General features: G+C 42.2%; 3 protein-coding genes, 1 long non-coding RNA gene and 2 pseudogenes across 15 annotated transcripts; 2 read left to right on the forward strand and 4 right to left on the reverse strand.

The window, feature by feature from the left end:
• Positions 1 to 1,700: 1,700 nt before the first annotated feature.
• ABCC2 (ATP binding cassette subfamily C member 2) lies at positions 1,701 to 74,733 on the forward strand. 8 transcript variants are annotated; one of them, XM_045438540.1, is made up of 33 exons: positions 1,702 to 1,874; positions 4,487 to 4,660; positions 17,823 to 17,948; positions 20,149 to 20,283; positions 20,504 to 20,611; positions 21,082 to 21,137; positions 22,293 to 22,527; positions 24,641 to 24,801; positions 25,607 to 25,784; positions 29,458 to 29,712; positions 30,790 to 30,855; positions 33,406 to 33,543; positions 34,065 to 34,211; positions 35,864 to 35,948; positions 36,661 to 36,727; positions 38,779 to 38,905; positions 41,576 to 41,752; positions 43,151 to 43,318; positions 45,721 to 45,901; positions 51,186 to 51,306; positions 51,597 to 51,732; positions 52,448 to 52,667; positions 52,820 to 52,974; positions 56,250 to 56,405; positions 57,866 to 58,065; positions 59,932 to 60,058; positions 60,836 to 60,937; positions 61,353 to 61,496; positions 62,301 to 62,459; positions 63,403 to 63,569; positions 65,376 to 65,570; positions 66,221 to 66,352; positions 74,209 to 74,733. In XM_045438540.1, exons 1-32 carry the CDS (start codon positions 1,842 to 1,844, stop codon positions 66,348 to 66,350), a joined length of 4,629 nt encoding a protein of 1,542 aa, XP_045294496.1. In that variant the 5' UTR covers positions 1,702 to 1,841; the 3' UTR covers positions 66,351 to 66,352; positions 74,209 to 74,733. The 8 variants fall into 8 exon arrangements, with proteins under 8 accessions (XP_045294499.1, XP_045294498.1, XP_045294496.1 ...); XM_045438543.1 differs by lacking the exon at positions 74,209 to 74,733 and having other exon boundaries at positions 1,701 to 1,874; positions 65,376 to 65,576; positions 66,221 to 66,333; XM_045438542.1 differs by lacking the exons at positions 60,836 to 60,937; positions 74,209 to 74,733 and having other exon boundaries at positions 1,701 to 1,874; positions 66,221 to 66,637.
• On the forward strand, positions 17,976 to 19,006 carry LOC123576943 (annotated as a pseudogene).
• On the reverse strand, positions 62,274 to 63,395 carry LOC123576944. The gene is made up of 2 exons (XR_006701646.1): positions 63,160 to 63,395; positions 62,274 to 62,502 (listed from the first exon to the last, which is right to left on the reverse strand). It is a non-coding gene; the product is annotated as an uncharacterized LOC123576944 (long non-coding RNA).
• A 3,562-nt stretch (positions 74,734 to 78,295) lies between the features above and the next one.
• On the reverse strand, positions 78,296 to 193,020 carry LOC123576945 (dynamin binding protein). 3 transcript variants are annotated; one of them, XM_045438549.1, is made up of 18 exons: positions 192,891 to 193,020; positions 172,801 to 172,936; positions 155,124 to 155,278; positions 153,256 to 153,378; positions 139,386 to 141,362; positions 101,798 to 101,991; positions 100,853 to 100,952; positions 99,747 to 99,894; positions 98,909 to 98,926; positions 97,741 to 97,940; positions 95,557 to 95,687; positions 94,270 to 94,374; positions 89,989 to 90,117; positions 88,056 to 88,388; positions 87,482 to 87,661; positions 85,711 to 85,909; positions 81,790 to 82,331; positions 78,296 to 79,942 (listed from the first exon to the last, which is right to left on the reverse strand). In XM_045438549.1, exons 3-18 carry the CDS (start codon positions 155,266 to 155,268, stop codon positions 79,757 to 79,759), a joined length of 4,710 nt encoding a protein of 1,569 aa, XP_045294505.1. In that variant the 5' UTR covers positions 155,269 to 155,278; positions 172,801 to 172,936; positions 192,891 to 193,020; the 3' UTR covers positions 78,296 to 79,756. The 3 variants fall into 3 exon arrangements, with proteins under 3 accessions (XP_045294505.1, XP_045294506.1, XP_045294507.1); XM_045438550.1 differs by lacking the exons at positions 139,386 to 141,362; positions 153,256 to 153,378; positions 155,124 to 155,278; positions 172,801 to 172,936; positions 192,891 to 193,020 and adding an exon at positions 122,825 to 124,304; XM_045438551.1 differs by lacking the exons at positions 139,386 to 141,362; positions 153,256 to 153,378; positions 155,124 to 155,278; positions 172,801 to 172,936; positions 192,891 to 193,020 and adding an exon at positions 107,442 to 107,540.
• Positions 193,021 to 204,991: 11,971 nt separating this feature from the next.
• CPN1 (carboxypeptidase N subunit 1) lies at positions 204,992 to 228,285 on the reverse strand. Of its 3 annotated transcripts, none has more exons than XM_045438563.1 (9): positions 227,797 to 228,258; positions 224,805 to 225,001; positions 219,378 to 219,533; positions 216,021 to 216,203; positions 214,632 to 214,743; positions 211,912 to 212,051; positions 210,555 to 210,654; positions 208,151 to 208,269; positions 204,992 to 205,268 (listed from the first exon to the last, which is right to left on the reverse strand). In XM_045438563.1, exons 1-9 carry the CDS (start codon positions 228,017 to 228,019, stop codon positions 205,143 to 205,145), a joined length of 1,356 nt encoding a protein of 451 aa, XP_045294519.1. In that variant the 5' UTR covers positions 228,020 to 228,258; the 3' UTR covers positions 204,992 to 205,142. The 3 variants fall into 3 exon arrangements, with proteins under 3 accessions (XP_045294519.1, XP_045294521.1, XP_045294518.1); XM_045438565.1 differs by lacking the exon at positions 204,992 to 205,268 and adding an exon at positions 205,502 to 205,715 and having other exon boundaries at positions 227,797 to 228,263; XM_045438562.1 differs by lacking the exon at positions 204,992 to 205,268 and adding an exon at positions 206,125 to 206,424 and having other exon boundaries at positions 227,797 to 228,285.
• Positions 228,286 to 242,525: 14,240 nt separating this feature from the next.
• On the reverse strand, positions 242,526 to 244,867 carry LOC123576949 (annotated as a pseudogene).
• Positions 244,868 to 250,001: the final 5,134 nt, after the last annotated feature.

A 250,001-nucleotide genomic window follows, 5' to 3' on the forward strand; every position in this document is an offset into this window, starting at 1 on the left:
CCCCAAGGCCTAAGTCATTCACAGAACTGAATGACTGTCCTAATAAAAGTTACACATCTTTCAGATGCTAATAATTCACAACATACCCACTGGTACTAGTGGTAAGTGTTATTATCATTTGTGAGTTTAAGGTAACCAAATGGATAGTTAACCTTAGGCCAGGCATTAAAGTCTACCTTAAATATATAGGTATGGGAGCACCTGGATGGCTCAGTCAGTTAAGCATCCGACTTCGGCTCAGGTCATGGGTTCGAGTCTCTAGTCGGGCTCTGTGCTGACAGCTCAGCTTTGGATTCTGTATCTCCCTCTCTCTCTGCCCACACCCTCTCACACTCTGTCTCTCTCTCTCAAAGAATAAATAAATGTTAAAAAAAATTAATATATATATGTATGTATGTATGTATGTATACATTAAAGTATAAATACTCTTTTGTTAATTACTCTCTGTAGATGGTCTGTATATACTCACAGAACAAAGAAGTGTTTTTTTGTGCTAGTGACCAAAATGGTTTCACATATCCCCCAAATAATGGCATCTGTACTTTAATATGTTGGCAAGCATGTATGGCTGCTGTTAATTTCGGGTATCCTGATTTTACTGTATTATTATTCTTTTTTTTTTTTTTTCAATATATGAAATTTATTGTCAAATTGGTTTCCATCGGGTACCCTGATTTTAAAAGAGCATTTGCTTTTCTAGGGGAGGGGCTAATGGGGAGTTGTTGTCTACTGGGTATAGAGTTTCAGTTGGGCAAAATTTCCCAATTTCGGTTGGGAAAAGTTCTGGAGAGTGGTTGCACAACAATGTGAATATACTTGACACTCCTGAACTGTATACGCTTAGAAATGGTTGGATGGTAAAATTTCTGTCATGTTTTTTACCACAATACAAAAAGATTGCTTTAAAATATTATTGCATAATACCTGATAATTATGGGAAAAAAATCAGAAAATACAGACAAGCAAAAAGGAAAATCACCCACAACTCTAACAGCTAAGGTTAACATTTTGTTGCATAATGTATATTTACGTATAGGTTCACACTGGATATACTATTTTATAACCTGAGTTTTTCAAATAAAGTTTATACTATATTTAAACTTTTAATTTAAAATCCAGAAGAGTAGGACATTTCTCATTCCTATAAATTCTAAGGCCTTAAAACAGAAGTAAAACTTCATGTTTAAAGATAGTTGCCCCTCCATGGACACTTCTCTTTTTAGGTCATATGTCTTCAAGAGAAGGAAAGGCTCCTTCTCTCCTGGGTTGTCTGCCAGCTCTGCTGACATTTTTCTTGTTTTTCTTTTTTTTCAAAAATTTTTCATGTTTATTTTTTATTTATACTTGAGAGAGAGAGTGTGTGAGCAGGGGAGGGGCAGAGAGAGATGGAGACAGTATCTGCAGCAGGCTCCAGGCTCTGGGCTATCAGCACAGAGCCAGACACGGGCTCAAATTCACAAGCAGGGAGATTATGACCTGAGCCGAAGTTGGACACTCAACCAACTGAGCCACCCAGGCATGCCTCTGCTGACATTTTCCAGTGATTCCTTTTACACAAGACTATACCTACAGAGGCTTCTGGTTCTTCGGGGGATGGTGAGTCTACCTGCCCCTGGGACCCCTCAGTCACATGTCTAGCTACTGAGGTAATGCAAATAAACATCTGAGCAAGTTAATGAGTAAGCTGTTAGGATGAAAGGTCAGGAAACGATTTTATCTGGAATGTCGGAATAGGAGATAACATCCTGAACTGCAACTTGAGTCCACCTTCTCTGAGGAAGACTTAGTAAGAAACAACAGAGTCACAAAAGAGCCTTCATTCCAGAAGTGCTCCAGGAATCATGCTGGAGAAGTTCTGCAACTCTACATTTTGGGTGAGAAATACTACTTCTCTTCACTGTTGACTCTTCTCAGATTCAGAACAAATAGTAGATGAACCTCAAGTGGCTACCAATAAGAACCAGAAAAGTTAGATGTGCAGGTGGTCTAAACCTCAGGATTTGGTTTTGTTTCTTCTAGGGTTTGTTTGTTTGTTTGTTTGTTTGTTTAAGAGAAGATAAGTCATAATATCTCCAGAGGACATTCTATGTGGGAGAGGTAACATATTCTCTAACATATGTTTATTATATCCTAGATTCTTTTTTTTATTTTGAAAATTTTCTTAATCTTTATTTTATTTTTGGCAGAGAGAGAGAGAGACAGAACATGAGCAGGGGAGGGGCAAAGAGAGAGAGGGAAACACAGAATCTGAAGCAGCCTCCAGGCTCCAAGCTGTCAGCACAAAGCCTGATGTGGGGCTCGAACTCACAAACCATGAGATCATGGCCTCAGCCGAAGTCAGACACTTAACCGGCTGAGCTACCCAGGTGCCCCTCCTAGACTCTTTTCTCAAACTAGCTAGCTGCAAAATCATCTTCTCTAAAGAGAAATAGGGAAAAGACTTCCAATCTCAACAATATTAGGAGGGAAAGTTGTGGGGTTTGTGGGGTGAGAGGAAGAAGAGAAGACCCTGGTTGAGTTTTGTCGAGGCATGCTGAGGTTGAAGTGATAGCTATATGTTCTAGAGGACCTGGCAGTTAGGGGTGTGGAGTGGAAGTTGAGGCCAGGGATGCAGATTTGGGTGTCACGAGCACCAAGACCATTTTGGAACCATTAGAGCAGAGAATTTCAAGGCAGACAGGGTGAGCAACAGTTACTAAATGGCTTAGTGGAATAGAAAATGAGAAGGAACCTAGGATTTAATGATTCTGTGAAAGTGTGGTCTTCAAATGCCTAGCACAGCACCAGAATCACATGGAGGGCTTGTTAAAATAGTTTAAATATCTTAGGTTATTCTTCTGAATTCTAAAGTTAGAATCTCTTGGTGGAGAGATAAGAGTAAGAATGAGATAGCAAAGTTAGCATTCCCATCTTAGAAAGAACCTGGGCCGCAAGGGCCTCAGGCTAGGACCTCCATACCACAGGCAGGTGGGGCTCAATAGGCCCCAGGATCTCAGCAGGCCATCTTTTTTTTTTTTTTTTTTTTTTTTTTTTAATATTTATTTCTTTTTGAGAGACAGAGAGAGAGAGCGCGAGAGGGGGATGGGCAGAGAGAGAAGGAGACAGAGGATCCAAAGCAGGCTACACGCCGACAGTGGTGAGCCTGATGCCGGGTTTGAACTCATGAACTGTGAGATCATGACCTGAGCCCAAGTCGGGTACTCAACCGACTGAACCACCCAGGTGCCCTCAGCAGGGCATCTTTGGAGAATTCTGAGAATATCTGACAGAGCTCTTGGTCAGGGCACCTCAATGTTTTCTTTAAAGAGTTTGTGCAGGGGCGTCTGGGTGGCGCAGTCGGTTAAGCGTCCGACTTCAGCCAGGTCACGATCTCGCCGTCCGTGAGTTCGAGCCCCGCGTCGGGCTCTGGGCTGATGGCTCAGAGCCTGGAGCCTGTTTCCGATTCTGTGTCTCCCTCTCTCTCTGCCCCTCCCCCGTTCATGCTCTGTCTCTCTCTGTCTCAAAAATAAATAAACGTTAAAAAAAAAAAAATTAAAAAAAAAAAAAATAAAGAGTTTGTGCAAACAACTATACAAAAACAATTTGAAAATATTTATAAGGAGAGAAAAATTACCCCTTACAAGACTGAGAAGTAAGAACTGGTGTTCCCACCCCCACTTCCCAAGACACTTCTACCTATTACAGAAAGTAAAGACTACAGACCTGCTGGGAACGAGCCTCCCATCCGATAGTGCCTTTGCAGCTCCTGTGCCAACAATCCCCTCAGGTTCCAATCACTATAAGCCCCTCTGGCTCAAAGGAGGCTAAATGTCATAGTGTGACTAAAGCATCCTGCTGGCTGCATATTGGAACATCTGTCAGGGAGCTTAATCAGTGCTAAAAAGTAGAAGAAGAACAAGTTTCTATATCCCAGGGAACTGTTTGAATTGAGGAACTGTCCATTCCTCTTCTTCCCGCAACCTGGCAAATGCAGTAGTGAAGTTTCCTGAGAAGAGCTGGTGGAGAAATTCGCCTAGAGAGAAAGGCTTTTTAAGGTTGGGTTGGCCAGAAAAGTCACTGTCATTAAATGTTGAAGCTATATCAATGGAAATAAATAGGAAAATGCAGCTAGTTAAAGGGTCAGGCCAGGGGCGCCTGGGTGGCGCAGTCGGTTAAGCGTCCGACTTCAGCCAGATCACGATCTCGCGGTCCGTGAGTTCGAGCCCCGCGTCGGGCTCTGGGCTGATGGCTCAGAGCCTGGAGCCTGTTTCCGATTCTGTGTCTCCCTCTCTCTCTGCCCCTCCCCCGTTCATGCTCTGTCTCTCTCTGTCCCAAAAATAAATAAACGTTGAAAAAAAAATTTAAAAAAAAAGGGTCAGGCCAGATATGGATGTAGAACTGAGTTAAAATTGTTTAGAAACGGGTTGGAGGGGAGGGTGGTCTCGCACTGGTTTTCTGTCTTCAAAACATGAGTATATTCAACAATCCTTCCGTTTTTGGTCCCCAGAATTCTTCATTCCTGGATAGCCCAGAAGCAGACCTGCCACTTTGTTTTGAGCAAACTGTTCTGGTGTGGATTCCCTTGGGTTTCCTTTGGCTCCTGGCCCCTTGGCAGCTTCTTCATGTATACAGAACCAAGATCAACAGATCATCTATCACCAAACTCTATCTTGCTAAGCAGGTATGGGAACTCCACTATTTTCAAACTATTACTTGGTGCACAACAGAGACATTTTGTTGGTGGTTAAAGTGTCTTCTTCCCTATTTTTAGCCAGCTTTCTTGAGACAGGTGCTCACTGGTCCCTTGCCATATTTCTTAGTTAAGGTGACTTTAATTTTTACACAATGATAGTGACTCTTAAATCTTATTGATATCAGACTCTTTAAACACCAATGATGAGTAATCGATCAGTCTAATAGTTATTTTTAATATTTGAGAAACAAATACTGGATGACCTGTCTTGAAGCTGTTCTAATAAATCAGGAGACTACAATTCAGTTGGCACCTACAATGAGGTGGAAATAAAATGTGTCCTCTGCACGGTTCAGGCAATCCAACCGTCACTCATCTCCCATAACTTGGGTCTGAAATAAGGCTTCCATTTTCCCAAAGTCTTCCATGAGTCTGGACAGTCACTGACAGTAGAGTGAGGTAGGGTGAGTGCTCACAGGCATATACCCAAGTAGGGAAATATGGAAGGAACAGGAGCTGTGGGAGAGAATCCAGCAAGAACTAGGGGAGAAGCCCCTCAGCCAATGGCACTGATTAATGCAGAAAGGGTCTTGTGGGAACCGAGACATTCAACTGAGGTTGCAAAGTCAACTCACAGGGTATTATTATGCTAGGTGAAATTAGTCAGAGAAAGACAAAGATCCTATGACTTCACTCATATGTGGAATTTAAGATACAAAACAGATGAACATAGGAGAAGGAAAGCAAAAATAATACAAAAACAGGGAGGGGGACAAAACATAAGAGACTCTTAAATGCAGAGAACAAACTGAGGATTGCTGGAGGGGCTATGGGTAAGGGGATGGGCTAAATGGGCAAGAGGCATTAAGGAGGACACTTGCTGGGATGAGCACTGGGTGTTGTACATAGGTGATGAATCACTGGATTCTACTCCTGAAATCATTATTGCACTATATACTAACTAACTTGGATGTAAATTTTAAAAATTTTTAAACAATTTTAAAAAAAGAAGAAAAAAAGCCACCTCATAAAATCCACCATCTGCTTTTTTCACTAGTTTGTTATTGTTTGTTTGTTTGTTTGTTTGTTTGTTTTTCCCTACCTGTCCTGATCCTTAAACAAGGTTTTTAAAATGCCAATTAGATTTAATGTTCTATGAGCACACATACCAATGACATCAGATTACCTGGAATCTAAAAGGAAGAAAGAAACTTGGCCAACCGAAATGGGAGTTTTATTGACTCTCCAAGGCAGGGGCTGGTGGTGAGTTTTGTTGGACTCTGGATAGGAATGAACAGTCCCCAAGAGTGGGGGCAGGGTTGCTGTCCTCTTTGCTGACCCAAGTGCCAAGCACAGCTTAGCACTCAGTATGAATTTGTTGAATGTTATTAAATGCAGTCTAGAAGTAGGGATCAAATCAAGAATGTGTTAGATTCTGAACATTGAATAATACGCTTTAATAACCTTGAAAATAAGTTAGAGCTTTTTGTTAGAAAATCAGTCAAGGGGCGCCTGGGTGGCTCAGTCGGTTAAGTGGCCGACTTCGGCTCAGGTCACGATCTCACAGTCCATGAGTTCGAGCCCCGCATCGGGCTCTGTGCTGACCGCTCAGAGCCTGGAACCTGTTTCAGATTCTGTGTCTCCCTCTCTCTCTGACCCTCCCCCGTTCATGCTCTGTCTCTCTCTGTCTCAAAAATAAATAAACGTTAAAAAATTTTTTTAAAAAGAAAATCAGTCAACTGTCTTTTTTTTGGGCTTCCAAGATAAGGCTGGGTAATGAGTAAATCAGTACTCTATCCTAGTTATATTTGTTAATTAATGTTTAAAAACAGCTTTATTGAAATGTAATTCACAACCATACAATTTACCCACTTAAATGCTATTTTTTAAGCATATTTATATGTGTAACCATCACCACAATCAATTTTAGAACAGAAAGAAACCCCCATCTCCCCATCCTCCTTAGCCCAAGCAACCACTAACCATTTGCTGTCTCTATATTTTCCCTATTTTAGACATTTCATATAAATGGAATCTTAAAATAATATGTGGTCTTCTATGATGGCTTCTTTCAGTTAGCACAAGGTTTTCATGGTTCACCCATATTGTAGCATGTATGAGTGCATCATCCCTTTATATGACTGAATAATATTCCATTATACGGGTATACGGGTATACAGGTATATCACATTTTGCTAACTTTTATAAATAAAAATCCCTATAGAGGAAAAGAAAATCAATGTATTACCTTTTTTTTTTTTTTTTCTGTAGGTAATAATTCACTTACCCTTGCTCATAGTCTCAGGAGTTCCATTCACAATTTATACTTTCCTTTTTTGTCCTCTACCCTGAGAGTGACAAACACAAATTAGATTCCTCTTGAAAATTTCAAAATAACTGGTCTCTTCTCTGAACAGTCCGAAATATAATTCCTCACACAGCAAAACTTTACTTCTTCTATGAGAACCTTCTTCTTGGCTCATTCTTCAACTGGATTTTATTTCTCCATTTCCTCTTCCACCTGCTTTTGGGCTATTTCTCTCTGACTTTCCTGAACTGTCTGCACTTGTCTGAAATAAGTCAGATTGCTTGACCAGGGTGAGAGATTCTACACATTTATTTGTTTGCTTAAATGTGCATTCTTACTGAAAGGACCTGATGCACAGTAGGTAATTGAATGAACTGAATTACAAAATCAATGAGTGAATGAGCTCATATTCAGACCCAGGGAAACAAAAGAGGAATGTGGTTCTGGAGTTTGTGGAAATTCTGAGGTCAAAGCAAGATGTGCAGCAACAGCAAAAATAAACTTGGTGTTGACCCAGTGAAACATGGAAATCATCTTTAAGTGATTGCATAATATAGCATAGAAGATTCCCAGGCTTGTTCTGAAAAGTTTCAGAGAGCAGGATCAAGACTAAGTGGGTGAAGGTTATTCCAGGGAAGCCCACTTTGGCTAAATATATTAAAGGACTTTCTAATAATACTAACTTTCTGAAAATAGAATATACTGCTGGGAGTTATATTCCCTGAAAATACTGACACTGAAGCTAGACACTTATCTTCCAGGGAAGTGGTAGAAATAGACATGTATAATGAATAGAAGATTAAACCAGAGTGCTTGTCATTCGTAAAGCTCTGGGAAAAGGAGGACCTTGCAAAGATGGAGAGATATTAAATATGACCAGACTACTCTCCTTTTCTTTCCTTCTTTGTTTTTAATACTAGTGAGATTGTGTCTCTTTAAAGTTTAGTAAACTCCATGTGTGCTTGAAGCTCCTCCAATAAATCAGAGATCAGGGACAAAGACCACTTAAGGACATGGGAATCATTATAAACAACGATAATATTTCCCTGATCCTATTTAGTAGAAGTGTGCGTGTACTTCTGATTATAAAAACGATGCATGGTTATTGTAGAAGGTTTGAGAAATAGGAAGAAAATTAAATCTATTTATAATTGTTATCACTCCTATTAATTCCTATTATACTCCTATTAACATTTGGTATGTTTCCTGCCACTCTCTTAAAAAAAAAATGAAAAGCCGAAGTCTCTTTCTTACCCCTCTACCCTCCAGTATCATTCTCTAGAGGCCTTCATTTAAAATTATTTCGATGGTTATCTCCATATCACAAATTATGTGTTTATACCTGTATTTCTTGATTTATCACCTTCAAAAAAGATCCATTTCTGTCCTCTGTGAAAGACAAGGAATTTGGTTGACTGGCCCTACCTTCAGCTTCCTTTTTCTTCTTCTTCCCTTTCTCTCAGTCTTCTCATTTTGTATGACTGTTTTCAGTTTTTCTGTTGGTTACCTTCATTCCTAAAAATAATCTGCCATCAATTTTAGATTCTACATCTTGATGCCCCTTTTGTGTAAAATGAGAGAATTAGAAATTAGAAATTAGAAATTAGAAACTTCTTGGATATGGAGAACATCCTCAAATGAAATTTTCAGAGAGCAACTCTCCTTGCTTTCTGACATTGTTCTTCTGGAGATGGAATGCTAGCTTCAAAACAATTAAAAAAAAAAAAAAAAACAACTCTGAAGATGTTGCTATATTTTCCCCAACATCCTGTGCTACTGAGATAGAAGTCTTCTCATTTCTTGTTATCCTCTCTAGAAGCTTTTATCCTCTTTATTCTTTATGTCCTGAAATTTCACGAGAGTCTGTTTACATGGGTCTTTTTTCATTCAGTGGGTTCTACACTTTCAATCTAAAGACTCGTGTCTTTCTTGGAGAAATTTTCATACATTGCTTCTTTCATTTCCTTTCCTCCAATTTTGAAATTCCATCTTTTCAGAACTATTTTTAGGTGGATTTTGAACACTGCATTGATTTTCCTTCTCAACTTCTCTCTCTTTAAATTTCTTTTTCTTGCTTCACCTAAGTTCTAAGATATTCCCCAATTTTTTCTTCCAGTCATTGTAACGAGCCTTTATTTTCACAATCATAGGTTTGGTTTCTAAGAATTATTCTTAATTCCTGAATATACTTTTTTTTTAATGTTTATTTATTTTTGAGAGAGGGAGAGCAGGGGAGGGGCAGAGAGAGACAGAGACACAGAATCTGAAGTAGGCTCCAGGCTCTGAGCTATCAGCACAGAGCCCGACGTGGGGCTTGAACTCATGAGCTGTGAGCTCATGACCTGAGCCAAAGTCAGATGCCCAACCAACTGAGCCACCCAGGCATCCCTACCTTTTATTTTTTTTTTAAACATCAACCTATTAATGGATGCACTGTATTCTCAAATCTCTCTTAGTACATTAATTTCAAAATAATTTAAAATCATTTTCTCTTCACTTAATAATTTGTTTTATCCCAGAATCAGTTGTTCTGTTTAATTATCTTGGCTATCTTCTTTGCTAGTATTGGCTTTTCTCAACTTTCTTATGGTTATTAGCATTCTTTGTTGCAATTATAAGTGAGGGACTAAGTTAATAAATGTATGTGGCTGGAGTAGGTCCCTCTGCCGTTATGTAGGTCAGCTTCCCCAGCTGTCCCTTCTTGAGGGCAAGACTGCCTCTGAGTCTGAGTCAACTGGACAACTGTGTGGACCTACTGGCTTCTCCCAAGAGCAGTAGCCTGTGCTGTACCGAATGAAGACTGTTTTACTCTGGGGCACCAAGACACATACTATCTTGCTACCCCTCCTCAGGAAAAGCATTCCGTTTTTTTTGTTTTGTTTTTTAATGTTTATTCAGTTTGAGAGAGAGAGAGAGAGAGCATGTGCGCACCAGCACGCAAGTTGGGGAGAGGCAGAGAGAGAGGGCAACACAGAATCCAAAGAAGACTCCAGGCTCTGAGCTGTCGGCACAGAGCTGGACTTGGGATTCGAAGTCATGCACCGGAGATCATGCCCTGAGCCGAACGCCAATGCTTAACCAACTGAGCCACCCAGGCGCCGCCCCCCCACTTCTTTTTCATTTTTGTTTTTAAGCATTCCATTTCTTTGGACAGTACATCTGTTTTACCTTGCTTAGGAGTAGTGGTGGCATGTGGGGAAATAGGTTCTACTTATATAAATGGGTTAGAAAAAAAGCTTAGGACAGAAAGCTGCTACCACGTGGTAAAAGCACCCCAGGTTAGCTAGTGAGATGTTGTAATGGAAGCATGAGTAACTTGTTATAACACCTGCAGGAAGTTACTTTCCACTGAACACCAATATACTATTGTACTTTGATCACAAACCACTTGCCACCTGCCCCCTGACCCTTTGCTTCTTACACACACAAGTTAACGATTACTGTCTGATTGTTCTCTCCACTTTCACGTGTGTAAGATCTTGTTTTCTTCACGTTCACCATGTGGGCAATATCTTGTGAGCTCAATTAATACAGAGATGAAACCCCTGTTCGGGATTCTTGTCTCCTCCCCGCCCCCCCCCCCCCCCCCCCCCGCCGCCACTAACCCCTCTCGTATTCAGTTCTGTGTCTGCTCTCTCGCTGGACAAGAAAGAACTCCAGACTCAGCCTGCAACAGTGGCAAATACAGTTGTCAGTGGATTTGTGATGATTTGCAAGTGGGGGAAAGAAGGACATGCCTGGCGTAACTGTACCAGTTCTGTACACAGAACTTCAATTAGGACTGTCATTTCTGTCCTTTTTCCCAGTCTTACTCTAGGCAGAGGCTGACTATAGAGAATAGATTTCTATCAGTGGGAGACTCACCTGTGAGTTGCACCTATTAGCTTTAAAAATAAGGAATTTATTATCTTACAGAACAGGAAGACCAGAGGTAGTGCAGCTCCAGTATTTATTACTTTAGAGACTCAGCAACCTCAGCAGATGGCTGATTATTTTCATCTTTTTTCTGATTGCCTCAGCTTGTCGAACCAATTATCAAGCTAGCATGTGATTACAGGATGGCTGCAGCAGCTCCAGGTATCACACCCTCCAGTCAGTGTCCAGAGGCAGATAAAGAGATCAGATGCCCCTATGTGTCACTTAAAAAAATTAGCTTTATTAACATATAGTCTACATACCATAAAACACACCTGTTTAAAGTATACACTTCAGTGGTTTTTAGAAGACTCACAAAATTGTGTGCCCATCACTACTGTCTAGTTCCAGAATAGCTTCATCACTCCAAGAGATCCAGGACATATGAAGCAGTAACAATCCATTCCCTTCCCCTCCCTCCCCTCTCCCCTCTCCCCTGGCAACTACTAATCAACTTTCTATGAAGTTGCCTATTCAGAACATTTTATAGACATGGAATTATACAATATGTAGCCTTTAGCACCTGACCTATTTAACTTGCAAAATGTTTTCAAAATTTATACATGCTGTAGCGTGAGTCAGTAATTCACTCCTTTTTTATTGTTATTATTATAGGAAAATACATAGAATGTGAAGTTGACCATTTCAACCAATTTAAAGTGTAAGATACAGTAGCATTAAATACATTCACAATGTTGTGCAACTATCACCACTCTTCAGTTCCAGGACTTTCCATCACCCCAAGTGGAAACTTTGTACCATTAAACAGTCACCCCACTCTGTCCTACTCCCCTTATCCCCTGGAAACCACGAAGTTGCTTTCTGTCTCTATTTATGCCTAGTCTGGATATTTTCTATATAAATGCAGTCATACAATATATAGCATTTTGTGTCTGGCTTTTTTCATTTAGCATTATGTTTTCAAGGTTCATCCATGTTATACACCTATCAATACTTCATTCCTTTGTATGGCGAAATAATATACCATTGGATAGATTTCCTATATTGTGTTTATTTGGGGCAGACATAGGTCTTCAATTTTCTTAGGTATATACTTAAGAGTCGAACCGCTAACATATGGTAGCCCTATGTTTGATATTTTGAGGAAATGACAAACTGTCTTCCAAAGTGGCTGCATCCTTAAACATTCCTGCCAGCAATGTGCGAGGGTTCTAATACTCATCCTCACCAATAATTGTTACTGTTCATCTTTTCAGTTATAGATATCAGAGTAGGTGTGAAGTGGTATTTTACTGTGGTTTTGATTTGCATTTCCCTAATGATTAATAATGTTGAGCATCTTTTCATATGCTTTTTGGCCATTTGTATACCTTTTTAGGAAATAAAAAATTCTTTAAATCCTTTGCCTATTTTTTAATTGAGTTCTGTATGTTTTGTTGCTGTTGTTGTTGTTGAGTTGTAAAGAGTTCTTTATATATTCTGGATCTATGTATCACATTTATCACTGAGGGAAAAAAACTTCCCCAGAGCCCCCACAAACTAGTCCCCACAAGCTGTTCCCCAGTTCTCTTTGGCCAGAATTGTGTTGCAAGCCCATGGCCAAAGCAATTACAGGCCAGGAGAATGGGACCAACATGATAGGTTTTAACTCATCTCATAGGGTTGGAAATGGGTCCAGCTTCCAACAGAGCTTCCAATTGTTTGAGTAGGCAATTTACCAGTCAGGCCCAAATGGGAAACAGTTGGCTGAGGGAAAAAAGGATCACGTGAGAAGATTGTATCTAAAAGGGGACCTGGAGCTTAGTGGCCAACTGTTACCACTCTAGGCTTGTAGGGGCAAGAACAGAGGGTGAATCCCGGACAGACAGAAGGTACAAACACAGCGACCAGTAATGTCTGCATCAGGCTCCTCTTTCACTGCTCCCTTTTCTTACATGTTTTGGGCCATGGTTTTCTCTGCTCTTTTTCTTGTCACTATTGACATGTTTGCTTTTTGTCTTCTAGAACTTTTCTGGTCTACTGAGCTTACCCTTCTCCATTCATATTCTCAGTGCTGTTATGGATTTATTACATGGTAATAAAGCAGATCAATGGAATGGAGAAGGATGGGAGATAAATATACTAAATCTGGTATCTTGAACTGGAAATTCCTGTCGTGTGTGTGTGTATTATTTTTTTAAACAATACATATTTATTTTTTCACATTCTAGAAATCAAGGTGTTGATAATGTTGGTTCCTTCTGGAAGCTCTGAGGAAGAGTCTATCCCATGCCTCTCCCCTAACTTCTGGGGACTGCCAGAAATCCCTGGCATTCTTTGACTTATAGCTGCATGACTCCATTCTCTGCCTGTGTCTTCCATGCCTATGTGTCTTCTCCCATTCTCTTGTAAGACCAACATTTGTCATTGGACTTAAGGCCTACTCTAATTCAGGATGATCTCATCTCAAGATCCCAAACTTGATTACATATTATGCATATTTTTAAAACATAATTAAGCTCATTGCATATGCAATTTCATAATCTATGCTTTTTGCTTAAGATGATATAAAAAGAATTTCCCATTGTTATTAACGTTATTCTTAATTTTGGTGACTACTGTAGGAATGCTTACAACACTGACTCCATCTTTGGTCCTTCACCTTGGGCTCGTCTCTGGTGCACAGGTGGAACCACTTTAGATAACTACCCTGTGACCTCACCATCATGCTCCTCGCTCCATAAGAGCTGGGGATTAAGGTCCAGGTAGTTGCAGAGAACGGGGAGGGAGGTGGTAGAGAAGAGCTGCGTACGGCCCTAGGTCATCAGCTGGCATCCGCCCGCTAGTCCCTGTCTGTAAGTGATTACCCTGAACGAAATTCTGTGTGAATGGTATAGAGTGGCTTCCTTTGCTTTTCGGTATTAAAGTGACTTTTCAGGCTGAAGGATGCACTACTGACCCTCCTCCACCCGCTGACGATTGGTGTGGTTTGCAGGCTACCGGAAATGACCCCAGCGTGGGTAAAGGGGCTGTGCCAGGGGAAAGCCTGTCCTCAGGGGAACCCCAGGTTGGCCAGCTACCTCCATGTGAAGAGCCTTGGCCAGGTTTTTTGAGCATTTTGGATCAGCATGTGAGTATGGGGCTGTCCTGAAAACGCCCCAGGGATTGTCAGATATCCCGTTTGCAATGGTGGGGAAAGGAAACCGAGATAGCGAACGAGCTATTTTGGTGGTAGCTTGGCAGTTGTGCTTTGCGATAGGCCACAGACTGGGAATTAGGAATAAGGAAGAGAATTGGAACAGACCAGAGAAGCGTTGGCTTTGGAAAAGGATGAATGAGCCACGTTTTCCTCTAATGCAGACATTAGGTCTGCAAGATTTCAGGGTTAGGAGTAGGGGTTAGAAATAAGATGGCAAAGATGCATGGGCACAGACCACGGTGTACCCAAGTGAGAGCTACTGTGTCTCAAGAGACTTGTGCCCCCAAAGCATGGGATCCCTGGGGTGATGACTTCTCTGGCAAGGAAGATGTTATCATGGAGAAGGAAAAGGATTTACGGGCAAGCCCTCTGATTCAAACAAAGACCTAGGCCACTCTTGAGCCTGGGGATGATGGAGAAGGAATTCCTACTAGTCAGAGAGTGGCTATGAGGGCATATTCTGCAAATGAATTAGTGGAGCTAATGATCTGCTTTAAGCAAAAGTGGGCATGTTGCGACTGCGAGATATTGGGGGACAAGAGACTCCTGGGGGCATGGTACAGGACTTTAGTATCTGCCCCTATGATTAATCAACCCAGTGCTATAGTAGCTGCTATGGTGGCTGGCTTAAGTGAAGCTAGAAGAATCTGTCATAAGGGAAATCAGTTAGTTATTTGTAGAAGTTCAATAAGAATCTGTTTTCTGGGGCACCTGGGTGGCTCAGTCAGTTAAGCATCCGACTCTTGATTTTGGCTCATGTGGTGATCTCTTGGTTTGTGGTATTGAGCCCCAAGTGGGGCTCCATGCTGAGAGCACAGAACCTGCTTGGGATTCATTCATTCATTCATTCATTCATTCTCTCTCTCTCTCTCTTTCTCTCCCCTCCCCCCCCAAAAGAAAATATTTTTTCCTTGTAACATGGCACCATTGGAAACATTTAGTTGTATTATCAAGGCCTTGACTGGAATGTCCTATTTGAGAGAGACATGCGTAGACTCCAATATGACCAGACAGCTTTAAGGAACTAAGGTTGATTTTATGGAGCCAATGAATGCCTGTTGGGAAAAAATTGGCCTGGTACCTTGTTTACAGGGTTCCTGGGAGCCTTACCAGGTAAGGAGGAAAGGTCATTTCCTAGCAGGTTCATGATATTTTGGGGGCCTCAAGAAGAGGAAGTAACCCAAATCCATAGGTATTGCAGGGGAGTCTAATAGCAAGTATCTTGGCCTTGAAAGGCTGTTAACGGCTCAACCTGAAATTCCTTATGAAAAGTTCCAGCAAACCAGATTTAAAAGAACTTAAATGGCCAGCCACTGTTCTTGCTGCACTTATGTAAACAGGCCAAGTTTGTTAAAACTGGACTTGTTCTATAAACAAGTTAGTCTTAATTTGGCTACCTTTGACGGTGATTTCGGAAAGGAAAAAAATGTTTCAGTAACAAACCTTTATGGTTAGATTCCTTTATGGTATTACCTTTATGGTATTAGATTCTAGTTCTGATTAATCGTCCTTGAATATTTATTGTTTACCTATAAAACTAGCCTGGATCATGAATTCTTCTGGTTTTCTTGTATATCTGGTTAATTATCTACCTGGTTGTTTACACACTGTGGGCCTAACTTTGAAAGCCCACCTGCAGGACCACCTCCTGAAATAAGACCACTCACTGTTTAACTGAACTGACCTAATTGACCTTGTTATGAAATGTAGAATAAGATGCTAGGCACAGAGCCCAATGCGGGCTCAAACCCATGAACCCTGAGATCATGACCTGAGCCAAAATCAAGTTGGATGCTTAACCGGCTGAGCCACCCAGATACCCCAGAATCTGTTTGCTTTTCAGTGACTACTAACAATGCTGTTACTTGGGTGTCCCATAACTTATGTGCCCCATGTGATAGAAATCTAGGTGGTTTTTAACCTGCTGTCATAAGCAGTGCTGCAGTAAATAACTTTGTACCTATGAGTGTGTCTGTAGCATGAATTCCTAGAAGTGAAGTTACTGGATGAAGAGTATATGGGCTCAAAGTTTTTATATATGGTGAAAATTAACCTCCATAGAGGTTTTTCCTCAGTCTCACCAAATTTTTATCAAACTTTTTGATATTTGCTAATCAGTTACATGAAAAATTGCATATTGTTATCATTTGAAATTGCACTAATTATCAGTGAGGTTAAACATCTGTTCCTGTGCTTAAAAGCCATGTGTGGCTTTTTTTCTTCAAATTTTCCATTCTATGCCCGTTGCACTGGACTGTTTGTTTTTGTTTTAAATTGCTTTGTGGGAGTTCTCTATAATGTAAATTGTCCTTTTTGATGTGGATTGCTCAGTATATTTCTAATCAGTTTGCGAGCGTTTAATGTATGTGAGCCTGTGGCAGGGTCTGCTCTTTTTCCTTGGCCTGAGGAGCTGGTTAGTATTCCCTTCACCTGACCTAAAGTCATCCTTGACTGGGGGCTGTAGCTCCACCTTTTGCTCTATTTTACTCCCAGGTCACCTAAAGGTAAACATAAATGCTTCAAAAGCTGTTGTGTTTTTCCAGAAAAAAAACCCACAGCTTCAGGTGAGGAAAGCACAACATCATGTATTAATCTACTTGAGAAATACATTCTCTTTATCAACATGTCTTTGACTTTATGCCTTGCTAAATAACAACACTGGTCCTGCTACAGATGGATTCACCTCCCTCCTTGGTTGGTTTTCATTACAAGCAGCCCAATATCTCTGCCTGAACTATTCTGGATGAATGAGACATGGGAATGAGTAGGGATAGATGGATGGGAAGGGATGCGGGTAGAAGAGGATACTAAAGATCTTCATTCTGAGAATGAGAATTGCTACTTCCTCAGTGGAAGTAGTACTTTTTTCATTCTGATTGGTGGGGGTGATTCTTTAGAACAATACAATGTGTATGATGTCCTATGAACTCATAGGACAAATATTGATTGGCTTGGAGTCTTCGTAGGGTGGCATAGTCACACTCGTTTGCAATGTTAACTTCAAAGGTTATATGGGGAAGAGCTGGGGAATAATAAATAACCAAGGAAAGAGAATATGACCAAGGAAACTAGAAATCCCAGTTGGGGTAGGGGGATTCCCTTTTCAAATCTATTTTTATTACCTATTGTGTAACAAATTACTCCAAACTTAGCTATTAAAAACACATTTCTTCTCTCAGTTTTTCCGTGGGTCAGAAATTTGGGAGCAGCTTACCTGGGTTCTGCTTTAGGGTCTCTCATGAGGTTGCAGCTGACATGCTAGAAGAGACTAAGGTCATCTGAAGGTTTGAGTGGGGCTAAAGCATCTAATTCTAAGATGACTCATTCACATGGCTGTTGGCAAAAGGTCTCAGTTACTTACCAAATGGATCTCTCCATAGAGCTACTTGAATATCCTCATGATGATGTTGGTAGCTTTCCCTGAAGTAAGTGATCTGAGAAAGAGAATGAGGAAGCCATATTGTGTTTTATGACCTTCTAGCATATTCTACTCTTTAGAAATGAGTGACTAAGCTCACAGTCAACAAAAGGGGTAAGATATCAGATCTTTTGAAGGAATATATCAGAATTTATGAACAGAGTTTAAAATCACCATACTCAACATTCCTCAAAAACCTGTCCTAGCATACATTGATCTTTATTCCATTACTTGAACTACATGTATTCGTTGATGCCAGTATTACTTACATGTTCTCTGAATCACTGCATACTATCTTTATTATCTTTATCAGGAACCATTCTATTCTAAAGAATGATATCTTCTTAACAGTGGTCTTTTTCCTTCTCAGGTGCTTGTTGGGTTCCTTCTTATTCTAGCAGCCATAGAACTGGCCCTTGTACTCACAGAAGACTCTGGACAAGCCACGGTCCCTGCCATTAGATATACCAATCCAAGCCTTTACCTGGGCACATGGGTAAGGCATAGCCCCACTCCTGCCCTGTTTATCCTCTCCCTATTCATAGTCATCTGGTTGAAATGTACTCTTTTGGAATAAAACTAAGTCCAGTTTCCTCTACCTTTTTTGAGGGGCCTATGATGAGGCAAAACTTGTTGGTAATGGAGTTGTATCAAATTTTAGCTTTTCATATTCTTTTGAACACTAACTTCTAGATCCTTTTCCCTAGTGTAAATACTAGCTCTGATGACAAAGGTACGTATCTTATGCCCTCCTATCTTTCCATCTAATAATTATACATGAGCGAGTGTCAGTCTGGCCAAGGCAGAGACCCACACTCTGGTGGGTGCAGGAGGTCAGCACCATGACCCTGTTCTACTTCAGGAATGGCTTTGCCCTGGGCTACTTCCCTTACTTCATCACCTACAAGTGCAGTGGCCTTAGTACAATGCCTTCTGGAAATGTGTGCAGGCCAGGGTCACCCACCTCTTCGTGCAGCTGTGCAAGATGCTGTTTCTGGCCACTTTTTTTTCCTCACCTGGGAAGGCGGCATGTATGAGTTCACTGGGGAGTTCATGAAGGCCAGCGTGGATGTGGTAGACCTGATTAGGCCTACACCTTGTCATGTCCCAGAATGCAGGCAAGGGGGAGTACAGGTCATGGGTGCTGCCCGGGGCTGGGCCACCACATGCTCGTTATGTCCCACCACATCCCCCTCTGAGTGGGAGCCCAGGGCACTGAGTTTGACTGGAAGTACATCCAGAAGAGCATGGACTCCAACATTAGTCTGGTCCATTACATCGACGCATCCGCCCGGGTCTAGATGATTGCACGCTATGACCCGTACCACACTTTTCAGCCAGCAGTACTTCTACTGGTGTTCTTTAGTGCTACAAGACCTTTGTCATAGAGATCTTTGTCCACCTCTGTTCCCTGGACAGCTGGACAGCACTGCTGGCCCTCAGCACCCTGGCCCTGTATGTTCCTGTTGTCAACATGCACTCCTAGGCTTGGTGTCCCAGACATTCACATACCCATTCCCCTGCCTCCAGGTTTCAGTGAAATAAACAGTGTTTCAGAAGTTAAAAAAAAAAAAAAAAGTTATGTAAATGTTATTCTTAAATTGACCAATAGTCTTATCAATGGATCGTTGAGTCCAGGGTTATTTGTATAAACTTGATAACAGAAACCGCTATTTCTCCTACAGGCTGTTTTTTTGGGGAGGCCTGTGCAGTGTTTGAACAACAACTGAATTAGTTGCCACCACTTTTTAAAAGAGGAAGATGCCACAGAACTCTGTGGATTTCTAAACTTCCTTGGAAAATCAGCATGCCTGGCACTTATGGGCGTGTGTCCCCATAGGGCAATGGTCAGCTGGCACTGAGTGGCAGTCATCCCTGATAGATTACACATCTGCTCAGTGTAGTCTTCCACCTTTACTTCACTCGGGAATGAACATGGCCTGGCCCCTGCAGGCATTATTGTTTGCTACCATTGTTATAAAACAAGAAGGGTGTAGGCATGGTGTGCTGGAGCCCGCTCACAGGGCCGTGTGCATCTCTTCCCGACGCTGTTTAGTGACTGTATGTTGGGGCTTGACATCTACCGTGGTAGTAATCTCTACACCACAAAAATTAGCAAATGCTACTAATCGTGGCTTTGTTTTCAGAATGCTAGTTTACACGTTTGGCACAGAATCTAGGAAACAAACATTTAATTATATTTAAGTGAGCTGTTACAAGGCAAGTGGTTTTTATTATTATTATTATTATTACTTAGTTTGATATTATTAGAAAATCCTATAGACAGCTTGCACTCATCCAGCAGAATCTGCCTCCCCAGATGGACTACTGTAGTGCCTGACATTAACTTCCTTGGGTCTTGAAAAGACTTCTCTGGCTCCCAAAGTAACTCCATTAAGTGCAGTAGAGGACCCTCTGTATTCTTGGCTAACTCCCCACCCAAGTGTGGTGAACAGACATAGGGGTGGGGAAGGGGGTCCCAAGAAGAGCCCTGAGGCTGAGGCCCTGAAAGAGGAAGATGGGTGGTATCAGGGAGGAAGTCTACAATTTGGCAGTGTGTATTTTCTGCTTGGCCAGATTAGTTATAACAATCTCCTCCTTTGACCCACTGCTCCTTTGTTCTCTGGCCTCTTTCTTGCCTCTTGTCCTCAGTTAGTGACTGTATTTTTCAGAACTTGATGTGAACTTCTCTCTAGCTCCTGGTTTTGCTGTTCCAACATAGCAGACTATGGTGTGTGCAGAAGGACTCTTGGTTCCTGTCCCTATTCTGGATTCTCTCAGTACTCTGTGGCATCTTCCAGTTTCAGACTCTGATCCGGACACTCTTAAAGGTAAGGAGGAAAGAGGGTGACACGAGGAGGTAGAGGTGAGCACCTTCTAAGAGTAAATGGCATACAGTCAGTTGAACTCTGGGATAGAATAGGGGAATTTGATGATAGGTTTTAATCATGAACATTGACATATGGGACATTTAGACTTAATTTGGAAAAAGGCCCATTTATTTCTGGTTGGTTTGTTTGTGTTTGTTTGTTTGTTTGTTTTCCCCCATAGGGCAACAATTCTAATCTGGCTTATTCCTGCCTGTTCTTCATCTGCTATGCACTGAACGTCCTGATCCTGATACTTTCAGCATTTTCAGAAAAAGATGGCTCCTCAAATGTGAGACACTAAATATGCCTACCTCATGTAGTATTTAACTGGATGGTATCTTGACACCTATAACTTTGAGATGCCCAGGGCTCATGGAGGACACATGAGCCCACAATATAGCAGTGTGGACCATTTATGGCTTAAGGAAATAGGGTGACTAACATGTGGAAATACTCTTTTATGTGCGTGGAAATACTTTGACATTGACCTGCCAATCTTTAGCGTAGACAATTCATCATATATCTATGCCAGAAAATCTGATTTTTACTAATGACTTTAGGGTTTCCAGATAAATCTATGTTGTCCAGTCTACTTCAGTATTATATCTACTTTTTAGCATAACATTATATCTATAAAAATCAGTTTCTGATTATAGAGTCCCACAAAGTTCCTGTTTCAAATTGAATTACTTTTTTATTTTTTTTCTTTCTTTCTTTCTTTTTTTTTTTTTTTTTTTGTTGTGTGTGTGTGTCTTACAGAATCCATCATTCACGGCTTCATTTCTGAGTAGCATTACCTTTAGTTGGCATGACAGGTAGGAAATGCCCGGAGTATGGGCTGTCTGTATCCCTACCCCTTCATTCTTCTGAAAGTGATGGAAATCTTAATTTTAAAAATGCTTCCTGAGGCCTCCATTTCTCCTCTTAGAGTCCAAGAATGTTAATGTAATGGATCTATTTATTTCAGAGGATGTGGAGGAGAGGGTGGAGGGGGATTTTCTTTTGGTGGTCTGGGGGTTCCACAGGGAAAAACAAAGGACATTAGGAAAAAGAGGCAGAAGGGCGAGAAAAGGAGAATTTGGGTGCAGGCAGTGTGGCATGATTTGGAGGGTAAGGGGTGAAATGGCTGGGCTATCAAAAGATCTGGAGCCTTCTTGGCAGGCTCGTGAGGTCTATGAATCCTTTCTCAAATCATGTTTTAAATGTATAATGTAAAAGATATAGAGTTACAAAGGAAACCGAATATATTGAAATATAATCACTTAAATATTAAAAAACACAAATTTGTGATGTAGTAACCCAAGTGCTTCTTTAAGAATTCATTAAATAACAAGATCTAGTGATGGGGCTAATCACGATCACAACTTCAAAGTAATGATGATGTCATTTAGCCATGAAAACACTGTGATGTCCCTTGGTGTCCAAGGAACAGGCAGTCCTTTTTACAACTGTTTGGTAGCCTACGTTCATGTCCTAAGGAAAGGCTAAAATTCAGTTAGAAGCTGGTAAAGATAAAAATATAATTTATTTTGTATCCATGTCCTCAAATGCCAGGTTGATGGGCCCTGATCTAGGGAGACCGTATAGAGGAGGCCTGCAGGGCTGCTCAGTTCCTTAAGGGCAGCATGAAAGCCCCTCAAGGAGATTCCAGAGTGGCAGAGAGGCAGCCAGTGTTTGAGGAGGAAGGATAGGGAGGAAGTGATGCTCTTTTGGCTTTTAATTCAGTAGTGCCGCCCCTCTTTCCCTTTTCCTCATCTTCTTCCATGTTCCACCACCTCTCATATCTGTTTTCCGCACTCCCCACTCCTCTGCCAAGTTCAAAGGGCCAGAAGATGGGGCATTGGCCCTCTTCCCATCCTCTGCCCCTCCATCTCTGAACCAGGGAGCAGGTTTTGAAAGAAGCAGCAAGGGACCCCCCCCCCCCCAACTCCACATGTATGGTCTCAGCCTATGGGTCACTCTGGTTCCAGCATTGTTCTGAAAGGCTACAAGCAACCTCTGACACTCGAAGATGTCTGGGATCTTGATGAAAAGATTAAAACGAAGACACTGGTCAGCAAGTTTGAAAAATGTATGGCACGAGAGCTGCAGAAGGCCAGGAAGGCAGTCCAGAGACGACAGCAGGGGAGAGCACAGGGGAACTCCAGGGACAGGCTGCATGGCTTGAACAAGAATCAGAGTCAAAGCCAAGATATCCTTGTCCTGGTAACTTTCTCATGAGTGTCTGTGTGAGTGTGCTTTATGTCTTCAAGCAGAAGGACATCAGTGGCATAGTGATTCTGTCCTTACATTTTGATATCACTTTATACAGTGCATTTTATATTATCTGTAGTATTCATAATAATAATACCTTAGTGATGGAAACATTTGACTATAATGTGCTATTCTCTCTCCTTTTGGGTATGTTTGAAATTTTCTATTATGTGTCTTTAAAAATAAAAAAATAATATTTTAGCATTACTAGAATTTGCACCTTGGTGGGTTTTAGCATTAGGTAATTTATTCATTTATTTACTCAACAGTATTTATCATGTACCAAGTAATAGAGACTATTTTGGGCACTGGGCATAAGGAATGGCTTGAAAGAGTCCTCTTTAGAGAGCTGGAAAATAAATAATAAACCAATACATATTACTCCTTGAGAGTAATAAATGCTATTGAGAAAATACATCGGGGTGCCTGAGTGGCTCAGTCAGGGGAGCATCCGACTCTTGACTTTGGCTGAGGTCATGATCCCAGGGTTGTGGGATCAAGCCCCATGTTGGGCTTCATGCTGAGTGTGGAGCCTGCTTAAGATTCTCTCTCTCTTCCTCTGCCCTTCCCCTGCTTCCATGCTCGCTCTCTCTCTCTAAAAAAAAAAAAAAAAAAAAAAAAAAAAGAGAGAGAGAGAAAAGAAAAACAACATGTTAATGTATTTGGTGTGAAGTGACTTTAGGGTCCTAGGAGAGACTTCTCAGAGGAGCTGGCACTTGAGCAGAGACCTAAAGTCTGAGATGAATCCACCTGGGGGACCATCAGAAAGAAGTGTAATCCAGTCCAAAGGAACAGGAATGTGAGGCTGAGGGAAACACACTTTATTCAGAGAGCTTCAAGAAAGTTCTGGGGCATGGAGGGAGAGGCTGAACAGGTGGTGAGATGAGCTCAGGGAAGTAGACAGGGACTGAGCTGTGTAGACCTTTAGGGACCATGGTTAGGAATCTGGGTTTTATTTTACAAAGATGGACAGCTAGGGGAAGGCTTTGAGCAGAGGAGTAATGTGACCAGATTTATACTCTTAAAAGCCCATTTGGGCTGTTGCTGGGAGAATGGATGGTTGGGGGGCAAGGGTGGAAGCTGGGAGGCAGGTGGGGGCAAAAGAGACTGATCAGATGGGATCTCAGTGACAAAATTACAAGAGGATGTCACTGGTAGAAAAACCTGGAAACTGAGGCTGAGAAGCTGGAGTTTGGGGCCTGATGGGACCCTGGAGAATGTAATAAAGAGGTCAAATCATAGGAAAAGGAAGACACTGGCAAGTGAGTGGTAATGCCCCATGTATTAGATTCCTGGGGCTGCCCTAACAAAACACCACAAAATTAACACAATCTTTTTGTGTCACAGGTAGAAAGCTAGAAGTCTAAAATCAAAGTATCAGCAGGGCCATGTTTTTTCCAAAACCTGTAAGGGAGAAACCTTCCTTGCTTCTTTTACCTTCCGGTTTTGCTGTCCCTTGGCTTGTGGATGCATCACCCCGATTTCTGCCTCTGTCATCACATGACCATCTCCTCTCTATATCTGAGTCTCTTCTCTTATGAAGACACCAGTCATATTGAAGTAGGGCCCACCCCCTCTTGACTTCATCTTCACTTGATTACATCTCCAAAGGCCCTATTTCCAAATAAAGACACATTCTGAGGTACGGGGGATTAGGGTTTCAACGTATCTTTTGGGGGGACATAATTGAACCCACAACAACCATAAGTGATAAAAAACCAAAAAGACTTCTGAACATCAAAAAAATATACTGTCACCCTTCACTCTCAGGATTACCCTCCAGGCTGCCACTTGGAGTCTATTCTTTGTTTTTATGTGGTATTCTCACCAGTTTAGTTGCCTGGTTTTCTCACCCAAAATAGATTACAGGTATCAGTTAGGATGGGGAAAAGGGAACCAGTGATGGCGGCTGAAAGGGTGGATGGTAACCAGGCAGTGAGAAGACCAAAATCTGTACAAAGAAGGTGACAGGACTCAGAGGCTAAAAACTCTGGAGCTGTGCGGTGCAAGACAAAGTTTTACACTACATAGCCCTGTGGGCACTGTTGTTTGGTTTTATACCTAGGAAGATGTTAAAAAGAAAGAAAAGTCTGGCACTACAGAAAACTTTCCCAAGGCCTGGTTGGTCAAGACTCTCTTCAAAACTTTCTACGTCATATTCTTGAAGTCCTTCCTACTGAAGCTGATGCATGACCTCCTCATGTTTCTGAATCCTCAGCTGCTGAAGTGAGTCTTGGGCCTTCCTTATCCTTTCAGGACCTCCTCTGCCTTTTGCTTGTCCCTTGTATATGCACGCAGGGGCTTAATATTAAATTCCCATTTTTTTAAATGCTCATGATAGCCTTCCACCTTGCAGTGCTATGTTCATGAAAAACGCAAGGCCATTTTCAAGCTCTAAAATGCTATATCTTTTGGCCTTCCCCTTTTCTACATCTCTCTCCTCCTAGGAAGCCAGATACTAGTTAGGGGCTCTTGTAAACAGAACTGATATAGGAAGAGCCATGCCCAAGAGGTGGGCAGCAAATCGAACACAGCCTTGTACCTAGTGTCTGTAACTCCATCTCTCCAGCCACTGCCTTCAGTGGGAGGGTCAGGTTAATCATGACAAGACTTCACGGTCTGCCAGAATCTATGGGATGAGCTGCCCTCTGGGACAAGTTCTAACTCATGCTGGATACTTTTCGGGCTTGCATTGTCCAAGAACGAATCCATTTATCCCACACGACGTCTTTTACCAGGGGCTGGGGGAACAATGGGCCAAAGCATAGCAGTGGCAGCTGTAAGTAGAGTTTTTCTCATTAACCCTGTTCACAGCCATGGCTCATCAACTCTAAGCTGTCGTTGCTATTCCTCCAAGCAAAAGTGAGAACAGTGGCATAACTGTGGAGTTCAGGTCTTCCAAAGGCATTGGAAAATGCTGGTCACTTCTGTTAACTGCAGGGCAGGGGTAGGGTAGCTGGCTCTGGCTGAGCAATGTGAAGGGTCCTTGGAGACCTCATGAGCATCACTTACATGGTTTTTGTTTTGGCAGATTGATGATCTCCTTTGCAAATAACCGAGACGCGTATGTGTGGGTTGGATATCTCTATTCGGTCCTCTTCTTTGTTGTGGCCCTCATCCAGTCTCTCTGCCTTCAGAATTACTTTCACCTGTGCTTCATGCTGGGGACAAGTGTGAGGGCAACCATCATGGCTTCCGTATATAAGAAGGTAAGTGGATTGTGTCAGACCTCACCGCAGAAAATCCCCTTAGTAGGTGTGAGCACTTATCCCAAGATTAAAAAAAAATTTGATGGAAATGCTAGCTGACCCTTAACACTTGGTTCTGACTAACTAGATAGCTTCCTTTAATTGTTCCTTTGAAAACTGTGAAAAGCAGATTCACAGACAAAGGGTGTGTGTGTGTTTTGGGGACATAGGGAGATACTCTCCAGAGGAGAGCTGGTAAGCTGTCCCCTGCCCAGGATCTGCCTTTCACCCTTGAAGGCTTGCATGCCTGTCCCTCTCTTCCTGCCTCTCCTGACAAAGTGAGAACACCTTGGAAAAGAATGTAAGATCAGGGTACTTGTATATGCAGCACATATACTAAAATCAGAAAGAATGTAAGATCAGAAAAGAAGTTGGCCAAGGGCAAACTCTTAAAACCACCAACATTTAAACTGGGTATTACATGAAGCTGGGTTCACAAGACTTGGTGCATCCATCTCAGATTATAATGTTGCTATAGACTAGAATTCTCTATGGGCCAGGACTCTGTCTCCCTGACCCACTTTTGCCTAGAGACTGATTTTTCTAACCTTTAGCATCTGACCACCCCTTCTCTGCCCAACTCCTTCTCTCGTTTTATAAATACAGTCACTTTGGTTACTGAGTTCTGCAGACTTGAAATTTTCCATTTCCTTATGATGATTTTGCTAATCTTCTAACACGTTGCTTTTAACATTTTGCTTTCTCAGGGCAACTGTATTTTCCTTGTGTCCTAGATGCCAAGGTGAAATCTCATTTCATCCCTGAAAATAGAATCAATCATATCTCAATAAAAAAATAAAAAATAAATAAATAAAAAGGATTGAAAATAGAGTAGTTACAGTCAGTGACTACAAGCCTGAGGAGAAAATTCAGAAATAAGGAGATAGGACTTTTTATAGAACAGAACATTAAACATCAACTGCCTTTTCTTCCCCTCCTTCTTGTACCACTAGAGAGTTCCATCATAGTGATTTCTCTTTTATAGTTCTTGGTTTTCTCCTTTGCATTTGTCTCTTAAAACCCATGTGTCACTGTCTTCCCCAAGCAGATGTTGACTCACCAAGAGGCCCAGACAGGTGAGGTGCCTGGGTGGCTCAGTTGGTTAAACATCCAACTTCAGCTCAGGTCATGATCTCACAGTTCGTGAGTTTGAGCCCTGTGTTGGGCTCTGTGCTGACAGCTCAGAGCCTGGAGCCTGCTTTGGATTCTGTGTTTCCCTCTCTCTCTGCCCCTTCCCTGCTCATGCTCTGTCTCTGTCTCTCAAAACTAAATAAACGTTTTAAAAAAAAAAAAAAAAGGAGGGGCGCCTGGGTAGCTCAGTCTGTTGAGCATTCGACTTTGGCTTGGGTCATGATCTCGCAGCTTGCAAATTCGAGCCCCGCATTGAGTTCTGTGCTGACATCTTGGAGCCTGGAGCCTGCTTCAGATTCTGTGTCTCCCTCTCTCAATCTGCCCCACCCCCACTTGCACTCTGTCTCTTTCTCTCTCAAAAATAAATAAACATTAAAAAAATTTTTTAAGTAAAAAAAAAAAGAAAGGGGGGGGGGGAGAGAGAGAGAAACCCAGACAGGTAGTCCAAATGTCTTTAACCCACAAGTCTGGTCAAGTCTTTTGAATTCCTGAATACCCTCACACTGGGATTGGTCTTCCCCCAATTTTTTTTTTTTTATGTTTTTAATTCTTTTTTGAGAGAGAGAGAGAGAGAGAGAGAGAGAGAGAGAGAGAATGTGAGCAGGGGAGAGGCAAAGAGAGAGAGGGAGACACAGAATCTGAAGCAGGCTCTGGGCTCAGAGCTGTCAGCACAGAGCCCAATGTGGGGCTCGAACTCATGAGCTCTGTGATCATGACCTGAGCTGAAGTTGGATGCCTAACCAACTGAGCCACCCAGGCGCCCCATGTCTTGCCTCAATTTTTAATCCCCTTATTTCTTCTGGAGATACTGGATTTCTGTTTGCAGGATATGAGGTCAATAACCAAGCTGTCTCAGCCATTTTTATGAATGTACACTTACTTTTACAATTGTGTTGACTCATTCCCACTATTTTTGATTCTTAATATATTCCAAGTTTACAACTGTTACAATCCACAAAGAATTTTTAAAATGGTGATTTTAATAAGACTTTCATTCAAATTAATATTGCTACTAAAATAGAATTTAAAATTGACTTTATATGTTTAGGCAGTGCTTCATTTATGAAATGTTATAAAACATTTTTTTCATATCCATTATAAATCCATGGCCCTGTGAAGGAACAGCATCATTTACAGAGAAGTAAGGATTAGATCATTTCAGTGCCTATAATCACACAGCCAGGACTTGCCCTCAGATAAGGGCTGTTGGAACTAAGCCAATGTCTTTTCTACTGTATTGAGATTTATTGAAAATAGAAAAGTGATGACCTTGAAGGGCAATTTGTTTGGTTTTTTGGTTCGGTTTTTGTGTGTGTGTGTGGGGGGGGTTGGCATATTTTTGCTTTTCCATACTAGGGGAGGCATAGCAGTGAACTGATTTCTCTAGAACGTTGGTGGCCTAACGTTTGGGGGAACGTCCCTCATTTTACTGTATAAACAAGAATCGTGTTATGTTCCAAAGAAATATGTCTTGTGGATATGATGACAGTACAGCTTCTAGGAAGTGGCTGGAGGTGGATCCCTGGAACTAACCTTAGCCCATACTCTATCTTTGGGGGGCTTAGAAGGCTCTCCTTCCTCCAGGAAGATGTAGTGGTATGAAGAATGTTCAGGAGGTGGTTTGGTGGGCATGGTGTGAATTGGTTTCAGTGCCCCCACCCCAACCCCTTGGCAAGGTGCATCTGTGCAAGGCATTGGTATAAGTAACAGACCTGTGGACGGACAGTAGTCTTTTGGTCTCTCTAACATGAGAACGGGGGCCCATGCTGTATGAGTCAGCATCTAGATATTGCCTACAAATTCCTGACCATAAACAAATGGTTTTGCTTCAAATGTGTGAACCCTACAGCTTTCCTCTTCATTCTAAGATCTCTGTCCTTGGAAACGGTTGCAACTTCTTCATAAGAATATGACTTCCAATAAAACTGCCACGTCAGAAGTCTGCACGGCCAGAATCCACTCATGATTCTTGCCTTCCTTTTATCCTTCACTATCTGATTCCCTACTGTGTGCCATGTGATACAGGAGTGAAATGAACAGATGTAGCCATTGTCCTCCCGGGTTCGCATCTGGTGGAGAAATAGAAAAACAAAACAATTACAGTTTAGTGTCACTACCGTAATGACAGAGGTTAGTCCAGAGTGTTATGGGAGTACACAGGAGGGGTATCTACCCCAAACTCTGGAGTCCAGGGAAGTCTTCTCAGAATAAATTCCATCTAAACTGACACTAAAGAATAATTAGGAATTTTCTGAGCAAAGAAGTGTGTGTGTTGGGGTGGAAGTGGTAGGGGGTTCAGGGAGGTGGGAATAGCCTGAAAGGGTAGTCAAAAATGAGAGAACACTGTCTGTAAGATTTGGAGGCAAGAAGGCCTAGCCTCTTGGAAAAGTTGTGTCCATATGGAGCCCATCCTTCTAGTGTGTTCTTACTTCCTGGGTTTCCCTTTTACTCCCCATTGTTCTTGGACTTATCCATAGATCCCAATTCCAATCTTTATCTTTAGGCGCTGACCCTATCCAACCAGAGCAGAAAGCAGTACACCATTGGAGAAACTGTGAACCTGATGTCTGTGGATGCCCAGAAGCTCATGGATGTGACCGGCTTCATCCATTTGCTGTGGTCAAATATTCTACAGATTACTTTATCTATCTCCTTACTATGGGCAGAGCTGGGACCCTCAGTCTTAGCAGGTGTTGGGTTGATGGTACTTCTAATCCCAATTAATGGGATACTTGCCGCCAAGAGTAGAGCTGTTCAGGTAAAGAAACCAGTCACCCTGGGGAGATCTCTACACCCTCTTCAAAGTCTAAAGTCTTTTGCTTACTCGAACTCTTGGGCATTTGGGCAGGCAATGCTAATGGAAGACTTTCCACCATCCCAAATGACTGTGGCTTTCTCTGGATTCCCTTCTCATCTTTTGAGCACTGTTAAGGTTTATATACTCCATCTTCGTTCATGTTAGATGGCAGAGCCTGATTGGAGAGGGGAGAGCTTCCCAGGGACCCGGCACATAACTCTCCCACCCTGCTCTGCTGGACTATTCTTCAAGTAGTGATTATTGGCCCTGCTTCTCTGTCATAGCAATACAAACCAATCATGCAGAGCAGACACATGAGTGACCCAGACATTACGCCTAAATCCTGGCAGTCATCCCTGCTCCTACCAGGTGGTGGGGCTCCATGCCGATAGTCCTTTGCTCTGCCGGAAGTCATAGGTTGGGTGGGTGGACTCAATGGTGTACACGATCTATTCATGCATTCACTTTGCATTCCTTTAGTCCCAAATAATTACTTTTAAAAGATTTTCTGTACATACTATTCTGGGAATATGGCAGCAAATTAGACAAAGCTCTTGCTCTTATGGAGCTTACTTACATTCTATTTGCAGTAGAGAATCAGGCCATAAACAGAAGTGAAGAAGAAAACTATCAGGTCATGATAGTACTATGAAGAAAATTAAACAGGGTGAGATGAGAGCAAGTGAATGGGTGGTGGTTTTAGATTATGGGGTCAGGAAAAGCCTCTGTGAGGAGGGTACATGTGAACTGGGCTCTGAATAGCATGAGCCTGACTGTGCAGGAGGAAGCCTTGGGAAGAACAGCCTGGGAAGAGGCGCAGGCAGGCAAAGCCTGTGGGGGCAGAAGTGAACTGGGTGTAGTTAAGGATCAGAAAGCAGATGGGTGTGGCGGGAGCAGCCTGAGCAGAGCAGGCAGGGATGCATCCCATCACCAGGCACCCATGTGACAGCCACAAGTGCCATCACTAGGACCTAGCATCTGCAGCAACTCTGGACCCTCTTACGAGGAAGTGTGTTTTGTTTGACTTTTTCCTGGCAGGTAAAAAATATGAAGAATAAAGACAAACGTTTAAAGATCATGAATGAAATTCTCAGTGGGATCAAGGTGAGAAGCCGAGTACAGGTGGCCCGGGTGTAAAATGCCAGCAGCAGAGGGTTCTCGGCCTTCAAAAGGCCTGGCAGGGCTTGCGGGTCCCCCCCCCCCTCCTTCTGGGCCTGTGGTGTGTCCCAGGACTCCCAACCCCTGTTAGCAGGTCTCCTGCTTCTCCTCCCAGTGGTCTCAGGCCCTCCTTCAAAACTTCATTTCTCTTTATTTACCCTAAATGGTTGCTTTTCTTCTCATGTTTTACTGTCAAAATTGTCAAACGTGCACACAAGTAGAGTGAATGATGTGATGAACCCCCATGGACTTCTCACCTAGGTCTAGCAATTATCAGCATGATCTAGTTTCATCTATGTACCCACTTCATGCTCTGCTAGATTTTTTTTTAAGTTTATTTATTTATTTTGAGAGAGAGAGTGAGCATGAGAGAGCAGGGGAGGGGCAGAGAGTGAGAGAGAGAGAGAATCCCAAGCAGGCTCTGCATTGTCAGCAAGGAGCCTGATGTGGGGTTCCAACTCATGAACTACAAGATCATGACCTGAGCCGAAATCAAGAGTTGGATGCTTAGCCGACTGAGCCACCTAGGCACCCCTCTGCTAGATTATTTTTAAAGTAAATCCCAGATGTAGTATCTTGTATTTCACATAAATACTTTGTGTTTCTAAAAGACTTTATTTTTTTTTTAACATAACCACAATACTATTATCCCACCTTAAAAAAAAAATTAGTCATTTTTGGTACCATTAAATTTCCCCAGTTGCCTCAGATGTCATTTGTTTGCTGTTAATTAGTTGGAATAAGGATCGAAAAAATCCACACATGGCATTTAGTTGCTACTGCTTTTAATCTATAATTGACTCTTCCCCCTCCCCTTTTCTTTTTATCTTTGTCATGTTGGAGAAACTGCGTTGTCTTATTTCCTATATTTCTTATAAATTAGTAATCAGATCTAGAGGCTTGATTAGATAGGGGATATTTTTGTTTTGATTTTTGGTGGAGGTAGGGAGGACAGATACTTTCAGGCAGTACCATGTGCTTCCAAACACCAGCAATGGTGAGTGTTCGGGGGTCCAGGTGATTCACCCCTTATTAGGTTTCCTGCCACTCTTTCCCCTAGAGCAGTAATTTGTGCCTCTGGCAGCACATTTTGACCCCCAGGAAGTTTGACTCTCAGTGAGGCTTGGGCCCTAATTCAAACCATTTAAATTAGACTCTCTGGGGTTGAGGCCTAGGCATACATAAGTTTTAAAGTTCTTTTTTTTTTTTTTTTTTTGATGTTTATTTATTTTTGAGACAGAGAGAGAGCATGAACAGGGGAGGAGCAGAGAGAGGGAGATACAGAATCCGAAACAGGCTCCAGGCTCTGAGCTGTCAGCACAGAGCCCGACGCGGGGCTCGAACTCACGGACCGCAAGATCATGACCTGAGCCGAAGTCGGCCGCTTAACCGACCAAGCCACCCAGGTGCCCCCATAGGTTTTAAAATCTCCCCCAAGTGATTCTAATATGCAGCCAAGTTTGAAAACTGTCCTAGAAGTTCTTGCAGCTGCTGATCATTGCCTTGATCTATTATATCATTAGGAGTTGCAAAAGAGTGAAATTTGAATTCTATTATTCCTTCAGCATCAATTAGCTAGTTGGTTACACTAAAATAAAGTTTGTGCAGAACAGGCAGGAAAAATGCTGGTTTTTTTCCCCTCTTTTGGCCAGCTTTCAAAATAACGCATTTCTTCCTGCAAAGCTTACCAGCAAGTTAATTTTTAATATATGTGTTGTTTTGAATTCAAGGATTTAAACATTACCCTAAACTTTTTGAAAATGAAGCAGAGGCCTCTTTTAACTCTCTGATATTTCTCTATGCAGAATTCTGATATTCCTTTTTGCTAAATGTGGCAAAATGAAAAGGTAGCCCTGGCCCTGAGTCTCCTCTCTAATGCTGGCTAGCTTGGTAACTTTGGGCAAGCTACCTGGTATCTTCTGCCTCTTTCCTCTTCACTAAAACTGACACAATAATTCTGCAAAAGTAGGGGACTCTCCTTGGTTTTCCCAGAACTTTCTGGGCTTAGCATTGAAAGCCCCATGTCCTGGGCAACCTATTAGTTCCAGGCAAACTGGGACCATTGATCACACTAAGGTTGTTATAAGGATTAAGTAAGATCATGTGTTTAAAACGTTCTGTACAGGGATGCCTGGGTGGCTCAGTTGGTTGAGCATCCGACCTTGGCTCAGGTCATGACCTTGTGGTTGACAAAATCTCTGTGCTGACAGAGCCTGGAGCCTGCTTTGGATTCTGTGTCTCTCCTTTCTGCCCCTCCCCCACTCATGCTCTCTGTCTCAGAAATAAAGATTAAAAAAATTAAAACGTTCTGTACATAGTAGGTTTCTGACAAATGCAACCTACCTTTCTATAATCATACTTTATAATCTGGATTTCTACCCCTCCCCCCCCCACTCCCCTATTTTGGAGAACCTATCCTAAAACCTGGGTAGATGAGATCTGTCTGGTGTTCTTTGGGGGCAACAGTGTGAGCTGTGCTGTTTTCTACCCTATTAGATCCTGAAGTATTTTACCTGGGAAGCTTCATTCAAAAAGCAAGTCTGTGAACTTCGGAACAAAGAGCTCAAGAACCTGCTGACCTTGGGTCAGATTCAGACTATAATGCTATTTCTCTTACACTTAAGTCCAATCCTGGTGAGTGACAGGAGTCAATGGACTGGGTCAGCTTCCTGAAGAGGAAGGTCTGTTCTCAGCAGACTGCCCAGTGCCTCTAGGCCTAACCCCGAAATCCTGGAAAATCTATCCCCCTCCTCAACTTCCCAAAGTTGCTATTCCTACCTGGTGCCCCCAACTCTAATTTCACCCTTGTGTACAATTTGGTCATCCGGCAGCCCAGAGTAAGTTTCCAGGATAATCAGCATGAATGTGGTAATCAGGAATGGTTTGCATAGGAGAGCTTCTTGTCTTCTTAAGGAGGCTGTGTGGGTCTAGAGAGGGGAGGAACACCAATATAGGAGCCCGGAGACCCGAACTCTGGTCCCAGTAATACAATTAATTGACTGTGACCTCGGGCAAAATATTTCCTGTGTAACACAAGAAGGTTGAGATAATGATCCCTAAGGCTCCTTCAACTCTGATATACTGTGTTCCTGAAACTTAGCATAAGTGTTTGAACCCTTTTTAGAAATGAATTGCTCATGACCTTGCTTTTCCAGGTGTCTGTGATCACATTTTCAGTTTACATTCTGGTGAATAGCAATAATGTTTTGGATGCAGAAAAGGCCTTCACCTCCATCGCCCTCTTCAATATCCTGCGTTTCCCCCTGAGTATGTTTCCCATGGTAATCACCTCCATGTTACAGGTGGGTAGAAGCCCTCACTGCTAACTGATTATCTCTGGTTAAAAGGCTTACATCCCAAAATGACTGCCCTATCATATCTTACTTCTCGCTTCTGCTGGTGAACTTTCAATTAGATTTGTTTGGTCTCTGGAGACCAAGTTTGATCTTAATAAAATCACAAGCTCTCTGAGCCCTAGTTTATCTGACTCTAAAATGAGGATAATCATACCAATCTTCTCTACCTCACAGGGAGACAGTGCCTGTGAAAGCATTTAGTGAGATTATGATGATTAGCTGATACCTGGACCGTTTCTAAGCCCTTTTCCCAGCCCAATTTCCCCCACATTTTACCAAGGCTCTTGGGGTATTTATATAGCATTAGGGAAATGCAGCATACGTGGAAAGAGAAGACCCTCTCTGCATGAAGCCATGTGGTGGTGGAACTGAATACAGCTCTCAAGCTTCAAGCTGTCAGAAAGTGAGTTTGGAGTTCAAGAGGACTCGGATGGGCCAGAGGGAGTGTCTGGTTCCTGAAAAGTGAGCACAGTCACTGAGATGGACCAGGTACCAGACCTCAGGATATTCACAGGGCAGGTGGTAGGCTAGTGAGGTAATCAGAAAGATAGAGAATGGTGATGTGCACTTACACTAAGGGTGGCATGCTTTAGACCACTCAGGCCATAGGAAGGATGAGTTTCAGACCTCACTACCCTGGAGGGGGTTAAGAAAGACTGACAGATTTGGCTGATAAAGAAACAGTATGCTCTTTCTAGACTCCAATAGCTTAGTACATAAATTGCAAGAGCAAGATCAGCAAAGGTGTCTGCTCCCTGCCTTCCCTATCTTGCGGGGTGACTGTGAAACAAAAGGGGCCAGATGATAATGTAACACGGGCAGTGAGGCACTCTGTTTCTGAGGGGCGGATCCATGCAACAGCTGAGTGGTTTTGTAGCCTGCAACTGCACTCAAAGGAAAGGCAAGACAGAAAGTCCACTCTTTCATCAGAACCCAGGTGGTAATGAGAAACGATCTCTCGGACAAGCTCCCTGAAAACAGGCAAGTGAGAAAGGTCCTTGTAAAAGCTCCTAGGATCTGTCCCCAGTTCTCATGTTTCAGGAGACCACAGGGTGTTCTGCCAATGCTTAGGTCAGCTGCAGTTTAAACTTGGCCTGTGTGGAGTTTTCTAAGGTCACTGTGGTGCCATGGCCAATTCCTGTATAAAGGGTCCCAGTAGTGGCTCAGTTAGGACACTGGGCAGGACCAAGGCATAGACTCCATTAAAGAAGAGCACACCAGGGGCCCAGTTACCAAAAGCAGATAGAAATTAGGATTTTGTCTTAGAAGAAGGCAGAAGACAGTTTCTGGAACTGGGTCCAAAGATTGAAGAGATGGCAATAGAGTTGACCCCAGCACCACAAGTTTTCTAAGGGGCTGAAACAGCATCTTAATTTCCCTCTGTGCAGAGAGGGATGTCTTCCAGGGCTGAAATGTGGCTGAGTCTATGGGGGTGTCCAGAGGTTCCAGATGTAGCAAATGGTAAACCATCGGGAAGAGGCCTGGCAGGTTGACTCTCTGCTTCCACATCCAGGGCTGATGACAAAGTCAAAATCCTCTCCCTGCTCGTGCTTGTCGTTGGATTTTTTATTCTTGAGATCCTTTGTGTCCCCCTCTAGGCCAGCGTTTCCACAGAACGGCTAGAAAAATACTTGGGAGGGGATGACTTGGACACATCCGCCATTCGACATGAGTACAATTTTGGTAATGAATTCGGAAGTTGCTTCCCCAACTTATTCACAGTGCTGGCACCAGAACTTTGACATAGGAGGGCTTAGGGGCAGCAAACTGATTGAAAGGGAGAGCTAAGGGATTTACTTTGAACCTACATTTGCATAACAAGCTTACTATTTTTACTTAAGTGACATTTTCATTTAGACTAGGTTGCTTAGCCAGATGGCTAAACCATAGTCTGAGGATAAGCAGGGAATCCTGCAAAAGATCTAGAAAAGAGAAGTCAAGATGGAGCCAACCATGGGAACTTGGGGAAAGTAGGCTGGAGTGAAAGAACATTTGCAAGGTCTGAAGATCTAAGGATTGGGGGGCAGACACAGCCAGAGGGACCTGTGGACCTGGAATCCAGGGAGTGACCAGGTTTGTATATAGAGGTAGAATTTTTACCAGGACATGAGGCAACAGAGGGTGTGAGAATGTGCCCAGAGGCAGACATTGCAGAGGTGTCTGCAGGTCAGGAATCTGGCTAACAGGCTTGGGAATTCAACCAGAACCGCTTTTGTTTGCAGGCCACTTTTGGTCTCACCAGGGGAACTTTCCTCTGCCTCCTGTTAATGTAGGAGCCAGCACTGATAGGTGATCTTGGGATCTGCTGAAGGAGGGACGCAGGAGGGCTGAGAAGGGGCAGACAGACACATGAGGACCTACATCTGACTAAAAGAGAGGGCCTTTTTCTCAACAGACAAAGCTGTGCAGTTTTCAGAGGCCTCCTTTACCTGGGACCGGGATCTGGAAGCCACAATTCGAGAGTGAGTTGCCTCCTGTCCAGCCTGCTGTTCTTTAGGCTTCTCCTTGCCAGTCCTGTTACTGGAAAATTCCAACCACTAGGGCATGTGAAATATGGACAATGTGCACACATTTCCGTTAGATTTCAGTGCAGGCTGAAACCCTGGGGAGACCAGCGGACAGCAAAACTCCCAAGCCTCTTTCCCCAGAAGTGCACCTGCCACCAGGCTGTCTTACTGTGGGACTGTGGGCTCCAGCTAAGAACCCAGGAAGACCTTTGTTCACCAGATTGTGGATGGAGGTAGTGCAGCAAGTGGCCTAGGTCTCTGGGTATGATAAAGGATACACACCAAAGCCTGAAACCAATTGAAGTTCGTTTGTTCATTTAAGAACAGTAATCAAGAATATGGCTTCTTTCCCCAAAGTGGACAACGGGAGCTGCCTTTACAAAGATTAAACTTGAGATCTGGAGTTTTACATCTAACTAACGCATTCCCACCTCCCACCTCCTCTGCCCTAAGCCAACCCTTTCTTGCCACGCTGCTGCTTGTCTAGTAGTTCCTCTTCTGCAGTTTTGCTTTCCTTGGTTTCAGTTACCTGCAGTCAACCTCTGTGTGGAAGCAGATGATCCTTCTCCTGATGAATGGTCATGTCAATAGTAGCCTAATGTAGGTCACAGTGCTCCCATCATTCACCTCCCTTCATCTTTCCACGTAGGCATTGTATCATCTTGCATCATCAGAAGGGTGAGTGCAGGACAGTCAATGAGAGTTAAGACCCCATTCACATATCTTTCATTACAGTTTATTGTTATAATTGTTCTATTTTACTAGTTATTGTTGTTAACCTCTTACTGGGCCTAATTTATAAATTGAACTTTACCGTAGGTATGTCTGGATAGGAGAACACATGGTCTATACAGGGTCAGATAGACAGTATATACCCAACTCCACTGAACGTAGCACACATAATATACCAGGAAGCCTGAGCAGGCCACATCTTTGTTCCCAACCCAGCACACCTTATCTTCTCCCTGTTACACCTGGGTCTTTCCACACTTCTATTCCTACAGCCTTTCATATAGATTCTGGAGCTTGCCCTGGGATGCTATCAGGCCAGAAGCCCCTCCTCTGGACCTTCCCAACCTGAAAGCCTCCCTTTGCAGAGAAAAGGCTGGACACAGCTCCCATTTTGTACTGAACTTCTTTTAGACTTACACTAGCAAAGGGCAGTTTCAGAAAGACTGTGAACAAGTTCCTGATGTTCTTAATATACTAGGGACTCAAAAACAGGGTGGGCACAGAGTTTCGAGGAGCCCTTCCCAGTGTGTCTCCCTCCCTAGTTAGACACAGCCAAAGCTCCAGGAGAGGGGAAGGTGTTCTGTGCTTCCAGCAAGTGTTCCATTGAATGGCTGTTCTCATTAAATAGCCAAGTTTGGGAAACCCTGATCTATTCCAACCCTATTAGTTCATAAATGAGAGTCCAGAGGAAGTGACTTTCCAAGATCATATAGTTCAGCAGTGGCAAAGATGAGACTTGAACTCAGGTCTCTAAGCTCCCATTAAGTTCTTGTTCAATGGTACCATGTTGGTGCTAAGAGAATTTTTCCAGTTGAAACCTACATTTAGCACAAACAGTTTATAGACAGTTGGATAAGTTAGGGCTCATTCTCTAGCCCTTTTGAGCTTATAAAAAATGTATTAAAGAAGCACTTCAGAGTCTTCTATATCCAAGACAAATTTTCCAGTCTTGAGGCAAAATCTAATACGAGACTTCTTATGAATGGTCTGAGAAGTGGCCTGAACTACTCTTGAAAAACACCCCTCACCTCCTTTAAATACACTTCTCTTGAGGTGCCTGGGTGACTCAGTCAGTAAAGCGTCTGACTCTTGATTTCAGCTTAGGTCATGGTCACACAATTCATGGGACCAAGCCCTGCACCGGGCTTGGTCCTGACAGCGCAGAGCCTGCTTGGGATTCTCTCTTGCTCTCTTTCTGCCCCTTCCCCATGCTCGCTCACTCATTTTCTCTTGAAATAGACACTTGAAAACCAAATACACTTCTTTCTTTTCAGTGTGAACCTGGACATTATGCCAGGCCAATTGGTGGCTGTGGTGGGCACTGTGGGCTCTGGGAAGTCTTCCTTGATGTCAGCCATGCTGGGAGAAATGGAAAATGTCCACGGGCACATCACCATCAAGGTGAGAGGGGATGCTAAGGAAAAGAGTTCTGACCTTGAGATGTGGGCCACTAAGCACTGCTTTCTCGTTTTGGAGAATGCACTGAGGACTAGAATCTGATGACCACTGTTGTTGTTTTGCTGTAGATGCGGTCTTGGAGACGTTAGGTAAACTTGTAAAGTGTAGATTCTTTGCCCCACCCCACACATATAATCAGACTCTGGGGATAGATTCTAAAAATCTGCATGTTTAATGAGGTCCTATGCATACTAAAGTTTGAAAACTGTTTAACAGAGATCTCTTCCTTCAAAGTATAGGCAATTCTGCTACATCTAGGTTTCTAAAAGCATCATTAAAAACTTACATACCTGCGGCAACTGGGTGGCTCAGTTGGTTAAGTGTCCAATGCTTGATTTCAGCTCAGGTCATGATTTCAGTTTGTGGGCTCGAAGCCTGAGTTGGGTTCTCTGTGACAGTGTGGAGCCTGCTTAGGGTTCTCTCTCCCCCTCTCTCTGCCCCTTCCCATGTGTATGTACTTGTGTGCTTTCTCTCTCTCTCTCTCTCTCAAAAATAATAATTAAAAAAAACTGACATAACTTTGTAACTAGCGTACCAACAAAACCAATAACAATTAAAACAGCAGCACTGTAAAATCTCCACTGGCAGTTACACTGAGCATCACATGTAGCTTTAGACTCCCGATTTCCTCTTCCTCCTCTGAGAGTTTGGTCTTTGACTTCACTTGCTCAAAAATTTGATACAGGGTGTAGACATCATTGTCAATTATATATTTTTTAACCCAGAAGAAATCTTTTCATAGTATCTCCATGAGCACTCTCAGCTTCCCCAGAGAGTTCAATTTAGAGGAACTTATAAGTACTTGGAATCACTTAACCAGCCACTACTTACACCAAAAAAAAACCCACGTGTCTGTAGATTTTTTAGGTTTTTTCCTTAAGATCTTCATATATTGCTAACCATTTCTTTTTTTTTTTTTTTTTTCAACGTTTATTTATTTTTGGGACAGAGAGAGACAGAGCATGAACGGGGGAGGGGCAGAGAGAGAGGGAGACACAGAATCGGAAACAGGCTCCAGGCTCTGAGCCATCAGCCCCGAGCCTGATGCGGGGCTCGAACTCACGGACCGCGAGATCGTGACCTGGCTGAAGTCGGACGCTTAACCGACTGCGCCACCCAGGCGCCCCTAACCATTTCTTTTTAATTATGGGAAAGCTTGGCCCTGACTGCTTGACACTGAGATGCTCAGAAAATTAAAAACTGCTTCTTCCACATTATACTGACCTTATTCCCTGATTTACCAATCCCTCATGAGCCAATTTACATTAAATAATATGAGATATAACGGAGCAGATGCTACTGATTTAACTGTTTCCTAACTTCTTCTTCTTTTTGTTCACTTGGAACATTTATTTAGTCCTTTAGAAGTCAATTTTGAATTAAAAAAATTTTTTTTAAATGTTTATTTTTGAGAGAGAGAGAGAGAGAGAGAGAGAGAGAGAGAGAAACAGAGCACTAGTGGGGGAGGGGCAGAGAGAAAGGAAGACACAGAATCCAAAGCAGGCTCCAGGCTCTGAGCTGTCAGCACAGAGCCAACACAGGGCTCAAACTCACCAACTGCAAGATTGTGACCTGAGCCGAAGTTGGACACTTAACCAATTGAGCCACCCAGGTGCCCCTAGAAGTCAATTTTGAATTGGCGTGTCACTTTGCCCCCATAGATACCATGGAAACTGGGATACACAGGCTAAAAGAAGATTATTTTAAAATTACCTCTAAACATAATTCTCTTTTATAAAAGTGTGTGTGTGTGTGTGCGCGTACACACACACACACACACACACACACACACACATATATTTCTCCTTTAAACTGACACAAAACTGAGTGTCTTCTAAATTATTTTGTAAAAATGGCATTTTCGTTTCAAATGACTTTAACACTCAAAGAAGTTTACATTGGAAATTTGTGGTAATGATTTAACATTAATATTTAAATTGGTTCTAGCCTCAAATCAAGTTTTGACTTCTGTTTAACTTTTTAAATAATAAAAGCTTTAACTTATCATACTTCCTTTTTTGTTATCATAAATTACTATTTATTTTTTTAATATAATTTTTTCAAAAAAATTTTGAGTATAGTTGGCACACGATGTTATGTTAGTTTCAGGTGTATGAGAAAGCTTTTTCTTGCCAACTCATCACTGAGTTCATTCTCAAACACAGGCCTTTGTCACGCTTCCTCTCTGGACATGATCTGCTTCATGCATCAGCCTGGCACCCTCGTTCAAATCTCTTGGTTCTTCCTAAAATCTCTATACCATCACCCCTGTGTTAGCCCTCTGGTGGTCTTAGGGTTTGAGTCAATCCCAGTGAGTTTCCTGTTCTAGAAGCAGCATGTATTTCTTCCTCTAATTTTCAGGATCATGGCTAGAAAGCGATAGTGAAATAGAGAGTAGGGAGAAGTATTTAAGTGGTGAACAGGTTATTGAATGTTTCTCCCTGGCTGGTGCAATAAATACAAGCACATTTATACATATCAGATGCTCAGTCAGCCTGACATTCATTTTTTAAAATCTAAGTTCTGTTTTTCCTTCCCCATGCTGCCACTCCCTCCTTCAGCCCTGCATTTCTGGAGGTATAACTGTCCCGTGGTCTGGTCCTTCCCATCTAGGGCACTATAGCCTATGTCCCACAGCAATCCTGGATCCAGAATGGCACCTTAAAGGACAACATCCTTTTTGGATCCGAGTTGGATGAAAAGAAATACCAGCAGGTTCTGGAGGCCTGTGCCCTCCTCCCAGACTTGGAAGTGCTGCCCGGAGGAGACCTGGCCGAGATTGGAGAGAAGGTACTTGGGACACCAAGGGACCTTGAAGGGTGAAGAAATTGTAGTGGGGGGGGGGGGGGGGGCGGGGTGGCGGGGAGGAAGGACGGTGAAGAAGTACATGGGAGTAAAAGAGCTGACCAATTTTGGTAGTCAGCTTGGAACAAATACCAGAAAACACGAGGGACACCTGGCTGGCTCAGTTGTTTAAGCATCCAGCTTCAGCTCAGATCATGATCTCCTGGTTCATGAGATCAAGCCCTGCGTCAGGCTCTGTGCTGACAGCTCAGATCCTGACGCCTGTTTGGGATTCTGTGTCTCCTCTCTCTCTCTGCCCCTCCCCCACTCACGCTTTGTATCTCTCTCTCAAAAATAAATAAAAACATTAAAAAATTTATTTAATTTTATTTTTTTTTAAATTTTTTTAACGTTTATTCATTTTTTGAGAGAGAGAGAGACACAGCATGAGTGGAGAAGGGGCAGAGAGAGGGAGACACAGAATCTGAAGCAAGCACCAGGCTCTGAATTGACAGCGCAGAGCCCAATGCGGGGCTTGAACCCACAAACCGTGAGATCATGACCTGAGCCGAAATCGGACACTTAACTGACTGAGCCACCCAGGCGCCCCACCAAAAAAAAATTTTTTAAAGAAAGCTGATGAGGCTAGGACCAGAGAGGCTAACTAACCAGAGCCTGGCCCAAGGATGACCTCGCAGGTAGAGGAGCAGACGCAGGACCAGAGCTTAGGTGTCCTGACTCGACTTTTGGATGCTAGTGAGGCCTGGAGAAAGGTTCTACTACTCTGCTTCAAATACTTAGAAATTTAGTGTGACTTTCTCAGGTTATTAAATGCCTTTTTAAAAAATACATTGTTAACGACCGTATTGTATCCATTATATGGTTAGAGTGTAATTGATTTAGAAATTCCCCATGCCTACATATTTAGGATGTTTTCAACCTTCTTTCCTATTACTAACAATGAATAGAGCAGTCTTTGAGGGACAAGAATCTTCAGCTACTAGAAGATTAATGAAGATACAGCTCTAGAATGATTTTGTTCACTATTTCAAATACACTTATTGAGTAATTACTATGTACCACACAGCATTTTAAGCGCTGGAGTTACAACCATGAATAAAATAGGGAAAATCTGCCCTGGTGCAGCTCCACATTCCCATGGGGCAGGAAACAAAAATAATAAGTAAATCCTCTCATAGAAAATGGTAATTTTGGCATACGTTTCATCATTGGGCCTGAAGTAATTTATTTGAATCAAAGTTATTGATTTGTATAGAGGAACTTAGAAGGTTTTAAATCCCTTGATACCTTATTGAAGTAAATCTCTTCCTTTCCCCTCCATAATAGTCTCTTTGAAGGTGGGACTATGGAGTAGTGCTTAATAGAAATTATTTTCTTCTTCAGGGTATAAATCTCAGTGGGGGTCAGAAGCAGCGGATTAGCCTGGCCAGAGCTACCTATCAAAATTCAGACATCTATGTTCTGGATGACCCCCTGTCAGCCGTGGATGCTCATGTGGGAAAACATATTTTCAATAAGGTCTTGGGTCCCAATGGCCTATTGAAAGGCAAGGTGAGAAATTACTTAAAGCAATGAAGACATTGGGGTAGGGATTGGGGGACACATCTCCTAGGACTGCTGCTGTCCTGAAGCATGTATTTACCTCCCCTATCCCCCAACATACCACCAAGGCTGCTGAGGAGATACAGTGTCAGACTGGTCTTTTAGGAGATGACCCATGAAAACTCCCATCTTGAGGTCATAGCTTATGCTAGAACTGGCTAATTTGAACTTTATTCTGTGGCTCCGATGACATTGATCCTCCTAGGATGATTGGTTGTGATGGAAAGCACTCTGATATCTGTGGTATAACAAGATTATATTTGGTCTTTGCCCCCGTTCCTGACACAGAGCTCCGAACACTTGGAATTTCCTGAGTAATACTAGGAGTGTTTTTTGTTCATAAGCCTAGAGAGAGACTTAGGGTGCAGCCCCTAGATAGCCTCAGGACTGGGCTGTTCAAGAGAAAGCCCAAGTGGGGCACCTGGGTGGCTCAGTCAGTTAAGCTTCTGACTTTGGCTCAGGTTATGATCTCATAGCCCATGAGTTCGAGCCCTGCATCAGTCTTTCTGCTGTCAGTGCAGAGCCTACTTCAGATCCTCTGTGCTCCTCTCTCTTTCTGCTCCTCCCCACCATGCTCGCTGGTGAGTGCTCTCTCTCTCTCTCCCATAAACAAACAAACAAACAAACTTTAAAAAAGAGAGTGAGAAAGCCCAAGTGATGGGTGGGTTGGAACTTTCAGGCCTCTGGGGAGGGAAGCAAGGGCTGAAGATTGGATTATAAAAATTTGTGAGCAGTGGGATCCAGAGGGCTTCTGGGTTGGTGAACACATTAAGGTGCCGAGAGGGAGGCTGTGAGCATGGAAGCTCCACAGGTGAGTCCCACACCCCCACAGCCTGCCCTCTGCATTTCTTCTGTTGACTGTTCTTGAGTTGTATTCTTTATGATAAACCAACAAACAAGTAAAGTGTGTTCTGGAGATCGACAAGCCATTCTAATAAATTACTGATCATGAGAAAGGGGCTTTATGGCTAGTTGGTTGGAAGTAAGGGTGGCCCAAGTCATGCAAATTGCCTCTGAAGTCGGTCAGTCTCATAGGACCAAGGCCTTCAGCTGTGGGGTTTGTGCTAATTCTAGGTAGTCAGTGTCAGAATTGAATCGCTGAACACCTAGCTGGTGTCGGAGAATTGGTTGGAGTCAGAAAACATCCCAGAGGACCCAATAACTCACCTTGCTGGTGGGACATAGGTCATCCCACAGGTTTTAGAGCTCTGCTCTGAAAAGGCACTTTCCTGGAACCCTTGCAGGATGTGGGAATGTGGGGATAAAATAGAACTAACATTTTTTTGTGTATTCATGATGCCCCAGGCCTGTGCTAAGCACTTTGATTTTGATGCCTCATTCGACTTTCACAATGCCCCCATGAGAGAGTACAGATAAAGTGGCCAGAGCGAGTCACTAGAGCTAGTGGTAGGTGAAGGCTAGACTTTCCTTACCGTGGGCAAGTTAGCCCATTTGCCCTGACACAGTGGGCTGAATGGGGGAGGGGCTGGCAGAGCCCTTTGTGGGTTTGAATGTGTCCCTCACCAACAGCAAGTGTACCATGAGGGCTGACAGTAACATCTCCCTCAGTATTGGGCAGTTAAACTCCATCTGTGTGTGGTCTGTTCCCTTCAAGACTTCTTGATTGCTGCTAATCAGGGTAGGTGGGCTGCCATCCCACTGAGGCCCTTTGCTTCTCTTGGATCAGTAAGTCAACAGGAACTCACTCTCTCTTCTATTTCTGGTTCTGTCTCCTGTCCGAATGGCCTTTGGCTCCATTCATTCATGAACTATATACCACCCTATGCCTGGTTTGTTGCAAAGACTGGGCGTGCACAGATGAAAAGGTCTGTCCTTGCTCTCAAGTTCAGTTGGTTAGCTGGTTAGTGGAAGGGGAAATTAGCTAGTTATTTCCTTAGTTTAGGATGCATCTGTTATATTGATAGGCTTGGATCTCAAGTGACATTCCTAAGCTCTCAGGAAGCTGGAAGAATGTGTGTAGGGCAAACCTTGCTGTCACTACAGGCAAATAACACTATATCCACGAGGACCAGAGTCTCCCCTTACGCATAGGGTCTGGTGTTAGGATGAGGCGTGGGAAGGAAAGAAAAAAGTAAAAGAGGTCAAGTGTTCAGGGCTACGTTTTGAAACAGAGCCCTAAAATGAATTTAAATGACTGTTTTTTCCTTCCCTCCCACCCCCAGAGCAAGCCAAAGAAGGCAATAGACATTCTGGGTAGTTGGAAGTTAGCTACTCATAGTTGGCAGGAAGAAGTTACTTCCTTTCCTTTTTAAGAGCAAGCCAAGGATGGTGGTGGACAGAGGGGCTCACAGAAGGAAGGTGGTGGCACTACTTACTGTTGTTTTTTTCAGACTCGACTTTTGATTACACATAGCATTCACTTTCTTCCCCAAGTGGATGAGATTGTGGTTCTGGGGAATGGCACCATCCTGGAGAAGGGATCCTACAGCACTCTGCTGGCCAAGAAAGGATTGTTTGCTAAGATTCTGAAGACATCCACAAAACAGATGGGTCTTGAAGGAGAGGCCACAGGTATGTAAGGAGGACTGGAACAGGATAAAGCTTGGGTATGGGAAGGGTAGAAGTGATAAACTGATACTGACTGCCTGAACTATGCAGTATCCAGTGAGTTCAATTTGGAAGTGAATTATCCAGAGATCCAAAATCTATTCTTTCTGTATTTTATGTCTCTGTAAAGAAACACAGACACAGAAATTCTGTGCCTGAGCCAAATTAGGGGCTCATCCTGCTCAGCTCGTCTCCACCATGCAATCGAAGAACACTCTTTAGAAGGGTATGACTGAAGATTTGGGGTGATTAGTCCCTGTGGAAGAAAGACTAGTACCATCAGGCACCCCCTTTTAAGGATGCTGTACTTCTGTTGACTCAAATCACACATCCCACCCCACCTACCCTAAATCCGCTAAAACCACTTCCTGGACAGCTTCATAGACTGGTACTAATAGTGTACTGAAACATTCTTGATAAGGCCTAACAAAGGGCATCTTGACTAATATACCAAAAACCACTGGGTGTTTTGAACCAGGAAGAATCGTGGCAGTTGCATGGTCTCACAGTACACCACAGGAATAGCCCCTAATACCACCACCATTGGGGTCATCGATTAGCTCTAGTCAGCAATGGAGCCCTGATCCCTGGGGACCTTCCCAAGAATCTGCCAGTAGTAGTCCTGCACATAGTTCTGGATATCTGCTTTGGGTAGCAGTCACCAGCAGTAGGTCAAGCCTTAGAAAGCAAGATCTGAAGGGTGCATTCCACAAGTCAGTCAGAAAAGGAGGTAGTTACAGAGCCTGCAAGTGAGAACTCATTCAGGCCTTGAGGTCAGGACACATGATGGTTCAAACCCACCCCAGGGAGCATGAGAGATGGAAAGAAAAGACTGAACCATAAAGTCTGTAAGTATTAAGTCTTTAGACATGGTTTTCTTTTGTTCTTTGAACATATTTATAATAGTTGATTTAAAGTCTTTCTCTGGTAAACCCAATGCCTGTGCTTCCCTAGGTACAGTTTCTGTTGACTGCTTTTTTTCCTGTGTATGGTCCCATGCTTTCTTCCTTTGTGTGTCTCACAATTTTTTGTTGAAAACTGCTCAGGGCAGGACAGGGTAGGAGTGATAAACTGTCAAGTGTTGGAGGGATAGGACAGGAGCAAAGAACAGGATGATATGGGTGACAGGGTTGGGAGCTATCCCAGGAGACTGGGGCAGGGGCACTGGGAACCAGCAGAAAGGAAGAAGTCGGAACTTTTCATTAGCCTTTACGTGCTCCAGGCACTGGCCTGGAGAAAGCAAAAATCACCTGCCTGGGCAGTGAAGGCCCCAAGCCAAAGGGCAGTGTCAGATGCTTTTTTCCCTTAAGTTATTGCTCAACTACATCAACATGAGGTGCCTGGGTAGTTTTCTTATGCTAAGTCTAGACTTTTTTTTGCCGCGATCTGAGTTTCATGGATTCTGCCATGATCTGAGTTTCCAGATGGCCCCTTTGAAGAATCCTATCCTCTATGTAAAGGTCAGTTTGTAAAACAGCTCATCAAGCCTTTGTCAATCAAGGTAAACATTGAGTAATTATTTCTGAGCAATGCCTGGCATGCTGTTGTTGTTGGCAAGGGGTAGACCATGACATGGTAGAATGAAGGGAAAGGCAGGAGGGCAAGGGTGACCTGTGTCAATATTGGCTTGGTTTATCATTTTCTTTCTTTTTTAAAGTATTTTATTTATTTATTTTTTAAATTTTTTTTAATGTTTATTTATTTTTGAGACAGAGAGAGACAGAGCATGAATGCGGGAGGGGCAGAGAGAGAGGGAGACACAGAATCGGAAACAGGCTCCAGGCTCTGAGCCATCAGCCCAGAGCCCGACGCGGGGCTCGAACTCACGAACCGTGAGATCGTGACCTGAGCTGAAGTCGGACGCTCAACCGACTGAGCCACCCAGGTGCCCCTATTTATTTTTGAGAGAGACAGAGTGTGAGCAGGGGAGGGGCAGAGAGGGGGGAGACACAGAATCCAAAGCAGGCTCCAGGTTCTGAGCTGTCAGCACAGAGTCTGACATGGGGCTCAAATCCATGAACAGTGAGATCATGACCTGAGCCGGTCGGTCGCTTAACCAACTAAGCCACCCAGGTGCAACACCCCCCCCTTTTTAAAAATTGTATACTATTTTCTTAATTAGCTGCCATAACAAAACACTACAAACTGGCTCAAACAACAGACATTTATTGTCTCATGGTTCTGGACGCTAGAAGTCCAAAATCAATCCATAGGATTGGTTCCTTCCGAAGGCGACAGGGAAGAACATGTTCCAGGACTCTCTCCTAGCTTCTGGGGGTTTGTTGACAATCTTTGGCATTTTTGGTTTGAAGACGCATCACATCGATCTCTGCCTTCATCCTCACATGCTATTCTCCCTTGTGTGCATCAATTCCAAGCTTCCCCTTTTTATAAAAACATCAGACATAATGCATTAGGGGCTCATCCCACTCCAGTCTGACCTCATCTTAACTAATTACATCTACAATGATCCTATTTCCAAATAAAGTCACATTCTGAGGTAGTGGAGGTTAGGATTTCAACACATGGATTTGGTGGGGGACACAAGTCACTCTATCATGTCTATTCTCTGGCATCCCCAAATTCACATCTTTTTTGTGTCCAAAATACATTTACACCATCCCAGCATCCCCAATGTGTTAATCATTCCAGTATCTCCTCTAAGTCCAAAATCTCCTCCAAATGTCAATTTGAAGTCCCAAATTTATCCTCTCCTCACTCAAATCAGTTGTGGGTGAGACCCAGAGTCTTGGGGCAAAACTCCTCTCCATCTGACAAGCTATAAAACCAGACAGATTATCTGCTTCAATGGTAAGACCAGCATTAGGATAGACATTCCCATTCCAAAAAGGAAAGATGGTCATGAATCCCAAGCAAATCCCAAATCTAGCAGGGTCAATTCCACCAGATTTTAAGGTTTGATGATAGTCTTGTTTGGTCTGATGCTATCTGTTCTTTAGGCTCAACCTGGGCTGGTGGTTCCACCCTCTGGAACTGAGGGGTAGTCAACCCCAGGGTCATTTTTCCCTTTTCTTGAAGGATAACACATGTTCACGGCTGGATAGTTCTATTGGTACGTTTTCTGCCTGTAGAATCCTAGAAGTCTGACCATATTCCTTCATTTAGTCCTGCCTCTGTCCCCTACAGTCCAAGCTGGCAGCTTTTGTGCTAAGATGGTTGATTGGATTAAGTCACACACTTAATCTCTTTAGTAAATCTGTTGAGTCTTTCTAATGGATTTTTCATTTTAGTTACTGTACTTTTCTAGAATCTCTATTTTTTTCTTAATTTGATCTGTTTTGATGTTCTCTATTTGATAAGAACTCATTTTCATACTTTAGATCTTTAGACATGGTTTTCTTTTGTTCTTTGAACATATTTATAATAGTTGATTTAAAGTCTTTCTCTGATAAGCCCAATGCCTGTGCTTCCCTAGGTACAGTTTCTGTTGACTGCTTTTTTTTCCTGTGTATGGTCCCATGCTTTCTTCCTTTGCGTGTCTCACAATTTTTTGTTGAAAACTGGTCACTTTAAATAATACAACTCTGGAAATAAGATTTTTCCTCTGCCAGGATTTGTTGTTCCTCCTGTTTAATTTCCTTAACTAATTCTTACTAAATCTGCATTCTTTGTCGTGTGTGGCCAATGAAGTCTCTGCTTGGGTGGTCAGCTAATGATTAGAGATTTCTTTAAGGGCCTGGAACCAATAAGTCACTCAGGCTTTTCTGAGAGGCTTTGCGTGTGTGTGTGTGTGTGTGTGTGTGTGTGTGTGTGTGTGTGAGTGGTGGGCGGTGGGGGGGGGGGGGGGGGCGTGTCCTTAACACTCCAGTAGGCAATTTACAATTCTGCTTCACCTTTTGTTTCTTGCTTGCCCAGAATAGCCAGAGGTGAGAGTAGGGCCTTCTCCAGTCTCTCTGGAGCATGTGTGCAGCCCTGCCCATGTGTATGGCATTCTAGATTGCCAGGGGTATATTAAAGATATCAAAGCTCCCTAAGGATATCTTATTCCCCAGCATTTCTTTTAAGTTTTTGTTTAGCTACTTATTTGCCCCAACTGTTATCACCATCTCAGGCAGCTGTGATGTTACACAATTGTTGCCGATTGCTGACTCCAAGTCAGGTCCAACAAAGACAAGCCCTGTGCATGGGGTTTTCTAGGGAACTGCCAGACAGGTCAAATAATGATGGTTCTCTAGGGGTTGAAATCAGTAACCAAAGGGTTAGTGGGACTTAGTAAGCACAACTACAACTCTTTACCCCGGCCTTTTTCATTTGCCCTTAAATTTTCTTGACTCTACTTTGTGGAGGCAAATGTGAAGCTTGCCCTCCTGTCTTTTTGGCATCCTCTCAAACCCTTTCCTTACTTTATACTCAATGGCTCAGTGATTGTCTTTGCTGCATGTTGGGCAGACAGACTTGAGTTCAGTTACAGGATGAGGCTTTGGGAGAATTTTGAACACTTTCTGTTCCCTCCAGCAGCCAGGAGGCTGCTGCTATTTGTGGTTACCATGTTTGTGAGGCTCTTAGTATTCTAGGCTACAGCGGATCTGAGGAGAGAGGATTGGGGGTAAATTAAACTATCACAAAGCTTATTGTTCTTACTGGGATTTAGCCATTTTTCTTAAATAAATGTTCCTTGGATTGTTGCAAGCCTTTGGTTAATTCCAGAGTTAGGAAAAAAGTTTAACAATATTTTGCCAGTATTCTCACTGTTTTATGGAGTTATCAATTTCCAGAGGTCTTTACCATTGCCACTGATGTCCAGGCTGTTTTACATTTTACTTATTTTATTTTCAATTTTAAAAATGTATTCTTTATTTGCAGCATATGTTTTTAAAGTGTTTTAAATTCACAAAAGTTTGTAAAGTTATTTCAATTTCAAGAAGAGCATTTTTAATTTATACTCCCCTTTCTAGTAAATTCTGGGAATTAGGACTCTTCTGCTTATCTACTATAACCTTAAAAGTTCTTTCCTTGCTGCAAAAGAACTAAGAAGCTTCTGGGAATATTTTTCTCCTTTTTACCATTTTCTCTTCCACTAGAACATTAACTCATCTCTCCTTTATCCTTGTATTTCTCAGCTATTAGAGATACTAATAAGTAATATTTCTGAAGCAAAATATTCCAGCCTGTGTATACATTTGTGGTCTCTTGCTGAAGGGCCAGCTAGATCAGAAAGAACTCTTCCTGTTCATAGAATTCAGACAGCTCATGTCGCCACCTCCCTAACCTCTGATGTGTCTCCTAGTCAATGAGGACAGTGAAGAAGATGACTGTGGGCTGATGCCCAGTGTGGAGGAAATCCCTGAGGAGGTGGTCTCCTTGACCATGAGAAGAGAGAACAGCCTTCATCGAACACTTAGTCACAGGTTGGTCATCTATTCAGCTGGCAGCCCTCGTCATCACTTCCATATTTCCATCTGATCATTCTCTTTTTCTCTGTGGGCTTGTCCTGAGGGAGTGGACACCGGGGACACTCCCAGCTCTTCCTTTGTTTCTTTGTACGGAGAGCAGGGGCGGGGTGGGGTGTTTCTCTATGGCCATGTGTTCTGAAATGCACTTTGATGTTAGCAGAGCGACTGTGACATCTGCTTGCAACAAGACCCCCCGGATGCATCTGCGCGTCCTTAAGAACGCTTTCCTCCTCTCTCTTTCTCAGTTCTAGGTCCAGTAGCAGGCACCGGAAATCTCTAAAAAACTCTTTGAAAACTCGGAATGTGAATACCCTGAAGGAGGAGGAAGAACTAGTCAAAGGACAAAAACTAATTAAGAAGGAATTCATACAAACTGGAAAGGTGAAGGCCACAATAAAAAGTACAATTTGAGGTGATCTAAGGCTTGGGATCTGAACATTTTAAAGTTTGGTGACTTGAATACATATCTACAGGCGGGATATGTCTCATGTGCTTTGCAAATCTTCAGCTTCATCATTGAAATGTTAGTAGAGGCTTTGGGCTTTCTATCAAATCCTATTTCCAAGAATGACAGGTTTCCTGTGAACATCCTCATACCACATTGCATAAGTAATTCCATTCTGATATGTGGAGGGAACAACAAAACTGCTTTGAGATGCAATTCTTGGAGCCAGAAAACACTAATAAGTCAATCTGAGAGCACACAATTCAAATTAATAAAACTTAAAAACAAGGTCTTAAGTTTAAGGTCTTAATTTAAATCCAAATTACTAAAAACAAGCTCCAAGGTCTGCAGTATACCCTCCATCCCACTCTGTTGTGTCTGTGTTGTTGTTCTCCCACTCTATTTTGATATCTTTCTCTCTTAATTGTATCTAGAAGAGTATTAATAATGTGATATTATTTACCCTACATTGTATTTCAGCATCCATTAGTATCCTGGCCTAATGCAGAAATTGTGACCACAGATTACCAAATTTTGCTACCTGCTATCCACCTTTCCAGGGGACTCCACTCCCCCTTGTGATTGGTATTCTAGGTAACTACTCACCAAAAGCCGTTAGGATTTCTAAAACTGAGGGTGGGTGCTTTTCAGGTGAAGCTGTCCGTCTACCTGAAATACCTGCGAGCCATGGGATTGTGTTTGATATTCTTCATCATCCTTGCCTATGTGATCAATGCTGTGGCTTATATTGGATCCAACCTCTGGCTCAGCGCTTGGACCAATGACTCTAAAACCTATAATGGCACTAACTATCCAGCCTCACAGAGGGACCTGAGAGTTGGCGTCTATGGAGCTCTGGGATTGGTACAAGGTACGTCTGATGGCTATACCAGCCATCTCTTACAGAATCTGCCTGGTCTATGTACTTTGTCTAGACTCAGGGAAGAAATTGCCATCGTGTCCTTGGCACAGGTCTTTAGGGATCCCTGTGCATAGTACTGACTAAACTCGTTCCATTTTTAGGTGTGTTTGTGCTCCTAGGAAATCTTTGCAGTGCCCATGCTTCCACTCATGCGTCAAACATCCTTCACAAGCAACTGCTAACCAATATCCTTCGAGCACCCATGAGTTTTTTTGACACAACACCCACAGGCCGGATTGTGAACAGGTTTGCTGGTGTAAGTATCTAAAGGGCTGTACGATGTTGTGTTTTAGGATCTTTCCACTGTGAACAGGGAAAGAATTCTCCTATCCCCCTAGGCAACAGTATACAGTTATAGTTCTTTTGTCCACTTAGCATGCAAATGTTTATTGAGCACCTTGTGTGAGGTCCCAAGGATCCTGGGGATATAGAGATGAAAAGCTCTGGCCCTTTAAGAGCTCACCATCTAGTGAGGGAGACAGTCAAGGAAATAAAGGAGTATGACAGGACACAATAAAACCAATAACAACGTGTATATAGTGCTGTTCTGGGAGTACAAAACAGTGACAGAGCAAAGAGGTACTAGCTCATCCTAGTGACAAAGCGGGAAATGTCAGAAAATGTGAGACTTAAGTCATAAAAGGAACTTAGCCAGGGAGATATGGTGGGGGGAGGTGGGTTGGCAGTAGAAGAAAAATGAGAAGGATTATCCTGCAGAGGGAAAAACACATGCACTGGCTATGATGGTCAATAAAAGAGAAAACAGAATAACCCTTTGCTTGGTCTCTGCTCCATTCCTATTCTATCTTTGATACTTTAAGATAAGTAAACGAAGTCTGGATTATGGAAAAGAGCCACCTAAAATTTTAATAAAGTTCTAAAACATTATTTCCATGTACTGCAGATCCGGGAATGCTTAGCATTCATTTATTCAACGGTATTTATCGAGCAGCTGGTATGAGCCAAGGACTGTATGAGGCGCTGGAATGCTTAATAAATGATAAGATCATAGATGGCTGTCTTCCAAGAGCCAAACCCAACCCATGATTCTTCATGCATTTGAGATGGAGATTTTAGGAACAGAGGCAGAAATCAAGTAATTCTAATAGTCGGCTGTCATCAGCACGCTTTTAGTCTTCTTGTTTGTAGAAAAGGGAGCACATTTTTCACAGTCTGAGTAGCTTTAGACCCTTATCTTTTTGGCCTCAGAACAGACACAAAGGCCAGCCCACAGCTAAGTTCTGGGACATCGTGGCTGCTTTAAAACTGGACAAGTTGACTGGTCTCCATTTATCACTTTCCTCTGGGACAAATATGGTGAGCATGATGTCATTGGAGACAACTTCAGTCGGTTTTCTGCTCTTTAATAAAACCTAAAAAAAACATACTATTTTATGTTAGGTTGTTAGGTTAGTTATGTTAGTTAGTTATGTTAGTTTTTTAGTTATTTTATTCATTTTATTTTATTTTTAATGTTTATTTTTGAGAGAGAGAGACAGAGTGCGAGCAGAGGAGGTGCAGAGAGGGAGGGAGACACAGAATCCAAAGAAGGCTCCAGGCTCTGAGCTGTCAGTGCAGAGCCTGATGTGGGGTTGAACCCATGAGCCATGAGATCATGACCCGAGCTGAAGTTGGACGCTTAACTGACTGAGCCACCCAGGTGCCCCTATTTTATTTTATTTCATTTTAAAATAGGCTCCATGCCAAATGTGGGGCTTGAACTCACAACCCTGAGATCAAGAGTCCCATGCTCTACTGACTGAACCAGCCAGATGCCCCAAAGAGCATGCAATTTTATTTTATTTTAAAAAATTTTTAACACTTATTTTTGAGAGACAGAGACAGAGCATGAGCAGGGGAAGGGCAGAGAGACAGGGAGACACAGAATCTGAAGCAGACTCCAGGCTCCAAGCTGTCAGCACAGAGCATGATGCAGGGCTCAAACTCGTGAACTGCGAGATCATGACCTGAGCTGAAGTCAGATGCTTAACCGACTGAGCCATCTAGACACCCTGGGCATGCAATTTTAAATGGGGAGATTTCTCACAGGAATTTTGCAAAGATTGCACACTCTTTTCTGATGTTGTAATATATATTTATTACATGGAATATATGGGTGTGTGTGTGTGTATATATATATATATATGGAATATATAAAACATGGAATGCTTGTTATGTGCCAGGTTAATTATATTTATATTATATATATGTATAAGTATATATATATAAATGTATAATTATATATGTATTATATATAACCATATATACATATAAATAAATATAAAATTATATGTATATAATTAATCTTCTGAAAAAGAATGCAGAGACCTTACTGTGAGTTAGTTAGGCAATTGTCATATTTTGCTAACTGCTTTCGCATGAAAAAGGAAACTGTCATTAACTATATGGTGAGTTTTGTGGGGAAAGGGAGCTCATACCTATAAAGGAGAGTTTGATTTAGAGTCCTCTGGAATAGATGGCTGAGCCCTTAAGAGGTGAAGGGAGAGGATGGAAGAAAGAAAGTGGGAGAATCTATGCCAGTAAAGGACAAAAAGTAATCTGTATAGAACTGATAGCTGGTAAGGATTTCTTTTTTTCTGCCAATCCTGGACATATAGTTATTTGCATTCTGATAGAACTCTGAGAAGGTAAATTAGACTCAGTCATTCAGGACTCTTGGGAAACTGTTAACCCTTACCCAGTTTGGGAAACTCCAGAGATAATTTGAACTCACCTTGATACCCACATATTACTAATGCTAAAATCCATATAATCTAAGAAATGTAAGTAAGGGAAGCCCAAAGTATAAGTCAGACTTCCTGTGTATACTGACCCATTATCCATCCGTCCATCCATCCATTTGTTCATTTATTCAACATGACATGAAGGCAATATGGCAGTAAGACCGATTTGTCACCTCTGGGTTACTTGGTTAGAACACTGGCCAGGCGAGTGTCACATTTGACCTCCACCTCCCTCTCCCATGAAGCTCTCTGCTCAGCAGAGAAAACAGCTTGCCAGGTAGATGATGGTTCTTCAGTCAAGGGTCGGTGACAAGGCTTGTTGACTGGAGGCTTCAAACAGAAGGAATGCTTGTTATGTGCCAGGTTCTATTCTAGGTACTGAATGGAATTAGGACCTGTGTAAAGTTAAATTAAATTGAATTGGCTCAGTTAGAGGAGGATTTACCTGTAAGTCTCTATTAGCTTACAATGATTATGAATGGTTTCATAAATTTGACAAGTGAGAATTTCACTGAGAAGAGTGAAAACCTTTACCAAGTCTGTTGAAAAAAGTGAAGGGTGACTGCCATATCTGTTTGGAAGGATTTAGAAAGATGAAGAAATTACAGAAGTGATATTGGTTATTGGGATGAGCAGAAAAGTGTATTGCAAATGAATACCATGAAATGATTAAATGAAGGACTCACTGGGAACCCAGAATCCAACAATTCCCCTGCTGGAGTCAGGAAGATGGAAGATGTCCTAGTAACCTATTTGCACAGCATTCTTCTAATTTATGTGTTCCTAGGATATCTCCACAGTGGATGACACCCTCCCCTTGTCCCTGCGAAGCTGGATACTGTGCTTCCTGGGAATCATCGGCACCCTTGTCATGATCTGCATGGCCACTCCCATCTTTATCACCGTCATCATTCCCCTTGGCATCATTTATACATTTGTGCAGGTAGGTTCAAAAAGACCTAGGTGTCCTTTCCTCTCTACTTACAAAAGCCCAGTCTCCCTCCTGAGAATCTTCTCTTTTGTTTATTGCTAGTCATTCAGTCCTCTCTAGCATCTTTGTCACTTAGTCCTATATTGACATACTGAGGAGTCCAGAGGCCACTGTCTGGAGATAGAGTGTCAGCACCAACTGATGTGTGGTTCACAGCAGATCTCACTTTAGCTGCTGCCCTCCCCCAACCCTCAACTAAAGATTTACACGGGGCAGATTTATGTTTGGACCTAAGACTACTTTGAGGTTGGCTCTGGACAGTCTGTAAGTTCTGTAAGATCCCCCGTAATGGATAGGTGATGGGTTGCTTCTAGAAGAGTTGTTCTATGGCTGCTTCCTTGATTGGCTTAGGCTTATCTTCTGGGAGATGTCTCTTGGCAGAAGCTAGATCTCTATTCACTTCAGGGCAATTCTACTTTCACCTGGGTGTCTATGGATGACTTAGACTCAATGCCAATATATTCTTGAGGGAACAGATAGCTTGAAAGCCAAGTGAAGCAAGTGGAGGGGACTCCACGCCCATATTAAAAAGTGATGAGGGGAGGCAAGCTGTGGAGAGAATTCGTTGGGATGAAATGTTTATGTTGGGAAAACAATTCTGAAAAACTTGCAGTTAAGTGCAGCCTTGTGGCTCTTGGTAAGGTGACAACCCCTGGTATTTGTGTTAAGTTCCTCAGGTACATTGCTATCTCAATAACAACCTCTCAGCCATTAATGATAAGCCAACAGTAAGAAGAAGGATATTTGAGGAAACTTCTAGGTAAAACGTTTTGGGTCCAGACTCTCAAATGACCAGCTCTTTCCTGGTCTCAACAAATCCTCACAGACTCCAGTAGCACCGCAGAACTGCATTCCACTAAATCTCATCCTTCAGCCTTGTGTCTCAAGGTCTGTCTGCACATATAGTTCTAGTTCTTAGACGCTCAACGTTCCACATATTTCCAGAACTACCTTCATACACCATTGAAGCACAGTTTGGTCACTTGCCTGACTATTCAATTTTTATCTAATCCTCAGGCTACCTTTCTCTGGCCATTTTCTGCCCATCTCCACTTTCCACACCCCTAGAGTCCCAGCTGTAATTTACAAAATCCCTTTGGAGATAGTTTTTCCAGCTACTACAAAAACTGTTGCTTGGACAATATATGCAGATTCTTTGGGAGAATATGGGTCAGGCTGACTAAATTCCTCAAGTGGTATAGTCTCCTCACTTTCATCCTCCTCTGTTCCCCACCAATGTCTTCCCAGGCCTCTCTCCTCATTCTCCTAGCCAGAGGTGAGCCTAGAGTCTTCTGTCCTGTTCAGATATGGGCTGTGGCCATCAAGGTGAAGAATGCTGGGTCACTGCCACAGAGGAAGAGATATTGCATATGCAATGTGATTGTGACTGACTGTTTACTTTTGGGGTCCAGATGTTTTATGTGGCTACTTCCCGTCAGCTGAAACGTCTGGACTCTGTCACCAGGTCCCCAATCTACTCTCACTTCAGTGAGACTGTGTCAGGTTTGTCTGTCATCCGTGCCTTTGAGCATCAGCAGCGATTTCTAAAACATAATGAGGTGGGGATTGACACCAACCAGAAATGTGTCTTCTCTTGGATTGTCTCCAACAGGTGAGGCTGCCCCTGGGTATTTACCCAAATATATGCTTTAGGGTTATGTGTGTTTGACCTTAGCTATGGGAGGGCAGGTGTAGCCAGTGATGTGAATTTCACTGTGCCCAAACATACTTGTTGTGTAAGTAGAAGAAAGTATGAAGTTTGGAGTCAGAGACTGGATGCTTGTGCCTACTCTATTTACCAAGTTGGGTAAAATGCCTTGACCTAAGGAAAATCTCATTTTTGGTTTGTTTTACAGCAGCTAGAACACAACCTATATCATAGGGCTATGGTGGAAGTCCAATGACATCGATAAGCGTTCGGTATCCCAGCTACTTAAGCAGTGCTGGGTGAACTGGGAATGTGTAGTTGGCTTCCCTGAGAGCGGATGTGAGATTCTCCACGGGCAGTGTGTGCTTGTAGGGTGGCAAAAGAAGCCGAGATTGGAGGGAGGAGACTATGGAATGTTTAGGTAAAACCAGTGATGACAGACCTGGAAAGCTCCTATCCAAGGAGGTGAATCCTGAGTAGGGTGAGCGTCCTTCATTTCTGCAGCATCACTAGACCCTGGCAAGAAGGGATATGTCCTTGGAGGTCTTTTTCAGGAAGTGACCGTTCCTGAGTGGCTTCCACATTATCTTGAAGTGTTAAGGGCAGGCTAATGATGTTCAGTATTACCTGGAACATGGAGCGGTCAGGACTCTGATTGTAAAGAGACTTTATTTCTTAGATACTTTCCAAGAAGAACATTGGCATGTGAGTCAATCCTATTTAGACGCCGTTGTAAAATATGTATCATATTTATTTGTACATGTGCTAGAATTATTGGTGCAAACTTACATTCATTTTCTTTGGGAAAGTCAAATTTTATGAATGATGTCTACACATTATTCAGTTCTCCATAAAGTTCCAGCATCTCACCCTGTGATCCACTTGCACCTCCACCTCCAGCTTCTTTCCCTTTTTAAAATCATGAAATCAGGGTACGTTGAACCTTCGTGTGCTGATGACTTTCTTCACTTACAGATGGATTCTCTATGGCATTGCCTAATCCCTTTTCTCTATTGCCCTGCCTAATCAAAAGAGATCACTTAGAACATTTATTAAAACTATAAATTCCTGGGGTGCCTGGGTGGCTCAGTCAGTTGAGCGTCTGACTCTTGATTTTGGTTCAGGTCATGATTTCATGGATCATGTGTCAGGGTCTGCTTTAACAGAGCAGAGCCTGCTTGGGATTCTGTCCCTCTCTCTGTCCCTCCCCAACTCACACACACACACACACACACACACACACACACACACACTCTGTCTCTCTCAAAATAAACATTAAAAAAAAAAAGATTTTTTCTTTCTTTCTCTAAAGAAACAAACAAAAAGAAAAAATACAGATTCCTGGAGTGCCTGGTGGGCTTTGTCAGTAGAGCATGACTCTTGATCTTGGTGTCATGAGTTTGAGCCCCACATTGGGGGTAGAGTTTACTTAAAAATATGGATTCCTGAAGTCCACCCTAGGCTCTCTGAACCAGAATCTCCTGGGGGTTAAAGTCCAGGATTTTTTTTTTTTTTTTGGCATGAATTTTGTGTACTTTTAACTATTACCTCAGATGGTTCTTATGATTCGTCAAGTATGGGAGACACTGAATCATAGAATTCCCTTAGGTTAGCAAGCTCCTCTAGTACCTTTAAGATGCAATTTATTTTCTAAAATCTAATTTAAAGGATTTTAGGAACACATGGTATAGTCAAATTGAGGCATCTCATGAGAACACAGCCCTACCAACTCAATCCCTCTGAGAGTGTTCCATGAACACGTAGGTTCCTGGTTAGGGTAAGGAGGTGAAGATCAGTGACACCTTTCTCTCTGGTTCTGTTGCCCTACAGGTGGCTTGCAGTCCGTCTGGAGCTGATTGGGAACCTGATTGTCTTCTTTGCATCTATGATGATGGTTATTTATAGAGATACACTAAGTGGAGACACTGCGGGCTTTGTTCTGTCCAATGCACTTAATGTGAGTCTTAAGGTTGGGAGTTTGGTTAAATTAATGCACTTATTCTTAAATCGAGTCTAGAGTCTACCATGGAGTTTGTGCTCTTGATTCCTTTCTAGATCTAGAAGGGAGTAGGGAAGACTAAGGTTCAAACCCTGGCTCTATCTCTTACTAATTGTGTAGTCTATGGACATGCTCCTTACCCTTTCTAAGCAGGTACCAGTGTCATCTGGAAAAACGGACAAAAACTTTGTTGCCTTTGGCCGTTAAGAAAGCAGTTTGATATGAAGCAACCTAATAGTCCCCATCTCTTTGCCTCTTTGCTTGATTCTAGTCAAAAGAGAATAAACGAGTTTCTTTTCCAAAATGTAGTAGTAACCAGAAAGTCTTTTGACTGTCTTCTTCTATGTTTGTTTTTCTTAAATCACAGAATAGTTAATTCTAATCAAGAAAATTCTAATCAAGAGTCCAATAAAATGATATGCATTCCCAGCATGACTAGGGGATACATGTTAGACATTATTTCCTGGTGCCCAAGACTATGCCTGTCACACTAATAAATATTCACTAAATGTTCATTTGATGAGTCACTTGGCCATCTTTTGTAACTAATATGCAGGAGGTTTACATAGCTACCAGCTGGTTCTGTATGGTGCTGTGTTCATTAGGAGTTAATATAGGCCCAATGTGATCATGGCGGAGCACCCAAAAGGACTCTGTTGTTCACCAGAGTTACTGGACTGACCTTATGGTTTGACAAATTGAGTTGGTTTCTGAGCCTGAGATGATTTTCTGTAGATCACACAAACCCTGAACTGGTTAGTGAGGATGACGTCAGAAGTAGAGACCAACATTGTGGCTGTTGAACGAATAAATGAGTACATCAAAGTGGAAAACGAGGTAAGGAGAAATTAGAAGAACCCATGGACAAGCCAAAAAAAAAAAAAAGTTTCCTTCAAAAGAGTATCTTTACCCTGTCTAGAGATTTCATATGGAATCATAAAGTTTCTCCTACAACTCACTGTGCTCTAATTCAACCCAATTTCTTAAAACTTAGATAGGAAATGGTTTGGGGGGAAGTCAGGTCTTGGAATGCACTAAGTTAAAAGGTGTCTTCATTCCGTAGCTCCACAGAGAAACCTTGAGGGATGGGGGTTCTTTAATTGGAAACTTCTGGGAGTTGCAGTCTCATCATTGCAGATGCCCACAGGTGGCTGGGATACTGCTATCCTTCTGCTCTGTGATAGGAGTCCTATGGGTACCATTCAGTGAATTGCCACCATGTAAAGCACTTCCCTTCCTGTCTCTTTGCCAGGCACCCTGGGTGACTGATAAGAGACCTCCCCCAGGTTGGCCCAGCAAAGGGGAGATCCAGTTTAACAACTACCAACTACGGTACCGGCCTGAGCTGGATCTCATACTGAAAGGGATCACCTGTGACATTAAGAGTATGGAGAAGGTAGGTGGAGCTTGAAGAAAGGCCTGAGTGTGAGTCCTTGTGATCAGAACGCAGTTAGAGGGGGAGAGCAGCCAAACTCTGCTTTCATCATTGGGGTGGAGGGATAGGGTCAGGACACTTTTGCCCAAGGGAGGTATAAGGACACACCCTCTCCTCCCCCCAGAGGGCAAGATGTCAACAAGGGATCAAACAGACTTACTGGGGCTGTAAGAGTTTTCTGCTGAGCCCTTCCCTGCCTCCCTGCCAGCATCATCTTCTGTTGCTGATGTAGCTCCTTTCCTGTAAGGGCATGATAGAAAGCACCCAGCCTGGGGAAGGAACTGGTGAGAACAGCAATGTGGAGGTGGTCTCTGCAGAGATAATGACTTAGTTCCCTGGTCTGCAAAGTCCTGCGCCTTCTCTATGAGGACTTGGGGTCTGATGTCAAAATGTAAAAGAAAAAAAAAAAGTCTAGGTAAGGATGCTGAGGTTCTCAACTGATGCTAGGCCTGACCCTTCCGTTTTCCTCACTTCTAAACAAAGATTTATTTTTAAACCCTATAATGTCTTATCATAATTACAACAGCTGTTGATGTGTACATTTCCAATGGTCATTACAGTTCTGAGCAACCAACAGTTGAGAAGGTAGAATGAGAAGGCATCTTTTTTCTGACATCTGGGCCCTTTTTCCCCCACCAAAAATCAGTATCAGTTGAACACCTTAGAGATGAAGTAGCCAGTCAGTGCCCAGAATGTCCCAGGCTAAACATTTTTCCCCCAAAGAAGTACACGGCAAAGTAATGTACAAAGGAACTGTATTTACAGGTTGGTGTGGTCGGCAGGACAGGAGCTGGGAAGTCATCCTTGACAAATGCCCTCTTCAGAATCCTAGAGGCTGCAGGTGGCCAGATCATCATTGATGGGGTAGATATTGCTTCCATTGGGCTCCATGACCTCCGAGAGAAACTGACCATCATCCCCCAGGTGAGGTCTAGAACTTTGCACGTGCAGCAGGGGACAGATTTTTCTGCAGGAAACATATGCATCTTCTTGATGTATATTCAGTTAGCAGTCTCATTTCTGCATTCTACCCAGGATACCGTAGGACACATGGTTTCCAGAACTGACAAAAATAACTTTTGCATTTTGTGGCAATATACTTATGTCACTGCCAAAATCTAACCACTAGGTGGCAGCAACACAACAGCAGTCAAATAGAGCGGATGATTATTTAGCATTTCTGTAGCCCATCCTAGGTTCGCAAGACCTTTGCAACCAACATTAGCAGTTTTGCCGCTGAAGCTTGAAACCATTAAGCTTTATACTCCCCATTTGATATGGTTAAAAGATAGGGGAGGGAATTTACTGCAGGTTTTTGCCAGCAAGTGGAACGCTTAGTGCATCAGCAAAAAAAGGCTTCTCTTTGGCTTCGTCTCTGGACCCTGCCAAATAAGGCCTCTCTTGGAGGTTTAGGCGAGGGTTGGGGGGGGGGGGGGCGGGGTGGTAGGGGTGGTGATATATGGGTCCTTATTAGAACCATTCTTCCTCTGCTCTTCTAGCCAAGTCTCTGGGGGGTGGTTTTGGTTTGTCTGGTGTTAGCTCAGTTTGAATCTTTTCTGCAGCTTAATAAATTCTTCTGTACTGTCCCTTCCCCTGACCACCCCTGACCCTTCCACCTCCTTACCATGAGTTTTCATGGAAATCCACAAATGAATCTTAAAATGAAAAAACCAAGAACTCCTTTTAATCCTCTGACAGCCCCTTTAGTCTTCAGTGAGGAAACTTTGCAAAAGCTTGACCACTAACCAGCTTTGCACCTCAGGCCAGTCCTCGCTACTTTCTCCTGGCCACCAAACAAAACAAAAAAACCCTGCTAGACCCTTTTTTGTCATTACCTTCAATAGCCCCCTCATCCCTTGACTTGCAGGATCCCATCCTGTTCTCTGGAAGCCTGAGGATGAATCTAGATCCTTTTAACAACCACTCAGATGAGGAGATTTGGAAGGCCCTGGAGCTGGCTCACCTCAAATCCTTTGTGGCTGGCCTGCAACTTGGATTGTCCCACAAAGTGACAGAGGCTGGTGACAACCTTAGGTAATGTTTCATAACCCACAGGCACTGGGAGGAAGTGAAGGGGATCCACTCCTTTGTTCCTTGGGCTAGGTAGTCCGTGGTATCATAGGATTGCTCCAGTCCCAGTGGTAGGTAGGGCATGGAACGTTAGCAGATGAAGCTCAGAACTGAAGGGAGGTCCAGCAGCTCTGGTTTCTCTTGGAAACTTGTTACAAATGCACACTCTGACTCAACCCTACTTACTAATCAGAATCTACATTTTAGCAAGATTCCAAGGGATTTGTGTGTACATTACAGCTTAAGAAGCACTGCCTAAGAGTATTGATTCCTAACTAGGCTACACACTAGAATCACCTGGGAACATTTTTTTAAAATTCCAATGCCCAGGCTACACCCCAGACCAGTTGAGTCAGGGCCTAGGTGACTTCGGTGTGTAGCCCCAGAGAATACTTGTAAGCTTTGGTATAGAATGGCACCAAGTTTGTTAACCATCAGCAACAGATCTAGGAACTGGCAGGACTTAAGTAGATTTTTAGGCCTATGGAAAAGATTATTCAGTCCACAAATATGCATTGATCGTGTACAAAGTAATGTCATATAGTGGATACGCAGACATGTGGGCCGTGTGGGTCCCTCTGGCAAGATGTGACACGGGCCTTGACACGTCTGGTTTGTGAGAACAAAAATCCTCCCATCCTTCTCTATCCTTGCTGGGAGACATCTATCCGGCATTATCAGGGCCTTGATTTCAGACTAGGGTTGACGGCTGAAACTTAACATTTCTCTGGTGCGTGATGGGAGATCAATCATTTGGAAGGAGAGATAGCAGCTGAACACCAGACTGGGGCCTCGGTAACAGCCTATTACTGTGAAGCCAGGAGTTTGGTACAACTGAAGTACGGTTTTACAGTGTCTCTGTTCTTACATTACAGAGAAAAACTGGAAGTTCATCTTGGGTGACTTCTCATCTCCTGCAGAAATTTTCTTACAGAGAATTACAGAACTCTAGTCTAGCCGCCCTCTGTTTAATACGTTCCCTAATGGCCACAGCAGGAAAGAGCAATTAGCGAATTCCTGAATATTTCCTCCACATCATTTCCCAAAGCTTCTTTTTGTAAGTAAGAGGTCCAGCCTTCATTACTGGCTTTTAGCAAATTAAAGCGATTTGCATTTTACTAGCATATTCGAATTCCACATACATTGCATCTCACACCAAGACATCACGTTCATTAGAGAGCTATGTCTCTAATCAAGGCAGAAGGCCTTGAACAAATAATTAGCCTTGAGACTAGAATTACACATTAAAATAATGAATGGGTTTGCTAAGGCCACTAAGAAACGCCATTGGGGCATTCTGATGCAGTGTCACCCAATATTCACAGTGCGAGGTCAAATATTGCTGCACTGAACTTGGTGGCATCCTGAGTTATTTTGGAATTACTGTTGAGGTGCTGGGCTATTACTGTAGTGATGCAAAGAACTATTCCTGGGCTAGGGTTTTCCAAACTCATCAAACATGGAGATTGCCTGGGGTGCTTATTAAAAATACATGTTTCTAGGCTCCTCCCCATTCTGCTTGAGAAGAGTGGGACCCAGAAATATGAACTTTAAAATTAAGTACCTGTGGCAGGTCTTCTAATGGAGAAAGTTAGGAAAACATGGTGTTTGCCTCTTCTGTTAGGTATTCATCCTGGAGGAATCTAGGAGTAGGGGTTCTGAAAGCCTGATCCGGAACATGAAAAGTGCACATGTATGTGCATGCACACCCATCCCACGTTTTGCCTTGGTCCCGAGGAGCTAATGCTTGGTTTGTTCCATTGGCTACAGCATAGGGCAGAAGCAGCTGCTGTGCCTGGCCAGGGCTCTGCTTCGGAAATCCAAGATTCTGATCATGGATGAGGCCACTGCTGCGGTGGATATAGAGACCGATCACCTTATCCAGACGACCATCCAAAAGGAGTTCTCCCACTGCACGACTATCACCATTGCTCATAGGCTCCACACCATCATGGACAGTGACAAGTGAGTGTGAGTGACAGAGCTGGACAGACACAACTGAGCCTTGAAAAAACTAAGCACATTAGCCGTAAGATATCTTCCAGCCAAAGATTCCGAGAGTTCAAGTAATGGGTCCAAAATTCTACATCGCACTAATAAAAGCCAACAGGGTGTTAAGGGAACAGTCCTGAGGGTATAATAGGCAATAGTAAATTAACTGAGTGTGGGAGGTGGAGGCCCAAGCCACGAGAGGCAGATATTAACCACAGATTTTCTCAATTCAACTGGGTCTCAGCAGCTGCCTCCATACAATAACTAGAAGTTTTCTGCTTCTTCCAACTCTGACATCTTACATTTAAAATGGGGGTAATGTCCATAATCTTGGGACCTGTTTGGAGAATAGTCTCCCTCCAACAACGTATATCTTAAAAAAACAAACAAAAACAAAAAAACAAAAACTTATGTAAATGGACTTATACTGTATATGTTCTTCCACTTGATTCTTTGGCATTATCTCTGGAATCCACCCAGACTAACACAGACAGCTATAGTTCACTCATTCTCACTGCTTTATCACCTTTGATGAATGAATATACCACAACTTAGTACTAGTTGTTCTTATAAATGCCAAGATTTGAGATGCTGCTAAGACCTTTCTTTCTCCTTTGTTTCAGGATAATCGTCCTAGACAACGGGAAGATTGTAGAGTATGGCACCCCTAACGAACTGCTGAAAAATTCTGGCCCCTTTTGTTTGATGGCCAAAGAAGCTGGCATTGAAAATGTGAACAGCACATCACTCTGACAGTAGGTGCCATGGGCTGGAGAAGGAAGGATTATTCCTTATTTCTTATGAAAGCTATCACATAGAAGTATGTGAAATGTACCTTTTAAAGAAGGGTATTACCAGCTCCAGCAGAACCCCCGTTTTGTGAACCCACTTTGATTATACCTCCTTCCTACTTCCTTTCCCAAATAACTACTATCCTGAATTTTGTGATAATTATATCCTCCTGCCTTTCATTTTAGTTTTACTACTTGGTATGTATCCTTAAACAAGGTGTACTTTTTATGTAAATGGCCTCACTCATACTTGACGTATTCTTCTATTGCTTTTGTTCAGTTTTATTTTTGAGATTCATGCACGTAGATGCACATAGTGAGGCTGGTTCTTTCTCACCGTTCTGTAGTGTGGCAGTGTATAAATGACACAGTGTATCCATTTTTTTTTTTTTTTCAACATTTATTTATTTTTGGGACAGAGAGAGACAGAGCATGAACGGGGGAGGGGCAGAGAGAGAGGGAGACACAGAATCGGAAACAGGCTCCAGGCTCCGAGCCATCAGCCCAGAGCCCGACGCGGGGCTCGAACTCACGGACCGCGAGATCGTGACCTGGCTGAAGTCGGACGCTTAACCGACTGCGCCACCCAGGCGCCCCCAGTGTATCCATTTTTAAAAATTTTTAAAAATGTTTTTATTTAAAAAAAATTATTTTAATGTTTCATTAATTTTGAGAGAGGAACAGTACGAGCAGGGGAGGGGCAGAGAGAGAGACATACAGAGCCCGATGTGGGCCTTGAGCCCACAAACAGTGAGATCATGACCTGAGCCAAAGTTGGACGCCTGACTGAGCCACCCACGTGCCCCAACAGTGTATCCATTTTAATGTTGGTCAGTAGGTTTTTTCTATGGTTCCCGCCCCCTCCCGTTATGAACAATACTGCTAGGAACATTCTGGTATATTACTCCTGAGATACATGTGTAAGAGTTTCTTTAGGATATAATGTAGGTATGGGGAGTATGCACGTTTACATGCATACACTAGGTGATGCCAATTGAAAACCCTTTTTTGTCAAACTGATGAGTATGAATTATTAATCTCTCTCTGGTTACTAGTAAGGTTTCAGTATGAGGTTTCTGCTGGCTCTTATTCATGATGCTTCATTTCCTTGTAAGCTGGTCATTTTATCTGTGGATATTCTTGGAGGGCTGAGTGGAATCTGAGCTCTCCTAAACAAAACTGGGAAAGCTTCTGCCTGTCACTTGGGGGCATTACCCAGAACCAGTTTGAATTAAATTCTCCACTAGGGGCTTCAAACCCTACAGTCGGTGTGACTTCTGACTGCAATTCTGCACAAGGACCAACGTGTGGTTTACCAATTCTGCAGGGAGAGTCCTCCCCTTGACCTAGTGTCAGGTTAGAGACCGACACGTTGCCTTGTTGACTCCTTCTGCGTGATGGGGTTTATTCCTCATTTACTTGTACACTGTTGGGTCCAGGTTTATCAGAGGGCCTCCTGTCCTGGGCTTTGGCATCTTGTATTACCAACAAAGGTCCAAGTCCTCTGGTTTCAGAAGTCACCCCAAGCTCTGACCCTTCCTTATCTTCCGGATTTTTTTGTGTCACATTATCTTGGGGTCAGTACATTCTTGACTTCCATTTAGTGATGAAATTATATAAAATATCTTCATTTGTTCATTTTAGCTGTTGAGTGAGATGCTCAGAGCCTGGAAGTGGCTGCAGGAAGAGAATAGTAGCTACAAGGCGTGATGCGGAAGGGATTTTTCCTATTTGCTCTGTTCCCATCAGCAGCACCCCTAGCAATGGTGTCTGCAGCGGCAGGCCATACGGGCGGCAGCACCGACTGCACTTTGTCTAGTACTCCCGGAACCGGTGTCCTCATGCTCCTGGGAGACACGAGCAGCTCACCCTCCCAGAAGTCTGGGTTTCAGCTCTGTGGGGCACCTCCTCTGTTTTGTTCGAAATCTGTCCCGGCGATGGGGATGGCAGTTGTGGCAGGCACAGCTATTCTCCAGAGGTAGCAGTGGAGGGGTCCCAGCACCAGGGTCCAGTGAGGTTGAGCATCATTCCTGGCTTCAAAGACTCCAATCTGGCTTTCTTCGTCTCTGAGAGTCAGTGAGCTACCTGCTGACACGTGAAAACTCCCTTTCTGCTTAGGTTTACCAGAGTTAGGGGCTGTGGTTTGCAACTAAAAATACTCTCCAGCTAATTTATGGTCACTGTGTTTATCACTTTGTCAGATAATTTTCTGTTTGGGTCTCCCTAGTTGTGAGCCTCTTGAAAACAGTAACTATTTTTTTGTGTATCTCCAGGAGCTAGAATAGAGCAAGTGAACACACATTTTTTTCCAATGTTCGAAATTATATAAACACAATGGGAAAGATGTATGCTAACAATGCAGGAGCAGGGAAAGAAAAGTAACTCCACATGATACATTGGCACAAACAGACTAAGTGTACCAACCAAACCTCAATTTTTTGCAGGCTAGTTTTGTACAAATGCCTTTTGAAATACTCCCTGAAGAAATTTGTTCCATTTAGGTCATAGGACAAGAACACATTCAGTCACAAATGCACACTGATCATGACTTTGCTAGTTTTTAAGTAAACACTATTGTATAAACATTGACAATAAGCAGAGAACTTATTTAGCTATAAGTGTGGAGTTTTCCACATAGACTCTAAACTTTTTTAAAAGGCTTTATGTTGGGGCACCTGGGTGGCTCAGTCAGTTGGGCATCCAACTTCAGCTCTGGTCATAATCTTGCAGTTTGTGAGTTCAAGCCCTGCATCAGGCTCTGTGCTGACAGCTCAGAGCCTGGAGCCTGCTTCAGATTGTCTCTCCCTCTCTCTCAAAAACAAACAAAAAACATGGAAAAAAAAAAAAAAGGAAGCATTTATCATGCAAATGGATATGAAAAGAAAGCTGAATTAGCAATACTTACATCGGACAAAATAGATTTTAAGATAACCATAAAGGGAACAATCGAAGAGGATATAACAATTATAAATATTTATGCATCCAAAATGGACATGGGAGCAAATACATAAAGCAGTAAATAATAAAGTAATTGATAGTAGTACAATAATAATAGTAGGGGACTTCAACATCCCACTTAAATCAATGGACAGATCACTCCAACAAAAAAATCAACAAGGAAACCGGACCAGATGGATTTAACAAGATATATTCAGAGCATTCCATCTTAAAACAGAACACACATTCTTCTCAAAGTGCACATGGAACATTCTCCAGAATAGGTCACATATTAGGCCACAAAACAAGTCTCAACAAATTCAGAAAGTTCAAAGTCATACCAGGCATCTTTTCTGACCACAACACTATGAAACTGGAAATCAACCACAAGAAAAAATCTGGAAGAAGCACAGATACATGGAAGTTAAATAACATGATACTAAACAATGAATGGGTCAAGCAAGAAATCCAAGAGGAAATTAAAAAAACACATGGAGACAAATGAAAATAAAACCATGGTCCAAGATCTTTGGGATGCAGCAAAAACTGTTCGAAAAAGGAGGTTTCTAGCAATACAAGCCTACTTTAAGAAGAAAAATCTCAAACAACCTAGCCTAACACCTGAAGGAACTAGAAAAAGAACAAACAAAACTCCGAACTCCAAGAGAAGAAAGGAAGGAATAATGATCAGAGCAGAAAAAAATGATATAGAACCAAACAACAAACCATACAATAGAACAGATCAATGAAATCAGGAGCTGGTTCTTTGAAAAGATCAATAAGATTTTGATTAAAAAAAAAAAAAAAAGGACTCAAACAAAACCAGACATGAAAAAGGAGAAATAACCGATACCACAGAAATACAAAGGATTCCAAGAGAACATTATGAAAAATTGTATGCCAGCAAACTGAACAGCCTAGAAGAACTGGATAAATTCCTAGGAACATATGACCTCCCAAAATTGAATAAGAGAAAATATGAATAAACTGATTACTCATTCAGTTTCATTGCTGGTAATCAAAAAACTCCCAACAAACAAAAGTGCAGGACCAGATGGCTTCATGAGTGAATTCTACCAAACATTTAAAGAACAGTTAGTATCTATTCTTCTCAAACTATTCCAAAAAACAGAAGAGTAAGGAAAGCTTCTAAATTCATTCTATGAGGACAGCATTACCTTGATACCAAAATCACATAAAGACATTATAATAAAAAATACGGGGGGCGCCTGGGTGGCTCAGTCGGTTGAGCGTCCGACTTTGGCTCAGGTCATGATCTCACAGCCTGTGAGTTCGAGCCCTGCGTCGGGCTCTGTGCTGACAGCTCAGAGCCTGGAGCCTGCTTCTGCTTCTGTGTCTCCCTCTCTCTCTGCCCCTAACCCACTTGCATTCTGTCTCTGTCTCCGTCAAAAAAAATAAACAAAACAAAAAAAAAAAATACGGGCCCAAACCTCTAATGAATGTAGATGCAAAAATTCTCAACAGAATATTAGCAAACTGAATCCAGCAATACATTCAAAAAATCATTCATTACAATCATATGAGATTTATTCCTGAGATGCAAGAGGGATTCAATATTCGCAAATCAATCAATGCAATCCATCACATCAACAAAAGGATAAAAACCATAGGATCATTTCAATAGATGGAGAAAAAACATTTGACAAGGTAAAACATCCATTCATGATAAAAAAAAAAACAAAAACCTTCAACGAAGTAGGGTTAGAGGGAACATACCTCAACATAAAGGTCATATATGGAAATCCCACAGCAGGGTGGTTTGTTCGGTCGAGTGGCCAATTCCCGATTTTGGCTCAGGTCATGATCTTATGGTTGTGAGATCGAGTCCCTCGTTGGTCTCCGCACTGGGCATGGAACCTGCTTAAGATTCTCTCCCCCTGTCCCTCTACCCCTCTCCTGCTCATGCTCTCTCTTTGAATGAATGAATGAATGAATGAATGAATGAAAAACCTACAGCGAACATCATACTCGATGGGGGGAAACTGAGAGCTTTTCCCTTAAGGTCAGGAAGAAGATAAGGATGTCCACTCTTACCACTTTTATTCAACATAGTACTGGAAATCCTAGCCCCAACAATCAGACAAGAAAAAGGAATAAAAGGTATCCAAATTGGTAAGGAAGAAGGAATACTTTCACTACTTGTAGATGACATGACACTATATATAGAAAATCCTATAAAGACTTCACAAAAACACTACTAGAACTGATAAATGAATTCAGGAAGGTTAAAGGATACAAAAATCAATATACAGAAATCTATTGCATTTCTTTTTAATTTTGTTTATTTTTGAGAGAGAGAGAGAGACCGACAGAGAGAGACAGAGTATGAGTAGGGAAGGGACAGAGAGAGAAGGAGACACAGAATCCGAAGCAGACTCCAGGCTCTGAGCTGTCAGCACAAAGCCGGATGTGGGGCTCGAACTCATGAACTGTGAGATTATGACCTGAACTGAAGTCAGATGCTTAACCGACTGAGCCACCCAGGCGCCCCTTTATTGCATTTCTATACACTAATAATGAAGTCACAGAAAAGAGAAATTAAAACAATCCTATTTATAATTGCACCAAAAATAAAATACCTAGGAATCAACTTAACCAAGGATGTAAAAGACCTGTATGCTGTACACTATAAAACACTGATGAAATAAACTAAAGATGACACAAACAAATGGAAAAAGATTCCATGCTCATGGACTGGAAGAAGAAATACTGTTAAAATTTCCATGCTACGAAAAGCAATCTATAGATTTAATACAATCCCTATCAAAATACCAACAGCATTTTTCACAGAGCTAGAACAAATAATCCTAAAATTTGTGTAGAACCACAAAAGACCCTAAATAGTCAAAGCAATCTTGAAAAAGAACAAAACTGGAGGTATCACAAGCCCAGATTTCAAGATCTGCTACAAAGCTGTAGTGATCAAAATGGTATGGTACTGGCACAAAAATAGACACACAGATCAATGGAACAGAATAGACAGCCCAGAAATAAACGCATGATTATAAGCTCAATCTTCAACAAAGGAGGAAAGAATAAACAATGGGAAAAAGTCTGTTCAACAAATGGTGTTAGGGAAACTGAACCACTCACTTACACCATATACAAAATTAATTCAAAATGGATTAAAGACCTAAATGTGAGACCTAAAACCATAACAACCCTAGAAGAGAACATAGGAAGTAATTTCTCTGACACTGCTATAGCACAATTTTTCCTAGATGTGTCTCTTGAGGCAAGAGAGAAAAAGACTGTAAACTATTGCTACTACACCAAAATAAAAAGCTTCTGCATAGCAAAAAATCAACAAAATTAAAGACAACCTATTGAATGGGAGAAGATATTTGCATATAATAATGGGTTAGTATCCAAAATATATAAAGAACTTCTACAACTCAATATCAAGAAAACCCAATAATCCAATTAAAAATGGGCAGAAGAGGGGCACCTGGGTGGCGCAGTCGGTTAAGCGTCCGACTTCAGCCAGGTCACGATCTCGCGGTCCGTGAGTTCGAGCCCCGCATCAGGCTCTGGGCTGATGGCTCGGAGCCTGGAGCCTGTTTCCGATTCTGTGTCTCCCTCTCTCTCTGCCCCTCCCCGGTTCATGCTCTGTCTCTCTCTGTCCCAAAAATAAATAAACGTTGAAAAAAATTTAAAAAATGGGCAGAAGACATGAATAGACATTTCTCCAAAGAAGACATACATATGGTGAACAGATACATGAAAAGATGCTCAGTATCAATCATCGGGGAAATGCAAATCAAAACCACAAGATCCACCTCACACCTGTTAGAATGGCTAAAATCAAAAACACAAGAAACAACAAACTGGTGCACCCACTGTGGAAAACAGTATGGAGGTTTGTCAAAAAATTAAAATTGTTATCATATGATCCAGTAATTCCACTACTGGGTATTACTCAAAAAAATACAAAAACACTAATTCAAAGTGACATATGCACGACATATGCACCCCTATATTTATTGTCACATTATTTACAATAGCCAAATTACAGAAGCAGCACAAGTGTCCACTGACTGATGAAGATGTGATACACACACACACACACACTAGAATATACTCAGCCATAAGAATGAAATCTTACCATTTGCAATATGGATGGACAGATATAAAGCTAAGTGAAATAAGTCAGTCAGAGATAGATAAATACCATATGATTTCACTCATACATGGTATTTAAGAAACAAATGAACAAAGCAAAAAAGATACAAAACAAGAAACAGACCCTGAACTATAGAGAATAAACTGATGGTTACCAAAGGGGAAGGGGTGGGGGGATGGGCGAAATAGGTGAAGGAGATTAAAGAGTACACTTATCATGATGAGCACTGAGTAATGTACAGAATTATTGAATCACTATAATGTATACCTGAAATTATTATGATACTGTATGTTAACTATACTGGAATAAAAAAGGGCTTTATGATAAAGATATTAAAGTAAAAGATCGTAAAAATGCATAAAAGAATTGGCTGCAAGAAGCATTCCATTTCCATAGCATTCCTTTTTACTTCATAGGCAGGAAATAGATTATGCTATACAATTTATGCAATATAAAAATCAACTAGTTAGGGAAGAAGTAGAAAAAAGAAAAAAAGGGGTGTGTGTAAGGCAGAATTCCTTTTAGGTAAAATGAACAGAAAAACAAAGTTTCTGGAAGAAAAGAAAAATTACTTAGGACTAGTTTTGTTCTTACTGAACCTAAACAATGAACTAATGTAAGAGCTCCTTTCTTCAACTCTAACAATCAAGGCCTTGGTCGCCATATTGGTTAGTCACCTTGGTCCTCACTGTGACAGCCCCTGGCTATTCTTCCTGATAACCACTGTCATGGATTTCAGCTCCACCTACCCTCTCCTTGGCTTCCACTATGAACGATTGGTTCTGCTGGAGCAACAGTCTTTGGGACGTTTGCTGCATAAGCCCACAGCCACTCACTCTTCTCTAGGAAACAACTTTGTTGGAATCCATCTATAGAGATTGTCGAGTTATCCACTGGTTGTACCTCTAGACACAGACTTCTTTCCCAACAGCTGGTGCTAACACCCTTGCCTGCTGGCTCTTTTGTTGTTGGCATCTATATGCAGGAAAACTGTGATGTTAAGGTTTAACATTCTGGTATCATAGAGACGCCTCCTAGCCCCATAGATATCTGCCTGGCTGATACTGTATTTCCAGTCTATAAACCAATTACACTTTTGCTAGCTTTTCATTTTCCTCACCAAAAGGTCTAATTTTCCTGCATACTTACCTTCAATGTTAATGGTTGACCCAAATCCTTTTGTTTTAGCCAGATTTAAAGTAGGGGTATGGCTCAAGGGCCAAATCTGGCTGTTTCTGTAAATGAAGATTTATCAGAACCACCATGCTCACTTTTGTATTATCTATGCCTACTCTTGGGTTACAGTGGCAGAGTTGAGGAGTTGTGACAGACTGTATGGCCTACAAAGCCTAGAATATTCACTGTCTGGCCTTGTACAGAAAAGGTTTGCTGACCCCTATTGCAGAATCACCAGGGTAGCCTGAATTGGATCATGCTTCCGTTCGCAAAAAGAGAATTTGCCTCAAAAATGGCATGTGATTTCATAACTGCAGTAGACAGAAATAATGGTCCCTAAAGATGTGCACATCCTAATCCTCAAAACCCATGAGGATTTATTTACCTTACATATCAAAAGGGACTTTGCAGATGGGATTAAGGATATTGAGATGACCTTATCCAGATGGGCCCAATGTAAAAAGGATCCCCAGAAGAGAGGCAGGAGGACCACAGAATGAAGATGGTGTGAGGGCAGAGACATTGGAAGATGCTATGCTGCTGGCTTTAATGATGGAGAAAGGGAACATAAGCCAATGCAGGCAGCTTCTAGAAGCTGGAAAAGGCAGGGAAACAGATTCTCCCTTGGAACCTCCAGAAGGAACTGGCCCTACCGACACTGTCTAGCTGAGTGAGTGAGACTGATTTTGCACTTCTGACCTCCGGAATTATAAGAAATTTGTGTTGTTTTAGGCCACAAACTGTGGTAATTTGTTATAGCAGCAATAGGAAACCAATATAATATGATAAGTCCAAGTAGCTCTGATGAAATTGCCAATATTCTCCAACTGAAGTTGGCTTAATGACAATTCATTGATCTTCAGTGAATCCCGTTTGAGTTTGCAGACGACTACACCATCTTTTCAGCCCTGCTAACAACAGGTTTCAGTGCTCATACCTGTCCCTCTGCTGGCAAACTGCCAGCATCTTATTCAGCATCATCATTTTTGGAGGTAATCTTTTCTTGACCTCAGCGGAGAGGTTGTGGGAAGGTCCTTTGTTAAAGTGAGTCATGGTGACTCCATAAGAGGCGGCTGCGACACATCAGCAGTCTCTCTCAGCTTCCCTGATCCTGGACCTGAGGAGTGGCTATGGGAAAGGTTTGGAGCTTGACTCCTCTTGGGTGTCTCAGGGGACAACTAGCATGGTGGTACACGGGCAGTGACTTGTGACATGGTTGAGGCCTGCAGACCTCCCCCCACCTACCCCCGATCTGCAGTGGAGTCCCATGCATCGGCCGGCTCCCAACGTCTCCCGAATGAACACCCTGCCGCCGCCCAGACCAGAATGCTTGCTCCCTCTCACCACACCACCAGAACTTACCTCTGGGAAAACACTACACTGGCTCCCTTTTCTTGGAGGGTCACCCCTGAGTGGGGTGAGGGAATAGCTTGCAAGGTCTGCAATTTGTTGTTGAACACTCCCTTCTTGATACATGCAAAATACTAATATCGATCTTCAGTAATACTCGCATGTAAAGTTCCAGTGGGCTGAGTGAGATACAGCAAGGGTTCTCCTGTACCTAAGAAAGACATGAGTAAAATCTTCATCAATGCAACATATTAATATATAGAAAAGTTTAAAATCCTGACCTATACGGTGATTTAGAATGATGCGTATACATCTTGAAGTTTCTTGGTCCTTGGGCTCTAAGGTTCTGCAAGTGAAGCATCTGTGTCCTTCTAGGGCCTGTTTGTATTCCTGACCCTGAAACAAAACCCACATAAACAGAGTCTCAGCTGCACAACTAATTAAAACAGAGTGACACAAAATTCAATCCTTATTAGAACCACGTACTACTCCTAGAGCTCAGTGCACAAAAATTTACACACGTCATCTTATTTGGTTCCCACAATAATTTTGAGAGGAAAGCCAGGAATCGAGACTTTATAGATGGCAATTCCCACCACTTCTCCATTCTCCTAGGACTTTTGGATGAAAGCACAACTGAAGAGCTACTTCCAGACAGGAAAGGGAGAAAATTCATGAGAGGAAGCAAGTAGGCAAACCGGATTGAGAGATTTTCCTCAATGACATTTCCTTCTGTTGTGTCTGAAACATCTGACACCCTTTCCTTCCGTGGTTTCTGTAACTCTTACTTTTCTGACGGCAGAAAAGCCCATTTACAAAAATTGCCTTGACGGATGTTCTCAAACTTGGATGTGTGCACAAATCACGTGGGGCCTGCATTTCCAGCAGCTCCCAGGTTAGTGACAGTGATGCCACTGGGCTGACAGCCACACTTGCAGAAGCAAGACAAGCAGACATCTAGTGTTTAAAACAAAAGACACATTTTCAGAAACCCGTCCCCATCCCAATGACCTCCTCTTTGCCAGTGATTCCATCATTTCTTTAATTTCATATTCTTTATAGGATGCTTTTTTCCACTCTCAAGCATTCTTATATCCGAAGCAGTTAACTTTTTTCCTATTAGATTTTCTTGCCTTTGATCTGTAGTCCCTCCCAATCATCTTGTAACATTTAGCTTTCCTAAAACAGGCAATCTACTTAAGAACTTCCAAGAGTTTATTACCAGACTCATCAAATCTAAATTCCTTGACTTGAACCTCAAGGCTCTCCGATTTATCACTATGTATCAGGCAGTGTTCTAGCACTCTCCATGTTCCAACTCATTCAATCCTTACAACAACCCATGAGGTGGCTAGTGTTACCATCTACTTTAGAGGTGGGAGCTGAAGCATGGGTTGGGTAAATTGCCAGGGTCACACAGCTCTTAAGTGTCTCAAGCCAGACAGTCTGGCTCCAGAACAAGGTGTAAAAACTCAGCTAGAGAACTCAAGTTTAAATTCAGGATTCATCAAAAACTTGATGTGTGACTTGGCGAAGTCACAATGTCATTAGATCTCATTTTCCTAGTTCATAAAATAAGAGTTGGCCTAGTTGATCTGTAAGTTTCTGTACCACAGAGTCTACCTATTCAATCATGTTTTCTATCCCTTAACAATATCAGACAATCGGGGCGCCTGGGTGGCTCAGTTGGTTAAGCGTCCGACTTCGGCTCAGGTCATTATCTCACGGCTCGTGAGTTCGAGCCCCGTGTCGGGCTCTGTGCTCACAGCTCAGAGCCTGGAGCCTGTTTCAGATTCTGTGTCTCCCTCTGTCTCTCTCTGACCCTCCCCTGTTCATGCTCTGTCTCTGTCTCAAAAGTAAATAAACGTTAAAAAAAAAAACAATATCAGACAATTGCTTCACAGTCACCCACACATCATCCTCCACCTCCCGTCCCCAGCCCTGTCCGGCTGCTACTCCAAGCCTTGTTACTTAACCGCTAGTGCACCGGCTTCCACTTCTGTAATATCAGGAAAACACTTACCTCGTAGGGCTTCCAGTTTAGAGACTTCAGCTCTTCCATTCTGCTGGGATAAACACGCTTAAAACAAACAGGCAATTGCCTGCAGCATGGGGGTCTTGAGGGTACAGTCATTCTGTTGAAATCATATTTGACAAAATGAGTTTTTGACTTGGATTTCTTCAGTTAGCCTCCCATTTTCCAGAATCTAGACATCATTTTGAATTGTCACAGAGGTACCCTCAGAAATCTGATTAGGCTCAAGCTAAACATGGAGGGAAATCAAGAAAACACACTCATGGCCCTTAGAAATGCTTTTATTTATAAAATAACTACTTAAATATAAACATCTCTAAATATAAACACTATTCACAAGAGACTCGCGTTGCTGCCTTCAGACCAACCCACAGACACACAGAGCTAAGGGGTCCACAGGTGTCTCCCAATTCATCAGGATTTTAAGGCCAAAGGTGCACTTGGACGAGCAGGGGCTGGAGGTGTTCTACATTCCCTTAAGACAGAATTCATAGTTTCTTGTTTCAAGGTAGGCTCCATATCTGAGGCAGACCTTAAGAATAAGAGCCCTCCTCAAATAGAACTTTTAGGGGGAGATTCTTTCTGTAAGGATTAGCAAATAGTTTCCTGAGGCCAAAGGGAGGTACGATCAGGCACTTTAGAATCTGTTTGGCTTAGACTATGGTCTCTGAAGCACGGAGGTTAGTGGTGAAACAGAAAATGCTTATTTCCAAGTCTAGGATAAGCTACCTCTGGGACTGCTTATCCTAATTCATACAAGACACGTGTGCTATGCTTTCTGCCTCTGTGGGTAGCAGGTGTGGATGAAGGAGAAAGGCATCTGGTCTTCCACAAAGCCAGACTGCTTCCAGCTCCCTGTGGAACGAATCCTTTTCATGGGGTTGCTGGAGCTCTGAGCCTGTTCTCCTAAGAAAATCTATCAGTTATTGGATTGCAGGTAAAGGGCTAGGAGAGATCACACATGGACTCGATAACGCAGAGGTGGCTGTTCGAAAGTATAGGTGGCTATACACCTAAAAGGGAAGAGAACCTTCCAGATAAAGATCGAAGGGAAATACCGTAAATATTTTTTAAAAAGAGAAAACAACAGAATTTTGCAGAGCCAATCTGGAAATGCAGTATTTGAAATAAATAAGAAAAAGATTACAGATGGTAGTGTTTCAGGGACTTTTAGGAATTAGAGGCAGGTGTGTATGCGTGAATGTGTGTGCGGAACACTGAAGCTCTGAAACACCAGATTTGATACAATCTCAACAAACTCCTTGCCACATGCAGAAGCACAGTCTAAAAGGGCTCCCGGAGAATTCTTCACCCAAGTCAATTTCTGGTCATTTGTTCGTGGAGCACAGGACCACCCCAAACTCAGTATGGTGTAACCAGAGCCAACATCTAATGCTGTAGCACAGCTTCCAGCATACTATACAATACTGGTTTTCCGGCTGGCGGCTTCTCATTCCCAAAGGCTGACCCACGACTTGCCTCTTCTTGTGGTCACTGAATCCTTCATAGCCCTAGGGTCCATTTCAAATCCTAGAAAGTCTAGTGAGCATCAAGATTGACACAACCCAGTGGTGGTGAACAAGACCCATCTTGTGCCCCACTGTGCCATGGTTAAGCAATGTAGACAGGGCCTGTGTCCCAGGAGCAGGTGCCCTCTTGGGGGCCACCAGAACCCTTCAGCAGAAGGAAAGTGAAGGCAGCAAGGTTGAGCGGGAGGGAGAATGGCTCAGGTGTATTCAGTTTTGCGGATATAATTGGATGGAACATAGCCCTTCTTCCCATTAACTTCGGCTAACCACCACTCTGTATTTCCTGTAACATCTTTAAACTCCAGGATCTTGAGTCTCTGATTGGCTGACACACTCAGCTCATTTGGGTTCCGTGCCTTAAAGGTATAGACAGCAAAATAGACCTGGGGAGGGAGAGAAAGTGAGTTAGGAAATGGGAAACTGCTTGGAGCAATACTGTCCAACAGAACTTCCTTCAGTGGTGGGGTTGTGCGATTCCTGCACCATCCAGTATGGCAGCCTCTAGCCACGTGTGGCTGTCAAGCACTTGAAGTATTAAGGCCAGTAAGACTGAGGTGCTTAATTTTTTTTTTCAAGAGATTTTTAAAAAATATTTATTTATTTTTGAGAGCGAGCGAGCATAAGCGGGGGGGGGGGGGGGGGGGCGGGGGAGGACACAAAATCCAAAGCAGGTCCTGAGCTATCAGCACAGAGTCCAATGTGGGGCTCGAACTCATGAACTGTGAGATCATGACCTGAGCCAAAGTCAGACACTTGACTGATTGAGCCACCCAGGTGCCCCATGAGGTGCTTAAGTTTTAATTTTATTTAATTTTAACTAAAACTTAAATGGCTACCCAAGGCTGGTGGCTACCATTATGAACAGGGCAGATTCAAGGAAAACCATACTCTTTTACTCTTTCAGAGTTGCCTTAAAGAGGAGAAGGAACCTTCAGTCAATATGGAAGATGGGTGGTACTCAGTGATCAGAAGGGGAAGCCAAGAGGCCTGAGGGGCACAAGGATGAAAACACACCTGAGGAGTCTTAGGGCCTGGACAGGAGTTGATGAAGTTCAAAGTGAGCTCTTTAAACAAAATCAGAATCTAAAAAAGGACCATTTTCTCTTTCCACATGTCTAGAAACTGTCCACTGGGAGCCCAGACCTTAGATGTCTGTCCTGGGCAGTGAGTAGTAACAGAATTGCCAGAGAAATGGGCATGCCCTATGCTCATCTGTAGCACTGAGGAATGTGTCAATAGAAAGACTGGGCTGAGAATCCAGTGTGAAAACTGGTTCTGGAATCCAAAGCTTGACAGAAGCAAATACCTCCGTAACCTCGGAGTCTCTCAAACAAAGGCAACCCTGATGGAGATGAGCTCACAGACAGATGTTATAAAACACACAGAAACTCCCTGCTGCAAGAGTGAGTAAAAGCCACAAGTGGGTGACAGGGATTCCTCAGCTGTGAATGTGAAAATGACTTTTTTTTTTTTTTTTTTTTTTCAACGTTTATTTATTTTTGGGACAGAGAGAGACACAGCATGAATGGGGGAGGGGCAGTGAGAGAGGGAGACACAGAATCAGAATCGGAAACAGGCTCCAGGCTCTGAGCCATCAGCCCAGAGCCTGACGCGGGGCTCGAACTCACGGACCGCGAGATCGTGACCTGGCTGAAGTCGGACGCTTAACCGACTGCGCCACCCAGGCGCCCCTGAAAATGACTTTAAAATATGTAGGTTTAAGATATTCAAGATGCAAAAAGGTTAGAGAGAGAGAGAGCCAAAGCATAAGGGACTCTTAAAAACTGAGAACAAACTGAGGGTTGATGAGGGGTGGGAGGGAGGGGAGGGTGGGTGATGAGTACTGAGGAGGGCACCTTTTGGGATGAGCACTGGGTGTTGTATGGAAACCAATCTGACAATAAATTTCATCTTAAAAAAAATAATAAAAATAAAAAAAATTCAAGATACAAAAGCTATGTTCAAATTCATAAGACAAGAATAGGCCATTACATAAAGAATGGGAAACACTGAACCTGAGCCAGAATGTTATTTCTAAATTCTATGGGAAGAAAAAAATAGCTGTTTGAATAAACACCTAAGTAGATGGGATAAACAGCAGATTTTCTAAGAGTCGCCCGTGAGCTCAGCCCAGATTCCCTCACAGGCCCTGGGCGTGCCTGGGACATCCCCGCTCCCACACCTCCAGCCTTCCTGCTACCTGTCCCACATGGTGACTGGGAGCGCTTACCTGGTTGCCTTCTGCCTCACTGCTTTCTGGCTCTTCACTTGTGTCTTCCAGAGACTGGGTTGTTCTTGTACATCCTTTTATGAGGTCTTTTCCCTGCCCATTTCGCCCTGGTAGGGAGTAACCTACCATTTCTGGATGCCTGGAGTTTCTGTGGCTCCTGAGGGCAGGGGCAGGCTGGTTAATGTCTCTGACTGCTTCCATAGAGTCCCACGGCCTGGGCTGGGAGCTGGAGTCTGGGTCTGAAGGGCACCTGGAAAGACTGCTGTCTGAGCAACCCAAGTTTAAGGATGCACTGAGAGTTTCTTGGTCTACTTCCTTCAATGCATCTTGAGGCTGTTTCTGGCAAGACCCTGAGGTAAAGGACACAGCCATGCTGCTGGGGTTGACGGTCAAGGTGCTGCTGCTGTTCTGCCGTGGGAATCTGGGAGAGGAGCTGCTATGCTCCGACTCGGTGGAGGAGTGGCTGCCAACAGAGACATCGGAGTGGCTGCGGCGGGCGTTGTAGGGCTTCAGGAAGGAGCTGTACACAAAGCCTTTGGTGACTACAGGGAGGAAAAATCAACATGAAGAGCTTTTAGTGGAAGGGACAGCAGGCGGAGTCAACAGAGAAAAAACTGTGGTTGAAAAGCTAGGTCAAGAGGCGCCTGGGTAGCTCAGTCGGTTAAGCACCCGATTCTTGGTTTCGGCTCAGGTCATGATCTCGTGGTTTGTGAGATCAAGCCCTGCCCGAATAAGGCTCCACACTGCCAGCGTGGAGACTGCTTGGGATTCTCTTGGGATTCTCTCTCTCTCTCTCTGCCCCTCCCTGACTAGAGCTCGCTCTCACACATGCTTTTTTTTAATCTTTATTTGTTTTTGAGAGAGACAGTACGAGGAGAGGGGCAGAGAGAGAGAGAGAGAGAGAGAGAGAGACAGAATCCGAAGGAGGATCCAGGCTCTGAGCTGTCAGCACAGATGCTCTCTCTTTCAAATAAATAGAACTTTAAAAGAAGAAAAGAAAGCTAGGTCAATAGTGTGAGGGACAAAAGAAGATGCCTAGGGACAAAAAAGATGAGACATTCAATCCCAGGTCTGATGTGGGTGGAGACGCAACTCTGGCTGCCTGCCAGCGCGTTCTCGTTACAACCCCACAACAATGAGTGACAGGAGCCCTTGTGAAGACTCAAGAGGAAAGTATTAAAAATCACCACATGTGTGAGAATGAACATATGAAGAGAATTTAACAGGATATCTACATCATGGAAACAAAAACTAGGAGAGACTTAACTAAGGATGTGTTCAGGTACACCAAGTACAGAAAAAGGGATTTTAAAAACCATCCTCATAGTGACAGAGCCCCTCAGAAAGGGCGTCCGGCTCTCTTTCCATCTGGAGCACTTGAATCCCGCTTCTAGTTTGGGAACGTGGTGGAAATACTGTGAGAAGAGTCTCAAGTAGGAAGCGGTTTATAGGAGTTAGTATATACACAACACAGGCACAGCACATGTTCACTTTAATAAATTGCCTAAGATGATGGCAGGGAGGGCCCTCGGCTAAAACTTTTATTATTTTGGGGGTGGGGGCGTGGGGAAGAAAGTTTTAATACAAGTGATCAGGTGCTTACAAAATTACTGGAAGGTCTAAAGGATCAGGGGCTAGGCTGGGCCTGGCTCCCGAAACCCTACTGCACAACTGCCCACACCAGCAGAACTTCTACCTCAATCACAGCAGGAATCTGGAATCAGGAAGATGCAACACTCTCCCTTCTGGACGGATTTCTGAATTTAAGTCTCCTCTGACTGCACCCGTTGGTGAACCCAAATCAGATCCAAATCCCTACTGCAAGGAAGTCCTCAGCTAAAACTTTTAAACATAAAAAAAAGACTGAAATCCCTGATCCACAGGAACATTTTTTATGTTAAGAAAGAAGTATCTGTCAAGGCAGGGACCTGGAGAATGTCACCTCTGTGCGAGGAAGGGCCATCTCCGTCTTCATCTTCAATGTGTTTTCTGTACTAAGAAAACTGCTGCCACCCTTGTTACATCTGCTGAATGATGGGAGGGGTCCCCGGGGCAGATGGTAAGGGGTAGAGGGTCTAACAGCTGATCCTAATACCGTGGGCTTCCTGCCACCCCTCATCAGGATGGAGAAGAGAAAAGCCCCAAGGATGGAGCAGCCTCTTGAACAGCCTGGCTCTTGACCAGGAGTCTTTCTATGAACCCGTCACCTGCTTCACCGGCCCATCACCCTCCATCCTTGTCCTTCCTTTCCCACTTCCAATCTCCATTCTTTGGGGAAAGCAGGAGTGGATGGAAGAGAGAAAATCCACAAAACACTTTCAAACTGAGAATGTCACAAGTTTACATTCCAGTGGTGTGAACATAGATGTTTATTATATAGGCCCACAGTCCTTACTAAAATGCTTATTTAGGGGGTGCCTGGGTGGCTCAGTTGGTTAAACATCTGACTCTTGATTTCAGCTCAGGTCATGATCTCTCGGTTACCGAGTTTGAGCCCCTTGTCGGGTTCCGCATGGACAGTGCAGAGCCTGCTTGGGAGTTTCTCTCCCTCTCTCTCCACCCCTCCCTCCTCCTTTCTCGCTCTCTCAAAATAAATAAACTTATAAATAAAAATAAAATGTTGAGGGCCAGATGTGTTTTGGAATTCAGACTTTGTGAATTTTGGAAAAGGACTCAAGTACATATACTGTCTATGACATCTCCAGCAGTATCTAGGTCAACACCTCATAATTAAACCAATTCATGTTTCTAAAATGTATGACTATTTGCATCAAAAGAGATGAGTAATGATTATATATAGGCTCACATCACTTTGTTTGGATTTTGCTATCAAATAAGTTCAGATAAGGGAAGATTTTGGCAAATGAATTCTTGTTTTTCAGAGCTTTTGGATTTGTGGAATTGGGGAGAAAGGATATGGATCAATATTACTCTTTTTACTTCTCCTTTAATTCTATTACAAGCCCTGCCTCACTACCACCCCTGCTAGAAACAAACTATAAGCTATTTTTATTTTTTTTATTTTTTTATTTTTTTTTTAAATTTAATGTTTATTTATTTCTGAGAGAGAGAGAGAGGGAGACACGAATCCCAAGCAGGCTCCAGTCTCTGAACTGTCAGCACAGAGCCCGACGCAGGGCTTGAACCCACAAACTGTGAGATCATGACCTGAGCCGAAGTCAGACGCTTAACTGACTGAGCCACTCAGGCGTCCCTAAGCTATTTTTAAAGCCATTTTCAGGGCGCCTGGGTGGCTCAGTTGGTTGGGTGTCCGAGTTGGGCTCACGTCACGATCTCACAGTTCGTGAGTTAGAGCCCCGCGTCGGGCTCTGTGCTGACAGCTCGGAGCCTGAAGCCTGCTTCGGATTCTGTGTCTCCCTCTCTCTCGGCCCCTCCCCCACTCACACTCTGTCTCTCTTGCTCTCAAAATTAAACACACAAAAAAATATTTAAAGGCATTCCCTAGTCAAGAGATAAAACTGTTATGGAACAAAAAACTCAAAAGGCAAACAAAAAAATCTTTTCCTAAGGTTTAAATTCACACACTCACAAAACACGTTTACAGAGCTTGGAAGAGGACAGCTTATTTTGTGGTTCGCTTAGAACAGGCTGAGAGGGCTCAGAACCAGTGGGCCGTAAGCACCACCCAGAAGAGCTGTAAAACATGGCGAGATCCTGCAAGGTAAGTAATGGAGCCCCCTCTGGAATTTGTAAAAACAAAAACAAAAACAAAGAAAGGTTTTGTTTCAGTAATGACTTGGGCCTTACACACTCTCAAGATGGACAGAACTTGTAAGGTTATTTTTCTCCCTTAATCAAATACTCTCACATTTTTTTCTGGCCAAGATAAGATTTGGGTATGGTCAAAAATAACTTGTTCCTCATTTACAGTTACAGTAATCTGAGGTCTAACACTCTTACCTCCATTGTCAATCAGCCAGCGGTTCTGACTGCCCATGGGGTCCTTCTTTTTGATCACGCCCACCAGGTCACCTTCCAGAAGTGAGACATCTAAGTCTTGAGCGGCATTGAAGTTCCGTTCTGCTTGGAAGAGTTTTTCAGGGGGATACCTTGCCAGAAGGGAGGCCCGAAGTTCTTCCGACTGTAGCATGTAACTTGGCTTAAAAGGTAACACAAGAGATATGATCAACAAAAGCCCTCCCTGGCCATCATCCCAGAAGCCATATTCAATCCTGACTCACAAGCTAAGTCTCAGAAATGGGGGCAGTGACGGCCAGCTACTCGCTACTCCCATCGGATGTTTTTGTGCCTGAGTCAGTCCGCGTAGCTGGGTAAAAATCATATTCTCATAGTTCATGGCTTAGTGCCTTTGTGGCTCTTAGAAAAAATGAACAGACTTAGTTCTACATCTGTTTATCTCGTGACAAAAAAATGCGATTAAAGTGCCACTTGGGGAGCCTAGCTGGCTCAGTCAGTACAGCATGCGACTCTTGACCTCAGAGTTGTGACTTCAAGCCCCATGCTAAGCATAGAGATTACTTAAAAATAAAATCTTAACCAAAAAAAAAAGGTGCCACCTAAAGAGTCAAAATATCTAAGGAGTATGACAAGGACTTCTTGTATTTTGCTGTATGAATCTGAACAACTGAGGCTTTCCTCATCTTGAATTCCCCATCTGTAAAAACAATTACTATTCATAAAAATTAGAAAAAACAAAAGTAGGGACATCTGGGTGGCTCAGTTGGTTAAGTGACAGACTCTTGATTTCAGCTCAGGTCCTGATCTCAAGGTTTGTAGGTTCAACCCACATTGGGCTCCACGCCCACAGTGTCAGCACAGAGCCTGCTTTGGATTCTCTCTCTCCCTCCCTCTTTCTGCCCGTACCCTGCTCTTTCTCTCTCTGAAAATAAATAAACTTAAAAAAAAAAAAAAGAAAGAAAAAGCAAAGGTAATAATAAATTTGATTCCCCCTTTTAAGGTAAATTAATGTCTATGAGATTATATGGAGCAAAATGGTGTAAACAGAGATTAGTAATCTTTTAGATTATGATCCCATATAATCTGGTGTATTTTACCCTACTTTTCAAAATATGGAAAAACTGAGTTCTGAAGGACTATAACTCCAGGTAAAAAAGTGGTCAGCTGCTAACAGTTTGGCAGTGTATCAGATAATTACCTTTTCCAATACATGATCAAACACAGAGAAGCCTGGCAAAATTAACATACCCTTAAATCCGTTTCCTTAATTAATTGATCAAAGTATTAATATTAATCCTTTACAAACTCCATTCACTGTATAGACTAAGATCCTAGAGTGCTTTTCTGAGGGCATTTTGAAATACATATCGAGTGTGAAAAAATCATAGGTGGTCACGAGCTAGGACCAGCAGTGATGTTCTGGAAGAGTGAAGGAAGGAGCCCGTGACAGAGGAGAGAGCTCGAGGACCTTTATTCTGCACTATGTTTGAACTCCTATTACATCACTAATCTGTACACGGAGCTGGGTCCATCAATAATAACAAGACAGCTTATTTGTACAGTGCTCACTATGTGCTAGGCATTTCTAAGTGCTTTCCATATATGATCTCATTTGAACCTTTTAATAACCCAATGCTGGAAGTGTAATGGCCAGGCCTCAGAGACAAGAGGAAGTCACGGCTAGCACGGCCCGGACCCCACCCCCGCGGGAGTTGCCGCTCTCCACCTGTGCCCTCGCCAGCCCTCCACTCACCAGGCCCAGGAGCGGCTTCCGGGCCGACTGGCGGTCCACGGTTTTCCTCTCAAACGGCTTCCTGGCAGCCGGAAGCGACTCTGGGAAGAAGGTGAAAACCTGGAGCTGCTGCAGAACTCTGCTGTGCTCTTCGTGGAAGATGGCGATAAGGTTTCCCTCTCTGCCGGCGACTTTAAGTAACTGGAGTCCGTGGGAAGGGCAGGCGGAGACAAAGAAGAGACAGCGGATGAAAGATCCCAGGACTGGCCAGGGTGCGGGGAGCGTGGCTCCCACACCCAGAGCACACTGCTCCTGCGCCACCGCAGGCAGGCTCCCACAGGTAGGCCCCGCTGGCCAGCTCCTCCCGGATCCTCAGGGTGGAAAGCGCCGTTTAGAAGCAACAGGCACCGGCAAGGATGGAGAATTCCGAGCCTGACAAGCTTGACCTGATGATCTATTTCATCTACCTAGTTTGAATGATTTCTCAAGAAACCCAAATGTGCGTTCCCAGAAAAACCCCTGGAGAACCTCAGAGATTTCCCCACCGCTGGCAGGGGAGGGTGAGACACACGGATGGACGACAACACACACTCACTGAAAGCAGTGGCTTCAGCTGCTCCAGCGCCTGGCGCACAAAGTCGCAATGGGCCTCCGCGTAGCCGTGGATGCAGTTGGTGAAGAGGCCCTGGGCGTACTGGTGGAACTTGGGCAGCTCATCCAGCAGCTGCGCGTTCAGGGCCTCGTAGTTGTTCCGGGCTGACTGCAGCTCCTCCAGAGTCTTCTTGTCCTTTAACTTCTCTGCCCGCTCTGTGCAGTTGTAAAAGTCCAGAAGCTTATCAAAGCGCTTCTGCACCAGCTTATGGGGCCCCGTGAACATGCTCAGTAACTGGTTTAGGGGAGAGATGACAAGCCGCTCTGTCCTTTCCTTCTGCAGGGACAAGAAAGTCACATCGCTCAGTTATTCCGTACCCGGTATTTGTGGGTTTTAATTGAGGTGTAACTGATACATTAGGTTCAGGTGTACAACGTGATAATTCAATATTTGGATATATTGCAAAATGATCACCAAAACAAACCCAGTTAACATCCATCACCACATATATTTGTTATTCTCTGAAATACCCTTAAGGCCGATTTGTTATATCCTGTACCACCCGCTTTGTGGCTAGCGCATGAGCTAAACCCACACAGATCCAATAGTGTTCTAGTGATCCAACACCAGATGGACTTGCACATTCTACAAAAATCTTCAATTTATAACCTTCATCCAATAATTCGCACATGCCAAACAGTTTGCAAAATATGCTAATCCCACCTCAGCTCCACAGCTAATGACAAATGCTCAGTCACACACATTAATGTGATGCTTGCATTACAACCTGGACGGGACAGTGCGTCTGGTATCACTTCTTACATGCACACGTCTATACAGCTTGGATTTAACTGAAGGTGTAGTTTTGTTACATCAATCTGGGGTAGAGAAGCTTTCATACACCCATAATACCTTTTCTAATCATGACTACTTGGTAATATCAATTTCTACTTCAAAAGATTTTTGTCTTTAATTTTTTCTAGAGGGACAGACATGGAGGGGCAGGATATTGCCACGTAAAGAAAATAAACACGAGGGGCGCCTGGGTGGCTCAGTCAGTTAAGTGTCTGACTTTGGCTCATGATCTCATAGTTTGTGGGTTTGAGCCCCGTGCCAGGCTCTGTGCTGACAGCTCAGAGCCTGGAGCCTGCTTCAGATTCTGTCTCCCTCTCTCTCTGCCCCTCCGCAGCTTGTGCTCTTTCTCTCTCTCTCTCTCAAAAATAATTTAAAAAAATATACATACATATATATATATATATATATATATATATATATATTTGTATATATATATATATATATACACACATACATACCTACATATACAGGCACTTAAGTACATTACTTAATAAGATGCTACTGTTGTTAGAACACCTGCAAGTTCCCCAAGGGAGAATGAATGCTTTCTTCAGCTTAAGCCATTCCATTCTTGGGATTTCCAAGAACCCATCAAACCCCACCCCTCTGTTTCTACTCAGGATCAAACAATCCCATGTCTCTATTTAGAATTAACCCAGGCAATTTGGCCTTTAGTACTGTCTTTTTAAGGAAGTTCATGCCAAATCAAAGATCCATTTGTTAACTTCTAAACTATTCCTACATATTCTTTCTAAGTTAGTACTCCGATAGTTGTTTTTTTATGCAGAGTTATCAATAGTGATACCAGACTAAATTTCCCACTTTTCCTGTCTCTTCAAACTAGACTGATCACAGCTAGAAAAAAACTCTTTGAATCCCAAAGGCCAACCTGTCCTTTCAACTAATTAAAAGCCACTGTTCTGAATATAAAACCCAATACGAATATAGCTAGAGGGAGACTGGTATTCCTGATGCACACACACCATGTCTCTGTGGAATTAACTTTTCCACAAGCTGGATGTTAAAGAATCCCAAGAAGAGGGTGCCCTATAAAAAGAGGGTTGAGGAAAGAGTCACTTACAAAATTTGTGAAGAGCTGATCACTGATGTAACGATGCACCCTCTCGAACTGCTCCAAGTCTCGGTGCCCCTTCTCCATGCACACATCCCACATGCTCACGGCAGCCACCACTTTCACACACGCTGATTCCTGGAGCCAGTTAGAAACAAATGCGGTAAGACACACAGAACTTCCTAGCCTTCACCATTCATCCTGGGTAGCAGAATGGGACAAAAGGGGTCCATGATTAATAATTTTCTCTCTGGCGCAGTATTTTAGCTTTGAAACAAGCTCACCCTCATAAACTATGATTTATGAGCCACAGAGAAAAGCCTAAGGCTCTTAATTATAGAAAAAATGGTAAGGGTTTTTATCAGCTCTTTAGCATTTCTTTATGTTCCTAATTTGAGGGTTTTTTTAATTCATCAAGAGGTAAATTAACAAATTTGAGCCAAGATGATTCCTGCAAGATCACGATAATGAGCAATCGCCTCTCCTCCTACAAGTGTTGGCTCGTGTTGTCACCTTCTCAAAGACACTGGCCACCACCTTATACAGAATTACAGCCCCCCTTCCTGCACTCAGGCACTCCAGACCGCTCTGTCCTTTGTCACTGCAAAAATACCTTCTCACGGACAATATAATTTACTAATGTTTGCTTATTATCTCTATCTTCCTCCCACAGACCCCTAATAGCATGGAAGCTCCATGAAGACAGGGATTTTTGTCTGTTTTGTTCGTGGACTCAATTATCATTTGCTGAATAAATGAATAAGTAAGTGAGTGCACAGTAAACTCTTCCTGGCTGATCTTGACCATTATTGAATCCTGGGCTGGTTTTTTCTGGCTACTTGAAACAATGCTGGGCTTTCACCTTCTTTAGTTTAAGTTCAGGGAATGCCTATTACTTTGATATTAACCCAAATAAAATCTAAATGTACCCAAAACTCCATTAATGTATTTCAAGGGCAAATGAAGTCCCCAAGAAAAAACATCAGTGCCTCATACATCGGTTTGATTTTACTACATTTTATTTCATGGCATTTGCAGACCTCTAGTCTTTAGGTCCTATGCCTGTATGTGTAGACATAGCCAGCGTTTTGTCAGAAGGATAAACTGTAATCTTCCTAATTCTCCCTGAGTGGGAGAACGAATGTGAAAGTGATGTCCTCTTATATTCTTTAAAAGAAATGTCGTTGGGGCGCCTGGGTGGCGCAGTCGGTTAAGCGTCCGACTTCAGCCAGGTCACGATCTCGCGGTCCGTGAGTTCGAGCCCCGCGTCGGGCTCTGGGCTGATGGCTTAGAGCCTGTTTCCGATTCTGTGTCTCCCTCTCTCTCTGCCCCTCCCCCGTTCATGCTCTGTCTCTCTCTGTCCCAAAAATAAATAAACGTTGAAAAAATAAATAAATAAAAGAAATGTCACAAAGTCTCAAAATAGTAGTCCACACACCAATGTAGATACCAAAGTATAGTCAACGTCCCTCAGTTTATGCTCTTGCCAGCGCTCTCTCTCTCCCTCAGTTGACTCAGCTACTTTTATCTGGCAGGGCTTTTCATTTTATAAAGTCAGGGATGAAACTGTTCAACATTTTCTCCCTTCATTTCTGGCTAGCAGTCAGAACCAAACTGACCTGCCCATCAAATGGCCGTCAAGGTTACGTATATCCCACTCACTGCTATAGAGATAAGCCTTTTAAAAGAGTTGGGGGCTCAGGTATATGCTTGCTACACATTTAGAACATATGGGAAGAAAACACCCAATAGGGGAATATCAAAATCAGAGGGATTGGAAGGCAAAGTCCTAGACCAGAGAACACACTTGGGAGATATACCAATATTCGTTTTGCCAAATCTCTCACTTTAAACCAATGTGCTCCCTCAAAAGTTTTATAAACCCTAATTTTCACCTAATTATATACTTAAAACATGAAGGGAGAGAGTTTGCTATTTAGAAGAATAGTAGGGACATTTCAGATCATGGGGATTACTCAATAAATGATGACAGTTGGAAAACCAGGTGAAAAAAAAGCACATTGGATTGCTACCTCAACCTTATACAGGGAATTCCAGCCAGATCAAGGACTTCAACTTTAAAAAATGAAATGATAAAAATACTAAAACCTGGGAGATATTTATTACCTTGGAATAGAAAAGATCTTTTCAAGTATGACACAGAGCTAAGAGCCATAAAAGAAAAGCTTAGACCATGCAAAACTAAAAATTTTCTACATGGAGAAAATATTTATGCAAACTCAAAAGTCAACAAACCGGTGTGGGGGGGGGGGGGGATATTTGTAAACCATCATCTCAGACAAAGGGCTACTTTGTAGTATATAGACATACTACAAATTCATAAGAAAAAGACCATCAAATCAATAAATAAGTGCCTCGGGGTGCCTGGGTGGCTCAGTCAGTTAAGCATCTGACTCTTGGTTTCAGCTCAGGTCATGATCTCACAGTTTCATGAGTTTGAGCCCCGCATCAGGCTCTGCACTGTGCAGAGCCTGCTTGGGATTCTTTCTCTCTCCCTCTCTTTCTGTTCCTCCCCTGCTTGCATTGTGTCTGTCTCTGTCAACTTATTTAAATTGTCAATTTATTTAAAAAAGTTTTTTTAAATAAATAAGTGCCTCAAAATATGGACAAATCAACAGAAAAAGGAATATAATGACTTAAAAATATCCTCAACTTCATTCACAAGGAATGCAAATTTAAGCTATATTGAAATAGCATTTTTAACCTATCTTGCAAAGAGAAGATATTTTAATTTTGGTAACACTTTGTGTTAGCAAGGGATGAGGAAATCATTTCACACACTACTGGTAGGGAGTTTTCACTGGTATAATGTCTATGAAATTTACTAATATCAAAATTTACACTGCTATATGATTTGGCTGAGAAAAGCCAGGACTCTGGTCTTCAGACATACTCATAGATCAGAAAATGATGTAGCCATAAGGATGTTCCTTGTGCCAATGCATCAATTCGTTTACCAACTACAAACAGTCTAAATGTCCATCAATAGGGGAGAAGTTCAATATGTTATGGCACATCCATATAATCAAATAGTGTGCAGGTGTTAAAAAAAAAAAAAAGGCAGTTCTGTGTGCATAGGTACAGAACGACTTCTAAAACACTATTGTGTGCAAAACCCAAGATGCTCAACAGTGTGTAACACACACACACACACGACCATCTATGATGAGAGAAGAATCTGATAAATGCAAACTGTCTATAGAAGGTGACTAGGAGACGGGTTGGAGGAAGAATTATTTTCACTTTTTACTTATCCCTTTGGTATCTTTTTTGTACCTTTCTGCTCAATTAAAAAAATCACTTTTTTTTTTTTTTTTTTTTTTAGAAAGCAAAGGATCTCTTTTAAAGAAAACTGCTTGTTTCACAGGATGAGATTTTCATGTGTGAGGGCCAGGGGTATACGATATGCTTCCATAAACACGATTCTATGAAGTCCATAGGGGAATGAGAGATACGAATAAAAAGGATTCGACTCCTCAGGGCACTTGGGTGGCTCAGTAGGTTAAGTGTCTGACTCTTGATTTTGGTTCATGTCATGATCTTGAAGTTCGTGAGGTTGAGCCCGCATCAGACTCTGAGCTAACAGCTCAGAGCCTGCTTGGGATTCTCCCTCTCCCTCTCCCTCCCTCTCTCTTTCTCTCTTTGCCCCTCCACTGCTCACACTTATGTGCGCTTTCACTCTAAATAAATAAATAAATAAATAAATAAATAAATAAATAAATAAATAAATAAATATCTTTACAGAATAAAATAAAAAGGATTCTAGTCCTGGCTCTGACCATGACGCAAATACTGCCTGGTATCCTCAGCCCCTCCAGCTCTCCAGAGCAATTCATGGTTCTAACAACTTTAGGGGCCTTTTGTATAGCAACTAAATTAGATGGCAATCAACATTATTAATAGAAAGTATGCCTCCATAGGAGCCATTCTCGTGTTTTTCGATCTTCAAAATGATCTTAACAAAATGAACTGTGACAAGTGCTTCACAAGTAACTGGATGGAGGAGACAGTAGGAAAAAGGTGGTGGGAAGGTACAGATGCCAGGGGGAGGAAGAAGCTGGGCCACCCTAGAATTAACTCAGCGTGCTCATCCTCCAAATGCTGTCACCTCTTAAATGACCTACAGGGCTCCCAGGAACACGTATGTCAGGGCACAGTGGTCGCTGGAGTCCAGATTATTCAACATGCATTCCACAATATGCTGGCAAGCAGGAAAGCAGACAAGATTACACCCTATGTGATTCTCAGCGGAGCGCTGTCCTCACTCACCCGGATATGCTGGAGGTAGAGAGACAGGTCTCGGATAAAAGATTTGATCAATCTTTCTTGCATTCGGAAGTTCTTTTCTGTTTCTTCAAATGCTTCATCTTTTATCTGTTCACAGTAAACACGTGCTGTTAGCAGATTTGGATTCTCCCGCAACCTATCCTAGGGGCAAAAGCATCTTTCTTAAAAATATCTTTTGTCTAGGGGCGCCTGGGTGGCGCAGTCGGTTAAGCGTCCGACTTCAGCCAGGTCACGATCTCGCGGTCCGTGGGTTCGAGCCCCGCGTCAGGCTCTGGGCTGATGGCTCAGAGCCTGGAGCCTGTTTCTGATTCTGTGTCTCCCTCTCTCTCTGCCCCTCCCCCGTTCATGCTCTGTCTCTCTCTGTCCCCCAAAAATAAATAAACGTTGAAAAAAAAAATTTAAAAATATCTTTTGTCTAAATTTTAAACCTTTGAGGTTTCCCCGAATCACACTGAATTGAATCGAAACACCCCTATGTGACCCTGAAAGATCTCCAAAATACACACAGGCCCTCTTACCCTCACAGCTTTGCTCTCTTCCTGTCCCTGGAGCCCACCATGTTTGTTCACCCTGGTGCCCTGGCTCGAGCTGTCACCTTGTCTGGTATGCCCTCCCCTCTCCCTATGCCAAACTACCTTCTTTCTTTGAGGTTTAGATTAAATCTCTTGCCAACATGAAGCTCATTCTCATGGAGGTCCTGTTTTAAGTACTACGGCATCCAGAAAACAAACTGCAAAACTTAACAGCTGATTGTTCTCTAGCTGCTGTTTTCCACTAATTGCACGCTGCATATATGGAAGAGTAGAATGAAGCCTGGTGACTTCAGATCCACTCTCAGCAATGTGGATGACCTGTTTACAAATTACTCAATTTCTCAGACTTTATGTTTCTTTATTTGTGACATGTGGTGTTGAACGATGGTGATCTCTTAAATCCCTTCTAGCTTCATGTCTACAATTTTGTCTCCCCAAATAGATCATAAGCTCCTCACAGGCGTCTAAAACCACATTAACTATGATATAGTGACCGATTTGGTGTGCTTTGTCTTTGTACACATTGTAAGCAGCTCACCAAAGCACGGGTGAAGGTTGGGGGAGTGGGGTGGGTGGATTCACCTACCCAGTAGCTGCAGGGTCCTGTATCCACCAGCTGACAAATACTAAAAGAGGTACTAAGAGGGGAATCATGCAATCGACACCATGCAGGCTGCCCTGGGGAACCCCAAAACTCTGCCAAGATGTGCCAAACCTTCAAGTGTGGGAATCTCACCTGTGGAGCAAAGCCAGTGAGGTGCTTCAGGTGACTGCTAACTCGGTTGGATTTCTTGATGATGGAGTGGATGTTCAGTTTGGAAATTTTCTCCATGAGGCTGTCTTCATCACCTTTTCGGTACTTGAGGACTAGGGAGTGAGTCAAGAAAGCCCTTCTCTGAGCATGGACAGACTACAACACGAGCCACAAAATGAGATCAACAACCCAAACTAGAGCTAGTGCTTGTATTCAGTGAGCTCATAACTGACTACAGACAAAACATGAATAAAAATCACCATTATGGACAGACGGGATACTTGACAAAGCACAGAGAGAGACTGTGCAGACTAGGGGTGGTGAGGAGCAAAGGGAGCAGAAGGGTCAGGAGAAGAGTCTAAGATTTGGAGCCAAGGAAACTTGTGAGCTCAATGCCTGAGTCCTTCATTTCATCAAGGTGTGGCCTTCCATAAATCAGTTGACTTCTCTAAGCCTCACTTCCTTCTCCAATAAAATGTAGAAAGGAACGCTACTTGCTTTATAAGACCATCTTAAATGGTCTCCTGTACAAATGAGATGTATTATTTATTTATCTTTAAGTTTATTTATTTATTTTGAGACAGAGCAAGCAGGGTAAGGGCAGAGAGAGAGGGAGAGAGAGAATCCCAAGCAGGGTCTGCACTGTCAGCACAGAGCCCAATGCTCGAACTCACAAACTGTGAGGTCATGACCTCAGCTGAAGTCGGACGCTTAACAGACAAAGTTACCCAAGCGCCCCAAGATGTATTTTTCATTTGAATGTTTATTCATTTTTGAGAGAGAGAGAGAGAGAGAGAGAGAGGGAGAGAAAACGAGTGGGGGAGGGGCAGAGAGAAAGAGGGAGACACAGAATCTGAAGCAGGTCCAGGCTCCGAGCTGCTAGCACAGAGCCCCGACGCAGGGCTCAAACCCACAAACCTCAAGAACATGATCTGAGCCGAAGTCTGATGCTTAACCGACTGAGCCACCCAGGTGCCCCCTGAAATGTATTTTTTAAAGGTTTCATTTATTTTGAGAGAGAGAGAAAAAAAGAGAGCAAGTTGGGGAGGGGCAGAGAGAGCGAGAGAGAATCTTAAGCTGGCTCTGCGCTGTCAGCACGGAACCAGAAACAGGGCTCGATCTCACAGTTCATGAGATCATGACCTGAGCTGAAATCAAGAGTCAGATGCTTAACTGACTGAGCCAGCCAGGTGCCCCAAAAATGAGATATTTATATCCAATTGTCTCACACAGTAAAAAGCTATGCAGGAGTCATGTGATTAACTGCTGTGTCATACCTTAGGCACAATATCAAGAAAAGCCTGGAGATGCCAGAAGGGTTGCAAGAGAACTGGGAGGCACCATGAAGGCACACTTTATCGTTGCAGGAGATGAAGACGACATTACATTAGGAGATATGAACCAAGACAAAGGGCTAGATAGCCCAAGGGCTTGAACAGCACAGTCAACATTACATACCAGTGTGGGTGACGAGGTGGAAGCAGAAGGCAGAGAAAGAGGTTATACTCTCCATTCTTTGCGGATATGACTAACAAACCAGGTTAGCCTGGTCACCATGCATACTCATCGAGCATTCAAATTAGAGCCTCATAAGAGGATAAGAGGTTTGATGAAAAGAGAAAAGAAGCGGTTTGCTTCATTCCACATAATAAAGAATGCGCTGGGTGGTTTGGCAACTGGCTGCACAGTGCTGGGGGCGGGGCTCAGACTAGAGAGGAGTCACGTGACCCAGAGACGGGGCAAACTGGGGTTTTCTGGAAGAAGGTGAAAATTCCTAACTGAAGTGGAGGTAGTAAAACATCCGACCTGGCATATGCAGGACAAATCTAGGCACGGGTGGAAAAGGATCGCCTTCAATGAGCTGCGAAGGGAATCACCGGTGCCTGCATAAGCCACTCTCCAATCAGTCTTCACATCCTAGGGGAAGACTTAATGCTCTACGCTTGATCACAGATGCCTTACTTCTGCTGCTCCACGGCTGTACTCTCCTTATGTTATTGCTTTCTTTTTCATATCCCATTCCCCCCTAATTCTGCCACCATTTCTTCAAGCACAGCCCTGTTACCCACCCTCTGCCTTGCCCATCTCTGGTGAAGTAACAATTCTTCTGATTAGGAGAGCATTCTCAAGGGCATTCCTTCTTTTCGGCAAGTATGCTTTTCTTACCCAGGTCCTTTCGACGTTTATATTCATTAATGTTAACGTTGATCTCCTTGACTGCCAGGACTGCATTGGTTAAGGGCATTTTATCGGGGTGAGATTCTGGGGTGGAATTCAGCAACTCCATCAGCAGCAGTGGGTAGCGCATTACTCTCTGTACTGGCTTGATGAGGAAGGAGCCCAGGTTAATGTAATTTGTGCATCCCCTGTAAGAGAGGGTAAAACAGAGACTTTTAATCAACCGTCAATAATACAGGGTCTATTTTGTAGCAACGTGGATGCAACTGGAGAGTGTTATGCTAAGTGAAGTAAGTCATACAGAGAAGGACAGATACCATATGTTTTCACTCTTATGTGCATCCTGAGAAACTTAACAGAAGACCATGGGGGAGGGGAAGTAAAAAAAAAAAAAAGTTAGAGAGGGAGGGAGTCAAACCATAAGAAACTCTTAAAAACTGAGAACAGGGGCGCCTGGGTGGCGTAGTCGGTTAAGCGTCCGACTTCAGCCAGGTCACGATCTCGCGGTCCGTGAGTTCGAGCCCCGCGTCAGGCTCTGGGCTGATGGCTCAGAGCCTGGAGCCTGTTTCCGATTCTGTGTCTCCCTCTCTCTCTGCCCCTCCCCGTTCATGCTCTGTCTCTCTCTGTCCCAAAAATAAATAAATGTTGAAAAAAAAAAAAAAAATTAAAAAAAAAAAACAAAAAAAAAAAACTGAGAATAAACTTGAGGGTTGATGGGGGGTGGGAGGGAGGGGAAGGTGGGTGATGGGCATTGAGGAGGGCACCTGTTGGGATGAGCACTGGGTGTTGTAATGGAAACCAATTTGACAATAAATTTCATATTAAAAAAAATAATAATAATACAGGGCCTATTGGTGGTGTCTGTGATTCTTAAATAAAGATAGTTGTGTTCTCTCACCCTCCTTTCCAATTCCATGTTTTCAACGAATATTTTCTGGGCACCTAATAAATACCAGGTATTGTTCTAGGTACTGAGGATTTAGCAGTGACCTGTCCTGGTGGAAGGAGACAGGCAACAAGCAAACATTACATGAAGTGTCATTTGGTGGGAAGAACTATGGAGAAAAATACAGCACAGCAGACCTATTCCTAGGTTTCTGTCGATAAAGGAAGAAAATAAAGAAATGAGCTTGTGCATCAAGGGCAAGGGACTTACCATTCTGTGTACAGGCTCCTACAGGGCAGCGGGCATGAAAAGAAAACAGACAGCTGCTTAGAGGTGATACTAATGCCAATTTTCAATTTCTCAGAATATATTAGTTCAACTAATGCCTTATCAGCTGGGCAGACAAAAAAAATCACATGGCATAAAAGGAAAATTATGAATATCTGTGGAGGCATATCTAGTCCACTAGAAAGTTAGTAAGCCCCTAACTTCACTTTGATCTACTTAGACATACATTATATCCTTATAACCTACCTCTCTAAGTCCAGGAGAATCTCACCTGAAGGTCAAGAATAAGTGAATTTGGTCTTCTTACCTACACTCTTGTTAATTTGGACCAAACTATCTTTCTGGCTGCTTCTTACCTGAACATGCTAATTTAACACTTTTGTATCTGTAGACACAAAGCAGGAAGCCACTTCAGATTTTCAAGGAAAAAGGGAATAAGAGCAAGTGACAGAACAGGACTTTAGTTTTAAAATAAGATAGATGTTGGGGTGCGGGTTAAGCGTCCGACTTCGGCTCAGGTCATGATCTCACAGCTCGTGGGTTCGAGCACCCGCATCAGGCGATGTGCTGACAGCTCAGAGCCTGGAGACTACTTTGGGTTCTGTGTCTCCCTCTCTCTCTGCCCCTCCCATGCTCACACTCTGTGTGTGTGTGTCTCTCTCTCAAAAATAAATAAACATTAAATAAATAAATAAATAAATAAATAAATAAATAAATAAATAAGATAGGTGTCACAAGAAGTCTAGATGTATGCATGCAATGACTTCTACAAGGCAGAACTAAAGACTTATGATAGAAGTGAAGCAGACAAAACTCCTACTTGAGATCGGCCAAGGAGTCCTGAAGATGCTTCTGGATCTTCTCATCCTTCTCATAGATTTCCAGCAGTGAAATGGCCTCATCATGATTCTGGCAGTAGACCTTGTACGTTCCCTCAAGCTCATCCCGGTGATCAAGAAACACAGGCCCTTTGGAATATGCATAAACATACAGAGTGTTTAGTAACTTTCTTCTCAGTATCCTCAATGTAGTTTTATCACAATAAATAATAATGAGATTATCCATCCAATTTATAAGAAATTTCCATGAAACCGCTCAAAATTATATTTACTTAAAGCAAAATTTAAGAGGACCATGTCATCACGTATTTATTTTTCAGAACACACACACACAGAACTGGTTCCGGAAACTGCCTCCAGTCCCCTTTCAGTCAGACACAGTAAGGTGTCTCCAAGGGTTCCAACCTTGCAGTTGGAGTCCAACCTTGACTCCAACCTCATGAGACCCTGAGCCAGAACTACCCTGCTAAGCCACTCTGGGATTTCCTCAGCCACAGGCTCTGTGAGATAATACACGTTTCTTATTTAAGGCTGCTAAGTTTTGGTATAATTTGTCACACAGCAATAGATAATACAGTTCCCTCGTTTATTAAAAGTAGATCGCTGTTTTTCAAACATTTTTTTGACAATGACCCACATGAATAAAAACATTTTAAATCATGACTCATGTACTTATATGTAGAATTGAAATAAGAAGTAAGTTTTAAAAAACCTGTAGCTATGCTTATTATTTATAGTACACTCTGGTATTTTCTATTTTATTTTATTGAAAAAAGTACACTGGGTGCAACTTACTGTATTGATCTCATGACCCACTAATGGTCTACAACCGTCAGTCTAGAAAACATCAGACCGTGTGACATCTAAAATATCTTCTATTGCTAACATCCTGTGTCACATCAAAGCAGGGGGCCAATAACCTCTGAACTAAGTAACTGAAACTTCATTTTCCTAGCAAAGCTTCACTTTCCCATTTAGTACCAGTGAAACTACTTCACCCCCTACTTTCTATCCATGAAGTTAAAAAAAAAAAAAGAAAAAAGGGAAAAAAAAAAGCTGCTTCTGAAGCAATGGCAGGAGCTCATACCTACAGCATCGCTGATTTCCAGGTCAGCCAATAACTGCTTTGAGACCTTAATCACCATCTGCATATTTCCAAAAAGTCCTTCAAAATCAATGTTTGGTATCTGAGAAAGGGAAACAAAACGTAAAAACACATGGAAATGAAATTAATGACATATCATTCATATTAGGAACATCTCTTCAAGGATGGTACAAAATTGTTCAAGGTCATCTTCACTCAATGTCACAAAGTTCCCAGAATAGGAATGCGCCAACATTTTCTTTAGTGTCACTTGTCCTTAAGCCAATTAATCTCTGCTTTACTCCCCTCCTCCACTACCTTAGTAAAATGACTACTACCAATTTGGTCCATAATTACATTGGGATACAAATTTCCATCCAGTACCCAAAATCTGATGGCAGTGCCCACTTCCTATACTAGTTCTTAGGAGTGAATGCTCCAGAAGTACAAACTCAAGCAAAGCCCTGATGGCCAAGTAAGTAACAGTAAGGACAGTAAATCCCCAGGGTGCTGTTAACTGGTTTTTCCTATCTCCAGCATCTAGACAAGTACCTGGCACATACACCACAGTCAGGGTTTCCTGAATACACCCTGTACAGTCAGGTGCTGGAGGCTGTAACCCCTCATCCCCAGACTGTATTATATTATTATACAACCTTCCCAATAAAGTGACAACCCAGACTTCCTGGAAATGTTTTCAGCAGGAAACGTCCTGGGAGCTACTGCAGTAAGTCTGGTAAGTTAACGGTGGACTTGAGAAGGGACAGGTGCTGAAAGGGTAGGTCGACAACACAGGTATGTTGGGACCCTTGAAGTAAGGGCGGCAGCAGCAGCCACAGACTTTATTTGAAACCCAGTAACTTTTGTGGGGAAAGCGCCCATATCCTAATGCTCCAGGCTTGGAGAATCACATTCAAGGTAAAGCAAACTTGCTCCCACAGTTCCCACCTGTGCCTGCTGCAGAGGCACCATGATGTGCTCAATGCACATTTCCAGATCCCGAATGTAGTCTCTTTCTGTCTGCAGAAGTTCTTCTATCACCTTGGCTCTCTTCTCCAGCATCCTCTGCTCTGGGTTTTCGGTGTACACAGACCCAGGAGGGGCCACCGGTGATGAGGACTGGGAGGAGAGGAGCGTCATTTCTAGAACGAAAGACAGAACCGGTCAGCAGCTCTGGGTGTTGAAAGCAAGACTCTTCAACAGTTTAGGCTGAACAGAAAACATTCCTTGAGAACCAAAGTCTCACACCTGTCAACCATCAGGAGTTCCGGTCACACGTCCGTTCTAATCATGAACAGATGAAGGGCTGAGAACTTCTCTCATCTGGGTGATAACATTTCTAGAATTTGTCCTAGAAAGGAGTAGCTGGCCCATTTTAGGGCCAACCTAAACCTCTTGGGAAAGAGGTTGAGAGAGGTGCAGTTCTCATAAAGAATTGCTTTCACTTAATTAGGTATAAAACCCAATGCATGAGGTCAGCAGCAGAAATACCAATCTGGAAGTTAAAAACATTGATACAGCAAATTAAAAAGAATATTATGGGGAACATAACAATGCCAACTAAGGAGAAGACAAGAGTTAGATAGGAATTACCGAGAGACTGTAGGGCCTACCATGCTCCAGTCACTGTGATAGAGGATTAACATATACAATGAAATATACAAAAATTATTTAGATTCTCCATATCAACACATTAATGAAGACTAGAGTACCCTGTTACATCAAATGCTCTAGAAAATACAAAGGTACTAGAAAGATGAAGTTCTTTTTAATGGTATCATGAACCAAAAGAACCCGTATAGAACCATACTTCATGATCTAAAAATTAAAACAACTATGTACTCTGTCATTAGCTTTTGCAATAACCTATTCGTTAGATACAGATGATGAGAGTTATTTATAAAGATGGGATGGCATTTGTTCATTTAAAATAAACATTAAATACGAAAATAAACAACTGAAAACAATTCCACCAACGAAGCAACCTCTGCTCCGTTTATTTCAAATTTCTTAAGATCCACTTTAAAAAACCTACAAATTTGGTAAGTAAATATACTGGTCTGAGTGTGATCACAAGAATATATTTACCAGATCTGAGACGCAAAACACCTTAGTGCTTATACTACTTACGGAAAACTAGGCTTTCACATCAGATTTTAATCTCCAAAAATCTTCCCCACTGCCCCTTCTCTAAGAATTTAGGAATTCCAATGTTTAAAAAAGAATGCACCCAGTTTCTAATTGTACTCGGTTTCCAAAAACAATTCTCCACTAAAAATAACAACAACCCCCCCTCCCAAAAAAACAGAATTCTTTGGAGAAATGGATAATTGCAAGACTGAGGCAAAGGAAGTACAGATGAACCTGAAACATCTAATGGCAGAAAGTAAGAAAGTGCTCAATAAAATGATGGAGGCATTTCAAAAAGGCAAGGAGCCAGCTTGAAGTGGCTTCTATTGGCCAGATCTGGTACAATCTGAGTATCAAACAAGCACAGCAATGGACTGTCCATTAATACTAAAATAAGAATCCAAGAGTTTATATTGATAACATATAAGTACATAAATAAATGGGGCAGAAGACCATGTTTTTTCTTATGGTATAATGTCAACTAATAAATACAGAAGAAATGATGGGAACTAGAAAATCATCATTTTGCAATATCAGAATAAAATTTCGTCCAGGCACAAATCATCAACGGAGACTTCTGATGTTGGTGGTGAGTCTGATGATGACCAGAATATTTGCAAAGTTTTTAGTTAGTTATGACAAATCACTTATTAATTACAAAAATGAAAAATAGTGACTCTATATGGTGGAGAAAGGGAGAGTATAATAGCTGAGTAATCAAAATTCACATCACCAATAAGGGACAAAGAGACATCACGTTTCTTCATTTGTCATATCTAGAAACAACACAATATCTCTTACGTGGTATCCCAGTCAAAAATGCATAATCTGAGGGGTGTCTGGGCGGCTCAGTAGGTTAAGTGTCCAGACTCTTGATTTTGGCTCAGGTCATAATCTCACAGTTCCTGAGATCAAGCCCTGCGATGGGCTCTGCGCTGACAGTGGGGAGCCTGCTTGGGATTCTCTCCTCTTTCTGCCCCTCGCCGTGTGCTGCTCTCTCTCAAAATAAATAAAAAACATTTAAAAAATCTGAAACAAATCTTGAGGAAAGATCAGACAAACCCAAACTGAGGATTTGCATTTTTCAAAATGTCATGTTTGAAAGACAAAGAGGGACACCTGGCTGGCTCAGTTGGTGAAGCATGCAACTCTTGATCTTGAGGTCATGAGTTCGAGCCCCACATTGGGGGTACAGTTTACCCCCCCCCCCAAAAAAAAAAAAGAAAAAGAAAGAAAAAGGAAGCCTGAGAGACAGTTCTCAAAGATAACTGAGGAGGGGTGCCTGGATGGCTGAGTTGGTTAAGCATCCAACTTCGGCTCTAGTCATGATCTTGCAATTGAGCTCAGGTCATGATTTTGTGGCTCATGAGTTTGAGCCCTGCGTTGGGTTCTGTGCTGACAGCTCAGAGCCTGGAGCCTGTTTTGAATTCTGTGTTTCCCTCTCTCTCTGCCCCTCCCCTCCTCATGCTCTGTCTCTTTCAAAAAAAAATAAATAAACATTAAAACAAAATTAAAGGGGCGCCCGGGTGGCTGGGTCAGTTGAGTGTCCGACTTCGGCTCGGGTCAGGTCTCATGGTTCATGGGTTTGAGCCCCACATCGGGCTCTGTGCTGACACCTCAGAGCCTGGAGCCTGCTTCAGAATCTGTATCCCCCTCTCTCTCTGCCCTTCCCCCACTCATGCTGTCTCTCTAACTCTCTCAAGAATAATAAACACTAAACAATTTTTTTTAATAAAAAAAAAAAGATAACTGAGGAGATGACAAATAAATGCCATGTGTGATTCTGAACTGAATCCTGATCTGGAGAACAAATTGGTACAAAGGACATTACTAGGACAATAGATGGAAGTTGAAATCTAGACTGTAAATTAGATAAATTATCAAATCAGTGAAAATTTTCCTAAAATGATAAATCTATGTAGGACATCCATGGTTCATACAAAATACACACTGAAGCTTATGAAAGGACATGATGTATGCAACCTATATTCAGTCAGAAAAGTGTGTGTGTGTGTGTGTGTGTGTGTGTATAGAGAGAGAGAAAAAATGAACACAAAAACACAGCAAAATGTTAAACACTGGTGCATATGAATAAAGGATACACAGGAGGTTGTTTGCACTACCGCAATAATCTGTAAAGTTTGTTTTTCAAAATAAAGTTTTAAAAAAAGACACAATAGAAAAATATTTTTCTTGAACTTTTTTTGGTAGAATGAATGACAAAATTTCAAGCATAACTCTCATTTCACTTGAGTGCTAAATCATAATCCTAAATTAATTATATATTTTCAATAGCCTTGTTTTACACTTTTTATGCAATTTCAAGCAATAGAATCTCAGTCTCAGTTATGGTTTCATAAGTGGCAAGTTGAGGGGCGCCTGGGTGGCTCAGTCGGTTAAGCATCCGACTTCAACTCAGGTCACGATCTCGTGGTCCGTGAGTTCGAGCCCCGCGTCGGGCTCTGGGCTGATGGCTTGGAGCCTGCTTCCAATTCTGTGTCTCCCTCTCTCTCTAACCCCTCTCCTGTTCATGCTCTGTCTCTGTCTCAAAAATAAATAAACAATAAAAAAAAATAAAGAGTCATAAGTGGCAAGTTGAGAAGAGAAACTCGTTTTTGAAATTTGTTATCTTTGGGGCACCTGGCTGGCTCAGTCGTTTAAGCATCCAATTCAGCTCAGGTCATTATCTCGCGGTTCGTGGGTTCGAGCCCCTCATCAGGTTCTGTGTTGGCAGTGCAGAATCTCTTGGGATTCTCTCTCTCTCTCTCTGCTCCTACCCCACTAGCTTTCTCTCTCTCGCTCAAAATAAATAAATTTTAAAAATAAAATAATTTATTATCTTTCTTATTTTAGTATTATTGACATACAACATTTATACTAGTTTCAGGCGTACAACATAATGATATTTTTAGAAGAAACTCATTTTTAATGTAGGGCTAAAAAGTTCTGAAAGGAAGAACATTTATTGAATCCCTATCGCATGCAATGAGCTTTACATATTTATGTCCGTGAACTCATTTAATATTCATGCCAAAACTCTGAAGTTGTATGATTACTCGACTTAATAGAAAATCTGGGTTTTGAGAAGTTGCCCCACTTGTCCCAGGTTATGTAGAGAGTAAATGGCAGCTGTGGAATTTGAATCTAAATACATCTCAATCCAAATCCTATGCACTTAATCCTGTACCATTTTGCCTCCCTAGCCTGGAATCTCAACTAGAAAAGGTCAGGGGTTTGTTTATTTGCTTCAAATCTTGAAAATTCTCTGGAAACGATTCTATCTCGGGAATCAAAGTTCTCTTAATTACGATAGTTGAAAGCTTAGAATACCACCAAGTACTCATCAATCAAACGCCAGCAACCTACACTAAGAAACTCAGATTTTTATAAAAAGAGAAAAAAACAAATGGTAACAATTCTTTTAACCTACCAGCATGCTTTTTCTTTTTCTTTTTTTTTTTTTTTTTTGCAGGTACATTTATAAACTCTTGGCCCGCCTTTAAATAAAAATAATAATAATAACAATAAAACAGGAACACTTTAGCATGATTTAAAACCCCTGTGGGATGTATCTGCAATTCTGACAAAATTATTCTACATGCTTCTGAAGATGTAGATGACCCTTCATGACCCCTCAAACTCTACACACATATGACTTCTCAAGATTAAGTCAAACTAGAAATATCTGACTTGAAATGACTCCAAATGTAAAACTCTTTTATTATTCCAAATATGTCCTAAGGAAAAAGTCTGATCTAAAATTTTAGTATCTGGGACAACCAAGTGAGAGAAGGTGGCCTCGCCGCTCGCCGAGCTGCAGCGGAGACGGGCTGTGAACCCTGCACTTCCCTACTCTAGCTGGGTGACCCCGGCAAGTCCACTCTTGCCTCTGGGCCTCAATGTCCTCATCCGTAAAATGAAGGTAATAATGTTCACTTTGCCAAGCTGCTGAGGGAATAAACAAGGTAATAACTGGACACAAGTTAGTTTTTTTCCCAACTTGGGTCAGAAAATGCTGTCCGCACCAGATTAAGGTAAAATGCACCACGTAGAAATGCTCTGTCCAGATACTACAACATTTTGCTTTTCCGTAAGAACAATAAAAGCTGAGGAAGCCCAGTAGCAGCCTACACTGCAGGGTGCGGACCAGATCCCACCCCACCCCCACCCCCCAGGATGGCCCTGGAGGTGTTTAGGAGCTGGAGCCTAGGCTGACTGCACAGATTTACTTTCTGGGATAAAACAATTTGTACTGGGTTGTATTTTCCTTTTGTTCCCCTACCCAGTCCCCCCGCCGCCCCCCCACCTCCCGCCCCACAAAACCTTGATCCCACCTCCTCTCAAGATCTCGCCAGCCCTCAGGTTAGTGCGCGTCATCAGGCTCCTTCCATCACTGAGGAAGGGATCCAGTGAACCCGCAACTCCACAAACCAAAGCAGAGCAGCAGAGAAAAGCCACTCACTTCTTCCTTCCTCTGAAAGCTGGCTCCAAGTTGGGTGGCGAAAATCTCAGAACTGCCCCAAGGTCCCAGGCTGACCCGGCTGCCCCACCTGTTGCCCCGGGCCCGGCATCCCAGGAGGCACCTGCGGCCCCAAAAGGCTGCGGTGAGGACGTGTGTGTCCCAGGGTAACCGGCCGAGTATGGTCTTCCCAGGGCTCTGGAATGCTCCGCAACCCCCAAATCCTTTGAATAGGGTAGGCATTTCCCCCAGGCTTTCCCACATTTACATATGAATCGCCCGAGCCCCCTAGGCTATCGCGCCGGGAGGTTCTAAAGGATGGAGCTGGAATCCTCCAGAGGGACCGAGCTACAGAAAGCTGCCCAGCTTTGCTCAGACCCCTTCCCCTCTCGCATTCCTTTCCTGCTCCTGACACCATCTCATTTTCACTTCAGGGGTTTTTAACCCAAGAATACTACCTCTCACTTTGCCTGCCCCTACTAAGCTTTGTTTGGGGGGGGATGCTCTTTTTAGGGAAGAATTCTGAAGGCCCATCCACCTCTCCCTTAAGAGGCCACGCTGTGAAGTGGGTGAACTTTGTCAATTTTGTCTGCCCTAGGACCTGGCTTTCTGCAGCATCCCCCTGCCCCCCAGGCCAGCCCACCAGGCTGGGGCTTTGCCCAGGGACCTGGACCTCCTTCTTTGGGGACCTTACCCTACTGCTAACAGAATGCAGATCTCAGCTGGGCTGCTCCCAGCACAGCAAGAACCACACAGAGTAGTTCACAGGGACCCGGAGCCCTGCTCACAGCTCACAAACACTGACACTTGGAAAGTAACTGGGAAAAAAAGAAAGTTGCAGAACAAAAGGTTATTTTTTGCAAGACAAAATAGAGAAAAGGGAAAAGAGAGAAAAAAGAAATCCTGCAAAAAATCACTACACATTTCCATAAATGGACATAATACAGAAGTCCAAAGGAAAAGGGATTGAAGGGGAACACACCGCCCTCACACCTCAAGGAGGGAATTGGATTGAGGGTAGAAGGCTCAATGGGGGCCTGAGCTGAATCAGCACTTAAAAAAATTTTTTTTTAATTTGTTATTTTTTTTATTTTTTATTTTTTAAAATTTACACCCAAATTAGTTAGCATATAGTGCAACAATGATTTCAGGAGTAGATTCCTTAATGCCCCTTACCCATTTAGCCCATTCCCCCTCCCACAACCCCTCCGGTAACCCTCTGTTTGTTCTCCGCATTTAAGAGTCTCTTCTGTTTTGTCCCCCTCCCTGTTTTTATATTAATTTTGTTTCCCTTCCCTTATGTTCATCTGTTTTATCCCTTAAAGTCCTCATATGAGTGAAGTCATATGATATTTGTCTTTCTCTGACTAATTTCACTTAGCATAATACCCCCCAGTTCCATCCATGTAGTTGCAAATAAAATTTTTTTTAACATTTATTTACTTTTGAGAGAGAGACAGATCATGAATGGGGAAGAGGCAGAGAGAAAGAGAAAGACAGAGAATCCGAAGCAGGCTCCAGGCTCTGAGCTGTCAGCACAGAGCTCCAGGACATGGGGACATGGGGCTCGAACTCAGTGCTTCAACTCACAAGCCCTGAGGTCATGACCTGAGCTGAAGTCGGATACTCAACCGACTAAGCCACCCAAGTGCCCCTGAATCAGCACTTTTTAATCTCACAAGAATCTATTAATGTATTGCCAGTAATTTAAAATAAACTGTCATACTAAGAAACGTCTGTATTGGTGAAATTTTGAGCAATCTCCGAGATGACAGATAAAGAGCCCTTCCCACCGTGTCTAAAATCTCACCGTTCACTTGTGAGGCCCATCTGGTTGGGAGCCCACATTGTGGCTTCCCTCCACCATCTAGCGCAGCTCCTTTCAGCTTTATGTTCTAACAAATACTTCTATGGCACTTTCTGTGTGTATAAAGTGCTGATCTAAGCACTTTATAAATACTGGCTTATTTAATCCTCATAACACCACAACCACACTGTGACCATTATACTGAGCAGGAATGAAGACAAACTCAGTAACTGGCCCAGTAAGCTCAAGACTGGCTCCTGTCTGGGCCCCTGACCAATAGCTACTCTGCCTCCAGGCCAATCATGGGAGTTGTGACCTAAATTCTACCTGTGGGTTCTGGGGGCCACCCAGTAGCTACTAACAAAACAGAGTGGCTCCAAAGCACAACTTAACCCCTGTAGAGCCACAGTTCACCCACCATTAAGTGAACAATTACGTATTGAAGCGTATCTGCATATGTTCCTGTGATTATATCTATAAAACCCCATTTAGTATCATGTAAATAATCCTTCAGACAGAATCAAATCTAGTACTGTAATACACAGTAAATATTCCATGGTATTCTGGATAGTTTATGGCTGAACACATGTGAAACAAAGGAAAAGACTTATCTTCTCCTGTCTTTTGACAGCTTTCTGACTTACATATCAATCATCTTTCCCAGGGAAGGGGAGAGCCCCCTTCACAAAACCTCAGCTCTTTCTTGTTAACCCTGAAAGACACGGTACCCAAAGGGATAGGGCAGCAGGTAGAAACTTTTAATGCTTTCTCTTCTTCTTTTTTTTTTTTTTTTTTTTCAACGTTTATTTCTTTTTGGGACAGAGAGAGACAGAGCATGAACGGGGGAGGGGCAGAGAGAGAGGGAGACACAGAATCGGAAACAGGCTCCAGGCTCTGAGCCATCAGCCCAGAGCCTGACGCGGGGCTCGAACTCACGGACAGCGAGATCGTGACCTGGCTGAAGTCGGACGCTCAACCGACTGCGCCACCCAGGCGCCCCTGCTTTCTCTTCTTCTTAAAAAAAAAAGTCAAACCTTTTAACCCAGGAGTCTACTTTTAGGAATTTATTACATGTAAATCATTGGACAAATGCACAAGATGTACATATAGGGAAGTTCTTCAATGTGTAAAAAAAATTTACAAACAGTCTAACCAGAAACTGCCAAACTTTCTCCAAAAAGTGGAAAAGTGGCCTGGTTAAATAAAGTATGTCATATATCTGTATGACAGACTACTATTGTAGACATTCAGTACACATTTATTTTTTTTTAAGTTCTTTTTTATTTATTTTGAGAGAGAGCGTGAGTATGAGTGGAGGAGGGACAGAGAAAGAGAAAGAGAGAGAGAGAGAGAGAGAGAGAGAGAGAGAGAGAATCCCAAGTAGCTCCATGCTGTTAGTGCAGGGCCAGATGTGGGGCTTGAAGTCACGAACTGTAAGATTATGAGATCATGCGCTGAGCCGCAACCAAGAATTGGGCGCTTGACCGACTGAGCCACTAAGGTACCCCTGAGTACACATTTATATTTATTAACATGGAATATTGTCTATGAAAAAGCATGTTACAAAATAGTTAAAGAACTGTAATTCTGTTAAAAAGGGAAAATACTTTCAGTGTGTATATTTGAAAATGCGGAAGTCTTGATAGTGATGGAAATTCAGGTATCTTTCCCTTTCTTTGACTGTATTTCCTAGTATTTCTACAGTGAACATGTAATGTTGATATAACAAAGAATAATAAAGTGGGGGGGGGGAACATCTGCTAGAAGATGAGAATATTCTAATACCAGCAGCTCTCAATTACTCTGTTAATCCATTTCAAATTCTTTCCTCGCTTTTTAATAACCTGAGGTTTCTTTCCTGACCTGAAGAACGTGGGCAAGGAGACACTGCTGAAGCAACAATTTGCCAGTCTCCTAAGAAAAGCAAAACCACACTGCCTTTTGTAAATTTGCTCTTCTTCCCCCCAGGCCGAACCGGAGGAATCAGAAATCCTGGTTTTCCTGATCTCCACACGACTCAGGCCAGGCCACCCAGCCCCCCACCAAGTCTTCACCTCCAGCACCTACAAAACTCTACTGGGAGAAGGTTTGCTCAAAGTAAAACGTCAGAGGCTGTGGTCACTGGCTTTTCCTCAGGGCTCACAGCCACCCAACTTCAGAGAGGAATCATCACATTTAGGTCCTAAATCTCAACAGCAACTGAAAAAAAACGTTCCCTGTGGCTTGTACTCATTAACCACCCGCCTACTTTGGCAAGCAGCTTCCAGCACAATCCCTGCTGGGAAAGTTTCCACCTCAGGGGAAGCTCAGCTCAAAATTTCACATTTCTCCTTTCCTTTTCCAGGCCCTGTGGCCTTCAGGAGGGCAAAGGAGTCAAGTGCCCAAAGTACAGGAGTCTGCAATTTCTTACACTGCCAGGATAGGAAGTTTAATTCTAGGACCAGCTCAAACACCATTTTTGGACACTTACCAAATACACATAAATCCTAGAGGGGTGTGCTGTTGGTGTGACATTATTATTATTATTTAATCCTTAGGCAGCAGAAATGAAATTATCAAGAGGGCAAAGATAGTTTTCATAAAATAATTCACTAAAAATAATTTATCACTGTTTAATAAGCAAGCTTTGATTATAGTCAACCAACAAAACTCTATACACAAAGCTTTATTTTCTAAGCACACACACATCTGATATTGTATTTACCAAGTCTCTTGAAGGAAGTTATTATTGCTCACATTTTACAAATGAGGAAACAGGGGCACAAACCAGTGAAATAGCTTGCCTGTGATCACAGGGCTGATAAAGCTACATATTCAAAACCAGCATCCCAGACCAGTGCTTTCCGTGAAGGGTCAAGGTCTGTTCTGGATTATTTCTTCTCTGTATGCACAGGTCCATTTCTGGCATTATATTTCCAATTTTAATAATGACACTACAGTGATGTTTCAAAATTTGCTCATGTCCGTGCCCCTCTGGCTATTTTTCTAACATACTCTATAAAACCAGACTTTCTTCAACTTCCGTGAGATGGTTTACTTTTAGTCCTTCCGTTTGCCCTCACAGTATTTTATGTATCTTTCATAACTGTGTAACTCCCCCACATCAATTCACCTGAATTATAATCTTGTTCAAGTTATAACTATAAAACTTATGAATATTTATTTTTTTAAGTTTATTTATTTATTTTGAGAGAGACAGAGTGCACACAAGTGGGGAGGGACAGAGAGAGAGAGAGAGAGGGACAGAATCCCAAGCAGGCTCCATGCTGTCAGCAGAGAACTCCATGTGAGGCTCGGACTTATGAACCATGAGATCATGACCTGAGCCAAAACCAAGAGTCTGCGCTTAACTGACTGAGCCACCCAGGGGCCCATCTATGAATATTTAATAGAGAGCTACCAGAGTGCTAGGCGATGGGGCAAACGTAGAGAAAGCTGAAATGCCCTCAAAAGCTTTCTTTAGTCTCATCAGGAAAGTCATTTCATCTGTCCCGTGTTCAAGAACAGCAAACAGAATAGGGCTAAACTAGATGTCTTTAAAGTTATTTCCATTTGACTTAATCTAGTTGAACAGGCAAAACATAAGTTCATGAAACAAAAGAATAGTAAAAAATTGAATCAACTTAAGCATTAAGGGTTTTGGTTATATTTATTTCAATGAACCCAATCTCTCAAAATAAAGATTATTTCCAAGTATGATCCAATATTTTGATGGTAAAATCTCATTAAACTTTGGATATCTGTCATTATATACTAGTATCTTATTTTCTAGTTGACACATGGAAAAATATAAAACCTCAATACAAGGAAAATATAAATCATGTTTTCCCTAGGACCCCAATCATAAGTGCCATGTTGGTTTAAACAAGCTCTGGGCATCTCCTAGATCTCCCCTGGCTTCCATTTTGGGCCTGTCAATGATGCCACTTCTAGATCTTGAGAGGGCAGCAGGTGTAGTGAATATAGCCCTCAAACTACAAACGCCCTGGTATCGAGCCCTGCCTCCCCTCCTACCTGTGTGATCTTAGACATGTTACATGACCTCTCTGGGCCATTGTTTCCATGTATATGTAACAAAGGGGCCTTGTTGGTCACTTCCAAGATCTAAAATCTTACATGACTTCCTACTCTGTTACTTAACTTACTCCTCTCAGTTTGGAGTAACCACATCAACTTCTTTTTTTTTTTTTTTTTAACGTTTATTTATTTTTGAGACAGAGAGAGATAGAGCATGAACGGGGGAGGGTCAGAGAGAGAGGGAGACACAGAATCTAAAACAGTCTCCAGGCTCTGAGCTGTCAGCACAGAGCCCGACGTGGGGCTGGAACCCACGAACTGCGAGATCTTGACCTGAGCTGAAGTCGGACGCTTAGACAACTGAGCCACCCAGGCACCCCAACCACATCAACTTCTAACTAGTCCCACAAGAAGTGCCGCTTGTATGTGTCTTTGGACACATGTAGACAGTTGGCCACTTCCTTTAGTGAGCCCTGAGGACTAGGCATATGCTGCGATTATTATGGAACCTAGAACAGTATACTTCCAGTATTTGTTTCCTTCTTAATCCTTGAACATGACAAGCTCAGCTGGTGTCCCTGCCTTTCTGCTCACCTACTGTCCTTTAAGCCCAGCCATACAAAGGCCTCTCTAGTCCCTGGATTAGACTTTTCTCTCAACTTCCCTCCTTAAGCAGCAATACAAAATAATAGGTACTATTTTATCTTTTTTTAAAAAAACACTGCCAAGTCACATTTATTCTAGGTGTGTGATGCCAGTTCAACTTTTGAAAATCAAATCATATGACCAAGTCAATCGATAGAGAAAAAAATACATCTGTAAAAATCTGACATCCATATACAGTAATAAGTACCAGAAAACTAGGAATAGAGCAGAACTATCTCAATTTGGAATAGAACACTGTATTAAAACCCTAGGGTTTTTACTTTTTGATGTACATATTCTGTGCCCCAAAATAGAATTTGACAACACACATTCACTGAGCACCTACGATATGCCAAGTATTGCTGGGTTCTAGAAACGCTACCTTTACCACCATCACAAAGCTTAGACTCCACTGGACTTTTGTGCATACCTAATCCATAAGTTCTTAGCACAGCAACTGGTACTTAATAAATGGCAACAATTATTATAACTTAGAGTGCCCTGAGCACTACTCTGCTATAGCTGGGATAGAAGACATTACCCAAAATTTTTTTTTAATTTTTTTTTTTTTTTTTTTTTTTAGGGAGGAGAGGAGAGAGAGAATCTTAAGCAGGCTCCATGCCCAGTGTGGAGTTTGCCACCAGGCTCAATCTCACAACCCTTTGATCATGACCTGAGCTACAAAAATCAAGAGTCAGATGCTTGTGGTGCCTGGGTGGCTTAGTCGGTTGAGCATCCAACTCTTGATTTTTAGCTCAGGTAATGCTCTTATGGTTTGTAGGATTGAGTCCTGGGTCAGACTCTGCACTCACAGCACAGATCCTGCTTGGGATTCTCCCTCTTCCTCTCTCTCTGCCCCTCCCCTGCTCACTCTCTCTCAAAATAAATTAATTAATTAAAAAAAAAAACAGTCGGATGCTTAACCGACTGAGCCACCCAGGCGCCCCTACCCAAAGATTTTTGAAAAATCATGAACTATCCTAACTTTTATGAAAATTTCAGTTACAATTTTGTACATAGTTACCCCTATGGCACTGGGGTAAATGAGGTTTAAATCTTCTTTTATGCAGGGCAGGGGCTGGAGAGCAAGAAAACTGAATTCCCTATCTCCAAATCACTGAGGAAAGAGCTAGAAGAATTCTCTAATATTTTTTGTCTAAGTATTGCTGTAAGGTCAGCACTGAGTAGAAGCATCTCCACATTTCAGTAGATACTAAGACGCACAGTTTTGCACATTTTAGCATTTCTGAAAGCAAGATATGTTTTCCAAGTAATAGCATGCTAATGTTTAATCAGAAGTTTTCTTTCTATTGGTACATACAATCATTCAGTGTCTTATAACAGATGGTGTTTTAGATTCAATGAAATGCAATATATTCTATCGGTCTCCTCTTGGTTTATGATAAGAAAAAAATGGGTTTCTTAAAAAAAAGAAAAAGAAAAAAGGGGTTTCTTGATATGGTGGAATGAGGTCCGCTGTGGAACCATGTATACAGACATGTCCCTTCCCACCAGAAATCACTGTGCGTGGGCACTATGGCTTTACAGCCTGATGGTCATGCCCAGCATGGACACTTCCTGGTTTCTCAGGAAATAATCAAATTGGAAAGCTCTGGGGGATCAGGCTGGGTATGTCAAGTTTCTGAGCTCCCACTTTGACATTCCATTTAAGGCTAGGCCTGCCATGGTTTTGCAAGTTAGCAGCTTTGATTCACCCCTCCTCCCACTGCACCCTCTAATATCCCCAGGTCCCTGTGAAAGGAGATGCCCCACAAGGGCACCTCTTCCTATCCACACTCGACATCTTGCCTTTCCTTCATATCTTTTGCTTTTACAGAGACCTGGAATCTTCCCAGGCCAATATTCCTATGTTTTTGATGAAATATTATACAAAAACAATTTAGGTAATGGCTTGTGGAAAAAACATACAACCTTCCTTGAGAATACAGCTCCTGATGGCAGAGGCAAGGTCTTTGGGTTGGGTGGGAGTCTGCCAGACTGGATCATTCCAACCACAGGATCATCTTATTTTCTTTCCCAGACTTCAATTCTCTCCCAGCTCTTGGGGATATATGGCCCTACATATATTGCCTTTTGCCTCCACATATTTACCCTTTCCTCTCCTTTACCTCCTACCTACCCATCTATCCTCCAACAAGCAACACCTTGATTTTAAAAAGTAAACACATGAAATCCGTGTCCAACTCTGTGCCCCTTCAGCTACAGTCACAGGTCTTTGGTTCTTTTTGTGAGAGGTCTTGAAAGAGTGGTCTTCATGCCCTCCTTCTATGACTGCATCCCCCATATAAGTCCTTTGCAAGTAATTCTGAATCATCACGGTTGCAACAATATTGTCTTTTCAGTCAACCAACAGCCTCTTCGACAAATCCAATGGCATTATCCTTGATTTCCTTGGGCCACTTCAAAGCACTGGCCATTCTCTCTTATTTTAAATTCTCTGGTTTTCTCCTGACCTCTTCATATGATCTCTCCCTATGCCTCTTGCTGGCCTCCCTCCTCCTCCCCCTTCCCCCAAACTGTGGCTCAGTTCTCAGACACCTGATCTTCTCCCTAGTTGCTCCTTTCCTCAGAGAACGTATCCACTCACAGTTTCAGTGATTACAAGCGAGGAGATGATTCCCCACAGGCAGATCCAGCTTGCCTTATTCCTCAGGCTCTGCTCCAAACTAGCATCTGGTTTCTAAGATTTTAATACTCCAGTCTCCACACACTGTGGTTCCTCCTTGTCACCACAACCATGTATCTTTGCTTATAAAGTTTCCCCAACCAGTAATGTTCTCCCTGCTTCTCTCTGCCTACGTCAACCTCCATTACTCACTCTCTTCAGCTTTAGCTCAAGTTCAAACATCTTCCTTTGAAGATGTTTTTTTCCCATAACTCAAGACTGAGCTTTCCCCCTTCTGACTGTCCACAGCATTCACCATCTAAACCAAATACTCGTGTACTTTATTACATTATTCATATTTTTACATTTGCCTCTTCAATTGATCTGGAAACTTCTGTGTGTGTGTTGGGGGTGGGGGAGGCATCCTTCTCCGGATACCCCCAATACGTGGCACAGTGCTGAGTACAAGTTCTAGTTACCAAATCCCTGTTGAACTGCATTCAAAGGGGACGTGGGATCTGTATACTGGTGAAAGGATGATGGCAGCTCATGTTTATTTTGCATTACTACACGCCAGGTTCTACTGTGCGGTTCTAGGTACTTCTGTATCTATAAACTCACTTAACCCTCATAATACTGCCACATAGTTACATCATCTGGTTTTACTGATGAAGAAACTGCAACAGAGGGATTAAATAATTTATACAAGTTTACACAGGCAATAGGGCCAAGTAGGGGAAAGGTATCTAATAGTTCCCCTTATAGGACTTATAAAATTGTATTTTAATTATTTGTTTATATGCTGTTTTCTGTTTGAAACCACAAGTTCCTGAACACAGGCGCAAGTCTTATCCATCTTCTCCAGTGTCTCAATAGGGACACAGCTGGCATTTTGGCCAGGACAATTCTACATTGCATAGGACAGGTCTACACACTGAAGAATTTTAGAGTCCCTGGCCTTTGCCTTCTAAGCCCAAGTAGTCCTTGTACCCTGCCACTGTAACAGCCAAAAGATACCTCCACCCAGTTCCACATCCTGGGGTTGGTCTGGGCCAGCCAAGCCTCAGAACACCTGCCCCCTCGAGCCCACTGCATACCAAATCGGCACCATCAGTCATCCATGTAGCCGTGATTTCAACCAGGTGACCCCCCTATCCTGGACTTCACCTCTACCATTTGGACCAGGGATTTGTACCTAATCAATGAATGGTTAGTTCATATGATGAGGACTAAAAAAAACACAAGGTGAGTCAATTACACTCACTCTCCTGGGAATCTGAATTATGAACTATCAGCCGGGTCAGACAGAAATAGAAGCAGAAGTTGCAATAATGTCGCAAAGACTGTTGGGACGAGTATGGTTATATGTAATGAAAAGTGAAGAGGGTGCAGAAACTATGAGTAAATGGGAAGTGCTGGTCTGCAATAAGAGGCGACCATGCAGAAGTTCAGAGAAGGGTACAAACGTCATGAGAAAGATGGTCCCTGAAGGAGACGCAGAAAGTGAAGAGCTGGGCCCAAGGGCAGCTGGTTGCAGCCCACTTGTACCGGAACAGTAGCCTCATCCCTCCTCAGGATCTTCAGGCAATCTAGGTGGAACCAGAACGTAACACAGTGTTTGGTGCTCAGTACGGTTCTGTTAGATAAAAATAGATGAGTGGCTAATATTTATTATAAGAGAATGAAATTAGAGAGAGCGGCACAAGGTGCTCTGAGAATGTCCAGCACGTAAATGACAGTGGTTCCACCAGCACGACTCATCCTACCCACAGTGAAATTCCACAGTCTGTTTTGCTGGCCATTAGTTACTGCTCAGTTAATTCCCAGGAGTATGGCCCCTGTCTCCAGAGTGGCAGAGACCTCTTGGCATCTATTGCGCTCATGGCTTCTAATCAGCATATGAAATTAGCCAGGATGAAGAGCTAATGTCTTGGATTGACTGGCAGACATTTTATTCCAATAGTTTGAATACAGTCTGCAGCTACAAAGACATCATGTTTGTATACTTGCAGTGAAAAGAAATCTTGACCCACAGAGTCCTAAAAACTGCGCTACCTGTGGAACACTGGCAAAAGTACCTTCAAATCTGTGCTGGTTTTTATCATCTTGGGAGAGAACAAAACAGATTTCCCTGGATTCTGCTGTTCCACGGCAATTACTGTCCAAACTTTAAAGGAATCGAGAGTATATCTTCATCACCACTTCCCTCCTAAACCCCATGTAATGTGCTTTGCACCTTGGTTGCTCCTCTTCTTCACCCCATCTGGCAAATGCAAGGTCTTTCTTTGGTCCACACGCCTCCCGTATCTCTGCTGCATGTTACAGCCTACGCCCCCCTCCACTTGAAGTCTCTCCCCTGACTTCCCTAATACAATACTTTCTGCTTTTTTTTTTTCTAATTTTTTTTTTCAACGTTTATTTATTTTTTTTTTGTGGGGGGGGGGGGACAGAGAGAGACAGAGCATGAACGGGGGAGGGGCAGAGAGAGAGAGGGAGACACAGAATCGGAAACAGGCTCCAGGCTCTGAGCCATCAGCCCAGAGCCCGACACGGGGCTCAGACTCACGGACCGCGAGATCGTGACCTGGCTGAAGTCGGACGCTTAACCAACTGCGCCACCCAGGCGCCCCAATACTTTCTGCTTTTTCTAGGTTCATTTATATGGCATGAACGCAGAGCTGTGCTTCTGGCTTCAACCCTGGTGACGCAGTAAAAGCACTGGTCTGGGCATCGGGAGACCTGGATTCTATTCCTGACCTAGGGACTGATTTGGGACATATATTTCAATTTCTCTGCGCTCCATCTCTTTGGTTATAAAAACGGTGGGTCAGATTTAAGTGTTTTTCAAACTTTTTTTTTTTTTAACGGTAGCCCACACTTTACACTGTGATTCAGTATATACATGACATGTAACACGTGCGTGTGGATACACACACGTTCACACACACACATGAAAGTATCACATGCATACTTTTCCTACACGAGATGCGCTACGAAATTTTCTACTCACTTTTATTTTTCAAGAATGCTGCTTATAACCCACGGAAGAGACTTTAAGACCCAGTCATGGGTGGTTACCCATTATTTATAAAACACTGGGCTTGCTGATGTGTAGTGAGACAGGAGGATGCTACTGAGCCCTCCAATCCTGAACCTCCAAGCCTGGACTCTCACCTGAATTCCATGTCCTATTCCTCTCTGTAACAGTTCCTCATTTACATATCCTAATATCACTTAACCCATAGTTAACACGGAAATTGAGGCACCGCGTCCCTTTCCCATCACAACCATTTATGTTACTAGCAAGTGTAAACCCTTGGTGCCGACTTTTGGTCTAGCAATGGGAGAGCAGCTTACATCGTACCAACCTCCCTATCGATAACTATTAGCAACCCTGGATAAGGCATTTTTTTAAAGTAACTGTGTGAAGGTATTGGAAAGCAACCAAAAGCAGGCCGAAAACTAGAGGGGATAGGACTCAAAACAAGGGATGCAAACTAGGTAAGATCTATATTTATCCAATTTTTACTCCCTGAAGTCAATCCCTAGTCTTCTAGAATGTGGGGAAAATCAAGCAAAAATGGAAAGCCAACAACTGGCAATCTTATTGGGCTGAAGAGTCAAAGGCTCATTTCTGGGGCTGTGAAGTGGCTAGGTATTATGAGTGAAATCCTGGAAAAGAGGAAGCCACAGAGAGAGCAGCCCAAAATCTGTGCAGAAATTCCCCTCAAATCCTTGAACTATGCATGCAGGTGATGAGACTCCGGGAAGCCAGCAGAAAGCAGTAACAGCTAGAGGCCAAAAAGCCTGGCAGATATTCACAACTGCTTGGGGCTGAGAAGACACGGCTTGAAATTTGAGTCCCTCTAAGTTAAGAGATTCAACAAACACTTCATGTTGCACTGAAATATCAAAAAAGCTGCACCCTAGAAGTAAGACCCACCTCTCAGGAGGAGGGGCCCACACCCTAGGACTAAGGGCAAAACCCTAACAGGCATGCCCTAACAATCTCTAAGCCTGAGGCCTCCATAGGAGAATGAACTGATAAGGCAGGTGAGGGAAGGGCACATTATGGTAGAAGGACTTGGTTTCTAGCTTGAGAGACAGGCTGGGAGTGGCCATTAGATAGCACCTTGTTTCTCAGATGGAGTAGGGGGAGGCAGGGGAGGGTGGGAGAGGAGGAAGGGATGGGACATTCCACATAGATAATCACACCTGCAGACACAGGGCCTGAGGGCAGATGTTCAGTGGGGGTCAATCTGGATCTCAGGAGAGAGGGGACCATGCAGTGATAGACTGGTGGAATAACTTGTAAGGCTGAAGGGAGGCGGGTGGACAAAAGACCAAGAAATCACAATTTATGAGCACCTACTATGTTCCAGGCATGTCTTTAAGGGTTTTATTTATGTTCTCTCACTGACACAGGTGTCATTATCTTCATTTTATAAATAAGGAATCCGAAGCTCAGAGAGATTAGGTAATTCACCTCAAGTTATACTATTAGTAAATGGTGGGGCTGAGACGTGAACTCCCAGCAGAAGACAGACTCTAACACTTGTTTCTGTAATTACATGTTATAACTGTAACGTTCAGCAAGGACAGTGGTGCCTGTGCTGTGAGACAGCCAGCAAAGAATGTTAGAAAGCAAAAGGATTTCAGGGCAGACTAAGATTCTGTTATAGACCAAGGAGGACACTAGTGGTATAAACTAGGGATGTCAATTAAGCTAAATAGGAATACCATCAAAACTGAAGCCCTCGAATATAAAGAGAGAGTTGTAAAAATGTAAGTGACAGAAGGGGGGACTGAGCTGGTTTAAGAGAGATCATAGGGCAAATTGCACCACTCGGGAGAGAAGGGCTTGACTCTTGTTAAGTCAGACAGAGTAAACACACTTAGATTACACTTAGGAGGCTTAATACAATAAGGAACTAAAGATAGGAAACAAAGTTCATGTACGGAACAGATGTGGGGGAAGGGAATAGGAGCAATACAAAAACCAACATAAGGAATCACAGAATCACTTGTGTAATTGTGTGTGTGTGTGTGTGTGTGTGTTTGTGTGTGTGTGTGTGTGTTGATTGTTGTTGATTTGAACTGGAAGGAATTTAGAAGTCATTCAATCCCTATCATCTCAGAGCAAAAACACACCTAGAAAAAAATGGCTAGCTGCTAAATACCTCAGCCTTCCAATTAAAGCCGGGTTTAGTTTCATTTTTATCTTTATAAATGCAGGTGGAGACCCTGATTTATCCAAAACAATGCCCTGGAAATTCTGGTTAGGTTAAGCCTGTGCCGGAAGATCGCAGGATAAAACACTGGCAGTTCTGGGGTCTACCAGGGACTTGTCATGCCCCCACCAACAGTGAGCCTGTTCTGAAGATCTAGATGAGAGACTTCCCACTCAGGAGGAAGGTGTGAGATGGAGTTTCTAGATCATTCACATTTTCTGACTCTAACCCTTATCCTCTGCTCATAACCTACACCACCCTCAAATCGGCCTCCACCAGAAAGTTGGCTTCGTGAGAGAATAGCGTAAATAAAAAGAAAGACTTAACAGGGAATCCAGTAATTATAAAAACAACCACAACAAAACAAAACAAAATGAACATAATTCATTTCAGAGAACAGCAGAAGACAAACTGGCAAGAAAGAAACAACCTCTACATTATACAAGACTCTTAATGTATCATGTTACAAAAACTTCATTAAGGCGAAGTGAGATGAAGTAATTTGAATGTACAAAGCATCATGAAGAATATAAATAATCCTCTGATTTCCAGAAGAGTTGTAGTGCTCATCATTCACTTAAGATTCCTGAGTGTAAAGATACAAACACTCTATAAAACAAATTAAATCTTCTTTTCCCCAACATCTAAAGAAGCGTAGAGATGGAGAGAAAGATCCTGCCAGGAAAATAAATTTTCGCTTGGTGCCTCAGTAATGAACTGGCCATTCCCATGAGACAAAGAAATATTAAAGAAAGAATGGAAAGATATTTGGGATTAGAGACCCCTGACACAACCAAGAATGATAAAGATATTTCCCATGAGAACACGGTCTCATTCTGGAGGCCATGGTGTGTGTTTATAGTACTGTATCCGCTCTTGCTCTGAAAAGTGCCTCCCAGAGGGATTAAATCTCTAAGGTTGTTCTCACTCAAGATACACTGAAAAAAGAATTTCGAGGGCCAGGTTCCTTAAGTACATGGGTGTTCCTACTACCTAGATAACCACCCCTTTTACCTACTTTCACGTTTTAGCATTCTAATAAGGCTGGCTGAGTTCGTACCTTGAGTTTTCTTCCTGTTTTGCACAAATTCTGAGCGTCTCAGGGTGCTGGGTGCTGTGCGGCGGTAGCGACTATTCCTTTTCCAAGTCTCAGGGCCATTTGTCTTTCTCTCGTCCTCTAAATGCCAGGTATTCTTTCCTAAGGAAGGGCCCTGCGGAATGCCGCTATGGTGTTCTCCCCGATCCCCTCTTGTCCACTGATTCCGCAGACCATCCGGGAAGATCCCTCTGCTCCCAAGGGCCATCATTCCTGCTCTGTCCATGCCACTGTCCTCCAAATCCTTCATCTGATGGGCAGAATCTGTTTCTCTGTAATTCTGAAATTTATACTCACAGTTTGCAAATAGAGTGTCGTGGCCTTTATTTTCTGTATCAAAGTCACTCTGATCCACGACAGGAGTCTTTGTTTTGGGATAGATTTTATCATTTTGACACACACCTTTGTCCCCTTCATAGTATTCGGCAAATTCTTTACCTTCATTGACACCATTCAAATCTGGGAAGTCCACAGACTGACCATTAATATAATTCCCAGGAACCTGACATAAATTGCTGCGGTTTCTACAATAAATATTAGTTTCTTTACAATCCTCAGCATTATAATTAAAATTCCTGTGGTCCACATGCCACTTGTCAGGTTGACCACCATTCCCCACAGGATCATCCAAACCACTGTGGCGAGTCTGTTGTCCAGTTTCTTTGGAGTCCTCAGGATTACAGTTCAGATTCTGACCAGCTACGTAGCCATTCGTTTCCCTATATCCTTCAGCTTTCCAGCTTTCGGGGCTGCCTGTAAGCCAATTATCCTTCGTCTCGGGGCTCAGATTCCCATAATCTACATCTCCTGAGTTCCAGTAACCGTCACAGCCTTGAATCACACTTCCATAGTCCATACAGTCCTTTCCACTTTCCTCTGCTTCCTCGTGGTCTGAACTTGGTTCACTCTGCCCAAAAGCCCAGTATCCACAGTGCCTTTTTCTGAAGGGCCGATTGTGCCCTGACGTCCAGTTTCTGGAATCCGAGCCGCCTTCTCTGTAAAGTCCATCCAGCCCTGTAAGATCCCTCTTCTGTAGACTCCTGTGATCTTCATACTCCCAGCTGGAGCCCCGGTGCCCTTTCCTGCCCGCTCCTCTTTCTTTTCTATCTTTGTGGGTTTCACACATGTTCAGTGCACTTAAAGACTCGAGTTTTGCTTCCCTCTTCCATGGGCCTGGGTGGGGCTGAAATGTGGACAGGTGCGGTTTAGCCCAAGGCTGTGTCCGTCCTTCTGAAAATGTCTCCCGAAGTGCTCGAGACGCTCACTCTTCTTGCTCCTCCAGCTGGGAGCACAGAGAAATGTGGAGTTATTTCAACCTCGGATCCAATCAGTGAGCTGCTATATCTTTCCCCACAGAGGCCAGAAGATAATTAGTAACTAGTGTTCATGTGATTGGGGTTGGCAGCTTCGTTTGGTGTTTCCCTCAAGCTGGTCAAACTGGCTTGGCTGCTCTCTGTGCTGAAGGTGGAAGTATTCTGCTGTTCTAAAGGTTTTGTAGAAAAAGCAGAGTGAGCAAGAACAGCCCCCTTTAAAAGCCAAGGTAAGGTCATCTATCAATCTCATTGGCCTCTTTAGATATTTCTGTAATCAACCAGGGTATAAATAATGTTTTCACGTGCAGCTCAAACTGGACCTCTGTTCCTCATCTTCCAAGTTCAGCTTTCTAATCCTTAGACATCTGAAACTCTGCAGGTCTCCGTTTCCCTAAGAGAGAGAACTCTTCCTCCTGCGAGAGCTTTGCTTTTTATGGGAGTCAGGTTACCGGTTAGTGAGTACACACTCAAATCGCAAGTGGTTTCAACTCCTGCCTGCAGACGCAATGGGGCATCCCACTGAAAGGAAGAAAAAAAGCTTCCTTTTTACTCTCATCTGGCGTCTGAGTAATTTTAAAACTGTCCCCTACAAGAATGTAGTTAAGTATGTTTTTCACACTTCCCTTGATACGTGCCATGCCAGAGAAGCATGAAAACCATTTTTTTTTTAATTTTTTTTTTCAATGTTTATTTATTTTTGGGACAGAGAGAGACAGAGCATGAACAGGGGAGGGTCAGAGAGAGAGGGAGACACAGAATCGGAAACAGGCTCCAGGCTCTGAGCCATCAACCCAGAGCCTGACGCGGGGCTCGAACTCACGGACCATGAGATCGTGACCTGGCTGAAGTCGGACGCTTAACCGACTGCGCCACCCAGGCGCCCCAACCATTTTCTAAATCTCTTCTCCATCCGATCATGCAGCAATATTCAGGAACTGGGGAATAAGGTTAGGAAGCAGAAACGTGCCTATAAAAAGACCTCTGTGGATCAACAAACATTAGATGGGCACCTATTATAGGTGAGGTATTGAAGAAGAGAGAAAAAGTGAACAAGTCAGTCCCTGCCTCTTGCAATGCAGGAGCAACCCCACAACAGAAGTTCTAATGTGACAGGTGCTATGACAAACACAAGGGCAATGCAACAAAGCAAAGTCCCCGGCAGGGCAGCTGGAGGGTATCATGGAAGTGGCGGCATTTGAGCAGTGCCTTTAAGCACAAGCAGGATTTCCCCAGACTTTCTACATACGGAGGACTAGGAGATGGGGAACAGTTTGGAGGATGGAATACATAGAAAAGCAGTAAGAGAAAAGGCTGGAGCGGTAGGTTGGGGCAGATCCCAAGGGACCGAATGCCATTCACTTCATTCAAGGGAGAGTACTGTGCTCAGAGACAGGCTTTGGTAAGATGATTGTTTTAGCTAACTGGTCATCTATCAACGTCCAGGAACGGTTCCTTGAACCACTGTCTAATCCTTATTTGTGAAACAATATACAGAACCGTGAGGAGACCAGGGTTAGATGCTGTGTCAATAATTAGATGTTTACTCTTGGATGAACCACTCACTCTCCCTGGGACTCTATGTACCCATCTGTAGACATCTAGGCCCACTGACCTCTATGACACCTCTGATTCCTTCAGTTTAAAAAATCCATGTTCAGGGGCGCCTGGGTGGCGCAGTCGGTTAAGCGTCCGACTTCAGCCAGGCCACGATCTCGCGGTCCGTGAGTTCGAGCCCCGCGTCGGGCTCTGGGCTGATGGCTCAGAGCCTGGAGCCTGTTTCCGATTCTGTGTCTCCCTCTCTCTCTGCCCCTCCCCCGTTCATGCTCTGTCTCTCTCTGTCCCGAAAATAAATAAACATTGAAAAAAAAAATTAAAAAATAAATAAATAAATAAAAAATCCATGTTCCATTTTCCGCACAACTTGTTTGTCCTTTCCTCAAATACCTAAGGCGCTAGTATGCACCCTTTGGCTGCAATCTCTGGATTGCCAAATCTTCTGATGTGAAGGTTTCTGTTCTGTTCCCTCACACCTTCCAAACCAATGGCCGTAGCAGCGGCAGCCCTGGAAGCTTCTGTGTTTTCAGTGTGAGAATGTGCTAGAATCGGGGCGAGGGCTAGCAAGCTGACAAAAAAAATTTTTTTTTTTTTTTTTATCTTCAGTACCCTGCAAAGAGGGTACTGTATTACCCTTACTTTACTGCTGACAAAGAAAGAGTCTCAGAGTTTCAATAACCTGGTCACATAAGCTGGTACCAGCCAGGGAGGGCCACAATCTGAACTCAGATCTGTTTGACTTCGTGGCACTAGACGAATAGGGATACTCAAAAACGTACTAGAAAACCTTAATTTCCCTCAAACCAAGCAAACGAACAAGTAAACTCTATCACGATCTAAGTCAGAGGTGGGCCACTTCTGAGGCAGGTGTGCTCACCCTGGCCCCTTCCCTTCCCCTGACATTCCCTCTGTGCCTCCAGTCCTGGAGTCTGCCCGTGCCCCCTGCCACCACCTCCCAGCCCCGCCACCACAGGGCCATTCCTCGCCATTTGACCACAGTGCACATCTAGACTGGCACATAAAGTAAGCCAGGCACACTTTTAAATACTGAAAATACAGATTAATCTTTCCCCCACTGTTACTGGAAACAAAGTTCCCTTTAGCTACTTTGTATCTTTGATAAAGATAGCACTGTAAGAAACACACCTAGTACATCAACCAAGAGAAGATATAAAAGAGGATAAATTACGGAGGCCCTAAAGTGCCACAGGGCCCTGATGCTTGCTGTTTGTCACCAGAGTGGGGGCGATCAGCTGCAGTGACTATCTGTGCACCCCTCGCCCCCAGGAGACAGAAATACTGCTATATTCAATGGTAGGAGGGAAGACAGGCAGCAGGATTTAGAAGGAGACAGAAAGAGGGAGAAGGTGCCAGAAGGGTAAAGGAAGAAGAGGGAGGAGACTAGAAAAGAACCAGCAAGAACACATGCCTCCCTACACTTCTGTTAATGTCTCTGTTAACTATGCAGGTCATGCCTCTCGTCTGGTGACCGACGCTTCCACACTAAGGGTGCCCCAGTGATGTTCTCTGATTCCTACAGTTCTTGCTGTTTTTCAGAGCACTGAGCAAATCTCTCTCTCATTTCACCTACGTCATTTTATTATGCGTGTGTATCTCCATTTATTACACTGAATGCTCCTTGGAGGCAAGGACCATGTCTAACTTATATCTCAGTCCTCAACACATCTCTGCACATGGGTTACCCAGCAGGTACAGACAGGTTTGAGGAGCTGATGTTTGCAGCATTTATGGGGCATGTGCTAGATGCCAGGCAGAGAGCAGGACAGCTTGGAGGTTAAGAGCACAGCTTTGCCAGCCCTGGGTGTGAGTCTGGACTTTGCCACTCACCAGCTGTAGAATCTTGGGGAAGTTACTTAAGCTCTCCAAGTTTGTTTCGTCATATTTTCATCTTAAGCGCAAAAGACATGACATTTCTGTGGAACATAATTCTAAAAAGCCTCATTATTGATAAATTCCCACTACCTGAAACTTGAGACACTTTTGTTCTGCCACCTGTATATCTAATGCAAGGATGGTTCTCGAGTGTATCTCAAACCAAGTCACAGGTATGGAAGGCCATGGAAGAGCCTGGAACTTGCTGTGGCTTTGGGGATGTAGCACTGAGCCAAGATTCCCTTCCAGCCCCTCTTCAGGTCCTCAGAAATCATCAAGCTATCTGGCAATCCCCCAGGACTTTAGGACTTCTCATATTAAATGATCACCTTTAAAAATTTTTTTCATTAGTTTTTTAAGTGTTTATTTAATTTTGAGAGAGACAGAGTGTGAGCAGAGGAGGGGAAGAGAGAGAGAGGGAGACACAGAATCTAAAGCAGGCTCCAGGCTTTGCGCTGGAGCACAGAGACTGACGCGGGGCTTGAACTCACGAACCACGAGATATGACCTGAGCTGCAGTTGGAAGCTTAACAGGCTGAGCCAGCCAGGTGCCCCTAAGTGATCACCTTCTTGAGGACATGCCTAAGAGCTCATCCTCACGAGTCCCCTTGAGGGTAACTGTTGCTGCCGCCCCTGTTCAGCCCAAGTGCCCTAGTTCTTCCCTGATCCTTCACAGCAAATCTGCTCCAGGACATCCCCCGGCCCTGCCCCGCCTCTGAGGCTGCAGTCCCCTCAGACCTGAATGCGCTCGCATAGCGGTCCTCTCCCGAGCATAGTTTAGATAGAAGTTTCCTCTCCTTAATACCATCTGCTTCCCATCTCTCAGAAGATGACTCCACTTCTGGCCTTCCCATAATACTCTTTCTTGTTGGAACTTATTTTTCCAGTCGCTTGCAGTGATCTAAACTAGAGGGGCAGGTGAGCGTGTGTACTTGGCCCGCCTTCTTGAGCCAGCCTCTCCGGACCACCATTCTCCTGCTGGGAGTTCAATCGCTCTCCTGCGATTCCTACATCCACACATTATTTTGTATTATTTTCCTTCCTGAGGACACGTGGGTTCGGAGCTCTCTGGCACACCTGCCCGAAGTGACACAGCCGTGTTCTCCGCGAGCCCTAGACTAATGCTGGTGCCTCACTTCCTTTCTTTTCCTCCTTTATAAATTATTTCTGTTTCTTCATCCTTTCCCTAGCAAATCTACCATCCTACTGTGTCTGTATCCACACACTCTGCCTTCCCTCCTGTTAAAATGGAGAAACTGTCGCGGCTCTGATAACAGGCCAGTCTCTCTGCTGGTTCCCTGGATCCCAGTCCCCCTAATGCCTCAGAGACTGTGTTCCAGCAACAAGGCCCTCCCTCTGCTTCCGCAACGCAATCACTCCAATGGATTGGTCCCACTCACTGGACTATCTGCGTCTTCTCCTTTGCTAGTTCACCTTCCTGGTCTTCTATACTCCCAAACACTGGTGTGCCCCAGGGCTTCTCCTAGATATGCAATTACCTAGCACATGGCAGGAATGCAGGGAACACTGATAGGACTGGAAATGTGGTTTCCAATCTTATTCAGTGCCGCTGCCTCTCAGCCTAAAGGAAGAATTTAAAGGAGACCACTACGGCTAAAGCTACTCATAGGACATCAGTGCTACAGCCTCTGGTGGTGTGGACAGAGGGTCTGGAAATAAAGGAGAAGAAAGACACCTAAGATCTAAAGGTTAAGTTCCCCAGCAGAGGAAGAAATGAAGCACTAATGAAAAGCAACAACTGACTGGGAGGAGGGAAGGCAGAAGCAGAGAGGATTCTGGGAGCACTGTAAAAGGCAATAAGGGCTGGAGTGTTGGAAAATAAGAGGTGTTTGGGGGGAAATGTGATATGCTCTGAAGGGTGTGAATATTCGCAATGAGACAGGGCTGTGAGAAGCACTTAAGATGTCTCAGAATTTATAACCTCGTGATGAACTGAAAGGGTTATGAGTTAGGTGAGGGCTCACAGAGACGAACGACCAGCATGGGGATGTTGCTAGCATGAATGGGTAAGCATGTTGGAAAGCTGTATGACTTCCTGATAAGCAAGCAGCCAAAAGTGTATCTGTGCAGAAGGGTTAAGTATTTTTTTTAAAGATATCAAGACATACATATATTCTCTTATAGTTTTCAACAGATGAGAGTACTGACAATAAACTATTTTGGAAGTAAGTTGACAAGGGTCTTTTGGGATCCCTCCTCTGTGAGCCCTTGAATTTCTGGGTTTTTCAGGTGCTGCTTCCTACACCCACTCTCAGAGATCAAGCATCCCTCTCTCAAGTTGAAACACGCCAACATCATGGTGTGGCACAGTGACAGGGCACAGAAGGCTGTGCAATGAAACCGACCTGAATTTGAACCCCAGCCCTACCACTTACTAACTGTGACAGTCTGGGTCAACCTGGGCTTTCTCATTTGTCATATATGCACAATATGGAGGATTCATGAAAGTGTGTCAAAGACCTAGCACTCTGTGTGACAAGTAATAAGTGCTCAATTAATTATAATTATGATCACTGTCTTTCAGTTCCTTCAGCTAATGGTGAGGTTCAGTGCCTGGGCCACTTCTGTGTATCTATACTCTTTCTTTTCTTTTTTTTTAAGAAGTAATCTCATTAAACGTTGTGGCTTTAAATAAAGTTTATGGGCTGTCAAAATTGATTTGTCCCAAATGTACGTCTCCAACCCTTACCCCTCCCCTGAACTCTGGGCTGTATATCAAACTTGCCTAATCAATACTTCTACCCGGATGTTTTATGGGCTCATCAACATGACCAAAACAGAGCTCCTGACCTCTGTCCCGTCCCACCTCCCCCACCAACCAGCATCTCCTGCGGTCTTCACCATGAATTGAGAAATTACTGGCAACTCCAATCCTCCCAGTTGCTCACCTGCGGGGTCATCCTTGACTCTTCTTGTTCTCTCACACCTCACACCCAATCCACCAGCAAATCCTACAGGCTCAGACTCAAAATATACCCAGGACCACGCACTCTGCATCATCTCCAGTCTACCATCCCGGTCCAGGCCGCCATCACCTCTTGCCTGCAGCATCACTGCAGTAGCCTCCCAACTGGTCTCTGTGCCCCTACCCTTGTGTCTTTCTGTTTGGCCTCCACACTGCAGCCAGAGTGACGCTATAACATGCGCCAGATCTTACCACTCCCCTGCTCAAAACCTTCCCGTAGCTTGTCTTACTCTGAACAATGAACTACAAAACCCACACCTTAGCTCTAGCTGAACTGGCCTCCTTGCTGTTCCTCAAACACTAGCTGCACATCTGCCTGCGACGATTTCCCCACCCCCCAAAAATGGCTTGGCTGGCTCCCTACAATCTTTCAGATCTTCACGCAAATGTCACTTTTCAGTGAGGCCTTCCTTGATTCCATAGCTTCTTTTGCCTTCTAGTACATATTCATATTTCTACTTACTGTTTGCCTCTCCCCATGAGGGCAGAGATCACCGCCCTAACTCCAGAGCACTGCCTGGAACACAGCAGGAGCTCAATATATGTAGATTAAATGACTGCCCTGGAGTTTCTCATCTCTTGGGGCTTGCTACATCTGGCAAAGTGTAGGGTGGGAGATGACACACTCAGGTGGCCCTGTGGTGGCAGGAATGACTGTGGCCAAGGGTCTGTGCTAGCAGGAGGCAGGCAGGTCCTTTCACTATATCCCTGCAAAGCCCCAGTGAAATCTGAAACCGATACTTAAAATCCCTGGATCTATTCCAGTTTCTCCTCCCCTCTGCCGTGAACTGAGCGTGAGGAAATGTTCACAAAGCCATGCTACAAAGTTAGGAATAGAGATTCTTTAACTAACTTAAAAAAAAAAAAAAAAGAATAGTGATTCATGGGTTAATTATAACTAAGTCAACCATTCCAAGCAACATTTCTTGACACACATTGAACCCCTATTGTAAAAGGAAAACTAGTTTCAGTCCTGAATTAACATAGACTATTAAAGCCTTCTAACTGGTTGCTGTTTTATACCAAGACAAAATTCATTTAAAGTAACCGAGCTAATTTTTACTGAGCCAACATCCTGAACCACATGCCACAAGTCAAAGAAACTTGCTTTTTTTTCTCATGTACTGACAAATCAGAAAGAAAGATTATTATTCCTTTCACATAAACTTTTACATCTTGAAAGACCACAAAATGTTTTGGCTATTTAACTCATTGTGTTTTACTAGTTTGAGAAAGAATTTTTATTTTATTTTTATTTTTTCAATATAATTTTTTTATTTAAAAATTTATTAGTTTTTAATTTATTTTTGAGACACACACACACACACACACACACACACACACACACACACACACGGTGTGAGTGAGGGAAGGGCAGAGAGAGAGAGGGAGACACAGGATCCAAAGCAGGCTCCAGGCTCTGAACTCAGCATAGAGCCTGATGTGGGGCTTGAACTCACAAACCACAAGATCATGACCTGAGCTGAAGTCAGACACTTAACCTACTGAGCCACCCAGCGCCCTGAGAAAGAATTTTTAATACCTGAGGCACACCAAGGAATCTTCAGAATAATAAATAACTTCTGGATGTAGAAATAAACTATACTTTCAAATTAAAAAAAATTTTTTTAACATTTTTTCATTTTTGAGAGACAAAAAGAGACACGGTGTTAGCAGGGGAGGGGCAGAGAAAGAGGGAAACACAGAATCTGAAGCAAGCTCCAGGCTCTTAACTGTCAGCACAGAACCTGATGCAGGCCTCGAACCCACGAACCGTGAGATCATGACCTGAGCCGAAGTTAGATGCCAAACCTACTGAGCCACTCAGGTGCCCCTATACTTTCTAGAATATTGTAGATCACTTCAGTATAAAGATGTTACTCTTCCATATCAGTAATTTTCCAACTTATTAAATGAATGGCTCTCTTTAGTGGGTCTTAGATCTCAGTATGTTGTTGAAAATGTTACTTTCTTGAAAACATTCTGATTTGATGTGCAACAGCCTTTTAAAATTATCCTGAGAGTCTCTGGTCAACATTCCCTTGACATTACCTTCAAGGGAAGAATAGTTTAGGAGCGAGGCTCCCAATATGGAAGAGGCTGACTCTACCCTTTACCATTCCCTGCAGTGATGTAGAACTAATGGGGTCCTTACTCACACTGAAGTAACTATGACCATGGTTCAAAGGCTTCAACAGTGTGATTACATACAGAGGTCAACATCACTATGATCACTAGAGTTTCAGAGATACACAAATATGAATAATACTATGACTATGTCCTTCGTATTAATCAATGGATAGCCAGTGCCTGCCTCCTAGTATGTGCTTAAGAAATATTTGCTGAATAAAGAAATGAATGTACAACCCTGATTACTTGTCAAATTGAGAGGCATGTGAACCTCTCCTAGAGACAGGAAAACACTATGATATTCTAAAATAAGATTCTCTCAGGGCTACATTATGTAGTCCTAATCAGGGTTCTAAAAGTAACATGTACTGGGAAACCTGAAAGTCTGTGGATTAACCCCAAATCTTTCCATTGCTCTGGAAGTCAACCTATTTATCAGATTTGAAGATACTGTGTTTTAGGTATGTACCTTAATTTATTAACTAGCAACTCATTTGACCAGAAGCTCTCTGAGAGCAGAGAGCACATCTGTGTTTATTACCCTGCCCTTAGCACAGTGCCTATAACAAACATTTGCTGGATGAATGACTGAACTGAATCCCATCCTGAAGCCTGCAAAATGGCATTTCATTCCCCAACATGCTATAATCAGAGATGCCTCCTACTCTGATTCTACTCTGACTCTACGTGGTAATTCCAAATTTAAAGCTCCAAATTCTCAGCTGGAGCCAAATACTGGCTTCTCTAAAACTAATCCTGGGCTTCAAATTTCTAATAATTAAAGTTTAGGTTATTTGGACCAATCCTCTCACAGGAAAAAAAGTTTAAAAAGTTGGAGGAAATATTTTTAAAATCTTCGAACTATCAATACACTGACAAGATGGTAGCATGCTGGCCAAAACCAAAAGAAAACTGGAATCCAGACAAGCAAATAACCACAGAAGCAGCATTGCCCCACAGCACTTGCCAGTTCCAGAAAACAGAACTTTTGTTTCAATGGTCCTCTGAGGAGAAAAGGTCAAAAACTCAAAGCCCAGAGCTTATCCAAGGCGAGAAATCTAAAAACAGCCCTTTTCCCCAAATAAGCTAAGATCCCAAGGGACCCCTGAGAGTGAGTCAGAATTGGACCAGCCCTCTTGCAAAATTACAGTTGGGGTTCCTATATCTTGGTTTTCCATGGAACTTTAAGCTTTGAAATTAATTTCAGGAACCAAACTGAGATGGACTAATGCTTCCATGTGGAAAATGCTTCTCAGTGTTTCTTGAGAAATGTATAGGTCTCTCTGAATCCTAAGAAAAATCAGCCTAGAAATCTTGAAGACAAGAGAAAATACTATAATTCTCCTTTACGAATAAAGCCTAATAATAAAGGTAGACACATTACTGGTTTGAAGGCATCTACCGATGTCAAGTTGAAAGCAAGAACAGAAAATACTGACACAGAAAGTGAAAGATTAAGGTTGACCAGACAAGAGTACACAGAAAAGTGATCAGGATCTAATCAGTTAGTTTTGCTTGTAGCTCTTGCTATGTTATGTTTACAAGTGTGTGTGTTCATGGCCTTGTGTGCTGCTAACCGTGAGTCATTCTTGCAAATAAATATTAATAAGCTTATTTGTACAGTGTATGTCATACAAACTTTGTAAGTGATATCAAGTTCTAGGAGCAAAACTGGCAACTCTGACCAATGATTCTGTGCAGTGTTAAATCTTGCTCAGAGCAGTGAATGAATACCACCCAAAACTGTCCAGCATTCTTCAGGGTTTAATATTTGCTATAGGGTATAGTTCTTTATAAATATTTTAACAGAAGATTAAAGAGACCATGAGAATATTAATATTGAATTATTATGTTGTACACCTAAAACTAATATAATGTTGTACATCAATTATGATAATATAATAAAATTTTTTACAGATATGAATAGTTAAAAATTTATTGTCTAAATATTTTTTAACTTTTTTTTAATTCAGTTTTTGAGAGACAGAGAGAGACAGAAGACGAACGGGGGAGGGGCAGAGAGAGAGGGAGACACAGAATCTGAAGCAGGCTCCAGGCTCTGAACTAATAGCTCACAGCCTGACATGGGGCTCAAACTCACGAACAGTGAGATCATGACCTGAGCCAAAGCCGGACACTTAACCGACTGAGCCACCCAGTTTGTCTAAATTTTGAATTAGCAAAAATATTGTCTAAATTTTGAATTGGCAAAAACAATATTGATTTCAATAGCAAAGTCAAAATCAGAGCAAGTACACAAAATACTTCATTGTTAAAAAAGAAAATGAACTTACATGTACCCTAATGGCCCCACCTGAGGATGCTTTTAGCTACACTCATAATCCAACCAACATCAATCTAAGATGGAAACTCTTTCTTATGCCTGGAATATTAACAAAACAATGATCAATAGGATCAGGGCAAATAAAGCTTTTGTATTTACAATCTTGTTTTAAGAATAACTTTTAAATACTAATTACTTGTGGTATTACTTTACAGTTTTGAAATTATTTTTATTTACAATTTATTTTATGTTAATGTTTTCAATTGCCTATTGTCATGTTAATTTTCTGACTTTGATAAATATTCTATAGGTATGTAAGATGTTAAGGTTAAGGGGAAGCTGAGTGAAGGGTATATGAGAACTTTAATTTTTTGCAACTTTCCTATAGATCTAAAATTATTTTATTTTTTTAATGTTTATTTTTGAGAGAGAAAGATTGTGAGCGGGGAGGGGCAGAGAGAGAGGGAAACACAGAATCCAAAGCAGGCTCCAGGCTCTGAGCTGTCAGCACAGAGCCTGACACAGGGCTTGAACCCATAAACACATCATGACTTGAGCTGAAGTTGGCCGCTTAACCGACTGAGCCACCCAGGTGCCCCAGATCTAAAATTATTTTAAATTAAAAAGTAAGAAAGTCTTTAAAGTCTTTAAAAAGTCTATTATCAGGTAGAGAACACTTTTACATGTTATTAAAATATATAATCTTGTTGGGGCACCTGGGTGGCTCAATTGAGAGTTGGACTTTGGCTCAGGTCATGATCTCATGGTTCGTGAGTTCAAGCCCCACATGGGGCTCAGTGCTGTCAGTGCAAAGTCCACTTTGGATCCTCTACCCCCTCTCTCTGCCCTTGCCCCACTTGCGCTCTCTCAAAAAATAAACATCTTAAAAAAATAGAAATACATAATCTTGTCATAATATTTGGTTCATTACAAACCATGCATTTATATATATGTATGTATGTATGTATGTATGTATGTATGTATATATATATACACACACACATTTCTTATATATGTATATGTGTGTGTGCCATGATAATATAATAATCTCTTTTAGTATTAGCATAAAACAGGAAAATTATAATCTCTGAAACTTTTAATATAAGCCTAACAAAGAAAAATTATTGATTGTAGATGATTATGGTATTACTATTATTACTTAAGAACATGTAAATAAATAGTTTAAAATTCAGAATAATTTATAGTTTAGGAATTAACAGAGATTCCAGTTTCTTTTTCTTGAATCCCAAGGATTACTATCCTTTGGGAATTTGGGAACATTAGCAGATCACAAAAAAACTGATAGAAACAAATGCAAATCCTCTCTGGAATAAGGTGCCTTCATTGTAGGTCTTAACGTTTTGCAAATACTATGACCAGCACACAGTAAAAGATAGTCAGACACATAAGGAGTCTAGACCACATGAATGAGGAGTAGGCGACATCAAAAATAACCCCACTAACACATAATATCTTGGAATCATCATATGCAGACTCTAATACTAAAGTTATGTTTACCGTATGTAAAGAAAATAAAAAACAAGCTGAAAGCTACCTGCAGGAAACAGAAAACTATAAATGATGACATTTCAGATTTGAAAAAAAAAAATAGAGCTTCTTCTACAAAATGAATCCTCATGTCACCATAATTCCAGAGTCTTAAGAAGGAGGTGTATCTGGCTACAACAAAGAACCTTACCTTGGGTCTGACACAGCACTGGACTATTTTGCTACCCATGAACTGTGTCTGATAAGGGGACTGGCATCTCTGTTCCAACAGTCCCCAGAGCCATAGTGGTCCAAGCTCAAAGTAACAAACAGAGGTAGGAGATGTATGAAAACTCTGGGAAGTAGACACGCAACTTCAACTTCTAATTTCATTCGGTTAAACTATGTCCAATTTATCAAGTATTTAATGGGTCTCTACTACCTGCAGAATGCTCTGGCAGGTGTGTGGGAAATGATACACAAAGACAAAGTATATCTTCTCAGTAGGTTTAAAATTCACATTGGGAGGCACATAAACAACTAAATATAATATCAATCAGAATTAGATGAATGCTGTATCAAGAGCATTGGAAGAGTAAAGCCTAGTGCTCAAACTGATGATTTCCTTCTTTTTCACTGTACTGACTATATTACTGAATATCATTTTTATGAAAATAGAAAACGATGACCTTACGAGGTACTGTTAGTGACTGCAAGGAATAATTTCATCACATTAGCAATAGACATAAATAATACTTATTGAAAAAAAATTAACATTAATATAGCCTATGCTGTTGATAGATTCAAATGAAGAAAAATCTTTTTAATTAAGACTGTACACACCCACTGTAGATCTATCACATTATTAAACTTTTAGCACTTAAAAAAAAAAAAAAAGCACGGTAAGAACACTGGCTAAATTATTAAATTAGTCCTAAAAAAGAAGGTCAGTTGAAGAAAAGAAGGCCATTTCATCACTTAGTACCAGTCCATTAATCTATACATCCATTTAAAAACACTGCATGGGATCCTTAAGCACAGAAGACATAGCATTTCTGTGGAACACAATTAATTCTAAAAAGTGTTACTTTAAAAAAAAATGTCTTTTTAGTAATCTCTGCACTCAACATGGGACTCGAATTCACAACTCCAAGATCAAAAGTTGCATGACCCACTGAGCCAGCCAAGCCCTCCTAAAAAGCCTCATTATTGAGAAATTCCCACTACCTGAAATTTGAGACACTTTTGTTCTGCCACCCATATATCTAATGCAAGAATAGTTTACAGGTGTATCTCAAAACTTACAAGTTGGAAGGTGGTGGAAGATCCTGGAACTTGCTATTGCTTTGGGGATGCAGCACTGAGATTCCCTTATAACTCCTTTTCAGGCACACTGAAATCATCAAGGTATCTGGCAATCCCCCCAGGACTTCAGGTACTCATATTAAATGATCACTTTTTTTCTTAATGTCCCCTTTATTATTTTAAGTAAACTCTATGCCCAAAGTGGGGCTCAAACTCATGACCCAAGACCAAGAGTTGCATGCTCTACCGACTGAGCCAGCCAGGTGCCCCTAAGTGATCACCTTCTTGAGGACATGCCTAAGAGCTCATCCTCACGAGTCCCCTTGAGGGTAACTGCTGCTGCCGCCCCTGTTCAGCCCAAGTGCCCTAGTTCTTCCCTGATCCTTCACAGCAAATCTGCTCCAGGACATCCCCCGGCCCTGCCCCGCCTCTGAGGCTGCAGTCCCCTCAGACCTGAATGCGCTCGCATAGCGGTCCTCTCCCGAGCATAGTTTAGATAGAAGTTTCCTCTCCTTAATACCATCTGCTTCCCATCTCTCAGAAGATGACTCCACTTCTGGCCTTCCCATAATACTCTTTCTTGTTGGAACTTATTTTTCCAGTCGCTTGCAGTGATCTAAACTAGAGGGGCAGGTGAGCATGTGTACTTGGCCCGCCTTCTTGAGCCAGCCTCTCCGGACCACCATTCTCCTGCTGGGAGTTCAATCGCTCTCCTGCGATTCCTACATCCACACATTATTTTGTATTATTTTCCTTCCTGAGGACACGTGGGTTCGGAGCTCTCTGGCACACCTGCCCGAAGTGACACAGCCGTGTTCTCCGCGAGCCCTAGACTAATGCTGGTGCCTCACTTTCTTTCTCCTTCTCCTTTATAATTTATTTCTCCCATAAGTCTGGTGAATACAAATAGAGTCCCCGAGGCTGGTCACCCCCAAATTAAGGGACAGAATTTGAATATTTGAATGTGCAAGGTGGGAAGCAGTGAACTGCAGTAGTTAAAAACAAGAGCTCCCAGTTCCCTTGGTAAGCTACTTAATCTCTGCAAATCTTACCTTTCTCATCTATAAAGCAGCCGTATGAATTATCCCAGTGCCTTTACGGTGGCTGTGAAGATTATTTGTGCAAGCAAATGGTAACCAGTCCTTATTATGAACAAGTTAATAAATGTTAGGACTTATGGTTACTATTGAAACCCAGTCCTTAAACCACAAAGATAAAAGATGCAGTTTTTCATGAATCTTAGCCTAGGAGTCGTTAGTCCTCACTACAGCCTGGTTAAGGGACTTCCCAGCTGCCTGACTGCTATGCATACCACACCAGAACAGGAGGCATGAACATCAATGAGGTTTGAGCTTCTTTATCTGGGCATCAAGTGAACTCAGGAAGCTACAGTGAGTGGTCATAGGATATACCAAGACAGACCAGTCGAATTGTGATATGAAATTAGGTAATGAAACAGCAAATCATTCTTTGTCGAAGACGGTAACGTCTCCCTTAAAAAGCACCGGGAGGCTGTTAACGCAGACTTGTGGATGTCAAGAAGCGAGTACATTTTGTTTCCTCACCACTCACCTCTAAGTTGCTGGAGTTCCATATTCAGACTTTCAATGTTGCTCTCGTAGAACTCAAGGTCTTCAAGGGTCTCTGCCCTTAATGATTCATCTTGCTTCTCCTCCACCGTCACGTTTAGCTCTTCTTGAGCCCCGCTACACATATCCAAGTCCTGTTCCATTTCCTGAATCCTCACCAGTACTAACGGACACGGGGAAGTTTGGTCCGGAGTCTGTTCCATGTTCTCAGGGCCCTCCTTTTCTGGGGTCTCACAGCTAGGATGGGGACAGGTTAGGAGCCTGGGGGATATCATTCTGTGCTGTGCCGGGGGAGGCAGGGGAGCTGGACGAGAGGGTCGCACTGCCAAGGGAGGTTCAGGTTTCAGGCTCTGGGGAGAAGTGGACGCTGGAACAGAGGGCCGCGGTGGCGGTGGCCTTAGGGCTTTTCTCCTCTCAGGCAGCTCCTGCTGGCTGAGTAGCTTTGAGGAACCTCGGACAATGTCCTTCTCGGAGTTAAAGTCCAGGATTGAAAAGTGGCGCAAAATTTTATCTGGTTCTGTGCCGGGTCCTGACAAGCTCTTCTCAAACTCTATCAGCTGTTGTGTCAACTTAGAATCCAGGTCAGTGCTGCCTTCTCCCTGCACAAGTGTCATTGCTTCCACTGTGAACCCTTTATCTTGCAGACCAGGCTTCACCTCTGATCCAGAATAAAAGCCAGAGGCATTTTCTTTGAGCGTGTGGGGCTTTTTAACACATCTTACCATGCCCTGGAGCTGAGGGCTCAACAGGCTGGGTCTGACTACCCTAGGGGCAAAAAGACTAGAGCCACTGTGAGGAGGTCGCACTGGCTTCTGAAGGGTTTTTGGTGGGGAGTGCATTCCTCTGGGAGGTAGGCTGGAGCAGTCTTTAGTCCTTGCTTCGAAGGGAACAGGGTCAGGATACTGCTCTGAGCTTAGGAGGCTCCCTCCCACTGGAGAATAATACTGGTTTTTCTGCAGTCTGGGACGAAAAGGTACCTGAGGTTGAGAGGAAACCCCATTGATAGTCTCTGAAGGATCCTTTGCAAAACAGTCTTTGGCAAGAGGCTGTTCGTGCCCCAGGCCCGGGCTTCTCAGGGGCCCTCCTGAGGTGCCCTCGTCCTGATGAGAATTTTTGTTTACTTCATACGCAAAAGTCAGATGCTCCAGGGGAGAAGCAGATGTTTCAGAAATAACACAGTTGGACTTCTCCGCTTTATATTCGAGAGTTTCATGTCTTCTTCCTTCTACTACTATGGAGTTCTCAGAACAATCCAGAGAAGTGTCAGGGATCTCAGCAGGGCTGCTTTCCTCTGGCACATCCATGGTCTCCTCTGCTCTTGTTTTAGGAAAGAGCTTTACAAATCGGTAAGGAAAGATGCCTGTCCTGCCCTTCAGTGATCCTTCCAGCCAGCCATCTTCCAGCGTCCCCAGAATTCGGATTTTATCACCTACCTCAAAATCCAACTCATTTGGCTCCAGGGCTTGGAATCTGTAGAGGGCAATTCCGTAGGTCCCTGGCTGCTCCTCATCCTCTTCGGGCTCCCTCTCCTCTTCTCCTGTAGGGGTGTCTTCTTCACCGTTAACAATGCAATCGTCGTGATTTCCAGAACTTACCAACTCATCCACAGTCCTCAGGGGCCCCAAAAGCTCTACAAAACCTTCTGGAAAAATGCCTCTTCGACCATCTAATTCCCCCTCAAACCAGCCTGGTTCAGGAACTCCAGTAATGGTAATCACATCCCCTTCTCTGAAGTCCAGCTCCTCATCCAGCTGGGCAGAAAGCCCCATCAGCGCCCGGGCTTGTCCCATCGAGTACTCAGGAATCTGGAGCAAGGCACTCTGCGAGTGCCACTGCTGGCTCCGTGAGGACAGGCAGAGCTCCCGTACACACGAGGACGGGAAGAAGCCCCGCGCGCCCCAGCAGCTTCGGCCCTGCAGCCAGCCGGCAGTGGGAGCACCATCGAGAATCACTAGGTCGCCTAAAGAAAGAAAGCAAAGATAATGACCTGAGTCATCACCCCAAAAGAGTATTAACATAACTAATAGTACAACTCATCATTTTAAACGTCAGATTCAGGGAAATATACATCTGGAGTTTTAAGGGCATAATACTTTTTTTTTTTAATGTTTATTTACTTTTTTTTTTTTTTTTCAACGTTTATTTATTTTTGGGACAGAGAGAGACAGAGCATGAACGGGGGAGGGTCAGAGAGAGGGAGACACAGAATCGGAAACAGGCTCCAGGCTCTGAGCCATCAGCCCAGAGCCCGACGCGGGGCTCGAACTCACAGACCACGAGATCGTGACCTGGCTGAAGTCGGACGCTTAACCGACTGCGCCACCCAGGCGCCCCTGTTTATTTACTTATTTTGAGAGAGACAGAGAAAAGAACACGTATGCAAGTGGGTGAGAAGCAGAGAGAGGGACAGGGAGAATCCCAAGCAGGTTCAGCTCTGTCAGCAGAGTCTGACGCAGGGCCTGATCTCATGAACCGTGAGATCATGACCTGAGTCGAAATCAAGAGTCAGACACCTAACCGACTGAGCCACACAGGGCATAATACTTTCGATAATTTAGTGAATTTAGTGAATTTTGACAATTTAATGACAAAATAGTACACGTTTCTGCAAACAAGTGGTTTTCAATGTGTGGTTCATGGAATCCTGGGGGAGCCCCAAGATCTTTTCGGAGAGTCTGTAAAGTCAGAACTATATTTTCTTCATATACTTCACATACTTCAGTAAGCCACAGTTCAATGAGAATGAACGTAGATACAAATATGAGAATCTAGCTTTCTTGTATTAAACCAAATATTAAAGAGATTTGCAAAAATGTAAATGAATGACACTCTTCTCATTAAAATTATTTGGAAAACTATTTTTCATTAAAAATATGCTGTTTATGTTAATATATAATAGGTTTTAAAAATGAATTGATAAATGTTTTTAAATTTTCTGTTTTAATAGCTAATATTGCAAATATCAATAAACCCACATAAGCAAGAGCTCCCTCGGGTCTCAATAACTGTTAAGGGTATAAAAGGGCTCCTAGGATCAAAAAGTTGAAAAATACTGCTTTTAAACAGTGTTCTTACAGTCTGTGTCATTGGATTAGTTTATAAATGATAAAACATATACACATATCTGGGGCACCTGGGTGGCTCAATTAAGTGTTCAACTTTGGCTCAGGTCATGATCTCAGAGCTTGTGAGTTTGAGAACTGCGTTAGGCTCTGTGCTGACAGCTCAGAGCCTGGAGCCTGCTTTGTATTGTGTGTGTGTGTCTCTCTCTCTCTCCGCCCCTCTTCTGCTTGTGCACACACTCTCTCTCTCTCTCAAAAAATAAACAAACATTAAAATATACATGTATATATTTTATATAATATATATATTCATATATATATATCCATATATATATGAATAGGGGCGCCTGGGTGGCTCAGTCAGTTAAGTGTCTGGTTTCAGCCCAGGTCATGATCTCGCAGTTCATGGGTTCGAGCCCTGTGTCGGGCTCTGTGCTGATAGCTCAGAGCCTGGAGCCTGCTTCTGATTCTGTGTCTCCCTCTCTCTCTCTGCCCCTCTCCTGGTCATGCTCTGTCAGTCTGTTTCTCTCTCTCTCTCAAAAATAAATAAAAACATTTAAAATATATGTATGTGTGTGTACACATGTCCACTGTAATCCTTTGAACCAATGCATCTACTCTCTCATGCTAAATTGTATTTAATATCAAATATGGAACAATAAAACAAGTCTTCAGGAATGGTTTCTTTGTTGGAGGTACAGGGTGTGGGCAACAAATTCTTCATTTATATCCTCCAGAGGCCTTTTTGAACTATTCTTATCCTGAAAATACATCATAATAAAGCATGTTCTAGCAATAGGTACTTTTGTTTCGAAAATAGTTCCAATATCAATGTTTCAGTTAACTTCACAAAATGTAAACTGAACAGTTAAGTGTCTGTCTGTCTTACTGTTGAAGAAGGTGAGGTAAAGAAAGGATAGGGGCACAGTGTTTCTGGAAAAAAATGAAATTAAAATTCAGTCTTAGAGGATTCACCCCAACTTAAAGAACTGCTCTATGGTTTTGTAATAAATTGTTAGAAAACAAACTCTTAATTATCTGATGATGAATTATTCATTTTGTGGATTATCAGTTTTAATCTTTTTAAATCTTCCTGTTACTGGATGCCTAGTCAATTTTACTTTCATCAGCAGAGGTGATCAAGGGATGCAAGCAGCCCAAGTAAAATAAGACCAGGGCAGCAAACACCTACCAAAGTCACATAAGTTATTTTATAGTCAAGCATATGTTATAACTAGATTATCTTCTAGGGTATCAACTTTAGGGTATCTTTTAGGGTACTCAACTTCTCTTGATTTGAAAAAAAAAAAAATTAAGTCTGTCCTATCTTCTCACCAAGTGAATGGCATGTTCCTTAATGGCAGGTACCACTTCTCTTTTGTATTTCCTGAGTCTGATACAATGCCTTTCCAGAGCAAGCATTCGTTGTCCAATGTGATGATGATTCTGCAACTCCGACTCCCAAATAAATCAATCCTATCTTCCCTCTGAAACTGGCTCCAGCCTGCTTCCTTCCTTTCTTCCTTTAATGCCTTCTTTCAAAATAGTGTTTCCACTCACTACTTGCCCTGGTCCAATTCTCGCCATCTCACTCTCTTAAACCTTGTCCCAGACTTCATCTTTTCCAGTCTCTTCCAGCCAAACTGAGATGATAAACGTACCAGTTTTATCATATCCCTCCCCCGCTCAATTTTTTCCTGTGAGGCATGAAGGCTTCTTACTACTCCCATAGGATTCTTCTCTAAAAATCCTATTCTTGGGGTACCTAGTGACTCAGTCAGTTGAACGTCCAACCCTTGATTTCTGCTCAGGTCATGATCCCAGGGTTGTGGTATCGAGTCCCATGTCAGGCTGAGCATGAAGCCTGCTTAAGATTCTCTCTCCCTCTGCCCCTCACCCCTGCTCATGCTTCCCTCTCTCTCTACGATAAAAAAAAAAACACAATAAAATAAAATTTAAAATTATTTCTTATTATCTGAAATATATAAAAAATAAGTTTGCTCTAAACTCTCTAAAAAGGTTTAGTTACTAAACTACTAAAAGACTATTCTTATGTTTTTACCTTAGTGCAACCTGGCACCCACATCCAGTCGTAACCCGTTCCCTGCCTCCACCCCAGCCAGACAATATTATCTCCCTATTCCACACAAGGACACTTTCATTAGCTCCTATACAAACAAGACTGTCTGTCTGAAACCCTAGCATCCTTCTCTAAAAGACCTTAGAAACTCATATCCACTTTGGCCATCTGTAGCCTAGTAAAGAAATGATCATTTACATCACTAATTTTGACACTTGTATTTTTATATACTACACAGGACCCAATGTTAAGATTTTGTACTTGGTGGTAGGCACCCAACACATTTTCACTGATTTGATGTTTTACTTAGATATTCCTGAAAAAAATATATAGGGTCTTGGTCCTATATTTCTATATTCCTTTAATTTATGGCTCACTATCCATTGGTTAGAGCTTGGGGTCCTGAGAATTTTATAAATGATTTTTCCCCCACTACCTCTAAGGCTAATCCATCAGAACCACAGAAGAAACTCACTGGAGACATGGCTACTATCCAGGCACAAGAGGCTTTTGGGTGAATCAGAAGAATAAAGGCATGCCATAACTCCCACTCTCCTGGCTTTCCTAAACTGTAGAATTACAATATTTTCCTTGTGTTGCCAGATCTCCATGAAACCCTTATAATAGGGCTTGCTTTTCCTATTTTCACCCGGGTGACTGTATCAGTAGGCTTTATTACCTGGCAGACTGTCATTCTGTTGGCTACTTTTATATAAAAAAAGATCTTTTTTTTTTTTTTTTTTTTTTTTTTGAGAGACAGAGAGAGTGTGTGCAAGCGGGGGAGAGGGGCACTGGGAGAGGAGGGAGAGAGGGAGAGAGAGAGAGAAAGAAAGAAAGAATCTTAAGCTTACTCAAACTTGGAGCCTGACACGGGGCTCCATCCCACAACCCTGGGATCATGACCTGAGCCGAAATCAAGAGTCGGACACTCAACTGACTGAGCCACCCAGGTGCCCCCAAAAAGGTGAATTTTTTTAAGAATCACAGTTTAAACCCCGAAAAGCATGTTAGATTTAATTTTGCTCAACACCCTTATTTTGTAGCTGTTACTGAGTTTTTGCACCATCTCTCATTTGCATCAGAAAGAGTCATGCAGCTATTGCACTGGCATCCCAGGTGAGTCCTGAGGAAGAGGCTTCCTGGTGGTCATTTCCAGCCTTCTGAAACAACAATATGAGGAACTGCTGGAACAGAGTGCCCAGATTTCAAAAACAGAAAAATAGGAAGTGTGGTAGTGACTCTTAGAGTCAGCCTGAGCCTTTCACTCATGCACAAATAATCCCAGCCGCCAGGCTGCTTACGTTTGCTGGTTGATTTTTTAATTCGAACGAGAAATGCATTAGGAATAAGATGGTAAGAACAAACGCAAGCCTTCTTAGAATCTGAAATGTAAGTAGTCTGACTCTGTAGTATTAGGTCCCCCTGCCCCCCAGCCTGAATCACAATGCCCAGGAGACTATGTGCTTTAGGCAGACTCACCACATGTTTTACTTAGATTTCCATATGAGCCATATGAGAACCTTACCCTCATCTGTCACACACACGGCATCACAAATTTATGGCCTGGGCATTATATCATTTATCAGGTTATTTATACATAAATTTATCCAAAATGTTAAAAATAGAACTATCCTATAATCCATTAATCACACTACTGGGTATTTACCCAAAAAATACAAAAACACTAATTCAAAGGTATACATGCACCACTATGTTTATTGCAGCATTATTTACAATGGTCAAATTACGGAATCAGCCCAAGTGTCCATTGATAGATGAATGGATAAAGAAGATGTGGTGTGTATATATATACCTACATATACAATGTAATATTATTCAGCCATAAAAAAGAATGAAATCTTGCCATTTGCCACAACACAGAGAGGAATCTGGGTGGCTTAATCAGTTGAGCAACTGACCTCAGCTCAGATCATGATCTCACAGTTTGTAGGTTCAAGCTTCGCATCAGGCTGTCTGCTATCTGCACAGAGCCCACTTCAGGTCCTCTGTCCCCCCCCTCTCTCTGCACCTTCCCCATTCATGAGTATGCTCTCTCTCTCTCTCTCTCAAAACAAAACATGGATGGAGGTAGAGAGTGCAATCCTAAGTGAAATAAGGCAGTCAGAGAAAGACAAATACCATGATTTCACTCATATGTGGAATTTAAGAAACAAAACAAACAAGCCAAAGGAAAAAAAAAAGAGACAAACTAAGAAACAGACTTTTAACTATAGAGAACTAAGTGATGGTTACCAGAGGGGAGCTGGGGGCGGGGGGGAATGGGGGGAATGGGGGAAATAGGTGATGGGGATTAAGAGTACATTTATCATAGGGACACCTGGGTGGCTCAGTCTGTTCAGCAACCGACTTTGACTCAGGTCATACATGATCTCACGGTTCGTGGGTTTAAGCCCCACACTGGGCTCTGTGCTGACAGCTCAGAGCCTGAAGCCTGCTTCAGATTCTGTGTCTCCCTTGCTCTCTCCCCCTCCCCCTCCCCCACTCACACTTGGTGTCTCTCTCTCAAAAATAAACATTAAAAAAAAAAAAAAGAGTACACCTGTCATGAAGAGCACTGAGTAACATATGGAATTGTTGAATCGTTTTACACCTGAAATTAATATAACACTGTTAACTATACTGGAATTAAAATTAAAAATTTAATTAAAAAATAAAATTATGAATTCATTTTTTATTGGTCTTTTTTGAGGGTGAGGAGGTGGCCTAGAAAATGAGGTTATAAGCATTCTGTGTTATATGAGGCAATTATCAGTGATATTTCATCATTCCCACTAATTTTTTTCTCTCCTCTTTTTCTGTACTTTCCTTTTCATACTCTCTTTTTTTTTGTTTTTTGTTTTCCCTCTCTTTTTTTTCTCCCTCTGTTTATTTTTATTTTTTTTTATTATTTTTTTTTAACGTTTATTTATTTTTGGGACAGGGAGAGACAGAGCATGAACGGGGGAGAGGCAGAGAGAGAGGGAGACACAGAATCGGAAACAGGCTCCAGGCTCTGAGCCATCAGCCCAGAGCCTGACGGCGGGGCTCGAACTCACGGACCCCGAGATCGTGACCTGGCTGAAGTCGGACGCTTAACCGACTGCGCCACCCAGGCGCCCCTCCCTCTGTTTATTTTTAAAACAGTAAATGGCCCTGGCCACCTGCACTGATCCTTTAAGAGAGAGCCTTGTTTTTCTCTGTTTAAAAATATTTCTGTTTGAGGGGGCCTGGGTGGCTCAGTCGGTGAAGCATCCAACCCTTGATTTTGGCTCAGGTCATGATCCCAGGGTCGTGGGATTGAGCATGGTGCCTGCTTAAGATTCATTCTCTCTCTCTCTCTCTCTCTCTCTCTCTCTCTGTCTCCCCCCCCCCACCCCTCCCTCCCTCTCTGTCCTTCTCCCCTCCTTACTCTCGCTCTCTAAAATATAAAAATAAAAATAATTTTTCTATTTGAGTAAAGTAGACACAAAATGTTACATTATTTCAGATGTACAACACGGTAACTCAACAGCTTTACATGTTATGCCATGCTCGCCACAAGCATAGCTACCATTTGTCACCATACATGGTTATTACAATACCATTGACTGTATTCCTCATGCTGTGCCTTTTACCCCTGTGACTTCTTTTTTTTTTTTTTTTTTTTTAACATTTATTTATTTTTGAGACAGAGAGAGACAGAGCATGAACGGGGGAGGGTCAGAGAGAGAGAGGGAGACACAGAATCTGAAACAGGCTCCAGGCTCTGAGCAGTCAGCACAGAGCCCGACGCGGGGCTCGAACCCACATACCGCGAGATCATGACCTGAGCCGAAGTCGGCCGCTTAACCGACTGAGCCACCCAGGCGCCCCTCCCTGTGACTTCTTAATTCCATAGCTGGAATTCTATATCTCTCGCTTGCCCATCCCTCCACTACCTCTCCCCTCTGGCAACCACCAGTTTGTTCTCTGTATTTATAGGCCTGATTTGCTTTTTTGTTTATTCGTTTTTTTTAGATTCCACATATGAGTGAATTCACTTGGTATTTGTCTTTCTCAGTCTGACTTATTTTACTTAGCATAATACTTTTTAGGTCCATCCATGTCGTCACAAATGGCATGATCTCATTCTTTCTTATGGCTGCATAATTTTCCATTACGTATATATATACATACATATATATATATATATATATATATGTATGTATATATATGTATACGTATATGTATATGTATATGTGTACACACACACACACACACACACACACACACACACACCATGTTCCTTATCATCTATCAGTGGATACTTAGGTTGTTTCCACATCTTGGCTATTGTGAATAATGCTGCAATAAACATATAGGCACACATATCTTTTTGAATTAGTGTTTTTGTTTTCTTTGGGTGAATTATTAGAATTATTAGATCATATGGTATTTCTATTTTTAATTTTTTGGGGAACCTCCATGTTTTCCACCAGGACTGTACCAATTTATATCCCCACCAACAGTGTACAAGGGTTCCTTTTTTCCACATCCTCACCAACACTTGTTATCTCTTGTCTTTTTGATTTTAGCCATTCTGACAGGTATAAGGTGATAATCTCATCGTGGTTTTTGATTTGCATTTCCCTGATGATTAGTAATGCTGAACATCTTTTCATGTGTCTTTTGGGACTATATCAAAATGAAAAGCTTTTTCACAGTGAAGGAAACCACCAACAAAATAAAGAAAGCAACCTACTGAATGGGAGAAGATATTTGCAAATGACTTATCTGATAAGAGGTTAATATCCAAAATATATAAAAAAACTTATACAACCCAACACCATAAAAACCCAAACAACCTGATTAAAAAATAGGCAGAGGGTTTGAATAGACATTTTTCCAAAGAAGACATACAGAGACAGCCTTGTTTTCAGAGTTTAAATATAACTCAGAATACAGGGAATAGTCCAAAACAACTGGATGGCTTTGTGGAAAGGAGAAAGGGTGACACCTGCTGGAAGAACTATTGGTGATTCCAATTCCAGATAGAATCTCCCTGGAAAAATGTACAGACACATAAACTTCATGTCATTATTAGGACACAACGTCCCCCCAAAGCACATCCACAAAGTCCAGGAATCCCAGGTTAGGGAATAAGAAGGACAGTTCATCTTTACTGCATGCTTACCTTGTTCCAGATGCTTTAATTTTTTTAATGTTTTATTCATTTTTGAGACAGAGAGAGACAGAGCATGAAAAGGGGAGGGGCAGAGAGAGAGGGAGACACAGAATTGGAAGCAGGCTCCAGGCTCTGAGCCATCAGCCCAGAGCCCGACGCGGGGCTCGAACTCACGGACCGCGAGATCGTGACCTGAGCCGAAGTCGGCCGCCCAACCGACTGAGCCACCCAGGCGCCCCTGGATGCTTTATGTGCGTAACCTCACTCAACCCTCACAACTACCTGGGGTAGGTATTATTATCCTACTGAGGCTGATATAACGTAAGTAACTAGCCTAAAGTCACAGCTACTGAGTTGTAGAGATGGATTGAAATCTAGGGCCATCAGAATTCTTATCTCCTAAGCTCCAAATACATATATATCTTTAATAACATAATTTTACAATTAAAATATATAATTTTTTCTCTTATTATCCCAATGATACTTCTGAACAGTAAGTAGGTAACAATTAACTGAAGGCAGCATGGTAAAACGAAACAGGTCTCAAACATTATCCCACATGCTCTTAAGGTTTCCAAATCCCCTCCTGACATATATTCAATCACCAAAAGTTTTATTTACACAGAACAGAGGGAGCTTCACTGCTACACGGAAGGTACTGAGGAGAGAGAAAGAAACAACAGGGAATAGGACTAATAATACTAGAAGGCAGGGCTAGAGGAATGTATACCACTCGTGAGCTGAGACACTGATCTAATGGAAAAAAACAATTTTCAACCTAAGAAGTAGAAGGGACATTCCAAGCACTAGACTTGAAAATCAGGAAGCCTAGACTCAAGTTTTATAAACTATAGGTGGCATAAAAAAATACTTTCTTTTTTTTACTGGTTTTGTTTCCCACAAGTAAAATTATTATCTGTTAATGTGTACTGTCGTGCATAGAAAACAAGAGAAATTTGGGGCTCCTGGGTGGCACAGTCGGTTAAGCGTCCGACTTCAGCCAGGTCACGATCTCTCGGTCCGTGAGTTTGAGCCCCGCGTCAGGCTCTGGGCTGATGGCTGGGAGCCTGGAGCCTGTTTCCGATCCTGTGTCTCCCTCTCTCTCTGCCCCTCCCCCGTTCATGCTCTGTCTCTCTCTGTCCCAAAAATAAATAAACGTTGAAAAAAAATATTAAAAAAAAAAAAAAGAAAACAAGAGAAATTAAAATCATTTGTGTCTCCTGCTAAACTTCCCAGAAAAATTCAAATTGCAGAGGTGCATCTATCTAACTCTCCCATTCTCAAAGGCTTATGTGTTCAAATCAGAAGACACAGAGCTAAAAGAGACATGAAAAGCATAGAAGGAAACAGAGCTGAATAGTCAGTGCACTCACTGGAAGGAGAGCAGCAGAGAAGAGAACAGATAAAAACACTGACAGTTAGCATATCTCTTTCTAGTCTCTTCCTACGTATTGCCCCTGCTGCATCCTCTTCCTTTGCTTAAAAACTAATCAAGATAACATCTACAGGTTCTAAGACCCAGCCTGAGCTTGAGTCAGTCTTGGTCCAGGAGGCTCCTGGCTGAAAGATTCATGCTAGGGTCTTCCTAAGAATCTATTTTATGCCTGGGATTCCTGAGGCAGATTTTAACTTCAAAGCAAGTTCAGAACCCATGATACCAGTCTTTCCAGGGAAGGCATTCAGCAGAAAATCTCTTTTTAGTATCTAAGGCCTGACTACACAAGATATAAAGCAAAAAAGCTAATTCCAGAAGATACATCTTCCAATTCTCCAAATGTTGTAGACATACTGCATATTCCCACAGAGTATATTCTTATACCATTTATTTGCTCTAGGTATAGGAAAGGACAAATCCATGCCACCCATATCTTCTGCTCAGCTCTAAAGGAAGCTACTGTGCTCTGGCCTTTTCTCCACTCCCTCTGGTCTGATGTGGACTACAGACGCCCCCCCCCCTCCCCGCAGTGGAAGGGCTGTGAGTGGAGACAGATAAAAGTTTCCTGCTATAACATCTTGATCTATTTCTCTCTCCCTTTCCAACACTGATTAACAAGAAAGCGTTCAGAACAGAGGTAGAGGGTCAATGCAAAGTGTAAGAAACTCTCAAAACAGATTTTGAGGATTAAGATCTAAATTCAATATTCCTTCTCACTGCCTAAGGGTTAGGGAAGTTTGCTAGGTTTCTCTCTTTCCCCACCTCTGCGAGCTCTCTCTCTCAGATGTGCACATGGTTTAAGAAATTAAGCCTAGTCCTTCAGGGCCATACTCAAAAGAGCAAGTAACAATATTAAGAACATGCCCAATAAATTCTACCATTTTGCTGGCTCCTCATTTGTCATCACAAAAATTGCATTCATCATAAACATCAGTTTGTGGAACACTACTGGTTTCTGTGCTCATGCAGAAATGTGTGGACTTAATCAAGTATCCTTGGTGAAACGGTTTATGGTCCATCTTTAGAGAAGTTCATACGTCTATCAGAGTAAGTGAGAAATACTTGGAATGTCACTGAGACATGGCTACAACTATTCATTTTAAATCACTTCCTTTTTTTTAATGTTTACTTATTTTTGAGAGAGAGAGAGAGCATAAGCAGGGGAGAGGCAGAGAGAGAGGGGGACAGAGGATCCCAAACGGGCTCCACGCAGACAGCAGAGTCCAGTGTGGGACTTGAACTCATGAACCGTGAGATCATGACCTGTGCCAAAGTCGGACACTTAACCGAGTCACCAGGCACCCCTTAAATCACTTCCTTTTAAAGTGGTTCTGATGATAACTTGAATGTAATATTACCTATCGATAGGGAGTCAAAATGGGGCTATTTGACATCTGTCTCTTAATCTCTATACCACAATTCCTGCTTGATTATTATATAGTAATAAAGAGTAATGTTGCTGGGAAAGCCATATTAGTTTTTAAGGGAAAAAAAGATTAATGTAGTCTGAAGTGTGGCTACAATATGGGGCAGTGGAAAGAGAATGCTGGACTTACAATCAGGTGACATGACTTGACCTTCTGAGGCCAAAAGTTTTCATCTGCAGGTAACATCCTTTGAATCTCATTTTCATTATTTATTAAATGCAGTTAATAATATCCACTTTGCTACCAGGTCTGTGGTGAGGATCAGATGAGAATGTATTTGTGAGCAAATACTATGGAAATTATAAAATGCTATGCAAATATCAGGCATTATTATTGTCAGCACGATCTTGCTATTACTAAACACTCTCCAGAGGTTAGCCACTTTTTTTTTTTTAATTTTTTTTTTTCAACGTTTATTTATTTTTGGGACAGAGAGAGACAGAGCATGAACGGGGGAGGGGCAGAGAGAGAGGGAGACACAGAATCGGAAACAGGCTCCAGGCTCTGAGCCATCAGCCCAGAGCCTGATGCGGGGCTCGAACTCACGGACTGCGAGATCGTGACCTGGCTGAAGTCGGACGCTTAACCGACTGCGCCACCCAGGCGCCCCCACTTTTAAAAATTCAAAAAAAAAAATCTAGTTGTCAAAATGGGCCAGCTCCATTCAACTTATTGTAAACAGTCTACTCCTGAATGGTCAACTTACCTCGGTGGAGGGGAAGACTGTTTAATTCTTGGGATGTAAATTCACAGATACAGACAAACAGCCTCTCTCCTTCTTTTAGACTGGGGATGGTCACAATTTCCACAAAACTGCTGGGGAACTGTCCTGAAAGTAAAAGCAAACGTTTCTAATACTGAAATTTCATTTTCTGTGTACCAGGACATAATAACTTTGTTTCTGAGCCCATTTATAGACACTAAATTGAAAAGTGAGTACTCCTAATTGGAAAATCTACTATAGAAAAAGTACAGCACACAAAATTTCATTCATGCGGAGCAGAAAAAATGCAATTCAATCCAATAAGCATTAACTGGGTGCTACTCTAGACAAGACACACTACAGAGGGAAAAATTAGTAAGACGGTCTTGCTCTCAAAGACCTTAAAATCGAATTCAGACATAAACAATCACTCTGAAATCTAGTGACACAAGAAAAATGCACAGATTGCTATGGACATTAGAGAAGGTAGAAAATGGTTCAGGAAGAATACAAAAAATTTTATGAAAAAGACTGCATTTAAGTCTGAAGACGGGTAGCGTTTTAATAGGTGGTAGTAGACAGACAGGGCCTGTCAGTTGGAAAGCATCAGAAAGTTTAATGGATTCCACCTTCCAAGTATCTCTTGTATCCATCCACTTATCTCCAGACCCATCACCTCGGTCCAGGTCAGCAGCATGTCTCACCTGGGTCACTGCAACAACCTCCCAGGCTGCCTCCCTGCCCTTGGTTTTGCCCTTCCCTATCATTTCTCAATCTGTAGCACTGAGCTTTCTAAAATACAAATCTGACAGTGCTTAAAGCACCTGTATTGTATCCCATTCCATAACTCCATACCACGGCATACGCTGTCCTCCACGATCTAGCTCCTGCTTCTCTCCCCAGCTCCTCTCCCCAGCACCTTCTCCCTTCCTCAACCTTTTAGACCTCATGCCAGGCTGAACTTTTCTCGGACCCTCCATGTTCTTTGTCATTCAAGGGCCTCTGGATAAGCAATTCTCTCTGTCCATCCTCTTTGTGTTGCTAACTCTTACTCATCATTTTTGTCTTAGCTGAGCTATCATTTCTACTACGAAATAATCTATTATCTCCCAAATGTGGGTTAAGTGTTAACAGAGTCTGTATAACAAGCTGCAGCCCAGAATTACATAAATCTATGTCAGTTAAGGACCAGATTTAACACAGGTGCATAGTGTGGGGTAAAAACCTTCACCCTTCCCTAGGCTAGTTAATGAAAGAAACTGGTGCTAACATATATTTGAAAGACTGGAAGAAAGGAAATCAGGTGTATAAGAAGTGGAAGGTAGCTGCACCCAGGGCAGGGGTAGCTTTAATAAATTTGGGCCAACCATGGATCTAAGAAGGAGTGAACAGGACGCATCATGATCCCTTGAAAAACAGAGTGAAAGAAAGGGCAGAAAACGTTTGAGGAAGACAGGTAGAGAAAATATGGTGGAGAGGGACTTACGTTCCACAAATCACAGGTAAAGACTGGTAGTGAAAAATAATGTCAAACAACAGGTTTCTGAATAAAGAAATAACACGTATTTTCAGAAGGTAAACAATGGCACTGAGCACAAAGGACAAAGACCTGGGAAGGATAGGTAAAGATGTGAACAGAAAATTGGCCTAGGGCAGCTGGTATCGAACCATCTCAGCCTTTGGAAGGAACCAATAAGGATAGATGGATTGATAACAAACATTCTCTCCCCACTGGTAAAAACCACAGGAAAAACACAAAAGGATTCTGTAGTTTATTGACTTGGGCTTCCCATTTAACCTTTATTTTTTAATATGGAAAGATTGGAGGGCCTGTGGTCTATTTTGTACCTGAGGAATTATAAGCCTCTTACCTGTAACATCTTCTTTCTTTCCTAGAAGCCAAAATTCATCCACCACTGCCAACACCTCAATAATATCTCCTACAAAGAGCGGTAGTTCTTCTGATACACTAGGGCAAAAGTCAAAGATGGCTCGAACCACTGAGCCAGCCTCCATGTTTTATAACCTGGAAAGACAAGTCAAAAGACATTGGAAAGTGTTAACTATTTAAGACATTGGACTATAGGTCAATATCTTGAGAATGATAAAGCTTAAGATATAAAGATGCTTAGAATCAAGTCAAAGCTAAGCAAATAAGAAGCTTGTACTTTATATTCTTAAGAAATTTAAGTACTGTCTGACAAAAATAATGATTTCCTCATACATTCTTCATTTGATTCTCATGGCACTTCTGGAGTCAGGGGAAAAAAAAAAGTGACCTTTACCTGTGATTGACAGAAAAGGTACAAGTTGGGAAATGTAGACGTCTCAATAGGCCTGAAGGGGCCAATAAGGAAATTAACAGTTTTCAAGTACAGTCAATATAGTACTTTTAAAATACGGTATTTAAAAAGTAGGGGGTTTGGGGAGCCTGTGCTGACAGCTCAGAGCCTTGAGCCTACTTCAGATTCTGTGTCTCCCTCTCTCTCTGCCCTTCCCCCGCTCATGTTCTGTCTCTCTCTCTCAAAAATAAAAATTAACATTAAAAAAAATTTTTTTAAGTAGGGGTTTTTAATATGGCATTTCATTTATAATGAAATAAGATAGTTCCCCAGAACTATCTTAAAGATTAGGATACCTATGCTCAGCAAGTTGAAAAACTTAATTTGTCACAAAGTTCATAGCAGCAGGGCCAGGATTCAGGCTCCTACTTACCCCCTAGCCACCCACCCCCCCAAAAAAGGAATGTGGGATCACACCTCAATGGCAGAGATTTAAAATGTACTGAAAAGTAAAAATCCATGAAAAGAACAAGAAAGGGCGATATAAAAATGACACTTCCTGACAAGATTTAGTACAATAGACCAAATCAAGAATGTGTTTTCAGTTCAAAGACACCTATCCCCCAAGCTTGCATAGTATCCTTTGCACTGTTAAGAGGGTCTTTCACCTTGACATATGTGCCCAAGGAGCCTCCTCGATACACATTTAAACAACAGAAAAGGAGGAAAGACTGGGCGTGTGCTCAGCTGTCAACAAGCCGTGATTAGCAACCTGTCTCTCAGGTGTTTCACAGAGAGCACCTGACGCTCTCCTGAGTATCCAGGCCTCAAGCCTATTTTCCTTTATTCATCTCAAGTATCTGTCTGGTGTTGGTAGAGATGAGGCTTCTAACTTTTGTTTCACATATAACTATGATGACATCAAAAAGCACTAAATGCCTAGTTACCAAAAAAAAAAAAAAAGAAAAAAAAAAGATGGTTACAGTTTTGTTGAGTTTATCACCTAAGAAAACAATGATGTACACAAACATGTTATGCATATAAATAGTTGAGGATATTAATGTGGAGCGCCTTTACAATTTTAATGAATCATGCAACACAATTAAATATTGCATATTTAATTTGTACTGTTGAGTAAAAGGAGCTTATCTCTGTGTTACTGGAATTTTTGTCTATAATGAGATGACTTGGGTCCACAGTGGAAAAGAGAAGTGGCCAGTAACATTCCCTACGTCCTCTGCCCTCTGTATAGAAAAAAATTGAATTACAATCCCATGCTGAAGAGGCAGCATAATGTGAATGCAAAGTAACCAGGCATCTGGACTCAGAGATCAAGGTTCAAATGCCAGCTCCAACTTTTATTAGTTATTTCACCTTGGATAAACTACTTAAACTCTCTGGGCTATAGTTTCCTGTTCAGAAAAATGGGGATAATCATACTTTGATAATAATCATCAGAAGGATAATGATGATAAAAATAATGATAATAATGCCTAATATTTATTGAGCACTTACTATATGCCATGCACTGTGCTATGTCCCTCATTGGGTCCCCACAGCAATCCTATCCCATATCATTAGTTTCCATTTTGCAGATGAGGGCACAGGCTCAGACAGGTGATGCCATCTGTCCGAGGTCATACAGTAAGTCAGAGATGGAACAGAAATCCAGATCTGCCTAAAGCCTTAACCATATGCTGATAGTGTAAAAGCACCTAGGACAGGGTTGGTATAGGAGGTGCTCGATAAATGTGAGCAGTTGTTACTAAACATTATTTCCATAATCATCTACAAGCTCAAATCTGTCTCACTGATGTATCACCAGACAATGTATAGCACATTGTAGAAGTACAAAAACGCCACGGAATCTACCATTTCAACACGTTAAAACTTGGTTTAGCTTTGACCATGTTTAAAAATAGACACATTATAGGGGCACCTGAGTTATAAGGGACACATTATAAGGGGCAACTCAGTTGGTTGAGTGTCCGACTTCGGCTCAGGTCATGATCTCATGGATAGTGAGTTCAAGCCCTGTGTCTGGCTCTGTGCTGACTGCTCAGAGCCTGGAGCCTGCTTCAGGTTCTGTGTCTCCCTCTCTCTCTCTTTCTCTCTCAAAAATAAATAAACATTAAAAAAAATTATATACCTCTCTTGCCTTCGCTAGTAGGAAAGACACTGAACATAATTTACTCTTTGCCTGAATGGACACAAGTTCATTAAGACCATACATTAGTATACTGTGTTGTGATGCATAATACCAGTACTGTATAACTTTTGGGTCTTTCTCTTTTGCTGTCAGCTGTCCCTCTGCTATCAGTTACGTCCTCTATCAGTTTTTCTATCCTCTTTCTAGATTGCTGTTCATAGTCTGCTGGGGAGGGAAGACCATACAGACACCGCCAAAATTATCAGAAGTTCCTAGATAAATAAAATGTAAACAAGCTCTAAAGGAAAACCTAATGAACTCTTCCGTGGTGGTAAACTACATGTATTAGTTAGCTAGAGTTTTTCAACAGTTACTTTTTATGTGCTCTGATGCCCCTTTCTTATTTTCTGGCTGTCTTCCAAATGGCTGAAGTTGCCAGATGTCAGATTTCTGCATTAAGCGTGGTGTCATAAATATTTTTTTAAACAAGCATAATACTTTGCAAACCTCTTAGCCATCTATACGTTATCAACACACCTCCCCAAGGTTGGGCCACGGTGGTATTATTTTTCTCCTTCTACTTTGTTTTCTCAAATTCCATCTCACTCTCAGACTAAATATATACCTCCTTATCTGAAACGTCAAAGAGAGAATCAGCATACACTCTGTAGGATGTAAGAGACAGACCCTGTTACGCTGAGGAGTAAACTTTGTGATCTGAAAGAGTTAAAGCTTCTCCCTGACAACCTTTGTGCTGTACCAGAAAATGACTCAGAAGCAGAGGAGGGTCTGGCTCAACGAATACTGTTACTGACTGACCTCCTGCCCTGTTGGAATGAGTGCGTAATCGCTGAGGAATACACACCCTGGAAGGGTGCTGGAGTCAGAGCCTAGCTAAAGTACAGGACTCATGTGTGAGACCGGAAAGGAGATCTTGGTGCCCTCTGGGTTACATGGAATATCATGAATTTCATCTCCGTCTTCTCTGCTCTGTAAACCCCATGAAAAGCAACTACTATTGTTCCTGTCTGGGCCATTTTAGAGTCCTGGACAGATATTTTGAAACTTAATCATAAATAGCTTATATAAGCTGTTCCACCAACTCCAGATGGAAGTAAAAAGAACTTCAGAGGAAATCGGAACACAGCTGGGCTTGAGAGAAAGCAGAGGAAAGAACTGCCCATACGACAGGATGTCAGGGACATCAGGAAAGTCTGCTATGAAAACACCACCTTCTTCTCTCGCTGGCATTTCCTTTGGAGAGTCAGTCTGCATTTGAGATATAAAGCTCCTTAATTCTTCGAACTCTTTTAGAACACAAAACCCTAAGAGGGTAGAGATTTTTGTCTGTTTTGCTCACTTGTCTAGAGCAGTGCTCAGCACGTAACACACTTTCAAATTTTTAACAAGCAAATGATTTTAGAAAATACACAAAACTATTCGTATCAAAATCTCAACTTCCACTTATCGAAAACTAAATTAACCATCTCTTTCCACAAACAGTTTGGCCTTCCAGCTCCTATAATAGTGTCATATAAATCTTCTAGATCAAATACTAGAAGGGCTTCATCCTCTACAGTTGATGGTACACTAATAGCAACAGCTACTGGATGATAATCTACCATGTGCCAGACACCGAACTGGAAGCTTGAATCATTGCTGCATTGCAAGGTAGACAGCAAGGCTTCAGAGCCAGGGTGCCCAGGTTCAAATTCCAGTGCCACCACTGGGCCATACATCTAATGTATATCTAATATATATATTAAAATATATCTAATATATCTATATTAGATATATTATATTTACATATTATATATATGTATATATACATATGTATACATATATGCATATATACATATTATATACATATATATATATATTTGCTATATCTCTAGCAAATAAAAAACTAAGCCAGACCCAGAATTCAGGTCTGTTTGATTCCAGTGCCCATGTTCTTTTTACTGTAGGTATCACATCTCTGAAATCTCCCTGGTTCTTCCCTCAAAATCTTCTAAACTTCCAATTTCCTCTCCTTGGTTCTCCAACATTTTATTATAAAAATTTTTACACAGTGAACTTAAAAAAGCTTTACGCCCACTACCTAGATTCTACCGTTCACATCTTACTGCAGTTATTTTATCACACATCTCTTTATCCATTTATCAATCCATGTTATTTTTTTGACATATTGCAAACATTTTGTTTTATTTTTGATGCATCTCAAAATAAAGCACAGATATTTTCCTCCAGCACTTTGGCATATATATCTTAACTAGAGGTCATTATCTGTTTACCTTTTTTTTTTTATGTTTATTTTTGAGAGAGAGAGAGAGAAAAAGTACAAGCAGGGGAGGGCAGAGAGACACAGAATCCGAAGCAGGCTCCAGGCTCCTAGCTGTCAGCATGGAGCACGACGTGGAGATCAAACTTACAAATCATGAGATCATGACATGAGCTGAAGTCAGACGCTTAACCGACGGAGCCACCCAGGCAAACCTGTTTACATATTTCATTGTTGTTTTTAAGTGTCGTTTGCCTCTTTTCTTGGCCAAAGATAAAATTCATTTCTCTCCAATGAATGTAGTTAATCTTTTAAACTATTGATTTTTACATGTTGTTCAGTTGCTTAAAAATTCACAAGGTCTTCCTGTTTTCTCTAATTTATTCACATATTGGACAAATATTTATCAAGCCTAACGGACTCAAATTCCCATGCAGGCTGAAACTCTGGTTGTACTTTGATGACCCTTTGACCAATATTCTTTAAATATTTATTCTCTAATCCCGTTGGTGGCTGACAGGAGCATTCAACTCTCCTCTACTGTCCGAAATAGTTTAACTCCTATCCCAAAGTATCTACTCTACCTAGGGAAAAATAAAACCCTGCATATAACTTGACCATTAATCTCAGAAGGAGATTTCTCTCTCTTTCAGTTAGACAGTGACAGAGAAAGAGAGTTTTTAAATCTGCACTGACTTTTTTTTAGTGACTCACTATTTTAACACTTTCTATTGACTGATATCCTTGGCAGCTACCTCTTAATCGAGTTTTACTACCATGATGTACCAAAGAACATTCAAGATATAGTTCCTGCCCCCAAGAAGCTTAGCTTTGTCCCCACCATTTTCCCAAAACATGTTCTGAGGACACTAAGCAGCTTCTAACACAAGAGCTCCACGGTCACTGTAAACTTGGGGGAAGCTATGGACTATTTCCCTCTAGGAGGGGCATAAAATACTAGTATATTGAAGACTGAGACAATCCAATTAAGAATTCTTTTTTTTTTTTTTTAGTTTTTAAAAAATTTTTATTCTTTTTTGAGAGAGAGAGAGAGAGAGAGAGGGAGAGAGAGAGAATCCCAAGCAGGCTCAGCGCTGTCAGTGTAGAGCCTGACTCAGGGCTCAGTCCCACAAACCATGAGATCATAACCTGAGCCAAAATCAAGAGCTGTATCCTTAACCAACTGAGCTACCCAGGTGCCCCCTAAGAATCCTTTGTAAACCAGTTTTCTAAATTTCTCTGCCCACAGCACACTTTTTTTTTTTTTGCCTCACCTCACCCCACTTGAGTAGCCCTCAGTGCAATCCTAACCAATCAAAATGCTCTCTGCTCCGATAAAGCACTTTCTGTCCAGAATTTTTTCCTTTGTTTACATGCCCCTTTTTTCTCCATGGTGGGTCCCCCCATCTTTGCACATATTTAAAGTCTCCCCATTCTCCACTTTCTCCAAATGATGCCCACCTCTCCTGCTCATGCTCACTTCCACCTTTCATGCCTCAGCTCCTATAGCCCTTCCTCTTATATCACTTTGTAGATTTCTGAGACATCACACTGCACATGTATAGGTTACAGTCATGATAGTGAATGTTTTAATGAGAACATACTCAGAAATAAATCACATTTTAAAATGTAGATCACAGGGGACCCCTGGGTGGCTCAGTTGGTTAAGCATCTGACTCTTGATTTCAGATCAGGTCATGATCTCATGGTTCATGAGTTTGAGCCCCACATTGGGCTCTGTGCTGACAGTGTGGAGCCTGCTTGGGATTCTCTCTTTTCTCTCCCTCTGCCCCTCCCCCGCTTGTACATGTGTCTTTTCTCTCTCAAAATAAATAAAAATTAAAAAGATCATAAAGTAAAATGTGTATCACGGGGCACCTGGGTGGCTCAGTTGTTAGGCAACTGGCTCTTGATTTTGGCTCAGGTCATGATCTCATGGTTGGTGAATTCAAGCCCTGCATCAGGCTCCTTGCTGACAGTGTGGAGCCTGCTTGGGATTCTCTCTCTCTCCCTCTCTCTCTGCTCCTCCCCCTGCTCGATCTCTCTCTCTCTCCCTCTCTCTCAAATAAATAAACTTTTAAAAATAAAATAAAATGTGTAACACACAACCACTATCCATCCACAGATGAATAAACAAAATGTAGCATACCTTCTTACATTTAGTGGAATGCAAACTGGTGCAACCACTCTGGAAAACAGTATGGAGGTTCCTCAGAAAGTTAAGAATACAACTACCCTACAATCCAGCAGTTGCACTACCAGGTATTTACCCAAAGGATACCAAAATACTAATTTGAAGGACTACATGCACCCCAATGTTTATAGTATCAACAACAGCCAAATTATGGAAGGAACCCAAATGTCCATCAACCAATGGATAAAGAAGATGTTATATATATATATATATATATATATATATATACACACACACACACACACACACACACACACACACACACACACACAAAACAGAATTATTACTCAGCCATAAAAGAGAACGAAATCTCGCCATTTGTCATGACATGGATAGAACTAGAAAGTATTATGCTAAGTGAAGTCAGTCAGAGAGGGACAAATATCATATGATTTTGTTCATATGTGGAATTTAAGAAACAAAAATAAACATGGGGAGAAAAAAAAAGGAAGCAAACCAAGAAACAGACTCTTAACTATAGAGAGCAAAGTGATGATTACTGGGGGGGAGAAGTGGGTGAGGGGATGAGTTAAATGGGTGATGGGTATTCAGGAGGGCACTTGTAATGAGCACCTGGTGTCCTATGTAAGTGACAAATCACTCAGTTCTACACCTGAAACTAATATTGCACTGTATGTTAACAAGCCCAAATTTAAATAAAAACTTGGGATAAAAAGAAAACAACTGTGGTGCAGACATACAACGGAACATCATTCAGCCTTAAAAAGGAAGGACAATCTGGCACGCGCTTCAACATGGATGAAACTTGAAGACATCATGCTAACTCACAAACAAAAAGGCAAATACTATGTGATTTCATTTGTATGATCATTCAAGAACAAACTCAAAGAAACAGAAAGTGCAATGGCGGCTCCCAGGGACTGGGGTGAGGGGAAATGGGTATGGGGTTTCAGCCGGGGAAGATGAAGGGGTTCTGGAGGCAGACGGTGATGATGGCTGCACAACAGTGTCAATGTATTTCATGCCACAGAACGCTTAAAAGTGGTCAAAATGGGGGGCGCCTGGGTGGCTTAGTCAGTTAAGCATCCAACTCTTGATTTCAGCTCAGGTCGTGATCTCACGGTTCGTGGGTTTGAGCCCCGTGCTGCCAGTGCAGAGCCTGTGTGGGATTTTCTCTCTCTCCCTCTCTGCCCCTTTCCCCCGCTCAAAATAAATAAACTTAAAAAAATTGTTTTAATGTTTAAGATGGTAAATCTTAGGTTATACATACATTTACCACAGTAAAAAAAGAGTTTTTAAAACGTATGTCATAGAAGGGAAAGAAGGCTTGGGGAACTTTGGTAATTTTTAATAAGTAACACATCTGCAAGTCTGAACGTATTACTGAAAAAAAATCCTGAGGTCACAAACTATAAACTTTTACCCTGATACCGATATCACACAGCTTAATAAGTAATTTCCAAACCAGCCTTTTGAGGAAAGAGCTGAGCCTGGTACAGATTGAGGACACTGAACAATAAGTGTGTGCTGAGGGTCTGCCATTTCCCTCCTGGGCCTGTCCTCCACCTTCCTCCACCCTGCACCCTGTGCTGTGCTCCTCAGAGCTGACCCACAAGAACCGCAGCAAGGTGCTCCCTTGCCTCTGGCTTCCAGTTGGGTTCAGCCAACGGGTGGCATAGCAGAAGAGCTGACGGTAGAAGGACAGAGAAGTCGGGGTGTTTACTCCCCGGGCTCCTTCCCTGCTGGGCTATCGGTTGGCTCCCGGTTCCCTGCCCCTTCAGGCCTGAGGTGGCTCTTCTGCAAGCCTGGGGTTGTTATTTTCCCCACACCTGTCCATTCCATTCGAAGAAGAACCTCCTCAAATGATCCACCTTCGGCGTGCCTTCCATATTTTGCTAGGCCCCTGATGGATACATGCCCAAAGGAATTTTCAGGATTTCTGAGAAATGTGCATGAAAAAAAATGGGGACAAAGAATCCACAAAACTATAAAATTGGTTTCCTAAATCTACCATTCTAAATCCAGATGAGAGAGAAGAGCTAGAGATGCAAATTTTGAAACCTTTAAAAAATATGAATAAAATTACTAATGCCTGGATTACTCCACTAAAAAAATAGCCTCACTTTTGATGGATCTCGTGCGTGGGACCCAGACTCTAAATTCTTGTTTCAAAATTCCGAGCCATCTGTTTTACCATTAGGAAAGTAGGATACAATGTAGGAGAGTTTTGAAAATTTATTCTTTCAGAAAGCACTAGTGACACTTTCATTTCCCAATTCATAGTGTGAGTCTAAACTCTGGGATTCCAAAACAAAATTTCTGAAGAGGTTTCCTAAACGAAGGACTGCTGTTTCTCCTTTCTTGTTTCTTGTTTGGTCCTGCAAGGGGGGAGCCCTGGAGCAGGTACATCTTTGCCTACCTGACAAAAGCTGGGGAAGGGGGCCTCTTTGTGGGGACTCTCCAGTATAGGTTCCTTCAAAGGAATATGCTTTCATGAGCATGTGAGAATTTCTTTATGTCTTGAAACTGACTTTCTCAAAAATATTACCTTTTGGGAATGGAAATCCATTTTAAAAATTTTAATAGTGCAATGAGAAATGATATTTAATTTCAAAAAGCAATTGTGGAGGGCACCTGGGTGGCTCAGTGGGTTGAGTGTCCAACTCTTGATTTTGGCTCAGGTCATGATCGCAGGGTTGTGGGATCGAGCCCTGTCTTGGGCTCCATGCTGAGTATGGAATCTGCTAAAGATTCTCTCTCTCTCTCCGCCCCTCTCCCCCACTCGTGTGCTCTCTCTCAAATTAAAAAAAGAAAAAAGACAATTGTGCAGTTGTCTTATTAAAAATACAGGGATAAAAAGAATAGTCTCTTTCCTTTGTGTGAAAGGATCAGAGGTGTCAGAAAATGAAGTTCTTCCTTTCAGGAAGGAAATGAGAGAAGCTAAGGAAACAGCATTTCCCCTTCTGGTTTATGTCACCGGAGTTCATTTTGGACAGAAGGTCAACAGTCACTGCCAGGTGACTACTCAGAGAACTAGCAACAGATGAGGAGGAAAAGTAGAACCCATCTTGATCATGGCATCCCCCACGAGGCTGAGTAACACAGTCAGGGCCAACCTGTCCTCCTTCAACCTCCTTCTGCCTACTGCTCTTCTGATGACAAGAGCACTGACTCACAACATATATTTTGGTTAAACAAGCTGTGGAATGTCGGACTCCTAGGAAAAAATGAAAAACCTGTTCTGACTTAGATGGAATGATCAGAGTAATGAAGGTAGGAAAGGAATCTACTATTATAAACTGTCTTACAATTCACATTACATTTGCTTATTTCAAACTGGTCCCAAGCTGGAAGGCAGCAACCTCAGCAGATGGACAGGATATATATCTGACTTTCTGCCAATCATGGAAGGGCCCTTCAGTTCCCTTCAGGGTTTAAACCAAACACTTCTCATCTAAAATAAAGTAGAAGCCAAAAAATATTTTGTAAAAATTCGCTTATATGTCTCTACATCAATTTTGTCTTTTTGACAAAATTGCACTGGTGGAGGAAGGTCCCAAAATTACTAGTTCAGGGCCTATCAAGGTTGAGGATATTTCCATTAAAGAAATATTTTCAGATGGGTAGACCTAAGAGTTCCTTAAGTACTCTTTCAGGTACACATTTCTTAAATCATGCATGAATCTCAATTATGGGTGGAAATTTAAGAAATGCTGACACATGAGTAAATACATTGGACATGTCTGAGCTAAGCAGCTTAGTGATACATTAAAATTCACAACCCCACTGGGTTGTGGGTGTAATAAATGCCCAGATAAAACATCCCTTAGCAGTTGCAGAAGTGCAGATGAAGGTGACACTATAAAATGAAACTTTAGGGTGAGGCCACAGATAACCACAAACATGTGAAGACAGGCAGTTTGTAGGGCTGTTTCCAGGGAACATGTAACCCAGTGTTCCAAACTGTGAGGATAAGTGTTACAAAGATCTGCAAGGTAGGCATCTTGTTTCTTTCCCTTATCTGTTTCTAGGGCAAGCTAGTTCTGCGCTAAAGAAAAAGGTTTAAAAAGACATGAAGAGTTTCTCTACCCTTCAGCCTACTTTATAAAATACTCTTGATATTTTAGAAGGAAGAATCAGGAAAGCAATTCTGAAAATGAAAGATTCTGAGGAAGAAAACTAGGAAAGAAAAACTGTCCAACTGGAGTTAAACATAGCTGAGACCATTCTTAGGGTGGGTGATTTAGGTTATCTCAAGGAGCACCACTATCCAAGCACCATGGAAAACAGGAACCAGCAGCTTTATACAAGCAAATAACAAAAACTAACACTTGGGGTGCCTGGGTGGCTCAGTTGGTTCAGCAGCTGACTCTTGATTTCAGTTCAGGTCATGATCCCAGAGTCATGGGATCAACACTGCGTCGGGCTCCACAGAGGGACCTGCTTAAGATTCTCTCTCTCTCTCTGTCTCCCTCTCCCCTTCTCCCTCTCCCCGCTCATGGGCACTCTCTCTCTAAAAAATTTTTTAAATTAAATCTTAAAAAAAAAAACCCACACACTTGCCATTTGTAGAAACTAGAGCCACTATACTTGAAAGGAAAATGTATATATGGAATCTTCTGGTAATTTCTATTTAAGATGAACCAGAGAGTAACGGCCAAGGCATAGCAAACCCAATGAATGACTGATTCCTCGGTGTCAACCAGAAGGATTTAATGTCCTAAATCAGGATGTCTGAATGTAAAATTCAACAGTAAAAAGGTTCATCGGTGTGAAAAGATCTCTGACCAGAGCAGAGGGAGCAGTGGTAGGATATGTAAAGAAAATAATGTATCTATATGGAAACCCTATATGGAAATCTGGGAGTGACGCATAAATAGTAGCTAGGATAAGATAAAAAGAGGACAAAACAGGTGGGAGATTTGTATGACAGACTGCCATGACAGATAGAAAACTAAGATGACATTTTAATAATAAGATTACAGATTTGCTACAGAAAATAACAAGTGTGTCTGGTAGTTGAGATAAGCTGGAATGCTAGTTTCCTAACAAAGAGCAAATGCACACAATCATAGAGCAATTAATTAACTTTGTCCTAGAGATTGCATGGGGTCTTTTGCTGGGCCTTCTGGGCAGCTAGCATGTCTGTGATAGTTGTGATTCCTGCCAAAAGAAATGAAGGGCATAGTTCAGGACTTTGCCTCAGTCGTGTGTACTGTTTTGTTCTGCCCTTTAAAAAAAAAAAAAAAAAAAAACATGAATAAGTGAGTTTTATCAAATGGTTTTTTCTGTATCTACTGATAAACGTTTTTAGACAATCGTATTTTTTCTCCTTAATTCTGTTAATATGGCAAATTAAAATGATTTTCAAATGTTAAATCACCCTTGCATTCCTGGAATAAACCCTATTTGCTTATGATGTATTATTCTTTTTTTTTTTTTTTTTAGTTTATTTTTTTTAGTAATCTCTATACCCAACATGGGCTTGAACTCACAATCCTGAGATCAAGAGTTGCACACTGGGCCAGCCAGGTGCCCCTATTATTCTTTTTATATACTGCAAATTTCAGTTTGCTACTATTTTGTTGAAGATTTTATACCTATGCTCCCAAAGGGATATTGGTCTCTAATCTTTTCGTTAAATGTCTTTGTCAGATTTGTGTATAAGGGATAGGCTTGCCACATAAAGAACTGGGAAGTGCTCCTTTCTCCTCTATTTTCTGAAAAAAATCTATGTTAAGACTGGTATTGTTTCAACCTTACATATTTGATAGAATTATCGGTAAAATAACCTGGGCCTGTAGAACATCAAGGAAAGATTTTCAATTAAATACTCAATATTTTTATCAGATATACGGCTATTGAAAATTTATATTCTTGTCTCAGTTTTAGTAAGTTATATTTTTCAAGAAAGTGCCCATTTAATCTAAGCTATCAAATTTACTGGCATAAAGTTGTTCATAATATTCCTTTATTGACCTTTTAATATCTGTATGATCTGTAATGATATTGGAAAATTTCGCTTTCTCTTTTTTTCTTAGTCTTGCTAGAAGATTATCAATTTTATTGATCTTTTCAAAGAATCAACTTTTGACATTGTTAAATATCTCTATTGTTTGTTTTCTATTTCACTGATTTCTTCTTTCTTTGTTATTTCCCTCCTTCAACCTTACGTTTAATTAGTTTTTTTTTCCTCACTCCTGTGAAAACTTAGATAACAGATTTTAAATCCTTCTTCATTTGGGGTGCCTGGGTGGCGCAGTCGGTTAAGCGTCCGACTTCAGCCAGGTCACGATCTCGCGTTCCGTGAGTTCGAGCCCCGCGTCGGGCTCTGGGCTGGTGGCTCAGAGCCTGGAGCCTGTTTCCGATTCTGTGTCTCCCTCTGTCTCTGCCCCTCCCCTGTTCATGCTCTGTCTCTCTCTGTCCCAAAAATAAATAAACGTTGAAAAAAAATTTAAAAAAAATAAAAAATAAAAAAATAAATCCTTCTTCATTTTAAATATAAGCATCTAAAGGTACAACTTTCCCTCTAAACACTGCTTTCGCTGCATCCCACAGATTCTGATACGATGCTTTCATTTTCATTCAACCAAAAATATTTTCCAATTTCCCATATGATTTGTTCTTTTAACTATGGGTTATTTAGGGGTGCATTGTTTACTTTCCAAATACTCCAAATACCCAGAGATCTTTCTGTTATTAACTTCCAGTTTAATTCTGCTGTGGTAGGAAAACATACTCTGTATTATTTAAAATTTACCGAGATGTTTATGGCCCAGCATATGGTCTATCTTAGTGAGTGCTCTATCCACACTTGAAAATAATGTACATTCTGCAGTTGTTGAGAATAGTGTTCTATAAATGTCAGTTAGGTTAAGGTGATTGATGGCAGCATTCACATCATAAATATCCTTGTTGATTTTTATCTACTTGCTCTGTCAATACTGAGAAAGGGGAATTAAACCCCTAACTCTTATTGGGATTTGTTTTTCTCTTTAATTCTGTTAGTTTTTCTTCGTGTATTTTAAAGTTCTGTTATTAGCACATTTCGAATTTTTCAATCATTTTGATGAATTGACTTTTATCATAACAACATATCCCTCTTTATCTTGTTAATATTCCTTAAAGTCTACTTTCTTTGACACTAATATAGCCATGTCAGCTTTTTCCATACTGTTTACATGGTTTATATTTTTCTATTTTTTTTTTTTACTTCCAACATATCTATGCTTTTATATTTAAAGTACATCTCTTTTTTCTTCCAGCTTTATGAAGATATAATTGACATATGACATTGTATAATTGACATATGACATTGTGTATATGATGTGATGATTTCATACATGTGTATATTGCAATATGATTACCACAATAAGATTAGTTAAGACATCCATCATCTCACAAAATTAGAATTTTTGTGTGAGAACACTGAAAACCTACTCTTTTAGCAATTTTCAAGTATACAATACAGTACTATTAACTATAGTCACCATCTGGTATATTAGATCCCAGAACTTATTCATTTTATAAGTGGAAGTTTGTACTCTTTGACCAATATTCCCCCATTTCTCCCATCCCTCAGCCCCCAGCAATTATCATTCAACTCTGTTTCTACGAGTTTGGCCTTTTTTAGATTCCATATATAAGTGAGTTCACACAGTATTTGTCTTTCTCTGACTTATTTCTCAAATGCCTCTCTTTTAAACAGTTAATTGATAAGTCTGATCATTTATACTTTTAAATTAACATATTTAGATTATTTACATTTAGTGTTATTGGTATGGCAATTCTTTTCTACTTGTCCTATTGGTTTGTTCCTTCTTTCCTGCAATATTGTGAGCTAGTCAAATATTTTTTAGTATTCCATTTCATTTCCTCTATTGGCTTCTGAGCTATACCTCTGGATTTCTCAAGCGGTTGCTCTAGGGAGTACAATATGCATCTACTTAGAATTAATATTATACCACTTTATATACACTGTATAAACTGTACAACAGTATAATTCCATTTACCACTCCATCCTGTACCTTGTATTATTTCTATCATATATATTACCTCTACATATTTGTGGTAGCCTTAAAGTATCTCCACAAATTTTTAGATACCGCTCCCTTCAAAGAGAGGAGCATAGTTCCTTTCCTCTTAATTGTGGGCTTTGCTAGTGACTCATTTCTAAACTACAGAATGTGGTGGTGGCGACAGTATGTGATTTCCAAAACTAATTCGTGAGGACACTCAGGCAGCCTTATGGAGAGGCTCACATGATGAATAATGAGGCCTCCTGCCAATAGCTATTTGAGATCTTAAAAGGAGAGCTGAGAGCCCCAGTCAAGATTTCAGATCAGTACAGCCCCAGACAATATCTCGATGGCAATTCATGACAGACTCTGAACCAGAAACATCCAGTTAAGCCACTCTTGAATTCCCAACCCACAGAAACTGTAAGACAATAAATGCTTATTGTGTTAAGCCATTAATTTTGGAGAAGATCTGTTACACAGCAATAAATAATTGGTACAATTATTATAAACCCTGATAATACAATGCCATTTTTGTTATAAATAATCAGTTGTCCTTTAAATAAAGAAGGAAAAGTCATTCACATTTGCCTATATAATTACCATTTCTAGTGCTCTTTATTCCTTTCTATAGATCTGAGTTTCTTTCAGGTATCATTTCCCGTCAGCCTAAAGAACATCCGTTAGCATTTCTTGCAATATTAAGTCTCCGGGCAACAAATTCTCTCAGCTTTAGTTTATTTGAAAATGTTTTTATTTCACTTCCATTTCTGGAAGGTATTTTTGCTTAGTATAATATTTTGGATTGACAGTTTTGTTTTTCTTCTTTCAAACTTTAGAGATGTTGTTCCACTGTCTTCTGCCAATTTCAGATAAGAAGTCAGCTATCATTATTACTTTTGTTCTCTGTACATATCTTTTTACTTTGACTACTCTTAAGATTTTTGGGGCGCCTGGGTGGCTTGGTGGGTTAAGTGTCCGACTTCGGCTCAGGTCATGATCTCACAGTCCGTGAGTTTGAGCCCCGCGTCGGGCTCTGTGCTGACAGCTCAGAGCCTGCAGCCTGTTTCAGATTCTGTGTCTCCCTCTCTCTCTGCCCCTCCCCTGTTCATGCTCTGTCTCTCTCTGTCTCAAAAATAAATAAATGATAAAAAAAATTAAAAAAAAAAGATTTTTGTTTTTATCTTTGGTTTTCAGCAGGTGAGTACAATGTTCTCAGGTGTTGTTTCCTTCATATTTACTGTCTGAGGTTCACTGAGATTTTGGGACTTGTGGGCTGATGTCTGTCATTAAATTTAGGGAAACTGTGGTCATTATTTCTTCACATATTTCTTCCTCGTCTTTCCTCCTATCTTTATGGGACTCCAATTAGATATATGTTAAACTACTTGATATTGCCTCACAGTCACTACAGCTTTGTTATCCCCTAGCTCCAATCTTTTTGCTCTTGGCTATTCAGTTTAGATTCAGTTTATTTAGTTCATTGGACTCTTTCTTCTGCATGTCTCTCCTGCTCTCATGAATCCATCCAGTTAATCTTTATTTTAGCTATTGTACTTTTCCATCTGGAAATCTAGAATTTCCATTTGGCTCTTTTTAATAGTTCCATTTCTCTGCCACTGTTCCCCATATATTCATTAATTATGTCCATGTTTTCTTTTAAATATCTGAACACATTTATATCAGCTGCTTTAAATTCCTTGTGTGCTAAATCCATCACCTGGACCATCATAGGATGTGTTGTATGTTTTCTCCATAGGATGGGTCACATTTTTGCTTGTCATAGTTTCACTTCTTTGTGCTTTTGTAATTTTTATTGTATGCTAAGTATGGTGGATGATATGTTGTACACAGTCTGGATTATGTTGTGTTCCTTTAATGGGTGTTGAATTTTGGTTTGACAAGCAGTTAAATTACTGGAAGTTCCTCTTGATCCTGATAGGTTTGGTTTTATGCCATGTCAGGTGGGTTTATTTTGGTTCTGTCCCTAGTCTTAAGGTACAGCCTTTACTCTAGGGTATTTTTTTTTTTTTAAGTTTGTGTATTTATTGAGGGGGAGGGGGAAGGGGCAGAAAGAGAAGGAGAGAGAGAGAATCCCAAGCAGGCTCCAGACCATCAATGCAGAGCCTGATGCAGAGCCTGAACTCACGAATCATGAGCTCACGACCTGAGCCAAAGTCGAATGCTTAACGGACTGAGCCACCAGGTGCCCCTACTATAGGGTATTGTACTCACTCCTAAAGTTGTCCTATCTGGGATCCCAAATTCATACCTTAAATGCTCATCAAGTTCTCTCACTCTGGCTGGAATAGAACACCAACATTTCTGAGCACTGTGCACCCTCAGGTGTCTTTGTTCACTTCTCAGCCCCACAGCAGCCACTCCGCATCAGGTCTCACAGAGTCTTCCCTGTGCATGCCCAACCTGACCCTTGGCCAAGGAACTGAGGTAAATACCCAAGCAGATTCCTGCCCCCTACACCTATATGCTGCTCCCTCTCCTCCTGTACCCTGTTCTACAATTCAGCCCTTTTGGTAGCCCTAAACTCTGAGTTCTTCCTCCTCTGTTCAGGGAGCCCATTGCTCTCACTTGAGTGCCACCTCCCTGGGCTGTAATTGGGAAAATGTTCCCAGGCAAAGAGCCAGGGTGAATACGGGACTCACCTGGTGTTTCCTTTCTTTCCAGGATCACAGACCAGCGCTGCCTATTGCCTGATGCCTGAAAACAGCTGCCTCCTGTGTTTTCCCAGTTTTAGAGTTGTTTACAGTGAGAATATAAGTCTGATACCGGTTTTTCCATCTAGGAGAGAAAGGACAGAAGCGTTTCATAGCATTTTGTATTCGCAAATGTTTCATATTAAACTTCTTGAGTTCATAGAGTACCTTTTTTTTAACTCTACATTTTAAACTCTCTGAACTTTGTATATGTGAATGGTAGGATTTTCCATAATATTAGGAAGCAACCACTGTAGCCTAAAGATACAGCTCCCCCTCCAGTTTTCTACTGTGTAGATCCAGGAATCTCTCTGATACTACTGGGTGCAGGGAAGGAAGGACTCCAATGATACCTAAAATTAAAGTTGCCAACAACCAGGTGGAAGAGAACTTGGGATAGGTAAAATATGACTTAGATAAATAAAGAAATATTTACTGTCTTTACACCATAGTGCTGTGACTTAAAATTGATAGCAGTAACACAGAAAACTAGTATTGTGAATCAGTGGAGCACCATAATTCACAATTTGTTCCAATCCTCTAACAACATCTTTGACACCTTTTAGTCATTTCTATACCCATGTCTATTCGCTTCTGTATTCATGCCTTGTCCAGCTATTTCTTTTTTTTTTTTATAATTTTTTTTTAATGTTTATTTATTTTTGAGACAGAGCATGAACAGGGGAGGGGCAGAGAGAGAGGGAGACACAGAATCTGAAGCGGGCTCCAGGCTCTGAGCAGTCAGCACAGAGCCCGACGCGGGGCTCGAACTCACAGACCGTGAGATCATGACCTGAGCCGAAGTCGGACGCTTAACCGACTGAGCCACCCAGGTGTCCCATTGTCCAGCTATTTCTTGTACTTATAATACTCTTGTTGATCAAATTGCTGTTCAAAATTCATCACCTTCTTGGGGCGCCTGGGTGGCTCACTCGGTTGAGCATCCGACTTCGGCTCAGGTCATGATCTCGCGGTCTGTGAGTTCGAGCCCCGCGTCGGGCTCTGTGCTGACTGCTCAGAGCCTGGAGCCCGCTTCAGATTCTGTGTCTCCCTCTCTCTCTGCCCCTCCCCTGCTCATGCTCTGTCTCTCACTGTCTCAAAAATAAAAAAATAAAAATAAATTCATCACCTTCTTTATAACAGAATTACAGCTCCATACTCTTTGCTGTGTGACTATACAGTGCCTCCCACTGTGGGCAGAGTATAGTTGCCTGTCACATTTTTGTTGGACTGGCCACGTGACTTGCTTTGAGAGTGCCAATGTAGAGAATATGAGCAGAAGCTTTACACCATATTGTACGATTTGGTCTGTCCCCTTGTGCTCTAATACCCACCAAGAGAAGAGCATGCCCTGGGAAGTTACTGCCTCTTCAGACAGGGCCCCAGAGGGAAGACAAGGGGAAAGAGACTTGAACCCAAATGAAAGCCTTTTGAATTCTACCTGGTCCAGCCTAGATTAGCCAAACTGTAGCCAGAGACCCATGGAGAATGAAAGTAAATGGCTGTTGGTATAAACCACTGAGACTTTAAAATTATTTGTGGCACAGCCAAAAAAAAAAAAAAAAAAAAAAATTAAATTAAAAACATAAAAAAAGGACACAATATAGATACTAGATGTTTTGACTGGACCGGCTGGGCACCTCACTCTTCCATCAAACACACTTAACTTTTATCATCTAGATAAAATCCTGGTATCTTTTATGACCCAACTTAAATAATACCTCCTCTATGAAGCCTATAGGATTAGACCTTATCTCCTCTACACTCTACAGGGCAAAGAATCTTGTGTCTATTTTATTCATTGATATAAATCAAGCACCTAGAGCACTGCCTGGTACACAGAAGGCCCTCCATAAATATTTGCAGAATGGATGATATAACACACTAAACTGTTTTAAGTTCTATATCAAAATATATAGTCATTACATGATACTCTACATCGAAAAGCTGACAGACTCCACCAAAAGTCTGCTAGAACTGATACATGAATTCAGCAAAGTTGCAGGGTACAAAATCAATATACAGAAATCGTTTGCATTTTTATACACCAATAATGAAGCAAAAGATAGAGAAATAAGGAATCTAATCCCATTCACAATTGCACCAAGAATCATAAAATACCTAGGAATAAACCTAACCAAAGATGTGAAAGATCTGTATGCTCAAAACTATAGAAAGCTTATGAAGGAAATTGAAAAAGATACAAAGAAATAGAAAAACATTCCATGCTCATGGATTAGAAGAATAAATATTGTTAAAATGTCAATACTACCCAAAGCAATCTACACATTCAATGCAATCCCAATCAATTTGCAAGAACATTCTTCTCAAAGCTAGAACAAGCAATCCTAAGATTTGTATGGAACCACAAAAGACCCCGAATAGCCAAAGTAATATTGAAGAAGAAAACCAAAGTGGGAGGCATCACAATCTCAGACTTCAGCCTCTACTATAAAGCTGTAATAATTAAGACAGTATGGTATTGGCACAAAAACAGACACATAGACCAATGGAATAGAGACCCCAGAATTGGATCCACAACTGTATGGCCAACTAACCTTTGACAAAGCAGGAAAGAGTCTCCAGTGGAAAAAAAGACAGTCTCTTTAACAAATGGTGCTGGGAGAACTGGAGAGCAACATGCAGAAGAATGAAACTAGACCACTTTCTTACAACATTCACAAAAATAAACTCAAAATGGATGAAGGACCTGAATATGAGACAGAAAACCATCAAAACCCTAGAGGAGAAAGCAGGAAAAAAACCTCTTTGACCTCAGCAACAGTAAGTTCTTACATGACACATCTCCAAAGGCAAGGGAATTAAAAGCAAAAATGAACTACTGGGACCTCATGAAGATAAAAAGCTTCTGCACTGCAAAGGAATCAATCAACAAAATTAAAAGGCAACTGACGGAATGGGAAAAGATATTTGCAAATGACATACTGGATAAAGGGCTAGTATCCAAAATCTATAAAGAACTGACCAAACTCCACACCTGAAAAACAATCTAGTGAAGAAATGGGCAAAAGACATGAATGGACACTTTTCTAAAGAAGACATCCAGATGGCCAACAGGTACATGAAAAGATGCTCAACATCGCTCCTCATCAGGGAAATACAAATCAAAACCACAATGAGATACTACCTCACGCAGGTCAGAGTGGCTAAAATGAACAAATCAGGAGACTATAGATGCTGGCAAGGATATGGAGAAACGGGAAGCTTCTTGCACTGTTGGTGGGAATGCAAACTGGTGCGGCCGCTCTGGAAAACAGTGTGGAGGTTCCTCAAAAAATTAAAAATAGATCTACCCTATGACCCAGCAATACCACTGCTAGGAATTTACCCAAGGGATATAGGAGTACTGATGCATAGGGGCACTTGTACCCCAATGTTTATAGCAGCACTTTCAACAATAGCCAAATTATGGAAAGAGCCTAAATGTCCATCAACTGACAAATGAATAAAGCAGATATGGTTTATATATACAATGGAATACTACTTGGCAATGAGAAAGAATGAAATCTGGTCATTTGTAGCAACATGGATGGAACTGGTGGGTATTATGCTAAGTGAAATAAGTCAGGCAAAGAAAGACAGATACCATATGTTTTCACTCCTATGTGGATCCTGAGAAACTTAACAGAAGACCAGGTGGGAGAGGGAGGGAGGCAAACCACAAGAGACTCTTTTTTTTTTTTTTTTAATTTTTTTTAACGTTTATTATTGAGAGACAGAGAGACACAGAGTGTGAGCGGGGGAGGGGTAGAGAGAGGGGGAGACAGAATCTGAAGTAGGCTCCAGGCTCTGAGCTGTCAGCACAGAGCCCGATGCGGGGCTTGAACTCACAAACTGAGAGATCATGACCTGAGCCGAAGTCAGTCGCTTAACCAACTGAATCACCCAGACACCCCTAAGAGACTCTTAAATACTGAGAACAAACCGAGGGTTGATGGGGGGTGGGGGAGAGGGGAAAGTGGGTGATGGGTATTGAGGGGGGCACCTGTTGGGATGAGCACTGGGTTTTGTATGGAAACCAATCTGACAATAAATTATATTTAATAAAAAAAATATATATATAGTCACATTCCCGATAATCATGCTATTCTTTCCCACAGAGCTCTATGGGATCTCACAGGCCTCACTTCCAGGTTAAGGAGGTTGGGCTTTTAGGTACTTGGAAGCATCTGGAATGTCTGAGTAGGCAAGCAGAGTGCTTAGAATCAGAATTGGTTGCAAGTGACTGAGTATCCCCAAATAAAAGAGAAAAAGGCGATGTGTGTGTATGTACATATAAATTTTTTTAGATGAAGACAAAGTAGTCTAAGAAAAATAATTCTGGTTGTTTCTCTTCATATTTTTTTTTAAGAAACAGGTTTATTAAGTTGTAATTCACATATATATAATTCATCCACTTAAAGTGTGGATTCTAGTATATTCCCAGAGTTGCAACCTTCACTGTTATCAATTTTAGTACACTCTATTTTTTTTTTTTTTTTTTAGAAAGAGACTAAGTAAGTGTGAGCGGGGGAGAGGGGCGGGGGGGGGGGAGAAGGAGGGAGGGAGAGAGAGAGAGAGAGAGAAAGAAAGAGAGACAGACAGACAGAATATCCTAGGGAGGCTCCACGCTCAGGGCGGATCCTGATGCAGGACTCGATCCCCCAACGCTGGGATCACGACCTGAGCCAAAATCAAGAGTCAGATGCTCAACCAACTGAGCCACCCAGGAGCCCCCATCTTCATTATCTTAAAAAGAAACTCCATACTCATTAGCAGTCACTTCCTATTTCCCACCAACAGTCTTCTCACCCTCTCCACCCCACCTCCAGCCCTAGGCAACCAGTAATTTACACTCTGTAAATTGCTATTCTATAGATACTCTGTATAGATATGCCTCTTCTGGACATTTCATATAAATGGAATCATACAATATGTGGTCTTTTGTGACTGGTTTCATTCAGCATAACGTTCTCAAGGTCCTCTTGTCATTTTCAAATGTAGATATGATCCCATTAAAACATATGTAATAATTAAGAGCACAGACTACAAAGTCAGACTGCCCAGATTTATTTATTTATTTATCTTTAAACTTTTTTTTTTTTTTAACGTTTATTTATTTTTGAGACAGAGAGAGACAGAGCATGAACGGGGGAGGGTCAGAGAGAGGGAGACACAGAATCTGAAACAGGCTCCAGGCTCTGAGCTGTCAGCACAGAGCCCGATGCAGGGCTCGAACTCACAGACCGCGAGATCATGACCTGAGTCGAAGTCGGCCGCTTAACCGACTGAGCCACCCAGGTGCCCCACAGACTGCCCAGATTTATATCCTATCTCCATCCCCTATTAGAATTATATGATTTAAGGTGAGTTACTCAACTTCCCTGTGCCTTAATCTCCTCATCTGTAAAATGGATATAATAATAGAACTTGCCTCGTAGGGTCATAGTGAAATTGAAATGAGTTAATACGTAAAGCACTTAGAATAGTACCTTACACATAGTAACCATTATACAGATGTTGGCTGCTATTATTATTATTATTATCTGTGTTAAAGAGAAGGGGATCATGGATAAATATTCTTCTCAAAATCTTTTTCATAGCTTTGGGATATGTTTTGGTATATTGTAGGGTTGAAAATAAGTGTCTCCGCAGGAAGAAATGGGGGATGACTGCTAACGAGTACAGAATTTCTTTTTTAGGGTGAAGCAAATGTTCTTGGATTAGATAGTGGTTATGGTTGCATAATTTATGAATACACTCGAAAAAAACATATTCAATCATACACTTTAAGAGGGTGAATTTTATAGTTTCTGAATTGTTATCTTGATTTTTACAATTGTCTTTCCTATTTCCAAAATTGCTATACTTGAAGCAAAATAGTGAAGGCATATATGAATATTCTGCCTTGAAAAAGGCTAGAAATTTAAATAGCTTCCCTACTCTGCCCATACACCACTTTCCCCCACAGTTTTTCCTGTGCTTCATGTCTTAAAAATGTTCTATATTTGTATTTTATACCTGCTATGAACTGCAGATGGAGGGTAAACAAACTGTGTTTGATTACATGGACCTTACTGGGCAGAGCTACAAAAAAGAGCAAATTTAAAAAGAGAAATCATACTAACTTGTATTAAGTAGTAACCACATCATAACAGTTAAGAGCTCAGACTCTAAAATTAAAGAGAATTATGTTCGATTTCTGGTTCCACCATTTGTCAAGCTATGTACGTGGGGCAAGTTACTTAAAGAACTCTGAACCTTAGTTTCCTCATCAGTAAACTGAAGATAATAATAGTAATTTATTTTATAGGGTGTTAGGAGGATTAAGTTTAATCGTGCAGATAAAACATTGAATACACTTCCTGGCAAATAGTATGTACTCATAGATTTTGTAAATGTCAGCTATGAGCAGGATGATGATGATAATGAAGGAGGAGGAGGAGTAAGAGAACCATCATCATCACTCAAACTGATTGTAACATGAAAAATACAGAGGAGGCAGCAACTTGGGGGGGGGGGGGGGCGGGGCGGGAGGGCTCACTGCCCAAAATTGCTACAATCTTTTTGAGAAGGGGGAACAATGTGATTCTGTGGTTACTGGTCACAAGGACAAAGCAACTGACACCCCCTCTACTCTAAGCTGTAAATGAGCTGTGTGTTCACAACAGACCCACAAGGATTTGGCAGCAGTTTATGAACGAGATCCCTGCATATGGGTCCAAGCAAACCTTTGCCAAATGCCTTCCAGGGATAGAAGAGGGATGTGAAATTAATTTATTTACTCTTCTAAAAAAAATCCTGAACTTCTAGAGGCATCACTGACACTAAATCCTTCAAATACATCAACCTTTTAAAAATTGCTCTTTGGGGGGCACCTGGTTGAGCAACCGGCTCTTGATTCTGGCTCAGGTTGTGATCTCACCGTTCGTGCTCCACGCTGACATTGCAGAGCCTGCTTGGGATTCTCTCTCTTCCTCTCTCTCAAAATATATAAATAAGCATTAAAAAATTATTTAAAAATTGCTCTTTGGGGCTGAAATGTACAAGTTTGAGATTGCCATTGCCCTACTTTAGACTCTCACCACCTTTCCTTTGGGACTACTGTGACATCTTCCTAACTGGTTCCCTACCAGTCTCGTCTCCTTCTGTTCTAGTTTCCACACTGTGACTAGGATTATCTTTTTAAACACAAAACTATCAGTCTCTGCTGCTTGAAGTTCCACGAGGGATTCCCAATCATCACTTGTGGAAGTATCTAAAACTCCTCTGCAGACTGTACAAAGCTCTTTGTGACCTGGTCCCCGCTCACAAGTTCAGCCTCATTTCCAGACACGCTCCACCGCCCATATACCCTAAACTCTAGCCTCACTAAAATGCTGGCAGCACTCTGCAAGGCACTACAGTTTTACAACACACATTATTACAATCTAATAATCTACAGCTTGCTTTTCAAACACATGATCTCATGTATGTGTTGTTGCCATCTGCGATCAGATGTGAATGTGAGGTGCTTATTTTTATTGCTACTTGACCACCGCAAGGAACAACAATCAGTAAACTATCAAATCGCTCTGATTAACACTTTAATTGTGAATAATAAATATGCTTTACTTTGTTAGTTTTCAGAGTCACCAGAAGAGAAAAAAGACCAAGCCTAACTTGCACCTACAGAGTGTAATAGAGTCTGAACATTCTGGTAAAAGCACAGAGATTCATTCCTTTATTATCAATGCCTGAAAGCACACCTCTTAAAATAAGCAGGTAGCCTTATAGTGAAGTTACTTAAAATACTTAAATTGCTTACATGCCTTTCTCGTTCTGTGTTTAAGATTTTTAGCCTTGGCTTATTAACCATTTGGCTTTGAAACCAGATGAAAATATTGACACTGAGATACTGTATTCTTACAATCTTCAAGTCAGTGAATACATAAATCCAAGCACCGCTTCGTACTTCCACGATATTCATTCCTTGTACTTTAATACTGACTCACTGCCCTACAGAACTATCGCAGGTGACTAGCAGCTCAAGGCAGCAAGTCTACAAGAAAAATGAGACAAAACTGGACTTCTTCATGTCTACAGTGGTCCAGCTTTCATAATTACTAAACAACACCAACGACACCTAGGCGGCAGCAGCAAGAAGTAATGAAAACTATGGTTTTGGAAAATGTATATACTAGTATATGCCACAGTCCCGCTAGCTGCCCGAGAATACAGGACCCCAACAGCCGCTAACCAACGTCTGGTTTTAATGTAAACTCATTCTCCTCCTACCTGACCCTTAGGGGATTCTGTTTCCTGATAAGCAGATCTAAACTGTAAGACAATAATATCCCAAGGAGGTTCTGGCACTGAGCCCCAGAAATCCTTAAAGCAACAAACACTGTCTAAAAGAAGAAAAGCAGACTACTCACTGCCTTCGCTGTTCTCTCCACTAACTCTAGGGAACACAGAAATGCCTTGCCAATTAGAAGTTATAAAATTCTTTCTGAGGCTAAATGTTTTGAAACATGGAGAGTCTGTTGATAACATCGTTCTCTGTCACCTGGGATGTTTTGGAAGACTCCTCAGAAATTACCTTTGGGCCAGACAAAGCAGTATGTGGGCCAGTGAATCCTTTCTATTTCTGGAAGCTGAATAACTTGGAACCTCCTGTAGTGACTGACAGATTGAAAGGGTAACTTAACTCACATTAGGTCAATAAAGTTAAGTCAAAAACCATTTTAAAAATCCAGAATGTGGGAAACTAGAAGATAAAAGCCCAGTTTCTTCAATAAAATAAACTGTAACTAAAAAATTAAAGTGAAAAAGTAAGGAGGACTTATCAGTTAAAAACCACCTAAGAAACACATTCGTTAAATGCAGTATGTGCCCATTTCTTGGTTCCTGATTCAAACAAGTCAATTGTTTAAAAAATTGAAACAAATGAGGAATTTTAATTTATTTTTTTAATGTTTATTTATTTTTGAAGGAGAGAGAGACAGAGTGTGAGCAGGGGAGGGGCAGAGAGAGGAAGACACAGAATCCGAAGCAGTCTCTGTGTCTTCTGAGCCACCCAGGCGCCCCTCATTTTTGCAAATCTTAAATACTTCCTGAGGAGAAAGGTTGAAAAGCCAAAGCACGCTACCCAGATGGGAAGTTTCGGAGCCCATCCTTTCTGAGGTGCCACCTGCTCCGTCTGCAGCAGTTGGTGCAGGATCTGGAGAGGAGCCCCCGCAGAGGGTTCAGGCTCCAGGAAAAATCCTCCCGTGCTCTCCACAACCCAGAGCACTGGTGAATAAATAACATGGCATGCGTGAGAAAAGGACAGTCCTCAATAACCCTGAGATTGTGTGTCACTTCTTGTCTTCAGTTACCTGCTTACCTGAGGCCTACTACATATGGCATGCTGGTTAAGAGCATGGGCTTTGGGTTGGGTGGCTCAGTCGGTGAAGCCTCCGACTTCATCTCAGGTCATGATCTTGCGGTTCATGGGTTCGAGCCCCGCATTGGGCTCTGTGCCGACAGCTCAGAGCCTGAAGCCTGCTTCGGATTCTGTGTGTCTCTCTCTCTGCCCCTCCCCCAGTAGTGCTCTGTCTTTCTCAAAAATAAATAACATTAAAAAAAAAAAAAAAAGAACATGGGCTTTGGAGATAGATACGGGTCTGAGATTCTAGCTCTACCACTTAAAAGCAGTATAACTTCAGGGCAAGTTTCTCGACCAATTTTTTTTTTCTTTAAGTAGGCTCCACACCCAATGTGGGGCTTGAACTCAAGGCCTTCACATTAAGAGTCACATGCCCTACCGACTGAGCCAGCCAGGTGCCCCTCTCAACCAATCTGTACCTTAGTTTCTCCATATGTATGATGACGATTACACTGGCACCTTCTTATAAAACCATTGTAAAGATTAAATGAGGATATATTTTTTAGTATGGTGACTGGCTAAAATATTAGCTGCCATTATGATATTAGTATTGCTGTTTTATATTCCTTCCCTTTCATTTGAATTCAGACTGTTAGTGAAACCCAGTAAAATAAAAGATGAAATATTCACAATTATATTTTTTTAATGTTTAGTTTTGAGAGACAGAGAGAGGGAGAATGTGGGGAGGAGAGGCAGAGAGAGAGAGAGGGAAACAGAGGATCAGAAGCATGCTCTGCACTGACAGCAGACAGCCTACTGTGGGGTCTGAACTCACGAACCATGAGATCACGACCTGATCTCCAACTTTGGTTGGACATTTAACTGACTGAGCCACCCAGGCACGCCCATAATTATAATTAATAGTATACTTATTGCTATCATTATTGCTGTAGAAAAGAAAGCTGATGAATGATGAGAGTAGAAAATGGTGACATAAAAGTAAATATATATATATAGATTTGGATCAGACTTGAGGGCCAGGCAGTGGTTTAAGATTTATTGGGGGGAACAGTGGGTAACAAGTATTGAACACTAGAGTAATAAGCAAAAGCAGTATTTCAGGACAATGAGTCAGAAAATGGTCTGTACAAGACAAACTGGGTCTGTGACACTGGCCTCCAGGGCAACACTGTGATGCATTTGCGGCAACTTTTTTTTTAGCGCCCTATATTGTGCTACCACCAATATAATCTGAGGTCTCGCTTTATAATAAAGTAACCAGGTATATGTGACATGAGTGTTCATCATGACAATCCTGAACTGGATCCAGAAATGGCAGAAACGCCAAAAGGTTTCTGCGTTCCTGGGGATGGGAGGGCAGAATAAACTAGAAAGTGGGAGGACATGGGGCGTGAGGCTGGGGAGTTCAGCACAGGCCGACACATCCATTGCAACTTTTCCTGCTGATGGGGCAGATCATTTATCCTAAGAGAATCACCTCATGAAAACAATGCAGAGTGTGTGCCCGGCCCACAACCCATGGCTAGAACGTCAGCACTGATTATTCTCTCCGGGGCCCTCCTCCCACCATGTGCTTGTCAGCAACACGGACACCCACACTCCACTCTCAGAAACCCTACACTCCACAGGAACTGCTGAAACAGGGTAGAAAAATTAGCTCTGTGGCTGGTTGAAGGTTATGTACGCAAGGTCAAGGAGGAAACGGGGATTCTACTGGCTTATTGGACCCATGTATTTAAAGGAGGCCGAGAGGACTTTCTTTCCTCACCCCTCCCTTAGATTTCCTTGCTGTGTATCACAGAGCTGCCTCTTTACAGACTGATTCATTTTATGGCTTCCATTTGTTGAGAGCACACTATGTGCCGGCCACCTGCCTGGGATTTATCAGTGAACAAAAGAAGATCCCTGCCATTGAAGGACTTCCTCCTTGAGGGATGGGGAAGGCAGACAGCATTTTAGGAAGTGACAGGTGTTAGGTAGGACAAAATGAAAAACAAAACCAAAAAATAGTAGACAAAGGGATGGGGAGTAAGAAGGGGAGGGCAGTTGGATGTGGAATCTTCCAGCTGAGTTAACCTAGAAATTCTCACTTCCTGCTATTTATTACCACTCCCTCACCACTCAGCACATAGCAGGTGATGAGGGAAACAAGACAGCTGTATTGGGTTTATTTCAGAGTCAAAAGAAGATAAATTACAACTATATTCTCCATATTTTTCTTTTCCGAAAATGGCCTAAAGAAGGAAAGTCCTAAATGAACCAAAGCAAAGTGACATCAGACAGACTTCTCCCCTTCTCCTGCGCCAAGCTAGTCTTCGGTCTATTAGCATTTGGGCTTCAACTGCCCCATATTCGGAGAGTGAGACTGGGCTCTCTGTGCACAATGGCTCCCCCAGGCATAGCCTGTTCAGAATTTCTAAGTAACCAGCATGCATTTACTTCACCCCATAAGTTACTCCTATCTTTTTGCCTTTTTTCAGAGGATCAATCAAAGCAACAAGAGTTGACGGCCTAACCTTGAAAGAGGAAGGGGGATACAGTTATATATAGCCCAAATTTAAGTGCATTCTCCTCCTCCACAAACACGTCCCCTCCTTCTGCCCCTCCCCCCAAAAAAGGCCAGAGAGAGAGAAATAACCAACATTTTTCCAAGTTGGTGCTAAAAGTCAGGACAAAAGAATTGCTTTTCTATATTTCTGCAAATGTTCTACAATGAAGATGTATAGTTTTTATAATTGGGAAAAAATAGCTACTTAAAAAAAAAACCCAACCATATACCAAAAGAGATGGCCATGACAATCAACTGCCCAACCCCCCAGGAGTTACGGTTGCTGAAGAGCTAAAGTATCTCAATAGCCTGTGAGATATACTTGGATAAGATTTATACCTGGAGTAGAGACGGATCCACAGAGTAAGCAAACTATAATTTTACAGGTCTTCTATATACAATCATGCTGACGGCCCCAGCTGTGATGCTGAATATGGCTCTTTTTCCCATTCTTCACACCAGCTATTTAAATTCTGACTCTTAACAGGAGGAAAGGCTGATCTAATGGTGAAATAAGCTTATATTAGAAACATGAAATGTTTACCATAAATTTATATAAGTAGGGCTCAGAAGTACTGAAGACTCTTATTCCTCTTCTTTTGCTTAAAACTTAACCTTAGCATAGGCCTAGAATCTGGGTACGCACCTTCCCGATGCTGTCTTAGCTCTCTGGAGACAAATCCTGAAAAAGTAGCTGATAAGGCTTAATGCTCATTTATGATGAAAATGTTCAATAAACTAGGACTAGAGGAGAACACCCTAACTTGACACAGGTACATCTAAAACCAGGGGTGCCTGGTGAAGATCCAACTCTTGATTTCAGCTCAGGTCATGATTCCAGGGTTGTGAGATTGAGCCCCATGTCAGGTTCTACAACAAGCATGGAGCCTGCTGAGATTCTCAGTCTCTCTCTCTCTCTCTCTCTCTCTCCCTCTACCCCTCACCCCAGCTCATGCACTCTCTCTAAAAGGAAAAAAAAAAGTCTGAAACCTAAAGCAAATAGTATATGAAATGGAAAAGCTTTAGACTCACTCTCTTAAAGACTGAAAACAAGACAAAGACACCACTAGCATAGCAACTATTTTGACATAGTCCTAGAAGTTCCAGCCAATGCAGGAATATAAAGTATAAGGATGGGAAAGAAGCAATAAAACTATCATTATTTTCAGAGCACCTAGTGGCTCAGTTGGTTAAGTGGCCAACTCTTGATTTCAGCTCAGGTCATGATCTAGTGGTTTGTGAGTTCAAGCCCTACGTCGGGTTCTCTGCTGTCAGCATGGAGCCCACTTCATATTCTCTGTTTCCAGCTCTCTCTGCCCCTCCCCCACTCTCTCTTGCATGCACGTGCTCTCTCTCTCTCAAAAATAAAAAAACATTAAAAAACAACTATCATTATTTTCAAAGAATGTGATTAACTATGGCAGGGGGTGGGGGGGGGCAGAACCCAGAAATCAGCTATTTGTGTGAGATGGGGAAGAAAGGCTGTCAGATACAAGATCATACAATAATCAACACCATTTCTCTTAAACTACCCATAGCCAAATAGAAAATAATAATAGAGACATGATTCACAATAGCAACAAAAACTAGGAAGTATTTAGAAATTAGTTTAACCAAAAATGCCCCCCTAGACTTTTATGGAGAAAAATTTTAATTTCTAATAAAGGATTTAAAAATGAGTTGATGAAGTATTTAGGGATAAAAAGGCAACTAACTCAAATGGGTCAGGAAAAAAAACATGCATAGAAATACAGCAGAGGGAGTAATAAAGCAAATATGGCAAAATGCTAACTTTTGGTACATCTAGGTAAGGAATATACAGGAGCTCTTTGTACTAACCTTAGAACTGTTCTGTTAGCTTTAAATTATTTCCAAATAAAACAAAATTCTTTTTTTAAAAAAAGCTGAATAAATGGAGAGACAAATTACATGCTCTTGGAGGAAATGAGTTAATATCAAAAAGATGTCAAACCTCTCTGAAATAATTTATAAATTCAATGTAATCCCAATAAAAATTTCTTAAAAATAAAATGTTTGAGGAACTTATAAACTTAATTCCAAATTTTATATGGGAAAATAATGGTCCAAGAATAGCTAATTAAACTTAAAAATGAAGAACAGACACAGGACACTTGCCAGTCATGAGAACTTACTACAAAATCATTGCAATAAAACATAGAGCAATAACTGGCAAACTAATGGAACAGAAGAGAGGCTGAGAGACCAGTTGTATCCATGGAAACCACTGATGAGAGACAGGGTACCACAACTCAATGGAGGAAAGCATGGATGTTCTTGGAGATATTATTGGAAATACTGCCTCATTAAATGAAGTGTAAGAGGACTGGATCCCTATCTAACATCACATGCAATGAGGGCTCTCGATGAGTTACAGAAATAGCTACTGAAATGGACTTCTTAAAACTCCACAAGTATTAAACATGTCAAAGAATTTCTTTGATTACATCAGAATTAAGAATGTTTCTTTAAAAAAAATTTTTTTTAACATTTGTTCATTTCTGAGAGAGAGAGAGACAGAGACAAAGAGCATGAATGGGGGAGCGCAGAGAGAGGAGACAGAAAAAGACAGTGCTGTCAGCACAGAGCCCGACACGGGGCTTGAATTCACAGAGCATGAGATCATGACCTGAGCCTAAGTTGGACACTTAACCAACTGAGCCACCCAACTGCCCCAGAATGTTTCCTGATCAAAGGACAACAAAGGCAAAATTAACAGCTGACCAAGGAGAAGACATCTGCAAAGTCTAAACGTGAACAATGCAGATAGCAACTCCAATAGAAAATGGGCAAAGATATGAATAGGCAATTTATAGAAGAAGCTATTATATATAAGAGATGTTCAAAATCCTTAGTAACCAAAGAAACACAAATTAAAATGATAAGAGGTCACTTTGTATTTACAAGATTAGAAAAGATGTACAGCTGGATAAAGCTTAGCACTGTTGGGATGTGAGGGTAAAGGAACCCTCCAACACTTCTGGCAGAAGAGAGACTGGGGCCGCCACTGTGGAGAGGAATCTGGCACTATTTAATCAAATTCATTATATGCAAGCCCATTACCTTTCTGAATATATACTCACAGCTGTATAAGCAGACAGGTATGAAGATGCTCATGGCAGTAGTATATATATCTTAGGGAGTAGGGATAACCTGAGTATCTATCACACAGACAGCAGATAAGTAAAATTGTGGTTTGAGCACACAGCATGGAGTGTAAGACGTCAGTCAAGAACAAAGAATTAGACGTGCACATAGAAACAGATGGATCTTCAAAACAGTACTTAGAGAAAAAAAGAAGCGAAATGAAATGCAACATTATAAATTGAAATACATATAAAACAAACATCACCACTTTGCAAGATCCTATATGGACAAAAAGAAACACATGTGCATTAGAACAAGTACCTACGATACATACGGGGAATGGGAAGGGGATAAGGGAGTTAAAAGCAAAAGAAATCTTTCAGACTCCTTGCATGTTAAAAAAGAATTCAATGACCTATGATAAATATAAAATTAGAATTGTTTCCTTCCCCAAAGTTTCCAACTTTCCTAACAACAAAAGCTACTTGGCTTGCCAGCTCTGTTGATGAGTAACAGCTCTTCATCCTTTTTCAAGCAGGAAGAGAAAATTCAGGGATCAGCAGAGTACTAAAGGGATCAGCAGAGATTATTCACGAAGCAGTGTTTTTGTTCTCATGACCTGACAACCTGACCGAAAAGACCTGATTACCTCTTGATTTGGAGTGATTCAGCTAAAGGCGGGTCAGAATCAAGTTTTCAGGTCATTTGAAGCTATTTACTTTTAGAACCCCGTTGTAGGCAATCCCCTAGCCTCCCCAGAGAAATATTACACGCTACCTAGAATCTTAAAATTCTAGAGCTAGAAAGGACCTGGTTATTCTACAGATGAGGAAACTAAGGCCCTGAGAAGGGTTACGGTTTAGGGTCACACAGCTAGCATGAAAAGGAAGGCCTTCCTGACTCTGCCCTGTCCCCATTTTGTTCTCACCCAGCAGTCAGAGGGAGCCTGTCAAACTTAAGTCATCATGAGCAACTCTGTTCAAAACCCTCTACTGGCTTCTTCCCCCTCACTCAGAGTCAAGGCCAAAATCCTTACAATGGCCTACACTGATGTGCCCCTTCCCACTCCACCACCTCTCATCTGCTGCCGCTTTTCCCAAACCCACTTTGGCACTGCGTGGCCGCTACGCCTCGCCATCCCTCACGTATGCCAAACATGTGCAGCATCGGGGCCTGGAACTTGCTCATCCCTCTGTCCCCCCCCCCCTCACCCTCGCAATTCCTTCAAGTCCTAGATCAAAAGTGATCTTAGCAGAGGCCTCCTGCCCACCCTCTCACCCCTAGACTTATGCTTTCCCACTTACACCTCTTTCAAGTTCTCCATAGCACTACGACCACGTGACAGTCTATCCATTCACATTTTTATCTGTCTGCCTCCACTCCACTAGAATTCTATGGCATGTCAACAGGGCTTTGTTTCATTCACAGCTGTATCCCCAGCACCTAGAACAGTGCCTGGTGGACAGGGGTGCTCAATGAACATGTAGTGAATGAATCAACAAATCAGAACCAAAATCCAGGAGTTCAGACTTGAGACCCCCAGTGTAATGCCCTATTTGCTCCACCATGCTGCCTCAGTTTCGGTGGTTACATCCTTCAAGTTAGAAAGCCCTAAAATCTAAAAATGAAATAATACATTTTAGCTACTCTATGTTTATTTTATCTCCTGTGGCTGACTTTTATAGCATCAAGGATAAAGCACCCAACCAAAAGTTAACACCTTTGGTTTAAGGGCCCTTTTACTATAGAGCTGTTCTGTGATGCTGCTACTTTAGGTTTCTGCCTTTCCAGGTGAGAGACTAATATCTCATAATTTTTTTAAGTAAGCTCTATGCCCAATGTGGGACTTGAACTCACAACCCTGAGATCAAGAGTCACATGCTCTACCAACTGAGCCAGCCAGATGCCCCTGAAATCTCATCATTAACACCTGACCAACAAGACTACATTATCCAATCTTGAAAATTAGTTTATCCAGATGTCTTCCTAAGCTGAGCATAAGAAATTATTTAATATTAATTTGACGGTTGTTGTGAAACTTTTCATAAGTATTCTGAATGAATGTTCAGGACACTTTAGCTAAAAACCAATCCCAGTTGAGAATGTCAAAGCAGATAATTCCATTAACAATGCTATGTTGTAGGTAATAAACTGACTTCAGAAACAGGATAATAAACCTAGAGAATAGTTCAAGCCTTATACTGGGAACAGGCATGCAAGTTTCCATCTGCATTCCACTGTAGTTGTTTTTATCATTTAAAAAAAATCCTCACAATGTAAAAATGATCTGCAATTTGAAACATCACTGAAGTATCCCAAATTTGAAAAATAGCTTTTTGCTAATTTTAGCCCAATCCTGTAAAGTGGCAAGGTTGAGGGCAATAAGACATTTGAAGATTCACCATGCATCCTACGAGAAAGGATTTCCTTCTGAGGCAGAGATAAGTGAGTTTGCTGGCTCTCAAGGCTTCCTCGACTGCAGCCTCCAAGTACACAGGAGATAAAAACGTAAACGCAGTCCACTGAACCCTTTTTTCAGAACCAGAGTCTCAAGGAGTCTTGCACTATGTTCTAAAAATGAACGCCCACCCTTAGTGTGTAGGAGATTCTACATGGTGACTCAAGAATTAGGATTTGTCATATTCTTTAAGGGGAGAAGTGGTGTAAGTTCAAGCAATGCTTGAAGGAGGCTCTGAACTGCAATGTGGATGAAAGAGGAACGGGAAAGGGTCTCTGTGGGAAAGAGGGCCACTCAGAAGGAGCCAGAAAAAAAGGAAACGAGAAGTGGGAAAGGCTCTGCTTTAGGGCCACAAGGCAAAATAAAGAACTTGTACATATTTGGACAGATTGTCTATAAAGATTATTATATCTCAGCCGAAAATACACACAATAGGACCACTACAGAAATGACATCTTATCACATTTCCTGAGGCAGAATGTTCTCAGTTTATTGCAAAAGTTATCTGTGCACCGCATACACCCCACTCCCAGGTCAGATTTTAGCTGTTCTCACAAAGCACCCCATTCCAGTCTCTGAACGTCAGTGAACACCGAAGTATCTGTAATTTTTAAACGCTTGATGCTTTTATTTTAAGCAATTCCATTCAGATCTGTGTGTTGAATCTCCTTTTCATTTGATTGATATGATTGATTTCTATGAACTGCACTATGGCTGAGAGGTTATTACGTATGGCACTTGGCACTGCTGAGATTAAAAAAGTAATCACAGGTTGTACATTATTTCTAAGAAACTGATGGTATCATACTGTTATTTATTTCAGATTTCTTTAAGGACCTTTCTTTGTTTGATTATATATCTTCCAATTAAAAAGCAGGACAGAGGGGCGCCTGGGTGGCTCAGTCGGTTAAGCGTCTGACTTCGGCTCAGGTCATGATCTCGCACTCCGTGAGTTCAAGCCCCGCGTCGGGCTCTGTGCTGACCGCTAGGAGCCTGGAGCCTGTTTCAGATTCTGTGTCTCCCTCTCTCTCTGACCCTCCCCCGTTCATGCTCTGTCTCTCCCTGTCTCAAAAATAAATAAACGGTAAAAAAAAAAAAATTTTTTTTAATAAAAAATAAAAAGCAGGACAGAAAAAAAATTGTCTTAAAGTAGGCATGTTTAATTTGGCTTGACACCTATTGAAATCATTCAAAACGGAAACCTGTTCATATCAAATAAATGAAGCACCCAGGAAAAAAAAAAAAAAAAAGAAAAAGAAAAATCACTTTTCACTTCTGTAGGCCAATGCTGATAAAGTGACTTGTTTTATGAAAACTCTGTGTTGTCACAATGAGTGGCAGTTTCCAAATTAACACATAAAGTCAGGAGATGGAAACGGGCTAGAGATCCTTTAATTCAATAATTTAGAGAAACACAGGTGGGGAGGGATAAACTAACTTACTCATCACCTGGAATCTATTCCTGTTGTGAGGGTCATCAACACAGCACTAACTGAGAACGCACACCTGTCCGGTGCCAGGGACTTCGTCTGCCAAATGCAACTAGGGGTTAATCAGTGCTACTCTCCCCCATGGAACTCAGCTATTTCAAACAACTGGAGCTAAACTATGCTCAAACCCTAAACATTAAGCCTGCCACTGGCTTGCCACATACCACAGCATCACTAATTAGGTAAAGAAAGTGTTTCAACACAAGATCCGCAAATTACTGTAAAGTAGGCAAGTTACCAATATAACAGAATCACGTTGGGAGAGCCATTCATTATTGCCTGATGAAAATAAAGGATAATGAGGTTGCATTTAAAGCGGGGTGGGGGTTTTTTTCTTTTTTTGCACTTAAAAACGAACTCTACACCCCAAGCATTCTCCACAGCACCTAATGTGCAGCAGACCTGACCAGTCTGTAACCCCAATATTCCTTTACGCAACTGACAGCACCGTCACCCTTTTCAAGGTTAAGCGCTTTGAGAAACTGATGCCCGGTGGACGTCAGGACCTGTGGCAGGAATGCAGGTGTGCGCGGGTAACAGCAAAACTCCAGCATAACCAAACATGCATCTCTAGCCAAACAGGTCTTACTCTTGCCTCGGAAATCATCCCTCCCTGCCTCCCTGACACAGAATCACGGACTCCCATACCGACTGGATGGGACTCTGAGCAAGCCAGAAGATTTCTTCATCTGTAAAATCAGGGGGCTGGGCTAATGCCGAATTCTTTCCCAGCTCTCAAATTCCGCCTCATTGCCCGAGTGGCAGGGCGGTGCAGTGAAAAGAGCCCCGGGCTTGACACCGTTTAACGAGCCCACGGCCGCATCCCCTTGACTGCCGGCCGCCCAGCCTCTGCCACTCGCCGGGACCTCACAGGGCGGGACCCGACCCGGGCTCCGAGGAGGGCCGGCGCCCCCCACCCCCGTCCCCCGGGGGGCTCCCGGCCACGGCAGCGGCCGCCTCGGGGAAAGGGGTGGCGCAGGCCGGACCGCGCGGCGCGTCCCTCGGGGTTCGGGTCCCCTCCGCCCGCCGCCCCGGGTCAGCGACTCGTGCTCCCCGCCCGGCCCTGACCTGCTCTCCGCCGCCCAGCGGTCCCTCGGCGCGGCGGGCAGCTGGCTGCGGCCGCCCGTCCCGGGCCGCTGTCACCTCCGCCCCTGGAAGCGGCGGGCGGGCCGATCCGGTGTGACTCAGCGCCGCCGCCCCGCCTCCCGCCTCCCCGCCTCCCGCCCCGGCTTCCGCCTCTCTCGGCCGCGCGGCCCTGGGGCGCCTCGGTCCCCGCGCGCCCACCTCCGGGAGCCCGCCCCGCGCTCGCGCCCCCTGCCGGCCCGCCCGTCCGCCCTGCGGCGTCAGAGGGGGCGGCGCTCCGAAGGCCTCTGGCCGGGGAAACTGAGGCACGCGCCGGCGCGGCCAGGGCGCCCGCCGCCTCCCAGGCCGCGTGCGGCTCCGGCTCAGAGCGAGTCCCTCACCCCACCCGGCCCTTCAGCCTGGAAAAGAGGCGAAATGCCACTGAGGGAAGGCCCGTTCGGTTCCTGCCTGTGGTGGCGTCCTCTTTGCCGCCCCGAGGCAGTTTCCTTTATCACGTTACACAAGGTTGACGCGCGCCTCTTTCTGTCCCATTTTTCCCCTGAGGAAAGTCTCTCAGGACAACTCCGAGAATTTAAAAGCGAGGAGTAACACGATGTAAGGACTGGGCGGGGCTGAGAGACCGCTTTTAACTTGTTCGCGAATCCTCGCAGGATTCCCTTTGTGTGGTAAAGGCCACAGAGTCCCACTGCTGGCCTGTCGCTTGAATTTGTGTGCCTTCCGTTTCTGGATCCACCTAGGAGATCCGGAAGAATTCAACAAGTCTGTCACTGTGTACGCACAACAGAGAAACCTCTATTTCAAAACGTTCGTGGGCTTTCCTTTCCCCTTTCCTTGTGGTAAAACACACGTAACATACAACTTGCCATTTTCACCATTTTTAAGTGCACGATTCTATGGCATGAAGGACATTCAACACTGTCGTGCGACCTTCGCCACCATCCATCCCCACAGCCTTTTCATGTCCCCGAACTGAAACCATGTTCATTAAACACTAACTCGTTTCTCTCCACCCAACTGTCACTTTCTGTCTCTGAATTTGACTACCACACACCCCACATTAGTGGAATCCTACAGTATTTCCTTTTGTGACTAGCTTATTGCACTTAGTATAGTGTCTTCGAGGGTCATCCTGGTTGTAGTGAGTGTCAGAATAATACTGCATTGTGTGTGTATACAACTTTCTGTTTATCCATTCATCTGTCAGCGACTTAACTCCATCCGTTTGCTTTTTGACTGTTGTCGATCCTGCTGCTATGAACACGGGTGTACAAATATCTGTCTGAAACGCTGACTTCAGTTCTTGTGAGGCTATACACAGAAATAGAACTGCTGGATCACATAGTAATTCTGTGTTTCTTTCTTTCTTTCTTTCTTTCTTTCTTTCTTTCCTTCTTTCTTTCTTTCTTTTTGAGGAACTACCATACTATTCTCCTTTGCTTTTTTTGATGCATATGAACATTGTGGGCAGAAAACTCTCTGCTAAAATATCAGTGTTCTGGGTTTTGACAAAATTGTTAACAAACACTTCATTTGTCTGTGAAACAGTGACTTTTCTTCCTAAGAATAAGTAATTAACATTGCAAATTTGTACCTTTATTTTTGAAAATATTGTCACTATTCAACTAACCACAATTTTGTGTTTCCCGGATGTACTTTTGTAATGTTTCTAATGTCATATGAAATCAAGATGAAATAGAAATCAAGCATTTCATTTTAAAAAGACAATTTTGAATGTCTTAACATACACCCAATCCAACATGATTTTTTTCTTTTACCTTAAACAGTCAATTTTAGAATGCTCTGATCACTGAATCTGAATCTTTGGAGGAAGTTTCCTTACTGAGTACACTAGAGTTTAAGAATCATTGCCCTAGGGCATGGCAAAGATTGTAAATCATTAAAGGCAAAATAATATTTTCTCACTCATCAGCAAAGATTTATTATACATTTGCGATGCCATAAACATTGTGCTATATGTTTGGGATTTAGCCTAAGACAGACCAAGCCTCCTGCCCTCATGAAGCTCACATTCTAGTGTATGGTGACAAACAATACATAAATAAACCAATGATACACCAAACAGTAACAGGATGTGATGAGTGCAGTGAAGGAAATAAACCAAAGGATAAGATAGATTAGATCACAGAGAATGAAGTCCGAGTGCCCTAAGCATCCACTGTATACAGTGAATTCACTTTTGTGCAACTGGAATGGTACAAATTATATACAGTCTTTGAGGGAACTGGGAAAATAATCTCTGTGTTCTGTGGTTTAGATGAATATCTGGCCTGATAAGGGCCTAGGTAAGTGGTGGGAAGCTTCTTTGAATATAGTAATGGTCAGGGAAGTCCCTGGGGATGTAACCATTCGCTTGAGACCTAAAAGATGAGAAAGAATCAGATAAATATTTAAGAGCTGAGGAAGTGACTTTCAAGAAGGAGAAATGGAAGGTGCAAAGTCCATGAAGTGGAAAGCAACTTGATGAGTTTCAGAATCAGAAAAGAAGCCAGTGTGAGCAAGAGAGCAAGTATTATGACGTAAAACTGAAAACAGACGGGGTGAAGATCATCCTGGGCCTGGTGGGTCTTGGTAAAGAATGCAAATTTCATTTTCAGTCACCCTATTGACGCATTATAAAATACCCTAAATTTTAAGAGACTAGAATGAAAAGGATCAATGGAGATAAATGTATGTGGAACTTCTCTGTTAGCAATAATGACAATATCCAGATGTGTAATGTTAAAGTGAAAAAGCTTGACTGGCTTTTTTCCTGGAAAATCCTCAATAAGCCAAAACAGGGAATGGTTCAATTGCGTTTTGGTTAATCCCATTGATCAAAACTGTTTAGTTGTGTCGTTTTTTGATCTCTGAGGTCTGAACCTAAATTCAACCTGTCAGGACATATTGCACCTGAAGTGTCCATCACGGTTATGATAGACTGCCTCACTAACAGTGTGGCATGGATTGGCCCCAAATCAAAGCCAACTCCCCCTGACTTCCCTCTGGAATGTATCATGTCACAGCCACAACCTGCTGCTAGTGATGGCAAGTTGATGAGAGTAGCAAGTTGCTGAAACTAAACTAAATTGGCTTTGCTCAAGGTGGGAGTCATCTGTTAGTCTTTGAATAGCCAGGGGTCCAGCTCTAAAAAAAAAAAAAAAAAAAAAGTGGGGGGAGAAGTGCAGAGAATATATTCCTATCTCTATTATTAAAGACGTGGTTCGATATCTTAGTGATAGAATATATAAGGCATAGGCTTGCATTCTAAGATGTTAGAGAAGGAAGACATCACTTGGAAATATTACTAACTATTCACCAAAATGGTGCCAGAATGTACCGGGACAGAAAGGAGAGGATTCAGGTTGGATGGAGGAAGAAGGAAAGGGCAGACGAAGTATGCTCTCTTGGGCAAGGGAGGAGTTGGGACAATTCTGGAGGGAGGGCATTTATCTAGTGCTAGTGCAAGGCCAACTCCTATAAGAAGACCTCAGCGGCAATCTGGTTCCATTTAGGCATAGACCCCAGATGGCAAGACTAAAGCCAATCCCTGGTTTGTTCTTCCTAGAAGAGGAAGGAAGCCTCTGAGTTCTAAGAAAAGATGGTATTGTGTTTATCTTCAGGGCCCTTTTTATACATTAATATAGTATTCCCTATGATCTCCTTCTCTTCTCTATTTACAGAAGCTTGAAATTGGTTTAATGAGGAATAAGGAATTCTTCATAATTAGAAATAAAAATCAAACAGGGTAAACAAATCTGCCTTAAAATGCAAATGCCTAGTTGAGGTAATACTTTGAAAAAAAACCTCATTCTTTCGTGTATCCATCAAGGTATATCTAAGTGATATTACCCTATCTTTTACTATTTTCCTGAGAAGACAAGAAAGAAGGTATCTGGGGATCAGGAAGAAGATAGTGGGAAGAAAGGCGAAGCTGAAAAACTGAAGATAATTTTATAGTAAATGTTTATTGAGGCCTGGCCTTCAGTTAAGAGCTTACCATACAGGGGCCTCTGTGTGGCTCAGTTGGTTAAGTGTCCGACTTCGGCTTGGGTCATGATCTCACAGTTCTTGAGTTCAAGCCCTATGTCGGGCTCTGTGCTAACAGCTTGAAGCCTGGAGCCTGCTTTGGATCCTGTGTCTCCCTCTCTCTCTCTGCCCCTCTGCCACTTACACTCTGTCTCTCTCAAAAATAAACATTAAAAAGATTTTGGGGAAAAAAAAAGGCCATTATCTTTTTTTTTTTTCATCTGTTGGTCAGAAAAATATTACCCCCAAAAATGGATTCCCCATTTGAATAGAATCAATAATTTTTACAAAATATTTTGTAAATTTACAAATCATCTTTATTTTCTTTTCCTGGTTGTCTACATTAATGAAGCAAAATAAACAAGCTCATCTTTGCCTTTTCCAAGTAATATTGATTGTTTTTTCCCGGCACAGATTGACAACAACCCAGCCAGGGAGTTTTGTCATCCTTAGCTTGTCAATGAGGCACTGAGGCTCTGGAAGTTAAGTAGTTTGCCTACTGCTTCCCACACTTTCATCATTCCTATACCATGTTTCTATTTTTTTGTTTAATATTTTTATTTAAATTTACTTACTTTGTTTTTTAAGGGAGACTTTGTACCCTTCCCATAAATGCAAAACCAGTATGGACTGTAATTCATAGGAGATAATCCTTAAAATACATACAGTGGAAATAAAATACAGTGTTAGTAAATTCTAATTCTGAGCTGGAGGCCACTCCGCATTCGTTAAAAAATGAAACTAACCTGTGTTAGAAAGTTAGGACCAAACAGAAACTTTCAGCTTGATGTATTCAGAAGGATCTAAAGAAACCGATCAGAGAACAACTTTTTCACTAAGCAATTTTTCGCCAACTGATTATTGGGTCAGAGCATCACCCACAGTTGGCTCCTGTGCCGCCTGAATTATCCTGAAGAACATCTTGAGTACTACTCATGATTCTTTACCCATGCCTTGGGAAATAACCTGACTTGCCCAAGAAAATGGAGCTTGTAAAGGACAAAGCTAGGATTCAAACCACTCTCTGCCAGTATCTAAGTCTTTCCATTGTGCAATGTGGGCTTCCCACTCAACTGATTTCACACCTGTCCTCTGAATTGGCCATGTTTGTCTTCCCTTGGCAATATTTTATCCTGGTGGGTCCATGAGGCTTAGTGATGTTGTGACCTTCAATGTCTTCCCTGAAAATGTGCCTGGAACTATTTACCACACTCCAGAGGAAGCTTGACACCTGTGGGGCCAGGTGGGACTGTGCTCTTCTGATGTGAGGCTGTGCTGTCTCTAGCACAGTCTGGGAAGGCATTGCCCATTTAAGCAGCTGGGCCACATTGCTGTTTCTTGTTGTGCTGTGGTCAAGTTCACATTCTCCCACACTCCCAACTCCTCCATGATAATTATCTGTTTGAATTAGTGTACACTGTTTCATAGGAAAGAGTCATCTGACTTCATACTGTACTAAGTCAGGTCGACCTTCGCCAATCAAAGCAGGGGACTGAAGGACAACATGGATTATGATTCTCTGGCCTTTGATAGGGCTGATCTCGACTGCTTCACATACTATTATAAAGCATCAGCCCCTCATTCTCTCTACAGATGGTGAGTTCATTGAAGGCAGGGACTATGAATTTATCTTTGTATCCTTGTTGCCTGTCAAAGTGCCTGGCACATAGGTATACTTCATAAATGTTTATGGAATGAATGAATTCACTTAAGAGTCAGAGCAAAATTGAAATGTTGCTTGAATTTAACAAAGTTGTAATGCTCTTTTGTTGTTTTTGTCTATAACCATTGATTCTTCTGTATTTGATAACAATTTTTGATTAAAAAAAATTGGAACCAACTCTCGTTTACTTTTGACACTTGAACAGCATGCGTTTAAACTGCATAGTTTCACTTATATGCAGATTGTTTTTGATAAATACAGTACAGTACTGTAAATGTGTTTTCTCTTCCTTATGGTTTTCTTAATAACATTTTCTTTCCTCTGGCTGATTTTATTGTAAGAATACAGTTTGTAGTACATATAACATACAAACATATAACAACATGTGTTAACTGACTATGACTATTATGTCATAATGTGACTAGTTGATTGATAAGGCTTCTGGCCAACAGCAAGCTATTAGTAGTCAAGCTTTGGGGAAGTCAAAAGTTATACATGATTTTCAACTGCACGGGGGTGGGGGTCAACGCCCCTAACCCTCATGCTGTTCAAAGGTCAACTATACTATAAGCCACCCTTAACCTTCCCCTGCCTTCCAGGAGTTGGGCATATGACCCGAGACTGACCAATCAGTGTCGCTGTTTGGCACATAGAGACAGGCACATAAACCGATTTGTGCTATTGAGAGTCAGGCCCAAGAATCAATAGTCTGTTGCTAGACTGGTAGAACAGAAGCTTGAAGCGACTGCTTGGTCATCTGGTCCCCTCATGGGGAGAGCTCATGTGAGAATGAAGTCACCACCAAAGAGAATGAAATCAAGAAGTGGAGAAAAAGTCCAGACCACATAATTCAGGTACCTGGATCCAGCTGTGCCTGAAAACTCCGCTTATAAATTTTTAGTTATTTGAGCCACTAAGGCCCCATCATTAAACTACTGGTTCACAAATGCCAGCCCGAGACGAAACATTCGCTCTTCTCTAGCAAAGGGAAAAAAATAATTTGATTTATATGACTCTTTTTATCCTGACATTATATCTTTGCTAATATTTGGCATTTATGAATTGATCGTAATAATAGATAGCAATCGTATTTTTCTAATTGTCCTTAATAGAAAATGAGAAAGTTAGTGGCCCCTTATCTCTCCTTTGTCCTAGTCTACTCCAGCTGCTGTAACAAATTACCATAAACTTAAACAACAAAGGCTTATTTCTCACAGTTCTGGAGGTTGGGAAGTCGGCCACCAGCATGCCAGCATGGTCGGTTCTGGTGAGAACTTGCTTCCTGGCTTGTAAATGCCCTTCTTGTTGCAGGCTCACATGGCAGAGAGAGAGAAAAGGTAGCTCTCTTCCTCTGATAAGGATGAGAATCCCATGGTGGGGGTTCCATCTTCATGACCGAATTCCCTCCCAAAGTCTCCACCTCCAAATGCCATCACATTAGGGCTTCCACATTTGAATTCTGGGGAGAACACAAACACTCAGTCCATAGCCACCTTCATTTAAAAATGTTTTTTGGGGTGCCTGGGTGGCGCAGTTGGTAAAGTGTGTGACTCTTTATTTCGGCTCAGGTCATGATCTCATGTTTCGTGGGATAGAGCCCCGCATCAAGCTCTGTGATTACAGTGCAGAGCCTGCTAGGGATTCTCTCTCTCTCTCTCTTTGCCCCTACCCCACTCATGTGCTCTCTCTCTCTCTCTCTCAAAATAAACGAAGTTAAAAAAAATGTTTTTATCAGTCTGTGAAATAAAAGTCTGCCATAAATTACAGTGTGTAAAATACAGTGTCTGGATATACAATGAAAATTGGGATCCTTTTATTTCTTAGTTTGTTTATACTTCATCTGATTCCAGGAAGCATTAAGGAAACTCGACTCCTTTGATCTAATGCCCAGGAAGGACTCTTCATTCCAAAGGCTTCACATGGGGGGAATATCTAAAAACAAGTCAGAGAGGTCTTTCGTCCCTCCTCCTGGGGGGGGGGGGGGCGGTAGACACGGATCCAAGCGATGATTTTATTTGCCTCTTCCTTGGGACTGTGCAATAGGAAGCAGCCCGTCAGCAGAAAAAAAGCAGTGCCTGAGGGCTTCTCTTTGGCTGCTTGTCACCTGTCCTATAATAGCTCCAGGTCCCCCGCTTCTGAGTGATGCTATGTCCCTTGAGCACCGAAGCCTTGGTGGGGTGAAGGGGTTCAGGGAATGGCAGGAAGGGAAGAGCATGAACGTAACAGAGGAAAAGATCCGTGAGGGGAAGGGGAGTGGGGTGAAACATTCAGTGAAGGGAGGAATAAGAAAAAGTTAAAAGGGAGAAAATCCTTTATAAATAGTGGAATTTAACTTTTGGGAGGAAGGAGAGAATTGATGTTTGCTTAGGCATTTGCCCAGGGGGAATGTTTACTCATGGTTTAATAGTCAGAATGAGCTTAGTGTTCAAGTAGAAATGAAGTCATATTCCAGGCAGGAGGTGGGCATGATGGAGTGACGTGCAGGGTGTGTGCTGGGCATGTATGTCTTAGACAAATCATAGAACCACGTATGTGCAGATAATGCTCTGGATACGTGAACGTTGGCATCTGATAGCAGGTTTGTCGCAAGCCGTGCTGTCCCACTTTCTTGATCCTTGTTTTCGAAATGGCTAGTCGGGTTGGGGTGTTTCCTGCGGCCATGGAAAAAGTGAATCTTTTTGGTTCACTTATGACTAGACTCAGTGTGGTTTGGATGCCGAGCTGTGTCTTGGGCCTCTGTTGGGTTAGGCTTCTAGAATGTTAGATCATAGAGCCAGAAGCTAAACACACACACACACATCCTTAGAGCTGCAGCTGCTAGGACCAGCCGGGCACTTTCCTGCCACAGGGTCCTTAGGCTTCCTCTTCCTTCTGCCTGAAACTTTTATTCCTTTGTCTTATCCTTTACACCTCAGCTCAAATATCGCCTCCAGAGAAATCGTCCTAACCATCCTATCTCAGATAGATCCCCCTGGCATTTCCTCTCTCAGCACCTGCTCGGATACTAATTCTTTGCACGTGTTTCTTGTTTTGTTCTTTGTCTCTTCCTTCGCATCCCTCTAACTCCAAAAAGGTAGGAACTGCATCTCTCTGGCTTACCCACTCTCTCCTCCACTCTGAACACAGGGTCTGACTCATAAATGGGATTCAACCGTTTGTCAGATGACCGAATCAATAAATGAACTGCTGTGAATTCACATCCCGGACCTTTAACAGTCAAAAACTTGACACTACTGTATTGGGGATCTTATTATTTTAGAATAAGATTCAAGCTGTGGGAAACTCTGTTTGGCTATTTAAGAAGTCTCCCACGCTCACTTTTCCTTCAAAGTGTCCTGAAGGTGGGATGGAAGAGCTTGGGATGTGGCACATTGTGTATTGATTTTTGATCCTCTGGGAAAGGGAGATGAGCCCTCATTTGAAGAACAATTCTGTCTATAAAGTCTCTGGACACCCTTTACATTTTCTCTTGTTTTAGTGTTTGTGCCAACGGTGCATTTTCACAATCTAGTAACAAGCAATTTTGTATAAATAATGGGAACTACCAGAGACAAGACACTACCTACAGTTATCTAAAGGCTACAGTCTCTGCTGTCAGAGACATGTCCCTTTACAAAGAGAAAATGGTGTCACAGTCACCTACTGGGTAAAGTTGACTCCGCCAGCTCTCTTATTTTAAAAGTGTTACATGGTTTTGTTTTTCTCCTGTGCTTTGTTTCACATACATTCACTCAAGGCGGGAGCACGATAGCCCTACCTCTCAGTACGGCAGTGACAATTGGTCGTCTGTGTTTTATCTATTTACATCCAACCCAATTGACAGGGGAAAAAAATGAAATAGCTTATATATTATCTTCCTATTACTGCTTAACAAATCAGCACAAATTAGAGACTTAAAACAGCACGAATGTATTATCTCGCAGTTTCTATGGTCAGGAGTCTGGGTGTGGTTTGGCTGGATCCTCTGCTCTGGCCGCACAAGGCTGCACTCAGGTGTTGGCCCAAACTCAGATTTTTGGCATAATTCACTTCCTTGTGGTGTAGGACTATGGTCCCCTCTTCTCGCTAGCTGTTGGCTGGGAGCATTCTCAACTTCTAGGGGACGCTCCTCCTCACAAGCAGCTCACAACCTGGTTGTCTGCTTTCTTCCTCGGAGGGCAGTCAGAGAAACTGTTTGTAAAGGGCTCATCTGATTAGGTCAGGCCCACCCCAGATAATCTCCTTTTTGATTAACTTAAAATCAACTGATTTGTTTCCTCATCATGTTGCCCTGCCCCAGATCAGACTGCCTTCTCAGCTGGCTTTCCGCAGCCTCTTCACTGACTCAGTCTTGCTCCTGCTCCAGCCAGCTCTTGAGGCTGCAGCCAGGGTGATCGTTCTAAATCTGATCCTGGCACTGCCTGAGTGGAACCCTTCAATGGCTCCTTGTTCTTCTCAGGATAAAGTCCAAACTCTGATATGGTTCAAAGGTCCTTCATGATCTGTCCCTCCCCACCCCACTGGCCTTGGCTTTTGGCCCCTCGCTCAGTCCCCCACCCTGCCACCTCACTTGCTGCCCCATTTCTTTCCACCTGGCCAATGCCTCTTTATCTGACCTTATTTCATCTCACCTTAGACTTCACTAGCTCTGGGATGCCTTTCCTGCCTGATCTTCCCAGGACCATAGTGGGGACCTTCCCACAGGCTCTCCATCCCCGCCCCCTTCATTTATGGAATCATAGCAATTACCACAACGCAGGGTAATCACCTATTTAGTCTTCCCAACTAGATTGTAGCTGCCCAAGATCACAAGTTTTAGATTTTTTTTTTTTTTTGTATTCTTTGCATTGAGCAAGGACTCAACAAATGTCCCTTGAATGAATGAATGAATGATGAATGGATGAATGAAAGTATGTGGCTGTGTCAGGGAACACACTGTGATCATACTTTACAAACATCAGCTCTGTTAAGTGACTATGTACCAAGGAACCTGAAAACAAAGCAAGTGATATTCAGACAATCTGGAAAAATCGAGGCCATATGGCAACCTCAGACATAAAATTCCACCGAACTGAAAAGAGCCCTCTCAAGAAGCTCCGGCTTTATGAAAAGAGAAAGAGGACCAAGGAATATGGGATTTGAATTGGGAAGAAAGGAAAAATGTGGAGAAAGTATTAATCACCTGAGGAGCGAATTCCCTTTTCATTTTTTTTTATATTTGAGAGAGAGCGAGCGAGCAGGGGGAGGGGTGGAGAGAGAGGGAGAGAGAGAGAATCCCAAGCAGGGTCCATGCTGTCAGTGCAGAGCCCAATGCAGGGCTCAATCTCATGAACCCTGAGATCATGACCTGAGCCAAAATCAAGAGTCAGACGCTTAACCAACTGAGCTACTCAGGCACCCTGAGAATTCCTTTTTAAATGGGAAAAGATACATTTTCTTCTATTTTCCTTTTGACCACAGATTGAGAGATGGCCAAAGTAACAGAAAAATAAATCATGTGTTAATCCCAGTCTTGACTGGCCTCCTGAAGAGGGTGAATCGTCCCAGCGAAAGCACCTCTTATTTTCTGCTGGGGGTGGGGGTACTAGTTGAGAGGCGCTAAATCACTTGTAGTTAGTTGGCTAGTTAGTTAGAGACCGGGGTTGGGGGAGGTAGGAGGGGCGGGAGGACATGGAACAAGTGGAGGAAACTGGAGCCTGCCCTGAGGCTGAGCTCTGAAATGGGGTGCATGGGGAAGAACCCTCAACAAGCCCCAGGCACAAGAGACCTGGAACCCCAACATGCCCAGCAGGAGCTTATGAACTTATGTGCTTGTGACTACACATCTCTTCAAAACCTTTACTAACTTCTTCTTCCTCAGTAACACTTTTAGCACAAATGGGCTCTGGGGAACTCAGAGGGGTGGACAGTGCTGGGCACTGTTGGCACAGGGACAGGACAGAGCCATTCCATAGAGGCGTCTACATTATACTTACAAACCCAGAGAATGTTCTGAAAGATGTATGTTGTGTAAAATGGCCACGTACTAAAGTGAGTCGCAGCGGGACTAGGTATTTGCCTGTGAAATCCTTTTCTTATTAAGAAACTATTGGCTATTGCTGAAATGGTCCTCTGGGATTTCAGAAGACTCAGTCACCCGGTCTTGTTATGGGAACAACATCAGTGACGAATCATCTCAGTCTTTCGGCCATTCATTCAGAAATCTCCCTTGAGCGTCTGCTATGTTGCAGGCTCGGTGCTAGACTCTGGAGGCAAAGCAGCCAATCAGCCCGAGCTGGTCTCCAGATGCAGCGCAGACTGGCACGGAGCCTCCTGGATGCAAACCACAGCCCCAGAATCGGGAAATCTTACTGAATCCTGCTGAGTGTGTGCACCGCCACATCAGAGGGCTAACCCCGGGAACAGAGACCATTTGCAATTGTTGTGAATACGTTTATATTTAAATATGTCCCAGAAAATAAAATAGAAAGCATGCTTCATCTGATGGGAGAGCAGGAACAAGCCTTTCTAACGTGTCACCCCAGCGCTGTGGATTTCAGGCAGGGACTCTCTGGGGCCGCTTCGTCTCCTCATCTTCTTCCCTGGCTGACCCGGGGCTGCACTTTCTTTGGTAAGACTCTGCGTCCGTGCCCTGGGTTGGGAACTCTCCTCGTAGGGGTTGCTTGAGGGATGCTTCTCTTGAGATGGAAGTTAACCTGGAAGAAAGAAAGAAGCAACTAGGTGGGGAGAGGAGTCAGTTTTCCATTTCCTGGAATTCCAACTGGGGAAGAACCTGTTTGGACCTGGTTTGACCACACTTCCAGGTCCTGAGGGCAGGGCACTAGGGAGCATTAGCACAGCAGCGAGCCACAGCAGCACCACGGCATCCAGCCTGGCTAACGTTCCCAAGAGGAGGTACATAATCACTGGTGATGACATAGGGTATACCTGGATGAACTTAATATACATTTATTTTATAAGTATGAGAAGAAAATGACATCTACACTTCAAACAACAATTTCACTGATACTGTTGCTTAGGACCAGAACTATGACGGATGGTTCCATAATAATCCCCTTCATGCCTATGTGTGAATCACAGGTGTTGTGCTCAGGCATGCCAATGAATACCTCACATCTTCAGATCTAAACCTGCTGCCGTAATTGCTTGAAAATATAGATAGTGGAGATGATACAGATTATTCATATGGATTCTTAAATTCCAAATTTCCATGTGCAGTGAATGTGTCCTTTCTGGCATAAGGCTGAAACCTGCCCTCTGTCTGTGGCCTGCAGATGTGAAGACGCTTCTGACTGAAAAGTGTAGGTCTGCGGGCTGTGGAACCTTCCTAGGAGGAGGGAGTGGCACAGTGTTCTAACCACATTCCCCTGAGGGATCCCTGGCTTCCAGGCCTTGGAACAGTCTGAGCTGCTGAAGCCAGCTGGGAGTTGAAAAACATGCACGCAAGCTCTCCATGGGGTCATTTTCCGCCCCTTCCACGAAAATCCATAGCCAGCTTTTCTGCCAGTTCCCCAAAGTAGAGGAAATCAGAGCTAATTACATCATTATCATTTCTTATATAGTAATTCAGAGATCTAGGAAAAAGAGAGAGAAAGAGAGGGAGAGGGAGGGAGGGGAAGAGAGAGAGAGAGGGAGAGAGGGTGAGAGGGAGAGAGAGGGAGAGAGAGGGAGAAGGCAGCAAAATAAAGGAAGGGCAGGACAAGGAAAGGAGCTGACCTCTGGCAGGCTGTGGGGAAAAGCAAAGAGGACACTGGACTCTGGGAGATGGTGTGAAAGAGGCTTCACTGTAACATGAAAACCCTCCAGTAAATAATCCTTTTTTCTTTTTTCTTCCCTTGGCCAGATGGATCTCTGTTTAGAAAAATGAAAAGAGAAAGTGGCTCTACCGTGATCAGCCAATGGATTCTTAGTTGTTTTCCCCTCTGGGTATCATGTCCAAAAGACAACTTTTTTTTCCTTTCTGGGGTATATTTGACATAATGATGGGCTATCTTAATTTACTGAAAGGCTATATCACAAAGAAGTGACATCTTTTGAAGTAGATTACTTAAGAGGCTTCGCAGTCGTTTGCACCTGGCATTGAAGAGGGCTTGCCACGCAGGGCGGAATCCGCCCGTGAGGCTGCCTATCAGCCATTTGACTTTGGGGGAGAACGAGAAAAGGGCTGGAGGCTGGTGCGGGGAGAAAGCTGGCTGAGAAACTGGGGCCAGATAACAGGTTGCAGTGGGAGCTGCCTGATCTGTAAGTGGAAGTAGTTTATAAGGGGCATGAGCTAGGGCTAGCAGGAGGAGAGGGGAAAGGGGGAACTATCTAGAAACTTCAGAGGACTCTTCAGAGGACATAAAGAACTCTCTACTTGGGTCCTCGTGTTAAAACCTGGGTTATGCACCCAGGTTGTGAGCTTAGCATGAGGTCCTTCAACACACTGGCTAAGATGGCAGCCCTGAAGGCCCCAGAGAGGTTCCAACGGGGGCTCCATTCGCTCACTGTGTGACTTTGGGCATGTTTCTTCTCTAAGTTCGTTTCCTTGGCCATAAAAGGGAAGACTTACGTGTCCCTGACAGGGATGTGAAGGTTAAATGAGATAGTTCTGGAAAGCTCTCATATAGTGTCTCATACATAGGAACCATTCAGTAAATAGTACCTATAACTATTGAGGACAACAAGCTACTTGACTGCAGAGTCAACAGAGAAAGGGGTGAGTGGGTCTGCTGGGCTCTAGGGTTGTACAGAGAAGGAACTGGAGAGAGCAAGGAGGCCCCAGAGAAGAGCAGACCTGTGGGGAAACAAGGTCTGTAGGTGCTCATTAAATAGAACTGCCTCATTACCTCTTCCTCATTTGAGAAATCTGAGGACTAGTGTCCATGACCTCTGAGCTTCTTCAGCTCTGGGATCTTAATCTAATATGACCAAAGCTGAAAAGGTGCAGGCAGTAGGTCAAAAACGTTCCTTGCTTCTCGTCCTACCTATAAAAGCCAGCTGTGGCCAGCTGAATACCGGGGAGTAGCTGGCTCTTTGGCCAAGGTGAGTGGAAAGCAAGACTGCCGGGCACACGGGGCACCAGGAGGGGGCAGAGTGCCATCTGGTGGTAGTCCTAGTTGACGGCACAGAGCAGGCAATCCAAGGGAGTGGATCTGGGCAAGGTCTGTGGGATTATAAAGGAGCATTTGTTGAGCACTTTCCCTGTGGAAGTCACTGTACTAAATACTTTATGTGCACTTTCCCATTCCAACCTCTTATAAAGCAGGTGCTGTTCACACCAACTTACAGAGGAAGAAACTGAGGAAGAATGATTAGGTAATTTGTCCAAGGTCTCTGGACAGAAGATAGTACTTTTTAGAAGAAGACAGTGCTTTTCATCACTATGCTATGTGAAACAGAAGAAAGAGAAAAAGCCAAAGGAAGTGGGGAAGGATATAATAGGAGAATGACAGAAAAAAAATAAGCATATGAGAGCAATGAATTTTTTTTTAAGTGAAACAGGGAAGCTCAGCAGTGATTAGAACCATGCAATAGGCTGTTTGTGACTTTGTGTAAGTGATCTTTACAGTGCTCTGTGAACATCAGCCTAACTCACCAGTTTTGGTTCTCCAGGACCCACGGTCACGGTCACTGTCTCTGGGTCGAACCCCGGTGCTGTGGCAGTGACAGTGTAGGTACCTGGAAGCAGTAGCCGGAAGTAATCGCCATGGTCACCTAAAAGTTACAAGAATAGAACTCAGTCTGCTGATTAGAAATCTGCCATTTGGGGCCTTGATAAGACAAATGATCTGAGGGTTTTAGCTGACCATAAGCTTGAATTTTTTTTAATAGCATGATGAAACTGGCTAAGATCTGAAAGAATCTTAGGCTATTTTATGTAATAAGAGCATGGGCTTCTCAGCTCATGGGAAGTAGAAGTTTCACTGTGCTCTGTACTGAGCACAGCAGTGTGTTTAATTCTAGACCCTGTATTTTATTTTATTTATTTATTTTTTTTTTTTTAATTTTTTTCAACGTTTATTTATTTTTGAGACAGAGAGAGACAGAGCATGAACAGGGGAGGGGCAGAGAGAGAGGGAGACACAGAATCGGAAACAGGCTCCAGGCTCTGAGCTGTCAGCCCAGAGCCCGACGCGGGGCTCGAACTCACGGACCGCGAGATCGTGACCTGGCTGAAGTCGGACGCTTAACCGACTGCGCCACCCAGGCGCCCCAAGACCCTGTATTTTAAAACAAACTCATGTCCAGCGAAGGGTCACTGGGAGATATGCTGAAAGATCTATGAATGTTTTGTGTGGTAAAGAAACTACATGAAACTTCTGTTTCAATGTTTGAAAAGCCACTGTGAAGAAATGACATCTACCTAAAAAAGTAAGAATGAGAACTATGAGTTTAAACTGTAGGAGGAAGATTTTGCTAGAAAGAAGAAAAACTGCTGTGACAAACAGAGCTATTGAAAAAGACATGGATGCTTTGTGAAATCGTGAGCACTTAAACAGAGACTGAATGAGCATCCCTGGAACAGCTACACAGTTGTGCAGTGCACAGTCTGAACTGATGGCCATGGTCCTGCACTAATGGACAGGACGGCCCTGGGTTAGAAAGCCAGCCGTCAGTGGTGGCTGTTTTTCATATTTCTTCCATCGCCTTCTAAAGGGGAAAATAAAATTCAAAAGAAAGCCTATTTTTCTATGGCAGGGATATACCATTTTGGCTAATGACTTTGTATCTCTTTAGAAACAATTGTGACCATGCCTTTAACATTTAAGTGTATAGCAATGCATAATTGAAATAGTAAATGCAATTAAGAATGAAACAGGGGCGCCTGGGTGGTTCAGTCAGTTAAGCTTCCAACTCTTGATTTTGGCTCAAGTCATGATGAGTTTGAGCCCCACATCAGGCTCCTTGCTGGGCTGCTTAAGATTCTCCCTCTCCCGGGGCACCTGGGTGGCTCAACTGGTTAAGCCTATGACTCTCAGTTTCGGCTCAGGTCATGATCTCATGGTTTCATGAGTTTGAGCCCCGCGTCAGGCTCTGTGCTGACAGTGTGGAGACTGAGATTCTCTCTCTCCCTCTCTCTACCCCTCCCCCCGCTCATGCTGTCTCTGTCTCAAAATAAATAAAAAAAACTTTAAAAATTAAAAAAGATTCTCCCTTTCCCTCTGCTTGTCCCCCCATCTCTCTCTCAAAAAAATAAAATAAAAAATAAGTTTAAAAAAGAATGAGACACACAATAAATAATAAGGCAGTATCTTCTCTGCCCCCTTTAAATGCCTGTAATTTCTTTTAAAATACTTTAGCAGAAGCAGTGAATTATCATCCATATTTTGGATAGTATAAGTTACACCCCAGGGGCTGTCATTTTCTTAACTGGGAACTTACACCCAAGAATGGTTAGATAGCATGTATCATAAAGGCCCAATTCCAGATACAGCTATGACTAGGGCTTCGGCTATGTTTATTTGTGATCGATACTAGATGCTTTTCTAAATAGCATAATGAATATTAACGATGAGTTTCTTCAGTAGTGAAATGAATAATTTGTTAATTTAGCATAGTGAGTGTTGGAAGTGGGCTCTTATTGGTGGAATTAGCGGTATTCAATATATAGTGATTGGCTGGAATGTTTCAAAGACATTCCCTGCCTGTGCATGAATAGGGTATGAAAATCTAGCAAGCCCTGAAGTTCTGAGGGACGCCCAAGGTTTGATCCCTAAACGCAGGTCCAGCCACTGGTATGGAGGATTCTGGTTGCACTGGGGCTTGAACTCACAAACCATGAGATCATAACCTGGGCTGAAATCAAGAGTCGATGCTTAACTGGCTGAGCCACCCAGGTGCTCCCCTGTCCCTGTTTCTATCACCTTTCCTGTCCCTACCCCCAGTGTCCTTGACACCCCTGCTAGTCTCGCTGGTGTACAAACTGGCCTCCTGATATGCTGAAAAAAGGTGAGGACATGAAGGCTTCCCTCTCACTCCACCAAGCAGTGGCCACCTACCCGAAGTGACATCATGGTTAATCCCACTAACAGAAATGACAGCCTCCGCAAGGTTATTATAATTCTCATCAAGCACCATTCCCTTGATGCCCTGGTGTACCTGTAGGAAAGTTTACAGGGCACAGTTAGGACCATAAAACAGGCATCCAGTGTTTGGGAGTCCTCAAAGCTTTCTCATACATTTTTGCCTTTGATCTTCACAAAGATTATGGTAACAGCCGCTTGATTAACTTGGTCTCTCTGTCTTCCTGTTCCCGACAATCTCTTCTCAACAGAGCAAGGTGACCCCTGAGAAAATCTAAGGCAAATCACAACACTAGCCTACTGTCTATCTCTATGGAACTGACTACTGTTGACACTTCATGTAAGTAAAATTATACAATAGTTGTCTTCTTGTGACTACCTTATTTCTCTTTGCATGATGTCCTCAGAGTTCATTCATGTTGTGGCATGTCTCAGAATTCCCTTCTTTTTTAAGGCTGAAGAATATTCCATTTTATGTCCCTACCACATTTCATTGATCCATTCATCCATCAATGGACACTTGGGCTGCAACCTGGGTTGCTGTTACCTTTTAGCTATTGTGAATAATGCTGATATTAACAAAGATGTGCAAATATCTCTTTGAGATTCTGCTTTCAGTTCTTTTGGATATATGCTCAGAAGTGGGATTGCTGGATCATAGAGGCTATTCTATTAGTAATTTTTGAGGAACCACATACGGCTCGTCATAGTGGTTGCATCATTTCACAGTCCCAGCAACAACACACAGGGGTTCCAATTTTCCGCATCCTTGCCAATGCTTGCTATTGTCTGTCTTTTATTGTAATTTTTTTTTTTTATTTATAGAAGCCATCTGAATGAGTGTGAGGTGGTATCTCATTGTGTAATTGATTTGCATTTCCCTAACAACTGCTTGTTGGGGGCCTAGCACTTCCTGTTGTGCCCACATCGGGGAGCCCCTTCTCCTCTAGACAGCTGCATGATCCTCTCCCTCACCTCCTTTGTGTCCGTTTCAATTCATTTTCTCCATAAGGTTTTCTTCACTACATTTTGCATCTAACATGTTATGAAATTTACTTTATTATTTTGTTCATTGTCTATCTCTCCTAACTAAAACATAAGCTATATATGGGCAGGGAAATTTGTCTGCCCATAATCCCTAACATACAGTACTGTTTCTGACAGATAACTGTGCTCAATAATGTTGAGTGAATAAAATGGCTCAGTAGAAGCAGCCCAGATGTACTGTACGGAGTCAAAGCAGAAGTCAGCACTGAGCCTCACAAAAACCCTTGCTACCATCAGAAAACACATCTCTTTCTGTAACTAGGAAAGTTAAAGAATAGGATTTTACCTGTTCCAAGAATTGGATTAGGGCTTCCCGATTACCCAGCCACTCACGCTGTAATTCCTCTTGGCGGGGAAACTTGTCACAACTCAGTTCCAGTGTGATCTCAAAACAGTTGGTGTGGAGATAGTTAAAGTCTTGCATTCCTGAGGGAAAGAGAGCATTAGCGGATCTGCAAAACCAAGATCCCACAAATGCCCCACCTCAACTCTTTTTTCTTTTTTTAAAATTTTTTAATGTTTATTTATTTTTTAGAGAGAAAGAGCGTGAGTAGAGGAAGTCCAGAGGGAGAGAGGGAGACACAGAATCTGAAGCAAGCTTCAGGCTCTGAGCCGTTAGTACAGAGCCCAAGAAACATGGGGCTTGAACCTGCAAACTGCGAGATTATGGGGCTTGAACCTGCAAAATGCGAGCCGAAGTTGGACGCTTAACCAGCTGAGCCACCCAGGCGCTCCCCACCTCCACCGTTGTTAACCAAGATTTCTCCTCCACCACCACCACCCTACCCCTCTGTGACCTTCTATTCTACCTCTTGATCTCCATTTATTTTTCTCCTCCATAAAATCTTTCCCCAATTTCCCAGTTTTCTCTCTTCATAAATGCCCATTTTGTTATCACCATCCTCTCCTTTTCTCCATCTCAATGCTTAAATTCACTTCTTGACCCTCTTAGCATTTCCAAAGTCTGCTTTTAGTCATGCCTTGATATTAGACTGCACCTGTACTGATTCTGGGGGGACAGATCTTCTCTCTGGGCGATGATGTTCTTCAGACCCTGGAGCTTAGAGATGAGATAGATATCTTGTTTTCACAACCCTCCTTCTATCTGAGACTGCTGCACTAACCTGAGAGCAGTTAACTCAGGAAAACAGGCCCCTGAAAAAACAAAAGACAGCTATAGTTCTCTTCCATCTAATGCTTGTCTGCGTCTATCTTCTACATTATTCAATTGAATCAATTATTTTTTTAATATGTTCCTGATCATTAGAGTGGTGTTTATATCACAAATGTGTTTGGGTTAAAAACTATTCATTTAATCAACTTTTACCTGCTCTCAGTTAATGAACATAAGCAGCTGTTGTAGAAAGAATGGAGAAAGCTGAAGAACAACTGTGACCTCTTACATTGGATCTCTCTCTGCATCAGAATAATCTAGAAGGCTGTGTCCAGCCAAATACAGGTTTCTGGGCCTTAGGTATGGGGTGAGGTCCCCTAATCTGCAGTTCTAACAAGTTCCCAGCTGATGCCAATGACGCTGGTCCAGAGACCACACTATTGGAACAATCACTTTAATGAACTGAATAACCTTGGGATTGTATCAGCTTATTTTGGGGCAATGATTCTCAGTGGAAGCATGGGCCATGCTTTCTCAGATGATGGAAAAGGCGAGAAAAAAACAAGTACAATTTGGAAAAGTATATTTGAGATTTTAAATGGTGTGGGGGGCACCTATTGCTTTCTCAACGCAAACTAAAAAAAATAAAGTTCAACAACATCTTCTTACCTTGTGTTCAAGCAAGTTGTCAGCCACAAGAAGTCTACCACTTCCCAGTACATGGTGACTCCTTAACCTTCCTCCTTCCCACTTTCCATAGAACCAGCCATCAGTTCAACCCTTACCAGGGAGCTTTCTGTTATCTGGGCTCTGTCCAGGTCAGATTTGAAAGGATAGGAGAGACAGCTGCTAAAACATGATGCCTAAAAGAACCTGGCTTCCTGCTTCAGTCTCTTCCCTATCTTTACGGTCACTGTCTACCAAAGGTTCATAAACAGACTTCTTGCCTCTTGGTGATGGGGAAGGCCCAGAGAATGGAGACAGAAGCCTCTTGCTCAAGGTTTCTGCCATGCTGTCAGTGGCCAATGTCCATGGCAAACTCCAGCTCACAGGAGATGGGCAGACAGGGCACAGAGAGCATATATCACAGGAACTGTTGGCATCTAGGCCAGCTCCTTTGGTCATCTGCTGCTCTGTGAGGCATACCTCCATGCTACTTAGAAAAGACCCTAACATCTATAAGCCATGCATTTCCAATGCTTTATGTACATTGTTTTATTGAATATTCACATCAAAATTATAATGCAAGTATTGTTATTCTTAAAGTACAGATGAGAAAAAGAGGCAGAGAGGTTAAGTAATTACCCTGAAGCCACATAACTGGTAAATGGGCAAGCTGGGATTCAACCCAATGTACCCTTACAGCCATACTCTTAACCACTTGACTACAGTATTTCCCTCCTATGCCCTAATCTATTATGTAAACCACAAGTTTTAAAGGACCACATAGTGGGACACCTGGGTGTCTCAGTTGGTTGAGTGTCTGACTCTTCATTTCGGCTCAGGTCATGATCTCAAGGTTGTGGGATTGAGCCTCGAGTCAAGCCCTACATCCAGCCCTGCATTGGGCTCCATCCACTCTGAGCATGGAGTCTGCTTGGGACTCTCGCTCTCTCCCTCTGTGCTTCTCCCCTGCTCTCTCTCTCTCAAATAAAACAAATAAATAATAACAAAAAATAATAAAGGACCACAAGGTATCCCTACCTTCATTTTAAAGAATCAGAACATGACATTAAATGCCAACTTAAGACTTCTCCATTGCTCAGATCTCTACTTGAATGCAAAATTCTATAGTATTCCTGTTGTTTCCCTGAGAAAAAGTGATAATTTAGGAGAGATGAGCCCTATTCCACCTCAACTTAAAGCACTGTTGTACCCAGGACTCTTCTTACCCTTGCTGAGAGAATACCAGGAGGCCCCATTGGTGATGCCGTCTGGGAAGTAATCCCCACAGTTCCATCCCTGGTGCATCCATCCATGTGCGTAGGAGTACACCTTGGCCAGCTGTGGGTAAAGCGGGTGGAGAATGACCTGAGTGCTCCCGACTCCTCGGCAATGCTCACACTTAGAAGTAGGGTGATACCACGAAGCCCCACCCTGTATAAACAACTCATAACTTGCTTTAGTGAAAGAAAATACCAGCAGGCATAGGGAGAAGGGGTGTGTGTGTGTGTGTGTGTGTGTGTGTGTGTGTGTGTGTGTGTGTTGGACTAGAGTTAGGAGAACTGTGTTCTGATTTTTCCACCTGCCTGGGGATAAGTTTCAAGTGCAAAGTGAGGGGTGACACAAGGTGACATATAAACTCCCTTCTAGGTGTACCATATTCTAGCTTAATTTTATAAAACAAGGAGCAAGTAAAATAGGCCTTTACCATGAAAAGAATTACAGTAGAACCCTCTTACCCATGGTCTCTGTTACTTGTGGCCAGCTCGGGTCTGGAAGCAGATGATCCCCCTTCTGACAACATGTCAGAGGGTCAGTAGTAGCCTAACACTACTAGGTCACAAAGTCATTCCCCTTTATCTCACCACATAGGCATTTTATCATCTTGTATCATCACAAGAAGGGTGAGTATAACACAGTAAGATGTTTTGAGAGAAATTCATTTAACTTTTATTATAACTTATACATAACTATAGCATATCATTCACATACCTTTTATTATAATATATTGTTATGATTGCTTTATTTTATTATTAGTTATTATTGTTAATCTCTTACCGCACCTAATTTGCAAATTAAACTTTGTCTCAGGTATGTATAGGAAAAAATTATATATAGGGTTCAGTACTATTGCAGCTTCAGGCAGTCACTGGGGGCCCTGGAACACATCTCCCATGGATAATGGGGAATACTGTATATATTAGGTGTGAGAGGTGTGTGTTGGGGGAAGAGGAATATATGCGGAATCTCTATAATTCCCTTTTAGTGCTACTTTATAACAGTGGAAAAAGGAGATTACTAGAGAAAGTTATAGTAATCTATTTTCTTTGCAAAACAATAACTGGTGTTATTCTCTATGGAATTCATTAATTGATGAATTGATAATTAATGTTTATTATTTGTATTAATTATACATTACTACTAATATATTAACTATAAAATAATCTGTTGATTTTAATCTCTTGATTTTATTTGAACTATTAGGTAAACATTTTTTCATGCACATGGTCTATTTTTCATTAACATAGCCATATTACCATAACCTCATAAATCAGACCCCCTAAATCCTCTCCTGAGTCCCACATTCCTCTGGCCGGACAAGCTGCCATTCTGCATACCTTCTGGAAAAGCTTGTCATCGGGTGTGGGGGTATTGGCAGTGCGGCGCACCCCTCGGACCCGATGCTCCAGGGACTTGTCATATGGATAATTGGCCACCACTGCTCCTCCGTGGAGATTGGCTGAAAGAACAAAGTTGAAGGAGCGGATCCAGTGGATCACAGCCTCAGTCTCGGGCTCCACCTGTGGACAGACGAGGGGCTGGCAGTGAAGCTGCAACCGGAGGTGCCATCCAAATGAGTTTGTCAGGAAGTGGCCCGAGAGGATAGTACGTCTGAATAAAACAAAGAGTGTCCTCCTGGATATGAGAAGAGGAGATGGGAAAACTCTGGTCTTTTGCATAATAGTTTGAAAAATTTAAGTGGAAGGATGCCTGGGTGGCTTAGTCAGTTAAAGCATCCAACTCCTGATTTTGGCTCAGGTCATGCATGACCTCACGGTTCATGGGTTTGAGCCCTGTGTCGGGCTCCATGCTGACAGTGTGGAGCCTGCTTGGGACCCTCTCTCTCCCCCTCTCTGCCCCTCCCCCACTCATGCTCACTTGCTTTCTGTCTCTAAATAAATAAATAAACTTAAAAAATAAAAATAAAAAATGAAGTAGATGGACTCTTTTTCAAAATGACATTAAAATTGGGATGTGGAATCCCAACATACAAAGTAGCTAAAGGGAGAGCATTTAGGGAGGTGAAACTATGGTATATGATACTGTAACAGTGGACAAATGCCACAGACCATAGAATGTATACCATGAAGAGTGAGCACTAATGTAAACTATGGACTTGGGTGACAATGATGGGTCAAGGTAGTTCATCAAATGTAACAAATTACCACTCTGGCTGGGGGATTTGAACAATGGGAAGCAGGGAGTATATGGGGACTCTGGACTTCCCCTCAATTTTGTTGTGAACCTAAAACTGCTATAAAAAATAAAGTCTCTTGGGGCGTCTGGGTGGCTCAGTCGGTTAAGCGTCCAACTTTGGCTCTGGTCATGATCTCGTGGTTTGTGAGTTCGAGCCCTGCGTCAGGCTCTGTGCTGACAGCTCGGAGCCTGGAGCCTGGAGCCTGGAGCCTGCTTCGGATTCTGTGTCTCCCTCTCTCTGACCCTCCCCCGTTCACGCTCTGTCTCTCTCTGTCTCAAAAATAAATAAACATTAAAAAAAATAAAAAAAAATAAAGTCTCTTATTGAGGACTCATCTCAGCAGGCACAACTCGTGGCTGCTGAGAAACTGAAAGTTCAAGATGAAGCTGTCTCAGGTATTCAAGAAGACACACAGACTCCAACTGTACAAGAGCAAAGAAGAAGTTGATGAAATAGGTGTGGCAATTAAGGACATAGAACTGGTCACGTCACAAGCAAATGTGTCAAGAGCAAAGGCAGTCCCAGCCCTGAAGAGCAACAGTAATGATGTTGTAAATGCTATTATGGAATTAACAATGTAACCATCTGAAAACAAGAAACTTTTTTTGGTGTTTCAAAAGAATAGCTGCAGCTTGGTTTGGAATTTTGTACTGTTTCTATCATTAATAAGTTATGACTTCTTCTTGGATGAGAAGAGAGAAAGAGAGAGAGGTCTGAAGAGGGTGGCATGGCTAGAGAGCTCAGGGCCCCGGCTTGGCTTCTTTCTGACAACAAGGAAGGGATTCTCCGATTTACCCATTGCTCCAGTGGCTTCTGAAGCACCTCTGCAGATATTAAGGGCTCTAGTAAATACATCTGGGAAGCTGGTTGACACAAATGATTTTCAACCTCCTCTTTACACTACTGCATCTGCTGTAATGTTGGCAAGTAGAACACACTCCTGTGGTCATATTCAAATTTCATGGATTAGATATAGTATGATACGGGCCAGTCTTGCCTAAGTAGTTGAATTCCACCCTCTTGATTGCATATTACGTTCCTAGTGAGTGACAGCATTCTAAAGAAAGCCGTGAATCTACTTGGATTTGCAGTATAAGTAAATAATTTACAGTCTTCAGTGTTTTCCCTCCTCTCAGGATGGATTTGCTTAGAGGTTATGTGGTGTTAATGGCTCCCCTTGGACTAGCGGTCAGCTGAGAAGGCCCCCATCTTTGCCATTCCTGAGGGACTGGATGAATAGGGTTGAGTCTTGCCCGATCAAAATGGATAAGATACCAAAGGCACCAGTCTTGCTCTGTGACCAGGGCTCAGATCCTTTGAAGCAGCCCTTTCTCCATGTCCTAAGCCACCATCCATCAGCATGAGGCCAGCTTCCCACTGCTCCTCTCCCATCAGGAGCAAGAAGACTTACTTTTCATTGCCTTTTTTCTTCTAATATGGAGAAAAAGGAGCCAGTGGAAGTCTAATTACTATTGGCTCAATTACCTTATTTTACTTGGACAAGTTTAATAAATCAGGACATCCTTCCGGCTAGATATGCCAACTACTACAAAGTTAGTTTTGACTTATTATTTACTTGAGCCAAGGGCATAGTTGCTATCTGAAATCTAAACTTGTCAGCAATGACTGTGCCTTATTTTCAAGGGGGAAAACTGAGACTATTCTTTCTGGAAACTCCCAATAGAAAGCCTTACACCTGCAATCTCTAAGTTTAAATATTCACAAATAGAATGTTTAAAGTACCTTACACAGTAGAAGGAACAGGGTGGTGGTGGGAATGCTCTGAGAATCACAGTGGTTATTCCCAGGAGCACTCACATTACTACGGGTGGCATTCCAGGCCTCCAGGCCTGGGTGCATCAGCTGGGCTGCTCAGATTGAGAGTAAGGGAAATGACAGTAAGGTAAAGCAGCTGAGAGTTAGACAGAAAGGGCAGAGGAAAACTGTAGGAGTGAGCTGCCTGAGCTTCCTTCTGTAGCTAATTGTTGGTGAGCACACAGTTCATCACATGTAAGAGAGATTTATCTACAGAATGCTAGAGTCCTCTTTTGATGGGATAATGTGGTAGAAAGAATGTTGCCTTAGGAATCAGAAGGCCTGGGTTTTAATCCTGAGTCCACCAATTACTAGCTGTGTAGGTGTAAGCCAGGGACGGATCTCAGCCCTGCTTCGTATGTTCACTTCACAGCATTACAACGATCAGCTGAAACACTGGCTAAGTAAGCATTTTGTAAAATGGTAAAGTACTGCACAATGGTATGATAACCGCTTTCACTTCGCTACCACTAACATCAAACAGCATGTGCTCTGGGAGGGCCTCTTTGCTGGGGGAGAGAGTGAATACAAAGAGCGGAAGATATAGTTCTTGCCGCTCTACACAGATTAACACAGAGTTGAGTGGATGCTTAATTCGTGCTTGTTTAATTGACGTGGAGATTTCGAGAAGCGATTCCAGAAGCTGATTTACCCGCTTTGGCATGAACATTTCATCTCCTACCTGACTCTTCCAGTTGTCTGGGAGGGGCAGGTGGTGGTTAGGGCCTCCGTGTTTCTCATTGTAGTAGACATAGGTGTTGAGGTCGGGGAAGTTGCGGTTCAGGTCCACTCCATTTGCGTTGTTCCTGCCAACCAGGTATCCAGAAATGTCTGCGCCCTAGCAGGAAAATGGAGAAACGAGAAAGGAAGATTTCAGACTGGATCCTATATTTGAAGTACACTGCATAGTTTTGGCGGGGGGAGGGGGGGGCGGGCACGCATTATGTTAATCTATCAAATGATGCACCATTTTCTCCATTAATTTATCCAAAGTCCCAGCGGTGGGGTTCACATTTCCCTGTAAACCACATGTCAATGGTAGAGATCCCAGGAGACACTCTGACAAGACTGGATGTTTCAGGATAATGGGAACCCCTATTTTTAAAATACGGCTTTACTGGGGTGTAATTTACATACCATAAAATTCACCCATTTTAAGTGCACAATTCAATGAATTCTAGTTCCCACTGAGAAGAGTCGTGTGAGCATCAGCATAATCAAATTTTGAAGTATTTCTAACGCCCTAAAAGGAGACCTCACGCCCATTCAATCACTCCTCACTCTTAGTCCAGCCCTAGGTAATCACTGTCTCCCTAGATTTGCCTTTTCTGGTCATTTCAGTAAGTGGGATCACACACTTCATGTTTGGCTTTTATCACAGGACACAATGTTTTTTGAGGTTCCTCCACGTTGTAGCATGTGTCAGTATTTCATTCCTTTTCATTGCTGAATAATTTTCCATTATTTGGGTTTACTTACCAATTAATAGACTATTAGTTTCCTAGGGCTGCTGAAACAAATTACACAGACTGGGTGGCTCATCACAACAGAAATGTATTCTCTCACAGTTCTGGAGTCAGGAAGTCTGAAATCAAGAGATCAGCGGGGTCATATGCTCCAAAGGCCCTAGAAGAAGGTCCTTCTTTGTCTCTTCCAGCCCCTAATGGCTGCCAGCCATCCTTGACACACTCCTTGGCTCACGGATGTATTGCTTCAATTTCTACTTCCATTTTCACAGGGCTTCTCCCTGATGGGTGTCTCTGTACAGATTTCTTTCTTCTTAGAAGGACACCAGTCATATCTGAGTTGGTCACCCCAAGCCAGTATGATTCCACCTTAGCTTGCATATGTAAAGTCTCTATTTCCTAATAAAGTCACAGTCAGAGGTTCTAGGTTAGACACGAATTTTGGGGAGGGTGCTACTCAACCCTGTACATGGACATCTGGATCATTTCCACTTTTTGGCTACAGTGAATAACGCTGCTATAAGCATTCATGTACAAGTCTTTGTACAGATGTATGTTTTCATTTCTCTTGGGTAGACACCAACTAGTAGAACTATTGGGTCATAATTGAAGTCTATCTGTAACCTTTTCAGAAAATGCTAAACTGTTTCCAAAGAGGCTACACCATGGAAACCACCCCCACTCTTTTTATTTTTTTTAAATTTAGGATCCTTGTTTACCTTTCTTCTCATCAATGTCAACCTCCTGCATTCCTTTATTTCCCTGCTCACACTTCAGCTTGTTATCATTTATTTGGTCATGTATTCACTCATTCATTCATCCTTTTAGCCAATCAACATTTACTTAAGTGCATCTCTACTCAAAGTCCTCTGAAAGACACTAGGAAGGGAGATAATGAGACGTTATGCTTACCTTCCAGGAATTCATAATAGATACGGGGAGATAGATATATATGTAAATAATTAAAATATGCAGAATAGTGATATGTTCAAAGGCCATCACAAAACTGAAATGCCATCTAATGTTTTGTATGGCATTAGAGAAGGGGAGGAGTGTTCACTGGAGCCCTGTGGATGGAGAGGGTGGAGCCCAAATTAGCAGCAGTTCCTAGAAGTGGGGTGAACGGATGGATGTGCTAAGCTAAACACTCACAGATGTACTACCATTTTCATATTAAAAAAATCTTTATTGTTCTTAGATTTCTCTATTTTTCATGGCACTCTGCTCATATTTTATTCTTATATCTCGTTGAGAACATACTTTTTTTTTTTTTAAAGTTACTTTAAGTTCCCTAATTCATTCTGCTCTGATATAAAATATCTGTATGATTTTTCAGTTTGGGGTTTAATTTTTCACTTCTATGAGATAATGATTTTTGTCACGCTTCCAGGAGTTTTTCACTCCTTGCTCATTCATATCAATGTAGCTCACAACTGTCCATATTAACAGTTACATTAATTTACTTATTAGTTGATTTGCCACTCACATCAGATCATTAGTTAGGCTGCAGGTAAAAAGTTTCCTTAACAGAAAGTTCCCATAAACAGGGTAGGTGGTGTATTTGTTTCCTATTCCTGCTGTAAAAAATTACCACATATTTAGTGGCTTAAAACTGTAACACAAGCATATTATCTTATAGTTTCAGAGGTCAGAAGACTGAAATGGGTTTCATAAGACTAAAAGACACGAGCAGGGCTGTGTTCCTTTTGAGGTCTCTAAGGGAATCTGTTTCCTGATTTTTCCAGCTTCTAGAGGCCACCCACATTCCTTGGCACGACATCTTCAAAGCTCACTGTGGCCTTCTGCTTCCCTCTTCCACATTTATTTAAAAAAATTTTTTTTTTCAACGTTTATTTATTTTTGGGACAGAGAGAGACAGAGCATGAACGGGGGAGGGGCAGAGAGAGAGGGAGACACAGAATCGGAAACAGGCTCCAGGCTCCCAGCCATCAGCCCAGAGCCTGATGCGGGGCTCGAACTCACAGACCGCGAGATCGTGACCTGGCTGAAGTCGGACGCTTAACCGACTGCGCCACCCAGGCGCCCCCCTCTTCCACATTTAAAGCACCCCTGTGATTGATTACACTGGACCCATCCAAATAATCCAAGATATTTTAAAGTCAGATGATTATTTTACCTTAATTCCACTTGCAACCTTAATTCTCCCATGCCATGTAACATAACATATGCACAGTTTCTAGGGATTATAATTTGGGAATCTTTAGTGGGGTGGAGGAAGGGGAGATTATTCTGTTTTACCTACAGGTAGCTTTAAAGTTTGGTGGCCAGGCAGGTCTTCCCTGTATAGCCCTGCAGACAGGTTTCCTCTGGGTATGGCAGGTAGTTCTGGAAGTCTGAGAACCTGAATAGGCTTCTCTTGCACTCGGGTTCAAGCTCTGCTCCCTCTGAACAAGTACACAGCAGGTGAGCAGAGGTGACTGGCTCCCCAGAGATGGCTCTAGGATTTACAAGGCTGGCAGGGATTTCCCCCACTTCCCCTCACCCCACTTCATTCTACAAGAGATGTGGGCAAGTCTGAGGTTCTCCGGTTTGCAATATAGGGAAGGTTCAATAGAAGGAAAGCAACCAGGCTGGAGGTCTCCCCCACATCTCTTCCAAATTTTCCTGCTGTTTTGGAAACTCAAGCCTGAAGATGTTAATGTGCACCTCTCTGATTTTCCAGTGGAGGAACAAAGCTTTCTTTTTTCATTTGATGAGTTGTGTTGGCAGGAAGCTGTGAGAATGCAAGGGTCAAATTTGTGTTTCATTCAGCATCTTGGTTCCATTCTCCTCCCTGCCTCTACTTACCTCCCCAGCACTATTCTTAAGTAGGTTAAAAATGGGATGGGCCAAAAGGACAGACGCCTCATGGTTCTACTTGTACGGGATAGAGTGGTCGGATTCATGGAATCAGAGTGGAGGATGGTCGCCAGGGGCTGGGAGGAGGAGGAAATGGGAAGTTACTAATGAAGGTACCTAAAGTTTTGGTTGAGCAAGATAGATAAGTTCTGGAGACTAGCTATATGACACTGTACCTATAGTCAACAATACTGTGTTGTACACTTAAAATTTTGTTAAGAGCAAAGACTTCATCTTTGGTGTTCTTACCACAATAAAATAAAAATTTTTTTAAAGTTAAGTAGTGAAATCTAGTTTTAAAAATGAAAAAAATTTCAAGACTACCCCAAATAAACGTATTTTTAAATTGGGGAAAAAAAAAACAACAACACCTCTTTAATTTACAATTCTTTACCCCAAACCCCAAACAAACCAGATTGAATTAAGCACAGCTTTTAAAGGAACATGTCCAGGGGCGCCTGGGTGGCGCAGTCGGTTAAGCGTCCGACTTCAGCCAGGTAACGATCTCGCGATCCGTGAGTTCGAGCCCCGCGTCAGGCTCTGGGCTGACGGCTCAGAGCCTGGAGCCTGTTTCCGATTCTGTGTCTCCCTCTCTCTCTGCCCCTCCCCCGTTCATGCTCTGTCTCTCTCTGTCCCAAAAATAAATAAATGTTGGGAAAAAAAAAAATTAAAAAAAAAAAATAAATAAATAAAATAAAATAAAGGAACATGTCCATTGTGTAAAGCAGATGCCTGGCTTCACGCCCCTCCCCCCAAATTCTAATTTAGTAGATGGGGGGGGGGGGGCTAGGAATTTATATTTCAAAAAATCTTCAGGTATGATTCTGATGCACAGCCACACACACAAAATCGTTGATTTAAAGTTAGGCACACTGACATTTTGAATTTACGTCAAGAAATAAAGTAAAAGCCCACAGATCCCCGCAAAATATAACTCTGAAATAAAGAATTGGGGCTCCTGAGCGGCTCAGTCAGTTGAGTGTCTGACTTCAGCTCAGGTCATTGTCTAGCAGTTAGTGAGTTTGGGCCCCTGCATCCAGCTCTGTGCCTGGAGCTGCAAACAGCTCAGAGCCTGGAGCCTGCTTCGGATTCTGTACCTCTCTCTCTCTCTCCCTCCCCTGCTCATGCTCTGCCACTCTCTGTCTCTCAAAAATAAATAAATGTTAAAAAAAATATTTAAAATAAAGAATTAAAAGGCTGAGTATGATACTAGTAGAGGAAAAAGTCGTACATAAATATAGTAAAATATTCCCTTAGCACACAAATGTCTAATCGCTATGGTGTACACCTGAAACTAATATAATATTGTATGTAAATTATACCTCAATTAAAAAAAAAAAAAAGAAATATAACCAAATGCATGAAGAATCTAGAATTAGCCCCTGACTTCGCCATTCTGGGCCAAGCTAGTTCTGTTTCCCTCCCCCCAGCCCAATGCAAACGGTAAGTGTAGTGTGGCAGGGAGAAGAGTATTTAGAGTAAGAAGCTAAAAATTGAGGGAAGGAGGTTTTGCAAGAGCCCTTCACACCTGGTTAGTAGTTTCCAGTTTAAAAAGCACTGTCACAGATATTGCCTCATTGATCCCCACAACAAAACCGGGAGGTCAGCCGGAAAGGTGTGGAGGCAGCCCACGTTCACTGCCTAGGGAGCCACAGCGCTGAAGCGGGTCTGCACACTGTTCTATTTCCACCGGCCTTTTCTCTATTGCACAGTGGCATCTACAGCGGGACTGGGCTGATGCTTTTACGGACTCCCCGGAGGGCTCTCGCCCCGGGGCTCAGTACCTGGGCGGCAGCCACCTCGTAGCCGTCTGGGTTCATGGACGGCATGATGTGCACGCGCGTGCCCTCCACCAGCCGCACGATGCGCTGGTTCCCGTTCCGGAACTCCTCGCACAGGAACTCCGCCAGCTGCAGCAGCAACTCGCGGCCCAGCACCTCGTTGCCGTGCATGTTCCCCACGTACTTGACTTCCGGTTCCACTGCAGGCGCGACAAGAACACGCGAGAAGAGAGAGGATGGGGAAAGTTTGCAAGTGGCAAGGATTCCTAACGTTGCACAGGGACCTTTTCCCTCTCTTCGCGTAATGAACACATGAAAATCTTATGCTTCCATTGGGTCTTTTCCAGTGATTCCTGAGGCCCTTTTGAACAAATTACAATCATAAATGCTACAAAAATCCATGCCATGGAGCCCCTTCTGTGTTCATTACTCCTAATCTTCACAGAAAACCTGTGAAGTAGGCATCATTAGCTCCAGAATGAGGGAGGTGCGGAAGCAGCTGAGTAACCTGTTGGAGGTCACCTAGTTATTTAATAAGATGGAGGCCAAAGCCCAGGTGCATTCACAGTAGCCTGGTGCTTCTCAGAAACAAGTCTTTTCAGGTTAAGAATGGTGTTTTCACAAGAAAGCAGGCTTTCCCTACTTGGGTTATGGCATAACAGTTCCTAATCATCCCAGTTGAAAACTTAATTTTACAAATTTAAGTCAGATCATGTCACTCTTCTGCTTAAAACCCTCCAGTGGCTTCTCACTCACTTCACTCTAAAAGCCAAAATCTTGGGGCGCCTGGGTGGCGCAGTCGGTTAAGCGTCCGACTTCAGCCAGGTCACGATCTCGTGGTCCGTGAGTTCGAGCCCCGCGTCGGGCTCTGGGCTGATGGCTCAGAGCCTGGAGCCTGTTTCCGATTCTGTGTCTCCCTCTCTCTCTGCCCCTCCCCCGTTCATGCTCTGTCTCTCTCTGTCCCAAAAATAAATAAACGTTGAAAAAAAAATAAATAAATAAAAGCCAAAATCTTTACACAGGCTTATAAGGCACTACCTGATCTCCTGCCTAGGAGCCCTATCCCCAACCATACTGCCCTGACCTTGCTTTCCCATCGTTCACTCCGCTGGAGCCACAGGGGGCTTCCTTGCACTCACACACACCAAGCACACTCCTGTTCTTTCCTGTCTGCAAAGACTTTCCAGTTACAGCGTGGCATGCTCCATCACATGCTCAAAACTCACCTCGAAAAAGAAGCTTTTCCTAAACAGCAACAACCCCCTCTCCTGATTATGGCATTCTCTATCTCTCTTTTAAAGGTTATTTTTTCTCTATAGCACTTTTTTTCATCTGACTTAATATGTATTTACTTAGTTACCCATTTGTTGCCAGTCTTACATGGCTAAAATTAAGGCCCCTGAGGGAGGTGTCTTTGTTTTATCCTGTTTGTTGTCTATTCAGAGTCTACAAAATAGACAATCAGTAATTGATAATCAGTACTAGATAATCAGTAATATTTGTGGAATGAATGATGAATGCATGAAAGGAATGAATGGATTAACAGCTAAATTATAGGGCATCAGAGAAGAGAGAGATTAGTGAGGGCTGGAATAGTATGAAAGAGCTTCAAGAAGGAATGCATGGAGTGAGGGGCTAGCCCTAAAACTAGTACCCACAAGCTTCCGCAATGAACACACACCCCAAAAAACGTGGTGCTTTCTATGCAAGTGTGGCTTCAAAGCAAAGTCCTTATCCTCATTTAATGACATAGACTTCCTTGAGCCAGTGCCCCCCCTCCCAGACCCTCCTCACTGGCCATGTAACATTCTAAAGCTGTCACAGACAGGATCCATTGAGTGTGAGGTTGCCACTAAAGGATTTTAAGCAGGGGAGTGAGAAGATTAAATATTTGGGAAAAGTATTCTGGCATCTGTGTGCTGAAGGGAAGTTTTAGAGAGTGGTGGCAGGTAGGGGTTGAAAGAGTCAGGAACCTAGTGTGATGATATAGGCAGGTTGCAATGATGTTTGGCTGGTGTGGGTGGTGTGGAAGTGGAAAGGATGAGAGAGATTTGAAACTGACAGTGTTTAGGAGGAACAGACATAACTTGGATGTCACAACTGCTCTAAGTCAAGGTATGAGAAATTAGACACAACTTCAATGCCCATCATTCAATGAACAGTTAAATACAACCATGCAATGAATATTATGCAGCCAAAATTATGATGAAGATGTACATTTACAGATATGGATATTACTTATAAAAGACTATGAAATGAGAAAAGCTGTTCTATTATGATTCCATTTTTATAAAAAAATATGTGTATGTGTGGGGGGGTTGTTAAACATGCATACAAAAAAGTCTGGAAGGATATGCATCGATATGTTAACAATGATCATCTGTGAGTGGTGGGATTATGGCGTGAGCTTTTTTGTTTGTTTCCATATCTAATTTCTATTTTAATCTAAATACAGGTTGCTTTTATAATAGAAACAAACTAACAAAAAGTAATGCAGTGCATAAAACCAATTCCCAAGACCTCAAACTATCTCCAGGATCCCATACGTATCATACTGTCATTCCCCAAAGAGAATGATAAACCCAAACCCTTTGAGGCTTCCTGACAGAACTAGAAGAGCTGATTGTTTCTGCTTATGTCTCCTGAAGCCCTGGTTAAAGACAGCATAACAGCAAGGAAGAAAGAAGGGTAATGGGAGGGAAGGCAGGGGGGCTGGGATGGGAGGAGGGAAGAAGACTCACCTTTTAGCATTAAGGTCTTGAGCAAACAGAACCTCCAAAGGAGGAACAGACTAGAGCCTGAATTGGGGTTGTAGCTCCCCAGAGGCAGGAGCAATTTGAGGGCTAAGTGGGGGAAATATTTAGCACAGATGGAGGAAGAGGTGATACTTTATAGGTGGAGGGGTCCATGGACTTCCCCAGAAAACAGCCCCAATTACTGGATTTGTCAGGGAAGGGTCCTGTCCCATACACTCCAAGAACTGCTCAGGGCTTACAGGGCTCGTGGATTCCAGGGTAGTCGCTGAATTCCAGCACGTAGAGGTGTCTCCCCTTCACACTGCGCCCGATGCTGTAAACCCGCGTGATGTAGGGGCATTCGTTGTGCACCTTGTACAGCGTCCGCACAAGGTCATCATAGCGGTGGTGGCGAAAGGTCACTGGGGCAACCAACTTGAAGAGAAGGAGGAGGTGGAAGAAGACTGAGAGCAGGCCTGACATCTTGACAGGCTTTTTCAAAGAGACCCACTAAAATGGGCTCCACCTCTCCCAACAACCAGTCAAAATCCAAGGGCCAAGAACCAGCTCTTCCTAGTTTCCCGCCAGTAAACACCAGTGCCACAACACCTGGCAAGGAAGTTCAGAATTGTCCCGTTCAATGCTGGAAATTATTTATGTAGCTCTGGGATAGCCACTCATCTCTCCTCCCCCATCTCTCTGATTTTCCTAATCCAGGGAAACCTTTTGAAAGGCTTTTGTACTCCCCCAGATTGGGTAGTTTCACTGATTCTGGCTTACTGATTAACTGGACTGTAAACAGGCTTCAATAAATAGTTGCTTATAACCCTTTGATTCCCAGAGAATTTTGAGAAACTTGGCTTGTGCTTATTCCCTATATTACAATTTAAGGAGATGTATTAATTAGAATTCTCTGTCCATTTCGATCAATCCCACACACTGCTGCCAGACTCTTTCTGAAGCACAGCTCTGTCTTGTCTCCTTGCTCCTCAAAAATCTTTCAACAGTTGCCATTGAGAAAATGGAAAGATGAGCCACAGGCTGGGAGAAAAATAACTGCAATTCACAAATCTGACAATATATCCAGAATACATCAAGAACTCTTACAACACAATAATAAAGCAACCCAATTCGAAAATGGGCAGAAGATTTGAATAGACATTTCATCGAAGTAGATATATGAACAGCTAATACGCACGCACATTTAACGATGTTCACCATTATTGGTCACAAGGAAATACAACACAATGAGATGTCACTTCACATCCACTAGAATGGCTATAATCAAAAAGTCACAATAACAAGTGTTGGTGAGAATAGGGAGAAACTGGGACCCTCGTATGGGAAAATAAATGTTGCAGCCACCTTGGAAAACAGTTTTGCAGTTACCTAGAAGGTTAAGTTTATACTTACTGTATGACCCAGTAATTTCACTTCTACGTATCTACCCAAGAGAAATGAAAACATACATCCACACAAAATGTGTACATGAATGTTCACTGAAGTATTATTTAAAATAGACAAAAAGTGGAAACAATTCAAATGTCCATTCACTGGTGAACAAACAAAATATGGAACATCCAAAAAATGAAATATCATTTGACAATAAAAAGGAATAAAGTACTGGCATATTGTATAACATGGATGAACCTCAAAAGCATTATGCTTGGTGAAAGAAGTCAGATACAAAAGACCAGATATTATATGATCCAATTGACATGAAATGTTTATGAAAGGCAAATGTATAGTAAATAAAAGGTTGCATAGAGCTGGGAGTGGAAATGTAGAATGACTATAAGTGGGCAGATGGTTTCTTTTTAAGATGTTAGAAGTGTTCCAAGATTAGATTGTACAACTCTGTAAATCTACTAAAATTCACTGAATTGTATACTTAAAGCAGGTGAATTTTATGGTATACAAATTATATCTCACCAAAGCTGCTTTTTTTAAAAAAAGAAAAAGAATGAAGTACAGTCCCTCCCCCCAAAGTTAACTATAAATTTACTATATAACCTAACAACTCCACTCTGGGCACCTATGCAAGAGAACAAGGACTTGCACATAAGAATGTTCATAGCAGTCTTGGGGCACCTGGGTGGCTCAGTCGGTGAAGCGTCCGACTTCGGCTCAGGTCATGATCTCGCAGTTTGTGAGTTTGAGCTCTGCGTCGGGCTCTGTGCTGACAGCTCAGAGCCTGGAGCCTGCTTCGGATTCTGTGTCTCCTCCTCTCTCTGCCCCTCCCATGCTCATGCTTTGTCTCTCTTTGTCTCTTAATAATAAATAAATGTTTTTTTTTAAAAAAGAATGTTCATAGCAGTCTTAATCATAATAGCCAAAAGGTTGAAACTACCCACATGTGCATTAACCGGTAAATAGATAAATCAAATGTGGTATAACCATATAACTGAATACTTCAACATGGATGGACTCCAAAACCACTATGCTAGACGAAAGAAGCCAACATGAAAAACCACATATTAAATTATTCCACCTATAGGAATTGTCATACAAAAGTAAACCTACAGAGATAGAAATCAAAATAGCAATTGCCTGGGGCTAGAGATGGGAATGGGGATTTACTGTAAATAGGCATGAGGAATCTAGCTGGAGCAATGAGGATGCTCTAAAACTGGATCATAGCAATGACTGCACAATTCATTGAATTGTACACTTAAAATGAGTGAATTTTATGGTATATAAATTACACCTGTTTTCCAAGAACAAAGTTTCAGTAGATCTTCATGTGGTGCAGTGTTAAAATCCAGAGGCCTCAGCCTGGTCCTCAAGGCCTTCCTACATGGTCCAGGTGTGACTTGTCATCCAGACTCAGCACACCACACACTGTCTTCTGAGCATGGCCTCTTCACCTGCCTTCCTGCTTTTGCTTGAGCTGTTTCCCCAGGTGCCTCGACCCAGCTCTCAATCCTGGGTCTTCCTCACCTCCCCTTGCAATTGCTACTACAATCAGTCTTTGTATTTCCAATTCTTATTGCTTTGCCTATTAATGTACTTACCTACTATGTGCCTGGTGGGTGTTAGGATATAGTGCAGGCTCACTGACACCCTGGTCCTGTCATCTCGGATGGCTGACAGCCTCTAGCACAGAGCCTGGCATAGATGCACCCTTGTTAAATGAATGAATGAACAAACCCATTAATGATGTTTCATCTTGCATCCTTCTGCTCTATCTCTAGCAAACTTTCCCAAGGAAGTCCAATGCTTTTATAACCTGTCAGTAAAAACCACTATTCCCTCTTAGATATATCGGGTGAACACTGTATAGCCAGGCCAACCTGGCCCACAAATGGTCCAGAGGGTTGACCCTAGATAAGCACCAAATTTGTAGTGGCATAGGGCTGCCGCCTTACGCCCTTTACTAAAATCCCATGGTATCTGATAAGATCCGGACACCCCAGGTGGTGAATCAAGAGAGAAGGCTGCGAAGGCATTACGGATGCTGTCACACATTAGGCCTTTTTTCTAGGACAATACCTACTGTGACAACTGAAGGCTTGGCTTAGTGGCCCTCAGATAAGCCCAAATTGTTCCTCGGTAGAAGAATTCCCCTTTCTCTGGCAAATGTGCCTATAGTTCTTAGGGGACCTCACTCATGCTACACAGATGACTCCTCTTCTCTAGGAGAGGGATGTACCCTCCCTGCCTGTTTGAACTTTGGGTTGTTGTAAACAGGGAACCCTCTATATATCAGAGCTGAGGTTGGCACTTCTCTGGGATTCCACTTTGAGCACCGGAACACATGTCCTAAAGCCAGAATGCATGCAATGCCTCTCAAAACAACTAGAAGCAGAAGGAGTCTGAGTGTCAGAGGGATATGATATTAAAAAAAATTTTCCAGCTTTAATGAGATATAATTAACATAACATTGTGTACATTTAAGGTATACAGTGTGATGATTCGATACATGTATATGTTGCAAAATGATTACCATGATAGGGTCAGTTAATACTTCTATCACCTCACTTATCTTAGTGTGTGTATGTGTGTGTGTGTGTGTGTTTGTATGTGTGTGCATATGGCGAGAATATTTAAGATCTACTCTCTTTTCAAGTATATAATAGAGTATTGTTAACTACAGTTACTGTGCTGTACATAAGATCTCCTGAACTTATTCATCTTACAGCTGGGAGTTTGTATCCTTTGACCAACATCTCATTTCATCCACTCCCCAACCCCTAGCAACCACCATTCTGTTTCTATGAGCTTGGCTTTTTTAGATTCCACATATAAGTGAGATCATACAGTATTTGTCTTTGACTTATTTCACTTAGCATAATGCATAAGGATATGATTTTAAGTAAAGTTCAACTCCCTCTTAGGTCATTTGACCTTGGGCAAATTAATTAATTTCTCTAAACTTCAATTTCCTTCTGTATAGGATGGAGAAGAAACAGCTCCTTCCTCATGAGTTGGGTGGATCAGATAAGATAACACACGTAAGGCCTTTCGCACAGTGCCTGGCACACAGTAAGGGCTCCATACATATGATTAGCAGATTAATAGTAGTAGCAGCAGCATTAAGCAATTATTCTGTGCTCAAGACCATGCTAGATGATGGCATACAATTCATTCATTCAACAAATACATACATAAGGCCTTTACCATTAAAGGCTAATGGCTTTACTTATTATTTTTGATATAGAATAAACCCCAACAAAGACCCCTGCTCATGTGGTGCTTACATTCTAGTGACGTAACAATCAATAGTGGAAAAGGCAGTCCCTGTCCTCAAAGCTATGGCTGAACAAACACAACACTGCGGGGGACATGATGTATGTATTCACTTGGGACCACTGAGCTGGGTCACGTAACAGCTTTGCTGGGTTTGGGAGAGTATGTGGGCACTGAATTAGATCAGAAGGTCCTGTCTCCCACTGTGGTAGGTGTAGTAATAGGCCCCCCAAAATGTCCACATTCTAATCCCTAGAAGCTGGGAGTGTGTGATGTTACACGGCAAGGCACAAAGAAGTTTGCAGATGGAATTACGGCTGCTAATCAGCTAATCTTGAGATAGAAGGATTACCTGGCCCAGCCCTGTGTGATCACAAGGTTCCTCAAGAGTGAAAGACGAAGGCAGGAGGGTCAGAGCCACAGTGATGAGATGTGAGAAAGAGGGCAGATTTTAGGCACTTCCTCTTTCCTGGGTTCTCAGTATCCTCACAGTTACCCCCCACCTAGTCCAAGAAATCTCCACTACTTCACAATTCTACATTGTTTTACAGGGTGCCAACTAGCTCCTTATTTATTCCCCACGACAGCCTGGGGAGGAGGGTACTGTAATTCCCGTTTCAGAGGAGGGATTTTCCCAGGGTCACACAACTAAGTAGTGGAGAAGGGCCTGAACTCAGCACCCTTCAGCGCAGTGAGCCCAACATCCTACTCAACTAGCTCCAGTGAGTACAGATATGCAGCAGAAGTAAGGTCCCACCAGGGACATGTGAGCAAAGAAAGGAGCTCACCAAAACTTGTAAGGGATTGAGGAGGGGTAGAAGGATGTTAACATTAAGTAGGGAGGTGGGCAGCAGTCCTCCTCCTTCTGCTGTCACTCCTCCCTAGACCCTAGACAAGGGAGAGAGGGAGTGAGAAGGAGGGGGAAGAGAGAGAGAGACAGAGACAGAGACAGAGAGAGAAGGCAGAGGTTGTGGGTTTTAAATTTTAAACTTTAAAATTTCTTTCTATCATCCAGCAGTAACTCTGAGCTCCTGCAGGACAGTCTCAATGTCATTTAACCCTGCTTAATAAACATTAGTGGGCTAGACATAGATGAATCATACATCCAGCGCCATTCAAATCACCAGTCACTCTCTGAGATAGATTTGGGGTTTAAGTGTTATGAGAGAGCAGAGCAAAGAGGACCTGGCCAAGCATGGAGAGTAAAGAATATTGGTCCTCAGGACAGACCAAGCTCCTACCAATGCTCCTTGCTGGACTGTTCTTCTCACAGCTTGTCACATGGGACCTTCCCCTGATCCTCTCACCTAAAGAGGCCTCTCCCTAGTTAGGCTTGGTCTTAGCTCCTATTTATTTTATTATCTTTTAATTTTATTTCTTAGAGAGAGAGCATGAGCAGGGTAAGGGGCAATGGGAGGGAGGGAGGGAGGGAGAGAGAGAGAGAGAGAGAGAGAGAATATCTTAAGCAGGCTCCATGCTCAGCACAGAGCCCAACATGGGGCTCAATCCCACGATGCTGGGATCATGACCTGAGCTGAAATCAAGAGTCAGATGCTCAAGTGACTGAGCCACCCACATGCCCCTAAGGGGACCATTATATCCCATTTACATATATGAGAACCCCTAAAATTTAAATGATTTTCCCAGATCATATAACTTACATCTTGCAAATCTGGAGATTAAATTCGTTGTCTGACTCCAAAGCTTTCCACAATGCCAGAATGCCTCTGTCACGTTGGCCTGGTTATATCATGACACTGCCTCCAATTTGGCTTCCTGTTCTTAAGGGTACCTTGAAAATAATTCTTTTTTAAAAATGACTTTATATGCTTATGTAAAAATGAAATATGTTTGTTATAAAAATGCAGACAATACAGAAAAGAACAAGGATAAAAATAAGATGCTACCCCCACACCCCCTCAGCTGAGAATAACCCCTACTATCAATTGGTGACAGGCAATTCCATTGGGATGACTCTTCAATTAAATTTGCTCTTTCCCTCATCTGCCTCCTCAAACTGGGAAATATTACCACAATTGATCCAATTTCTCAAGTCAAAACCTGAGACTCATCTACAATGCCTCTTTTTAAATTTTTTTTAAGTTTATTTATTTTGAGAGAGAGGAGAAAGACAGAGTGCAAGCGGGGGAGGGGCAAAGAGAAAGGGAGACAATTCCAAAGCAGGCTCCAGGCTCTGTGCTGTCAGCACAGAGCCCGAACTCATGAGAGCTCATGAACCATGAGATCATGACCTGAGCCAAAGTCGGACGCTTAACCTACTGAGCCCCCCAGGTGCCCCTCTTTTTATGTTACTCATCATGTCACCAAGTTATACAGACTCTGCTTTAAGATATATCTGGAAACTGACTACTTCTCTCACCTTGACCACTGTCATCCTAGTCCAGGTAACCATACATTTCTAGCTTGAATGATGACAATAGCCTCACCATGTATTTTTTCTTTGGATAATGACAACCGCCTCCTTGAATATTTTCCTGTTTCTATTTTTGCCCCACTAGTTTTATTAACATCATAGCCAGAGTTTTTAAAACATAAATCAAATGACTTTCCAACTCCAAATAGTTCAGTAATTTCCCACCATACTTAAAGTGACATCGAGGCCTAGTAAGCAACAGTCACAATGTCCTTTCTATTCCTTGGACATACTAAGCTCATTTCTGCCCCAGGGCCTTTTTAGTTGCTATTTTCCCTGCCTGGAATGCTCTTTCCTAAATCTGTGTGGCTTTTCCCTTTACATCATTTAAGTTCACACTCAAATTCCACCACTTTAGAGAGGCTGGCTCTGACCTTCCTATCCACCTAAACTAGTCCCAGGCTGCTATCTCTTTCCATTCTCTATCCCTTTACTGGACTCTTCTTTGTAATACTTATCATTACCTAGAGGCATATTATGTAATTATTTGTTCCTTTTTTTTGTTTGTTGTATTCACTACTAAGATATAAGCTGCAGGAAGGCAGGATTACTGAGTTGTTTTTTTTCACTGCTTTGTCCTCAATGTTTAGAATACTGCTTAGCACATACTAGGTACTCAATAAATGTTTGTTAAAATGAATGAATTCGCAGATAGAAGGATAGATGAATAATTTTCCAAAAAAGGGATCATAGGGTCTTAACAGAAGAAAAAGAAGTTGAAATAAAGCTGAAGGAATTGCTTGCCTTTAGAAAAATCTCTTTGTAAGATGAAATAAAATGCCAAATAATGGCTCTAAATTTAAAAAAAGCATAGAAATCATTAAGGGATGGTGGTCGTGATGCTGTTATGTTTTTCAACCCTATATTTCATTGTTAGATGGTAACTATTTGGTCCATGTGGTAACAGAGCTTTTTGTTTGTTCATTTATTCATTCCACAAAAATATAGTCAACACTTTGTGTCAAACTCTGGTATGGGGATAGATAGTAAGACAGGTAAGATCCCCACTCTCATGGCGTGTGTGTGTGTGTGTGTGTGTGTGTGTGTAGAAAATAAATAATAAATACATAATGATGGAGATATTTTCAGATTTTATTTATGAAGAAAATAGTATGTGGTGATAGAGACTGGCCCAAGGTGGGCTAGGGTGAGTTGGGGTGGCTGATTCCGTTTGGGGATCAGAGATGGCCTATGCAAGTGACATTTGATTTGAGCTTTGCATCATCAAAGGAGTCAATCAGGGGACTCTCTGGGGACAGAGAGCAGTCCAGGTAGATGTGGAGCCAGGGCACACACCCAGAGCAGTGAGGGATGGCTTGTCTCGGGACTGGAGAGCCAGTCCAGTGTAGGAGCTTGGAGACCAAGGAGGCCACACATCCAACGGGAGAATAGGAAAGTGGCACACACTTTATTTGTGTGGCAAGGGGTTCAGATTTTATTCCAAGAGTAAGGAGAAGCTATCGGAAAGCTTTTTTTTTTTTTTTTTTTTTATTTTCTTAAGTAGGCTCCACACCCAGCGTGGAGCCCAACAACACGGTGCTTGAACTCACAACACTGAGATCAAGACCTGAACTGAGATCACAGGTCAGATGCTTAATAGACTGAGCCACCCAGGTGCCCCATCCGACAGCTTGAAGTGAGTTTTCTCCTCTCCTAAAAGCTCCTTTGCAGTCTAATGACTCCAGATTTCTGTTAGTCACATTATTGTTCATGCTGTAAAATTTATATTCAGCTCTGTGTCCATAACTCTCACAAGTGTTGAGCTGTCATTTAGATTTAAAATGGTACAATGTTTATCATCCTTGTTAAAAAACTGTGGCTCCTCTTTCTCCCTTCCTCCCTCCCCCTGTTTTTTTCTTCAGAAGAAAAACTAAGTTTATTGTTTCTCATCATTACATATTAAACAACAAATTTATAGAGACAAAAAAAAAAAAAAAAAAAGACCTCAACAGAAATGCAATTTAAACCTGAAAAAAGTTATTCTTTCCATGATATTAGGTTGATACCTTTCCAAAATGTATTTGTCCAAAATAAGTTTTGTTTACTGGTCAAAACCTGCCATAAAAATCAAGGCTGTCAGTGTCTTTTCTATTCCACAGGTCTTGATAATAGAGTCCTCATAAAAAGCCATGTACTCTCCAAGCTTTAAGGCTGTGCTGAAGCCTGGACAGACATTCCAGCCACCAAGAAGGAGCCCACTTTCTTCCTTTAAAAGCAAACTTCCCACTCTCACACACTGCCAGTGAGAATGGATAACCGGAATGTGGTTTATACATATTCAGCAATAAACAGGAATGAAGTACTCGTACATGCTGTAACACGGATGAACCTTTTAACCATTATGCTAAATGAAGGAAGCCAGTCACCAAAAACCTAATTATTGCATGATTCCACTTGTATGTGGTGTATGCATGATAAATAAAGCTGCTGAGAAAATAAAAATAAAAACAAAAACAAACTTCCTAGGTTTACACCATGGCTTCCACTTACATTTCACAGGCCAGAAGGCAGTCACATAGTCGTGCCTACATGGAAGGGAAGCTGGTACATGTAGTTTTTGTCCCAGACAGCCATAAGCCCAGCTAAAAATCAGTTCTGTTACAATAAAAAGAGAGGACAGATACTGCAGAACATTTGATCATCTCTGATCCACCTTAGACCTTGGCATGCTACCCATGGAGGGTCACTGGATGCACTCCCCAGGAACACGACACTTCATTTTAGGTAAATTGATCTCCTTCTCAGAGTCTGTGCAGGAATGTGTTGGCTTTGTGTGCTCACATATTCTAGATCAAAATTAATTTCATCTGGCAGTCATTCTTTACAGTTTCGTTCTGTAACATGTTCCTTATTTATTGAAGGTAGAAGTTTCTTTTTAACTCTTTGCTATTTTATTTTGTTTTCAGTTGGTTTCAAGAGTTAGAGGTGAACCCAAAATGCCCTTTTCCTACTATCTTTAACTCCAGTTTTTCAGGATAAATACTCTTGAATTCATTTTCTCCTAAATGCAGCCCTTTCAGGATTTTGCAGAAGGTAAAAATCCTCTGGGGTTTCCTCTAGTTTTTGAATCTAGCCCCAACCTCCAGTGCTGGATTTCTGTGCTCCCTAGACAGGCTGGCTGCTCTCCTCCAGGTAAACTCCCCTCAGACCTCACCCCCACACTGTTGGCTCCAGTCATGTCTCACTTTTAGATAAAGGTTTGGTGTTAACTATGGAGTGCTATGTATACGTTGGGTGTATTGATTAATTTCTTATCTCCTTGACTAGGATGCTTTCCCCTTTTGCTTGTTCCTCAGGGACCTCAAATGCAACCCTTCGAATCTAAACACAGTGTCTCTTAGCCGCTCCTCTTGGGAAACGGCACCACCTGTTGCCCAAGTCAAAAACATGGGAACTGTTGTAAGTTCTCCCTTCTCACCCATTTCCCAAATGTCCTCACTCCCTAAGCCCTCTCCATCCTCTTTCTTAACCATCCTCACAGCTGCCCCATGCTCTTCACCTCTACCACCATCGTCTCAGTTCTGTTCTCATTCATCCTGGACTGGATCTGCCTTTCTGCCTCGGACTCAACCTCCTCCCACTGCATGTGTCACACTGCAGCCAGCGACATTTTTCTTGGCTCAAACCACACCTTGTCTCCTGTTCGCCCCTCCCATCACTGTTCAGATCCTTTTTTGGTTCTCCACTCTCCTCAGTTAAGTTCAAGCTCTTTCCCTGGCAACCAGGCTCTCTATGGCCTTGTGTTTACTGCCTGTCTCACATCAGATCTTCTCTCTTCCCCAACACCTTTCCTTCCTGCTAGCCATACCAAACAACCCACAATCCTTCAAAGCCTCTGCATGTTTCCCCCCAATCTCTAAAAATTATGGTAAGATACACCAATAGAAAAGAGGTTTGATACCTTCTCTCTCTCTCCACTTGGAAGCGATCTGCCTCCTATTTGTGTTTCAAATCTAAGTTTAGGCATCATTTTCTCTAAATCTTTCCTTTCACTTACCCCTAGTCTGATTCAGTGTCCTTCCCTATGTTTCATAAAACTCTGTGCACACTTCTCTACATAGTATTATGCTGTAATTGTTGGCTTACTTGTTTGTCTTCCCTGATTAAAATATAAGGTCCTTAAGCCCAGAGGCAATATCTTGTTTCAGGATTCCCAGTCCCTAGCCTATACGTGAATTATAGAACAGAATTAAACAAATGTTGAAAAGCAATAACAAATAATGAACTACCTCCTCTGCATTTACATTTTGTTGACTTTAGAACAGGGCAGGAAATGACTAAGTGGAATTTCAGAAAACCAGGCTCTTCCATATGCCCCCACGAACCCTAATTCCAACAGGGCAATCATTGGTTCAGTGACATGTTGACTCAGATTGCCCTCCAGCCAGTGGAAAGCATGCACAGCATGGACTCTGAATCTGTTCTGTGTACCAGTATTGCCTAATTTGTCAATAGCTTGTACCTGTGTAATCCTTATCCTTGTTGGAGTAAAGTGGTTCTGAGTTTGAAAAAAACTAATGTAATGTGTGTTTACTGATATGACATCATATCAGGTATTACGGTATCAGGCAGAAGGTTAACTGAAAAAAAAGAAGCCTGATTCTAAGTGATCTGGTCATCTGGGATGAAGGGACTAATGTACATCAGACTTTGAGCAACAGACCATGGGTCCAAACGTAGTAGGGGGCAACTATATTTATATGTGCTCTTATTTCACATTTTAATGTCTCTGAAACTACACGTATCTTCAAACAGATGACATCTTAAATTCAGAGAAATACAGTATTACAGAGAGAAGTATAAGAGAGACCCAATGTCACTATTATACCAGAGAAATATAATAACAAGTATTAATTGGTTGAATAGTGCCTAAGCTTGGAATTTCACACGAGTCCAGGAAACAGAATGGGAAAAAGCAATGAATGGTTTACAAAGAATGTCTAAAAACTGGGGCACCTGGGTGGTTCAGTTGGTTAGGCATCTCACTTTTGATTTCAGCTCAGGTCATGATCTCATGCTTCGTAAGTTCAAGGCCTGCATCGGGCTCTGTGCTGACAGCGCTGAGCCTGCTTCCCTCTTTTCTGCCCCTACCCCACTCTTTCTCTCTCAAAATAAATAAATAAACTTAAAAAAAAAGAATGTCTAACAACTTAAATTTGCATTGACTATGGGAGAATTTTCAGTGACTTGAGAGTAAAAAACCATCACATATGAGCTCCTTCTAATTGTCAGAGAAAATACATACGTTTCATTCATCCTCAATCTCCTAACCTTGGAAGGTAGGTGTTATCAATTCCACTTTTTATATGAAGATCAAGAAAGTCTGGTCCTGCCCCAAGTCACACAGCTAGAAAATGTCACAAATGATCAGATTTGAAAACCTGTTATTAGCTCTGTTCTATTCTATGCTCCCTCCTGAAGTAAGCACTAATGCTAAAGATAAAAAATTGTCATCTAAGACTGCAAGAAAATTTTTTTCAGTTTGAGCAACTGGAGCATCACTGAAGATCAACAGATCCCTTCCATGTTAGAAACTAACAGGGAATGAAAGTAGGAAGGAGAGGCCTGAGCAAGCTTCTTGAGTGTGGCTTATAAGAGCCCTGAGAATGGAAATTCATGAGAGATATTTCATCCCAAACAATCATAAATATAAAGTTAAGTCCAGCTTCAGGAAAAATTCAGAACAAGAAATGATCACTCTGAATATAACTTTTGGATCTAATTATGTAAAAGTCTTGGGATTTAAAATTTGACATCACTAAGGCTGAAGGTATTTTGCCCTAAATCCTTCTTGTTGTGATTGCAAATGTGTAGAAATACCTACTATTTACCTGACAAGACCTATGCGTGAAATCAAATCCTCCTCATACATCAACATCAGCCTGTCTAGCCTGAGTTCACCAAGGCCCCTTGGAAACTCTAGATTGGACTGTCGACTGACTCCCTGTAAGTAGCCCAATTCCTTCCAGTACTGGTTGGTGCCTGGTACTAGGAAATTTCCCTTCTTACTGGCCTGTTTCAATCCCATACTTCTGACGTTCCAGCATGCCTTCTGCTGGGATATTGTCTTGAACCTGAGTCTTGACACTGCACATCCTGAGGCAGGGTTTAGAAGACACCTACGAGCCATGAAGTACTTTCCAGTCATCATGCTTCTATTTTATCAGGACAATTTGTTCTAAGTATAATTTGGGGCTTGTATATACATTCTTTCTTTTAAAGAAGTTTTAAGATATAATTCACATACTATAAAATTCATCCATTTAAGTGTACAGCTCAGCGGTTTTTAGAAAACCGTTGTGCAGCCATCACTGCAGTTTAATTTTAGAATATTATCATCAGCTCACCCCAGCCCCCAAAACTCTGTGCTCATTTGCTGTCCCTTTCCAGACCCAAGCAACCACGACTCTGCTTTCTGTCTCTATTGATTTGCCTGTTCTGGACATTTCATATAAATGGGATCATACAATATGCAATCTTTTGTGTCTGGCTTCTTTTATTTAGCATGTTTTCAAGGTTTATCCACAGTGTAGCATGTATTCATTCCCTTTTTATGGCCAGATAATATTCCATCATATGGCTATTCCATTTTGTTTATCCATTCACCAGTTGATAGACATTTGGGTTGTTTCTACTTTTTGGCTATTATGAACAATGCTACTATGAATATTATTGTACAGGTTTTTGTGTGGACATAGGTTTTATTTGTTCTGGGTATATAAACCTTGGAGCAAAATTGTTGGTCATATGGTAATCTTATGTTAGCATTTTGAGGAACTGCCAAGCTGTTTTCCAAAGTGGCTGCACCATTTTACATTCTCACCAGAAATTCATAAAGATTCTAGCTTCTCCATATTATTTAAGTACTTGTTCTTATCTGTCTTTATTTTAGCCATCACAGTGGGTGTAAAGTGGTATCCCATTGTGGCTTTGCTTTGCATTTCTCTGGTAACTAGTGATCTTAATGAACTTTTCATTTGTTTATTGGCCATTCATATATCTTCTTTGTAGAAATGTTCAAGCCCTTTGCCCATTTTTGAAATTGGGTTATTTGTCTTTATTGCTGACTTACCAGAGTTCTTTATATATTCTGGGTACAAGTTCCGTATCAGATATGGTTTGCAAATATCTTTTCCCATTCTATGGGTTATCTTTTCACTTTTTTGATGCTGCCCTTTGAAGCACGAAGGTTTAAAATTTTGATGATGTCTAGATTATCTGTTTTTGTTATTTGTGCTTTTGGTGTCATTTCAAGAACTATTGCCTAACTCAAGGTCATGATTTCCTCCTATTTTTCTTCTAAGAGTTTTATAGTTTTAACTCTTACATTAGGTCTATGAGCCACTTGGGAGTTAATTTCTGTGTATGGTTTAAGGAAGAGGTCCAACTTCATTCTTTTGCATGTGAATATCCAGTTATCCCAGCCCCATTTGTGAAAATAACTATTCTTTCCCTATTAAGTTGTCTTGATACCCTTATTGAAAATCAATGGACTATGTGAGGTTTCATTTCTGGATCCATTTCTGTATCTTCAATCTATATGTCTATCTGTATGCCAGAGTCACACAGTATTAATTACTGTAGTTTTGTGGGTTTTTTCCTCCAAGTATAATTGTTTTTTAATAAAGAGAATTACAAAGGATGGAAAAATCAGCTCAGAAAGTCCAATTACTTCTTTTTTTTCAATGTTTATTTTTGAGGGAGGGAGAGGGAGAATGCAAATGGGGGAGGAGTAGAGAGAGGAGAACAGAGGATACAAAGCAGGCTCTGTGCTGACAGCAGCAAGCCTGATGTGGGGCTCAACTCACGAACTGCAAGATCATGACCTGAGCCGAAGTTGCACACTCAGCTGACTAAGCCACCCAGGCGCCTCCCAGTTACTTCTTTTAATAGATCGATTTTTGGACAGAGTAACATCAATTTTAAATACTATTACATAAAGCATGATGGAGAAAAGAAATTTTGCTTTATAATTAGAAAACTCACAATAAAACTTGCCACAAGAAACAAAAACAAGCCATTTTGAAAATAAACAGTCCATGCCAAGCTAGTATAAAATGAAACCAGAAGTCTTCAAAAAGAAAAAAAAAAATTCTTCCTTCCTTTTCTCTCCTTTTTATGGTTTCTGAAATTGGTGAAACTCTAATTCAAAGGTTGCTGAGCTGTTCTGATTTGGCTCCTTTGGTATTTGTTTTTTCATTACTCTTGTCCTTGGATTTCTCTTCTTTAGTAACTTCTACTTTTTTTTGCCCTCAGTTTCCTTCTTGTCTTCGATTCTAGCTTTCTTTGCCTTTTCTTTATGATAGCATTTCTACAATCTCCTTTTCCTTCATCCTCAGAACTGAGAATCCCTCATCATAAGCTATCTATTTATCTGATGTTCAAATAGAAATTCTCTTATCTGAATCTTCTCCATCTTCGTCTTCACTGTCTTCCTGAACAGCATCTTCTGGAATAGTTTGAATCTGGATGCCACGTGCATGAGGTAGCATGTGTAAATTTTTGAATAAATGCTGTTTTATCTTTTCCATAAATTCTGTGGTGTTCTGGTTTGTCATGTTTGAAGAACTAATACGCAGTTTGAAGACTGGTCCAAAATATTCTAAGTAATCATTATGTGGCAATTCACTGGAAACTTCACAATTATGGGTGGGCTGCAGTCTTACATGTTCAATATCAAGCAACATTAGATTGTCCATCCACCCCCCCATCCCAAGCATCAGTTAATGGTAAATTGAAAGTTTTTACAACTGCTACACATTTAGCATGACCTTTGACCATCAGATTGAAGCAACCAAGTCTCATCAGTGAGTCTACACCACACTGTAACTATAGCACTAGGCTGATACATCTCCATCACTTTTGAGATAATAAGCTTACATAGCTGCCCATCTGACTCATCATCTATACCGTCTCTTATTGGAAAATTGACAAGAGTATTTGCCTTTTCTTGCACCAATGTCCCTCAAGTCTCCTGTTCCAGGTAAGTGTTCCCCATATTCATGGAAAGATACAGTCATTACATGGTCTGTTACATAAAAATCTTCTTGAGCACCATCACCATGATGAATATCAGTAATACGTAAGACTCTCTGGTGATACTTCAGTAATTCAAGGGTGGCAAGTACAGTATCATTAACATAACAGAATCCTAATTCTTCGGATTTCTTAGCATGATGTAATCCTCCAGCCCAGTTAACAGCCATATCGGTTTGAGGTTTGTTTGACTTCAAAGCCCCAAGTACTAGTTGAAAGCTGACAAAACTCAGAGTTCATGAAACTCTGGGCAATTGTCTCCATCACTAAATTTCTGCATCTGCTTACGATACTCAGACATATTCATGTTACCTGATCTTACTGAATGCAGACATTTGAGATACTCATCACTGTGGTATTTTGTCATTTCTTCAGCTGTGGTTTTATGGGAACTGTATATTTTCATTTTTCTATATAACCCATAAGTTCACAGCAAGTTATGGGCCATGAGGATTCTATGAGATTTCATACGCTGACCCTGTCCATAATAATAATTTCCAATGTCACCATCTTGGTAGTAGACTTTCTTCTTGCCACCTTCCTAATAGGAGGCCATATACTCCCAGGCCACAGCTGGCTCCCAGCTCTGGCTCCTCCTCTCCCTCTGGTGCTGTGGCCTCAACCCAACTCAGGGTTGGCAGTGCAGGAGAGAAGGGCAGGCTGAAAGGTGGAGAGAAGAGGGTGACAGGAGAGCTCAAGAGCACTTAGTGTATATAGTAAAATATTGACAGTGATTATCTCTGTAGGGTAACATTTTTATTTTTTTGGTTTGCTTTTCTGCATTTTCCATTTTTTATGTTGAACACTTATCATTGTAATTAGAAGCAAAACATATCAACTGTTATTTTGAAACTACCAATAAAATGATTGGATAGGATAACAAGGAAAAAAAAATGTGTGCTGACCAATCCTAAGTTGTCTGTATGACCTTATGGGGAATAATAACTGCGAGCCAGCCAACCAGCTGCTGCACAGAGGCAAGGATATGTGGGGCTCTGAATTTCAGAGGGGAAGAAAGAAGATAAAGTGACCAAGATCTTTTCGATGGCCCCTGGCTTCAGGAATCAGAAAATTAATAATGGCTAACAGTTTGCAAAAAACAGAAATGGGTACATTTTGTTTTGGAAAAGTCTGTAGTACAAAGGGGAGATCAACAGACAAAAGTATGCAAAAACAAATTCCTTGGTCAGCTGGTGATATATGACACCTGAATTGGACTTTCTTTGGTTTCTTTAAAAACCTGCATTGGGGGCACCTGGGTGGCTTAGTGGGTTAAGCATCTGACTCTCAGGTCAGGTCATGATCTCACAGTTCATGGGTTTGAGCCTGTGTAGGGCTCTGTGTGTGCTGTTGGCGTGGAGCATGCTTGGGATTCTCTCTCTCCCTCTCTCTGCCCCTCCCCCACTTGTGCTTTCGCACTCGCTCTCTCTCTCAAAATAAACAAACAGTAAACAAAAAACCATGTATTATACTCAATTACCAAACACAAAATAGTTCCTGGATGACTTACCTGATCTTACTGGTGTACAAACTTAAATGGCTTCATCCAGATTTGGAGAATTGTAACAAATTGATTTGATTGACTTGGCTATCACCAGCGCATTACTTATTTATGCCATAAACTCAGTGAAGCTAACAATTGTCCAGAATGTGCATGTGTATGACTTGGGTAGATTTATTTGTGGTAACCAAGGGAAAAAGGCACAAAGTATTGTTTACCTGAAGCTGCTATTTTTATCCAAAAAGTGTCCTGGATCAAACTTCTCTGGGTTGGGAAACTCCTTGCAATTGAAAAAGACCAAAGACAGTAATGCAATACAGTAGTACCCTGGAACCAAGAAATGGAGAGTGAAATAGTACTTTATCACATTTCCCCTTGGTTCATAAAAAAACTAACACTCTTAATTACAGTGGATTGAAAAGGCCTGAGCACTCTTAAACTTGTCTAATGAGTGATTTTCTAGAGTTATGGCTATTTTACACACACTCTCATACATTATCTTTTTTTTTTTTTTTTTTTTTTTTTTTAATTTACATCCAAGTTAGTTACCATATAGTGCCACAGTGATTTCAGGAGTAGATTTCTTAATGCCCTTTACCCATTTAGCCCATCCCCCCTCCCACAATCCCTCCAGTAACCATGTTTTGTTCTCCATATTGAAGAGTCTCTTATGTTTTGTCCCTCTCCCTGTTTTTATATTATTTTTGCTTCCCTTCTCTTGTGTCCATCTGTTCTGTGTCTTAAAGTCCTCATATGAGTGAAGTCATATGATATTTTCATACATTATCTTTTACTGAGTAATAAGATTGTGCTCAGTGGGAAGAGCAACGTCATGGTCAATGTGCAATGATTAATTGTTGAAAAACCAGGGTTTGCAACCCATATTGTCTAGACGTGAACTTTACTGGAATTGCTGCCTTAAGTCTGGAGCTTACATATCAATTTTTTCTTTCTGAATTCAGATGTGAATGGAAGAAAATGAGACATGAAATTTTATGAATCAAGCCCACTTCCCTCACTTGTAAAATGGGGTGGGGTAACCAAAACAACACACTTTCTTCCTCTTGTGAAAAGGTTTTTATGAAGATTAAATGACAAAATATAATGATAGCCACAATTTATAGTGGACCCATCACATTTACCTGACACTGTGCTTAGCTGTTTAGAAATCTCATTTACTTTTCACTTCAGCCATGTCCAGTAGGCTCTTTGTTCACAAGTGTAAATGAGGCAACTGACATTCAGAAAGGAAAAATAATTTGAGGTTAGACTTTTAGCAAGAGGCACAATTAGAATTTCAACCAAATTCTGATTATAAAGTACCGCTATTTAAGTGAAGGCTTTCTTTTACCATTTTTACTTTATTTTTTTTCCTTAAACATTATTTTATGATTACTGGAATAGGTGTTACATGCACATGGTATAAAATATAAAAAAATATACAAAAGGGTGTAAAGTGGAAATGAATCTCTTTTCCTATACTCTTCTGGTTTCCTTCTTGATGTAATCACTGTTACTCACTTATGATATATTCTTTGGGAGGTAACTTATAGATTAAAGAAACAAAAAGACACACATAAACACATCCCCATTTTCACACAGCAGCATCCTATGGCATTCTGATGCTTGCTTAGTATCCTACTTTATTAAAATAAGGGAATTGTAAAAAAAATCTTTTTAAATGAACATTCAGGGATATTCCAGTCTTTAAATATCACAAATATTGCTATGATGAATATTCTTATTTGGGGGGAATTACTCATAAAGGATAAATTCCTAGTAGTAAAAGTGTGTATTTGTTTGAGCCACCAAGAATGCATTTCCATGTAAACCCCTCCATGTGAGGTAGGGGTATTTTTTCCAACTCCCCCAGAGTTTTCTAACCTCCACTGAATAATCCGTATCTTCCCTCTAGGTTACAAGCTTTCGAAAAGGCACCTTTATCATGTACTAAGTTTCCATATATAATTCAATTTATTTCTATACTTTAATTGACTAAAGAAGCTACAGTACACTACTTCAGTAACTGTGATTTTTTACTTTAATATTAGGTAGGGCTGTTGTGACTGTTCTTTTAAAATTTTCCCTATCAAATTTGGGATGTTAGTTTAGATCAAAAAAGTATCTGGTTGATATTTTTTATTGAGATCTCATAAATGTATAAATTTGATTTTGGGATACTTGCTATTTCTTCCTTCCCATAGAGTAAGTTAATTTATTATTATACTTCTCTTTAACAGTTTAATGTTTTTCTATAAATCTTGAGATTTCTTGTTTATTCCTAAGTTATTTTATCCTTGTTTTTATTTATTTTTTAAATATTTATTTTTGAGGGGGGTGCAGAGAGAGAGAGAGAGAGAGAGAGAGAGAGAGAGAGAATCCCAAGAAGGCTCCATGCTGTCAGCACAGAGCCTGACACAGGGCTAGAACTCACAAACCACGAGATCTTTACCTGAGCTGAAATCAAGAGTTGAATGTTCAACTGACTGAGCCACCCAAGCTCCCCATCCTTGTTTTTATTATTAAAAACTTGCCTTCATTATGTTTATTTATTTAGGTTTTATTTTAAATAGGGCAGCAATTTTTTTAAATAATAAATTTGTATCTAACCAATGAATAATTCTATTTTTGCAATCATGTTCAGATAATTTTCTTGTATTTCCCAGGTACAATTGTATCATCTACAAATTTGCCTCCTTAAATTTTTTTATCTTGTTCCCTTTTTCTACTTCTAGTAATGGTAGATAGACATGTTTTATTCTTGATATTAATGGGGATCCTTTTATAAAGTATTTTATCAATTAGCATGATTTGAGAAATATGTTTTCTCTGGCTAAAGAGGTATTTATCTATTCCCATTTTACTAAGGACTTAAAAAATTTTAAATGGGTATTAAATATCAAAAGCATTTTCTGTGCAAGTGAGACCATCATGTGATTGCCTCCTAAATTCTATTTACGTGGTGAATTTTACTAAACTAGATTTCCTGGTGTTAGACCATTCCTGTGTTCCTAATTATCCTCACTTGGTGGTGGTGTAGTGTTTTTAATGTGATGCTAAATTATGTGTTGATATTTTTAAGATCGGTTGCTGTTTCTGTTTTGTAGTGTTTTGGTCATGTTTGCCACCTTTTCTTCCTCTTCTATTCTTTGGAACTGTTTAAATGTAAAACCCAACCCCTTGGGGCACCTAGGTGGCTCAGTTGGTTAAGCGTCTGACTCTGGTTTCAGCTCAGGTCATGGTCTCAGTTTGAGAGTTCAAGCCCTTCGTCAGGCTCCTCGCTAACAGCGCTGTTAGTGCGGAGCCTGCTTGGGATTCTCTTTCTGCCCTTCCTCTGCTCACTCTCTCAAAATAAACAAACTTAAAAAAACAAACAAACAACAACCCAACACCTGTTAATCACTACAGAAAACTGACTACATCCTCAGTGTGCATGTAAATGTTTTGGTAAATGTCAAGTGCTCTACAAATATTAACTGTTAGAGGTAGCAATATCCCAAATGTCATGGCATATGAAGTCTGGGGAGAGAATTTGGGTTAAAGGTTGACACTTGGGGCGCCTGGGTGGCGCAGTCGGTTAAGCGTCCGACTTCAGCCAGGTCGCGATCTTGCGGTCCGTGAGTTCGAGCCCCGCGTCGGGCTCTGGGCTGATGGCTCAGAGCCTGGAGCCTGTTTCCGATTCTGTGTCTCCCTCTCTCTCTGCCCCTCCCCCGTTCATGCTCTGTCTCTCTCTGTCCCAAAAATAAATAAACGTTGAAAAAAAAAATTAAAAAAAAAAAAAAAAAAAAAAGGTTGACACTTGGCTTGATTATCTTAGAGCTGCAGACACATTTTCTGTCTCTTCTTCCTTTTTTAAATCCATCATGAAAAATCAGATTCCAGTTCCTATGTGATTCTCATTACTAGAAATCACTGCTCCCTTAATACATTCTGTATGAGAGTGGAAGGGGACCCTGGAAACCCCACATCAGCCTCGCCTACTCTAGGAAGGGAGAAATGCACCCCAACAATTACCATGCACAAATCATTATGCTAGGTGTCTAAACATATGCTGCTGAACCCACTGAGGAATGCTGTAAGGATGTATAAACAGGCTCAGAGATGTTAGGTAACTTCCCATGGTTACACATTAAGTCCTGACATAGACACTCTACCCTAATCTCTATGTCCTTTTTCCTCCACTACTCCCTTTCTTGCATTTCACATTCACCCTTTTGTTCTCTCATGAAACAAAACTCACCAATGCCTATGGGCCAGGTCCGAGCAATAGATACCACTCCAAAGAAGAGCAGAATCATGGTCCCTACCCCGAAGAGCTGAACACTTGTGAGAACAGACATGAAAACAGGTAATGGGAGATATGTGAAATAGTACAAAGACAGAAATGTGGAATGCTGACCTGAGCCAGCAGTTGACCTTTCTGAAGACATGAAGACTCACCAGGAGTTAGCAAAGGAAAATTAGAGCTATATGTAAGGGGGAAAAATGAGCCAGGTGGATGGAACAATATATGCAAAGGGACAGAGAGAAAGCACATTTAAGGACCCAGGCTGGAGAGGTCAGTGGGAGCCAGATGACAAAGAGCCTTGTATGCACACATCTGGGATTAATCCCAAAGCAACGAGAAGCCACAAATTCTAATTCACAAAATCCCTTCCTCCCAGCAAGAGGCAGAAATCACTTCGTTCTAAATCACTTCATCTTAATACGTAATACTTAACACCTGAATTAGGTAAACTCCCCTGGTCTGCAGCAGCAGATGTAGGTTACCATGGGGTTGGATTCCACCGGAACCCAAGTAAAGG

Source organism: Leopardus geoffroyi, chromosome D2, assembly GCF_018350155.1.
Source record: "Leopardus geoffroyi isolate Oge1 chromosome D2, O.geoffroyi_Oge1_pat1.0, whole genome shotgun sequence".
NCBI lineage: Eukaryota > Metazoa > Chordata > Mammalia > Carnivora > Felidae > Leopardus > Leopardus geoffroyi.

Bases quoted from the DNA above. Each gene is read 5' to 3' on its own strand.
- ABCC2 (XM_045438540.1), top strand. From the start codon at position 1,842: ATGCTGGAGAAGTTCTGCAACTCTACATTTTGG. The intron at 33,544-34,064 runs GTGAGTGACAGG...TTGCTTTTCCAG, and splicing joins TACACTTAAGTCCAATCCTG to GTGTCTGTGATCACATTTTC. The intron at 52,975-56,249 runs GTAAGTATCTAA...ATGTGTTCCTAG, and splicing joins TTGTGAACAGGTTTGCTGGT to GATATCTCCACAGTGGATGA.
- LOC123576945 (XM_045438549.1), bottom strand. From the start codon at position 155,268: ATGGAGGCTGGCTCAGTGGTTCGAGCCATCTTTGACTTTTGCCCTAGT. The intron at 99,895-100,852 runs GTATGAGCTCCT...CATATTCCAAAG, and splicing joins GGAAATCAGCGATGCTGTAG to GGCCTGTGTTTCTTGATCAC. The intron at 90,118-94,269 runs GTGAGTGAGGAC...AACTGGCTCCAG, and splicing joins TCTACCTCCAGCATATCCGG to GAATCAGCGTGTGTGAAAGT.
- CPN1 (XM_045438562.1), bottom strand. From the start codon at position 228,019: ATGTCAGGCCTGCTCTCAGTCTTCTTCCACCTCCTCCTTCTCTTCAAG. The intron at 214,744-216,020 runs GTATGCAGAATG...CTTTACCCACAG, and splicing joins ATGACAAGCTTTTCCAGAAG to CTGGCCAAGGTGTACTCCTA. The intron at 208,270-210,554 runs GTAGGTGGCCAC...TGTAACTTTTAG, and splicing joins TAACCATGATGTCACTTCGG to GTGACCATGGCGATTACTTC.